General features: G+C 46.2%; 5 protein-coding genes across 11 annotated transcripts in view; 1 reads left to right on the top strand and 4 right to left on the bottom strand.

Annotated features, from left to right (window-relative positions):
- Positions 1 to 511: 511 nt before the first annotated feature.
- Positions 512 to 139,393, bottom strand: BMERB1 (bMERB domain containing 1). Of its 2 annotated transcripts, XM_047779149.1 has the most exons (6): positions 139,103 to 139,357; positions 51,898 to 52,021; positions 8,750 to 8,823; positions 6,593 to 6,707; positions 5,112 to 5,194; positions 1,603 to 1,765 (listed from the first exon to the last, which is right to left on the bottom strand). In XM_047779149.1, the coding sequence occupies exons 1-6, from the start codon at positions 139,206 to 139,208 to the stop codon at positions 1,653 to 1,655; spliced, it is 615 nt and encodes a 204-aa protein (XP_047635105.1). In that variant the 5' UTR covers positions 139,209 to 139,357; the 3' UTR covers positions 1,603 to 1,652. The 2 variants fall into 2 exon arrangements, with proteins under 2 accessions (XP_047635107.1, XP_047635105.1); XM_047779151.1 differs by lacking the exon at positions 5,112 to 5,194 and having other exon boundaries at positions 512 to 1,765; positions 139,103 to 139,393.
- Positions 139,394 to 180,714: 41,321 nt separating this feature from the next.
- Positions 180,715 to 191,421, bottom strand: MPV17L (MPV17 mitochondrial inner membrane protein like). Of its 2 annotated transcripts, XM_047779152.1 has the most exons (4): positions 191,112 to 191,421; positions 185,150 to 185,220; positions 181,358 to 181,387; positions 180,715 to 181,280 (listed from the first exon to the last, which is right to left on the bottom strand). In XM_047779152.1, exons 1-4 carry the CDS (start codon positions 191,419 to 191,421, stop codon positions 181,101 to 181,103), a joined length of 591 nt encoding a protein of 196 aa, XP_047635108.1. In that variant the 3' UTR covers positions 180,715 to 181,100. The 2 variants fall into 2 exon arrangements, with proteins under 2 accessions (XP_047635108.1, XP_047635109.1); XM_047779153.1 differs by lacking the exon at positions 185,150 to 185,220 and having other exon boundaries at positions 181,102 to 181,280.
- Positions 191,422 to 214,159: 22,738 nt separating this feature from the next.
- PDXDC1 (pyridoxal dependent decarboxylase domain containing 1) lies at positions 214,160 to 282,302 on the top strand. Of its 2 annotated transcripts, none has more exons than XM_047780449.1 (24): positions 214,160 to 214,377; positions 230,522 to 230,595; positions 231,327 to 231,392; positions 233,454 to 233,534; positions 235,637 to 235,783; positions 237,243 to 237,432; positions 240,791 to 240,859; positions 243,199 to 243,277; positions 244,339 to 244,423; positions 245,308 to 245,356; positions 245,509 to 245,610; positions 246,481 to 246,606; positions 251,246 to 251,296; positions 258,213 to 258,276; positions 261,446 to 261,534; positions 262,439 to 262,544; positions 264,523 to 264,694; positions 265,246 to 265,364; positions 265,601 to 265,722; positions 266,905 to 266,997; positions 267,075 to 267,171; positions 267,908 to 268,012; positions 268,602 to 268,825; positions 282,168 to 282,302. In XM_047780449.1, exons 1-24 carry the CDS (start codon positions 214,357 to 214,359, stop codon positions 282,285 to 282,287), a joined length of 2,451 nt encoding a protein of 816 aa, XP_047636405.1. In that variant the 5' UTR covers positions 214,160 to 214,356; the 3' UTR covers positions 282,288 to 282,302. The 2 variants fall into 2 exon arrangements, with proteins under 2 accessions (XP_047636405.1, XP_047636406.1); XM_047780450.1 differs by lacking the exon at positions 282,168 to 282,302 and adding an exon at positions 270,203 to 270,406 and having other exon boundaries at positions 214,186 to 214,377.
- NTAN1 (N-terminal asparagine amidase) lies at positions 270,496 to 285,244 on the bottom strand. 3 transcript variants are annotated; one of them, XM_047780453.1, is made up of 10 exons: positions 285,069 to 285,244; positions 279,276 to 279,378; positions 279,134 to 279,199; positions 278,753 to 278,861; positions 277,062 to 277,135; positions 274,575 to 274,628; positions 273,994 to 274,047; positions 272,954 to 273,051; positions 271,192 to 271,305; positions 270,496 to 270,835 (listed from the first exon to the last, which is right to left on the bottom strand). In XM_047780453.1, exons 1-10 carry the CDS (start codon positions 285,147 to 285,149, stop codon positions 270,653 to 270,655), a joined length of 936 nt encoding a protein of 311 aa, XP_047636409.1. In that variant the 5' UTR covers positions 285,150 to 285,244; the 3' UTR covers positions 270,496 to 270,652. The 3 variants fall into 3 exon arrangements, with proteins under 3 accessions (XP_047636409.1, XP_047636410.1, XP_047636412.1); XM_047780454.1 differs by lacking the exon at positions 279,276 to 279,378 and having other exon boundaries at positions 285,069 to 285,243; XM_047780456.1 differs by lacking the exons at positions 279,134 to 279,199; positions 279,276 to 279,378 and having other exon boundaries at positions 285,069 to 285,243.
- Positions 285,245 to 286,844: 1,600 nt separating this feature from the next.
- RRN3 (RRN3 homolog, RNA polymerase I transcription factor) overlaps positions 286,845 to 288,358 on the bottom strand; it is a 33,446-nt gene continuing 31,932 nt past the window's right edge. For both annotated transcript variants that reach the window (XM_047780452.1, XM_047780451.1), the window contains exon 18: positions 286,845 to 288,358. This exon is cut by the window's right edge and continues 346 nt beyond it. The gene's annotated coding sequence lies outside the window, so the exon portion shown is untranslated.

A 288,358-nucleotide genomic window follows, 5' to 3' on the forward strand; every position in this document is an offset into this window, starting at 1 on the left:
AGCAAAAAAAAAGAAAAAAAAAAAAGAAAAAAGAAAGAAAAGAAAGAAAAGGAAAAGAAATTCAGATGACGCTTTATCCCCCTGGATGTTTATCCTACATTATTTGTAACACTGAAGAACAAGCCGAAATAGCCAATACTGCAGGAATGTTTAGATTAATTACGGTATATATCCACAAGATGGATTACTAAGCAGCCATTGTAAATATTTATGAAGAGTGTTTAATGTTTACAAAGAGCTTTTAATGACGTGGCAGAACGATAGTGAGAGGATGCCAAGTGGAGAAAGAAAGCTGTTATCAAATGGTACAAAGGATGCCAATCATGAAAAAAAAAAAAAGCATAAAAAAAAAGACAGCAAGGAAATACGCCGAAATGTCAGAGTGGTCTCTAGTTGGAGGAATCATGGGAGTTAAAAAAAGAACTTCTTTATACGTTCTAGATTTTTTAAATGATTCACTATGTACATGGATTACTTCTTTCGTCAAGGAAAAAAGTAAAAACTTTAAAAATGCTGTGTACGCGGTTTCCATTTTTATTTTCTCCGATGGAGGACTGCATTTCAGCAAATCTTGAGTTATGCTAACTACTTAGGCCGGTCACAACACACACACACGTACAGAGAGGTACACGGGCTGTGCCCGGCTGGCTGTAGCAAATGTACATCAAGTTACACAGGTTGGAATTGTTAGGCTGGTTGAAATACACCACTGAATGAGGGGACATGGTTGGGTCAGGCCACCTCTCCCGCCTGCCACTGTTGTTGGCGGAGGTCTGTGTGTTAGGCTGGTGAGTGGCATCCTGCCGGCAGTCCATCTGTCCGTCCGTCATTCCCCCGGTGGGTGGAGAGGGCCCAGGTCCACATCCGCTCTGGGTCCCTTCTCCTCTGCCCTCACCTCGGTGTTGGAGCCCCAGCTCTCTGCTACTTCCAAGCCCTGGGTGTGCTCCAGCCCAGGGCCCCACTGCCGCTCTGCTCCACACACCCGGGACAGATGGTGCAAGGGAAGGAAGGGCCATGGGCAAAAGGACACACTCCTGATGTGAGCTGTGCCCAGACACAGGAGGGGAGGAAGCAGGAGACGTGACCGTGACACCACACACCAGCTCAGTCGTTACACAGATGGGCCCTCTGCGTCTCCGAAGACACACGGGTTGGATGGGGCCCTGCAGGGCACAGCCCCCGGCAGAGGACAGATGGGGGACGGAGCCGTTTGGGGCAGCCTGACAGCAGAGCTAGGAGGGTGGATGAGGATGTGTCCGACATGGTGCTAGGTTGTTGAAAAGTCACGACCACACACACCTGGGGATCATGCCCTCGGCCAGCTCATTTGCACAGCGGGTTAGATACAGCTAGAGAGGAGTGGAGATACACTTTGTGTACAGCGAGGACCTTTCCTGGCGGTTGGATAAACAGTGAGACAGACTCCTGGGTTTGGCATGCTCTGGGGAGGGCCATGCGTCGGTGAGGGACTCCCTATTGCTACACTCTGTACAGGGCGGCTGGGCCCGCCCGCCGCACCCACGGCCCCTGACCGCTGTCACGAGCTTGCCTTCAATCCCTTCCGCCTCGGCGAGCTCTTGGACCCCAGTGAAATGGGGGCTATGAAGACAAGAGGGTGGGAGGGGGGGCCCCGGGGGCACCCCACGTGGGGGCTACATGATATTGCACTGGGTGGCCCCGCAGCAATCTTTGATGAGCGCCAGCCCCGTCTTGGCCACCGTGGGCTTGCTGGGTGGGGGCTCTGCTTTCTTCTCTGCTCGGGAGCCTGCAGCAAGGTAGGACATGGGAGGCAGAGGGGGGAAAGAGGAGAGAGGCGGAGGTGAGGTGAGGAGAACCCTGACCATGTGCAGCCCCAGTGCCATCCCAACCCAGGGCAAGCCTGGCTCCAACGTTATAGATCGGAGGAGAGCTGTCATGCATTTTTATAGGGTCCTGGTGACTGTGCCCATCTCCATGCAGGGCCACTGGCTTTTGGTCATTGGCTTCCTTCTACAGCTTTTAGCTCTTCTATTCTGTTCTCATTATTATATCTGCCAAGCCGAGCACAGGGTCTGGCCTTCAGAAAGTATTAGGTGACTGGATACATGAGAAATTTTGTTCTCAGGGCTCATGTCTTACAATTCTGGAAGATGCTCACACATTATCTCTTCAGACCCCCTTCCTTGTCATTCGCTATTCTCTCTCCTGATAGAATGCCTATTAGATGCAAGCTGGACTGTCTTATTCTAACCTTCATGTTTTATAACTTCTCTTTCATATTTCCCATCTCTGGGTCTCCTGGTGCTGCATTCTGGGTAATTTCCTCAGCTCTGTCTTCCAATCATATGAATCCTCCCTTCATCTGTGTGTCTGTGTCTAATCCATTTATGTTTTCACTTCCGTGGCAATAGTTTTTTTTTTAAGGAGGCAAATGGTTTGCTAATCTATTCTTTTGTCATAGCATCTTGCTCCTTCATTTTGGGTGTTATTTCTTATCTCTTTAATCATTTTTAAATATACTTATGGTCTTTTAATTTTTTTAAAGAATTTAAAATTTAAAAATTTTTTTCTTTTTATAGCTGCACCTGTGTCATATGGAAGTTCCCAGGGCTGGGGGCAAATCGTAGCTGCAGTAGCTAGCCCACAACACAGCCATAACAACGTCAGATCCGAGCTGCATCTCTGACTCGCACCACAACTCATGGCAACATCAGATCCTTAACACACTGATTAAGGCTGGGGATCAAACTCGCATCCTCATTGAAACTGTGTCAGGTTTTTAATCCACTGAGCCACAGTGGAAGCTCCTTGTCTCTTTTAGATAGTCTGTTATTTCTGGTTCATAAAAAGACAGACATTGTCTTTGTTGTATCTATTGATTCCTCTCATGGTGGTTCAATTCTCCACTGGTTTTTAATTTTTTACTGAGATGTATATATTGTTTTCTTAGGGCTGCACCTGTGGCATATAGAAGTTCCCAGGCTAGGGGTCGAATCAGAGCTGTAGCTGCTGGCCTACATCACAAACACAGCAACAAAGGATCCAAGCAAGACATGTCTGTGACCTACCTCATAGCTCATGGCAATGCTGGATCCTTAACCCACTGAGCAAGGCCAAGGATCATGGATACTAGTTGGATTCATTAACCACTGAGCCGTGACAGAAACTCCTGAGAGACCATGTTCATGGGGGTTATTTTATCTGCAGGCTGTGTGTTATGGGAGCTGAAGGGTCTCTTGCTGGGGTCCAAGAGATTTCACCAGTTTTAATTTTTCTACTTTTCAAAAATTTGAGATTCCAGCACCAGATGGGTGGTGTATATTTGAACCTCACACTGGGCCCTTTGCATGTGGTGCAGGCTGGGTGTTTTGATTTCTTGCCACAATTTTTTTTTTTTTTTTTTTTTTTTGCTATCCATAAACTTACACAGAAGGCAAGTTTCCTTGCTCCTTCTCCACAGTGTTCAATGGAGTTTTTCTAGGTGGCCTTTCATGGAAGAGAAAGTCCACTGAGGATGCTGGGTTTAGGCAGGGATGTGTGTCTGGTGATTTCAGGGACCCACAGGCGAGACCACAGCCCATCTCTTTCTTTATTCCTTTACTCTGTGCAACAGTGTTTTCACAGGATGTTAATGGCCAGTCAGGGGAAGCTGGGCTGTGGCAGCTTTTGGGTTCTGTCTTCCTAGCAAAATTTCCCAACCCTTTTCTTTTTTTTTTTTTTTTTGTTGTTGTTGTTATTGTTGTTGTTGTTGTTGCTATTTCTTGGGCCGCTCCCACTGCATATGGAGGTTCCCAGGCTAGGGGTTGAATCGGAGCTGTAGCCACCGGCCTACACCAGAGCCACAGCAACGTGGGATCCGAGCCGCGTCTGCAACCTACACCACAGCTCACGGCAATGCCGGATCGTTAACCCACTGAGCAAGGGCAGGGACCGAACCAGCAACCTCATGGTTCCTAGTCGGATTTGTTAACCACTGCGCCACAACGGGAACTCCAAACCAACCCTTTTCTTCTGATAACAGCTTGTGTCCCAGTGGGTACGGGAGTGGGTATGTGACAATCTAGCCAATCACAGTTTCCTCACCTCTTGGTGGCAGTGATGGGCCTAGGAGGTGGGAACATGACCCAAGAAAGGCCCATCAGTATCCTATATATTTAGATACCAGAAGAGAATCTCTTGCTGCTGCTGGGTTACGGCTCTGGCGTTCTGGCCCCAGGGAGAAGGCCTGTGTACTAGGAGAAAATGAAGCTAACGTGCAGAGGTGTCAAGATGATCAACAGAAGGAAAGCAAGGGTTCTAACAGTGTCTAGTCCCTGAAGCCCTAGTTCCTATGGCACTTTTCCCAGCAAACCCCCTTTTTCCGCCAGGGCCAGTTTGAACTGGCCATCCATCTCTTCTTATAACTCAAATTGGCCTCACTGGACCAATAAAGAGAAGGCAGTTCCTTAACAGCAAGGACCCACTTCATCATTTTAACAGGCTAATGGATACTGGAACCCTACAAATAGAGGGTCAAATTTGCAACATTTCTCAGACTTACTTCACCCAGAACCCTTTTGCTCTGAGTATCTTGTGAGGCTAAGAGTCTAAGAAGCAAACATCTGGCTCCATTCCTCCAGAGGTTCCAACGCCAATGGAGGACAGAGCTGGAGCCTCTGTCCCTACTTTCTTGCCTCAGTGGCCACCCCACTCCTTCTATGAAATGCACCAAACCCTAAGATTAGAGAGTGACAGCTGCTGCCAGAACTAGCTACAGTTTGCAGAACCCAGTGCAAAATGAAAATGCAGGGCCCTTTGAAAATTCTTAAGAAAATTCTTAATTCCAAGACAGCAACAGCAGAACATCAAAGCTGTTATTAATATTAGTATTAAGGCACATGCCCTTGAGGCTTGGGGTCCTAGTGGCCCTGACTGCTGCCATCCTGTGCTGAAGTCTGATCTTGAGAAAGTATTCTGTTGTGCCTCCTCGGGTCCCAGACTTGCATTTTGCAGGCCAGGGAATGAACCCTCACCACAGCAGTGACAATGCCAGATCCTTAACCTGCTGAGCCACCAGGGAACTCCCCAGGCTGCTTCTAAATTTCTTTTTTCTCTTGGGTGGGGGGAGGAGGAGGAATAACATATGCACTCACTGGCTGGAGATTTGGTTACTTTATCTAGAGGTTTTAACTTGATTCTCAGAAAATCGGCCATTTCCTTGTCTTCTTCTTGTTCCCTGTGTAGACAGACGAGGAAAGACAAGAGGAAGGTACAGTAAGCAGGGGTGGGGGCAGGAGCATCAAGGAACTGATGAAAGGAGGCGACAGTGTGGGGCCAAGGATCAGACTTCCTGGGTGGTGCATGTATGTTCATGTGTACTATGTGTGGATGGTGCATGTATGTTGCTGTCTGTTATATATGGGTGGTATGGGTGGTGCATGTATGTCATGTGTTTATGTATGGGTGGTGTGCCTTGTGTGTAAGCGGCACATGCATATTGTGTGTTATGTGTGGGGTGGTGTGCATATGTCGGCATGTATTATGTGTGGGTGGCCCATGAGTGTTGTGTACTATTTGTGGGTGGTGCGCGTAGGTTATATGTGTATGGGTGTGTGTGTGTGTTGAGTTGGATACATCCACTCAGAAGCAGAGACACATATCCATGAAGGAGTAAATGCCCACCCTGGCGCCTGTGAGACCCCAGGGCAGAGGCTGTTACAGCAGCCAGCCTCCTTGCTGGAGGTTTAGTGAGCTGGACAACCCCTCTCCTGATCCTGTACCTTTAAGTTACCCTAGACAAGGTACATGGAAAGTCTCCGAGGGCAAGTCACCTCAGCTTTTCTAAGGGTCACCTAGAGCAAAGGCAATTGGCCAGGGCTGGCTGAGCTGGACAAGGTGTAACCTGTGGGGTCTCAGAGAACTCAGCACAGAGAATGAAGAGGAAGTTGCCCTCGGGTTTGGAAGAGACCCTCTGAGCTCCCCCCTTGCGCAGGGCTCCAAAGCCTTTGCTCCAGCACGAAAATATTCAAGAATCGACAGTCACATCGTTCCTGTGCCCCAGCGCCCTCGGGCACCTTCAGATGCCCCACAGCTCCAGAGCCCATGGTTGTCCAGATCAAGGTGGCAGGTGCATCTGTAAACAGGAGACCCTGAAGGCTAGGAAGGAGCACTGGAGCCACTCAGGAGAGGGGAAGGGAAAGAACAAAGTCAGGAAGGGAGGAGAGCAGGCAAGGAAGCAGGTCGGTACAGGGGGCAGAGTTTCTATAGCAACCAATGGAAGGTTCTGGAAACGGTGCCTTGATGACCTGGGAGAATGCTCAACGAAAGGCATGTGTGGGAAGCTTTGCCATGTGATATGCGGTATAATCCCTCCCCAATTAACCCCTTGAATGACATTCACTTAAGAACCATAGGCCTTTGCAAAACTTTTTGGAGCTGGATTTGAGTTTCTCTTGAATGTGACGTAGGTCCTTAGGCCAAAAGGCCAGGATTCACTGGGGTCCAGTGTTTGCGGAGCATGTGCCTCGGCCATGACTGTGCAAAGTTGGAGTCCCAGGAGCAGACTATGGGTTTTGGAAGGAAGCTGAGGCATGTTCTAACAGCCCCATGCTCGGGGCCCATGGGGCCCATTTACCTTAACCGCTCGACCTCTGCATCATCCACCAGGAAATCTCTCTTCTGTACCAGTTTGTGGATCTTCTGGATTAGCTCGTCCTCTCTCTGCTTCTGCAACTTGGTTTTGTCTTTTTCTGGGAAGAAGAAAAACATCAGCAAAGACCGTGTGAGTGTAACTTGAAAGCACTTGAGGCTGACAGGCCAGGGACTATCATTTAACTTGCTGGGTGAACTTGGAGACGCAACTTGACTTCTTCAAGCTTCCATCTCCTCCTCCGTAAAAGACACACAGCAAAGGCCTGGATGCAGGTATGTTGGTAAATGACTTTGCAAAGAGCTGGCCCAGGGTGGGCACTGGAAGGGGGGCTGCAGCAAGGGGGTCATGCAGAAGGCAGAGAGAAGGAGGGCCCCGGCTGGGTGCAGAAGGGATTGCTCTATGGCGAGGCTCAAGTGATCTGTCCGAAGAAAAACATCCACACTTTTCCATCCTGTCCTAAATAGCAAGGGCTAGAGGACCACGGAGGAAATCAAAGAATGAGAGGTAGACATGAGGATTGAGAAAATTAGGAGGGAGGGGCCGTAAACCTACAATGCGGAGTTCCCATTGTGGCTCAGCAGGTTAAGAACCCAACACAGAGTCCGTGAGGATGCGGGTTCGATCCCTGGCCTCGCTCGGTGGGTTAAGGATCTGGCGTTGCCAAGAGCTGCAGTGTAGGTCACAGATGTGGCTTGATCTGGTGTTGCCGTGGCTGTGGCGTAAACTACAACTCCCACTGGACCCCTAGCCTGGGAACTTCCATATGCTGCAGGTGCAGCCCTAAAAAGACAAACAAAACAACAACAACAAAAACTGCAGTGGACTCTCTCTGCTCAGGACCCTTCAAAAGATAAAAAAACATGGGGCGGCTTGTCCATTTGCCTGCTTGGACTGGCACTGACAATTTTCTCTAGATGTGGAGGCAGAAGCAGAGGCAAGGAGATTATCATATTTTGATTAGAAAGAAAATAGGGAGTTTCCGTTGTGGCTCAGTGGTAATGAGCCAGACTTGTATCATAAGGATGCAGATTTAAGCCTTGGCCACACTCAGTGGATGAAAGGATCTGGTGTTGCCGTGAGCTGTGGCGCAGTTCGCAGATGTGGCTTGGATCCCGAGTTGCTGTGGCTGTGGTGTAGGCTGGCAGCTGTAGCTCTGATTTGACCCTTAGCCTGCGAACGTCCATATGCCACAGGTGCGGCCCTAAAAAACAAAACATAAAAAAATAATTGAAAGAAAACAGATGTCTCCCGCTAATCAGAAGGGAAGGAAGGATTGCTAGGTGCCCCCCCCCCATCACCGCCACCGCCCCAACTCCTGGTCATTCCTGTGTTGATGATGGTGACATCATTCTGAAAGGGATACAGTAGGATAGTTACATAGTTTAGAAATCTCACTGGGGGATTAAAGACAGAAAGGGAATTTTAAGGGCGTTTGAGAGACTATCATAAGCTAATGATCACTATAGAAAAGAATTCAGTAACCTAGCAACAGTCTACTTTTTTTTTTTTGCTTTTCTAGGGCCGCATGTGCTGCATGTGGAGGTTCCCAGGCTAGGGGTCTAATCAGAGCTGTAGCTGCCGGCCTACGCCAGAGCCACAGCAATGCCAGATCCGAGCCGCGTCTGCAACCTACACCACAGCTCATAGCAATGCTGGATCCTTAACCCACTGAGTGAGGCCAGGGATTGAACCCGCAACTTCATGGTTCCTAGTCAGATTTGTTTCCGCTGAGCCACGATTGGAACTCCAGAGTCTGAGCTTTTAACCGCCATACTCTACCTGTTCCCAAAGAGGATAAGAGTCATCACTGCTAACAGTTACAGAGCAGCTATCAAGTTAAACATGGCAGCCCGTATTGTTTCATTTATCACAGCAAGACTGCTACCCAATGACTTAGGTACCATTACTCTCTCTACCCAGTTTCCAGAAATTGAGTCCCAGAGAGATAACCTGACTTGCCCAAGGTCAAGGATGTAGCCAGAGTTAGGATTTAACCTGAGTCTGCCTGACGCAGAGTTGTGTTTGAAGCAAAGTTACAAGAATGAGGCAGGGTGAGGGTCTTCCAGACAAGGCAGGCGGGGGGCCGGGGGTGCATGGCTGAGCATTTGCTCCCCAGAGGTGGGGTCCCCCCGTGGTTACCTGGGATGGCGACCAAATTCTGCAGCTCCTGCTTCAAGTCCATGATATCGTTGCAGAGCTGGATGTCATCCATCCTGAGGAAAGAGGCCAGGACGGCAGGTTACTTCGACAGAACATTCTATGCACCACCCCAGTTTCAACAAAGCGGGTCTGCGGGAGGGGTCTGTCTTCTGTAGAGCCACACATGCTCTTTATAGAAGTCTTCCTCCAAATACAAAAACCCCAAAGGTGCCCGTTATCCCAAGATGCAGAAATGATCAATCACAATTGTTCACACCTCCACTGAGTTCCTTCCAACCTTCAGACGCCTGGCTTTTGTTGGCTTATGTGAGTGGGCTCATGTTGTGGGTTCCTTGTTTTCCTTTTTCAGCTATGTGAAAAGCTTTTACATATTACAGAAATTAAAAAAAAAAAAAAAAAAGGAGTCCCCATCGTGGCGCAGTGGAAACAAATCCGACTAGGAACCATGAGGTTGCAGGTTCGATCCCTGGCTTTGCTCAGTGGGTTCAGGATCCGGCGTTGCCATGAGCTGTGGTGTAGGTGGCAGATGAAGCTCGGATCTGGCATTGCTGTGGCTGTGGTATAGGCCAGCAGCTACAGCTCTGATTCAACCCCTAGTCCAGGAATCTTCTATAGGCTGCAGGTGTGGCCCTAAAAAGACCAAAAAAAAAAAAAAAAGTTATCTGATCACTGTAAAAATTTTGGAAAATACAAGCAAGTACGAAGAAGGAACCTAAGATGATACATAATCTTGACCCACAGGCACCCAGGGGCCACTGTTTCACTCTGAGTGTCTCAGGGTATTTCAGGCCAGGCTTTTTCCTGCACTGTAAGCCAGGTGTGGCGGGCTTGTTCCTGGTGGGGGGGGGGGCGCTTAGCCTTCCCCCATGATTGTGAGTCCTCCCAAGCATATCCACAGCCACCACACATCAACAACCAAGGTGAAGTTCTTGCAATGCTGTCATCGGGAGGCAAGCACCAGAACGCCACCAAGATCCTTTTTCAACAGCCCCGCTGTCTTCCTCGGCTTTCTCTCCCGCTGCTAGTTTTCCATATCTTCTCCTGCTCTCTCTCCCTGTTCCATGCAGCTCACAAAGGTGGGTCCTCAAATCCCAAGCACTTCATCTCCGGTCTTCAGCTTCAGATCCCCAGCTGGCAAAACTGGGTGGTTCCCTGAACACCCCCAGGAAAGGTGCTGGCTCCCCGACCCCGACCCCGACCCCAGCCATCTATCAGGGCATTTGCCTAAATAAAAATCAGGTCTTTTTTCCTGGAAGATGGAGAGATGGGTCCCACCACTCAGGGAACAAAAGTCAGTGTTTATTAAGCATTTGCTTTCCACCCATAAACACCTAAATCCTCATGGAGAGGTGATATTCTTATTTTATTTTAGTCTTTTTAGGGCCACACCCTTGGCACATGGAGGTTCCCAGGCTAAGGGTCCAATCAGAGCTGGAGCTGCTGGCCTACACCATGGCTACAGCAATGCCAGATCCAAAGTTGAGTCTGTGACCTATACCACTGCTCACAGCAATGCCGGATCCTTAACCCATTGATCAAGGCCAGGGATGGAACCCATGTCCTCATGGACACTAGTCAGATTCATTTCCGCTGTGCCACAATGGGAACTCCTGAGAAGCGCTGTTTTTAATCCCCATTTTACAGCTGGGAAAATGGGAGTTAAGTGATGTGGCCACAGTTCTGCACTGGTAAGTGGCTGTGGGGAGTCAGCCCAGGCTCAGGTTCTTGACACTTTGCCAAGGTAGCTCCTCTCCACGTGGCTGTGTGAGTTGCAGCCAACATGATGGCTGCTGAGCGAAGTGACCTTCCATCTCCCTGTTGCTCCCAGCGCCCTGATCTGTTCAGGACACAATGTCTCCAGCCCCTGATGGAGAGACAGGCTGGGACCTGAGACCCTTTACTGCAGTGCTTGCCCTGGAACAAATGTCTTTGGGACCCGTGGAATTCAAAGAAACTAGAAGGGACTAAAAATAACTGCACGCATGTGTAGTTGAGACAATTATGAACAATAAGACACAAAAAGGCCACAAACTAACTGCCACTCTGGAGGTGCCAGGAATAAAAGCAGGTCACTGTGCACGCCCCCTGCACCCAGCACCACCACCACCTCCCACTGAAGGAACCAGCCCACCCTCCTTGGGGTGTAAGCAAGGGCACCTGTTTTTCACTTTCCTTTCCTCCTACTGTAGAAGTCCTAGTACAACCCTGTCTTCTTCCCAATTCCCACTGACTCAAGAGTCCAAGGAGCCAGGTCAGCCACCATGGAAGTTGGTTGTCTTCATCTGTTCAGGCAGCGCTAACAAAAATACCATAGACTGGGTGGCTTAAATGACACACATTGAGTCTCACAATTCTGAAAGACGGGAAGTCCAAGGTCAAGGTGTCAGCTGATTCCACTGCTGGTGAGGACTCTTCCTGATTTGCAGGCGGCTTTCTTACTACAGCCTCACATGTTGGAGAAAAAGATCTTCGCTCTGGGGTTCCCTGGATGAGGGCACTAACCCCATTCGGGAAGGCTCCACCCTCATGACCCTGATCACCTCCCAAAGGTGTCGCCTCTGAAGACCATCACATTGGAGATCAAGGCTTCCATAAAGGAATTTGGGGGAGACACATGCAGTCCATGGCATCAGTCATGACAGCCCCCATTGCCTTCGCCAGACATCCAATTTCCAGGCTCCCTTGCAGCTAGGGGTCAATAGAAGACCCATGGCAGGGCAATGGGCTGTAAGAGGAAGTTGGCTTGGGGAGGGGGGTGGAGGTCGTGGCTTCCAGGAAAGATGATCTGGGTCTTGGGTTTCATTCCCTCACACTCCTGAAGCCGCTACAGCCTCTGTGCTGAGGATGGCAGAGGAGAAGCAAGGAAAGAGTCTTGATGACATCCTTGAGCTGATACCTAATGAACGGAAGACACTTTTTTTTTTAAGGGCTGCACACACGGAATATGGAAGTTCCCGGGCTAGGGGTGGAACTGGAGCTGCAGCTGCCAGTCTACACCACAGCCACAGCCATGCCAGACCTGAGCCGTATCTGCAACCTACACCACAGCTCATGGCAATGCCGGATCCATGACCGACTGAGCAAGGCTAGGGATCAAACCCAAGTCCTCATGGATACTAGTCGGGTTTGTTATCACTGAGCCATGATGGGAACTCTTGAAGACAATATTCATCAAGTATCTGGTTCTTTCTTGCAGCTGAAGATCCCTTTACTGATACATATAATGGATACATGCATTTTTAATAAAAGTATGATCAAAATCAACATACACTTGCCCTGCTCATTGTGACTGTTACATGATGATGCTGGTCCAGTGCCATTAAATAATATTATTCAAGGAGCCATTACAGAGTTTATGCAAAGCACTTTTAAAGCTGGCCTGGAACTGCAAATAAGCCCCATTAGCCCAGTTCTCTGCACGAAGAGCTGAACCCTGGAAATCAAACTCTGTTGTCGCTGGCAACATTCTCGAGAGAGATGTCATGTCATGGCTGATGCAGGACGGAAAAGAAAGTCAGCCCGTGTCATTATGCATCTCAGCCTTTCATGCGAGGATGATGGAGAAAATTGGCCATTTTTCCAGCTTTGGGCAGGGAGCAGAGAATCAGCTCTGCCAGAATAATGGTGCTGCTGATTTAGATTTCCTTGGAAATGGCACGGTCTGCAGCCTAATGGAAACCCAGCAGAGACCAAGATGTGAAGGCAGAAGCAGACCGACAGAGGAATGGGCTGACTTTTTAGGATGATATTTATTTTTTTAGTCTCTCTAAAGCCACAGCATGTGGAGGTTCCCAGGCTAGGGGTCCAATCAGAACTGTAGCTGCCAGCCTATGCCACAGCCACAGCCACTTGGTATCCGAGCCGCATCTGTGACCTACACAACATCTCATGGCAACACTGGATCCTTAACCGATGGAGTGAGGCCAGGGATTGGACCTGTGTCCTCATGGATACCAGCTGGGTTCGTTAACTGCTGAGCCACGATGGAAACTCCTATTGGGCTCATTCTTCTGTAAGCTATGGATGCAGTGGACTTCTTGGGATGGGTAAGAAGAAATAATATCTGGTCTTAGGGATGGAGCACTGGTCTGGGATGTGGAGCCTGGATCTGAGCCCCACCATAAACCTCCAATATGACAAAAGGGAAAGCTCTGTTTTTCTATACACTCTGCACTTCTGACATGTGTGGGTTTTCTCACACCAAGCAATTCTCTAATTCTTGGTGGACACCAACTGGGTGTTCTACCATTGAACTCAATTCTTTTTTTTTTTTTTTTTTGCTTCTTAGGGCCACACCCCTGAGGCATATAGAGGTTCCCAGGCTAGGGGTCAAATCAGAGCTGTAGCTGCTGGCCAACACCACAGCCACAGCAACAGATCCAAGCTGCGCCTGCAACCTACACCACAGCTCATGGCAATGCCAGATCTTTAACTTATTGAGTGAGGCCAGGGATCGAACCTGCCTGGCCTCATGGATACTAGTTGGATTTTTAACCAGCTGAGCCACAACGGGAACTCCTCCTCCCTCTTCTTTTTCTTTTTTATGGCCATACCTGTGGCACATGGAAGTCCCCAGGCCAGGGGTCAAATCAGAGCTGCAGCTGCCGGCCTACACCACAGCCACAGCAACACTTATCCAAGCCGCTTCTGTGACCTACACTGCAGCTTGTAGCAACACCAGATGCTTAACCCACTGAGCTAGGCCAGGGATTGAACCCACATCCTTACAGAGACTACATAGGGTTCTTTTTTTTTTTTTGTCTATTGTCTTTTTTTAGGGTCACACCCGTGGCTTATGGAGGTTCCCAGGCTAGGGGTCTAATTGGAGCTGTTGCTGCTGGCCTGTGCCAGATCCGAGTCGAGTCTGCAACCTACACCACAGCTCATGGCAACGCCGGATCCTCAACCCACTGAGCGAGGCCAGGGATCGAACCCACAACCTCATGGTTCCCAGTCAGATTTGTTTCCGCTGTGCCAAGACAGAATTCCACTGGGTTCTGAACCCACTGAGCTACACTGGGAACTCCTGGGTCACGGTGCTTTTACTGCTGAAAAGGAATCATGCCTTTGTCTTGAGGTTGTGAAAGAATGAAATGAGCTTACAGGTGTAGACCAGGCTTAGCACATGTTAATGGGCGCAAAGGAAGGGCTACTTCCGTCCACCCCTCTGCCCTGGGGAGGGAGACGACCAGCTAGGCTGCCACCTGGCAGACACTCCGGAAAATTCTTAGCCCCCATTCCTGCGTCAAAGAATGAGTCTCACTTTCTGTGCTATTTCCATTTCCTCCAAACTAATGGCTCTGCGATCATCCATCTGCACCTTGATTTAGCATTCTCAGATTAATGAGCTTAAATGCTGTCCCTCGGGAGGAATAAGTGTTGAGACATTTCCAGGGAGGCCCTAGGGCTCAGTCATCTCTCAGCATCATGCTGGGGACCGAGGGACCAGAGAGGCACCTGCCACACAGGCTCAGATGACACATCGCTGAAGGCCTGTGTCCTCCCTGTGACACATTCATGGTCTGCGTGTGAACTGGCTTCTCCCTTGAATGTAATCAGAACCTCATTCTGGGAGGTGACACTGTTCCTAAAAGCACGTCACCTCTCTCCCCCAGGGATTTTCGAGCCAGTCTCTGTTTTGACTCAGAAAAATGACTAACACTGAAAAACTCATCAAGCTGAACTTTTGTGCCCTTTTCGGTGTGTATGCTACATGTCAATTACAAGCTTCCCTGAAAAAATTACCAATATGGTTTACTTTTGTTCTAGACCTAAAAGGGTACTTTCGGTCTTTTTTTTTTTTTTTTTTTTTTTTTAAGAGTATAGTTGATTTAGAGTTCCTGTCGTGGCGCAGCAGAAACGAATCTGACTAGGAACTATGAGGTTGCGGGTTCGATCCCTGGCCTTGCTCAGTGGGTTAAGGATCCAGCGTTGCCGTAAGCTATGGTATAGGTCACAGATGCAGCTCGGATCTGGCATTTCTGTGGCTGTGGTGTAGGCCGGCAACAACAGCTCCGATTGGATCTCTAACCTGGGAACCTCCATATGCTGTGGGTGCGATTCCTCAAAAGACAAAAAGACAAAACAAAACAAAAAACAAACAAACAAAAGAGTATAGTTGATTTGATAAGCAGTGAGGTTCCCTACTGAGGTCCAGGGAACTATATCCAATCTCCTGAGACAGAACATGATGGAAGCTAGTCCTTCAGGTCTTTTAAACATTATACACATATATAAATACAGCCTCCCCGCAAAAATGCCAAACAACACAGATGTATAACCACAGCTGGCATTTATTAATGTTTCCATACTCTGGGCGGCAGATTCTAGGCTAAGGATTTTATACAAATCATCTCAGCGCTCACCGCAACCCTAGGAGGTGAGCAGTATTATCATCATCATTGGATAATGTTAGGATCTAGTTCAAGGTCAGGGAGGAAGTAACAGGCACTTGAATGCAGGCGGTCTAACCTCTCGGGTGGGAATATGAAAGTCCCATCCCCTCTGGTGGCTGGAGTTGAGGGAGGGCAAAGAAAGGCCAGGTTCATCTGGGGGAAGGCTGCTCAGTGTACCTGCCACTTACGGGATGGGTGTAGCCTGGATGGTCACAGAGGAGGGTCCCAGGCGTGCAGGCCGAGGGGGCAGCTCAAACACTGACTGGAGAAAGGCGTGTGGTACCTGTGTTATGTGACAGACAGTGAAAGGGCACCCACATAGGACACACTGGTGACCTTTGGTTCTGGGGGATGAAGGACTTGACACAGGGGCTACTTTAGGTTCCAGAGTGAGAGCATGGCATGCTACCTGCCTAGGAAAGCCAGTGTGGCAGACCCGGGGAGCAATATGCACACCCCAAGGAGAAAGAACATCCCCACTCTGAACTCTGCTTAACACACTCGAGAGACCTCCTGAAAGATGTGTTTGCTCATGAATCTTCAGCAGGATTGACAAACTGTGGCTCACAGGCTAAATAGGCTCAATCTAGCTCCCTGCCTGCTTTGGTGAAATCCACGCAGTAAGAATGTGAGTTTTTTCTTTTTTGTTTTTTGTCTTTTTAGAGCCACACCCGAGGCACATGGAGGTTCCCAGGCTAGGGGTCCAATCAGAGCTATAGCTGCTGGCCTATGCCACAGCCACTGCAATGCAGGATCCAAGCCGCATCTGTGACCTACACCACAGCTCACAGCAACAGTGGATCCTTAACCCACTGAGCGAGGCCAGGGATCAAACCCGCGTCCTCATGGATCCTAGTCGGGTTCGTTAACCAGTGAGCCATGATGGGAACTCCTAAGAATGGTTTTTACATTTTTTTTCTTTTTATAGCCACACCTGTGGCAGATGGAGGTTCCCAGGCTAGGGATCAAATCAGAGCTGCAGTTGCCAGCCTACACTGCAGACATAGCAACAGCAAATCTGAGCTGCATCTGTGACTTACACTGCAGCATGGTGGCAACACCAGATCCTTAACCCACTGAGCAAGACCAGGGATTGAACCTGCATCCTCATGGACACTATGTTGGGCTCTTAACCCACTGAGCCACAAAAACAACTCCAATGGTTTTTGCATTTTTAAATGGTTGGAAAAAATCGAAAGAAAATTATTGCTGGACACATGAAAATTATACAAAATTCAAACTTCAGACTCATATAAATACGGTCTTAGTGGAACACAGCTGTATCCATAATTTACCTACTGACTGTGCCTGCTTTCACCCTACAATGGCCAAGTTGAATAATAACTATGGCAGAGATCACAGGGCCCAAAGTCTAAACTGTTAACTAGGTGGCCCTTAACAGAAAAATGTTGTCCTCATTTTTTTTTTTTTGCTTTTTAGGGCCACATCCTCAGCATATGGAGGTTCCCAGGCTAGGGGTTGGATCGGAGCTACAGCTGCCGGCCTACACCACAGCCACAGCAATGCCAGATCTGAGCTGCGTCTGTGACCTGCACCACAGCTCACAGCAACAGTGGATTCTCAACCCACTGAGCAAGGCCAGGGATCAAACCCGTAACCTCATGGCTCCTAGTCAGATTCATTTCTGCTGCGCCACCATGGGAACTCCCTTGTCCTCATCTTAATCTTAATGGAAAGTAATCAGAGATGAACTGGGTTCCTGGAGCTGGAAGAGCTCTCACTTTAATATGGATGAAGAAGTAAATGGCCAGAGAGGGGAATATTGATAATTGATTCATTGATTCATCCAGTAAAGCCAATATCTAGACAACGTAGATGATTACTGAGTGCCTGCCTGGTATGTGAGGGCTTCTTGACTCAAATTTTCATTTCTGAAAGATATGAGGTATCCAGCCAGCTAAGAGTCTTGGTCAGGTGGGACCACGAGGCTCACACACACCCACCACTTTTTTTTTTTTTTTTGGTCTTTTTAGGGCTGCACCCTCAGCATATGGAAGTTCCCAGACTAGGGGTCAAACTAGAGCTCTACCTTCCGGCCACAGCCACAGCCACAGCCACGCCGAGCCACGTCTACAACCTACACCACAGCTCACGGCAACGCCTGATCCTTAACCCAATAAGCAAGGCCAGGGATCGAACCTGCGTCCTCATGGATACTAGTGGGGTTCATAAACCACTGAGCCACAGCGGGAACTCCCCACTTGCCGCTTTGACTGAGGGCCCAGCCCGCGCTCTCCTCTGGGCTCTAGCAGGGGCTTGGGCTGCGTCCAGTGCCTACGAGGTTGGCCAACACATTTCCCACAGAGCCTGCTACTGTGATCTGGCCGTTTCTACAAGGGCGTTTGTCCTTCACAGTCTTCCCTTCACAGAAGGAGCTAAGTTTCATGATTTCATTTATTTTCTACTTTTTTTTTTCTTTTTTGTCCGTCCCAAGGCATATGCAGTTCTTGGGCCAGGGATCAGATCTGATCCCCAGTTGTGACCAATGCCACAGCTGTGGCCACGCTGGATCCTTTAACCCACTGCGCTGGGCTGGTGGGGGAGAGGAATCAAATCTGCTTCCTGGGGCTAAGGAGATGCCACCCATCCCATCGCACCACAGAGGGAACTCCTATTTTCTCCATTTATCTCCCCAATGTCTGGCCAAGATAGTGCCTCGACTGGGACATGTGGGTTATCTCCTTGGAAGGCTCAAGCAAGCTGTAAGTTCCAGCCTTGGGTTCCCCTAATCCCAGCCCCGAGGCTCTTGGCTGAGTGGTGCTCAAGATGCGGACAAAGATGAAACTCCCGGGACAGGTATTTCTGTTCCAGGGTAAATGAGCTGGTCACCAAAGTATGTCTCAGGCTTCCTTTAGCATTTTGACCTCTTCTATTTGATTTTCTATTTTTACACTGGTATTTAAAAGTGCCATTTACTCAGAGTTCCCCATGCGGCTCAGTGGTAATGAACCTGACTAGGATCCATGAGGATGCAGGTTCGATCCCTGGGCCTCACTCAGTGGGTTAAGGATCCGGTGTTGCCATGAGCTATGGTGTAGGTCACAGATGCGGCTGGGATCTCTCGCTGCAGCGGCTGTGGCAGCAACAGCCGGCAGCTGCAGCTCTGATTCCACCCCTAGCCTGGGAACTTCCATATGTCGAGAGGGCGCCTCCCCAAAAAACAAAACAAAAAACAAAAAACAAACACCCTTCAGATAAGGAAGAGGGGAAAAGGAGGAGGAAAGGGGGGAGGGGGAAGAGGAGGAGAAGGGAGGGGGAAGGAGGAGGAGCCGCAAGGAGAAATAACAAATACGGCCAATGGACAGACAGATGGGAGTAGAAAACTGTAGCCAATGTGGAAACGCATGTTAAAGGCCTTGAGAACATTTAAACTCTTTAGTGATTCCATTTCTAGGATTTCATCCTAGGGAGATAATTAAGGGCGCCATAAAGATTTAGCTATGATTATGTGCAATACAGCCCTGTTTGCACAAGCAATAGCAAAACACTGAAAGCAACATAATTATCCATAATAATAGAGGGCTGCTTAAATAAATTATGGAATGTGTGCATAATGGAATTCTACCCAGGCATTAAAAATGATGCTCAGAAGAGATGTTACTGATATAAGAGAATAAACCGTATTAAAAAAAAATGGTTAAGAGGGAGTTCCCTAGTGGTGCAGCAGATTAAGGACCTGGTGTTGCCACTGCCATGGCACAGGTTTAATCCCTGGCCTGGGAATTTTTGCGTGCTGTGGGTACAGCCAAAAAAAAAAAAAAATGTAGGATCCAATTCTGCAGAGTACATAACCTTAAAAAAAAAAATGGGGAGTTCCCATAGTGGCACAGTGGTTAACGAATCCGACTAGGAACCATGAGGTTGCGGGTCCAGTCCCTGCCCTTGCTCAGTGGGTTAATGATGCGGCATTGCCGTGAGCTGTGGTGTAGGTTGCAGATGCAGCTCGGATCCCGCGTTGCTGTGGCTCTGGCGTAGGCTGGTGGCTACAGCTCCGATTCAATCCCTAGCCTGGGAACCTCCATATGCCGCGGGAGCAGCTCAAAGAAATAGCAAAAAGACCAAAAAAAAAAAAAAAAAAGGGAAGACTCCATTCAAAATGTTAAAAGGATCATTTTTTTGGCTGCACCCACGGCATGTGGAAGTTCCCAGGCCAGGGATCAAACCCATGCCACAGCTCCAACCTATGCCACCACTGTGGCAAAGCTGGATCACTAACCCACCACACCACAAGGGAACTTCCTATAATGATTATGTTGAAGGAATTTTTCTTTTCTTTATCTGCTGCTCTGTATTTAACACTTTTGCTTGCTTTTATAATATGCATGTTTTATCTGGATGGTTTTTTAAGTCTGGGGGGGGGGTTGTTTGTTTGTTTAAGGGCTGCACCCATGGCATATGGAAGTTCCCAGGCTATAGGTCCAATGGGAGCTGCAGCTGCCAGCCTGCGTCACAGCCACAGCCAACAGCAATGCAGGATCCAAGCTGCATCTGCGACCTACACCATAGCTCAGGGCCATGATGGATCCTTAACCCACTGAGCGAAGCCAGGGATTGAACCTGTATCCTCATGGATACTAGTCGGGCTCATTACCACTGAGCCATGATGTGAACACCTGGTTTGTTTTAAATGACCACGGGCCGCTCCTGTCCTTGGAGGCTCAGTCTTGGGTCACTGGAGCTGCACTAGAGGTCCCTCTGTGCCCTTCTTTCCAGAACCTCATTTCTAGCCAAAGAGCCCACGTTTCGGGCAAGCAGCCTGCCTGCCTGTGTGATCCTGACATATGTCTGTCAAGCCTTTGCTCCCTACAATGTGTCCCCCACTCGGAACACCTTTGTCTAATTCTTAGGCAGCCCTCAAGACCTCATCAGCATCTCCTGGAGCTTCCCGTGCTCCCAAGGCTGCATCAGGTCCTCTTCCTCCGGTGGCACAGCCCCCCTGCCCCCCATCATCTGGGCACTTGTTTCTTCCCAAATAGACCGCGCACCCTTTAAGGGACTTGACCTCTTCCCTCTGTGACTCGAGGACATCACACGTGCCTGACACATGGCATTAAACACGTGATGCAGAAAGAGAGGCGAGCTGGCAGGCAGGCATGGAGGAGGACCCACAGTCAGTCCTGGATGTCGACTGAAACAAGGCCCGGAGACGGTGAGAGCAGATGGAAAATTCTCAAATCCCACGACAGAGACTCCACGAGGGCAACAGCATCTATCAAAGGCGGTGACTCACCCCCAGAGAAATCCAATTAAACATCCGCCTTTCAAGTGATCCTGCTTTGCATTCTGCTATCAATACAGTTTCTATTCTGAGCTCTCTCAGCATCTGGGCCTCTGGGCCTTGCACTGTCTCCCCCTAGGCATCCAGCTCTTCCTTTCCAAGCCCTCCCTCCCACTCCCAAGTGCATCTCTCTCTTCCGCTGACACGAACAAAAGCGACAGGCTTTTGAACGCTTACCGGGGGTCAGGAATGGGGTCCAGCACTCTCTCTTTAAATCCTCACTATCTGTAGGGCAGATATTAGCATTCTCAACTTTATAGGAGGCTCAGAGAGGTTAAGTCAGTCACTCAAGATCACACAGCTGGCAGGGATGAAGGCAAGATGAGAAAGAAGACAGTTTGACTCCAGAGTCTTGGCAATGACCACTATAACGAACTGGCTAGAAAGGCCACCCAGATAGACCAGGTGGTCCCCTTCCGATCCAGGACCGCCCATCGTTTGCCCCATCCTTGCTGCCAGGAGCCATTTATTAACTTATTTATCTTTTGCTTTTGAGGGCCACACCCACAGCACATGGAGGTTCCCAGACTAGAGGTCAAATCAGAGCTGCAGCTGCCAGCCTGCATCACAGCCACAGCAACAAAGGATCCAAGCTGCATCTGTGACCTATAGCACAGATTTCGGCAACACCAGATCCTTAACCCACTGAGCGAGGCCAGGCATCAAACCCATGTCCTCATGGATACTAGTCGGATTCATTACCGCTGAGCCACAGGAGGAACTCCCAGGAGCCTTTTAAAATGCTTTCAACCAATGGGCTTTCCTGGTGGATGGCTTTAGCCCCATCCCATAGTTTCTATAACCTTTCAAAACCTCCTCAGATATTTAGAAATGTTTTTGAGATGGGCAAGAGACACTTCCCCCCATTTTCTGTAAAGTACAAGCAAAAAAAAACTTGGTAGAAAATCATGCAATTTTTACTGCTCTCTATCCCACAATCAATCAAAAAAACGTTGGCCTGCTATTGCAAATGCAGCCTTCAGATAAATCCTGATTCCTCTTGGTGACCAGACTGCTGGCCCGAAGCCCCTCCTATGTAGGAATTCTAATGTGGGCAAGACTAAAGGAAAAATACCTTAGAAACCCAATCTGTAAACCCCAAGCCCCAGGAAAGGCTCCCTGCCTCAAAGGTAGCCTGTGGACTGGGCCACATTGTCCATGCTTAGCTTAGCCCGCTGGTCCTATGAAAATGATGAGCATCCAGCTCAGAGCCCTGGATTACCCACAATCACCACCCACAATTTCCCTTCCACTCACTGCACCATCAGGAGCAGATTTAGCATTTAAATCACCCTCATGTTTATTCAGCACCAGTGATTAGTGGCCTCCTTTGTATGGATGCAGGAAGCTTGGGCTGGAGAACCACAAAGAAAGGGCAAGTGTTCTCTACTGGCTCCTCCAAAGTTGGACAGGGTAGGGGCGCGGCTGGCAAATATTTCCTAGCTGGCTGGCAGTGGGGGAGGGCGGGAGAAGCTTGGTTTGTATTTATACCAAGTGCCACAGTGTAAATACTCCCGCCATGGCAGGTTAGGCAAGATTCCTAAAAATTGAACATCACTGCTAAAACCAAGAGGTGGGCAAATTTGAGGGTACCTCTTTAACAGTATTTAAATAGCCATTCAACATTTATTTAGCAAAGAAGCTGAGTTCTGTGTAGGGTAAAGACTATCCATGGTGGGAACTCCCATCGTGGCACAGCGGAAATGAATCCGACTAGGAAACATGAGGTTGTGGGTTCGATCCCTGGCCTGGCTCAGTGGGTTTAGGATCCAGCGTTGCCAGGAGCTGTGGTGTAGGTCACAGATATGGCTCGGATCCTATATTGCTGTGGCTGTGGCATAGGCCGGCAGTTGTAGCTCTGATTTCACCCCTAGCCTGGGAACCTCCATATGCTACAGATGCAGCCCTAAAAAAAGGAAAAAAAAAAAAAGAAAAAAGAAAACGAAAATCCTGGAGTTCCCTGGTGGCTCCACAGATTAAGGATCTGGCTCTGGTTACTGCTGTGGCTCGGGTTTAGTCAGGCATGGCCCATACAAAACAAAACAAAAAACCCCATAAACATCCTGTAGATAGCATAAGACACTATTTGGAAGGCTGTTTACAGATTGTCTATTGTCACTTACAGATGACCTTTTGTGGTGTAACTGAGCAGGACCCTGTGAGCCTGAGTGTAACGGAGCCTTCCTGGGACAGACACCCACCCACTCCCACGTCCTCCATCTGCCCCTGGTTTGTGGTAAAATGTTAGCCTCCTAGGCCTTCCCCCAGTTTCAAAGAATAAATGTAATCAGAGAGGTGGGAAAATGCAGAAAGGAAAACAGTCGAGCAAGACAAAATCATAACAGTTTAGGCATTAAACAAAATCCAGGACCTTTGGTCCCTTCTCAAGGGCTACAGATGCCATTCTGAGCCATCTCCTTGAGCTGTTCTGCAGATACTGAAACCCCGCCAAGGTGGAAGAAGAGAACCACATGCTCCTCACAAACAGGAGATCCCAGACTGGGTGGAACCAGTTGGTTTTGTTGACTCCTGATGACCTCACTTCCAACCAATCAGAAGAGTGTCTGTGAGCTGATCATTCCCCCCGCTGCCCCCCACCCCATAACCTGCCTCCCTCACTCTGTCTTTAAAAACCTTTCCCTGAAAGCCAGCAGGGAGTGGAGTTTGGGTCTCTTGCGCACTAGCTGCCTGGACTCCTTGCTTGGCGCCTCCAATACGCGCTACACTTTCCTGCGTCACAATCCGGGTCAGCCGATCTGCTCAGCAGCACACAGGTGAGCCGACCCAAGACGGGGTCGGTAACAGGGGGCCTCATACTTACAATGGACAAGAGCTGGAATTTCTGATATTGTGATGTTTACGTTGCTCAATATCTAAAGTCTAGTGTGGGCGGAACCCCTCACGGTGTCAGTTCTCATTAAAGAAGAAAACAAAGGGAGCAACCTCCTCCCAGGGCTCAGCCAACCAGAAGGTGGCTGCGCAAAGGACAGAGAGAGAAAAGGATGGGAAGGCTGGGGCTCTGGCATCCAGCGACCATGGTGGTGGCATCCTGGCTAGATTGGTTCTGTGGGCAGCCTCTGGAGCCTGCCTGCATTACGACCCACTGTCCAAGCCTGGTCCTTCAGACTCCCTTATTTTTAGGAGGCTCCTTCCCACCCTTCCCCATCCCTGGCCTTCCAGTAAATCCTTCGCTTGGAGTCAGGCAGTATGGATTTCTATTGCAGGCAGCCAAGAACCCTAGATGAACCTAGCTTCTCTCCCAGGGGCTCCTGCCTCTGAAGGACGAGCTGCTGGGGAACTTTGTCCATCTTATGTTGCATTAGTGCACCGGAAGCACCTTCCATGGATTGATACCTGGTCAGTCTGACCCTTAATTCAGTTCTGGACAGAAAGATGTCACTAAGAGGGTGTTAGAAAAGGCTTATGATAAGAGTTGGGCTTGTGTTAGGTGCTTTAGGGGCTGGTTTAAAGAAAGCAGGCATGGAGTTCCCCTTGTGGCTCAGCGGAAGAGAATCCGACTAGTATCCATGAGGCTGCAGGTTCAATCCATGGCCTCGCTCCATGGGTTAAGGATCCAGTGTTGCCATGAGCTGTGGTGTAGGTCACAGACGAGGTTCGGATCCCTCGTTGCTGTGGCTGTGGTGGAGACCGGCAGCTCCAGCTCTGATTCAACCCCAAGCCTGGGAACCTCCATATGCTGCAGGTGTGGCTCTAAAAAAATTAAAGAAAGGAGGCATTCACTCAGGATTGCATAACATTAGGAAGTGGGGGGAATTCTCTGACACGGCATATTAATAACTTTTACCCATAAAGTGAGAAGAACAGAATGAGGCTAAAGAAGAAGATAAGCCAGGATATGGAGATGTTTATAGTCATTTTTATGCTCTAGACAATGTTCCTGCCTTACTTTGAGACACACTTGTGAAGTTAGTTGTCTTATTTTGGCCTTCATATATCCTTTTTTTTTTTTTTTTTTAAGTGGCCAAATCTGCAGCATATGGAAGTTCCCAGGCCAGGGATTGAATTTGAGCTGCAGCTGCAACTCTGCCTTTAACACAGTGCTAGGCTGGGGATCCAACCCGAGCTTCCCCATTGACCCGAGCTGCTGCAGTTGGATTCTTAACTCACTGGGCCCCAGTGGGAACTCCTGATCCATCTTAGAATGACCTCATCTGATGTTGGTGATGAACAAATCTGTTTATGTTCAACAGAACACCCTGGCCTAGGGAAGATCTAACATACATACTTACTATGAAAAGGTGAAATCCTAGACTCTAGGGACCAATCCCACCCACTTTTATCTTTCCTGTGGTGTCAAGCAGAGAATGTTCTGATGAATGTTGGCTGAACTCAATTAGGGGCATAGAGAACTCTCAGGACCCAGTTCTGTGCGGATCATACTGCAGCATAGTTTCAAAATTTAAAACAGGAGTTCCCATCATAGCACAGTGGTTAACGAATCCAACTAGGAACCATGAGGTTGCAGGTTCGATCCCTGGCCTTGCTCAGTGGGTTAAGGATCCAGCATTGCCATGATCTGTGGTGTAGGTCGCAGACGTGGCTTGGATCTGGTGTTGCTGTGGCTCTGGCGTAGGCCAGGGTCTACAGTTCTGATTTGACCCCTAGCCTGGGAACCTCCATATGCCATGGGAAGCGACCCTTGAAAAGGCAAAAAGACAAAAAAAAAATGTGACTTATACACATGGAGAATGAACACTTGTTAAAAGTGTATTTAACCCATTATGAGGGAACCAGTAAGGTGGTAAAGCTCATTCCTAGGGCCCTGAAGGAACTGGATTCGTGCGTACTTTTTAAGAAGAATCTTAGGGTAAGATTGATAGGCTAGATATGAAATGGGAGGGAACGGGGCAGGTCATAACCTTCAAAAGAATGCCACAGCCCTTGAGGACACGATACAAACTCCATATGACCCAGCAATCCCATTCTTGGGCATATATCAGGACAAAACTTTGCTTAAAAAAGACACATGCACCTGCAAGTTCACTGCAGCCCTATCCACACAAGCCAAGACATGGAAACCACCTAAATGTCCACTGACAGATGAATGGATTAAAAAGATGTGGTATAGGAGTTCCCGTCGTGGCGCAGTGGTTAACGAATCCGACTAGGAACCATGAGGTTGCGGGTTCGGTCCCTGCCCTTGCTCAGTGGGTTGGCAATGCGGCGTTGCCGTGAGCTGTGGTGTAGGTTGCAGACATGGCTCGGATCCCGCGTTGCTGTGGCTCTGGCGTAGGCCAGTGGCTACAGCTCCGATTTGACCCCCAGCCTGGGAACCTCCATATGCCGTGGGAGCGGCCCAAGAAATAGCAACAACAACAACAACAACAACAAAAAGACAAAAAAAAAGATGTGGTATAGATACATGATGGAGTACTACTCAGCCATAAAAAAGAACAAAATCATGCTATTTGCAGCCCCATGGATGGAACTAGAGACTCTCATGCTAAGTGAAGTTAAATCAGAAAGAGAAAGACAAATACCATATGATATCACTTATATCTGGAATCTAATATTGGCACAAATGAACCTTTCCACAGAAAAGAAACTCCTGACTTGGAGAACAGACTTGTGGTTGCCAAGGGGGAGGGAGTGGGATGGACTGGGAACCTGGGGTTAATAGATGCAAACTATTGCCTTTGGAATGGACAAGCAATGAGATCCTGCTGTATAGCACAGGGAACTATTATCTAATCCTTTGTGATGGAGCATGATGGAGGATAATATGAGAAAAAGAATGTATATATATGTGTGTGTGACTGGGTCGCTTTGCTGTACAGTAGAAACCAACAGGACACGGTAAACCAACTATAATGGAAAAAATAAAAATCATTAAAACAAACAAACAACCAGGACTGCTTAGGTCCAAGATGGTGGCAGATTTGACTTCCAGTGGACCTTGAGCCTCATTATGAGCTCATTGTAATACCTTAGCATATGTTAAATGACACGCCCACAGGCACCAACCACAAAAGGCCAAAAAGTGGGCAGTGGCCCAGTTCCTGGAAATCCCCACCCCTTCTCTGAAATAGCTGGAAAAATCCTCCCACTAGAAATTTCTTTTTTTTTTTTTTTAAGGCAAGAAATAGATTTATTAAGATAAGATGCATGTGAGAGATGCAAGCAGGCAGGCAAGGAGGCTTTCCTCCAACGAGTGATTTCGTACCATGAGGGCTGGAATGAAATCACCCAGCCCATTAAATACTCACCAGCCCGCATTTCAGGGCCCCTCTCTTGCCTTCTGAGATGACCCACACTCTCTTTCTCTCAAGAAATCTAATTACGTGTCACTTTGCTTCTCCCTGAATTCCTTCTTCACTGAGACAAAGAACCTGAACCTAAATGGAGTTCCTGCTGTGGCGCAGTAGGTTAAGAATCCAACTGCAGTAGCTCAGGTCACTGGGGTTTGGGTTGATCCCCAGCCTGCTGCAGTGAGTTAAAAAAATCCGGAGTTGCCATAGTTGCGGCTTGGATTCAATTCCTGGCCTGGGAGCTGCCATATGTCACCAGTGCAGCCTTAAAAAAAATAAAAATAAAAAATAAGGAACCCAAACTTCAGTGAGTCATGGGACCAAGTGAGTGGTTTTGAGGAAAAAACAGTGGGTTCACATCTCAACCTGGGTTTTGGCCAGGTTCGAGTCCTGGCCCTGGGGGTCCAAGTCCCCATCTGAATTGTGCCATTTCACCCCTACACCTTACCCAATGCATCACCTCCATTTAGCTCTTCTGGAGGTTTTGTTTGTTTTTTGTTTTGCTTTTTAGGGCCACACCCACAGCATGTGGAGGTTCCCAGGCTAGGGGTCCAATTGGAGCTACAGCTGCTGGCCTACACCACAGGCACAACAACATTAGATCTGAGCTGCATCTGTGACCTACACCACAGCTCAAGGCAATGCTGGATCCTTAACCCACTGAGTGAGGCCAGGGATCAAACCCACAACCTCATGGTTCCTAGTCAGATTCGTCTCCTTTGCACCACGATGGGAACTCCCAGAGTTTTAGGTTTTTTAATAAACCTATAAGTGTAAGCAAAATGTTTCCTGGGTTCTACGAGTCATTCCAGCAAATTATCAAGTCTTGGGGGAGGGGAACTCCACCTGTGCAGTTGGCTGGACGGACGTGTGGGTGGTCTGCACTTGAGACTGGCTCTGATGTGGGAGCAGTCTGGTGGAATCAGATTTTAACTCTAGGTAAGTAGAGTCAGACTTGACTTGTATTACTGGAGAACCAGCTGATGTTGGAGAATCAGAGATCTGCTGTGTAAAATCCACACGGGGAGTTCCCTGGTGGTCTAGTGGTTAGGATTTGGCACTCTCACTGCTGTGGGCCAGGGTTCAATCCCTGGTCTGGGAACTGAGATCCTATATCAAGGTGCTGCACGCTGTGGCTGAAATGACAACAGCAGCAACAACAACACATATCTGGTGACCTGGTGATAGAGTTAATTCCTGTATCAGGACACTCAACACGGAGGCGGGCCCAGTGGCCCAGCCCATGTCACACAGGTACACTGAAGTCAGTCTGTGTTTGGGGGAACCCACTGTCAAGGAAACCTAACACACACCAATAACAATCCTCCATCTCAGCTTTATTGAGGTCACCTTACCCTAGAACAGGCCCTGCTGGCCTCGAAAGGAAATCCTAACCTCCTAGCCGATCATGCATCTTCTAACAAGCTCAATGCGCTTGGCCAAAATCCTTGTAAAGAGCACTTCTTTGTGAGGCTTTGTACTTCCCAATTCGTGGACTGTTTTCCCTTGAATAGAAACATCAAATCCTTTTTTTTTTTTTTTTTTTTTTGCTTTTCAGGGCCAAACCCATGGCATATAGAAGTTCCCAGGCTAGGGGTCCAATTGGAGCTGTAGCTGCCGGCCTACACCACTGTCACAGCAATGCTGGATCCGAGCCGGGTCTGCAACCTACACCATAGCTCATGGCAACACTGGGTCCTTTACCCATTGATTGAGGTCGGGGATCGAACCTACATCCTCCTGGATACCAGTTGGATTCGTTTCCGAAGCACCACGATGGGAACTCCTCAAACTCATTAACTGTTTTAGTTTGCCATTCGACACTGGTGTCAGAAAACACCACACAAGAGAGTTACAGGGGAGTGAAGTGATTTGCCCAAGATGACACAGCGGTAAGCAAGCCCTTGACCTTAACCACGACCTATGCTGCCTCCAGCTCTGCTGCCTACCACCCACCACCCACCACAGGTGACATTCATGTGTCCCTCTGGAGAAAGAAGGCTCAGCATGGCGAAGTCATTGCTTCTTAAACACGGGTCATTTGCATGTCACCATGGCAATGTCTACCAGGTATCCTGCCCTCACCACTATTACTATATTTTTTATAATGATTATTCCATATCTTTCTTTACATTGCTTCAATTACACTCATTTTAATTTTAAAAATTAAAAGTTTAATTTAACTTTTTAAAACTAAACTAATTTAATTTAATTTACTTAAAAGTTTAACTAAAAACTTTTCCCATAAAAAAATGAAATAATGCCATTTGCAGCAACATGGATGGACAAGGAGACTGTCATACTGGATGAAGTGAGTGAAAGACAAACATCATATGATAATCACTTTTTTTTTTTTTCTATATAGGGCTGAACCTGCAGCATATGGGAGTCCCGGGGGCCAGGGGTCAAACCAGAGCTGCAGCTGCAGGCCTACACCACAGCCACAGCCACATCAGATAGGAGCCACATCTGTGACCCAGGCAGCTCACAGCAACACCAGATCCCACTGAGCGAGGCCAGGGATCGAAGCCACATCTTCGGGAACACTACCTCGGGCCTGTAACCCACTGATCCACAACAGAAGGACCTCCATATGATATCACCCATGTGTGGAATCTAAAAAAAAGGATGCAAATGAATTTATTTGCGAAATGGAAACAGACTCACAGACTTTGAAAAACGTATGGTTCCCAAAGGGGACAGGTTGGTGGGGGATAGACTGGGGGTTTGGGACTGGCATATGCACACTGAGGTATATGGAATGACTGGCCAACGGGGGCCTGCTACAGAGCCCAGGGAACCCCACCCAGTATTCTGTGATCATCTGTGTGGGAACAGAGTCTGAAAGAGAAGGGATGTGTGTGTACATGTGTAGCTGAGTCACTCGGTTGTACAGCAAAATGATCACAGCCTTGTAAATCAACTACGCTTTAATGAAACTTTAAAAATGAAAAAGAAAAAACCTTTTTACGGCACCATAAATACAAAACTAATATTTTTCTTTAAAAGACACCTGGTTTCATCTTCACAGCAACCTAATGAGGCAGATACTATTATGAGCCACATTTTATAAAGGAGGACATTGAGTTTCACTGACGTTAAGAGACTTGCCCAAGATCACCCAGCTAAGAATGAGTAGGGTTGAGGAGGTCCTGTCGTGGCTCAGTGGTAACAAACCCAACTAGAATCCATGAGGATGCGGGTTCCATCCCTGGACTCACTCAGTGAGTTAAGGATCTGGTGTTGCCGTGAGCTGTGGTGTAGGATCGGAGACGCGGCTTGGATCTGCCGTTGCTGGCAGCTGTAGCTCTGATTCAACCTCTAGCTTGGGAACTTCCATATGCCTCGGGTCCGGCCCTAAAAAGACAAAAAAGGGGGGGGGGCAGGGAATGAGTAGAACTGGGATTCTGGCTCCAGCAGCCTGACCCCAGATCCTGGCTCTGCTGTTCACCCAGTGCCCATTGCTGCCTTTCAACCCCTGCCTGCCCCACCCCCCTTAGAGAACCAGCCCCACTTACTGGGGTTTCTGGCCTCTCCCCACACCCCTCCTCCAGGCCAGAGCTAATTGGTCCAGGTTGGCTTAGCTTGGGCCAATCAGACTCTCTCTCCCGGGACACAGAGAGACTGGGCCAGTTAGGTGATGGGAGATTTGCAAACCAAAGGTTTAATTAATATTTTCCTAACTGCTACCTAAAATCATCTCAGCCTGTACCTTCCTTCCGGAAAAACTGGACCAAATGAATCTCATCATGCCACACAGCCAGGATCTCATCTCACAGGTCCCATCTCCAAGTCTAGGGCTCTTTTAGCCACAATGCTGATCCCTAGACCATGCCATGGTTCTGGTCACTACATCAGGGGAACAAGCAGTGAGGATGTTTCTCAAGATAACAGAGTGATGGCAGACAACAGATGGCCAGAGGGCTGACTCTTTCCGGCAGTTAATGATGGCCTGGGCACGGGTCCCTGGATTTAATCACCAGAGTGCATCGCAAACCTACTCTGAATTGTTCTAGGAGCAGATGGAGCTTTCCTCCAAGAACAGCCAAAGCCAGTTATGCCTAAGGGGCAGCATGAGCACGTGCAGACAGGGGACAGCAGTGGATCACCACCGCCTTCATGGGGGAAGGGCGGTGCAAAGCTCCCTTTCCATGACCTGGGATGGCTCACGCTGAGCCGAAAGGTCAGTGTATTTAGGCCTTTGCTAGAGTGTTGGGTCAAACTCTAGCTCTAGAACTCTTTCATAGGGCGTTCCCTTGTGGCCTGGCAATTAAGGATTTGGCATTGTCACTGCTGTGGCTTGGGTTTGATCCCTGGCCTGGGAACTTCTGCATGTTGTGTGTGCAGACACACACAGACACAGACACACACACACACACCTTTTACAAGCTGCAGGAAAGACTTACCCATAGGAGGTACTTACTAAGAGTAGACTCTATATGAAATTCTTTTTTTTTTTAGGGCCACATCTGTGGCATGTGGAAGTTCCCAAGCTAGGGGTCGAATCAGAGCTGTAGCTGAGGCCCTATGACACAGCCACAGCACCACTGGATCTAAGCCGCATCTGCAACCTAAGCCACAGCTTGCAGCAATGCCAAATCCTGAACTCACTGAGCGAGGCCAAGGATCAAACCCACATCCTCATGGACTATATGTCGGGTTCTTAGCCTATTGAGCCACAACGGGAACTCCTATACTAAGTTCTTCGCATGTATTATTTTACTTTATCCTCAGTCCAACTCTATGAAGTGTAAACTGTCACTGCACCACGTTTACAAATGAGGGACCTAAGCTCTACAATTCATACGCTTAGTTGGTAGTAGGGCTAACAGTGAATTTCCAAAATATCCGGCTCTGGAACCCACTTAAACCATTACTACCCTCTAATCCCCAAATCCCTCTGCAGTTCAGTGCAAAGATCAGAAATAAATTCCATGTCTTCCAACTCTCAGCTTGTTCACTTGATTTCTTAAAAAAAAAAAAAAAAAATAGGAGTTCCTGTTGTAGCTCAGAGGGTTAAGAACCCAAAAGGGTATCCGTAAGGACGTGGTTCAATCCCTGGCCTTGCTCAGTGGGTTAAGCTTCTGGAGTTGCCGTGAGCTGTGGTGTAGGCATGCAGCTGCAGCTCCAATTAGACCTCTAGCCAGGGAACTTCCATGTGCCATGGATACCACCGTAAAAAGAAAAAAGGAAAAAAGAAAAAGAAAAAAAATTAGAGAGTTCCCTGGTGGTCTAGTGCTGAGGACTTGGCACTTTCACCCTGATTCAGGTTTCACCCCTGATCTGGGAACTGAGATCCCACATCACGCCACTACACACTGCAGCCAAAACAAATTTTTTTTTAAGTTTAAAAAATGTTTAAAAGGAGACCCACGCATTGGTTTTTAGGGGTCAAAAACAGGAGGGCAATGGAACCAAGTGAAAGTCATCATGGCAGGATGACTATAAATTCTGCTTGTGGTTATAAGTTTTCAGAAAGCTTATAAACGTAAATTTCTTGATTAAACACAGCACTGGTTTCAATTAAAGGCGTCATCAATGAATGTCGATAATGGATGAGATGATGTGGACAACAGATGGCCCTGGGATAATCACACGCATGGGAGACCACGAACACACATCTCGTTCTGATTCCGATCACGGTCCAAACTCCTGGAGAGACGGGTACCTCTTGCCGTGCCAAGGAGTCAGGCTCACACAGGGCAGACTTTATACCTTCAGTCCGAGGCCCCTTTGCATCAAGAAAAAATCATGGAAAGTGAGATGAGGCATCTTCAAGCAGCTGAGGGACACCAGGGAAGTTGTGAGGGGACGTGCACACAGTGGGAGATCAGGGGAGAAGCACCCACACTGCTTCTAAAACTCTCAGTGGCCAGGGAGTTCCCATTGTGGCACAGTGGAAACGAATCTGACTAGGAACCAAGAGGTTGCGGGTTCGATCCCTGGCCCTGCTTGGTGGGTTAAGGATCCGACGTTGCCGTGAGCTGTGGTGTAGGTCGAAGACGCGGCTTGGTTTTGGCGTTTCTGTGGCTGTGGTGTAGGCTACAGCTACGATTAGACCCCTAGCCTAGGAACCTCCATATGCCGCAGGTGTGGCCCTAAAAAGACAAAAGACAAAAATAACAACAACAAAAAAACAACACTCTCAATGGCCAGACCACACCCTGGACCAATTAAATCAGAATCTTGGAGTAAGACCCAGGCAGCAGCATTTTCTATAAAGCTCTCCAGGTGATTTGAATGTGATTTCTTGAATCCAGGTGAGTCAAAATTGAACCAGTGATCTTGGGGGAATTGCTGGCCTAGGGCAAAGTGGACAAGTTTCTCTGGCTGCTTCTGTAAAGGCTCTTGATGTGTGTATTTATCTTTTTATGTCTTTTTAGGGCCACACCCATGGTATATGGAAGTTCCTAGGCTAGGGAACGAATCGGAGCTACAGCTGCCAGCCTATACCACAGTCACAGCAACTCCCGATCTGAGCCACGTCTGTGACCCACACCACAGCTCATGGCAACGCCAATCCTTAACCCACCAAGAGGAGACAGGTATCGAACCCAATTCCTCATGAATACTAGTTAGGTTTACTACTAGGTTTACTACCGAGCCACAAAGGGAGCTCTGTGTTTTTTTCGTTTGTTTTGTTTTGTTTTGTTTTGTTTGGTTGCACCCACAGCATGTGGGAATATCCCAGGGCCAGGGACTGAAATTGCACCACAGCAACCCAAGCTGCTTCAAGGACAATGTCAGATCCTTAGCTGCTGCAATGACTGCCGGATCCTTAACCCACTGCGCCATAAGGGAACTCCTCTTGATGTGTATCTTGATACGTATCAGGGCTCAACTGGGGAAGAAGAACCCCCGAGTTATGGGGCAAGGGATGCATTGTAGGAATTAGACCTGCCACATCATGGGAGAAGCTGGGGAGGTGAAGGGGAGGTGAGGACCAGAGGAGACAGCAGCCAGCCCATCTGAGAAGCCAGGCATGTGTAGCTGGCAAAGTGGGGCTGCAGTGGGATGCGGGGGGCAGGTGGATGGGTCTATGGAAGGTCATTGTCTTCTCTGCCCAGCATCTAAAAGACGAAGGGCCACTGTTGGGTCAGCAAGGCGGGCAGGCAGAAAGACAAACTGGATGGGCAGCCGCGGAAAGGAAGGATGAGTTGGTACTTCTGTGGCTTCTGTGTCTGGTTACCTCCAGGGTCTAGCAGGAGACAGATGGGTCCCAGACTAAGCAACTGTCATTGCTTCCCTGTGGACAGATACTTCAAGATAAAGATGATGGCAGGAGCAAGGAGGAGCCGCATACTGCTTGGATAAAAGCTAGAGACCACCTATTTCTCATTCTTGAGGTCGTGGAGACCTCCGGAATGACATGCTTGCAGAAAGCGGCCTCGGGGGTCAGAGAAGGGAGGGGCTCCAGACCACAGTACCTCCTGTCAGCTTCCCAGGGACCCTGGCGGTAGAATCCATCCTGGCTAAAAGATGCACACACCACAGGGGAGGAGCCTGAGCCAGTCCAAAGGTGGGCTGCAGGCCAGACGAAGCAAGGTGATTGGCCAGAGGAAGCCTGGAAGGACTGCCCCATACAGTGATTTAAATCACCCCCAAAGCACATGGCTCACTCTTCCTCGCCTGCTCTGTTTCCCTCTCCCCATCCCCACTGGAGCCTCCCTGTGCTTTCTCTGCACCTGTCTCCCCTCTCTTCTCTCTTAATAAACACTTACTTGGCCACTACCCTCAGTCTCTGCCAAATTTTTTCTCCAAAGGGACACGTATTGGGGACAAGTGCCTCAAGGGGTTAGGGTCAGCGTTCTCACCCCACAGCCACTGGAGAACATACCCACGGCGACCCTCCAGGAGTCAACACTCCTGCTTCCGTTCTGCCTCCCAGAACCAAATCGCCCATCTTTTATTTGGAACCACACATGGAAGGGATTCCAGGAAGTAGCATTCTCCATGTAGCTACATTTGTAACAGAACATTCCAGCCCAGACCAGAAGGAATAGAAATAAAGAGTAAAACTGTAAGAAATTGAGGGACTCTGATTCCCTTAATAGCCGGTACCCACATTCCTCCCAGGGAGGAAGTGGCTTTGCTGGGAATCATCGTTTGCCAAACACGTGGACCAGGGCTCTCGACGGCCCAAGCCTCTTTCGGTGCCGAGGCGTCTCGGGAGAGGGTGAAACCGCTCTGTGTTGGGCGGGGAGAGGGCTCTTAGCTGGAATGGAGGAGGCCGAGATAAGGGAGGAAAAACCAAAGAAGGTGGTAAGACTGGGCCAAGAAAACAGAACTGCCTTGTGCAGAGTGGTGAAAAAGGCCCTTGGGAGCCAGGGAGATCACAGGTGGATTTTTTAAGGTATTGGCTGGGAGGGATCAGTGAGACCTTTTTCTTGCTCCTTAATTCTACAGCTCCTCCAAGGACCCGGGAGGAGGGGCATAGGGCTTTGTTTTGTTGCTATGGAAGCTGGTGAAGCATCTGAGATTCATATCTGCACAAACGGGGGTACAGGACCCGCGAAACCAAGCCCGGGGCAGAGAGGACCTGAGACAGGCACTCATTGGAGAGTCACATCAAATTCACGATGGATTTTGGTTTCCCCCAGGCTCTGGCAACAGGGGTGAGAGTTGTTTCTCCAAGGGTCTAGAGAGTAGACACCCAGGATATAAGGAGATGTGGCATCTTAGGATAGGCCCGGTTCAGCACAGATGCCTGAGGACCAGAATGGGAATGTCATGGCCAAGTTCATTCTCTGCTTTTGGGGGGACCGCAGTCTCCTTTGTTTGTTGCTCTCCAGGAAGCTGTGCTGTCCTTTCCACCGAAGCGTGGCTTTCTCCGCTCACCCATAATCTCTGGTTTGCAAATCTCCATCACCAAACTGGCCCAGTCTCTCTGTATCCCAGGAGAGACTCTGACTGGCCCAAGCTAAGGCAACCTGGACCAATTAGCTCTGGCCCAGAGGTGGGTAGTGAGGAGAAGCCAGAAACATAATGCCAACAGGCATTTAATATACGCAATCATCTTTTTTCCCTTTTGGCCGCCCCACAGCATGTGGACTTCCTGGGGCCAGGGATCAAATCCAAGCCAGAGCGCAACAGTTGTGGCAATGCCGGATCCTTAACCCACTGTGCTGGGTTGGGGATCGAACCTGTGTCCCTACCACTGCAGGGACACCATCGATCCCATTGCCCCATTGCAGGAGCTCCTACATGATTGCTTTTGCTCCTCTTTTCCACCCTGGAAAATACTGGCTGCATCTCCATGTGACACATGAGGCAGCTGAGGCTCAGAGAGGTTAAGGTATCTGTCTAGGATTGCATAGGCTACCAACGGCAGAATGAGAATTCAAAGGGAGGTGTCATCTAATCTGAAGAAAGTACAGACCTCCAACCCTGTCAAAGACCAGGACATTTAGTAATGAAAAAACAGGCTGCCCTTCCTTTGGCAGAACCCAACCGGGGAGTATCTTGGATTGACCTCATCTAATTTGAAATCCCTGAGGAGTTTAGGGGACTGAGGACAGAAGGACCAAAGAGCGGGCCAGAAGTCCAGAATTGCTAGGTAGCTGATCACTCAATGGCTAGCGGCCAATTAAATAAAGCAAACATTCAAGTCGGGATACCGTCTGAATGAGTGGTTATGCTCTGTGGACCCAAAACATGAAGGCATTGGGGCTCAGCTGTTTGTATCATCCCCTCTCCCCTTTCTTTTTGGTCGTCCTGTCCCAGAAACATCAACAGAGGGCTGGTTCTTCTTTGCAAAGAAAGGAGACCCAGGCAAGTCTTTTCTGATTCTGGACTAAGCCCAGAGCAGAGTGCTGAGCCCGCAAGTGAGATCATCAAGTGATGCAGACAAGCACCTCTCAACCCCTGCTGCCACTCAAACCAGCAGCTTTCCGGAAACAAGCAAGTAGGGGGGAACCCTTAACTGTCAGACCACCATGCATGCACCGCTGAGCACGCTTGCCCTCTCTCTCTCTCTCCCAGTCTCTCTGCTTTTTCTCCAGGAGATTTCAAAGAAGGATGAAAACTGAGCATCCAATGAAGCAAGGCAAGTTCTCTGCATGGTGTATGTTGTTCTCCCGTCCACCTGGCATTGCCATGGCCATTCCTGTCACCATCCCTGCCACGCTGGGACTCCAGCTCTGCACAGAGCCCTAGCCCTTAAAGGAATGGCTGTAATCGCTTAATGTGGGCAGCTGAATAATGTCCCTCTAAGAGCCCCACCCTAATCCCCTGGAATCTGTCGCTGTGTCACCTTATATGGCAAATGGGACTTTGCAGGTGTGATTAAATTACGGCTCTTGGGATAGAAGGATCATCCTGGATTATACAGATGGGGCTTAAATGTCTTCACAAGTATCCTTTTAAGAGGGAAACAGAGGAAGATCTGACACAGAAGAGAGGAGATGTGACGATGTCAGCAGAGACTGGATGATTCTACTCTGCTGTCATTGCCAATGAAGGAAGGGAACGCCAGAAATGCAGCTCTGGAAACAGGAAAGTGGCTTCCCATTGTGGCTCAGCGGGGTGGGAACCCAATGTTATCTCTGGGAGGATGCAGGTTTGATCCCTGGCCCTCCCTCAGTGGGTTCAAGATCCAACACTGCCACAAGCTACAGTATAGGTCACAAATGTGGCTCAGATCCAATGTTGTGGTAGCTGTGGTGTAGACCACTGCTGCAGATCCAATTAGACCCCTGGCCCAGAAACTAGCACATGCCACAGGCATGGTTGTAAAGAGAAAAAAAAGGAAAAAAAAAAAAGAAAGAAAGAAACAGGAAAAAGCTTGGAAAAGGCGTCTCCCTGGAGCCTCCAGAAGAAGCCTGGGCCGGCACACACATCGAAAGCAGCCAGTGAATCCTACTTCCAACTTCTGGCTTCCAGAGCGTAAGTGAGTGTTGTTTTAGTCACCAACGTTGTGTAGCTTGTTACAGCAGCCACGGGAAACTCACACACTTGGTAAAAAGTGTCTACACCGCAAGCTGCTGAGTCACGCTGTCCCTCAGTAGGAATATTATGGACTGACCTACTTCAAATGAGTCAGGAAGGGGAGGGAAGTTGAGCCCTTGCTCATTTATTAGGTAAATATTCACCGAGCACTTACTCTGAGACTGACCACATGCTGGGCGCTGCTGATGTTGGGAGTAAAAATGGCTCAGCCTGTGTCCTCCTCAAGGCCAGTATCGAGCAGAAGAGAGGTGGTGAATACAGATTTATAGATGGAGGAGGAGCTCCCACTGTGGTTCAGCAGGTTAAGAACCTAGCATGGTCTCTGAGGATTCGGGTTCGATCTCTGGCCTTGCTCAGTAGGTAGAGGATCCAGCATTGCCACAGCTGGAGCACAGGTCACAGATGGAACTCGGATCAGGTGTTACTGTGGCTGTGGTGTAGGCCAGCAGCTGCAGCTCTGATGGCACCCCTGGCCTGGGAACCTCCATATGCTGCAGGTGTGGCAGGGAAGAAAAACAAATAAAAATACATATATAAATGGAGGAAAGGCTTCTAAGGAAAGGATCTTGGTTACAGTCATAGGACGGGGCACAGGCAGGGAAGTGCTGGCAAGGCTTCCCCTTGCGAGTGATGCTGGATCTGAGCCCTGGGAGGAGGGGGGGAGTTATCCAGGGGAGGTGGGGGTGGGGTGGGGGTGTCCAGGCAGAGGGAACAGCACACACAAAAAGGCCCCTGTGGTGGTGGTTGGGGGACTGAAACGAGGCCCGTGGAGAGCAGGGGTGGGGGCTGCAGGCGGAGGATGGATGAAGCTGAAAAGTGGGGGTGGGACCAGACCAGCAGGACCTCCCCAGCATTATCCCGTTAACAAGTTCTAGAAAGTGTTTGAAGCTGGGAGCTTCGGTCTGATTTGCACTGTGAGATGCTTCCTCTGGCTGCAGTGCCTCAGCCTGGAGGACAGCAGGATAGAAGGCTGGGGGCTCTCGAGATCCAAGACAGAGATAGGAATGCGGACTTGGGGGTGGCCATGGCGGCGGCGAAGAGTGGACAACTGAAAACTATTTCAGTCCTGGAGTTCCCATCATGGCACAGTAGAGATGAATCCAACTAGGAACTATGAGGTCATGGGTTCAATCCCTGGCCTCGCTCAGTGGGTTAAGGATGCGGTGTTGCCGTGAGTTGCGGTCTAGGTTGCAGATGTGGCTCAGATCCTGTGTTGCTATGGCTGTGGTGTAGGCCAGCGGCTGTAACTCCAATTCAACCCCTAGCTTGGGAATCTCCATATGCTGCAGGTGTGGCCCTACAAAGCAAAAAAAAAAAAAAAAAAAAAAAAAGGTTAAGATGAGAAGTTCTCTGGTGGCGAGTGGGTTAAGGATCCTGCATTGTCACTGTAGTGGCTCAGGTCGCTGCTGTGGTATGGGTATCAAAAAAAAGGGGGGGGTTTAAGATGGTAAACTTTGTGCCATGTATATTTCATCACAATAAAAACTTTGGGGAAAATGTGCATAAAACACATACATACAGTTTATAGAATTATAAAGAGTTACGTAAAATAATAACCTATATGTGACCCTCAATACCCCGTTCCCTCATATTTTCCTCCTTCCCTCAGACGTAAGCACTGGGCTAAATTTCTTTTCTTTCTTTTTTTTGTCTTTTTAGGGCCGCACCTGTTCAGGTTCCCAGGCTAGGGGTCAAATCGGAGTAGCCACCAGCCTACACCATAGCCACAGCAATGCAGGATCCGAGCCGAGTCTGTGACCTACACCACAGCTCAAGGCAATGGCAGATCCTTAACCCACTGAGTGAGGCCAGGGATCGAACCCACGTCCTCAGGGATACTAGTTGGTTTACTCCTGCTGAACCACAATGGGTTAAATTTCTGCTAAATTTCTGCTCATGTTTTTTTAAATTTTTTGGGCTGTACCCATGGCATATGTAAGTTCCCAGGCCTGGCCCGGAACTGAATCAAAATCTGAACCACAGCTGCAACCTAAACCACAGCTACGGCAATGCTGGATCCTTAATCCACTGAGTGAGGCCAATCAAACCCGCATCCTCACAGAGACAATGTCAGGTCCTGCTGAGCCACAAATGGGCTCACAAGTGGGCAAATGGGAACTCCTGATTTGTCCATTTCTGCTGCTGATAAACATTTGAGTTCCTGGGTTTTTTGCTATTACCCACAAGGCTGATGGGAACGTTCTGGAACATGCTTCCTGGTGCTCATGTGTGAGTTTCTTTAGGACAGGGCTGCCTAATAGAATTTTCTGTGATGATGGAAATAAACATTCTACAAAAATGTGTGCTTTCCAAGCAGACAGGCAGCAGCTACAATGGACAGATGAGCACTTGAAATGTGGCTAGGACTACGGAAGGACTGTACGTTACATTTTATGTCATTTTAATTTAATTGAAATATGGAACCAGTGCATATTCAGTGATACAGAGAAGAAACTCTGTCTCTCTCTCCAGGAGAGAAACTCCTGGATAGATATCAGGAGATATACAGAGATAGATAGATAGATAGATAGATAGACAGACAGACAGACAGACAGGCAGGCAGGCAGGCAGACAGGCAGACATAAATAGATTTATTAGAAGGAATTGGCTCTTAGGATTACGGAGGCTGAAAAGTCCCATGATCTACAGTCAGCAACCTCGAGACGTGGAGAACCAATGGCATAAGTTTCAGTCTAAAGCTGGCAAGCTTGAGATCCTAAAGGTTGCTTTTGCGGTTCAAGTCCAAGGGTAGGGAGTGAGGGTGCCGCGGCTCCGCAGTCAGGCAAAGAGCCTTCTTGCTCAGCCCTTTCATCCTCTTGAAGGTCTTCACCAGATTGGCTGAGGCCCACCCACGCTGGGGAGGGCAATCCGCTTTGCTTCGCCCTCTGATTCCAACGTTAATCTCAGCCGGAAACACCCTCACAGCCCCACACCCCCGGAGTGATGTTTAAACAAATATCTGGGCACCCCATGGCCCAGGCAGGTTGACCCATAAAAGAAACCCCTCCTAAGAGCCTGCTCTGGTGAGCCCCCTCCCAGCTCACAGAGCCCAGGGGGGTTGGAGGAGACCTTTAGGGCCAAGAGGGTGAAGTCCTTTATGGTAAGACCGCTCCCAGAGAGAATTTCCTTTGCTGAAGCTTCTGATTTTAAGGGGGGGCGGGGGGGGGGGTTGGTTTTATTTTGTGTGTGCGTGTTTCTTTAGGGCCTCACTAGCAGCATATGGAAGTTCCCAGGCAAGGGGTCGAATCAGAGCTATAGGCGCCGGCCTACACCACAGCCACAGCCACAGCAACGCGGGATCCAAGCCGCTTCTGTGACCTACACCACAGCTCACGGCAATGCCGGATCCTTTTTGATTTTAGTTTTAATTTTTTTTTTTTTTCCTTTTTAGGGCCACTCCCACAGCATATGGAGGTTCCCGGGCTAGGAATGAAATCAGAGCTGTAGCCGCAGGCCCATGCCACAGTCATAGCAACGTCAGATCTGAACCGCATCTGTGACCTACACCACAACTCACGAATGCTGGATCCTTTAACCCACTGAGTGCACCCAGGGACTGAACCTGCCTCTTCATGGATCCTAGTTGGGATCTTAACCCATGGAGCCACAACGGGAACTTCCTGAAGCTTGTTCTGATTTTAAGAGGCAATGTGGAAAAGCAGAAGCCTGTCCAGTGGGGGACTTTCCTTCTCGATTTGCTCAGCTCAGATCCCCACCCCCACATCCTTACCTCCCCACACACTAAAAAATTCTGGAAGATCCAATAAACCAATGGGAACTCATTAAACTCAAAAGCTTTCGCACAGCAAGGGAAACCATTAAAAAGACCGAAAAGACAACCCACAGAATGGGAGAAAATCTTTGCAAACAATGCAACTGATGAGGCTCTAATCTCTAAAATATACAAACAACTCAACAACCACAAGAAACAAATAACCCAATTGAAAAATGGGCAGAAGACCTAAACAGACATTTCTCCAAAGACATACAGATGGCAAACAGGCACATGAAAAAATGCTCAACATCACTAATTATTAGAGAAATGCAAATCAAAACTGCAATGAGGGGGGAAAAATGTAATGTATATAACTTGATCCCCATGCTGTACAGTGGGCAAATAAAATTTAAAAAAATAATAATACATAAATATATAAATAAATATGATAATGACTATGACAGGAAAAAAAAAAAACCTGCAATGAGGGAGTTCCCATTGTGGCTCAGTGGAAACGAGCCTGACTAGTATCCGTGAGGACACAGGTTTAACCCCTGGCCTCGCTCAGTGGGTTAAGGATCCAGCATTGCTGTGGCAGTGGTGTAGGTTGGCAGCTGTAGCACCAATTTGACCCCTAGCCAGGGAACTTCCAGAAGCTGCAGGCGCAACCCTAAAAAACAAAAACAAAACAAAACACCAAAAACCAAAAGAAAACAAAAAAACTGCAAAGAGGTACTGCTTCAAACAGGTCAGAATGGCCATCATGAGCAAGTCCACAAATAACGAATGCTGGAGAGGGAGTGGAGAAAAGGAAACCCTCCTTCATTGTTGGTGGGAATGTAAATTGGTACAACCACTATGAAAGCAGTATGGAGGATCCTCAGAAAACGAAACACAGAACTACCTTATGGTCCAGCAATCCCACTCTTGGGCATATATCTGGATAAAACTTTCGTTCAAAAAGATACATGCTATGTTCATTGCAGCACTATTCACAAGAGTCAAGACATGGAAACAATCTAAATGTCCACCAGCAGATGAATGGATTGAGAAGATATGGTACATATACATAAGGGAATACTACTCAGCCATTAAAAAGAACAAAATAATGCCATTTGCAGCAGCATGGGTGGAACTAGAGATTCTCATACTACGTGAAGGAGGTCAGAAAGAGAAAGACGAATCCCGTATGATACCACTTTCATGTGGAATCTAAAATATGGCACAGATGATCCTACCTACAAAACAGGAACAGATCACAGATATGGAGAGAAGACTTGAGATTCCCAGGGGGTAGCGGGGAAAGAGCAGGATGGACGGGGAGTTTGGGGCCGGTGGATGCAAACTGTGATATCTGGAATGGATGGACAATGGAGTCCTACTGAACAGCTCAGGGAACTGTGTGTGATTCGCTCACTTTGCTGTGCAACAGAAATTGAAGAAACATGGCAAATCAACTATACTTTCTTTCTCTCTCTCTCTTTCTTTCTTTGTCTTTTTGCCTTTTCTAGGGCCGTTCCCGCAGCATATGGAGGTTCCCATGCTAGGGGTCTAATCGGAGCTGTAGCCACCAGCCTATGCCAGAGCCACAGGAACTATAATTCAAAGAAAAAAAAGAAATTCAGGAAGGTCCTTCCATTCAGAGGCCTCACCTGGAACATGACTCTTCCTTTGAGGCCTTCTTCCTCCCTTTCTCCCCCAATTTCTCAAATTCTTGGTACATTTTGTCCAAGATACATTGCTTTTTAGATCTTGTGCAGTAAAAGACATCTCTTCCCACCTCATATGTACAGTGGCTCCGGCAAGTGACCTGTTCCTCGGCGATGTTATTTAAAACCCAGAGTGCAACCAAAGTGACGCAGAGCTGCCGCACACGGCCGAGAGGTGTCAAGTTACATAAAAGCACATGCTTCATTCTGCCCTTGGCTTGAAGCTTTTCCTAACAGGCTTCAGAATCACCAGCTCATTAAATGGAAAAGGAATGCAGGTGCATATGAAAAAATTTTAATGGCAATACAATAATAAAGTCAAGGCCCCAGAGTAGAGTTGGACTTGATTGGCTGAGAGCCATTCCTCAGCTTCTGGGGAAGGGGGATGTTTTCTGGGTTGTCTCTGCAGAGAACTAAGCAGGCCTGATCCTCCATTCTCCCTTAAAGTGCAGTGTCAACAGTTAAAAAAGGGAAGGGAATTTGTTTCTTTTTAGGGGTCAGGGGTCAAAGCAAAGCTGCAGTGGCTGGCCTCTGCCACAGCCACGGCAACAGTAGATCCGAGCCGCATCTGCGAGCTATGCCATAGCTTGTGACAACACCAGATCCTTCACACCCTGAGCGAGGCCAGGGATCAAACAATGCCAGGTTCTTAACCCACAAAAACAAAAAACAAAGTGAACTCTGAGAAGGGAGTTCTGACCTGCTTATTACCTAGGAAGAGCCACTCACGTTGATGTGTCCTCTTTTTCTATCTCTTGTTACATCAACATCCCATTGTACAGATGGAGAAACTAAGGCTGGAATAGGGCAAAAGATTTACTCCTGGCCCCAGAGTTGGTAAGAAGTACAACTGGGGTTCAAAACCAGTGGAGAGGAGTTCCCATCATGGCTCAGAGGCCATGGCTCAGCAGTAACGAGCCAGACTAGTATCCATGAGGACGTAGGTTCGATCCCTGGCCTCACTCAGTGGTTAAGGATCTGGTGTTGCCAGGAGCTGTGGTGTTGGTTGCAGACATGGCTTGGATCCCACATTGCTGTGGCTGTGGTGCAGGCCAGCAGCTATAGCTCCAACTGGACCCCAAGCCTGGGAACTTCCATACGCTTTGGTGGGTGTGGCCCTAACAAGACCAAAAACAAAAAACAAAAACAAAAACAAAACCCCAAAACAAACAAAAAACAGTTGAGAGACCCTAAAGCCTAATGGTTAAGATCATGGACCCTGGACCCAGAATGCTGTCTACTGTTTAATGGACCCTGTGCAACCCTGGGCAAGTTACTTGACCTCTCTGTGCATTAGTTTCCTCATCTGAAAATGGGGAGGGGGATGTTGCACATCTATTTAGTGTAGTGAGGGTTAAAGGAATCAATGCATTAAAATTTAGAACACTGCCCAGCAGACCAAGTATTCCAAAAGCTGTGTACAACTCACACACTCCCCACCACGCACCCTGAATCTCTGCCCAGGGCCTGACCACTTCACCACTCTCAGTCCACCTTCATAATATGCAATTCCTGGGGTCCAAGCCCAGAGTCTGGAAATACTGGAACTTAAGGGCTTTGCTCCTGAAATCTGTCCTTCCCACACCCACCTCGCTGGCCCACTGCAGGCCTGACTCATGTTGATTAAAAGCCATGGCTGCCCAGAGCCCATTATCCCTCCCATGCCAATCCTGCAAGCCGGTGTAAAATGAAGATAACGGCCCCCACCCCACCCCCGTTCAGAGGCCGGAGATACTTAATTATCTGAAACCCAGATAAACAGCAGGACCAGGCTTGTACAGAAGATGCAGAAGTGCCGAGGCGGGCCAGCAGGGGCTGCGGAAGGAGTCATGAAAAAGCTAATGGTGTGAGTCAGTGCTGGAATTAGGGGTGAGAAAATGAGTCTGAGCTGCTGACAGCCTCCGTAGGCCAGGACAGCGAGGGGCACGGGGATGAGGCAGCCGAGGGAGGGCCTAGGAGGTGGGTGACGGGGAGGGTCCAGGATGGAACAAAGGAGGCTTCAAGCTTTTGCCTCCCGGACATTTGCCGCCAATTAAAGAGGCTTGCTGGGGGATCCTGGTGGTTTTATTGACTTGTTCAAATGAAGCTCATAAAATTACCAGACTTCAAGAGGGAGATCTCTGAACACCATTTAGCACATTGAAACCCAGGGTACAAGCTAAGGGAGGACACGGTGCAGATGCACCACACACGCAGTGGAGACGCGTGCCTGCCAAGGTCACTCAGCCTTTCTCTGAACCTGACCTCGTGATCCTTACTCAGGGCAAGCAGGGATGCTGGGGGCACTCCTGATTCATCCTTCCATGAGTAAACACTTTTCTTTTTTGGCTGCACCCGAGGTATGCAGAAGTTCCCAGGCCAGGGATCAAACCCTCGCCACAGCACTGACCCAAGCCACAGCAGTGATGATACCGGATCCTTAACCCGTTGCACCACCAGGGAACTCCTAGTAGACCCTTTTCGTAGGTGATGTGGTAATACGTGGACAGGGCTCAGCACAGGGCTGGACTCAGTGAAGATTGTCAATGCTGATTCCTGTAATCCCTTGAGAACCTTATCGGCATGGGGTGTGACCGCAAATTCCCAGCAGGCTGACTTGAAAACCTTGACTGGTAAGCACGAAATAAATCACTTCCCTCCAGAGAAAGGGTATGAAAACGTCCAAAGCCTGATTCAGTGGAATCCCTGAAGCTTCCACCCAACTCAATTCAACACAGTGGAACAAGACAAAACCCCAGTGGGATTGTGGGCATCCAACCAGGAGTTTTGTCTTTGCATTCTAGAAGAGTGAGGCAAAGAGAACCGGGATCCTTCTGCTGGGAATAAAGAGGACAGACTAACTTAGAGTCCAGGGCTCTGCCTCTGGGACAGACACCTTGGGCCCAAATCCCAGATCCACCCATCCTAGCTGGTGACCTTGAAGGAATGACTTGACCTTTCTAACTTCAGTTTCCTCATCCATAAAAGAGAAGGGATAGACCCCACCCCCTCAGCATTCTTATGAGGACTCAATAAGCTAAAATAAGTGAGCAAATGCATACAACACGCATAGCATGTCTGTAGTATTTCAGTGCCTGCAGTGGACAGCAGTTCTTTTGCCCAAGGTCATAGGCAAGGACATGAGAGAGCCAGGATGACCCCAAGCTCATTTCTTTTTTCTTTTGTCTTTTTAGGGCCGCACCCTCAGCAGATGGAGGTTCACAGGCTAGGGGTCTGACTGGAGCTACAGCTGCCGGCCTAGACCGCAGCCACAGCCAAGCGCGACCGAGCCACGTCTGCGACCTACACCACAGCTCACAGCAACACCGGATCCTGACCCCACTGCCAAACTCACTTCTTAGGAGTTCATGCTAGTTCCTGGGAGGGAATGGAGGGTGGGAGAGAACCAGCAGAAGCCATAAGTTCCAGAGGAAAGGGCCAGCTGGAACTGGAACGCATGAAAGAATAATGCTGAACGTTGAGGGTGTTGGGACAGCAGCCTTTAGACCTTTTCCTGAAAGAGCCGAAAGAGCCGACAGAACAGGAGATGGGGAAAGTGAGAAGATGTGATCTGACTCACAGTCTCCGCGGGAGCTGATGGGTATTCACTTGACGACTTCCGAGCAGGTGTGACCAAACCAATCCCAGCCTGGTTATTCCAGCTACAGTCCCTGTGACTGTTTCTGTCAAGTGCTGTCACCTTCCCCTCACTTTGCGCTTCCCCACCTGAGCCTGTGAATGCTTAGTAAGGTCTGAAACTCTATTTCCCTCTTACCCTGTGCCAGGGGATCTCATGTGTGTATGTGTGTGTGTGTGTGTGTGTGTGTGTGTGTGTACATATATGCATATACATATATGTATATAAATACATATATGTATGTATTCTTTAAAGCCATGGACCAGGCCATGTCCTCTGAGCCCATTATCTCTTTAAGATTTTTATTTTTTCTATTATAGTTGATTTACAGTGTGTGTGTGTGTGTGTGTACGTGCACACGCACACAAGCATGAATGCAAATACAAGCATGCTGGGATAAGGACGGAGTGCGAAAGAATAACTTTTTGCACAATTCAACCAACACCAACTGGCCTAATAAGTGCCAGGCACTGTTTAAAATGCTGAAAAAAATCCAACAGTGAAGACCGGACTAAGATTCCTGCCCTCAGAAGCTTATGCTCTTTAAAGTATGATTAGTGTTTAGCTGTACCTGTGGCAGGTGGAAGCTCTTGGGCCAGGGATCAAACCCACACCACAGCTGTAACCAGAGCCACAGCAGTGAAGCGCTGGATCCTTAGCCTGCTGAGCCACTAGGGAACTCCTAAGACATTAGAGGAGTAGATACATTCAGAGCTTCCCTCCTTCCTCTCTCTCTCTCTTCCCTCGTTCCTTCCTTCCCTCCCTCATTCATTCACTTAATAAAAACATCGGCGTCAGAGTGCATCTTCACTTGGCTATGAATTAGCTAACGCAACCTTGGGTACATTTCTTAACCACCAATTCCCTCTTCTCTAAAATGGAGACAAGGATAGGACCCACTTGTACCATAAACCCTACAGTGCTGGGAGGGCCTGGCTCGGAATTCAAGAATGGTCCATGCACAGCCTGTCAGCCCAAGAGGCTGCAGATGATGGATGAGATGTTCTCCAGGTCCGCGTGGGCTGGGATCTTTGCTCCGGCCAGCCGGCGTCCACCCTGCATCTTGGAGATTGACAAGGGGGGTGTACCTCCAGGGAAGACCACATTCCCTAAAGGCTGGTCCTGGGGAAAGAGCACTCCTTATCACCCACTGCCGTCTGCAGGCTGCCAGCAACACTTCCCCTGGGCCAAGAAGCCAGCCCCTCCCCCAGAGGATGCCACTGAGCCCCCGAAATATGTCCTGACTGCCTTGACACCCTTCTGTATCCTTTAGATAATTTGATTTCAAGTGTCTACTGCTGACATTTGTCGCTAAGGGGTCAGGCTCACTGCCACGAGGGGGACATTTAGTGCAATCACAAGGCTAGAGCTTAGTGTTAGCTATTCCTGTCTTTGAGCACTTTCGTATGTTCCAGGCATGTGCCAGGTGCAGGTGTAATACACACACACACACACACGCACACACAATGCAAAGGTCAGTATATGCTCAGTGACAGCCACTGCTGCAAAAGCAACTTTGGCTCCTGTGAGCACCTGTGGGCTGAAGGGGACGCTTTCATACTTTAAAGCAAAACTCATGTTCTCTGTCGTCCCTTTAAAACACCAGGAGTGTGTTGTAAACGCTAATGACCTATTTTTACTTTTTTTTTTCTTTTTTTGGCCGCACCTCCTTTGGCATGGGGAAGTTCCCTGCCTGGGGACTGAGCCCACCCAAGCCGGATCCTTAACCATCAGGCCACCAGAAAACTCGTGTGTGTGTGTGTGTGTGTGTGTGTGTGTGTGTGTGTGTGTGTGTTGTCTTGGGCTGCATCCATACATATGGAAGTTCCCAGGCTAGGGGTTGACTCAGAGCTGTAGCCACCTGCCTACGCCACAACCACAGCCATGTCGGATCCCAGCCACGTCTGACCTACACCACAGCTCATGGCAACGCTGCATCTTTAACCCATGGAGCAAGGCCAGGGATCAAACCCACGTCCTCATGGATCCTAGTTGGGTTCCTTACCATTGAGCCACAATGGGAACTCCCCTAGTGATCTATATATATATATATACTTTTTTTTTTGGTCTTTTTGCTTTTTCTAGGGCTGCTTCTTTTGGCATATGGAGGTTCCCAGGCTAGGGGTCCAATCAGAGCTGCAGCTGCCAGCCTAGACGACAGCCACACCAGTCTACACCGCAGCCACAGCAGTGCTGGACCTTTAAAACACACACACACACAGGCACAGCTGGAACTCCAGTTTTTCCCTATTCTTTCACCAAAAGTCTGAGAGCTGACTTGGCCCTGTATCCCAACTCCATCCACAAGAGCAAGCAGTGTGGACATGTCAGCAGGGCCTGACCCTGGACCTGAATCCTTGTTGCTTCTGCCCACTCATTGACACAGGGACTCAAGGCTGGAATCCAGTGACCTCGGATGCGCAGCTGAGCTGGTCCCCCCACCGCCTCAGACTCAGATACAGAGCCTCCGGTCACTCAGCTCTACCTGGGTGACCCCCAGGCCTCCCACTCTCACCATATCCAACCCTGGTGTCTCCACTGCTGGAATCACCAGGGACCTAGCAGAACCTGTAGTCCTGGCTGGTCCTTCTCCCCCACAACCAACCCTTCATCAAGTTCTCTCAAAAACAAAACAAAACAAAACAAAAAACCAAACAAACACTGGAAGGAGAGATTGTTTTAACACTCTTGCAGTGGTTTAGTTTATTCCCAGATAAAAGGGAGGATGTCCTATCTGTAAAGTAGGAATGTTCTAGAACCTTCCTTAAGGGCTTCTGTGAGAAGAGACGCTTCAGCACGAGAAGCATTTAGCACAGGGTCTGACACATGCGGAGAGCTGAATAAAGGGCAGCTGTTAACATCCATCTCCTGCTGTGCAGCACAGGGAACTGTATCTGGTCCCTTGTGATGGAACATGACGGAGGATAAGGTGAGAAAAAGAACGTGCAGATGAGCAATGCGATCCTGCTGGGCAGCACTGGGAACCCGATCTAGTCACTTACGATGGCGCATGATAATGTGAGAGAAAAGAACGCATATGTGTGTGTGTAACTGGGTCTCTTTGCTGTACAGCAGAAATTGACAGAACTCTGTCCATCAACTATAACAGAAAACATAAAAACCTTAAAAGAAGTAGCATCTCACGGGGTGAGAGAGAAAATCATGTAACATGAAGTGAGAATACGGGTTTGACAGGCAGGAAGAGCTGGGTCTTGTTCCTACCTCCCCTTTGTACCCCTGCTGGGAGGCCCTGAGCAGGGTGTTAACTTCTCTGAGCCTCCGTCTCCTCATCTGCCAACTGGGATCATCCCACAACTGGCCTCAGGGAGCTGGGAGAACTCGGAGGAAGAACGGGCGAGAGGTGTCTGTATCTTTTTGAACGACGGTTTTCTCCAGATAGATGCCCAGGAGTGAGGCTGCCGGATCCTAAGGTAGCTGTATATTTAGTCTCCGCACTGTCCTCCATGGCGGTTGCACCAATTTACAGTCGGCAGCACAGACAGACCTCGAGACCATCATACTGAGTGAAGTAAATCGGACAGAGAAAGACAAATGGATGATATCGCCTATATGTGGAATCTAATAAGAAAATAATACAAGGAGTTCCCGTCGTGGTGCAGTGGTTAATGAATCCGACTAGGAACCATGAGGTTGTGGGTTCAATCCCTGGCCTCACTCAGTGGATTAAGGATCCAGCGTGGCTGTGAGCTGTGGTATAGGTCGAAGATGCGGCTCAGACCCTGCATTGCTGTGGCTCTGGTGTAGGCTGGTGGGTACAGCTCCGATTAGACCCCTAGCCTGGGAACCTCTTTATGTCGCGGGAGCAGCCCCAGAAAAGGAAAAAGACAAAAAAAAAAAGAAAAGAAAGAAAGAAAATAATACAAAAGAATGGGCGACCGGTGCATAGCTCATGCCTGGGAAAGCGTGATGTCACTCTACTTTCCAGCAAAGGTTTGTTTTGGTTTGCATTTATTTATTTAGCTTTTTAGGGCCACACCCACAGCGTATGGAGGTTCCCAGACGAAGGGTCCAATCAGAGCCGGAGCCACTGGCCTACACCACAGCTACAGCAACACGGGATCCGAGCCACGTCTGCGACCTACACCACAGCTTACGGCAATGCTGGATCCTTAACCCACTGAGCAAGCCCAGGGATTGAACCAGCATCCTTATGGATCCTAGTCAGATTCATTACCGCTGAGCCACAATGGGAACTCCTGTTTTGCTTCTAAACTCTCGCTGTTTATCTGCCAGAGCCCAGTTTTTATAAGCATCGTTTCTCTTGAAAAATCACCTGTAATTTCGCAGCAATGCTGTGTTCTGTAGACAATGGATTTGCAAATCATGTGACTTAGGGGGGGCTAGCGACCCCAGGAGAGCAGTATTATTACTTTTCCCCATTTTACACATGAGGGAACTGAAGCTCAGAGAGGCTAAGCTACTTGCCCAAGCTAACCCAGCTTTTGAAAATCTCAAGCCTATCTGAACCCAGAGTATGTGCATTTAATGACAGCAGCACAGGGGACCACCCTGGGGTCCCCATCTCTCTCTTCCCTTTCTCTTCTCCAGTGGGTAGTACACAAAGAGCTTGGGCTTTGGAGTCAAACTGGCCTAAATTCAATCTCAACTATAAGGCCTTATTTATTTTTTTATTTTGGCCACGCGTGGGGCACGCTGAAGTTCCAGGCCAGGGACTAAACCTGAGCCACAGCAGTGACAATGCCTAATCCTTAACTGCTAGGCCACCAGGGAACTCCTAGAGTCCTGTTTTAAACAGGATACATTTAGGAGCTCCCGCTGTGGTGCAATGGGGTCGGTGTCTCTGCAGCACTGGGACAAAGGTTTGATCCCTGGCCCAGCGCAGTGGGTTAAGGGTCCAGCACTGTCACAGCGGTGGTGCAGGGTGCAACTGCAGCTTGGATTTGATCCCTGCCCTGGGAACTCCATACGCCACAGGGTGGCCAAAAAAGAAAAACAGGATACATTTAAAATTACAATATACACTTCTCTAGGTGGTGAATCAAATAAGATTAAAAAAAAAAAAAAAGTAATGTCTTTATCCCAGTGCCCAGCACAGAGTAATAAACAGGAAATATCAGGTTCTCTGGCCTCCGCCCCCTCCAGACTCCTCCCCAGCCCTCCCCTGTCTCAGCCACTTCCCCGGAGTGAGCACTCACATAAACCTGAGCTCAGACTCCCGTCGGACCAAGACTTCCCGGAGACGCTGGATTTTCGCCATCTCCAGCTCGATCTCCTCTGGCATCATGGTTGTCTCGGCCATGGAAATGATGTCCAGCTGATCTGGGAAGGAGACACAAAACGCAGGTGTCAAGGCGGAGAAGGCTGCACCAGTTTTCAAGAATTCCCTCAGGACAGCCCTGACCTTGCTCCAGCGACCTTCACACCCCAAGAGGGGCACATAGATCTCGGATGGTGCTGCAAGTGTGTGTTTGTGAGGGAGCCCTTTGGAAACTGGAAAGCACGTTTCCATGGGAACCCCGTTACAAGAAAAGAAGAGGCTCGGGCAGGGTCACCAAAACCTGTTCAAGGTCATACACGGTGACTTGACATTTCCTGCCTGGTCCTGTTCTGAGCCTCTGGTCCCCTGGATCATGACCATTTCACCCTGTCCCATTTCCAAGACCAAGGCTAATTTTAGGCAGAAGAACATTCGTAATATTATTTTAGCAAAACCATTAATAATTATCTTATGGGAATACCAAGTCATGTAAGTAATTGCAAGAGGAAATACAAGTTTATTGTAGAAAATTCAGATAATACAGATAGGCAACAGAGCAAAGTAAAAAGTCATTTATAACACCACTGCTGAGAGAGAGCCACTATCCACATTTTTTTCCATTTTCGGCCGACCGACGGCACATGGAGTTCCCTGGCCAGGGATGGAACCCAAGCGGCAGTTGCGACTTAAGCCACAGTTATGGCAACACTGGATCCTTAACCCACTGCACAGGGCCAGGGATTGAAACCGAGTCTCTGCTGCTGCTGAGACACCACTGATCCCTCTGTACCATGGTGGGAACTCTCACTATTCACATTTTGATGGACATTCTTCTAATCTTATATTTATAGTTAGAGTTGTGTATATATTGTCATATATGTAAAACCATATATTTAAAAACTATATATACAACATATATAACCATTTATTTATAATATAAAGATACTACATATATATGCACATACATAAATATATATGCCCGTAAGTTTATATGCATGTGTGTTAGTTCACTTGGGCTATCATAATAAAACAGAAGCGGAGCGGCTTAAACCATAGACATTTATTTTCTCGCCGTTCTGGAGGCTGGAAGTCCTAGGTCAAGGTCAGCCAGGGTCAGCTTCTGGTGAGAGCGCTCTCTCTGGCCTGCAGTCAGCTATCTTCTCCCTGTGTTCACACGGCTTCTCTGTGTGCATGCAAAGAGAGAGCTCTCTGGAATCTTTTTTTGTCTTTTTAGGGCCACAGCCGGATCCTTAACCCACTGAGCAAGGCCAGGGATCAAACCTGCGTCCTTGTGGCTACTAGTCAGATTCGTTTCTGCTGAGCCACAACAGGAACTCCTCTGGGGTCTCTTCTTATGAGGACGATAATCCTACAGGATCAGGGCCCCACCCTTATGACCTTATTTAATCTCAGTTATCTCCCCATCTCCAAATCAACCACACTGAAAGTTAAGGCTCTGACGTAGGAATTCAGGGTAGACAGGTGGGGAGGGACCTGATATTCAGTCCTTAACAACATGTATGTATGTGGGAGTTCTTGTCGGTTAGCAGTTAACGGACCCAACCAGCATCCATGAGGACATGGGTTTGATCCCTGGCCTCGCTCCGTGGGTTAAGGATCCAGAGTTGCTGGGAGCTGTGGTGTAGGTCGCAGATGTGGTTTGCACCTGGTGTTGCTGTGGCTGTGACGTAGGCTGGCAGCTCCAGCTCTCATTCCACCCCTAGCCTGGGAACCTCCATATGCTGTTGGTGTGGCCCTAAAAAGACAAAAAGAAAAATAAACAAACACTATATATGTATGTGTATACGTGTATACATATTTCTATATACATTGCCATTAACGTTTTAGTGTACCTTCTCCTAATGTAAAAATACAGCAATTTACGTCACTTTATAATACACATGTGCACTTACAGGGTAATATATATGGTTTCATATGTGTGTTATATGTACAGTGTTATTTAGAAACACATCTATATTTCTTTTTCTTTTTTAACAGTGATCAGGCATTTTTACTGAGCCAAGCAAGAAGAAGCCAGGCACTGTCATTTCATTTGCTTCTTTCCCCTGTGTGATTGGTATAGTTGTCCTTATCATTTTTAATTGATGTAACATTTTTATTTCATAAAGCAGATAAAAGCAAAGTCACAGTACGATCCTAATTAGGGATGATCAGATACTCTTCCCCCCTATCTATACTTTTTGAAAAAGTGGAAAACCACACACCAAGATAGTAGTAAAGATATTCTCTATGCAAATATATGTACTCACACGTATGTACACACACTCTCTCACACACACACACCATTATAGATGTCTGGTTTCTGTGATACAAAGTCAGGGTCCCACCATTTTATTTAATTTTAATTAATTTGCTTTGCTTTTTAGGGCCACACCTGTGGCATATGGAGGTTCCCAGGCTAGGGACTGAATCAGAGTTACAGCTGCCAGCCTACACCACAGCCTCGGCAACACGGGGTCCAAGCTGCGTCTGCGACCCACACCACAGCTCAGGGGGAATGCCGGATCGTTAATCCACTGAGTGAGGCCAGGGATTGAACCCACATCCTCATGAATGCAAGTCAGGCTCATCACCGCTAAGCCATGAGGGGAACTCCTCCCTCCGTTCGACTACCTGCTCTTTCCCCTTAACATTTCATGAGCTCTCCCGCACGTCCTTGGCTGCACCTCCCCAGCAGGAGTGTGAAAGGCTGTGTGGTTTGCTATTTGTGGCTGTATCATGAATCACTTCACCAGCCCCCAGACGCTTCGGTGGTTCGCCGCTCTCCCCCACCGAGCAGCCCTGTGAAGAGCACCCTCAGAGACGCAGCTCTGCCTGCAGCGAAGAGGCGCCTTGGGGCCACACGCCCAGAATGAACAGCTGGCTTTTAAGGGATGCGATATCCTTTGGTCCTTCCCAGGCAGAGAAGGAGACCTCGGGGGGAGAGGATGCTCTGGCTTTCCTCCCGCCCAACATCCCATCGCCTCCCTGTGCTCACTCCTTCCTCCCTGGACTGTCGTCAGCACTGAATGAACCGGGGCACACCATGCCCAAGGCTCACTGCCAATCAATCTTGTTTTTATAATCTTATATTTATTCCACTCTTATCTTTATAGTTAGAATTGTATATATTGTCATATATGTAAAACCATATAAAAACTATATAACACATATAACCATATATTTATCATATATACAGACACTACATATATATATATATGCACATATATAAATATACGTGCATGTATATATGATGTGTGGTAGTTCACGTGGGCTACCATAACAGAACAAGAGAAGCTGAGCAGCTTAAACTATAGACATTTAGAGTTGTTATTACCCAGCTCTGCCTTGCCATCTCTTTCCATCCTCACCACCAGCCAGAAGGATCCAGATGTTTTCCTTCTTAACACATAAGGGAAAAACGGCTCAAAGCTGGCCAGGAGAGTTCCCGCCGACATGCAGTGGGTCAAGGATCCAACAGCAGCAGCTTGGGTCACTGCAGAGGTATGGATTCAATCCCCAGCCTGATGAAGTGGGTGAAGGATCTGGTGTTGCCACAGCTGTGGCTCAGATTCCTTCCCTGGCGTGGGAACATCCATAGGCCTCGAGTGTGGGGAAGAGAAAAAAAAAAATAAAAAAGCTGGCAATGGAAGGTGCCGAGCCCAGGTCTGCCTCTAAAACACATGCTCTTTGCCCCGTCACTGCCGTCCCTTGCTCATACCGGGGTTCCACACCCCCATCCATTCACAGCTTAGCTACAGTCAAAGGTGGTTTCTTACTTTCTTAGGGCTGCCAAGGCTCAGAACAACAGGAATTTATTCTTCCACAGCCCTGGAGGCCAGAAGCAGGTCTGCATTTACTCTGAAGCCTCCGGGGGAAGCTTCCCCCGGGCAACCCTTGGCTTATGGCAGCATCACTCCCACCTCTGCCTGTTTCCATGTATCCTTCTTCCCCAAGGTTCTGTGCATCCTTCTCTGTCCTTTCTGTCTTGCAGGATTTCAGTATGACCCCATTTCAATCTTTATCTTAATGACCCCTGCAAAGACTCTATTTCCAAATAAGGTCAGGTCACATTCTGAGGTTCTGGGTAGATAATGGCTTATGAGAGGACACTATTGTTTTGTTTTGTTTTGTTTTTTGGATGCACCTGCAGCATGCATAAGTTCCCAGGGGCCAGGGATCAAACCTGTGCAACAACAGTGACAACACCGGAGACCACCGGGAACTCCCAGAGGATGCTATTTAATCCATTACAGCGATGCATGGCCACAAGCCTGCAAGCTCCCTGAGAGCAACGTCACTCTTTGCAAGAGCTTCAGTCACTGAACATGGAGCCCAGCTCTGGCTGGAAGCAGCAAGAGTCCCAGGAAGCAGCCAGGGCTGGTGCAGATGGGTGGGGTGGCAGGGCGCAGTGAGACTCAGCAAAAACCAGCCAGGGGCCAGAGTTAGAGACCCTTGGTCTGAGGCCAGTCCCCAGCTGCATGAGCTTGGATGAGCCCCTTCCCCTCTTAGCATCACTTCCTTCCTTTGCAAAATGGGATTCAATAGCTATCATGTGCTACACTGTGCCAGCAGCTTTATATGTAAGATCTCATATTTAATCCTTATTTGATAGATAGCATACCTGTGGCTTAGTGAAGGAAAGTGACTTGGCCAACATCACCCAACCAGAATGTTGCAGAGACAGAATTCAAAAATTCAAGAAAGCCCCTTTCTTTTCTTCTCTCCCTTCCCTCCTTCCTTTTTCTCTCTCTCCTCCTCCCTCCCTTCTTTCCTTCCCTGAACCACATGCCTTAATCACCTCATACGGCTTCTGGGTGGGGATTTAATGCACTTATGGATGCAAAAGTGCATCACTAACCACCCTGCAGACGGAAGTATCCTCTTTTCTCACACATCATGGCTCACACAGGCAACCTGATTTCCACGGGACATATTCTGAAAATGGCAACACACCCTGGGGGGAAGCGTGGGACAGACAGAATTAATCACACCCCGTGGATTGGCATTTTACCTCCAGCCTTGGGAGAGGATGGAGGCGGTGGCACTGCCAGGCTGCAGGTGCTGAGATGAACATTTGGCTTTGACTTGGGGCAGAGGATGGAGCTGCCACCTCTGGTGAAAAGTCCCGGGTCCCGCCCATGGATGCTTCCCTTCCCCGCGGAGAAAGGAGCAAAGCCTAGACCTTCCATCTGATATGGAAGAGTTAGAATCCTTTCTTGTGGTGACTACTCTGTGCCAGGTACCACATTGGGCTCATTATAAGCCTTATCTCATTTAATCTTCACAACATCCTAAGTGAGGGGTTAGCCAGCTTTGGGACCATGGGCCAAAGCCAGCCCCCTTCCTGATTATGTAAATAAAGTTTTATTGGAACATCGGCCATGCTCATTCATTTATGTTTGTTTTTGGTTTTGTTTGGGTCGGGGGAGGTTGGCCAAGGCATGCAGTGGCTTGATGTGGGATCTCAGTTCCCAGACCAGGGATTGAACCCGGGTCACAGTGGTGAAAGTCCTGAGTCCTAACCACTAGACCACCAGGGAACTCCCCCATTTATGAAATTATTTATGGCAGCTTTTGCACTATAGCAGTGGAATTGAATAGCTGTAACAGAGACTGTGTGGCCCACAAAACCTCAAATATTTACTAGTTGGGCCAATCCGGGAAAAGTTTGCCCACCCCTGCCCCAGATGTAAATGCTATCATTTCCCCAGTTGAAAAGTTAAAAACCCCAACCAGGTTTAGCCAGTAACAATAATAGTTAACATTCATTGACCATTTACTATATGCCAGGATCAAATCACTTTATTTCATTCCCCAAACAGTCCTGGGTGATAAATACCATTAGCCTCCCAATTCACAGATGAGCAAGCTGAGGCTCAGGAAAAGAAAGAAAGCGCTGGGGCTGAGATTTATCTTTTTCTTTTTAGGGCTGCAGGTGCAGCATATGGAAGTTCCCAGGATAGGGGACAAATCAGAGCTGCAACTGCTCGCCTACACCACAGCCACAGCAGCACCGGATCTGAGCCGCATCTGTGACTCAAACCAAATCCTTAATCCACTGAGCGAGGCCAGGGATCCAACCTGCAGCCTCACAGAGACAGTGCCAGGTTCTTAACCCACTGAGCCACAGTGGGAACTCCAAGGGGCCAAGATTTAAAATCAGCTCTGTCCTACCAAAGTCCTTGCTGTCATCAATTCTATTCATTGAAGTACCTCGCCACTTAAGAAGTACCATCATCACTGTACAGTGGAGAAAACTGAGTCTTTTTTGTTGTTGCATTGGGTACATGGAGAGCAGCGGTCCTCTAGAGTTAGTGGGGGAAGTGCTGATCTGGGGCGGAGGTCATGTCCAGGGACCTTCATTGAAAAGGTCTTCAAACCAGACTCTGAGAAATGCTGGGACAGGATGTGAATAAATGAATATCACGCAAGGTCCGTTTCTTTCCGTCTGAACTCGCGGGATGGAATGAGCATGATGGAAACCTCGACAACAGCCTCCAGCTAGAAGGCAGGCACCCAACAGCTGCCAATCAATGTGACCATGAGGACACATCCTGGATGCAGAAGGACAAGTGTTTCAGGGCAGCTGGGGAAGATGGTGGCTACAAGGCTCTACGAGAGAGCAAAGCACGAAGGCACAGAAGCCCCCAGGGCTCCGACTGCCATCGCTGTCACTGAGCTCCCAGGAGCTGAGTCACTTCTGGGGGATGAGGGAGCTAAATCCATCTTTTTATCCCCAAATGCCACACCAGGGAGATTCATGCTTCATGAGCCCAACAGCACGGCAAACAAGGGCTGAGCCCCAGACACGACTGCGATGCGCCAGCGGCTTTAATCATTTATCTTGAAATTTTAAAGCCACCCGGGAACAGGGGCTGCCACAGTGGTGATGGTGACTGAGGGCTGCCAGTCTCCTAGAAACTTGGAGCTTAAATACAGGCAAGAAGGAAAACCGCTCAGGACCAAAGGGAAGCCTTTCCTGGTCTGTCTTCTCCAACCTCAGGTCACAGTAGGAACTGAAGCCCACAGTCCCCTGGACAACGCCTACTTTTGTTTCTCCTTCCTAATTTCATGCACCTGGTATACACTCCAGAGCTCTCTTTTTAAAATTTCTGTTTTATTTTTGCGTTTTCAGGCCACACCCACGGCATACGGAGGTTCCTAGGCTAGGGGTCGAATGGGAGCTACAGCTGTCGGCCTTCACCACAGCCACAGCAACACGGGATCTGAGCCGTGTCTGCAACCTACACCATAGCTCACAGCAACACCAGACCCTTCACCCAGAGTGAGGCCAGGCAGGGATCGAACTCGAATCCTCATGGATCCCAGTCAGGTTCATTAACCGCTGAGCCATGAAGGGAACTCTTAAAATTTTTATTTATTTATGTTTATTAAGATATAATTGATGTACAATGTTATGCCAATTTCTGCGGTACGGCCAAGTGACCCAGTCCTACATACATACACATTCCGTTCTTAAATCATCATCCATTATGATCTATCCCAAGAGACTGGATATAGTTGCCTGTGCTGTACAGTAGGAACTCATTGCTTATCCAATTTTTTTTTTTTTTTTTTTTGCTTTTTAGGGCCACACTCAAGGCATATGGAAGTTCCCAGGCTAGGGGTCCAATCAGAACTACAGGTGCCCGCCTCCACCACAGCCACAGCAATGCAGCATCTGAGCCACGTCTGCCATAGCTCACGGCAGCACCGGATCCCTGATCCACTGAGTGAGGCCAGGGATCAAACCCACATCCTCATGGATACTAGTGGGATTCATTCCTGCTGCGCCACAATGGGAACTCCTGCTTATCCATTCTAAATGTAATAGATTTTGCATCTACCAACCCCAAACTCCCAGTCCATCCCATTTCCCCCCACCCCCGCCACGGCAACTGCAAGTCTGTTCTCTTATATTAAGCACTCTTGGGAGGCCAGCACTAACCCATCATGCTCCTAAATACCTTGGCAGGTAGGTACACTCATCATTCTCCTCTCTTTCTAGGTTAATAAGATGAGGCTCAGAGATTGGCGAAGACACTGAACCAAGGAGTGGCACGGCTCCACAGGTCTGTCTGATTCCAAGGCCCAGGCTATAGGTCAAAGGGCTGCAGAATAGTATTTTCCAAAACCTCAATCACTGCATTCACCACTTGCACATACTAGAATTATGGACTCAATGTTTGCATCCCTCCCACCCCCAAAATCTTAGATTGAAATCCTACCTCTGAATGTGATGGTATTTGGAGGTGGAGCTAGAGAGGTAGTTAGGGTCAGGTGAGGTCATGAGGGTGGGGCCCCCATGATGGGATTAGTGCCCTTATTAGAAGAGACACCAGAGCTTGCTTCCTCTCTCAGCTCCCCACCATGGGAGGACACATCACGAAGGCAGCAGTCTACAAACCAGGAAAAGGGTCCTCACCAAACACCAGGTCTGCCAATGCCTTGATCTTGGACTTCCCAGCCTTTGGAACTATGAGAAATACCTGTTTTCGTTTTTGGGTTTTGCTTTTGTTTTGCTTTTTAGGGTCACACCTGCAGCATATGGAAGTTCCCAAGCGAGGGGTCAAATCACAGCTGCAGCTGCCTGCCTATACCACAGCCACAGCAATGCCAGATCTGAGCCTTGTCCTCGACCTACACCACTGCTCACAGCAATGCCGGATCCTTAACCCACCGAGTGGGGCGAGGGATTAAACCTGTGTCCTCATGGATGCTAGTCAGGTTTGTTACCACTGAGCCACGGTGGGAAGTCCCAGAAATACCTGTTGTTGAAGCCACCTGGTCTATGATATTTTTGTGACAGCAGCCTGAGCAGACTAAGAGACTAACTATGCCATCATGTACTCGATATTTCTTTATATTGATTTTTTTTTTTTTTGGCTCACCTAAACTCCTTAAAGGACATTTCATATCACGTAGTTAGGATCACTTAGGATAATTAGAAAACAGTCATGAGAAGACACCCACTGGAAACAAGGCAATGTTATCAAATTCTGGCTCAATACTGTAACTTGCCCAAGGTGCAGATGGAAGGCCTACATTTTTCTTCCTTTACCAGGGAGATTAGAAAGGACTCGAAAGTGAGCAAGAACTGGGGAGGCATTACAGACAAAACCACGAACCGAGGCTTTCTCTTCTAGTAATCACCAAGGTCAATCGTTGGAAAAAAGAGAGTGTGGGCATACCTCGGAGATAGTGTGGATTCAGTTCCGGACCATGAAAATAAAGCCAATATTGCAATAAAGCGAGTCACACCAATGGTTTCCCAGAGCATATAAAAGTTACGTTGACACTACCCTGTAGTCAATTAACTGCTCAATAGCATTATGTCTATAAAAACAATGCATGTGCCTTCATTTCAAAATACTTGAGGGAGTTCCCTTCGTGGCTCAGTGGTAATAAGCCCAACTAGTATTCATGGTGACATGGGTTCAATCCCTGGCCTCGCTCAGTGGGTTAAGGACCCAGTGTTGCCGTGAGCTGTGGTGTAGGTCAAAGAAGACACAGCTCAGATCCCGAGTTGCTGTGGCTGTGGTGTAGGCCAGCAGCAACAGCACTGATTCGACCCCTGGCCTGGGAACTTCCATATGCCGAGGGTGCGGCTCTAAAAAGACAAAAGTAAAAAAAAAATTAAAGAAAAAATACTTGATTGCTGGAGTTCTTGCTGGGGCGCAGTAGTTTAAGAATCTGGCTGCAGCAGCTCAGGATGCTGGGAAGGTGGGGTTCGATCCCTGGCTCGGAGCAGTGGGTTAAAGGACCTAGGGATGCCACAGGTATGGCTCAGACTCAGTCCCTGGCCAGAGAACGTCCATATGCCTCAGCTGTGGCCATTAAATAAATAAATAAATAAATAAAAAGGCTTCTCAAAAAAATACTTGATTCCTAAAAAACATGCTATCACCTAAGCCTCCAGTACTTTGGAATCTTTTTGCTGGTGGGGGGCTTGAAATGTGAGAAATACCAAAACGTGACCTAGAGACATGAAGGAAGCCAACGCTGTTGGAGAAATGGCCACAAACCTTCCATTTGCAAAACAACACTTTCCGTGAAGCGCAATAAACGAGGCGCGCCCGGGACTTTCCTGCAACTTAACTCAGTGTGGTTGGGATGCTAAGAGCATCTGAGGACCAGAAGGAAAGCTGTCAGAGAATCAAATTCCAATTCCTCGGAGTGGAAGGTCTAAGAGGTGCTCAGGTCCGCCTCCTTTCTGTGTCGGACAGGAGGTGGAATGATACGACAGAATTCACTTCGCAGGGGCCCTCGACAAGGAGCGGTGCGCCCAGACTCTGGAGTTCTCATGGGCAATCCGGTGCCATCTCGGGCCTGAAGGAAAATTCTCAATCAGGTGTCAAGTTTTTCACCCCCAAATCAATTGGCCACTTCGAGTCCTGATTTCAACCCCGATCATATCACAGAGGCAAACAGAGGAAGGTGGACCAATTCATCCCGTCCTACAAGCATCTTTTAGGCGTCAGCATCCTTAGAACATCCTCAGAAGGACGCACGGGAGAAGGGCCACCGTGGTTGTCTTCAGGGATCAAAACTGGAGGACGGCCACCTTCTGTCTCATACGTCCTTTTCTATTGTTTGAAATTTTTTTTGCTGCTTGAGGCATATGGAAGTTCCCAGGCTAGGGGTCCAATCGGAGCTGTAGCTGCCGGCCTACACCACAGCCACAGCAATGCCAGATCCAAGCCACGTCTGCAACCTACACCACAGCTCATGGCAACACCGGATCCTTGACCCACTGAGTGAGGCCAGGGATCGACCCTGCATCCTCATGGATAGTAGTAGGATTTGTTTCTGCTGTGCTACAACGGGAACTGAATTTTTATTTTTTTATAGCCGCAATCATGGCATATGGAAGTTCCCAGGCCAAGGATTGAATCTGAGCCGTAGCTGCAGCAATGCCAGATCCTTTAAGTCATGGTGCTGGGCCAGGGATAGAACTCCCACCTCTGCAGCAACCCAAGCCACTGCAGCCGGATTCTTAATCTGCTGCACCACAGTGGGAACTCCTTTACCTATTTGAATTTTTAAAATTTTTTTATTATTTCCCCAGTACAATTTTTTCCTACTGTACAGCATGGTGACCCAGTTACACATACACATTTTTTTTCTCACATCCTCACGCTCCATCATAAGTGACTAGATGGCGGAGGAGTGAGAGGTCGCATTCAGCTTCTCCCACAAACACATCAAAAACCACACCTATATGTGAAACAACTCGCACAGAACATCACCTGAATATCTGAATTTTTAAATGAGTTTTTTATTTTGGAATACTTCACAATTTATAGAAGGGTTGCAAAAACACTGTGGAGAATTCCTGCCTACCCTCCACCACCGTTAACTTCACCAAGACGCTGACGTTGGTGATTTACCATCAGCTATACTGTTTGAACTCTCACCAGGGCAGGTGTTACCTATTCGAAACAGATTTAAAAGAAAGAAGAAAAGAGAGAATTCCTGTTATGGCTCAGCAGTAATGAACCCTACTAGTATCCACAAGGACTCGGGTTCAATCCCTGGCCTCGCTCAGTGGGTTAAGGATCCAGTGAGCTGTGGCGTAGGTCGCAGATGCAGCAGCTTGGAGCTGGCGTTGCTGTGGCTGTGGTATGTAGCCTGGCAGCTGCAGCTCTGATTGAACCCCTAGCCTGGGAACTTCCATATGCCTCAGATGAAGTGCTAAAAAGCAAAATAAATAAATATATAAATATATAAATAAATAAATAAATAAATATCCAGAGCATCATATCTGGTCATTCGGGCCATTCCTGTCCCTCTAGATGAGCAGCAGTCCTCCAACTTGATCGACCAGTCTCCACCCCGAAAGGAGAGTCCAGGGACTCTGTCAAGGGGTCGAGCCCTGAGCTCACCACCCTGGGTACCCATAGGCTCGTCCTGGTATCAACCCAACCGAGAATCTGAAATACCGGGGAAACCCATCTGAGTCCCTGGGCAACGGATATCCAGAGGCACTTCAAAGCCTCCTGGTGGTACCCCCGCCTTTTACTGTCATCAATCATTCATGTAGGAAAGAAGCTCATTTCAATCCCCCAACATCCTATCATGGGATGCATCAAGCATCTCGCCTGCTCGCTATCCAGTGAATATAATGGGAAACAGCCGGTGGCTTTTAATGAGTCACCATTTCCCAAGAAGATGAAGTAACTGCTTTTAATTCAGAGGCTCCATGCCCTCCTCCTCTGCCTTGTGAATACAGATGCCTCTGAGTCCTGAGAGTCATCATACCTCCTGCTGCCCAGTGCCTTCCCACATGCAATGTCTCTTTTTATTCACAATCACCCTGCAAGGGAGGTTTTTGCAGCTGAGGAAACTGACTTGCCTTCAGCTCGCAGCCCCGGGTTATTATTCTCTAATGGGACTTCGGGCAGGTTTTCTTAGCGTCTGGGAGATTCTATTTTCTCAGCCACATCTGCCTTGTCCAAGGTCACAAAAGCAATTAGGGAGCAGGTCCAATCAGCCAGGAGGTTGAAAAACCAGTGCTGGAGTAAAGCTGACCAGGGTGTAAATCCTGGCTCTGCCTCCTTCTAACTGCTGCCCTTGGGCAAATGACCTCACCTCTCTAAGCCTCAGTTTCCTTATCTGTAAACTGGGGGGAAGGATGGAGAATGTGAGACCGTCTTAAGGCTCACTCTGAAAGCTCAGGAACCAAGGTAAAAGCAGGAGTTTCCCTCCCTTCTGCTTGGCAGCCTCTGAGCACTTTGTTGGGACCTGAGTTCCTTACTCTCAGCACTGCTGACATTTAGAGCCGGGTCATTCTTCGCTGGGCAAGGGCCGGGGCTGCTGTAGGATGTTTAGCAGCATCAATGGCCTCCACCCACTAGAAGCCAACAGCACTTCCCACCAACCCCTAATGCCTTCAAACATCTGTGAATAGCCCCACAGGACAAATTCATCCCCCCAGCAAACCACTGATGCAGACCCACTTTTTCAACAGTGTTTTGGGGAGCAGGGACATGAGACCCATGTGGTTAAAAGTCCATCTCCCCTTACAATCACCATGGAGAACAGTATAAAGGTTCCTTAAAAAAAAACAAAACTACAATCAGGAGTTCCCTTCATGGCTCACTGCAAACAAATCTGACTAGTATCCACGAGGACACAGGTTCGATCCCTGGCCTGGTTCAGTGGGTTAAGGATCCGGTGTTGCGGTGAGCTGTGGTGTAGGTGACAGACGAGGCTTGGATCTGGTATTGCTGCGGCTGTGGCAAAGGCCAGCAGCTACAGCTCCGATTCAACCCCGAGCCTGGGAATCTCCTTGTGTCGTGGGCACGGCCCTAAAAAGACACACACACACACAAACCCTAAAATCAAGCTACCATATGATCCAGCAATCCCACTCCCGGGCATCTATCTGGAGAAAACCATAATTCAAAATGCACCCCAATGTTCGCTGCAGCACCATTTACAACACCCAAGGCATGGAAGCAACCTACCTGTCCACTGATAGAGAAATGGGTAAAGAAGATGTGGCATATATACACGATGGAATATTACTCAGCCATAAAAAAGGATGGAATAATGCCAGTTGCAGCTACATGGATGAACCTAGAGATGATCATACTAAGTGAATGAAGTAAGGGGCCAGAGAAAGACAAATACCATCTGAGATCACTTATGTGGATCTTCAAGAAATGATACAAATGAACTAATTTACAAAACAGAAACAGGCTCACAGCCTTTGAAAACAAACTGATGGCTGCCAAAGGGAAAAGGTAGGGGGAGGGATAAATTAGGAGTCTGGGATTAACATATACACACTAGTATATATGAAAGAGTTCATCAACAAGGACCAACTAACTGTATAGCACAGGGAACTAACTACTCAATATTCTGTAATAACCTGTATGGGAAAAAATCTGAAAAAAAAAAAAAAAAGAATGGGTATGTGTACATGTATGACTGAATCCCTTTGCTGCACACCTGAAATGAACACAACACTGCAAGTCACCTACACTCCACTGTCCATTCTAAAATAAAAATTAAAGTGCAAGTTAAACTGAAAAAATCCAGGAGTTCCCCTTGTGGCACAGCAAAAATGAATCCAGCGAGTATCCCTGAGGACGCAGGTTTGACACCTGGCCTTGCTCAGTGGGTTAAGGATTCCGCATTGCCGTGAGCTGTGGTGTAGGTCTCAGCTGTAGCTCGGATACCGCATTGCTGTGGCCCTGGTGTAGACCTGCAGCTGCAGCTCTGATTCGACCCCTAGCCTGAGAACTTCCATATGCCACAGGTACAGCCCTAAAAAGAAAAAAAAAAAAAAAAGCAAGAAAGCATCCATCTCCCTGGGCTTCTCCAGAATCTGCTGAATCAGAATCTCTCTAGAAGGGGACCCATGGCCTATACTTCATTAAGGCAAGTCTTCATCCATGTCTTTGGACCTCAGTCTTCTGAGATGGGGAGATGGGGATGAAATCCACCACAAAGGGGCATTTTGAAGGTTAACTGAGGGGAGCCGGCCCTCAGCCCAGGGAGCCCAATAGACGGTAGCTGTTTCCATCACACTGAAGTCTGAGAAGCACTGGTCTGGACAGAGAGGAGCAGAGAGTGCACTGGAACTGGGGGACCAACGGGAACCCCTGGGAGGGGGAATGACCGTGGGGCCGACCACGCTGTTCAAGGGCCAGCTGAGAACTGCAGCCAGGAGCGAGGTGACACAAGGGGGACAGGGCAAGCCACATGGAGGGCCTTTCCTCTCTGCAGCACACAGTGACGTCATGTTCAAACTGCCTCTCCAGCTAAAACAAACGGGTAATAACAGGCAAGAGACATACATGAAAAAATATCCTTCTATGCTTTAGTTGTCTATTGCTGCCAGAACCAATGACCACATATATGTATTGGCTTAAAAAAATACAAATTATTTCATTTTTTAAATTTATTTTTGTCTTTTCAGGGCTGTACCCGCAGCACAGGGAGGTTCCAAGGCTAGGGGGCGAATTGGAGCTACAGCACCGGCCTACAACAGATACAGCAACACCAGATCCAAGCCATGTCTTGCCAAGCAACATGGGATCTGAGCCGTGTCTACAACCTACACCACAGCTCACAGCAACACCGGATCCTTAACCCACTGAGCAAGGCCAGGGATCAAACCCACAACCTCATGGTTGCTAGTTGGATATGTTTCCACTGTGCCACAATAGGAACTCCTCATTTCATTTTGTCACATCCATGGCATGCAGAAATTCCCAGGCCAGGGACTGAACTCACACCACAGCAGTGACAACAGATGATCATTAACCACTAGCCCACCAGGGAGCTCCTAAATGTATTTTTATAATTCTGGAATCAGGTTGACATGGGTCTCAGTGGGCAGCGAATGAAGGGGTCAGCGCACCTGATGTTCTCGGCAGTTCCTTGCCTCTTCCAGCTTCTAGCGGTTGCCTACACTCCTTGGCATACAGCCACTGCCTCCATTTTCAAAGCCAGTAGTGACAGGTAGAGCCCTTTTCCTGGTGCATCTCTCTGACCCTTCTTCTGTCCTCACATCTCTCTCTGATCCAGTCAGGAGGGCCTCTCATTTTTGTTTTTTTTTTTTTTTTTTCCTATGGCCGCACCTGCGGCATATGGAAGTTCCCAGGCTGGGGGTCAAACTGGAGCTGCAACTGCCAGCCTACACCACAGCCCCAGCAACGCTGGATCCAAGCCGCACCTGCGACCTATGCCACAGTTCATGGCAATGCCAGATCCTTAACCCACTGCATGAGGCCAAGGATCAAACCCGCATCCTCATGGATGCTAGTCGGGTTTGTTTCCACTGAGCCACACCAGGAACTCCACGGGCTCTCTCATTTTAAGGGCTCATGTGATTAACTTGGGTCCCCTGGGATAATGTGTCATCTCCTCAACATCTGTACTCTTGATGTTCCTGTTGTGGCTCAGCAGGTTAAGAACCCAACATAGTGTCTGTGAGGATGTGGGTTCGATCCCTGGCCTCGCTCAATGGGTTAAGGATCCGGTGTTGCCATGAGCTGTGGTGTAGGTCACAGATGTGGCTCATATCCTACGTTGCTGTGGCTGTGGTGTAGGCTGGCAGCTATAGCTCTGATTCGACCCCTAGCCTGGAAACCTCCATATGCCATGGGTGTGGCCCTAAAAAGAAAAAAAGCAAAGATCTGTACCCTTAATTCCACATGCAACAGCAGTTCCTGTTCGCCTGCATGCGGTAACACAGTCATTCTCAGGATGCTGATGTGGACATCTTTGGGGGACCATTAATCAGTAAATCGCAGTCTACATAATAGAGGAAACGAAATAAACCTACTGCAGAGGGGCCCCAGATAGGCTCCTTATTATCATCCTCGTGGGCAAAGACTGTGGCCTGTAGGAAGGGACCTAAATTCAGCGAAGGAGGTGGGACAACCAAGCAGTGAGACTGGCCTCCTGCTCACTGGGCATCGTCCACCCCACCCAGCTCCGTGCCAGCAGCCACAACACCAGGCCCTTCGCTGACAGCATGACTCAGATTGGAATGCTGGCTCTGCCCCTTACAGGCTTATTTCCCTGGACAAGTTATTTACATTCTCTGAGTTTGGGCCTTTTCACTTGGAAAGTGTGTCTAACATCCCTAGCTTGCAGGAGCTGTTGGTCCATCATCACTATCTGCACGGCTGGTAAGCGGGTTATGTGACCTCTCCCACTGACAAGGCCCATCGCCTGTTAAAAGGGGATAATACCAGAGGTCATTCATTGGCTATGATACGGCCTGGAATGACAGGTTGTGTGTAAGGCTCTTAATGTGGCACCAGGTACGTCATGAGAAGAGTGAGGTCTTGGTGAGTGTCAATTACCACAACCGCTATCGGCATCATCATCCTCACCATCATGATCGTCCCCATCACCCCCCACATCCCCATCCCCACCATCCCCATCCCCATCATCTTCTGCATCATCATCATCTTCACAGAGCAACAGCAGCAGCAGCAGCAGCATCACCATCATTATCATTTGCATCATCATCATCATCATCATCATAGCAACAGCAGCAGCAGCAGCAGTATCACCATCGTTATCATTTGCACCATTATCATCATCATCACAGCAGCAGCAGTATCACCATCGTTATCATTTGCATCATCATCATCATCATCATCATCATCATCATCACAGCAGCAGCAGCATCACCATCATTATCATCTTCACCACCACCATCATCAAAAGAGAAATCAGCCAACCTCTGACCACCACCACAGCGGGAGCTAGGGTAGGGAAGATCAGAGGAGATGAGCCCTAGGGGCCCCTGCCTCAATTTTACCTCCCTCCCAGAACTCCCCTGCGCTGGGAATACACCCTCTCTTACACCACCCCGCTCCATGCCCGGAGAATGCGAAGCACTAAAAGCGGTATATACTACCTGCCCTGACCACAAAACTAGCCTTAGGTCTAGGGGGAAAGAGGAAGGGAGGTAATATTAAAGTAATGGAAATCAATTCTTTGCTTAACTGTTCTAGAATATTATCCTTTATGGAATCTTCTCAGAATGCTCTATGCTTCAAATAATACCAACATTCCTTAAGCCTTTTAAAACTTTAGGCTCTGGAGTTCCTGTCGTGGCGCAGTGGAAATGAATCTGACTAGGAACCATGAGGTTGTGGGTTTGAAATCTGGCCTCACTCAGTGGGTTAAGGATTCAGCGTTGCCATGAGCTGTGGTGTAGGTCACAGATGTGGCTCGGATCTGGCATTGTGTGGCTGTGGTGTACGCTGGCAGCTGTAGCTCTGATTAAACCTGGGAACCTCCATATGCCACAGGTGTGGCCCTAGAAAGCAAAATAAATAAACAACAACTTTAGACTCTGATATGACAATTAAATCCTTCCTGGAATAAGGAGAGGTATTAATAAGCAAAGTCTTCTTTGAATAATCGCTTTCAGATCAGTTAATGAGCCATTCTAGAAAAGGAGTCTAACATATTTACATTCATGTGATTTGATTACCACTTTATTGGCACAACTTGGATGAAAAAATCAAACTCTGTCTCCCAGACAAAGGTTGAGGATTGAGCATCCATTGAGGATGCTCCCAAGATTTCAACATGGATTAGGACTGCAGTTCCCAAGGAAGGTATGTGTCAGCTCGGCGGGGTTTTTGAAAGCGATACCCATGAGTTCTGACAGTTTTTTTAACAATCTATAATGTCGGAGTTCCCGCTGTGGCACAGCTGAAACAAACCCGACTAGTATCCATGAGGACGCAGGCTCAATCCCTGGCCTCGCTCAGTGGGTCGGGATCCAGCGTTGCCATGAGCTATGGTGTAGGGCACAGACACAGCTCAGACCTGGTGTTGCTGTGACTGTGGTGTAGGCTGGCAGCTGTCGCTCTGATTCAACCCCTAGCCTGGGAACCTCCATATGCTGCAAGTGTGACCCTAAAAGGCAAAAAAATCTGCAATGTCATTTTTGATTACTTGGCATCCTCACCCCAACATGTCCAAATGACCTTCAATGAGTCACCAAATCACTCTATCATATTTCTCCGACCCCAAGCGGAAGGGCTCAGATTAGCTCCAGAGGTCCTTTGAGACCCATGTGAGAAAAGAAAGTATTCTTCCTAATTCAGAGGGAATTGTTAAGAATGTCAAATTAGGAGTTCCCCTCGTGGCGCAGTGGTTAACGAATCCGACTAGGAACCATGAGGTTGCGGGTTCGGTCCCTGCCCTTGCTCAGTGGGTTAACGATCTGGCGTTGCTGTGAGCTGTGGTGTAGGTTGCAGACGCGGCTCGGATCCTGCGTTGCTGTGGCTCTGGTGTAGGCCGGTGGCTACAGCTCCGATTGGACCCCTAGCCTGGGAATCTCCATATGCCACGGGAGCAGCCCAAGAAATAGCAAAAAGACAAAAAAAAAAAAAAAGAATGTCAAATTAGGAGTTGCCGTTCATGGCTCAGTGGTTAACGAATCCAACTAGGAACAATGAGGCTGCAGGTTCGATCCCCAGCCCTGCTCAGTGGGTTAAGGATCCGGCGTTGCCGTGAGCTGTGGTGTGGGTCACAGACGAGGCTCGGATCCTGTGTTTCTGTGGCTCTGGTGTAGGCCAGCAGCTACATATCTGATTAGACCCTTAGTCTGGGAACCTCCATATGCCACAGGCACGGCCCTAAAAAGACAAAAAGATGGAAAAAAAAAAGAATGTCAAATTAAAATCATGGAAGTTAATAACCCTATAATAACAAGGTGGCTGTCCAATTAAAAGTACAGAAACAACTGTTTTTTGGTACTTCTGCAGGCTCACTCTATTATTCAAGGTTTTTTTTTTTTTTTTAATCCTTCAGCTCCACAATCTCAGAACGACTTCATGAATATAGACAATTACGAATCTCTCCTGAGCTGTGTGATTCATGCATCTTTTACTAAGACTCCCTAAAGCTTCCAATTTCCATACCAACGCAGAAGTAAGAAGACGGCCCGGGTCATGCAAGACTGTTGAGAGAACCAGATGGTACCGCTTTAAAGCCCGCTCGGTGGGGCTAAGATGATTGGAATCTAGAGGAAAATAAATTGGGACTGTCTCAAGTAATATTTCAGTTTTTAAAAACTGCTTAGCCTGGAAATCACGTGGCTCATTTCATCTCTCACCAGCTGGAAACGGAACTGGAGATCAACTGCTTGGAGAACATCATCTGAATTCAGAAAGTTCGAGACCGAGGAGGGGCCAGGGCTAAATCCGCATCTGAGTTGGGATGGTCTGGGTGGGATTCAGGAGGCTGGAGGGTACGAGAAAACTAGCCTGTGCATGGCCTGTGTGTAAGGGGGTGGGGGGGAGTTCAATGTTCACCAACAGGGGCTGCCAGCTGGGCAGGTCAGATCGTGGCAGAAGAAGGAAAGACACGAACATAGAAATGGACTTGCTGGACGGAAAGCCCAGCATGAGAAGGAAGACAAGACCCTAAACAGAAAGACCACAAAGACAAAAAATACTGGGACTGCAAAGACTCTGGGCTCTTTCTTTTTCTTTTTGGCCACACTCACAGTGTGCAGAACACTGTGTCAGGGACAGGCACCACAGCAGTGACCTGAGCCACAACAGTGATGCAAGGTCCTTAACCCATTAAGCCACCAGGGAACTCTTCCTTGGTTGCTACCCAATGTCCTTCTGTTCCAGGATCCCATCCAAGATACCTCCTGACATTTAGTCATCAGGTCTCCTTAGGATCCTCTTGGCTGTGACAGTTTCTTAGCGTGTTCTCGTTTTTGATGATGACCTGGAGAGGCAAGGAGTCCTCAACCGATGTTCTGAAGAATGTCCCTCAACGGGGATCTGTCTGATGGTTTTCTGTTGATTAGACTGGGCTTATGGGTTACAGAGGGAGCATGCCATTCTCAGTGCCTCTGTCAAGGGCACATACCATCAAGGTATCAAGACTTCAGATCAAGGTCGCTCTTGGTGCTGAGGTTCTCTCTCCTCTACTCCTTTCCACAGTCTTCTTCGGAATGAGGTCACCCAGCACAGTCCACACCGATGGGGAGCCGGGAGCAGGGGTTACTCATACTTCCTTAATAGCAGGAGTTTTATAAATAAGAGTTCCCAACGTGGCTCAGTGGAAACAAATCCGACTAGGAACCATGAGTTTGCAGGTTCGATCCCTGGCCTTGCTCAGTGGGTTAATGATCCGGCGTTGCCATGAGCTGTGGTGTAGGTCACAGACATGGCTCGGATCCCACTTTGCTGTGGCTGTGGTGTAGGCTGGTGGCTACAGCTCCGATTAGACCCCTAGCCTGGGAACCTCCATATGCCTCAGGAGCGGTCCCAGAAAAAGCAAAAAGACACACACACAAGAAAGAATTTCTATAAATAGAAAAAAAAGTATTCCCACATTAGATGATGAAGAGGATCACAAGCCAGTAGATGAAAAGCCCAGAACTTCTTGCTTGTCCCAGCTAGAAGAGGAGGTGTGGCAAGGGCCAGCTCCCCAGCAACGCTGCCAGAGATGCAGAATCTGAATGTTCAAGTCCAAGGGTCAGCTTGGCTTCCACAAGGCTGAAGTCCCCAAAACAAGGCAAGGGTTCAGCCGGATGGGGATCCTTTACACAGGTGCTGGGGTTCTTTCTCCCCGGCATCCTCTATGAACACCCCCTTGGCAGGAGTGGGAGTTGTTCCTCTGTGGGACCGTGGGCAAATGACATGGCCTCATATGTTTGGGCGGGGGAGGGGGCCCGCTTATCCTAACATACCCACGACAGGCCAAGGGATGTCACAGGCACTGGGCAGACAGAAATGCAGAAATGCCACATCCATCCGAGTGGGGGAAGCGAGCAGCATGTAAAAAGCTAGACAACATCCTTTCAACTGACATACCTGAGCAGAGAGTAAAATGTGCTTATGGGCTGGTAAGTGACTGACGGCAGCTCCTTCAGACAGTGGGGCCAGGGAAAACCTCTCTGAGAAAGTGACATCTGAGCTGACACTAAATGACCAGGAGGAGCTGGCCTGGGAAGACAGAGGGAAAGACGGCTACAGGCAGATGGCACAGCAGGTGCGTGAACCCTGAGGCGGGAACCAGCTTCAGGTCCAAGAACAGAGAGAAGACCAGTGTGGGCGGAACCAAACAGGACAGGGGAGGAGTGTTACAGGATGGACAGACAGGGAGGGGGCCAGATAACGCAAGGTGCAAAGTTTGGGGTTTATCCCCACTGGTTGACCCACAGAAGAATTCTAAGCAGGGGAGAAAGGAAATCGCCAGACACTGCCCTCCACCCCCATCTCCGACCCTGTGAGACAGGGCGCCCCTCAAGGGAGCAGGCGTAGAGGTAGGGTGACCAGCTTCCTGCAATTGCCTCAAAGAACTGGAGGATTAAATGCAGCCCAACGCGTGCAAAGTGTTTAGTCCAGGGCTTGGTCAGAGCAAGTGATCCATAAACTCAATAAAACAAACGCAATCAATAACTGCACGACCGCAGTTCGGCGGATGTTTGCCGCTTCTTCCAATCCAGCCACAGCCCCCTCTGCAGCTCCCCGTCTCCGTGGACCTTTGCAAAGGGTGAGTCAGCCCCCACGGTGGCTGGCTGTCCTGTTCCCAAAGACACGGCTGTCTGGCCTGGTGTGTGGCAGACGGGTGGCAGGGAGGCTGAGCATTCTGGGGGCACACATGCACCTAGGTACCCAGGACAGGGTCTGAAACATCAGCCAAGGCCCCCATTAGGACCAGAGTGTGTCCTGAGGGTCCTCTGGGAAGGGTAACAGACTATGCCACACAAAACAGGCCCCTTTGGCATTAAGGATCATTTTGAGCTGAAGGTCACTGGGGAGGGGGGGGGGACAGATCCAAAAAAAGCTCTCCACCCCTTCTCGATTTGCCTAAAAGCAGGACATCAATTCACAATAAAGATAGTCTCCCTCCCCTCTGTACCAGGAAGGAGAGAAATTAATCACTGGAAACAACTCTAGATCCTCAGCAGCCTGGAAATGGCTCTACACGGGAACATCAGACGAACTGGTCCTTATCTTCCATCAGTTTCCCCCATCTATTTCCCTTCCCATAAGAAACTCGAGTCCCTCTCCTTTCTCTTGCCACTTCTCTACACATGCATTAAGATGCTTCAGTGAAGATGCTGCATCAGCCCAAGTTCTAACCACCTGTACGAGTTACTCAGCCCTGGGGGCTCTCAGGTACACGTGTGATTGCACATGTTAATAAGCTTCAGCTTCTTTTCCTCCTGTATATCTGTCTTTCATCAGTCTCATTTACAGGACTCCAGCCAGGGAGTCTGAGTAAGCACAATAACTGAGGGCCACAGGCTCAGTTTGACAGAGGATGGGGAAAAAAGATGCTGAGTCTGAAAGGCATCACTGAGAGCAAAAGAACATCGGGGTCCGAGTGAAGGGTACCAGAAGGGATAACCTGGAGGTGATAAATGCTATTTGGGGCAAGGTAGGAAAAGCTAGACTCCATGGTCAGGGGGGAGGAGCAGAGGAAGCCGTCATCCCTACCCCAGGCCTGGAAAACGCCACCATGAGTCACGAAGAGCCCACGTCAGGGAACAGCTATTTTGAGCCCAAGCAGGAGAGCGGGGCCGCTGTCTGCCTCTCCAGCGACGCGTGAGGGGCTGAGCCAGGCCGTTAGCTATTCAAGTCACGGGTTCCCCTAAACAGAATCTCAATCAACAGAGTGCTGACAGTTTAGGCCACCCGACTGCACAGAAAATGAAAACTCAACCATCCCGGGAGCTTCGGGTTTGTCAAGCCCACGAGGTCTGCTCCAGGAGAAGCTGGGATCTGCAGAGAGAACTTGGCCAAAGGCGAGACAGGCAATGCCTCTGAGAAGACAGGGTGTGAAGAGCAATTTCCTGCTCTTGGCAGCTCCTCCACCCACTTTGTTCAGGGCATTGAGAGTCTAAGTGACACTGCTTGGTGCCCCTAATTTAAAGTGGACGTTTGTTGATCTTGCCTCCCAGCATCCATTCACCTTCCTTGGTCATAGGACCGCTATTTGAGTTGGGGAACAGAGGCGGGTACCACTCCCAGGTCTTGGGGATTTGGGGGGCTGACGCTGCCCGGGGGTGGTGTTCTGTTTCCCCCCACCCACTGGGGCTGGTTCAGATGGGCATGAAGCTTTTGTGCGAATTCTTGGAGGAAGAGAAACTCTGCCCAGTTTCCTGCTTGACATGAACAAACCATCATATAGATCCTGAGAGCAAACCTTCATACGAAGGAGAAAAGTCAAGAGATGGAGAGAAACGGATGACCTTGGATCAATCACCCCTAGAGGAACAGAACTCTGTCCATTCTCTTTTTGCTTAAGCAGCTTGAGTCTTCTGTTGCACACAACCCAGAGGGTTACACAAACACTCCACATCTTCCGAAAGAAATGTGTATGGAGGAGCAGCAGAGGGTAAAAACGCCTCTGGGGTAACAGGGCTGTGGATCCAGGGCAGACCTCCCGTCTGGCCCTCAGTCAAAAATGCCAACACAACCATCTTTTAAAGCAGGGATCACAAACTACAGCCCAGGGGCCAGATCCAGCTCCCTGTTGTTTTTATAGAGCCTGTGAACTAAGAATGATTTTTACATTTTTTAATTGTTGGGGGGGAAAAATCAAAAGAAAAATGATAGTTTTTGACGTGAAAATTACACAAAATTCACATTTCAGCATCCCTAAATAAAGCTTTACTGGAACGTAGCCATGCCCATTTGTTTATGTACTAACTACGGCCGCTTTCACACTACAATGGACCTGAGTGGTTGGGACAGAGACCACATGGCGTCAAAGACAAAAATATTCACTATTAGTCCGTTAAAAAAAGGTCTGCAGACCTCTGTCCTACAGGATCCCTGAGACAAAAGAGATTCTCTAACTTGCCTTTTATAAACTAGGCTATTAAAGGCTTTACGTTTCAAACTTATGCAGAGAAACGTGGTACAACAATTGGCTGTTCTTGCCAAGTAAACATGAGAATTGCTAATTATTTCTAGAAGCTTGTTGAGAAGAAACTCCTATTGAAGCTTTCAAGGTTGTACACCAGAAGCACTACCTAGAACTCAAAAAATAATCCCAAAGGCAAGAGCGATGATATATTCAATGTCAGTTACGGTTATTTATTCTCCGGTCACCACAAAAATTCTCTTTCTAGCATCTTCTATCTTTTGGTATAATCTAGGAAATAATCTAAGCCACATTTGAAATGAACATTACAATAAGAATAACAACAGTCGGGAGTTCCCATCGTGGCTCAGTGGGAATCCGAGTAGGATCCATGAGGCTGTGGGTTCCACCCCTGGATCTGCTGTGGTACAGGTTGCAGACTCGGCTTGGATCCTGCATTGCTGTGGCTGTGGTGGAGGCCAGCAGCTGTGGCTATGATTGGACCCCTAGCCTAGTAACCTCCATATGCCCCGGGTGCGGCCCCAAAAAGCAAAAACAAAAACAAAAAAAACAACAGTTATCGTTTATTAAGCCTTTACTATTTGGCAGACAGAATTTGAGCACATTACTTATACCAACACACTTCAATGGTCCCAACCACCATATCCGGTAGGTACTACTTTTTTTTTTTTTTTCCCACTAGTTGGGTTCATTACCACTAAGCCACGATGGGAACTCCTATTGTGTTAATAGTAGGTACTATTACACCATCCACTTGCCTAAGGTCACACAGCCGGCAAATACTAGGGCCAGGATTCAAAACCCTGTTATCTGGCCCCCTCAACTGGACTAGGCTATGGACAGACAATCTGTTTTCTTTAAACGAGATGAGGGTAACGAGCTTTCACCTGATGAAACGAAATAAGAAAACTGACACACAGAGGTTTTCTTTGCCCCTTTGGGCTTCCTCCCTTTCCTTGCGGGTGTTTTGTGCACCTGAGGCAGAACAACAATTCAGGCAGTTAGTGGAGGAACGTAGGCTTCGATATATTCCCTGACTGGTGTCTGTGGTTTAAGATTTGCAGAATCTAATCAACACAAACTGGCCTTGCGTGTTGGAAGATTAACTTTTGAAAGTACATTTGTTTTAGGTCAAGGTGGGCCTTAACCCCTGATCTGTATATCACACTGTGAGCGAAAAAATACCAAGAGTGGGGACCCTCAGTCTAGGGGAAAGAAGAGCATAAGGACCATAAAACTTAAGGAAAATACCCTAAGTCGAAAGTTCCTATTAGACAATACAGGTAAACTGGGCCAGACCAACGGGAAAAAGAACTGGTATCTGGACCCCACGCTGGTACTCCTGTCTTTTAAGAGATAAAAACCTCCACAGAACAACTGAAAGGCGGGACTCCTCCTCCCCCTCCCAGTGTCTGTGCTGGAAGCTCTTAGCTTTCCTGCCATAAAGACTTTTGCCTGTTTGCTGCCTGTGTGTTCTCCAAGTTCATTCTTCAGCTTCGTGAACAAGAACCCAGATTCCGATAACATCTTTCTGGTAACATGACTGCATTAACCAACCAGACCTCATTAGGCGATAACCTTCCTTCTCTATAAGGGGCCACAATGACCCACCACTTGCTCCGTTCATGTAGATCTGGATTGTGCAAATGTCAATAACACATCACTTGGGCTTGGTCTCCAAAATGTACGTACCTGTGCTTTGACCTCTAACGGGCAGAGCATTCCTCAGTTTTCCTGGGTTATCATCTTCAAGTTGCCTGGAATAAAATTTTCCATTTCTTTCCTTGATTGACTATTGATTAATTTTTCGTCCACACACTATCGTCTGAAATGTAATTCGTAGCACAATGAAGCATACTTTTTTTTTTTTAACTTCTTAAAAACGTCAGCTTTTCTGGAAAACGTCTTTCCTCTGAACCAGCCACATGGTCATGTTCACATAACGGAACCCCCGCCCCTCTTCCATCGCCCACAGCTGACTGGATCAGGTGTCGACATCTCACCCAAGTGGGTCAAGAGGCTCCTTCCCTCAGACTTTGCTACTGAGATTTAAAAGAATTGGGGGGTTGTGCTCTTGGCATGCAGAAGTTCTGGGCAAGGGATCGAACCAGCGCCACAGCTGCAACCAGAGCCACAGCAGTGACAGCGCCAGATCCTTAACCCACTGAGCCACCAGGGAACGCTAGTCCTGAGATTACTGGATGCGGCCCCTCAGCCTTCTAGGGCCACATCTGTGGCATATGGAGGTTCCCAGGCTAGGGGTCCAACCAGAGCTGTGTCTGCCGGCCTACACCACAGCAACGCCAGATCCGAGCCACGTCTGTGATGCACACCACAGCTTGCAACAACGCCGGATCTCCGACCCACCAAGAGAGGCCAGGGATGGAACCCACATCCTCATGGGTACAAGTTGGATTCGTTTCCACTGTACCACAGCGGCAACTCCTAACTGTGCTGTCTTAAAGCATAAACCTGGTAGCCGGTTGCTTCAAGTTCTAAAATGGGGAGAAGCCACTCTTCAGCGTGAGAGAAGGAGTCATGGAGAGAAAGGGAGCTCCCTCACTCACAACACACTCTAGTCCCTTCCTGCATTTCAGCAGAACCCTGCCCTGGGTTTGGTGCGGCACCCTCGTAGTGGTTAATTATAGTGTCCACTTGAGTGGGTCACGGTGTCCTAGGGGAACGTTATTTCTGGGCGTGTCTGTGAGGGGTTTCTGGATACGATCAGCATGTACCTGGGAGGACTTGGGAAAGTGGATGGCCCTCCCCGGGTGGGTGGGCAGCATCCAGTTCCTCCAGGGCCGAAACAAAAGGCAGAAGAGAAAGGAACACAGCTCTTTTTTCCCTGCCTCCCTGACTGAGCTGGGACGTCTCATCTCACATTTTCCTTCCCCTAGACAGGCATTTCTTTTTCTTTTTTCTTTTCCCCTATGTAGTGATATACAAGAAAATAGAAACTGGGGAGTCCCTGTCACAGTGCAACTGGGTCAGCGGTGGTCTCTGCAGTGTGAAGACACAGGTTCGATCCCCGGTCCAGCACAGTGGGTTAACGGATCCTGCACTGCCCCAGCTGTGGCGTATGCTGCAAATGCAGCTCAGATCTGCTTCCTAGTCCTGGAACTCCATATGCCATAGGGTGGCCAAAAAGAGAGAGAGAAAAAAAAGAATCCGACAACTGGAGCAGCTCAGGTTGCTATGGAGGCACGAGTTCAGCCTGGCACAGTGGGTTAAAGGACCCAACGTTGCTGCAGTTGCAGCTCAGATTCAGTCCCTGGCCCGGGAACTTCCGTATGCTGCAGGTACAGCTGTAAAAACATGTGTGTGTGTGTGTGTGTGTGTGTGTGTGTGTGTGTGTGTGTGTGTGTGTGTGTGTGTGGAGTTATTTCCTTAAAACAGTGGTTCTTCAAGTACGGTCCCTGCAGCAACAGCAGCATCAACTGGGAACTTGCTGGAAATGCAAACTCTCAGCCATTCCCCCTCATCCGCTGCATCAGGAACCCTAGGGTGGGGCCGCCAGGCACTGCCTAGCCCTGGAGGTATCTCTGATACAAGCTCAGGTTTGAGAACCACGGAGATGGGCATTTCTATCATCAGCTGCCATGGCTCTTAGGCCTCCTCCAGACTCAGACTGAATTACACCACTGGCTTTCCTGGGTTTCCAGCTTGCAGAAGGCAGATCAGGAGAATCTGCAACCTCCATAACCGCGTGAACCAATTCCTTATAACAAATAGTATATATATACACACACAGACACATATGCATATATATGTGTGTGTGTCTATCTCCTATGAGGATTCTCTGGAGAATCGTAACTAATACAACCCAGAATCCTTAAATAATATCTCCCTTTGGCTAAACTGTATGGGTTTCAATTATCTACAACCCCAAGAATCCTCAAACATAACCCAATTTAGGGCAAAACAATCTTCCAGTTTTCATATTCTCTGAATTATCAGCATGGGCCTCTCGAATAATGGATTTGCTGAATTTCTAATTATTCCCTTAGCTGTTCACTAACTAGGCCAGCTCCCAGGAATCGCTGGTTTGTAGGAGAAGGGACTCGTTGAACATGCCTAAAATGGTGCATCAGATATTCTGGGAGTCAACAAATTGGTTTTAGGCTTCAGTCTAGTTTTTCTGATTGTTCATGCACTTCTTTTTTTTTGTCCCTGAAAAGAAACAAACATCCTCCCCCATTCTTCTCTCCAACAAAACAGCTGGAAATGGCATTTCTACTGAGGATGGAGCCGGGGGAGGAACATAAACAGTATCTCAGAACCAGTACCTGAAATGACCAGAATGGATAAAAATGCAGTTGCCTCATTTCCACATCAGTCACATTTCTGAGGTTGGAAATGGTTCTGAGAAAATCCAAATGCCTCTCTGGAGAAATGAAGCAAGTGGGATGGAAAAGAAAGTGAAGGCTTCCCCGGGCTGGTAGCAATGGGGGTTTGAATGGGTGTGGTGGTCCCATTTATAGATGGGCAACGTGAGGACCCGAACGGCCAGGAGATCTGCCAACTGATGGCAAGATCAGGATCAGGCCTCTGGCCTTGAGTTCAGCTCTTCAATCCCAGTGGCCTTTGAATGACATCTGGTTCTTTTCACCTGGGTCCTGATATCCCTTTGGGGATTGGGCATGTGATCCAGAGCCTGCCCAACCAAAATATCCCACCAGCACCTCTTCTCCTCTCTCCTGCTACAGTTACTGGTTCAGGTCTGGACAAATTACCTAAGTCAGAGTCATGAGAGTCAGTTTCAGGACTTTTAAGGAACCTATTGGAGGAAAGTTCTTTTTCCCTGCTGGGAATGATGGCCGATGGCTAATGTTAAGCTTGGAGCAGCTGAGGTCACCACGTGGAAAGCACCTGTCTGCAAGTGAAACCGACACTGACAGATGCAGAATAAAGAGAGAAGATGGAAAGACTGAGTCTTGCTGACCCAGGAATGAACTGATCCTTAGTTGAATCCCTGGATCCAGCCATGCCTGAAGTTGGATCAGTCTCTTCCAGGACCTAAGTCAAGAACTTCTTTCTTTAGCTTGAGCCAGTGGAATTAGCTTTGCTGCTTAAACCCAAGAGTGCTGAGGGGTGCAACTGTCCTCCTACAGCCCACAGGACTGGTCAGTTCCAGGCTTGCACATTCTAAAGAGCTGGCACAGACCAGCAAGCTGAATGTGACAATGGACATTCTTGCATGCCCTGTTTATCAAGTGCCTACTGTATGCCACGTCCTGAGCCAGTGCTGCAGATGCAGAGGTGAATCAGACCGACCCACTTCCTCTCCCCACAAAGCTCAAAGACAATCAGGTGGGCTAGCACAATCAAGCAGACACGTGCTCGGGCAGGGCAAGCATCTAGACCTTCACTGGCCTGCGGCCAGAAAACCATCCCCGAGGAAGTGACCTTTAAGCTGACACCCAAAGAATGGGTCAGCACAGAGTCTGGCCCAAGAACATCTGCATGCCTTGGGTGTGATCCAAATAAATAAATAAAATAAAATGGTTCATTTTATGTTATGTGAATTTTTGTCTCAACTAAAAAAAAAAAAAAAAAAAAAACAACAGAAGGGCGTTCCCATCGTGGCACAGAGGAAATGAATCCAACTAGGAACCAAGAGGCTGCAGTTCGATCCCTGGCCTTGCTCAGTGGGTTAAGGATCTGGTGTTGCCATGAGCTGTGGTGTAGGTCGCAGATGCAGCTCAGATCTGGCATTGCTGTGGCCGTTGCACAGGCCAATGGCTATAGCTCCAAATGAACCCCTAGCCTGAGAACCTACCTATGCCGCCAGTGCAGCCCTAAAAAGACAAAAAGACAAAAAAAAAAAATGGAGTTCCTGCTGTGGTGCAATGGGATCGGCAGCATCTTGAGTTCACAGGATGCAGGTTCAATTCCCAGCCCTGCACAGTGAATTAAGGATCCAGCATTGCTGCAGCTGCAGTTTAGGTCTCAACCGCAGCTCAGATATGGATCCCTGGCTCAGGAACTCCATATGCCACAGGGCAGTCAAAAAAAGAGAGAGAGAAAAAAAAAGGACATAATTCTAGCCAGAAAGTTATCAAAGACGTCATAGCAAGGGTGGCATTGGCATCAGACCCTGAAGGATGGGTTGGATTTTGTCCTCGGTGGTTGAGAGGCTGGGAAGAAGGTGAAGAGCATCTTCTGGACCCAGTAAATGGCTAAGTGTCAGTGACATCACTGGCTGTCAGGGCAACCCTTCCAGGCAGGAAACGTTTCATCAGCCCCACTTCAGAGATGGGGAAGTGAGGCCCAGAAAGAGGAAGTGACCTTGTTCAGGGCTGCACAGCTGGTAAGCAGCAGAGCCGGGAATCAAACCCAGGTTTGTCTGGTCTCAACCCATGAAACTCTCTCCTAATAAAGGGAAGAGACTATACTCCCCAATAAATCGGAAGAATTTCTCCTTGGGGAAGCAGATAAAAATGGGTGAAAGTAAGAGTTCCCGTCGTGGCGCAGTGGTTAACGAATCCGACTAGGAACCATGAAGTTGCAGGTTCGATCCCTGGCCTTGCTCAATGGGTTAAGGATCCAATGCCGCTGTGAGCTGTGGTGTAGGTCACAGACTTGGCTTGGATTAGGCGTTGCTGTGGCTCTGGTGTAGGCCGGCAGCCTAACCCTTAGCCTGGGAACCTCCATATGCTGCGGGAGCAGCCCAAGAAAAGGCAAAAAGACCAAAAAAAAAAGGTGAAAGTGGTCAAAAGCATAAACTTCCAGTTAGAAAATAAGTCCTGGGGATGTCATGTACAGCACAGTGACCACTGCTAATTATACTGTACTGCACGTGTGAAAGTTGCTAAGAGAGTCGATCTTAACATTCTCATTACACCCACCGAATATGGAGGTTCCCAGGCAAGGGGTTGAATTGGAGCTGCAGCTGAGGCCTACACCACAGCCACAGCAACACCAGATCTGAGCTGCACCTGCAACCTACACTGCTGCTTGCAGCAATGCTGGATCCTTAACCCACTGGGTGAGGCCAGGGATTGAACCTGCATCCTCATGGACACTCATCAGGGAACTCCCTGGTTTTTGAGTTTTTGTGAAGACCTAGGAGACTCCTCCAGCACAGCCCCTGGAAGTCGCCCCCCTTGGCTCCCTGTCAGTAGTGTCCTCCTCCAGGTGTGAAAGTGGAGGGAGTGATGAGTCATGAGCTGCTTCCTTAGCTGCCTTGAAATGCGGGCTGGACTTGGCTCCACGATGCTCTTCATGGAAAGTAACCAGCTTCTTCTCCTAACACTCCAGGTTCAGCCTTCCCCACTGGGCTTCCCTCCAGAGGCCACCAGCAAATTAATAGAGGGTGATGAGATGCAAAGCCACCCACTAGATGGTTCTGGTGACCATCAGATGTCTTCTTCTTCCCCACTCCCAACCCTGGCAGCAGAGGCAGCGTCTCTGCTCACCTCATGGGGTCCTGTTCTAGGCACCCACATCAAAGCTCCCAATGCAGCCCAGATGCTGGGAGAGACTTTCCCTTAGAGAAGAGGCTGCCTCAGCACCATCCCACGCCTCTGAATGGCCCCCATGATTTGGAACCGGCCCTCTTTTCCCCTTTGCTCAAGATTGGTTCTTACTCAAGAATCACGCTGCCCTTGGGGCAGGCTGGGGTGCTACAGGCACCTTGTCAATATTAATGGTAATGGATTCTATCTGCAAGGAAATATCTCTGACTTTCACAGAAAGGTTGGTTCAGGGTCCCAACGCTATTTGAGAATTACACAAGAAACGTGAATTAATTCTCATTGTAGAAAATTCAAACAATCTAGAAGTATATAAAAAAAAAAAAAGGAGAAAATTCCCTTGACACCTCTCCTCCAGCCCCACTCCTCTCCCCAGAGGTAACCAGCCACTGGGAATAGCTGAGTATGCATACCTATACACATATGTGCAGAGTATTTTTTGCTTTTTTACACAAATGAGAACACAGACTACACATTCTGCAGCTTTTTTTTTTTTTTTACTTAATGATATGTCTTGAAGACCTTTCCATGATTTTCTAAATAGATCTACTGCCTTCTTTTCTAAATAGCTTCAAAGTAGTTTGCTCTAAGGCGCTACCATAGTCTAACCACTTCTTTGTTGATGGATACTTGAGTTGTTTCTGCATTTTCATTACTAGAAACAATGCTCTAATGAAATTCCATCATAGACAGCAGTTGTGCAAATGTCTGCATAGCACAGTTTCCTATAAGTGAAATACCAGGATCAAAGGATGGTTCCTAGAAGCTGTTGTGAAATATTGCCAAAGTGCCTTTCCTTTAAAGTTCAAATGAATGTCCAAGTTCAGTCTTTCAAGTTGATGCCGACTTTTCAAGATTTAACCTAACTGCAGTAGGTGTTTGGGGAAAAGTAGGTTAAGTTTGCTTTATCCCAGTAGTTTTCTTCCTTTCAAGGAGCCTCTACAAAGAGATTAATATTTGTAGAGCAGAGATGCTCTCTATCTTGAACTTCAGCATGAGATAGCAGAGATAACCGCATGGCCGCCTTGAAGGAAAGAGCAGTGAAACGCTTGGGGTGGCCTTGACAAAATCTATCACCACCCAAGTGAGTGGCAGGTCAGGTCCAACCGCCCTCTTCAAGGCAGATGGTCTAAAACAAAAACTAATGTTTGTTTCGCATAATCTGCACAGCAACACGGTGAGTTCCTGACTCCTTCTACTCTGATTTTACAGACAAAGAATGTAAGAAGACGAAGAATGTTAACATGAAGTAACTAAGAATGTAAGACGTAAAAAATAAATCAATATTTTTAAAAATTTTTAAATGATTTAAAAAAAAGAAAGTAAGACGGTAAGTGACTACCAAGGTCACAGAGCTAGAAAAAGAATGGCAATGTGAACTCAGATCAAGTGCCTCTCAAAGCCAGGCTCTTGACCACATGCAGATGACCTCGTCCACCCTATGAAACAACATCAACCTGGAACAGACACCCTTCATCATCAGAAATCCTAACTGGGCAGCTCATGGCACTGGACAAAATGCAACATCACCACTATTACCTATACACTTGAGGAATGAGCCAGTGCAGTAAGAGGAGAAAAAAATAAATGCAAGAAACAGAGACAAAATAGTGCTAATGTGCAGATCCTGCAATTGTCCACACAGAAAATTCAAGAGTATCTATACTCCGAAAGTTAACAAAAGACTCTAATAAAGGTTCTGGCTACAAGACTAGCATCCGAAAAAAAAAAAAAAAAAATCAGTAAAGGTCCTACACTACAGTAACAATTAATTAAAAATTTAGGAGTTCCTATCATGGCTCAGTGGTTAATGAACCTGACTAGCATCCATGAGGACTCAGGTTTGATCCCTGGCCTCACTCAGTGGGTTAACACCTCGGTGTTACCATGAGCTATGGTGTAGGTCGCAGACACAGCTCGGATCTGACATTGCTGTGGCTCTGGTGTAGGCTGGCAGATACAGCTCCAATTGGCCCCCTAGCCTGGGAAGCACCATATGCCATGGGTGCAGCCCTAAAAAGACCCAAAAAATTAATTAAAAATTTAAATTAAAAAAAAAACATAACAACAAATAAAACTCTAAAGGTATAGGAATGAATTTAACAAAATATAGAAATTATTGTGGAGAAAATGATAAAACTTTATGGAAGGATATAAAGAGAAGATCCATATAAACAGAACTAGACACCATCGCCATGCATGGAAAGACTTGTGTCCTAAATGTCAATTCTCCTCAGGCAGTAAATTAATATTTTGCAACAGTAATGAAGACAGTGTGGAATTGATATATGGAAGAACGAACAGAAAAATGTAACACAAAAAGAGAGTCTAGGCACAGACCCACAGGCATACAGAAATGAACTCAAGGCAGGTTACATTACAAACCAGTAGAGACAGGGTAGACTATTCCTGAGACCTGGGGAAACTGGTTAGTCACGTGGGAAAAATAAAATCAGATAGCCATTTCATGCCATATATCAATAATCCTTCGCCATTAAAAAAAAAAATCACTGGAGACCCAAAGAGCTTTTGTTTCTACTGTATCTGTCAATATTTACTATCTAATACAACAGAGAATTTAGAACTATTTACTAATTCGTTTAAAAATAACTGCTATAAATTCATTACATGTTAATACAAATAACATATTTTTAATTTAAAAACTCTATTTTCAAAAAAAAAATCAGTGAGTTCCACTTTTTTTTTCTTTTTTTCTTAGGGCCACACCTGTGGCACATGGAAGTTCCTGGTCTAGGAGTCAAATCAGAGCTGAAGTTGCCAGCCTATGGCAGAGCCACAGCTACGTGGGATCCAAGCCACATCTGTGACCTACACCACCGCTTGTGGCAACGCCGGATCCTTAACTCACTGGGCAAGGCCAGGGATCAAACTCACATCCTCATAGATACCAGTTGGGTTCTTAACCCACTGAGCCACAACAGGAACTTCAAGTGCCACTGTCCTTACATTTTCCCAAATCTCTTTCATTATCTGTTTCTACATTCAGCCTGTTGTGATATATTGACTTGCTGGAGTATACAAAGAAAATTCAGCCTCACACAGACATGTGGTTGGCAAAAGGAGGAGTATTTGAATAGCCTTTGCAGATTATTATGGATTTTCTTATTTTCTCTTACATCAAAATTCAAAAAAGGAATTGTTTCTTCAAGGTTAGTTGTAATATGGAATCTGAAACTTTACTAATGAACTTTTTATACTGTCACATTAAAATCCACTGGTCTATCTTATACTTTGAAAAGAGCTTTAAGCAAACGTGATTTTGGTCAACAGCCATACCACCCCGAACGTGCCTGATCTTAGCTGATCTCGGAAACTAAGCAGGGTCGGGCCTGGTTCATACTTGGATGGAAAACATGATTTTGTAATATCATATATTGGTCATTGAGAAAATATCGGTTCATGCAGTTAGACTAATCTTCCAAATATTGACATTTTATCACAAAAATCACATCGGTTCACGTTACTAACAATCTCACCAAAAGTCTTGTATTGGGAGGCTGTCAAGTTCATGGTAACAGATCCAAGTTTTCCAAAATCCTGATTGTCTATCTAAAGCTCCAGTTGTACCACTGGCAACAAATACTGTCTGCTGTCTTCCTTGAAGTGACAGGCTCACTTCATTCTTTTTTGAGAAACGGACAAACACTCAAGCCTAAAGTATCATGGTTTGTCAGTTATTCTTTCAAGTAAAAATGGTGTTCTATGGGGAAAAAAAAAAAAGTATTGTTGTTGGTTTTGCTTTGTCTTCTGTTGCTGCGCCCACAGCATACAGAAGTTCTTGGGCCAGGGATGGAACCCACACCACAGAATTGACCTAAGTGACAACACCGGATCCCCCCAAAAAGGGCTTCCATGTGTACTTCCCATTCCATCATCTAGAATATTTGAAAGACATGTACTCAAGGGTCAAGAGTCAACAAAATTAATCATTCTCATTGCTTCATCAAAATATTCTTAAGGGAAACTGGTGTTTACTTTTAACTATCAGGGCATGATAGTAAAGAATACAATGATTACCAATAGAACTGGGTGCAGATGTAAACACATCCATAATTACCTTAAATGTAAACGGTCTAAATATACCAATGAAAAGACAAAGAGTGCCCAGAATGAATAGAAAAATCTGATCCAATATGTAATCTATCATAAACGCACTTCAAACATAACAATATTGGAGGCCAATGACAGAGGAGTGGATCAAGAAGATGTGGTACATATACACAATGGAATATTATTCGGCCATTAAAAAGAACGAAATACCGGCATTTTTAGCAACATGGATGGACCTAGAAACTATCATGCTAAGTGAAGTCAGCCGTACAAGGAGACACCAACATCCAATGCTTTCACTGACATGTGGAATCTGAAAAAAGGACAGACTGAACTTCTTTGCAGAACAGATGCTGACTCAGACATTGAAAAACTTATGGTCTCCAGAGGAGACGGTTTGGGGGGTGGGGGGATGTGCCTGGGCTGTGGGATGGAAATCCTGTGAAATCGGATTGTTATGATCATTATACAACTACAGATGTGATAAATTCATTTGAGTAATAAAAAAACAATATTGGAGGACTGAAAGTAAGATGATAGAAAGATACACAAATAGCAACCAAAAGAAAGGAGTGACTCTACCAATAGCAGATAAAGCGGACTTCATAACACAGGACATTATATAATTATAAAAGCATGAGTCCACCAAGAAGACACAGCAATCTTGCTTGTGCACCAGACAATAATGCAAGATACATGAAGCAGACTGATCAACATGAAAAGATAAATATACAAATTCACAATTGTGATTGGGTATTTCAACACTCCACTGCCAGCAACTGGTAGAACTACTGGACAGAAAATCAGCAAGAATATAGAATAAGTGAGTAGCACTATTAACTGACTCAGCTGATCTCTATGGAATGCTCCACTGAACAACAGTAGAACACACATTCTATTCCAAGTACCCATGGAACATTAATCAAGACAGACCAATCCTGGCCCCTGAAACAAATCTTAACACATTTAAAAGAACTGAAATCTAACAAGTCATGTTCCCTGACTCTAAAGGAATCAAACAAAAATCAATGACAGAACTCTAACAGAAAAATCTCCCAAACACTTGGAAATTAAACAACTTCCTTCTAAAAACTCCTTGGGTCAAAGAAGTCTCAAAGGAAATCTTTTTTAAAGGAATCAAATGAAAATGAAAATACAGCATACTGAAATAAATGGCATGCGGCTAAAACACCACTGAGGGGGTAATTTATACTACTAAATAATTACATTAAAAAGAGGGAGGGTCTTGAAGCAATAACCTAAGTTCCCACCTCAAGAAACTAAAAGAACAAGAGCAAAATAAACCCAAAGAATGAAGAAGGAAGGAAATGATAAAGATCAGAGCAGAAATCAATGAAACCAAAACCAGCAAAAATAGTAAAGAAAAATCAATGAAACAAGTCTAATTCTTACCCCCCCCAAAATCAACAAAATTGATAAACCTCTAGTGAAACTGACAAAGATAAAGAGGAGACAAATCACCAATAGCAAAGGAAACAGGAAATCTCTCTATACACTCTGCAGCCATTAAAAGAATAATAAGGGAATATGGTAAACAACTTTGCGCTCAGAAACTGGACATCCTAACACTGTAAATCAACTATACTTTAATAAAAAATTAATTAAAGTAATCAGGACAAAAAAATAAAGACTTCATCATGGTAAGGAAAAAAAGTTGACATCTTAGAAGCATAAAATACTTTGGCAGTTTCTTTTTCTTTTTTTTTTTTTTTGTCTTTTGTCATTTTCAGGGCTGCACCCACAGCATATGTAGGTTTCCAGGCTAGGGGTCTAATCGGAGCTGTAGCCACTGGCCCAGGCCAGAGCCACAGCAACGTGGGATCCGAGCCATGTCCACAACCTGCACCACAGCTCACAGCAACGCTGGATCCTTAACCCACGGAGCAAGGCCAGGGATCAAACCCGCAACCTCATAGTTCCTAGTTGGATTCATTAACCACTAAGCCACAACAGGAACTCCTAAAATAACTTTGGCAGTTTCTTACAAAGCCAAGTATGTATTTCCATTGACTTAGCAATTGCACTCTTGGGTATTTACCCCAGAGAAATGAAAACTTAAGTTCACACCAAAAAACTGTGTATGTGTTCACGGCACCTTTATTCATAATAAACTGGAAACAATCCAGATATCCTTTGATGGATGAAACAAACTGTGGTACATCCCTACAAGGGAATATCACGCAGCAATCAAAAGGGATAATCTGTTGACACATGTTAACAATATGGATAGAGCTCGAGAGAATTATGGTGACTGAAAAGAGAAAATCTCAGAGGCTTACATGCTGTATGATTCCATTTATATAACATTCGTGAAATGACACAATCATGGAAATAGCAAGTAGTTAGCAGTTGCTGGGATTGAGTGGGGGAAGGTAACTGTGGTTATAAAAGTAGCACACATGATCTCTGTGACAGAACTCGTCTGTATCTTGATGGTGGGGTGGCCACACAAATCTAAACATACGATAAAATGGTATAAAGTAAATACACAACACACGCACTCACAAGTGCATGTAAACCTGGGGAAGTCTTTGAGTAATGTTAGTGGGTTATATCAACTCAATTTTCTGCTTGGGCTATTGCACTGCGCAAAACGTTACCACTGAGGGGAGGGGAGGAAATGGTGAAAGGGGACAGGATCTCTCTACTACTTCTCGCAACTACTTCTACTACTTCCCAGCCATCTCACAATATAATGGATTTTTGTTGTTGTTTTTGCTTTTCAGGGTTACACCCGTGGCATATGGAGGATCCCAGGCCAGGGGTCCAATTGGAGCTGCAGCTGCCGGCCTCCACCACAGCCACAGCAATGCCAGATCCAAGCTGTGTCTGTGACCTTCACCACAGCTCACAGTAACACCGGATCCTTAACCCACTTAGCAAGGCCAGGGATCAAACCTGCGTCCTCATGAATACTAATCAGATTTGTTTCTTGCTGCACCACAACAAGAACTCCAAAAATATATTTTTTTAAAAAAGCCACAGACCTTTTTTTTAAAATTATACACAAATATACAAAAGATCAGGAACGAAACATAAACAATATGAAAATGAAAACACAATAGGAAAAAAAAAAAACAGTGAAAGGATATGAACTAAGGATTCACCAAACAGTAAACTCAAATAGCCAATAAAAAGATGAAATGATGTTTAATCTCCTGGTAATCAGAAAAATACAAAAATAAAATAAGATTGGCTTTTTTTCTTTTTTTCCTTTTTTTGGCTATGGCATGCAGTGGATTGAGGTGGGATCTCAGTTCCCAGAACTGAGCCTGGGCCAATTCGGTGAAAGCACCAAGTTCTAACCACTAGAGCACCAGGGAATTCCAGACTGGCAAACTTCTAACAATCTTGATAACTTACAGTTGTTTGGTGTGAATGTAAGGAAATGGCAGCTCATACCCTACTGGGAGGGGTGTAAGTTTATACAATCACAGTTGGACAACAATTTGACATTTGTTAAAATTAAAGGTGTGGGAGTTCCCATCATGGAGCAGAGGAAACAATCGGACTAGGAACCATGAGGCTGCGGGTTCAATTCCTGGCCTCGATCAGTGGGTTAAGGATCTGGTGTTGCCATGACTTGTCGTGTAGGTCGCAGACACGGCTCAGATCCTGCACTGCTGTGGCTGAGGCGTAGGCTGGTGGCTACAGCTCCAATTAGAACCCTAGCCTGGGACCCTCCACATGCCGCAGGTGTGGCCCTAAAAGGATAAAAGACAAAAAATGAAAAATTGAAGGTGTGGAAATTCCTGTTGTGGCTGAGCAGGTTAAGAACCCGACATAGTGTCAGCAAGGATGCAGGTTTGATCCCTGGCCTCGCTCAGTGGGCTAAGGGTCTAGGGATGGCGCAAGATGCAGCATAGGTCGCAGATGGGGCTTGGATCTGGGAGTGCTGTGGCTGTGGCGTAGGCCTTAGTTGTAGGTCTGATTCAACCCCTAGCCCAGAAACTTCCATACCTACAGGTGCGGCCTTAAAAAAGACAGTGGCAGGTGCGCATACTGTCTGTTTAGCGCTTCCACTTCTAGATGAATACCCTGCAAAAACTCTTGCTCCCGAGGTCAAAAACACCTACCTGGAGTTTTCTGGTGGTGCAGCAGGTTGAGGATCCAGTGTTGCCACTGCACAGCTTGGGTCACTGCTGTGGCATGGCTTTGATCCCTGGCCCAGGAATTTCCACATGCCATGGGCACAGACCAAAAAAAAAAAAAGACATATCTATCAGGATGGCCATGACAGCAGTGTTTGGTAATAATCAAAAACTGAAAACCACCTATAGATTATCAATTAGTTGAAGAATTTATGGTATGTTCGTATATTTGAACTACTTTGACCAGTTGGAAAAATAAAAGAATTGGCCTACATGTACCACCATGCAGAAGTCCTGAAAACGTAATGTTTCGAGATTTAAAAAAAGGGGGGAGGGCAGAGGGACATGTGCAGCATAATGTCAAACACTGCGTGCGGATAATGAAGTTAAAAACACACACACAAAAATAGGAGTTCCTGTCGTGGCGTAATGGTTAACGAATCCGACTAGGAACCATGAGGTTGCGGGTTCAATCCCTGGCCTTGCTCAGTGGGTTAACGATCCGGGCTTGCTGTGAGCTGTGGTGTAGGTTGCAGACTCGGCTCGGATCCCGCGTTGCTGTGGCTCTGGCATAGGCCGGTGGCTACAGCTCCGATTTGACCCCTAGCCTGGGAACTCCATATGCCACAAGAGCGGCCCAAGAAAATGGCAAAAAGAAAAAAAAAAAAAAAAAACACAAACAAGTGGGAGTTCCCATCATGGCTCAGTGGTTAACAAATTCGGCTAGGAACCATGAGGAACCATGAGGTTGTGGGTTTGATCCCTGGCCTTGGTCAGTGGGTTAAGGATCTGGGGTTGCCGTGAGCTGTGGTGTAGGTCGCTGACGCGGCTTGGATCCTGCGTTGCTGTGGCTGTGGTGTAGGCTGGCAGCTACAGCTCTGATTGGACCCCTAGCCTGGGAACCTCCATATGCTGAGGGTGCGGCTCTAAAAAAAAAAAAGACCATGTGATATCACTTATACGTGGAATCTAAAATGTGGCAAAAAGGAATCTATCTACAGAACAGAAACAGACTCACAGACATAGAGAACAGACTTGTGGTTGCCAAGGGGGAGGGGGAGGGGGAGGGATGGATGGGAGTCTGGGGTTTGCAGATGCAAACTACTCCATTTAGAATGGATGAGCAGTGAGCTCCTACTGTATCCAGTCTCTTGTGATAGAACAGGATAGAAGATAGGATAGAAAGAAGGTGTACGTATTCATTGTGACTTGGTCACTTCGCTGTACAGCGGAAATTGACACAACATTGTAAATCAACTATATTGTAATTTAAAAAAAGGTTTTTTTAAAGGATGCCTTTCAGGGTATTTCAGAGGCCCTGCCACCCATAATAATACAGTCAGCCCTCCCTGGCGCTGGGTCCCACATCTGCAGACCCGGAGGGCTGGAGTAAGGACTTGAGCATCTGAGGGTCTGGGTGTCTGTGGGGGTCCTGGAACCAATTCCCTGCCATACTGAGGGATAGCTGTACTTTTTCTTTTTTCCACTAAGAAATAGAAAGCTTGATTTGCTACTTAATCATAAAAGAAATCAGAACATCAGTTAATAATATTCCCATAAGGAAAATACCGGTTGTATCCAACTAGACCAATCCAATATTGAACAAACTTTTTTTTCTCCCCATCCCAAACCCCCAGCCCATCCCCCCACTCCCCAACCTGTCTCCTTTGGAAACTCTAAGTTTTTCTAAGTCTGTGAGTCAGTCTCTGTTCTGCAAAGAAGTTCACCGTATCCTTTTTTTAGATTCCACGTGTAAGTGAGAGCATATGATGCCGGTGTCTCACTGTCGGACTAACTTCACTTGGGACAGCTGTACTCTTGAAAGCACAGGACGTCATTCCTGTCACTGGAGTCCGAATGACATTTCCTATCCTCCCCACATCATTGCTTCAAGGCCATGATTTCTTGTCCTGAGCCTTGGTGACATTTGAGGCCAAATAAATCTTTGGTGGGAGATGTGGGGGCTGTCCTGGGCACTGCAGGAGGTTTAGCAGCATCTGGCCTCTACCCACTCCATGCCAGTTGCACCCCTCCGCCCTCGTTGTGACAGCTAAGAAGGTCTCCAGGAGTTACTATCATGACTCAGCAGGTTAAGAACCTGACATGGTGTCTGTAAGGATGTGGGTTCGAATCCCGGCCTCGTTCAGTGGGTTAACAATCTGGCGTTGCCACAAGCTGCGGCATAGGTTGCAGACACGGCTCAGATCCTGCGTGGCTATGGCTATGGCTGTGGCGTAGGCCAGCAGCTGCAGCTCCGATTCGACCCCTAGCTTGGGAACGTCCATACGCTGTGGGTTCAGCCTTAAAAAGACAAAAAAAACCTCTCTAGATGTCCCCCAGTCACCCCTGGTTGAGAGCCACTGCTCCTGGGGCCGGCCTGATGCACAGTTACGGAGCTTCTGGTCCAGTCCTGCAGACTGGTCGTGTGCAGGACACTCGGGCATCCTCTTCTCCCTGGTTTTCCATCCATGTGGCAAACACGCCTGCCTGGTTTACTGAAAGGTTTCCCCAGAGGTTTCTCTCTGACAGATCAGTCGCACTGTACTTTATATTTCAATGGAAATAAACCGGCCTTCCGGAAACTCTTTCCAGTTTTTGAAATTCTCTGCGGCTGCATGTTTACAGGCAAAGTCAGACTCATCTGGGGATGACGCTGCACAGTTTAAGAAGCCTGTGCTGCCTGGAGACAGGCCTCCACGTCTGAATTATTTGACATCTGGCAACAGAAGGGCTAAGTCAGTCCAGTGCACATCACTTCTGACTAATCTTCTAGAATCAATACACTGAGTCACCGGATCTGACATTCAGTTGTCCGCCACTTTCCTTACAAACGTGATATATTTATTCATTTTCCAATGGTTTCTCCTCTCTCCATCTGCCAGTGAATTAAATATCTGTGCTCAAGCCCCAGGGACCGCCTCTCAAATGCTCTGTCCAGGCTGCCTCTGCGTCTATCTACTCTGTTTCCTCCTCCCCCCCAAAATTTTTTGAGCTGTGTCTGTAGCATGTGAAAGTTCCTGGGCCAGATTTCAAACAGGCGCCCCAGCTGCAACCTGAGGCACAATGGTGACAACACCCAATCCTCAGCCTGATGAGCCACCAGGGAACTCCCCCAAGTTTTAGTATACAATGGAATATTATGAAGCCATTAAAAAGAATGAAATAATGCCATCTGTAGCATCAGTATGATAGATATTATCATATTGAGTGCGGTAAGTCAAAGACGAACATGTCATATCACTTACATATGGAATCAAATAAGAAGATACACGGAACTTGGAGTTCCCGTCATGGCGCAGTGGTTAACAAATCCGACTAGGAACCATGACGTTGCGGGTTCGATCCCTGGTCTTGCTCAGTGGGTTAAGGATCCAGCGTTGCCATGAGCTGTGGTGTAGGTCGCAGATGTGGCTCGGATCCCGCGTTGCTGTGGCTCTGGTGTAGGCCAGTGGCTACAGCTCCGATTCGACCCCTAGCCTGGGAACCTCCATATGCCGCAGGAGTGGCCCTAGCAAAGGCAAAAAGACAAAAAAAAAAAAAAGAAAATACAAGGAACATATTTATAAAACAGAAACAAACTCACAGATTTCAAGACCCAATCTCTTGGTTATAATCGGTGACACCACTGGGGGAAGGGAGGAATTGGGAGGGTGGGAATAACACATACACACTCCTGTGTAAAACAGACGATTAATAAGAACCTACTGGATAGCATAGGAAAATCTACTTAATAGTTTGTAATAACTTACATGGGAAAAATAATGGATATATTTATACGTATAGCTGATTCACTTTGTTGTATACCTAAAACTAAAACGACATTATAAGTCAACTCTACTCCAATACAATTTTTAGAAAAGAGAACACGGAGAAGTTCCTGCCGTGCCACAGTGGAAACAAATCCGACTAGGAATGATGAGGTTGTGGGTTCAATCCCTGGCCTTGCTCAGTGGGTTAAGGATCCGGCGTTGCCGTGAGCTGTGGTGTAGGCTGCAGACGAGGCTCAGATCTGGCGTTGCTGTGGCTGTGGGGTAGGCCAGAAGCAACAGCTCCGATTCGACCCCTAGCCTGGGAATATGCTGTGGGTGCGGCCCTGAAAATGACAAAAATAAAATAAAATAAAATAATATCACTAAGATGCAGACTCTAACAAAAAGTGATATAAAAGAACTTATAAAACAGAAACAGACTCAAAGATTTTGAAACCAAATTCACGGTTACCAAAGGGGAAATATGGGGTGGGAGGGGAAATTTAGGGGGTTGGGACTGACATATACACACTGCTATCCAAAAAATAGAGAGGGAACAAGGACCTACTGGATAGCACAAGGTAATCTACTCAATACTGTGTAATAATCTCTAAGGGCCAAGACTCTGAAAGGAATGGATCTATGTGTGTGTATTCCTGATCTACTTTACTGTACACCTGAAACTAACACAACTTCCTAAGTCAACTATACGCCAATAAAATTTACCTAAAAAAATTTTTTAAAAAAGAATGTTCCAAATATTGCATGGGACATACTTATACTTAAAAAAATTATTTGCTGTTTACCTAAACTTCAAAATGAACTGGTATTTTTACCTAGCAACCCTACCTGGACTTCTCCTTCGGTGCAGTCACCACAGGTGGAAATTGTATTTTTCTTGGCATAATTAGTTCCCCAAGAGCAACGGATAAGTCTCTTTTTCTTCTGTTTTATTCCTGGCTCCAAGCACCAAACTTTGGACACAGAGGACATGGGATGAACTCTAACAGGTGAACAGATGAGCATGAGAAGGAAGGAGGGGAGAAGGGGGAAAAGAAGGAAGGCCAGGAAGGCATGGAACCCACACAAGCTGTGTTCTGTTTTTTGTTTATTTGTTTTTCTTTTTGGCTTTTTAGGGCCGCACCCGAGGCATATGGAAGTTCCCAGGCTAGGGGTCCAATCGGAGCTACAGCTGCCAACCTACGCCACAGCCACAGCAACGCCAGATCCCAGCCACGTCTGCACCCTACACCACAGCTCACGGCAATGCTGCATCCTTAACCCACTGAGCAAGGCCAGGGATTGAACCCACAACCTCATGGTTCCTAGTCGGATTCCTTTCCAATGTGCCACGACGGGAACTCCTGTTCTGTTAATAATGAACCACTCTGAGGCCTTGGGAAGCACCATGCTGCTTTGCACTTCAGTGACTTTGCCTGTCCCCTTCCTCATCTGGTTGATGAACCCAGGGGTCTGAATGCCTTCCTAGGGTCCCCCAGCTGGGTCAGAAGCCTCTGAGCTCCCAAGGTACCAAGATCTTCCCTCTGATAAAGCATTTACCATGGTAGAGAATTATCAGCTACTGTTTCTCTCTCCCCAGCCCATCAATTCCTTGAGGGCAGACACAATGTCCCATTCATCTTGCAAACCCTGTAACCAGGCAGAGCTGGTAAAAGGTTAGGCCAGTATTCATGGATGTGCTGACCTGACGAGCTGGCCACCTAGTCTCAACGTAGCCCACAAGTAACAACCCCTGCTTCTACGGGCTAGTCTTGGCACATCATCACATCAAAAACAAATGAACAGGAGTTCCCGTCGCGTCGTGGCGCAGTGGTTAACGAATCTGACTAAGAACCATGAGGTTGCGGGTTCGATCCCTGCCCTTGCTCAGTGGGTTAACAATCCGGCGTTGCCGTGAGCTGTGGTGTAGGTTGCAGACGCAGCTCGGATCCCGCGTTGCTGTGGCTCTGGCGTAGGCCGGTGGCTACAGCTCCGATTCAACCCCTAGCCTGGGAACCTCCATATGCCGTGGGAGCGGCCCAAGAAATAGCAAAAAAAAAAAAAAGACAAAAAAATGAACAAAAATGAAGTGCAAAACAAAAACAACAAACCCATCCCCAACAGTAAGTAATGTCTTATTTTTTTTTAATTGAAGGTTTTATTGAGAGATGGTTATTTTGCTCATGCCAGATTCCTAAATCTCTACATGGTCTCTGGATTTGCATCTCTTCTCTCTATAGACCTTTTACACCTCCCTGGATCCCCTCTTTATTTCTTCTCCCACCCCTGACTGGGCACGTTGGCTCCAGAGTCCCCATGTACTACCCTAGACCCCTGGTATCTACAGTTTGCAGATTCCTTCTCTTAGGTAGGGCTGTGCAGTCCTTTCCAGACTTCTCCAGTTTACATCCCACTCAGAGACTCCTCAACCCACTCATGGAATTATTCTTGGGAGTCAACCTCCTTAGAAGTTGGAGAAGGATAGCGGAATTTTAAATCAGTAATTTAATTATGGTTTCCTGTCACATCAGAAGATGGCACTTTCAATCACAGAGTAGGTCTGGCATTAAAGCCATGCTAATTCAATGCAGAGAATGTAAGGTTTCTAGCATCAAGACCAGAACTACTGAGAAATGAGATGTAGCAAGAAAGAAACCGGTGGAAGGAAAGGAGACTTGAGAAGATGAAATTCTGAAGACCAGAGGTCTTGCTATTTAGAACAGGCTCTTAAACATCTCCTCTTTACCTAAAAATGCCTCCTTCCTGAGGCTGTTGCCTGCCAGTGATTTCTTTTCTGCATCAACGCTGCCACTATGCAGCACTTGCAGATGATGATACTTTAGGATGGAGGAGAGAGGAGGCCCCCAGGTAAAGAACCTGCAGTGGTTCCAAGGAAAGCTTCTGGAAACACACATTCTCATTCTATTCCTTCCTTCTACTTCCATTGTTAAGTGCATGTAAGTGTAACTGTTGTAACTTCCCCTTCATCATTGTAACATGTCCCTCTGTCACTAGCAACATTTTTTGTCATAAAAATCTGTGTTGAACATTAGAACAGCCACCCCTGTGCTCTATGTTTGCATGCTATATGTTTTTCTATCCTTTTATTTTCAACCTATTTATGCATTTGAATCTAAAATGTGTTTCTTGTGGGCAGCACCTATTTTTCTCAATCCAGTCTGACAAGCTCTGCTTTTTGAAGAATGTTTAACCCATTTATATTTAATGTAATCATTGACTGCTTGGATTTATACCTGCTGTCTTGTGATTTGTTTTCTATATGTCCCACATCTTTTTTGTTCCTCTGTTCCTTCTTTATTGATTTTTTTGTGTTACATAGACATTTTATAGTTAACAATTTTAATTATTTTGTTTTTCTTTTTACTATATTATTTTGAGTTATTTACTTAGTGGCTGCTCTGGAGTTCCCTTCAATTTTTTTTTTTTTTTGTCTTTTCTAGGGCTGTACCTGTGGCACATGGAGGTTCCCAGGCTAGGAGTCCAATCAGAGCTGTAGCCACTGCCCTACACCACAGCCACAGCAATGCCAGATCCAAGCCACGTCTGCAAGCTACACCACAGCTCATGACAACACCAGATCCTTAACCCACTGAGCGAGGCCAGGGATTGAACCCACAACCTCATGGTTCCTAGTTGGATTCGTTAACCACTGAGCCACAATGGGAACTTCCCCCTTCAAAAAATTCTAGAACTTTGTATCATTGAATCTCATTACCTATTAGATCAATTGTTTTCTTCCACAATGATTTATTAAACTTCTCCATGTGTCAGACCTTTGGAGACCTGGGGACTCAGAGACGAACAGGCCCTGGCTTCTGCCCTCAAGAGAGGGGAGAGACTCAGATAGGGAAGTCAGCTATTATGATTCAGTGTCATTAGTGCTACATTACAGAGGATGCATAACCGGTAATGCATTATGTCCACAAGAACCAAAAGGAGAGACATCCATTCAACCTGTAGGGATCAGAAAAACCCTTGCAAGAAGAAGCCTGAGCTACTTATTGAAGAAGTTAGCTGGTCAGAGAAGTGAGAGCCAGGTGTTGCAGAAAGGAGAAAAAACCTGAACCAAAGCCTGGAAGCATAAGAGGCTGTGAGCCTTGAGAGCAACGCGAGGTGAAGGCAGCTGGAACAGAAAGTCCTAACTGGGCAAGTGAAGTGGGAGGAAGCCAGAAAGACAAACTGCTACACCCTCACCTAAGGAATTTAGCTTCATCCTCAAGACCATGGTGAACTTCGGATGCATTTAAGCAAGGGTTCACATTTGCTTTGTGGAAAATGACTGTCTATTATTGGGAAGACCTGTGAGACAAGATACAACTGGAGGCAAGAATCAGAAAGGTTAAGGGGATTGTGGACAATCCAATAGTTTAGGGGGAATAAAAACGAGAAGAAAGGGATTCTGATTCCCAGTCTGCTACTTTCCACTGCATCATGTTGCCTTCAAATAATATTTCCTTTGTGCCCTAAAGAAGTTTTAATTTAGCCTCCACATGAACCCTATTGAAAGAATTCAGACTTCGGTATCTCTTCCATAAGGTAACCACATTAAAAAATGAGAGCAAAAAGACTGAGTTTTTCTTTCCACATGCTAAGTCCTCTCACCTGCTTAAGCTCACATATATTTTGTATTTTCAAGAGAACGATCAGGTCGCTCCATTTTAATCATAATTTTTTTTTTTGGCTTTTGTCTTTTTTGTTGTTGTTGTTGTTGCTATTTCTTGGGCCGATCCCGCGGCATATGGAGGTTCCCAGGCTAGGGGTCCAATCGGAGCTGTAGCCACCGGCCTACACCAGAGCCACAGCAACTCGGGATCCGAGCCACATCTTCGACCTACACCACAGCTCATGGCAACGCCAGATCCTTAACCCACTGAGCGAGGCCAGGGGTTGAACCTGAAACCTCATGGTTCCTAGGCAGATTCATTAACCACTGAGCCACAATGGGAACTCCAGAAGTCATTTTTTTTTTTTTTGTCTTTTGTTGTTGTTGTTGTTGCTATTTCTTGGGCCGCTCCCGCAGCATATGGAGATTCCCAGACTAGGGGTCGAATCGGAGCTGTAGCCACCAGCCTACGCCAGAGCCACAGCAACGCGGGATCCGAGCCGCGTCTGCAACCTACACCACAGCTCACGGCAACGCCGGATCGTTAACCCACTGAGCAAGGGCAGGGACCGAACCCGCAACCTCATGGTTCCTAGTCGGATTCGTTAACCACTGCGCCACGACAGGAACTCCTAATCATAATTTTTAAACAGAAAGAGGAGATTCCTTAATGCCTCATGTCTGACTTGATATTAATTTCATAATAATAACAACACTCTCAGAGCACTTCCATTCAGTCTAGGATACTCATTAAGGACATCCTGAGTATACAGTACCAACCAAACAGGGATGGAGGTACCCTAAAAACCATAAAATCCAGCATCTCAGATCAAAGAATTTTCAGTCTCCTAGGAGACAATCTTTTGTGATCTCGAGGGTATTTTTAAAGTCTCAAAAAAAAAAAAATGAATGCCTTTAACTCTGCAATGCCACTTTAAAATTTTTATCCAGAAGAAACAATGGGACAGATATGTAAAGATGAAAACAATATATTTATTGTGGCATTATTTATAAAGGTGTGAAATACCCTAAATGTCCATCAATAGGGAATGGTTGGGTATATCAAGACATTGGGAAATTATGCAATTATCAAAAAAGGATAACCTAGTTCTCCATTACTGATATAGAAAGAGGGCCATGATACACTGTTTAAATGAAAAAACTAGGCTATGTTTAGTACACATAATATGATCCCCCTATTAAAAATATATATATATTAATATATGTCCAATAAAAGGCTGGAAAGATAGACACCAAACTTGATGGTAATTGGAGGATGGGAAATAACTTTCACTTTCTACATTTTATACTTGTCTTGTTTGAATTTTCATAATGAGCAGATATGCCTTTAAAGACTCTTTAAAAGCTCACTGATATCCATGCAACCCCTGCCACAAATGGCCACTAAATTACTTCGATCTCTTAAATCGCAGCCACCTGAAGAGAAGGAACATGACAACTTGATTAGCCAGAAACTGCTATAAAGAATAGCCAGGTGCTTAGCTCCAGCCCTTTCAGAGAACACTGTGGCAAAGGCTCAGTGTTCTGGTTAAAAGCCTTGTTGGCAAACACCATTCCAAAGATATATACGTCTTAAAACAAAATTCTTTCCTGTCTTAATATCTAGGTCACATTAGCTCTGCTTTGTTGACGTGCATGCAATACATCAGCTTCCTTCCATAGTCTTCTTTCTTTGGAGCTTCTTTCCATCTGCTAGATTGGATGCTGCCCGAGTCACAAATCATTGCATAAAACCAACAAGACCTTTAAAATTGACTCCATTGAATTTTGCTTTGTAATGAGTGTATTCAGGCACGGAACACATTCATTTATTCTTCCTTCATTCAACAGCTATAACTGAGCACTTGCCAAGTGCTGGGCAAATAAAACAGGTGATCCTTCCCCTGACAGAACTAAGGGAACGCAGACGGTAATGATGTGGCGGGAAAGCAAACAGTGGGCTGGGGCGGGGGTCGGGGGGGAGAGCCAGGGGATGAGGTTGAGGTCAGGGAAAGCCTTTCTGAGGCCATTGATATCTGAGACCTAAAAGTGCGAGAAGGTGGTGTTCACCAGCAAGAAGGGAAGCGCATCCAAGCAAAGGCACCAGGGGAAGAACAGCCTCCCCGTCCCTGGAACTGAAAGCAAAGCAAGCAGGAAAGGATCCAGGCGAGGCTGGGCTGGAAGACAGATAGGATGCCCAGTTATTTACAAAATGAAATGTACCAAAACAAAGTAATCCGCAATTGCACACTGATTGCTTTATTTTTTTCAATGCCCCAACTGCAGCATACGGAAGCTCTCTTGCCAGGGATTGAATCTGAGCCACAGCTGCGACCTGCGCCACAGGTGAGACAACACTGGATCTTTAATCCACTGTACGAGGTCTGAGGTCGAATCCATGCTTCTGCAGCACCCAAGCTGCTGCAGTTGGATTCTTAACCCACTGCACTACGGCGGGAACTCCACTCACTGCTTTCTCCCTTCATCCCCATAGCACACGGTACACACTTTCCCACAGGCTGGTCTGTGCCATCTTCTCTGCCATTCTCTCCTCCCTGGCAGGGAGCTCCTTGTAGGAAGCATCTCTGCCTTCTTCATCTTTGTCTCCTTCCCCTCCTCGGCACCTGGTAGAGCCACTGGCACAAAAGGCATCCAAACGTGTGTTTGTTGGGTCCAACTGCACTTTCTGTTCCATCCTATTCTCTTTGCTTTCGCTCCAAATGAGAGTTACATCTAATTTCTCAAGCATAACTTTTCCTAAGCGTCCACGTATCACCTGCTCTGAGCTGCATGCAACTCTGCCTAAGAACATGCTTCATCCAAATGCTAAAAGGAGAAGACCCCTCTTCCTCCACCAGAAGGGAGGTGCTCCCCAAGACGGTAGAGAGGGACCAGATTCCAAAATTTCTCACCAAGAAGCATGATAGGAGGGGGAGCAAGAAGGGAAGTGCATCCAAGCAAAGGCACCAGGGGAGGGGCGAGGGAAAGGAGGGACAAAGCGACCTGTGAAAGGATGCTGTCAGTGGCTACATGAGGTTGACAGGATTATTTCCAAAGGACATTTGCTTAATGGCTTTCTCTGTTCATAGATGAGTTTCACCCAGAAAATTTTAAACTAAATATGATAAGTGGGATCTAAAAACCTGAAATTTACAAAATGCAGGATCTTGTTATGGCAAAGTCAACCAGGTAACTGGGAGGGGCTTGCACAGTTAGCTGGGCTGCTCCAAGGTTTGGCCACATAATGCAAACCCAACCTAGTGGCACATGTACACTAATGTATATGGAATAGATGGTCAACAGGGAGCTGCTGTCTAGCACAGGGAACTCTACTCAATATTCTGTGATCACCTATATGGGAAAAGCACCTGAAAAAGAATGGATATGTGTATGTGAATAACTGAGTAAGTCTGCTGTCCAGCAGAAATTAACACAACATCGTAAATGAATGATACATCAATAAAACTTTTAAAAATGAAAAAAAAAAACACCCAACCTCTAAGAAAATGACAATTGCCCTTTTATAATCTTCAGTATTTTTAAATTCAATCCCATTCCTGGGCATATATCTGGACAAAACTCGCACTGAAAAAGACACATGCACCTCTATGCTCACTGCAGCACTATTCACAATAGCCAAGACATGGAAACAACCTAAATGTCTATCAACCGTTGAATGGATTAAGAAGATGCAGTACATATACACAATGGAATACTACTCAGCCATAAAAAAGAACAAAATGATGCCATTTGCAGCAACATGGATGGACCTAGAGACTGTCATACGAAGTGAAGTAAGTCAGAAAGAGAAAGACAAATACCATATGATATCATATCTGGAATCCAATACATGGCACAAATGAACCTATCCACAGAAAAGGAACAAACTCACTGACATGGAGAATAGACTTGTGGTTGCCAAGGTTGGGGGGGGAGTGAGATGAACTGGGAGTTTGGGATTAGTAGATGAAAACTATTACATTTAGAATGGGTAAGCAATGAGATCCTGCTGTATAGCACAGGGAACTATATCTATTCACTCGTGATGGAACATGATGGAGGATAATGTGAGAAAAACAATGTGTGTGTGTGTGTGTGTGTGTGTGTGTGTATGACTGGGTAACACTGCTGTACAGTAGAAAATGACAGAACACTGTAAATGAACTAAAATGGAAAAACTGGAGTTCCCGTCGTGGCGCAGTGGTTAACGAATCCGACTAGGAACCATGAGGTTTCGGGTTCGGTCCCTGCCCTTGCTCAGTGGGTTAATGATCCGGCATTGCCGTGAGCTGCGGTGTAGGTCGCAGACGCGGCTCAGATCCCACGTTGCTGTGGCTCTGGCATAGGCTAGAGGCTACAGCTCCAATTAGACCCCTAGCCTGGGAACCTCCATATGCTGCAGGAGCGGCCCAAGAAATAGCAAAAAATAATAATAATAATAAATTTAAAAAATAAAATAAAATGGAAAAACATCATTAAAAAAGAAAAAAAAAGAAAACTATCACATTTGTAGTGGATAAGCAATGAGATCCTGCTGTACAGCACAGAAAACTATATCTAACCACTTATGATGGAGCATGATGGAGGATAATGTGAGAAAAAGAATGTGTATATATGAATAACTGGTCACTCTGCTGCACAGGAGAAACTGACACAACACTAAGTCAACTATAATAAAATTAAAAAAATAAATTTTCAAACTTAGGAGCATTATCCCTCTTCTTATCAGAACAAAAACACGAGTCATCTTGGCTGGAGAGGGATTTAACCTCCAGAGGGATTTTGTTCTGCAGGTACCCATTGTCTTCCTCTGGTCACAGCACCTCCGTTGTGTTTCCACAAGAGAACACACCTCCCCCATGAAATGCTCTCTGGTGGGGCTGGCAATCAGGATGTCGCCCTTCCCAGCCAAAGACTGGGTACTGACTCAGCTGGGCCAACATACACATGCTGTGTTCTGGCTGCATTTGGCTTTGATCTTAGCTTGGCTCTTCCAACCAAAATTCAAGCCACTTTTTGCTCCCAGAGCTTGTTCTGTGATTGGGAGGGTCCACTGTCCTGAGAGCAGTTAGTTGCAAAGGTCAGTATTGGGAGGAGGCACTAGGATATAGGGAAAGCTTGTAGGGTTCACAGCACCTTTTTTTTTTTTTTTTTTGGCTTTTTAGGGCCCCACCCATAGCATACGGAAGTTCCCAGGCTAGGGGTCAAATCAGAGCTGTAGCCCAGTCTATACCATAGCCACAGTAAAGCTAGATCCAAGCTGTGTCTGTAACCTACACCACAGCTCATGGCAACGCCGGATCCTTGACTCACTGAGTGAGGCCAGGGGTAGAACCTGCATCCTCATGGATACTAGGCTGGTTCGTTACCACCGAACCACAATGGGAACTCCATCAGCATACCTCTTACGTGTTCTCATGGGAAGGGTTTTCACACACAGGAGGCAGGATTATTTTCAAGCCACAGAACTGACTCTGGTTAACTCAGAGATTTTCTCTGTCCTTCCCTGGGAGCCGAATCTTGAGGACAATGTCTCAGGGATGCAAAAGAGCAGGTCTGATTCAGCCTGAGGACAGCACCCTGAATTCTCTACCACCTGAAACTATATTTTTTTAATTGAAGTATAGTTGATTTACAATGTTAATTTCTGCTGTAGAGCAAAGGATTCCATTATACCCATATATACACTCCTTAATATTCTTTCCCATTATGGTTTATCATAGGACACTGAATATAGTTTTCTGTGCTAGACTGGAGGACCTTGCTGTTTATCCCTGCCACCTGAAACTTCATAGTTGTCATCTCTCTCTCTCTCTTTTTTTTTTTAGGGCCACACCCACAGCATATGGAGGTTCCCAGCCTGGGAACTGAACTGGAGCTGTAGCTGCTGGCCTACACCATAGCCAAAGCAATGTGGGATACAAGCCACGCGTGTAACCCACACCACAGCTCACGGCTACACCGTATCCTTAACCCACTGAGCAAGGCCAGGGATTAAACCCACATCTTCATAGATACGACTTGGGTTCATTACTGCTAAGCCACAGCAGGAACTCTGGTTCCTCTTCTAAGTCCCGAATCTTTTTTGATTCTGGAAGGATTTCCACATGCTTCGAATAAATTCCTTTTTCTCTCCTTTATTTCCTGTGTTTTGCAAATGTATTGAATGTGATCCACAGGAAGACACACAGAATGGCCTGGAATCCACAATCACACACAGGTAAAATACAAGATGTACAAAATAATATTTACCTTTAGTACCTTAGATGTATCCTTATATTTTCAATTATCTTCTATTTCATTTTTCAAATTCTTCTTTTACTTTTTATTTTTATTCTTTTCTTTTTAGGGCTGCACCCACAGCCTATGGAAGTTCCCAGGCTAGGGGTCGAACTGGAGCTAGAGCTGCCGACCTAAGCCACAGCCACAGCAAGTGGGATCCGAGCTGCATCTTCGACCTAAACCACAGCTCATGGCAACGCCGGATCCTTAACTTACTGAGTGAGGCCAGGGATCAAACCTGCATCCTCATGGATGCTAGCCAGGTTTGTTTCCACTAAGCCACAATGGGAACTTCTCTTTTTTTTTTTTTTGTCTTTTTGCTATTTCTTGGGCCGCTCCCACGGCATATAGAAGGTTCCCAGGCTAGGGGTCGAATTGGAGCTGTAGCCACCGGCCTACACCACAGCCACAGCAACGCAGGATCCGAGCCCCGTCTGCAACCTACACCACAGCTCACGGCAACGCCGGGATCGTTAACCCACTGAGCAAGGGCAGGGATCGAACTCGCAACCTCACGGTTCTTAGTCAGATTCGTTAACCACTGCGCCACGACGGGAACTCCAGGAACTTCTCATTTTTAAAATTCTAGTTGCAACCTCTTAAACTAACCAGTGTGTTTCTCCCACACTTGGTTAAGCCTCAGAATTATCCAGAATCAATTTCTCTTGCCTGCAATTAATCCTATTCCTTGTGTAGGGGGAAAAAAAATGAGCACTTATAAAAGGAACAGCGATCTGCACAAACTTTTTTCTCTGGCAGTGAACTCTCTCGAGGTACAAGGTAAGCTCTGGGAGAAAAGAGGCAGCAGGTGCTGGCTGAAAACAAAGCCAATGACAGCCAGAATTTTCTCCACCAGCAGCAATCAAAATCAGTTGTGATCCGTGAACTTATCTGCAAGACAGAAAGAGACTCACAGACTTTGAAAACAAACCTGTGGTTCCCAAAGGCGACAGGCTGGTGGACGAGGGATGGCCTGGGGGTTTGGGATTGGCATATGCACACCGGGGTATAGGGAACGACTGGCCAACAGGGACCTGCTGTAGAGCACAGGGAACTCTACCCAATATTCTGTGATCATCTATGTGGGAAAAGAATCTGAAAGAGAATGGATGTGTGTATATGTATAATTGAATCACTTTGTTGCATGGCAGGAATTATCACAACATTATAAATCAACTATACTTTCATAAAAATTTTTCTTTTGTCTTTTGTCCTTTTAGGCCACAACCACAGCACATAGATGTTCCCAGGCTAGGGGTCGAATCAGAGCTACAGCTGCCAGCCTACACCACAGCCACAGCAACACCGAATCCGAGCCACGTCTGCAACCTACACCACAGCTCACGGCAATGTCAGATCTTTAAGCCACTGAGCGAGGCCAGGAATCAAACCCACGACCTCATGGTCCCTAGTCAGATTCATGTCTGCTGTGCCACAACGGGAACTCCCTAATAAAATTTTTTTAAGTGAAAAAAAAAAAGTTTTATAAGCAAACAAAAAAAAGTCAGTTGTGATCCAATCACCTTTTACATAGTGCAGGATGATTATCTAAACCAGTGGGCACAAGCCTGCAGGCCAAACCTGGCCCATGAGCTAAGAATGCCCTTTGCATTTTTATCTTTTTTTTTTTTTTTTTTTTTCTGCTATTTCTTTGGGCTGCTCCCTCGGCACATGGAGATTCCCAGGCTAGGGGTTGAATCAGAGCTGTAGCCACTGGCCTACACCAGAGCCACAGCAACTCGGGATCCAAGCCGCGTCTGCAACCTACACCACAGCTCATGGCAACGCAGGATCCCCAACCCACTGAGCAAGGGCAGGGACCGAACCCGCAACCTCATGTTTCCTAGTCGGATTCGTTAACCACTGCGCCATGACAGGAACTCCGCCCTCTGCATTTTTAAATGACTGGGGCAAAAAACAACAACAACAACAACAAAAACAGTATTTCATGAATTACATGAAATGCAAATTTCAGCAACCATCAAAGAACACTCGAAGGAGCACAGCCGTCTCCATTCACTCAGGTGTGCATCTCTGGCAGCTCTGAGGCTTTAACAGAGACAGAAACCACATTACCCACAAAGCCTAAAATAGTTAACTACCTGCCCCTGTGCAGAAAAAGTCTGCCAACTCCTGATCTAAATACTAGAGGGAGGAGTTCCCATCATGGCTCAGTGGTTAACAAATGTGACCAGCATCCATGAAGATGCAGGTTCGATCCCCGGCCTCGCTCAGTGGGTTAAGGATCTGGCGTTCCCGTGAGCTGTGGTGTAGTCGAAGATGCGGCTCAGATCCTGCATTTCTGTGGCTGTGGTATAGGCTAGCAGCTATAGCTCTGATTAGACCCCTAGCCTGGGAACCTCCATATGCCATGGGTGTGGCCCTTAAAAATAAATACATACATACTAGAGGAAGATTAATGTGATGGAACATGATAGAGGATAATTTGAGAAAAAGAATGTATATATATGTATAACTGGGTCACTTGACGGTACAGCAGAAATTGACAGAATATTGTAAATCAACTGTAATAAAAAATTAAGGGTCGAATCAGAGCTGCAGCGGTCAGCCTGTGCCACAGCACAGCAGGATCCGAGCTGCATCTGCAACCTACACCACAGCTCATGGCAACACCAGATCTTTAACCCACTGAGTGAGGCCAGGGATCCAACCTGCATCCTCATGGCGGTTAGTCAGATTCGTTTCCACTGAGTCAAGCCAGGAACTCTGTGGGTTTCTACCTTTAAATCTTGCTCCTGATTAACTCCTTATTGGAATCACTGAATCTTTATACATTGAGCAGCAGCATGTGCCGAGCTAGGAAGCCATCCAGCACCCAGGGGTTCAGCACACTGGCCAACCTCAAACTACTTTGCTTTATTTTTAGATAATAGAAATGGCAGCTGAGTAAATACAGTAACTCTAGATACCTAATCTCAAACCCACAGAGGACATTTTAATAATAATTTTTGGAGTTCCCTGGTGATGCAACAGGTTAAAGATCTGGCACTGTCACCACTGTGGCTTGGGTCGCTGCTGCGGTGTGGGTTCACTCCCTGGCCTGGGAACTTCTGCATGCTGGGAGCACAGCCAGTAATAATTTTTTTCGAGGCTATTTTTAGAAGCTGGTCGGCTGCCTGCCTGCCCAGGATCCCTACCTCCGTAGGAAGCAAAGCACCTTTCCTCAGTTGCTAAGGAATCAAACACCTCAATGCACTGCATTCTCAGTGTGCCAGTCCCTGTGCTGACAGCCTCTTCTTTCAAAGGCAGGTCTGTTAACCACACAGAGGTGGGCGTTATCACAGGATGCTATGGTAATGACCCTGAACTAAAAAATATATATATGAATGTATGTATATGTATAAATATAAAAGTATGTATGTGTATTATAGATATATACCTACTACATACACATATTGTTTGTTTATATATATAAATATTTATTATATAATATACATACATACATTTGGGACATATGTAGTGGATGCATATGTAATGGATAATTTTTCAAAATTTTTTATCATAGTTGGTTTACAATGTTCTGTCAATTTCTGCTGTACAGCAAAGTGACCCAGTTATACATACATATATATATATATATATATATATATATATATATATATACACATACACACATACGCATCTTTTTCTCATATTATCTTCCACTATGTTCCATTACAAGTGACTGGATATAGTTCCCTGTGCCACACAGCAGGACCTCAACGCCTATCCACTCCAAATGTAACCCCAAACTCCCAGTCCATCCCACTCCCTTCCCCTCCCCCTTGACAACTACCTATCTGTTCTTCATGTCCATGACTTTATTTCTTTTCTGCAGACAGGTTTGTCTGTGCCATATATGAGATTCCAGATATAAGTGATATCATATGGTATTTGTCTTTCTCTTTCTGACTTGCTTCACTTAGTATGAGAATCTCTAGCTGCACCCATGTTGCTGCAAATGCCATTATTAGGGCGCAAAGATAAGTAAAACCGAGTTTTCAACGAAGGGGATAGAAATCATTTGGACCCCTCTGGACAGGAAAGGATTTGCACTTTGATGAGAATTATTTTTGCATTGTGACCAGTTACCCACTACTCACAGAGTTGGAAAATGGCTTTTTTGTGGCTGAGTAGTATTCCACTGTGTATGTGTACCACAGCTTCTTAATCCATTCATCTGTCGATGGACATTTAGGTTGTTTGTAGTGGATAATTTTAGCCTGCAGGGCAGCTAAGTGAACTGGCTTTACCTACTCTCAGCTTCGTTCAAACTGAATACTCAGATGAAGCTTTAAAAAGTCAATAAAATAGCTGCCATCTGGCATCAAAATTAATAGACTGAATTTTCAGGTATTTTTGAGTGCCCCTCTGGCATGTTTGCAAGCTCAGGCTTTCACTGGATCAGATTTCATTTGAAATCATTTTCTGCAATAACAGATCATTTTCTTAACCGTCACTCTTGAAAACTAGTTGTTTTCTTTGTGCTTATAAACTGTGGTTCATGAAGCACCTGAATTCTCCTTGCTGCTTCCTTAGGAAGGCAAACAAGTGAATGCAGTGGGGGGGGGGAGCAGAAGTGCTTTAGTGAAAAACTACACGTGGTCCATGGGCCACCGCAACCAGGCTGTCTGATTCTAGTTTTTCATTGTCTCTGAGCCTTTTTCCAACTCTGTGAGTAGTAGGTAACTGGTCACAATGCAAAAATAATTCTCATCAAAGTGCAAATCCTCTCCTGTCCAGAGGGATCCAAATGATTTCTATCCCAGTCACTGAAAATTCAGTTTTACTTATCTTTGTGCCTTTATTTCTTTTATCTATTTATTTTTGACTGTCGTGTGTAGCAGCTTGCTGTGGGAGCTTTGTTCTCAGACCAGGGACTGAACCCTGGCTGCAGCAGTGACTTAGTCTGCTGCAGTGGTGCCGAGTCCTAACCACTAGACCACCAGGGAACTCCCCGTGCCTTTACTTCCATATTCCTGATCCATGAATTAATCCATTCCTCAGATTCCTTGAATCTGTTATAACACCTACCTATTTCCCTCACTGATTGAGTAGAATAAAATCTTTGACATGTGTTTTGTTTATTTGTTTTTTGTCTTTTTGCCTTTTTTAGGGCCGCTCCTGTGGCATATGGAGGTTCCCAGGCTAGGGGTCTAATCGGGCCTATGCCAGAGCCACAGCAACACGGGATCCGAGCTGAGTCTGCAACCTACACCACAGCTCATGGCAACACCGGATCCTTCACCCACTGAGCAAGGCCAGGGATTGAACCTGAACCCACAACCTCATGATCCCTAGTCAGATTTGTTAACCACTGCATCACAATGGGAACTTTTTTTCAATTTATTTTTTTAAATTATAGTTTGTTTACAATGTTGTGCCAATTTCTGCACAGCAAAGATAAAGATGTGGTACACAGACACAATGGAATATTACTCAGCCATTAAAAGGAAAGAAACAACGGCATTTGGAGCAACATGGATGGACCTAGAAATTATCATGCTAAGTGAAGTTAGTCAGACAATGAGACACCAACCAACATCATATGCTATCACTTACATGTGGACTCTAAAAAAAAGGACACAATGAACTTCTTTGCAAAATAGATACTGACTCACAGACTGAAAAATTTATGGTTTCCAAAGAAGACAGTTTGGGGGGTAGAGGGATGGGCTGGGGCTTTGGGATGGAAATGCTATAAAATTGGGTTGTGATGATCGTTGTACAACTATAAATGTAATAAAATTCATTATGTTTAAAAAAACACATATATCTGGAGTTCCCGTCGTGGCACAGCGGAAATGAATGACTAGGAACCATGAGGTTGCAGGTTCGATCCCTGGCCTCGCTCAATGGGTTAGGGATCCAGCGTTGCTGTGAGTTGTGGTGTAGGTCACAGATGCGGCTCGGATCTGGTATTGCTGGGACTGTGGTATAGGCTGGCAGCAACAACTCCAAATGGAACCCTAGCTTGGGACCCTCCATAGGCCTCGGGTGTGGCCCTAAAAAGACAAAAAACAAAAAACAAAAACAACAACATATATCTACATTCCTTTCTTCTTTTTTGGCCGTCCCATGGCACATGGAGTTCCCCGGCCAGGAATCAGATCTGAGGTCAAGTTTCAACCTAAGCCAACGTCACGGCAACAACGGATCCTTAACCCACTGTACCAGGCTGGGGACTGAACCTGCATCCCAGTGCTCCCAAGACGCCGCCAATCGCCAATCCTGCTGAGCCACAGCAGCTACTACATTCCTTTTCTTACATTAACATGTGTTCATTTTTACATCTTTGTGAGAGTCACGATCTTACCTTTTTCTGAAAATTATCTTTTTAATGGTAACATTAGTTTTTTTCAGTATTCTCCCAAACATACCTTTGTCTCCTGCCCCTGCCCATGAGTACAGGTGAATTTCTACCACAGCTGACACACTCTCAGAGGGTAGAAGGCTGTTTCTTTGGGAAATGAATTAGCTAATGGAAAATTAGCTTTTCTAAATGCAGTGCATTGTGTTTCTTTTCAGTGAAAAAAAAAAGTAAATTAATGGAGCAGCAGGTCCTCCAAATCCAGGTTATGTATCTCTCCACCCACAAGATAATGGTTGCTAACAGTAGGAGCAAGAGTAGGTTTTCAATGAGTGGCTGATCTAGGGCCACAGGACAGAAAGGCTGAGTTGTTTTCCCAAGAGCCATGACCAGATTTACAGTTTAGGATTTAATCATTTATTTAACTGAGAGCTTTCGGGTGTTGGCCATTGTGGTCTAGGAGAGAAAGGGAGGGAACTCTTGTTTACTTTGCTGCTGTCTTTTTGCTTTTTTTTTTTTTTCCCAGGCTAGGGGTAAAATCGGAGCTGCAGCTGCCAGCCTATGCCACCACAGCCTCAGCAATGCAGGGTCCAAGCCATGTCTGCGACCTACACCACAGCTCATGGCAACACCGGATCCTTAACCCACTGAGCAAAGCCAGGGATGGAACCTGCATCCTCATGGACAATAGTTGGCTTCATTACCACTGTGCCACAACAGGAACTCCCTACTTCACTGCTTTTTTTTTTTTTTTTTTTTTTTTTAAAGAGCTGCATCCGAGACATGTGGAGGTTCCCAGGCTAGGGGTCGAATCGGAGCTACAGCTGCCAGCCACAGCCACAGCCACGCCAGATCCAAGCTGTGTCTGCAACCTACACCACAGCTCACGGCAACGCTGGATCCTTAACCCACTGAGCAAGGCCAGGGATCAAACCCACAACCTCATGGTTCCTAGTCAGATTCATTTCCGCTGCACCACGATGGGACCTCCCTTACTTCGCTGCTTTTGATCACATGGAATAAACGGGTTCAAGTTCTCCCGCTGCTTCTGCCAAGCTTGAGCACTTGGGGAATCATCCTCCCTCTGGGCGGAGGGGTTTCTAAGCCATTCGCAAGGGCAGTGGGGGATGGGCTGACTATATTAAAAGCGACCGGGGGCAGGGATTCTGATGTGCAGCCAGAGATGGGGATGGCATAGGAATGGCCTATCCCCAGCAAGAGAAATTTTTACCCTGTGCCCTAAAGATGCCATAGGGGCAAGTGAACATGAATAGAGATATATCCACACTGTCCCTAAGGGAAGGAAGAGGCATGTGAATCACCAAACCGCCTGATTTCTGAGCACACCTCTACATCAAGAACTAAACCTAAGAACATTCAAACAACCAGGCGTGCTCATTTCAGTTTGCAAAAACTGAGATGTCTGTCACCTGGTGTATTCTGCTTTCTCGGTCCCTTTCATACCTGTCTGCACTCTCTGGGGGTGGAACTCAAGACGGAAATGGTCCACCAACATCATATGCCATCACTCACATGTGGAATCTCAAAAAAGGACACAATGAGCTTCTTTGCCAAACAGTTACTGACTCACGGACTTGGAAAAAAGTATGGTTTCCAAAGGAGACAGGTTGGGGGGTGGGGGGTGCTATAACATTGGGTTGTGATGATCGGCACACAACTATAAATGTAGTAAAAGTCATTGAGTAATAAAAAAGGAAATAAAATTAACTGCCATACATTAAAAAAATTAAAAATAAAGAAGAAATGGTCACTCCCTGGACACACAGAATGTTCCAGAGAAAACAGAGAGTCACTGTACTCTGCGCGGCCATCGACCCTTCTCCATTGAGTAGCAGAGTTAAGGGATATTGTTTGAAGGGTATTGCTCATCATCTACCTGAAGCATTTTCTTTTCTAAGTGAAAGTGACAATTTCTTCTTTACTCCAATGTGTAGGAAGGAGGACTCTTCCTGGGCCGGAATGCCTGGGGAAAATCAAATCCACTTGGCATGGGAGAGTTCTTTATGCCTCAGGAAACTCATAACTATGTTTCCCTCGACTTAATCCTGAGCACACCGTGCAGCTTTTATTGCTAGCACTTCGTATCTGTGTGTGAACAGAAAACTGCGACATCTGAAGGGAAAGAAGGCCCAGGATAAGGAGATGGGACAGGAAAGTTCTCTGGATTCTCCTGCATCATCAAACTAGAGTAATCTGCATGCACCCCTATGTTCACAGCGGCATTAATCACAATAGCCAAGACATGGAACAACCTAAATGTCCATCGACAGATGAATGGATAAAGAAGAGGAGGTACATATACATGATGGAATATTACTTGGCCATAAACAAGAATGAAATGATAATATTCGCAGCAACATGGATGCCACCAGAGACAATCTTACTTTTTTTTTTTTTTGGTCTTTTTGCTATTTCTCAGGGCCGCTCCCGCAGCATATGGAGGTTCCCAGGCTAGGGGTCAAATCGGAGCTGTAGCCACTGGCCTACGCCAGAGCCACAGCAACTCGGGATCCAAGCCGCATCTGCAACCTACACCACAGCTCACGGCAACGCCAGATCCTTAACCCACTGAGCAAGGGCAGGGACCGAACCCGCAACCTCATGGTTCCTAGTCGGATTCATTAACCACTGCGCCACGACGGGAACTCCAGACAATCTTACTAATTGAAGTCATTTACAAAGAGAAAGACAAATACCATCGGGTATCACTTACATGTAGAATCTAAAATATGACACAAATGAACCTATTTATGAGACAGAAACAGATTCACAGACAAGGAGAACAGACTTGTGGTTGCCAAGGGGGAGAGGCTTGGGAGAGGGATGGAGTGGGAGGTTGGGGTTATTAGATGAAAGCTATTACACATGAAAGGGATAAACAGCAAGATCCTACCGTATAGCACAGAAAACTACATACAATGTCTTATGATAAACCAGAATAGAAAAGAATATTTTTTAAAGAGTGTATAAATATGTATAACTGAATCACTTTACTATACAGCAGAAATTAACATGACATTGTAAAGAGCGTATACTTCAATACAAGTTTTTTTTTAATTAAAACTAGAGTAACTGCATCAAAAAAGAATTGGACTGTTCTCAACTGGGGACAGTTTTGCCTCTCTAGGGGACATCTGGCAATGTCTGGAGACATTTTTGGTTGTCATGGCTGTAGAGGGTAGAAGGGTGCTACTGGCATCCAATGGGTAGGGACCAGAGATGCTGCTGTACACAGCACAGTCCCCTTAACATAGAATCATCCAGCCCCAAGTATCCACACCAATAGTGCCAAGGTTCTCTCACATCTGTCAAAACAGCGATTATCAAAAAAATAATAATAGTAACAAGGGTTGGTGAGGACATGGAGAAAAGGGAACCCACGTGCACTATTGGCGGGAATGTAAATTGGTGCAGTCACTAGGGAAAACAGTACGGAAGTGCCTCAAGACATTCAAAATAGAACCATCACATCAAAGAGTCGATTCTAACCACCAAGTAGGAATTCTACTTCTGGGTGTTTATCCGAACAAACTGAAAAGACCAATTTGAAAAGATACATGCACCCCTATGTTCACTGCAGCATTATTCACAATAGCCAAGATATGATAGCAACTGAAGTGGCCATTAACAGATAATGGATAGGAGTTCCCGTTGTGGCTCAGTGGTAATGAACCTGACTAGTATCCATGAGGACTCAGGTTCAATCTCCGGCCCCGATCAGCGGGTTAAGGATTCAGCATTGCCGTGAGCTGCAGTGTAGGTTGCAGACGCAGCTGGGATCTGGCATTGCTGTGGCGGTGGCGAAGGCCAGCGGCTACAGCTCCGATTCAACCTCTAGCCTGGGAACTTCCATGTGCCATGAGTGCAGCCCTAAAAAATAAAAAAAACATCAGACAACAGCTAAAGAAGGTGTGGTACACATATACACAACACAACAGCCTAGTACGCAGTCGTAAAGAATGAATGAATGAAACCTTGCCATTTGCAACAACATGAATGGACCTTGGAGATACTATGCAAAGTGAAATAAGTCAAAGACAAACACCATATGATTTCACTTATATGCGGAATCTCAACAACAGAACAAACATAACAAAACAGAAACAGTCAGAGATGCAGAGAAAAAACTGGTGGTTGCCAGAGGAGAGGGGGTTAAGGGATGGGCAATATTTTAGGTAAAAAGGATTCAGGGGTGCAAACTTCCAGTTATAAAACACATAAATTAGAGCTCTCCTGTGGCCCAGCGGGTTAAGCATCAGGCGTCACTGCAGCGACTTGGGTCACTGCTGTGGCAAAGGTTCAATCCCTGGCCTGGGAATTTCTGTATGCTGCAGGCAGAGCTAAAAAAAAAAAAAAAAATTTAAAAACACAACTACAGGAGTTCCCGTCGAGGCACATCAGAAACAAATCCAACTAGAAACCATGAGGTTGTGGGTTCAGTCCCTGGCCTTGCTTAGTGGGTTAGGGATCTGCAGTTGCCGTGAGTTGTGGTGTAGGTCGCAGATGCAGCTCGGATCCCGCGTTGCTGTGGCTCTGGTGTAGGCCAGCGGCTACAGCTCCGATTCGACCCCTAGCCTGGGAACCTCCATATGCCTCGTATGCGGCCCTAAAAAAGACAAAAAGACAAAAAAAAAACCCAAAAACCAAAAAAACCCACACAACTACATAAATCATGGGAGTGTAATGTACGACTAATACAATAATGTCATAACTTTGTATGGTGACAGGCGAGGCTTCTCACGCTGGTCATTTCATAATGTATAAAAATATCAAATCAGTGTTGTACACCCAAAACATATAATATTGTAAGTCAATAAATTTTTAAAAAATAGTGCCAAGGTTAAGAAATCCTGGACAAATGGACTCCAAATTTCTGTCTAGCCCCAAGACATCATGCTGCTAAAACACCATTTCCAGGCTCAAATAAGAAGTCTATGCCACGGGCACAGCAAATCCCCCCGCCCAATAAAAGGGAAGACAGTATTAAAAAAAAGGGCCAGGAGTTCCCATCGTGGCGCAGTGGTTAACGAATCCGACTAGGAACCATGAGGTTGCGGGTTCAGTCCCTGCCCTTGCTTAGTGGGTTAACGATCCGGCGTTGCCGTGAGCTGTGGTGTAGGTTGCAGACGCGGCTCGGATCTCGCATTGCTGTGGCTCTGGCGTAGGCCGGTGGCTACAGCTCTGATTGGACCCCTAGCCTGGGAACCTCCATATGCCTTGGGAGCGGCCCAAGAAATAGCAACAACAACAACAACAAAAAGACAAAAAGACAAAAAAAAAGGGGGGGGGGCAGAAGAGGGTGAAATTGGCAGAGAATGTGGAAATCAAAAATTTTCTATTTTCCTCAAAACGTTCAACAAAGAATTACCAACAGCCCAGTAATTCCACTCCTACATGTATACCCCAAGGAATTTAAAACAGGTACTACAACAAACACTTGGTTCATCAACATTTATGGCGGCATGATTCACAAGGGCCAAAAGGCAGAGACAACCCAAATACCCATCAACTGATGAATGAATAACCAAAATGTGGTGTGTTCATAAATGAAATATTATACAGCCACAAAAAGGAATGAAGCACCAATACAAGCTACAACATGGACGAGCCTCGAAAATGTGATGAAAGAAGTGAAAGAAGCGCAACACACAAAGTCACAAATGGCATGATTCCATGTATGTGCAACATCCAGAAGAGGTAAATCCACAGAGACAGAAAGCAGCAGGAGAAGGGGTACACGAGGAGGAAGTTTCCTGGGTATCGGGCCTCTTTTTGGGGTAAAGAAATGTTTTGGAACTAGAGACAAGTGCTAGTAAATGGACTAAATGCCACGGAACTGTTAAGGGTTCCGTTAAGGGTTAATTTTCTGGTCTGTGAAACTGACCTTAGTAAGCCAAACCTTGAGCTCAGTAGAAAAGAAAGGCACATAAAAAGCCAGCCTAGTCCTGGCTTTGGATAAGCATCTGAGAAAGAAAGCCCTGCTCTAAGGCAGAGCTGATCCTAGAGAAAGTAGACCTCCTAGCTCCTGAAACCCAGCCCAGCCACCTGCGCCCTGCTGGGCTGCCCTTCGGGATGTCATCTGCACTGGTTTTTTTTGGTTTTTTTTTTTTTTTCCTGTCTTTTTGCCATTTCTTGGGCCGCTCCCTCGCATATGGAGGTTCCCAGGCTAGGGGTCTAATCAGAGCTGTAGCCACCAGCCTACACCACAGCCACAGCAACGCAGGATCCGAGCCGAGTCTGTGATCTACACCACAGCTCACGGCAACGCTGGGATCGTTAACCCACTGAGCAAGGGCCAGGGATCGAACCCTCAACCTCACGGTTCCTAGTTGGATTCGTTATCCACTGCACCACGACGGGAACTCCCATTTGCACTGGTTTTTAACCACCAAGATGTGCTCTGGGGATGCCTTCCCTACATCTATTTAAACAGGATGAAGATGGATGGATCACACAGCAGTGGATGGCAGGGCTTCAGCACTCAGGGACACCCCACACACACACGGAGTAGGTGAAATGGTCTCACCAGGAGTGCTGGGTGTGGACGATCCAAATGGAAATAATTTCAGCATTTTTGTTCCTTCTCACAATGACAGCCACTTTTAAGAGCCACCTGCTAAAAGCATTTCATCCCTGGAGCAGAGCCAGGTACAATCTCCAGCTTTCACCTGTCTTAATTCCTTCCTAGACTGAGGAGGGTGCTATGACTAAACGTTTATGTCCCACTGTCCCAATTCATATATTAAAATCTTGTCACCAGTGATGGTATTAGGAGGCAGGGCCTCTGGGAGGTGATTAGGTCACGAGGGTGGAGCCCTCACAAATGGGATTAATGCCCTTATAAAAGGGATCCCAGAGAGCCCCCTACCCCCTTCCTCTACATGAGGACACAGCTAAAAGAGGCATCTGTGAACCAAGAAGCTCCTACCAGGCACTGAATGGGACAGTGCCTTTATCTTGGACTTCCCAGCCTCTAGAACTGTGGGAGAGAAGCTGCTGTTGTTTATAAGCCCCCCACCCTAGTCTATGGTTTTCTGTCACAGCAGCCCAATGGACCAAGACAGAGAGGTATAAATACAGGAAGAAAAATATGAATTAAAGGAAAGACTGGTTCGTCCCTTCCTCCATCCCTTAAGTGCCTATTTCCCAAATGGATCTCTGGGACCAGGATTACGGAGTTGTCTTTTTGCAGCCCTGGGATCACCAGGAGAAAGCTGGCACGTGGGAACTGAAACAGGAGAAGGTCCAAGAGGGAGTGGTCAGCACAGTGACCACCCAGATCTTTAAAATAAGGCTCATGGAGTTCCCATCATGGCTCAGCGGTTGAAGAACCTGACTAGCATCCATGAGGACGCGGGTTCGATCCCTGGCCTCGTTCAATGGGTTAAGGATCCAGCATTGCTGTGAGCTGTGGTGTAGGTCACAGACCTGGCTCAGTTCCTGTGTTGCTGTGGCTGTGGTGTAGACCAGCAACTGCAGCTCTGATCTGATTCAACCCCTAGCCTGGGAGGCCTCCATATGCCACGGGTGAGGCCCTAAAAAGACAAAAAATAAAAATTAAAAATTAAAAAATTAAAACTGAAAAAATAAGGTTCCACACACTATTTCAGGTGCCCTTCCATCTGAAAACATGGAAAGTGGGGGAGGGTTCAATTAGGAGGTTGGAATTAACATATACTGCTCTATACATACTCCACTAGATATAAAATAGCTAAGTCACAAGGACCTGGTGTATAGCACAGGGAGTCTACTCAACACTCTGCAATGATCCAAATGGGAAGAGAATTTGAAGGGGAATGGGTACACGTGTACCTGATGCACTTTGCAGTGCACCTGAAACACAACACTGTTAAGTCAACTATACTCCAATTTAAAAATAACATAAAAAATAAAAATATGGAAAGCCAATAGAATTTAATATAGTTGGAAGTTTATAAGTAACTAAAGGGAAAGGTATGGACTTTCTGATGGTCCGAGATTCAAATCCCTTCTCCAGGGATTAATGGGACAGGAATTTCATCTCTTTGTTCCTGGATTTCCATATATATGTGTGTGTACACACACACACACTGCTTCATTTTACAGGGTTGTAGTGAAAATTAAATCAGATAAAACTGTATCGTCTCAATTCTGAGACCTACTTTCTTCTCCAATATTGTATTTATTTATTTACTTTTTATTTTTTTTTATCTTTTTTAGGGCCACACCCGCGACATATGGAGGTTCCCAGGCTAGGGGTCAAATTGTAGCTATAGCTGCCGGCTTACACCACAGCCACAGCAATGCCAGATTCAAGCTGCGTCTGCGACCTCCACCACAGCTCATGGCTCTTCTCCAATGTTTTAGCATTTCCGAAGTTAGGATGCACCATCCCCCAGCCCACAAATCTATCATTTAACATAACTGTACACATATGATAATACTATAAGCAGATATTTTCCACCGAAGTTTTTTAATTTTCTTTTTTGCTTGGCTCTCCATCGCCCCCTCCTCTCCCTGCCCCTTACATCAGCCCTGTCCCCCTCAACCCTTTCCCCAGGTAGCCCATAGCAACAACTTGTTATGCATTTTCCACGTTTTTTTCCATACTAATAACATCATACACGTGCACACGTACACACAGACGCATATTAGTTTTATAGAGAGAGAGGTTTGTTTTACAAAAATGAGATGCTGTTGCCTATGTTTTCCTTGATCTCATTTTTCTCCCTCAAGAAGCCCTCGAAGACAACTGTAACTGCTCTATTTTATTCCTTTTTAATGGCTCCCCAACGTTTCACAGTGGATGAACGATAAATTATTCAACCATTCTTGGGCTCACGGGCCTTCACTGTGTTCAGTTTATTGGGTTTTTTTGCGCACATGCCCTTGCATACTGGTGCTTTTATCTCCACTGGGCAGAGTCCCAGGCATCAGACTGCTGGGTCAAAGCATAAGAGTATTTTAAACTTTAATAGATGTTATTCGGTTGCCTTTCCCAAAGGCTGGAACACTCAACCCTTCACCAGCAGTGTCCAAGATAACTCTGTTCTCTGCATGAAATTAAAAGCACTTCTAATGGACCAGCACCTTTAATGCAGCCATGCTGGGTTTTATTCCCGTTGTTCCAAAGAGACAGGATGGACAGTGAGGAGCGCCTTCCCCCTCTGCTGGCCTCTGAGAATCGAGGAGAGGTGGGATATATGTAAAGCCGCTCGCCCAGCCTACATCCATCACAGCGTTCACCTCAGGCCACCACTTCCCAATAATGGTACCTATTCCTGTGGTTTCATATCTGATCTGAACATTCTGCATCCTTCCCTCAAAGCAGGAGAGCAAGAAGGTGAATCTACCGGCAGCATTAGGAACACACCTTCTAAGCCAGGAGATGGGCAGGCGATTTAGACCAAGACTAACCTATCTATTTATTTGTTTATTTATTTACTTTCGTCTGATAATTTTTTTTTTTTCTTTTTAGGGCCCCACCTGTGGCATATCGAAGTTCCTGGGCTAGGGGTCGAATCGGAGCTGCAGCTGCCAGCCTACACCACAGTAGCTAGAGCCACTGCCACTTGGGATTTCAGCCTCATCTGCGAGCCAAGCCACAGCTTGTACCTACACCAGATCCTTAACCTGCTGATCGAGGCCAGGGATCAAACCCAAATCCCCATGGATACTAGTGGGGTTCTTAACCCACTGAGCCACAATGGGAACTCCTTTAGTCTGATGATGGTGAAGGTTTACAAAATCATGTGCCTCCCTGTCTTTGTGGATTCACAACAGCCCAGTCTGGCCACTGCTGATTTTCTTGAATGGGAGGCGGCTAAGTGAGGGGCAAAGAGGTAGGCACAGAGCATTCAGCAATCGGCAGTGGGTATGACAGAGGCGCTGTGGTCACGGCACTCACAGGAAGACAGAAGCAAGTAACTGCACTCGGGTCAGCCCATAAAACTGGGGTTTGACCCTACGAGAACTTGTTTTCTCAAGGGCCTGCAAAAAAACACGCCTGTGGCAAACCCACTCAATTACTCTCTGGACAGCATTTAGTTACAAGGACATCGGGTCAGCAAGCTGACAATTCGGTTTCTAAAAGACTAGGAAATAACGGCATCACTGTTTGGTCTTGTATCATTGGAAAGCTGTTCTTGTAGGCTTTTTTTTTTTTTTCTTCAATTTTGTAGAAGTATAATTGACAAAAAATGGAAGCTATTTAAGGTGTTCATTGAGGTGACCTGATAATAAGTAAACATTGTGGGAGTTCCCGTCGTGGCTCAGTGGTTAACAAATCCGACTAGGAACCATGAGGTTGAGGGTTCAATCCCTGGCCTCGCTCAGTGGGTTAAGGATCTGGCGTTGTCGTGAGCTGTGGTGTAGGTTGCAACGCGGCTTGGATCCCACGTTGCTGTGGCTGTGGTGTAGGCCAGTGGCTCCAGCTCCAATTGGACCCTTAGCCTGGGAACCTCCATATGCCGAGGTAGTGGCCCTAGAAAAGGCAAAAAGACCAAAAAAAAAAAAAGTAAACAATGTGAAAAGATTCCCACTCTCCAAGTAGTTAACTTATCTACCACCTCACATATTTATTTTTTTGGGGGGGAGGGGTGAGAACATTTAAATTCTACTCTCTTAGGAAATTTTAATTACATAATTCAGTATTATCCATGATAGCCATCGTGTTTCGTATTAGATTCTCAGAACTTAGGCACCACATACTTGAAAGCTGGTACCTTTTTACCAACCTCTTCCCAGTTCCATGCCTCCCCCAGCCCCTGGCAACCACTTTTCCACTGTTTCTAGGAGTGTCTACGAGGCTTCCCCCCCCCACCCAATTCCACATACAAGTGATCCCATGCAGTATTTGTCTTTCTAACTTAAGTCACTGAGCAAAATGCCCTCAAGTTCCATCCATGTTGTCACAAATGGTAGGATTTCCTTCTTTGTCATGGCTGAATAATATTCCGCTGTATGTATAAACCACATCCTCTTTATCTCTTCATCCACTGATGGACACTTAGGTTGTTTCCATGTCTTGGCCATTGTGCATAAGGCTGCAATGAACATGGGGGCACAGAGGGCATATATCCTGTTTTCTTTTTTCTTATTCTATGATTTTTATTTTTTCCATTATGGTTGATTGAAAGTGCTCTGTCAATTTCTACTGTACAGCAAAGTGACCCCATCAGACACATACGCATACATTCTTTTTCTCACATTATCCTCCATCATGTTCCATCATAAGGGACTAGACATAACTCCCTGTGCTATATGGCAGGATCCCGTTGCTTATCCACTCCAAATGCAATAGCTTGCAGCTATTACCACCAGACTCCCAATCCATCCCACTCCCTCACCCTCTCCCTTGACTACCACAAGTCTGTTCTCCAAGTCCATGAATTTCTTTTCCGTGGAAAGGTTCATTTGTGCCAAATATTAGATTCCAGATATAAGTGCTATCATATGGTATTTGTCTTTCTGACTTACTTTGCTTAGCATGAGAGTCTCTAGTTCCATCCATGTTGCTCCAAATGGCATTAGTTTGCTCTTTTTATGGCTGAGTAGTATTCCACTGTGTATATGTACCACATCTTCTTAATCCATTCATCTGTCAATGGACATTTAGGTTATTTCCATGTCTTGGCTATTAAGAATTGTGCTGCATGGAGTTCCCGTCGTGGCGCAGTGGTTAACGAATCCGACTAGGAACCATGAGGTTTCGGGTTCAGTCCCTGCCCTTGCTCAGTGGGTTAACGATCCGGCGTTGCCGTGAGCTGTGGTGTAGGTTGCAGACGTGGCTCGGATCCCGCGTTGCTGTGGCTCTGGTGTAGGCTGGTGGCTACAGCTCTGATTCGACCCCTAGCCTGGGCATCTCCATATGCCGCAGGAGTGGCCCAAGAAATAGCAAAAAGCAAAAAAAAAAGAATTGTGCTGCAGGGGTGCATGCATCTTTTTCAAGTCAAGTTTCATCTGGATATATGCCCAAGAGTAGGACTGCTGGATCCTATGGTAGTTCCATATTTAGTTTTCTGAGGTACCGGTATATTGTTTTTCCACAGTGGTTGTACCAATTTACATTCCCACCAACAATGCAGGAGGGATCCCTTTTCTCCACACCATCTCCAGCATTTGCTATCTGTTGACTTGTTAATGATGGCCATTCCAACAGGTGTGAGGTGGGACCTCACAGTAGCCACATTCTCAGCATAGACATTCCCAGGCCAGGGATTGAACCTGCAGTGACCCAAGAAGCCACAACAGTGACAACGCCAGATTCCTGCACCAGGGAATTCCGTGTTTTCATTTCCTTCAGATATATCCCTAGAAGTGGGATTGCTGGATCACATGGTAGTTCTATTTTTACCAGAAAACCTTAAATCGCCTAAAGGCAGCGACCATATATTGTCCAACTCAAAGGGCTTCTATGCTCTCAAGAGCTTAGCATCATATCTGGCATGTAAGAGGCCATCAGTAAATAGGTATTGAATGGATGAGCATATGGAGAGATGAATGGGCAAATACAGGAATGAATGACTTATCTGTCTGGGCATTTGAAATGAGCCGACTCATTAGTGTCATACACTGTGGTTATTTTCCAACTTGGATTTTATGACATCCAGGCATTCTTGTCACCCTCTTGTAATGCAGTTGTTGTATGTTATCCAAATAAACATGCCCCTGGAAACCCTGGTCTGGTGCAAACAGCCTGGACATTGTATCCTGGCTCCTGGCTCGGTCAGTCCCGGCTATACACCCCTTCCCTGGGCTGAACCCTCAACCTGTTTCCCCACTTACAAAGGGTCATGATAACTCCTGTTCTTTGCCCTTTCTCGTAAACAGTAAATAAGAAAACGCAGGAAAAGCATAAATTGGAAAGTGCTATAAAGGCAAGTGGCCGTTATTATTACTTCTCCCAATACCCATAATCCCTGCACCTCTGAAAACCTTATTGAAAGTGAGTAAGGAGCACTAATGCTGATGTACTTATTTATTTATGTATTTTGTTTTTTAGGGCCGCACCTGCAACACATGGAAGTCCCCAGGCTACCTACGCCACAGTCACAGCAACATGGGATCTGAGCTGTGTCTGCAACCTATACCACAGCTCCCAGCTTGACCCTCTGAGCGAGGCCAGGGATTGAACCCGCGTTCTCATGGATACTAGTCAGGTTGATTTTCACTGCACCACAATCGGAACTCCAAACATATTTAATTTCCTAAGACCTCAGGCTAACAGCAGTTATTTCCCACCTGCTGCACTGCCTACATCAGGACGGGACCCTCTTTCTTTCCTCTCTGTAAACAACCACCGAGGGTTTTTCCCTTCGGGCTGCGTGATGAGCCTCTTGCTCTCAACCCACTGTCACTGCTTCGGACCCCAGTCCCTGTGACCCCACGATCAGATGATTCCAAAACATACCTGGGTGGTCTTCCACCGCCCCAGGGTCCCTCCCCTTCCCTCCGGTCTGCAACCACCACCAGCCAAGTCTTCCTAAGAGGCTACATTCTTTACCTCTGCCCCTTGTCCTGCCAGGGCTCCATACAGCCTGTCATCTTTAATCTGCCCGAGTCCAGGGGTCCTGATGGACCAACCTCACACTGCCCCACTCCTCCAACGCAGCCAAGATCAGTCATGCATGCCTCCAACAACCTCACACACGGCTGCCTCTCTTCTTTTCTGGAGGCTGGACCACCCACGTTAACTTCCCTCTTTTCCTTCTTTCCTATTGTTTACACTTCCCAGTTAAAGCCCACTTCATGGCCTGTTCCGCAGACATCACCATTATTAAAACCACCACCATCTTTTAGGGAGGGGACCGGATTCCCTGCAAGGGCTTTCACATGTTATCTCACTGAATCTTCTTCATCATCCTATGAGGCAGGTCTTCTTATGATCTCCTTTTTTTTTGGCTTTTTTTTTTTGGCTTTTTAGGGGTGCACCCTCAGCATATGGAGGTTCCCAGGTTAGGGGTCCAATGGGAGCTGTCGCTGCTGGCCTACACCACAGCCAGAGCAACTCAGGACCTGAGCCGCATCTGCAACCTACACCACAGCTCACAGCAACGCTGGATCCTTAACCCACAGAGCAAGGCCAGGGATCGAACCCAAGTCCTCAAGGATGCTAGTTGGGTTCATTAGCTGCTGGGCCATGACAGGAATTCTAGCTTTTTTAAAATTCAAGTATAGTTGATTTATAATGTGTCAATTTCTGCTGCACAGCCAAGTGACCCAGTCATACACACATATGCATTCCTTTTCTTATAGTATCTTCCGTCGTGTTCTCTCTCAAAAGACTGGATATAGTTCCCTGTGCTGTTCAGCAGCACCTCATTGCTCATCCACTCTAAATGCAGTAGGTTGCATCCACTAACCCCAAGTTCCCAGTCCATCCCACTCCCTCCCCCGTCCACTATCTCCATTTTATAGATGACAAGACAAAATTCAGAGAGGTTAGGGAACGTGTCCAAGATCACACCGCTTATAAGTGGTAAAGCCACTTAAAATGCAAGCCGAGTTCCTACTCTCTAACACTAGACTAATATGTCCCTATATTGTCCATGAATCTTCTGGGTCACGCCAGAGAGACCTGTCTCTGAAGCTACAAGGCTTCAAAACAGGAAAACTCCTTCCGCTGCATTTCTGTAAATGTCTACAAGCTTCCACTCCAGTTTTACCCTGAAGGCACTGTGAAGTAAGGAGCTGTAGTCCTCAAGTTTACAAGGAATGTGTTTTTAATCGAAAAGGAAATTAATGAGCCAGAGAACAGAACTAGTACTAAGAATCCCAAGAAGGGTCTAACTAACCTTATCTGTATCTATATTAATAGACACCTCAACTAATCCCGGGAAATAGGAAAGGCAGTAGGATGAAGTCACCCGTGCTGGGTTCAAGCTCCAGCTCTGCCACTTACTGGCAGAGTGGCCTTGGGCAAGTTGTTTAATCTTTTTGAGCCTTAGTGGTCTTTGTTTTTGGGTTTTGGGTTTTGTTTTTTTTTTTGGTCTTTTTGCCTTTTCTAGGATTGCACCCATGGCATATGGAGGTTCCCAGGTGAGGGATCCAATGGGAGCTGCAGCTGCCAGCCTACTCCAGAGCCACAGCAACTCGGGATCCGAGCCTTGTCTGCAACCTACACCACAGCTCACGGCAATGCTGGATCCTTAACCCACTAAGTGAGGTCAGGGATTGAACCTGCAACCTCACGGTTCCTAGTCAGATTCATGTCTAGTCGGATTCGTTTCTGCTGCGCCACGACGGGAACTCCAGAGCCTTAGTTTCCTCATCTGCAAAAGAGATCAATAAATGGCTCCACTGCAGCTCATTATCATAGGGTGTTTGGAAAAGAATATAGTAGAGGATGCCTGCAAACCCACTCTCGGAGCAGGCACACATGAAGTGCTCTGTGTGTGTGACATTTCTTATAATCACTCGACTTCCTTTAGAATCTTCAGTTTTGCTCCCTTAGCAGTCTCTGTTGATGCATTCTAACTAAAAAACAATTATCAGTAAGTCTGACCCTGATTCACCCAAAGAAACCAAAACCCCCAAACTTTGCTCTGGTCCTTGGTCACCCCAGGTGGACACTGCAGGAAATGGGGAGCTGAGCCTTCTCCTGTCCAGACTCCTATGAACTTACTCTGGGCTCTGAAATGCACTCACCTCCTGCCTGACTTGTCTCCCTCACTCGTTCAGAGCCTAGCAAGCCTGACTGATCCATCTGCAGTCCTCAGGTCAAATGCGCTATTTCATGTCTGACTGCACAAGTGCTGTTCCCTCTGCCTGGAATGCTGTTCCCCCCAGTCAGTGATGAAATACTGTTCACTTTTTCAGGCTACTTCAAGAGTCTCTTTCCCCAACAAAGACCTACTGTATAACACAGGGAACCATATCCAGTATTTTGGAATAAGCTATAAGGGAAAAGAATCTAAAAAAATATACATATATATATGTATAATTGAATCACTCTGCTGTACACAAGAAACTAATACAACCTTGTAAATCAACTATACTTCAATAAAAAAATAAAGGCCAATAAAAGTTCTTTTCTCTTTCAGACCCATAATCATTCCCTGATGTGACCACTTGGACCTACTTTGCGTTTACATTATTATATTAAATAAAGTATATCTGTTTTCTTTTTTTTGTTTTTTGGGCCACACTTGCCAGGGATCAATCCTATGCCACAGCAGTGACAATGCCAAATACTTAACTATGAGGTCACCAGGGAACTCCACACCTGAACTTAAAGAGTTCTTGGGAGTTCCTGCTGTAGTACAGTGGGTTAAGAATCTGACTGCACAGCTCAGGTGACTGTGGAGGCCCGGGTTTGATCCCCAGTCCATGGCCATGGGTTAAAAGATCCAGCATTGCTGCAGCTATAGCTTGAATTCAATCCCTGGCCTAGGAATGTTGCCCGTGTGACTACAAAAAAAAAAAAAAAGTGTTCTTTTTCATTCTGTTTTTGTTTCAGGGTTTTGTTTTGTTTTGTTTATTTTTTGTCTTCTCAGGGTGATCCAACCAGCATCTATAACCTACACCACAGCTTGCAGCAGTGCCAGACCCTTAACCCACTGAGCAGGGGCCAGGGACTAGTATCCTCACAGATACTAGTCAGGTTTGCTACTGCTGATCCTCCACAGGAACTTATTCTGGTTTTGTTTTGGGTTTTTTGTTTTTTGGGTTTTTTTTTTTTTTGTCTTTTTGCTATTTCTTGGGCTGCTCCCGAGGCATATGGAGGTTCCCAGGCTAGGGGTCTAATCGGAGCTGTAGCCACTGGCCCAGGCCAGAGCCACAGCAACGTGGGATCCGAGCCGCATCTGCAACCTACACCACAGCTCACGGCAATGCCGGGTCGTTAACCCACTGAGCAAGGGCAGGGACCAAACCCGCCACCTCATGGTTCCTAGTCGGATTCGTTAACCACTGCGCCACAACGGGAACTCCTTATTCTGTTTTTTAAAAGTAATTTAATAACATATTTTTACTCTGGTAAAATACACATAACATAAAATCTTAACCATTTCAAAGTATATAGTTCGGTGGTATTAGGTACATTCCCATTTTACAGACAAAGAAACTGAGGTCCAGGGAAGTGAGGCAACTTGCCCAAGATCACAGTCTTGGGAAGCAGCAGAGGGAGGACTGGACCAAAGCCAGAGAACTCCTTAAGGGGGAGGCCTGGATCTTCTTCATAAGCTGACCCACCGCAGGGGCTCAAGTGAACAGTAAGCGGATAGTGAAGGGAGGGATGGATTGTTCAATAAGTGCCCTTGGGGGGAGCTTTGGGAGTGATGCTCTGATGGGCTACCCTAAAAGAGCTGCCACCTGTGCTGATCCCCAGCCCTCAGGATCATCCAGGTAACAGGTGAGTCACATGAGTGAACCAGACAGGCCCTGTTCCTTTTCCAAGGGGAAAAGGAACAGGAAGGAAAAAAAAAAAAATAGCTGGTGCACGGACTCAGCTTTTGGGAGCCTCATCTCCCCGCCTGGGGCTGGCGGTTCACCTGCAATGTCCTTTTCCCCTCTCTTCACCCATGGAAACCTCGCTCAGCTTCAGGTGCAGCGCAAACACCCATCCCTGCCACCATGCTGGAGCCCCCCGGGGAGAACCTATCTCTTCTTCTACTCACTTCCAACCTCTGCCTCCACTGAGTGTTTGTTTCATGCTGCTTATCCTGGTTTATACATGAAAATCATGGTGCTCTTCACATGTGTGGCCCCTCCACTTCCCAAATCTGTAAGCATCCTAAGCCTGGGAGCTTAAGTCTTATTTCCTCTCTAATCGTGGCAACATCCAGCCAGGTGCCGGGAATAACAGACATCAGCGAGGAACATTTTGAGTCACGGGGAGCTAGAGTCAGGCTCCAGTGCCACTAGCTTCGTGACCTTCAGCTTTCTTAACCTCCTTATGCCTCAGTCTCTCCATCTCTAAAAAGGGAATAGTAATCTGGAGTTCCCCTTGTGGCGCAGTGGTTAACAAACCCAACTAGGAACCATGAGGTTTCGGGTTCAATCCCTGGCTTTGGTCAGTGGGTTAAGGATCTGGCGTTGCCGTGAGCTGTGATGTAGGTCAAAGAAGTGGCTCAGCCCTGGCAATGCTGTGGCTGTGGTGTAGATCGGCAGATACAGCTCCAAATAGACCCCTAGCCTGGGAACGTCCATAGGCCGAAGGTGCAGCCCTAGAAAAGACAAAAAAAAAAAAAGGGAATAATAATCTGCTGACCTAACAGAGTTGTTAGAATTTAATAAGCTTGAGTTCATGGCTAAGACTCATTAAATACTATTATTATTAATAAGTTTAATAATTAATCAGAGACCAAAAATAGGCATACTTATTTTCCCTTCCATTGACACATAAGAAGGAAATGCTTCTAAAAAATGAACTTAAAATAATGAGTAGGAGTTCCTATTGTGGCTCAGCGGTAGCGAACCCGACGGGTATCCATGAGATTACGGGTTTGATCCCTGGACTCACTCAGGGGGTTAAGGATCTGTGAGCTGTGGTGTAGATGGCAGACATGGCTTGGATCTGGTATTGCTGTGGCATAGGCTGGCAGCTTCAGCTCCGATTCAACCCCCAGCCTGGGAACCTCCATATATGCCGCAGGTGCTGCCCTAAAAAGGAATTAAAAAAAAAAAAAAAAAAAACCCAGCTCATGTTAGTCTTCAGCTTAACAATCAGCAGCAGCTTCTCCTGCAATGGGAATACAATCTGTACTTTCCTTTTCACCACAACCTGTAAGGTCCTACCCTGTCTGGTTCCTCTCTGATTGACCTCTGCTCTCTAGCCTGATTCTCTGGGTTCTAGCCACCCTGACCTTCTGTCTCTTCCTCTAATTTACCATGGGCCTTTGCATTTGCTGCCCAGATCCCTGATATTAACATGGCAAAATGTCACCTCCTTAGAATAGGGGACGAAATATCCCTCCCCTATTAATTTGCATGTAAACCTCATTACCTGAGCAACATTGTTTGTTGGCTTATGTACTATCTGACACCTTTGCTCCCAGCTCATTGCCTGCTTTCCCTTAAACAGAAGTTCATGCTGGCAGAAAGCTTGCTCCACACTGTATATCCGTACCCTCTAGAACAATGCCTGACACTTATAAAGCAGTTAATAGCTATTTACTGAATGAATAAATGGAGAAGGAACAGATTCTAGTCATTTTTCACTTTGTATTTTTATATTTCAGATGAATGTGAATTTCCTATAAAGTGCATGTACTATTTCTGTAATAAGAAAAGAGAAATAAGGCTAAAAGCAATATAAAATGGAAAGAATAAAATTAGCATTTGAAATCAAACAGATGAAATTAACACAAACGTGACACACAATCCCTCCCAAGAATCTCTTATATAGATTGCCAACGAAACCACACAGGGCCCTGTGGGGCTCCTGGGCACAAAAGCCTTTCTGTGTCCCCAATTTCTTGTCCTTAGGACATGGGCCTCATTCAGCCCCCATGGCCTTCCCTGAGTTCCAAGGGGCAGGTGCAGACAGTTGCTGATCAGGGAGGGGAGGGGATGCAGAGACAAGGGAGGAACCGTCCAGAAACAACAGTACAGCCTTGGGGCAGGAGCCTGGTTCCCTCTCAAGAGATACACATAATGAAGAAGGCATCTTATACACCTAAGAGAAGTCAGATTCCTTATGCCTCTTTTAGAAATGAAAACTTTAAAACTGAACAGCTTGGAGCCCTTCCTTGTGCTTCTCCCTCACCGGATTGCACCCTAAACACACAATCACCTGTGAGCTGAAGCTGAGGCACCCTGAGCACAACTGCCTGTGGGTTAGATTATAAACACATGATGTTGTTCAGGAACTTTCCTAGTTTGTCCTAATCTCTGCTCCACGTGCCCTTCTCCAAGTTTGTTGTGTTGTTTTTTTTTTTTGTTTTGTTTTTTTGCTTTATTTATTTATTTATTTATTTTTGCTTTTTAGGGCCACACCTGCAGCATATGGAGATTCCCAAGCTAGGGGTCGAATTGGAGCTACAGCTGCCAGCCTACACCACAGCCACAGCAACACAGGATCCGAGCCTCGTCTTTGACCTACATCACAGCTCACGGCAACACCTGATCCTTAACCCACTGAGCGAGGTCAGAGATCGGACCTGCAACCTCTTGGTGCCTAGTCGCTAGTCGGATTCGTTTCTCCTGTGCCACGATGGGAACTCCCCTTTTCACAAGTATTTTTATTCTAGGAAAAAGCAAGATGCCACCACCCAGAAGACCACCCCCAGAATCATGCCAAGATCTCCTGACACCAGCTTCCATGATCAAGATACTAAGATAGAAGAATGCATGTTTGCCCCCACCCTGATTCTTATCTGAAACCTGTTTTTCTCCTTTTAGACTAGAAAACCCCCTGCGGTTCCTCCCCAAAGCGGGGACACAGTCTTTAAGGCATTAGCCCGCTGTGCCCTCCTTTGCCTGGCAAAGCAATAGAAGCTATTTCTTTTTCTCCATCCAAAACTGTCTGGGCGTTTCTATTCGGCACCAGTGGACAGAGGCAACACCAGCAATTCCCATCATTTCCGTCTCCATGCTGTTTATTAAACCTGAAACACAAGCCAGTTTAATGATCTGCTTGCCAGTCAGCACACACCCTTGGACTTCTAAATAACCCTCACCTCTCCTGGGCTCATAGAAGGATGGTCGCTGGAACGTTCCACTTTATTCTAATCTCCTGCTCCTGGCACATTTATTTCTAGCTCTATGCTTCTGCCAATGCTGTTACCTTTCCTGGCATCTCCTACCGGCTGTGCCACCCTCCCCCCCCCACGCTTCCCCATCCAACACCTTCATCATGTTTTAAGGCACACTCCTCTCTTTCCAGAAACAGCCACAACCACTAACAACCAGGCTTATAAAAAGCTCTGCGCTTTGTCAAAAGGCACCTTGTCTGTGTGTCTCCCTCAATTAATTACAGCTGGGTGAAAGCAATATTTTTATGTACCTAACCACCCTGAAATGTCACTAGGCATTTTCCAACTGAGTTAAAAAAAAAAAAAAAAAAAAACTACTCACTTCCAGCCGAAAAAAATGCTATCAAAGGTGGATGGGAGCAGCTGCTTTGACGCTTTCTCAAAGGAGAAAATACTAGGTGGTTTCCTAGGGCACACTGATTTCAAAAATATGCACCGCCTAAAAGCTGAGTGTTAAGTTTTATGTGGGGCAAAAGGAGGACTCTAGCCAGGGAGGCAGCATTTCAGATAGCTCTGAAACACTGTGCCAAGGAGGTAGGGGAAAATGTCAGGATATATGTGATTCTGGGGAAGGGGGACGTCCACGCAGCGAAGCACACGTTTTGCACAAGGTCACTGCTGGTCTCGTGAAGGTTATTCCTCGTCCCCAAGGGCAGACATCACCATGAAGGATTTCAGTGCTTTTCTAGATATGAGGAGATGTAAGAATGGAGCGCATAAAATCTCCTCCTGAAAATACTTTTCTTTTTTTTTTTTTTAGGGACGCACCTGCAGCATATGGAGGTTCCCAGGCTAGGGGTCTCACTGGAGCTGCAGCCACCCACCTACGCCAGAGCCACAGTAATGAGGGATCCAAGCCATGTCTGTGACCTACACCACAGCTCACGGCAACGTCAGGTCCTTAACCCACGTGGTTCCTAGTCGGATTCGTTTCTGCTGCGCCACACCGGGAACTCCCTCCTGAAGATGTTGGTCTGAACACCTGTCCTGCCAGTGTTCCCAGAGCCCAGAGGGCCTCCCTCCCCATCTCCACCCTGAGCTCTTTCAGGGGGTGTTGAGGGTGGGCAGCTGCAGCGGCTCACCATTCAATCCCTGCAGAGGCAGATGGCAAATGCCAAGCTCCAGTTCACAGGTGCAAAAGCCATTTCCCACACCTTCGCGAGAGGAAGAAGGTGGTAAATATGCAATCATTACCTGGAATTTGAAAAAAAAAAAAAAAAGGATGCAAGGACAAACTGGTAGGCTGGAATAATCTCCCCCAATTCTATTGGGCGCCATCGGCTTACATCCTATTGTGACAACCATTCAGCATGGATGGAGGGCTTACTGTGTGCCAGGCACTGTGCTCAATGCATTACATCCATGGTCTCACTTAAGCCTCCCAACAGCCAGAAGTGGTTCTTATTAACCTTTTGGAGGAGATCATCAAAAGGGCGTGTCCACTGGTTGACTCTGCAGCTGGACCGGGACACTCGGAGGCTCCTCACTGCCCCTACCCCCATTCATCCTTGCAATGTACATTCCACCCACTCTTCTTGCCAGGAGCTGGATTGAGGCTGCAGCCTTGAGAGAGTAAGGTTTTGCTGAGACCATTCGGATGGGATATACCATGAATCCTATTAAGGCCTCTAGAAAAAGTTCCCATCGTGGCTCAGCAGAAACAAATCTGACTAGTATCCATGAGGACGCAGGTTCTATCCCTGGCCTTGCTCACTGGGTTCAGGATCCGTCATCGCTGCCACAGCGATTCAACTCCTAGACTGGGAACCGCCATACACTGTGGGTGCGGCCCTAAAAAAAACAAAATAATAAGGAGTTCCCATCGTGGGGCAGTGGTTAACGAATCTGACTAGGAACCATGAGATTGCGGGTTTGATCCCTGGCCTTGCTCAGTGGGTTAAGGATCCGGCGTTGCCATGAGCTGTGGTGTAGGTTGCAGACGCAGCTCAGATCCTGAGTTGCTGTGGCTGTGGTGTAGGCCGGGGGCTACAGCTCCGGTTCGACCCCTAGCCTGGGAACCTCCACATGCCACGGGAGCGGCCCTAGAAATGGCAAAAAGACAACAATAAAAAAATAGAAACAAAATAATAAAGACCTCTAGAAACTACAGAGATTCTGGACGGTAGGTGCGGTGCCCAAAACAAGCCTTATGTGCAAGTTCCCGAGTTGTTAAATGTGCCACCTATCAATTTGGAGTGACTGACTCTTTCTTTAGTCTCTTCTTGCCAGTTTCAGATTTTACTCAGAAGTTCCCAACGCTTCAAACCAACGTATACCCATGTAACAGGTGACTCACAGAAAAATTCAGCAATTTTCCCAGCAATTGCAAACAAAAGCAACAAAGTGTTACAGCTGGTCTGGATCCATTTCACCTGATTTCAAACTTCCATTCTTGGCTGCTATACTGTATGTATCTTTTACTGCGAAACTATAGTTACAATTCTCAGGTTCAATCCCTGGCCCCGGGAACATCTGCATTCCATGGATACAGCCAAAAAACTTAAAAAATAAATAAAAATAAAAACTACATTTAAAATCAGTTAATTCAAAAGACAGCAGTTAATACAACCTTAATTGAAAATTATTGGTTCTGCAGTCTTTTCTCCCTTTTCAAGTCTTTAAGTAACACTACTCAGTGTTTAATGTAAAATATTTAAATATGTGTAAAAGTTAAACAAAGCGTGTCTTTTTAATGGGCTTCTCTTTTTCTCTAGCATTTCATGCATAGTGACACTGGCTTGGCAAATGTTATGCCACAGAAACAATAGTACTAATTTTCACACTTCATTAATAAATAAATGGAGGCACCAGATGTCCCGGGATGGATTCACAGATCCCTTGGGAGTTGAGAGAGCATCTCCAAAAAAGCCACTTTAATAAAAAAGAAAACGCCAGGCTGCAGATAAGTATCTAGAAATAAAAGTTGCTAAAGGTAACAATTCCACATTGAAGATTCAAAAGTCAAACTCTCCACCAATGCTTTCAGAAGATTTTGAGTTTGGGGAGCTCCCGTCATGGCTCAGGTTCAATCCCTGGCCCCGATCACGACTAGCATCCATGAGGTCATGGGTTTGATTCCCGGCCTCGCTCAGTGGGACGAGGCTCCAGCATTGTCATGAACAGTGGTGTAGGTCGCAAATCTGACACTGCTCTGTCTGTGATGTAGGCCAGATTGGACCCCTAGCCTGGGAACCTCCATGTGCCTCAGTGCGGCCCTAAAAAGACAAAAAAAAAAAAAAAGATTTTGAGTTTGAGCAGGTAAAAATGAAAAAAAAAATTGTGGGGATTCACACCAAAAGCAGATCAGAAACTGGCCTTGTATCTGAACAGGAAGCAAGGCTCGGTCTCTGATGGTTGGAACAGAAAGGATAAGAAAGCCTTTTCTGCCAAGCGTTTAACAGCTTGCAGCCTGAGACTTGGAAGTACAAAAACTTCAGGGGCTAAAACGCTATAAATTGGGTATTCACAGCAGTTGGTCTGCATGCTTGAAAATTTCCCTAATAAAATAGTGAGAAGATAAAAACCTATAAATTAGAGACCAACATTGCGGTTTTAGTCCAGGGAGTCCCTTTCTGTAATTCTTTGCAAAGGATAAAAGTGAGTTCCTTCAACAGATGTAGTCAGGAAATAATGGAGCAGCCAATATATTGAGCACTTATCTTAAGCTCTACACACACTATCTTACTGAATAGTCACAATGAAGCTAGCAGGTAGGTACCATTATCATCTCCATTTCAGAGAATGGAGGCAGAGTGAGGCTTGAAAAATGACTAGTCACAAATTTGGTCACATAGCCAGCTAGCGGGGAGAGGAAGGATTCAAATCCAGGGCTTCTGTGAGTACAGCTTTTAGTCTGCATGGACCCAGCATTCTTTCAGGGCCACTGTGAGCTCCAGAGACCAACAGGCTGCTAGATACTCATAAAATCACCCAACGTGTTCTGGGATCCTCTTCACAGATTTAGAAAGCTTCCTGAAAACAGGAAAGCAATACAACTTCCTGTTAAAAGCAGAGAGGAGCTTGAGGGGCCCACCAAACCTGAATTCAAATCCTGGCTCTGCCATTTAAATCCTAACACCTAACAAGCCCCAGTTTCTCCATCTATGTAAGGGGAGCCCGAAGTCATAATATTCCCCTCAATGAGGTCACTGCAGTGATTGAATGAGAGGAGGCATTTAAAGTTCTTAGCACAGGCAAGACCTAATACATGGCAATCTATCAACAAAAGGCAGCCATTATGGGTATTATTTTGAGCTTGCAGGAACACCAGAGACCCTCAGCCCCGGTGTCATGCCCAAGTACCAAAGCCAAAGAGCTTTGAAAGGATGAAAGAGGAGGAAGGACTCAGATTTAAAAAAAAAAAAAAAAAAAAAAAAGGAATGCACACTTTGGGTTCCAGGTGCAGAACTAAGACATCTGATTGTGATTTCTACTTGAACCCGTGAGAACCAGAGTACAACTGAGCCATTCGAGGAAGGCTTTCTGAATTTAGTAATTACAGGTATTACACACACACACACACAATCTTCTACCAGGTGAAGACAAGAAAAGAGCGTATTCGCAATACTTTGGTCCAACATAGCTCAGAGCCAAGGCAGGAAGCTGAGGGTCCTTGTGAAGGGCGAGAGGGCCCTTCCCAGCCCAGAAGGAGAAGGCGAGGTGAAGCCAACAGTGCAGGCGCCGGGGAACCGCGAAGTGCCCTGGGTTTGCAGAAAGGGTGGGTGACCCTGGGGCCCCTGCAGCTGCCTCTATACTTTGAGGGCAGGAGTTTCAACTACAGCATCCTACTCATTAAAAACAAAATTCCTTCGTTTATTTGTAGACGTTGTTGACCCCCAAATACTGTAGGGAGAACCAGCAAATGCAGTCTGTCCGTTTCAGAACTGCCTTCTAGGACTGTACCCAAACCAGAGTCAAGCGAGAAAGAAGGGCGTGCACAGGGTCAACCCTAACCCTAACCCTTTCCCTCCCACTCGCGACTCTGGAGAAGGCGGGGGAAGAAACGCTGGGAATTTCAGGTGTGCCCCGAACCTCGCGCCGGGAGAGAAGCAAAAGCAGAAACCCAGCGGACACTCCCCCCTCTCCAGGGACGTGGGCGCTTTCCAGGATGGTCCAACGGCTCCAGCGTCCTAGGGCATCCCTGAGAGAGAAAAGACCATCCTCCCTCGGCTGTGGGAAAGACCCTACTTTCCAAGACCAAGTGCGAGCTTGGATCCAGGACTCTCAAGTCCACCCCGAGCTCCTGGCTTAGCTGCCTAGCGACTCCGGAGCCTTCGGGTGAAACCCAGCCCGGTGGGTCCCCCTTTTGTTCGCGGGAGAGCGCGTCGCAGCGATGCGCATCCCCCCAGCGCAGAAAACCCCGCTGCGGGGGCGCGTCCCTTGGTCCGCTCGGTACCACCCCTGCGCTCCGGAGACCACCAGCTCCCGCGCACGGATCCCCAACTGTCCCACTCCTCGCTCGAGTACTCACTTCTCCCCAGTCCCTCCGCTTTCCACGCCGTCTCCTCCACCGCTCCATAGCGCCTCAAAGGCTTCTCAGCTTCCAGATGGATGGACAAAGATTGCTTTAACTCCATCGCTGATCCCCGCGAGCAGGTCAACGGGTCTCCCTCTACTCCATCCCCGCCGCGGGCTGCAGGCAGGGAGGCGGCTCCAGCCAGCAGCGTTTTAAGGGGCCGGGCGCTCGTGACGCGACTCCATCTCTTCCGCCGCCGCCGGGGCTGGAGAGCGCGGACTGGTACCTCGGAGGGGAAGGATGCTGGCTACAGAACGCATGCGCAATGGACGTTTGGGGCGGGGCTTTTGGGGGCTGGGTAGAGAGAAAGGGGGCAGATGACAACTCTACGAAGAACAACAAAAACAACAACTAAAATAGAACCAATCCAAAGGAAGGGAAAACAAGGCAGCAGCCCATCCTGGAGCAGGTGGCGATGCTTTGCATGGGGCTGACACTGAGAGTGGCTTGTGGTATGTCAGCGTGCTGCTAGGTTTTGAGTGGGATTTGTGAGCGCATCTGTGGGCGATGGATCCATCTTTGTAGGGAGTGTGCAGAAGCAGGAGTGTGGACCTGGATCTGTGGGTTCTGTGCTTGGATGAGTGCGTTTTTGTGAGAATCTCTGTCGTCTGCATTTGTGTGTATTTTGAATTTGAACATGAAGTGAGACAGTCTTGTCTGCCATTGCCGGTGTCGACTCTGTACCTGTTTGCATGAACTTGAGAGAGACATGAAAACGTTTTGGACACAAGTGTAACAAAGCTGTTTGGAACATGGGTCTCTACTTTCCACAAACCCAGACAGAGGTTTATCTTAACAAATCATGACAGCATTAAAAGTACAAAGTAATCAGCAGAATAGTAATATTTCCTGAATGACAACTGGAAGCTAAACATGCCCCAATATCTGTGTGAAACGGATGCTAATTCGTTAGCTTTGTCTTATAGCAGATGAAATTGAAGATAGATAGATTATTTGCACAACTTCCTCCTCTCATCAAGTGGTCTGGTCAGCATGTGAATCTAGACTTAGCCTCTTTATTGTACTGACCTTCCTGGCTGCCCAGATATGTAGTTTTCTATTGAGGGGGGAGGGAAGGCTCTGTAAGACATGGGGTGTTTATTTGTTGTTGGTTGTTGTTTTTGACATGTCATCTGGGGAGTTCCCTTCGTGATGCAGCGGAAATGAATCTGACCAGTATCTGTGAGGTTGCAGGCTCAATCCATGGCCTCGCTCAGTGGGGCTAAGGATCTGGCATTGCCAGCAAGCTGTGGTGTAGGTAGCAGACAGGGTTTCGATCCCACGTTGCTGTGGCTGTGGCTCTTATTAGACCCCTGGCCTGGGAACTTCCATATGCCACAGGTGTGGCCCTAAAAAACCAAACCAAACCAAAACAAAACACCCATAAGATTAAAACAATTTAGAATGAAGAGATAAGTAAGATGTGGTCTTTCCACACAGTGGAAACTATTCGTCTTAAAAAGGGAAGAGGATTCTGTACTAGAACATGGATGCAACTTGAGGACATTATACTAAGTGAAATAAGCCAGTCACAAAAAGACAGGCACATTACAATTAATATATACATTATCGTTATGTATACAATACATATAAGTATGAGGTGCTTAGAGTAGTCAAAATTGCAGCAACAGAAAGTAAAATGGGGGGAGTTCCCGTCATGGCGCAACAGAAACAAATCCAACTAGGAACCATGAGGTTAAAGATTCAATCCCTGGACTCGCTGAGTGGGTTAAGGATATGGCGTTGCCATGAGCTGTAGTGTAGGTCACAGATGTGGCTCTGATCTGGTGTTGTGTGGCTGAGGCGTGGGCTGGCAGCTGCAGCTCTGATAGAACCCCTAGCCTGGGAACCTCCATATGCAGTAGTGTGGCCCTAAAAAGCCAAAAAATAAATAAATAAATAAACCACACACACACAAAGAAAAGAAAGAAAAATAGTTGGTGCCAGGAGATGGGAGAGGGGAGAATGGGGAGTTATTGTTTAATGGGTATGGATTTGCAGTTTTACAAGATGAAAAGAGTTATGAGGATGGATGGGGGTGATGGATGCACCAAAATGGGACTACATTTAATACTGCTGATCTATACACTTAAAACTGGTTGAACTGGTGGGAAAAAAAAAAAAAGGTTCTGTGTTCAACTGAAAAGACTCAGAACAGATAAAACCTTAGTGAAGTAGGAAAAAGAAAACAATAATGATAAGCGAGTAAATGAAGGAAATAGAAAACCCAAAGAGCAGTAGAGAAGATGAAGAAACCAAAAGCTGATTCCTTTGGAGGGAAAGGCTGATAAGAAGGTGAACCTTCCAAGACACATCAAAATAATAACTCATGAGTAATATTAAGAATGACAAGAGAGACATAATACAAATATAGGAAGATCTGTTAAAACAGTGGAAATGGATAATTCTCTTTAAAAAGCAAACCATCGTAATGTATCTAAGAAATAAAAAAGCAGATCAATAACCATTACAAAAACCTAATTGTTCATATAGAAATTTGTTTTTATCCTCAGTCCCACAAAGGCAGCAAGCCCAAATAGTTTTGTAGGTGAGTTTTAACAAATGACAGACAATCCTTAATTTATAAAAATTGTTTCAGAGCTCCTTTTATGAGGATAGTAGAATGTTGATAGCAAAACCAGATTAAAATGGTACAGTAAAAAAAAGCTAAAGTGAGCTCACCTATGAACACGGGTACAAAAAATCTAAATAAAAATACATCATGAACAAATAGGGTTTATTCCCAAAATGGAGTAATGGCCCAATATCAGAAAACCTATTTATATAATATATCATAGTAACATATCAAAGGAGAAAGTTGTTTGATTATATCAATGAATACAGAAAAAGCATTTGAAAAAATTAGGAGTTACATATGTCTATTCTTTTCTTAGCAAAGAAGAATAGAAGACTATTTTTTTTAACTTTCTAGAAAATAACTATCAAAAAGCAACAGCAAACATCATGTTTACTGTTGAACTTTTAGTAGCATCCCCATTAAGGTCAGGAAAAAAACAAGGTGGCTCTAATTCCCACTTCTGGGAGGACCTAGCCTAGGAAAGAATAAGAAAATAATTGAGGCATAAGAATTTAAACAGAAGAAAACAAAGCTTTCTTTTGCAAACAATACAATTATCTATATAAAAATGCAAGCAACGGGTGTTCCTGTTGTGACTCAGCAGAAATGAACCCAATAAGTATCCATGAGGATGCGGGTTTGATCCCTGGCCTCACTTAGTGGGTCGGGGATCCGAGGTTGTCGTAAGCTGTGGTGTAGGTTGCAGACGTGGCTCAGATCCCATGTTGCTGTGGCTGTGGCGTAGGCCAGCAGCTGCAGCTCTGATTCAACCCCTAGCCTGGGAACTTCCATATGCCACATGTGCAGCCCTAAAAAGCAAATAAATAAATAAATGCAAGAAAATCCCCAAATAAGGTATTAAGAATAGTCATATTTCTATAATTATTAATAAAATCTAAAATATAATCATAATAGCAAAAAAAAATCATTGAGGAGAAAATCACTATTTTATGTCACCTGGGCCAATTCATTAACTCTTTCTTTCTTTCTTTCTTTCTTTTTTTTTGTCTTTTTGCCATTTTCTTGGGCTGCTCTCACGGCATATGGAGGTTCCCAGGCTAGGGGTCTAATCGGAGCTGTAGCCACCGGCCTATGCCACAGCCACAGCAACAAAGGATCGGAACCGCCACAGCAACACAGGATCCGAACCACAGCTCACGGCAACGCCGGATCCTTAGCCCACTGAGCAAGGGCAGGGATCGAACCCACAACCTCATGGTTCCTAGTCGGATTTGTTAACCACTGCGCCACGACGGGAACTCTAGGACCATCTTTCTTAATAAGTGTCACAATATAGCAAACAACCCAATCCAAAAATGGGCAGAAAATATAAATAGACTCTTCTCCAAAGAAGACATGCAGATGGCATAAAAGCACATGAAAATATGCTCAACATCACTAATTATTAGAGAAATGCAAATCAAAACTACAATAAGTTATTACCTCATAGTGATCAGAATGGCCATCATCAAAACATCTGCCAATAACAAACACTGGACAGAGTGTGGAGAAAAGGGAACCTTCCTACATTGTTAGTAGGGATGTAAATTAGTATAATCGCTTTGGAGAAGAGTATGGAGGTTCCTTAAAAAACTAAAAATAGAGCTACCATACAATCCAGCAGTCCCACTCCTGGGCACATATCCAGAGAAAACCACCATTTGAAAACATACATGCAGCCCAGTGATCATTGCAGCACTAATTACAATAGCCAAGACATGGAAGCAACAGAAATGTCCATCAACAGAGGAATGGATGAAAATGATGTCATACACATATGCAATGGCATATTACTCAGTCATCAAAAAGAATGAAATAATGCCATTTGCAACAACAAGGATGGACCAAGAGATTATTAGGCTAAGTGAAGTAAGCCAGACAAAGACAAACATCATATGATATCACTTATAAGTGGAATCCAAAAAAAATGATACAATGAACTTATTTACAAAACAGAAACAGACAAATATTTGTTGGGTACCTGTGTTACATTCGTTGGGGTATACACCTAAGAGCAGAATTGCTGCGCCATGTGGTAATTCTGTGTTGAACTTTTTGAGAACCCGCAACACTGTTTTCCATAGTGGCTGGCTGAAATATTTAATCATATTTTTTATAATGATTTTTATTTTTTCCATTATAGCTGGTTTACAGAGTTCTGTCGATTTTCTACTGTACAGCAAGGGGACCCAGTTACACATACATGTATACATTCTTTTTTCTCACATTATCATGCTCCATCATAAGTGACCAGATATAGTTCCCAGGGCTATACAGCAGGATCTCATTGCTTAAGCAAACTACTGCCTTTGGAATGGAACATTTTACATTCCCACCAGCAACATACAAGGGATCCAGTATCTCCACATCTTCACTAACACTTGCTATATCTGGTGTTTGTGACTATAGCCACAACAAACTACTACCAACAAGATGGATGAAACTTACAGGTGTAACACGAAACAAAAGAAGGCAGATGCAGAAGCATTCATTCATGTAAAGTTCAAAAAGAGGTGAAACTTACCTACAGTGATAAATGTCAGAAGAACGGTAATTTTGGGGGTTATACTGAACTGGAAACTATATAAGGGGGAGCTTATTGAAATGATAGAAACGTTCGCTTTGGGAAAAAAAGGATATGTATGTGTATAACTGAATCATTTTGCTGTACAGCAGAAATTACTACAATACTGTAGATCAACTATAATTCAATAAAAATTTAAATTAGTGATTCAAAAACAAAGAAACATTCGCTTTGATAAGTGATATACTGGGATGTGTGTGTGTGCGCGCACACGCACATGCGTGTGCACACGTGTTTGATGAGTATATAAATATGGAGGCAGGGAAAAAGAGAGGGAGGAAGAGATGCCACTTAAGATGTATGCCCTTTACTGTATGGAAATTATATCTCAATACTTAAAAGTTTCCAGGATCTTTCTCATGTTGCTTTTCTGTATGTTGAAACAGTTCATGATTAAAAACAACCACAAGGGGAGTTCCCGTCGTGGTGCAGTGGTTAACGAATCCGACTGGGAACCACGGGGTTGCGGGTTCGATCCCTGCCCTTGCTCAGTGGGTTAACGATCCGGCATTGCCGTGAGCTGTGGTGTAGGTTGCAGACGTGGCTCGGATCCCGCGTTGCTGTGGCTCTGGCCTAGGCCAACAGCTACAGCTCCTATTCGACCCCTAGCCTGGGAACCTCCATATGCCGCGGGAGCGGCCCAAGAAATGGCAAAAAAAAAAAAAAAAAACCCACAAGAGGAAGAAAAGAAACACTAGCCAGACCTATAATAGTTCAACTCCTGGGACTCTAACCTAAGATTTATTTGAAACACTGAAAAATACTTCCACATATTTCTTACATTTTACGTAAAATGTGGAAAAATTAGGAGATGTCTCACATCCTACAAAAAGGAAAGCCTAAACAAATTATGGTATGCGTGCTGCCGTAGAACACTGTATGCTTTTTAAAAAGGATGTATACAGAGAGTTCGAAATGTCATGGCAAAAATATTACAACACAATGTTAATCCAAAGTAGAGTGGAACGTAGGTGCTATTGTTCTTGACCTTTTGGTTAAGATCAAGTGTACGCTGTGATCTCAGTCATATTAATATTTCATAGAAATGGGAGAAACTAAATGAAAAACACTTTGATCCTAATTTTATGTGCTCACATATACATACACATATGTACACATATTCAGTAAAGGAAAACACTGAAATGACACACCTCAAACTGGTGATAGTCACGATCTATGAATGTCCAGATAATAAATAATGTTTTATTTGAATTCTCCAATTGTACCTGCAAGGTATATGTATTACTTTTTTTTTTAATTCTATGGCTGCCCCCACAGTGCATGGAAGTTCCTGGGCCAGGGATTGAATTTGAGCCACAGCTGGGGCAATGCCAGATCTTTTAACCCTCTGCCTTATCTGGGGATTGAACCCACCCCTCCATAGCGACCCGAACCACAGTGGTCGGTTTCTGTTATTTGTTTTTTGTTTTTCCTTTTTAGGGCTGCACCCACAGCATATGGAAGTTCCCAGGCTAGGGGTCAAATCAGAGCTACTGGCCTACACCACAGCCACAGCAACGCAGGATCCAAGCCACATCTGTGACCTGCACCCCAGCCCACAGGCAACGCCCGCCAGATCCCTGACCCACTGAGCAAGGCCACCCTCATGGATCCTAGTCAAATTCATTTCTGCTGAGCCATGAGGGGAATTCCTGCAGTTGGATTCTCAACCCACTGCGCCACAGCAGGAACTCCATGTGTTCCTTTTATAATCAGGAAAAAAATCAATATGTTGTTAATGCATGGAAAATAAAAAGCCTAGGGATAAATACATTGAAAATATTAACAGTAGTTGTTTTAAGAGTTGAGATTTGAGGGGGATCTCTTCCTTTTTAATTTTTCTGAATTTTCCAACCATCTAGAGTGAGTGCATGTTGTTTTATCATTAAAAAGGATGAATTCCATTTCTAAAAAGGTGTGAGTAATACAATTCTGTAATCCTAGAGGACAAAACCAGCACTGCCACAGCGGTGCTCAGAACCCTGTCCGTTTGCATTAGTTCAGGGTGATAATGCTTCAAGTTCAATAACTGGCTGAAGTGACCATCTGCATGGAATTAAGTGGCTATTGCAGTCCTGGCATCACATCCTGGCCCTGTGCCTTGCTCTGCTGGGAACGCCAGGGACTCTGAGGGAGGCTGGATGATTACAAAGAGCCAGGGCAACACGGGCCAGCGCAAGATGCTTTTGTAACTGTCATTTGGGCTGATTGAAATGGAAAATAATGCAATATCATCTCGATAATTTGACACTTTATTCAGCATGTTGACAATTTCAAATATACAGGACACTGAGCTTATCAGAATAGCATGGTTTTCTAAACCACAGGCTTTGAAATCAGGAGGATCTGAGTGCAAGCCCTACCACCTGCCAGCTGTGTGACCCTGTGTGACAGGTCACTTAATCTTTCTACACTTCACTTTCTTCATCTTTAAAATTCAAATGGCACTATCTAACCTAGAGGACTGTTGCAATGATTAAATGAGATAAATCATGACAGCACATAGAAGGGCCGCAATACAAGTTGTCATTAATGTTATTATTCTTATTATCATTATTATTACTATTGCATTGTGCTGGCTGATGTTTTGACTGCTGACCTTTTGAGCCTTTACCCAATGACGTTTCAAAGCCCAAACCATAAACCTATTCAAATGACATTGAGGAGTTCCCTGGTGGCCCAGCAGTTAAGGATTCAGCATTGTCACTGCTATGGCACAAGTTTTGATCCCTGGCCCAGGAATTTCCACATGCCACAGGTGTGGCCAAAAAATTAAAATAAATTTAAAAAAATAAAAAAATAAATTTTAAAAGATCTTTAGTGGAAAAACTGGAGTCTCACACATTGCTGGTGGAAATGTACAATGGTGCAGCCACTTTGGAAGATGGTCTGGCAATTTCTGAAAAGAGTAAACACAGTTACCACATAAAGCAGCCATTCTACTCCTGCATATATACCCATAAGAAATGAAAGACAGGAGTTCCCGTCATGGCGCAGTAGTTAACGAATTCGACTAGGAACCATGAGGTGGCGGGTTCGAGCCCTGGCCTTGCTCAGTGGGTTAAGGATCCAGCGTTGACGTGAGCTGTGGTATAGGTTGCAGACGAGGCTCGGATCCCCCGTTGCTGTGGCTCTGGTGTAGGCTGGAGGCTACAGCTCCGATTCAACCCCTAGCCTGGGAACCTCCATATGCTGTGGGAAGCGGCCCTAGAAAAAGGCAAAAAGACAAAAAAAAAGAAAGAAAGAAAGAAAGAAATGAAAGACATATCCACACAAAAACTTGTTCCAACAAATATTCACAGCAGATTACTCACAATAGCCAAAAAAAAAAAAAAGTAAACAACCCAAATGTCCATCAGCCAATGAATGATAAATAAAAAGTGGTCTGTTCCTACAGAGGACTGTTGTTGGGTAATAAAAAGGAATGAAGCACTAATTTGCAACATGGATAACTCTTGAAAACATCATGGTAAGTGAAAGACACCAGTCATAAGAGAGCATTGATTATGTAATCCTATTTGTATAAACGGTTTAGAATCTTTAGCTACGGAGAAAGCATTATCTATAGCAATTCTCTAGACAAAGAAAGTAGGTTAGTGATTGCTGAGGGCACAGGGTGGAGGAGAATGGGTGAAGGCAGTGACTGCTCAAGGGTACAGGCTTTCTTTTGGGGTAAAAATGTTCTAAAATTGTGATGATGGTTGCATAACTCCAGGAATATTAAAAAAAAAAAAACATTGAATTGTACACTCAAAAGAGTGATTTGGATGGTACATGAATTGTACCCCAATAAAGCTACTACCCAGAAAATGACATGGTGTGGGCTTTAACCATTTAAATCACAACACATTCTCATGAGGTTGCCAAAATGACTGAGGCCAGCCTGTGCAGCTAGCCAGCTGAGAATTCCAAGGCTCTGGCCCCACAGGCCAAATCTGGGCCTCGATGGGTTTGGCATTATCTGGTGGTACTGGCCCACTCCAGCATGTGTGGGCCAGCTGGAGGTACTCTGGCCAACTGGAGTTTCCAAAAACGATGATAGCGACTCCTCCAGCTAATGGCTCAATTACATGGGCCCAATTCAGAACCATTTGGCTGGGAGAACACCTCCCCACCTGTCACCCCACCAACTCTTTTGTCTCCCACTGAACATATCCTCTGTCAAGCATTGTCATGGAGTTTTTAGTGAACTGGCCATTTTGCTACTAGCATATAGGCTATAACTTAGTAGGACTACAGTTGTGTTTCTGTATCTGGCAGTGATAGTAAAAGTTCCCATTGTACCAAAAAGACCAAAAAAAGACAAAAAAAAAAAGGAGTTCCTGTCGTGGCACAGTGGTTAACGAATCCAACTAGGAACCATGAGGTTGCGGGTTCGATCCCTGCCCTTGCTCAGTGGGTTAAGGATCTGGCGTTGCCGTGAGCTGTGGTATAGGTTGCAGACACGGCTCAGATGCCCCGTTGCTGTGGCTGTGGTGTAGGCTGGCAGCTCCGATTAGACCCCTAGCCTGGGAACCTCCATATGCCACAGGAGCGGCCCAAGAAATGGCAAAAAGACAAAAAAAAAAAAAAAAGTTCCCATTGTACAAATGTATTTGTGAAAACATCAGAAAGATCATTTCCTGGCCCCTTGATGTTTCTCTCATACCATTTTATTTTTATTTATATTTTATTTACTGTTTTTTTTGCCATTTCTAGAGCCACGTCTGCAGCATATAGAGGTTCCCAGGCTAGGGGTCTCATCAGAGCTGCAGCCGCTGGCCAACGCCAGAGCCACAGCAACGCAGGATCCGAGCTGAGTCTGCGACCTACACCCAGGCTCACGGCAACACCGGATCCTTTAACCCATTGAGCAAGGCCAGGGACCAAACCTGCAACCTCATGGTTCCTAGTCAGATTCGTTAACCACTGCGCCAGGACAGGAACTCCTCATTCCATTTTAAATCATGGAGAAAGAGGGGAAAACGTGTGTGTGGAGATGCATTCAGTGTTCAAGCTCTTTTACTCTCACAAAATTGTTCCTTCCCTAATAGCCCCAATTTCTCCTAATAGATCTTTTTTTTTTTTTTTTGTCTTCTTCTCTTTTTAGGGCCGCATCCATGGCATATGGAAGTTCCCAGGCTAGAGGTCGAATGGAAGGTATAGCTGCCCTCTAAACCACAGCCACAGCAACACGGGATCCGAGCCACGTCTGTGACCTACACTACAGCTCATGGCAATGCTGGATTCTTAACCCACTGAGTGAGGCCAGGGATTGAACCTGCATCCTCTTGGATACTAGTTGGGTTCATTACTCCTGAGTCCTGACGGGAACTCCCCTAGTTTTATTAAGGCATACTTTTTTTTTTTTTTTGGTCTTTTTGGGGCCGCACCCAAGGCATCTGGAGGTTCCCAGGCTAGGGGTCTAATCGGAGCTGTAGCCACCGGCCTACCTCACAGCCACAGCAATGCGCGATCCGAGCCACGTCTGTGACCAACACCACAGCTCACAGCAATGCCAGATCCTTAACCCACTGAGCAAGGCCAGGGATCGAACCCATATCCTCATGGATACTAGTAGGGTTCATTAGCCACTGAGCCACAGTGGGAACTCCTAAAGCATACCATCGATTGGTCTTATCTCTCTCTGATTCCCAGAAAACTTTCAGAGAATCAGAAATATTTCAAGGAAAGCTGCTACTAGCCAGTTAAATGGTATGCCAACCCATAACCCGTGTGACGCTATGCCTTGTATTCTGGCTGAATTATATCCTGTCAGTGACACACTGTGATTATAGAAACAATGAAATAGCCAGAGAGGAAATGATCTGTGTTTCCATTAAAAGCCTAATGCAGAGGGGAAACAAAATCTCCCAGTGTCTCCAAGAAATATCAGAAGTGTTGCTTCTAGAATGTGAGAATTGAATTCTAGAAACTATGATATGCATGAGAAGAAATATTAATTTTTCAAAAGACAAAAAAAAAAAGAGTTCCTGTTGTGGCGCATCAGAAACGAATCTGACTAGGAACCATAAGGTTGTGGGTTCGATTCCTGGCCTCGTTCGGTGGGTTAAGGATCCAGTGTTGCCGTGAGCTGTGGTGTAGGTCGCAGATGAAGCTTGGATCTGGTGTTGCTGTGGCTCTGGTGTAGGCCGGCAGCTACAGCTCCCATTAGACCCCTAACCTGGGAATCTCCATAAGCCATGCATGCGGCCCTAAAAAAAGACAAAAGACAAAAAAAGAAGAAATATTAATTTTAAGATTCAGAAGAGAGGAGTTCCTGCTGTGGCGCAATGGGATCGACAGCATCTTGGGAGCGCTGGGATGTAGGTTCTATCCCTGGCCTGGTACAGTGGGTTAAGGATCCTGCATTGCCACAGCTGTGGCTTAGTTCACAGCTGCAGTTTGGATCTGATCCCTGGCCTGGGAGCTCCCTATGCCTCAGGGCAGCCAAAAAAAAAAAAAAAGATTCAGTAGGGAGGGGGAACTGCTGTGGTGCAGTGGGTTAAGGATCTGATGTTGCTGTAGCTGTGGCATAGGTCACAGTTGCAACTCAGGTTCGATACCTGGCCAGGGAATTTCCACATGCCATGGATGCAGCCAAAAAAAAAAGATTCAGAAGAAAAAACTCTAGATGTGAGCTGTGAAGTCAGGCTGCCTGAGTGCAAAGATCCTGACTCCATATTTGTTTTAAGCTACAGCACCTTAAACCAATTACAGAGGCTCTGCAAGTTTCCTCTCCTGTAAAATGGAGTTAACATGAAACATGCTTAGGACAGCACAGAGCGCAGAAAAAACATTCAATAAAAGTCATTTATTATTAATATCACAACCATTGTCATTGCTTATAGTTTAACTTTGGCTTTGGTGTTGTGCTATAATCATCAAAACATCAAGATCCTCCCAGAGTTCCCCACATGGCTCAGTGGTTAACGAACCCAACTAGTATCCATGAGCATGCAGGTTCAATCCCTGGCCTCGATAATCAGGTTAAGGATCCGGAGTTGCTGTGAGCTGTGGTGTAGGCCGGTGGCTACAGCTCCAATTACACCCCTAGCTTGGGAACCTCCATATGCTGTGGGTGTGGGCCTAAAAAAGACACACACACACACACACACACACACACACACACACACAAAAGATCCTCCTTATATAAGTTCTAGAATATGCAACTCTACATAGTCATTGCAGTTGTCACAATAATATTCCTAGTTTTATAGACTCTTTCCAGGGAGATCTGTGTTGTCCAGTGTTAACACTTTCCTAAATTGATGGCTAGCAGGTGTGTTGGAGGTTGACAGATAAGGAGTCCCAGGAAGCAATGAAAGAGATTCACAAAGAAGGACCAGAAAAACCAAGAACTGAACCAGGTTGCATGCCTTGTGCACAGTCCAGAAGCCTACCCCGTGATAGCTCTGCAAAGCAGCTGTCACTACACATGCAAGGCAGACTCCAAGCCGGAACCATACAGCATGGCTGTGCCCACGGCATGCAAAAGTTCCCAGGCCAGGGATCAAACCCCCATCACAGCAATGACCCAAGCCACGGCAGTGACAACACCAGATCCTTAACTGTTAGGTCACCAGGGAACACCCAGTGATCAATATCTTAAGAGGGCATCGCTTTCATAAAACAAATCTAGGTGTGTTTCCTAGGCAATTAAAATCAATGCAGAGGGCATACAATACACCAAATATGTCCATAGACCTCCTGGCTTAGAGAGGCGTCAACGTAGAATTCAGTATGTTAGTAAGACTTTGGGGTTTAGTGTTTCATATCTGTAACAATGAAATAACTTATCATTAGTTTCCAACACATACAAACACAAGATACATTTAGAACATGTTAGCAGGCATGTAAAAAAATATTACCTGTAGGGCAGAGTGATAAAGAACTTGGGCTCCGTCATCCTAGTTCCACTGCTTAGCAGCTGCATGACCTTGGGCAGGTTACGTCCTTGCTATTCCTCTTAAAATGCTCTAAGATCTCTGGTGGCCTATCTATTGTCATATCTAAAAGCTTCTGTCCACTCATCATCCTATTTAATCTCCATAAACATATAACCTCATGGACCAGACCCTATGCCAACCCCCTCCCCACCTGGCTTCCAGGACATGCTCTCTCCTGGTCCTCCTGGTTCTCACCCCTACTGTCACAGCCCTTCCCTCTCCTCTTTTGTTTTTTAGGGCCACACCCACAGCATATGGAGATTCCCAGACTAGGGGTCAAATCAGAGCTACAGCTGCCGGCCTACACCACAGGCACAGCAACACTGGATCTGAGCCAGGTCCATGACCCACACCACAGCTCACAGCAACGCTGGAACCTTAACCCAGTGAGTGAGGCCAGGGATCAAACCCACAACCTTGTGGTTACTAGTTGGATTTGTTTCCGCTGCACCACAAAGGGAACTCCTCCACCAACCTCTTGTTCATATCCAGAAGTCTTGGGAAAATTGATAAGAGGGGGAAAGGGATTTGGAAGAGAAAATAGCGTTGAAGAGAGTTCCAGAAAGCATATTGTGTGTTCCTCTTAAAGGAGGCTTAGAAGAGAGAAAAGAAGCTAAAGAAATACATACCTGGAATCCTGCAGGCTTTAGAGAGCAGGGAGCTGCTACTTCTGCACAAAGCACTTCGGTAGTGGCATCAGGTGTTTTGGCTGTGCTGTGGCATGAAGTTATTATGCGTTAAGTCAAGGATATGTGCCTGTGTAGAGGAGAGAGGGAGTCTGAACAGAAAAAGTCCCCAGGACATGTGGGGACTCTCTATTCTGGTGCTTTCTGTTTTTCAAACCTGACATTCATTCAGTGGCTACTACGTACCAAGCACTTTACAAGACTTACCCCCCTTATTTTTTCTTTTAAAGGCTGCACCTGTGGCATATGGAAGTTCCCAGGCTAGGGGTCGAATTGGAGCTGCAGGTGCCAGCCCATGCCACAGCCACAGCAACGCGGGATCCAAGCTACATCTATGACCTACACCACGGCTTGCGGCAACACCGGATCCTCGACCCACTGAGCGAGGCCAGGGATCAAACCTGCCTCCTCACAGACACTGTGTCAGGTTCTTAACCCACTGAGCCACAAGGGGAATGCCAAGACTTACCCTTCTTAACTCTAGACTCCGAACAGAGTCCTGTGAGGTGAGGGCTGGTAGCTATAGCGAGGTTGCAGCTTGCTAAGAAGTGGCAGAACCTGCACTCAATCTCAGCTGGCTAGTCTCAGGGTCCCAACATTTAAGCACAAACCCACATCCCCTCTCAACGCTTTCTTTTCTTCTCAAGGAATCATCATGGCAATAGCCAGGAGGAGGGATTTAGAACCTCAACCTGAGCATGTTCAAAACCAGACTTTGTGTATATCCTCCCCCAAACCTGTTCCACCTCAATTAGAAATCTCAGCTTTAGCTTCCGTACTTCACTTTTCAATATTCCAAACTCTCCCCCTGCCACATAGTCAGTCAACAAATCCAGTTGATTCCACCTTGGAAATCTCTCTCAGACCCACTGTCCTCTCCATTCCCATGGCCCATGGCTCTAGCTTTTTCCTTAAAAATCGGGCATCACTTTTTCCTAAACTATTCAAAAAACATTCCCTGGGAGATCCCATCATGGCTCAGTGGTTAACAAATCTGACTAGAAACCATGAGGTTATGGGTTCGATTCCTGGCCGTGCTCCGTGGGTTAAGGATCTGGTGTTGCCATGAGCTGTGGTATAGGTCACAGATGCGGTTCGGATCCCGAGTTGCTGTGGCTGTGGCGTAGGCTGGCGGCTACAGCTCCAATTGGACCCCTAGCCTGGGAACCTCCATGTGCCATGGGAGCGGCTCTAGAAAAGGCAAAAAGACAAAAAAAAAAATTCCTCTGGTTCTTTACCCAAAAGACCATTCTCCATATTGCTTTTAATATTACCTTTAAAACACGTGCAGGCAGAGTTCCCGTTGTGGCTCAGAGGAAACAAATCTGAGTAGTATCCATGAGGGCACAGGTTTGATCCCTGGCCTCACTCAGTGGGTTAAAGATCCGGTGTTGCCCCATGAGCTGTGGTGTAGGTTGCAGACATGCCTGGGATCTGGTGTTGCTGTGTTTGTGGTGTGGGCTGGCAGCTGCAGCTCCTATTCAATCCCTAGCCTGGGAACTTCTATAAGCCGTGGGTGTGGCCCTAAAAAAAAAAAAAGGCAAAAAGACAAAAAAAAACACACACACACATACACACACACACACAAATTCAGTTCCACTCTTTTGCTTAAAAACCTCCAATGGATTCCTGCTGCCTGTAGAGTAATTTACATTAGCAATCGCCTTGGTTTTGAGGACAATCAGGTGAATCCCAAATTCCTGAGATTTTCTGTAAAACTGAATGGAGAGCGTTCCCTGGTGGTCTAGCAGCTGTGATTTGGCACTTTCACCACTGCGGCTCAGGTTCAATCCCTGGTCTAAGAACTAAGATCTCACACCAAGCTGCTGCATGCCATGGCTAAAGCAAACAAACAAACAAAAAACCAAAAGAGTCTTGTAGTTAAAGTCTTGTGGATGTCTTTTATTTCTTTTTGGGGGGACACACCCTTGGCATATGGAGGCTCCCAGGCTAGGGGTCTAATCAGATCTGTAGCTGCTAGCCTACACCACAACAACGTCAGATCCGAGCCATGTCTGCAACCTACACCAGAGGTCACAGCAACGCCGGATCCTTAACCCACTTAGCAAGGCCAGGGATCAAACCTGCGTCCTCATGGATACAAGTCAGATTCATTTCTGCTGAGCCAGGACAGGAACTAGATGTCTTTTATTTCTTTAGGATGAATTCCTTAAAGTGAAATTGCTAAATCAAAGGATACCCATGTTGTCAAAGGCATTTGATGCCTATTATTAACCTGTTCTCCAGAAACGTCATCCTGGAGTTACACACACCTGAAGTGTGTACTGCAGCTTACTAGAATTCACATGTTCAGGAGTTCCTGTCGTGGCTCAGTGGTTAACAAATCTGACTAGGAACCATATGATTTCGGGTTCAATGCCTGGCCTCGCTCAGTGGGTTAAGGATCCGGCATTGCCGTGTGCTGTGGTGTAGGTCGCAGATGTGGCTCAGATCTGGCATTGCTGTGGCTGTGGTGTAGGCCGGCGGCTACAGCTCCAATGAGACCCCTAGCCTGGGAACCTCCATGTGCCATGGGAGCGGCCCTAGAAAAGACAAAAAGACAAAAAAAAAAAGGTCTGATGTTGGCTCAGCTGTGGTGTAGGTCACAGCTGTGACTCAGATTCAATCCCTGGCCCGAGAACTTCCATATGCCATGGGTGCAGCCATTAAAAAAAAAAAAAAGACTTCACAGGTTCGCAAGAGTATATCCAGGGAGTGGAAACGTGTTCTATTCACTTTCAAATCATCAGAGCTGGAATGTTGAATGGCATGTGATACTCAGCAAAAGCTCCCTGAAGGAATGACTATTCTGAGTAAAGAGACGAAAAGCCCATTAAATGCTCCCTGATCTGCACATAGCTCAAAGAAGCGCACCGTAACACAACTGCTCTATGCTGTGTATTCAACTGTTCCGTGTAGAATTAATTCAGGAGCACCCCTTTTGCACATGGGGTTGATATTTCCGGATGCTCCACAACAGGGCTCCATCCAGGGAACAAAATCCTTGCATCCTATCCATATTCGCTGTGCATATCCACACCCCATCTCAATTTCTCCAGCTTTCTGTCATCACCTATTTGTCCTCGTCTGTGACAATCAGAACTTAGGCTATGCCTGGAGATAGCTTGAAGAAGACACAGGGACGGCTAATGCTGTGACAAGCAAGAGCCCCGAGCAAACTCAGGGTCTGTCTTTTATTAGAATTGTGAACAAAGGACACGCGTAAAAGCATAGGGGGCAGAGATCATAGATAAAACTTACAAGGACCCCACAAGCCTGGGGGATTATGATTAACAGAGTCTGTTCTAATAATCAGTAGATCTTATCTCAGGAAGGCACACATTAACCTTTACAGCAGGCCTGCTTGTTCCCCTCACAGGGCCCATAAGACTTGACTCTCTAAAGTTCTTTCCTAGAGCATTCCAAGAGGAGGTCATGGTTTTCTATGACCTCTATATTTTATTCTCTTTCCTTACTCTAGCTACGTGCTTTCAAACTTGAGGCTGGAGTTCCCATCATGGCACACCGGAAACAAATCTGACTAGGAACCATGAGGTCATGGGTTTGATCTCTGGCCTCACTCAGTGGGTTAAGGATCCGATGTTGCCATGAGCAATGAGCTGTGCTGTAGGTCACAGACACGGCTCGGATCTGGCATTGCTGTGGCTGTGGTGTAGGTCGGCAGCTACAGCTCCAATGAGACCCCTAGCCTGGGAATCTCCATATGCCGTGGGTGCGACCCTAAAAAGACAAAAGACAAACAAAACAAAACAAAACCTTGAGGCTTATGGCCCTGTTTTCTTCCACCCAAACCTATGCAGGTTGGCTTACCTAAGCTAAATAGCAAAATGAATGAAAAGGTGCCAAAAGTTCACGAATCTGTATTTCCAGATGTGTACACATGGCCCTCTGTATCTATGTGTTCCACATCTGCAGATTCAGCCAGCTGCAGAATAAAACTATTTGAGACAAAAATTCCAAAAAGTTTCAAAAAGCAAAACTTGTATTTGCCGCCCACTGGCAACTATCTACATAGCATTAATGTTGTGTTAGGTATAATAAGTAATCTAGAGATTATTTAAAGTACACAGGAAAGGAGTTCTCATTGTGGCTCAGTGGGTTAAGTACCTGACACAGTGTCCCTGAGGATGTGGGTTCCATCCCTGGCCTCCCTCAGTGAGTTAAGGATCCAGCATTGCTGAAAGCTGTGGTGTAGGTTGCAGGTGTGGCTCAGATCCAGTGTTGCCCTGGCTGTGGTGTAGCCGGCAGCTGCAGTTCTGATTCCACGCCTAGCCCTGGAACTTCCATATTCCACAGGTAAGTGCCCATAAGAAAAAAAAAAAAAAGTACATGGAAGGATTGTGTAGGTTATATATAAACACCACACCATTTATTTATTTATTAATTCATTCACTTATCTCTTTATGACCACACTTGCAGTTATCAAACCCACTGAGCCACAATGGGAACTTCCTATACTACACCATTTTATCTAACGGACTTGAGCATCCGAGAAGTTTGATATCCAGTGGGTCCTAGAACCTACGCCCCAGGGATCCTGAGGGATGACTATATGTGTGACCCTCCGTTATTTAGCTCCACCTGAATAAATGTCTCAGAAGCACTTCAGCTAAATCCCTTCCCTCCAAAACCTTCCACGGGTGGTGGTAGTTTTGTCCCAGCCAGTCAGTCAAGCCAGAAAATGTATTTTGTCCTATAAATCTTGTTGATATTACCCAGTTTCATCTAAATTTATTAACCTAGCCTACACTTTCCTCTGTATTTCTACTCCCCTTGAACTAATTTGGGCTCAAACGAACACTACCCCTAGACAATGCAATATTCATTTCACATTTAGTCTTTCAAATATCCGTTAGCACTCATTCTGTGACAGAGACTGTGCTAGTTTTCAGCCATAAGAAGCATAGTTCACGCTCTGGCAGAAACTGTGTAACTCTGTTTCCCACACTTGTGTTTGGGGGTTTTTTGTTGTTGTTTTTGCTTTGTGGCATATGGAAGTTCGCAGGCTAAGGGTCCAATTGGAGCTGCAGCTGCCGGTCTACGCCACAGCCACAGCAGCACGGGATCCAAGCTGCGTCTGTGACCTATGCCAGGGCAACACCGGATCCTCCCTCAACCCACCATGCGAGGCCAGGGATTGAATCCGCATCCTCGTGGATACTAGTCAGATTCGTTTCCACTGAGCCAGGACGGGAACTCCGCGTGCACGTGTCCTCATGGATAGGAGTCAGGTTACCACTGAGCCATGACGGGAACTCCTGCCACACTTCTTTGAAAAAGAACTCTTTCCAGTTAACAGCTACTGGGTTCTCACATCCATGTGCCACAAAGCACACACTGGGAAATCCTCACAAGAAGCAATGTAAAGGTTTCAATCAACTTGTTGGAGCGAGAACGAAGGAGGAATACAGGGAGGTTGGGGGGGGGGGGTGGCTTGTTATATTTGTTTCCCTGGGAGGGGTGCTATACTTCGCCGCATTCTGTTTATAAACAAGCTACATTTTTAAATATATGATTTCCCAATATTACTAATAATATATATGTATATATATGTGTGTGTGTGTATTTCAGCATCTGTGAAGAATGGCGTGATAGAAGTAAGCAATGAAGAAGTACTGATTTACATGAACAGGGTAGCAAAGGAGACCTCCTGGAAGAGGTGATATCTGAACTAAGTTTTAAGGGATGCATAGGAGTTAATCAAGTGAAGAGCAAAAGATTTCTGGGCATCTGGAACGGCAGGTGCAAAGGCACAAACGTGTGCGTCTAATGAGTTTGGAGAAATCCAAGAAAATGAGCTAACGTAGAAATTAGAACTCTCGCGATAAGCGTGACTGGACTTCGCGGAAGTGACTCTCCAGGAGAAGCATGGCTGCTCTGCTGACCCGGCCAGACTCTGCTCGCTGAACCAGTGACAGTGTGCAGTCAGACAATGTGAGTCTCCCCTTCTTGCTCTGCCACCCAGGTTTTAAAAAGAGTGGCTTGCCTGCTTTAGGAGACTCAAAGCCACCTATTCAGGTGGCCCATTCGCCTCATTCGGCTCTGGAAGCGAGGCTTCCACAATCCTGACTTCCGAGCATGGGACTCTACCCAGGACCTTCGCCCCACTACCGCTGTGGGGTTAAGAGGCCAGAATATTGCCACCTCAACCCCCAGGGTCTGTGTATCCAGTTCCTGGTGCCTAGCAAGGTAAGACTTGACATGATTTCTGGGGACTTGAGTGGCGGCGGGGGTGGGGATGGGGTGATGGTACCTTGATGTTTTGACAGCAAACCTAAGATCTTTTGGTGCATGTTACTTTTCAACTTGCTTTTCCTGTGATAGATTTTTCTTGACATTTGCTCCATCGGGGTGATGAAGTAGAGAGTAATGAGGAGAGACCAATTCAGATAGAGCTGATCAGGGAAGGTTTCTCTCAATGGAAAGTTACTGAGCTGAAGGCTAAAAAAGATGAGAATGAACCGCCACGGAGAGGCTGAGGGAAAAGCAATCAATCCCGACGGTAGGAACGGTGAAGTACCAAGATCTGGAGGTAAGAGAAAGGAATGGAGTAGAGGACATCCGTGTGACTGTTGTGGGAATCAAGGGAAGGAAGGTAATTGAGGTTGGATATCCTTGCGGGACAAGACCATGGAGGGTCTTGGAGGAAGTGTTTTTTGGGCTTTTAATGACAAATGACAGCTGATTTACATTTGTGAAAAGTTCTCTAGTTGTGTGGAAGGCTTTTGAAGAAGATAAAGCAAGCAAGGAGACTAGAGCAGGAGACGGGCTTCAACTAAGGAGGTAAGGGTCATGAAAAAAGGATGAGTTTTCGGAGTTCCCTTCATGGCTCAGTGGTTAACGAATCCGACTAGGAACCATGAGGTTGCGTTCCATCCCTGGCCTTGCTCCCTGGGTTAAGGATCCGGCGTGGCCGTGAGCTGTGGTGTAGGTTGCAGATGTGACTCAGACCTGGCGTTGCTGCGGCTGTGGTGTAGGCCAGCGGCTACGGCTCCAATTGGACGCCTAGCCTGGGAACCTCCATATGCCACAGGAGCGGCCCTAGAAAAGGCAAAAAGACTAAATAAATAAATAAATAAAAGGTGGATGAATTTGAGCTCTGTTTTATCAGTGTAACCGGCAAGTCTTGGTTATTAATGAAATGAAGAAGGAAAGGGAGGAATTTTTAGATTGGAACAAACTGTTCAATGATGGCTTTATTTGTGGAGGAGGGGAAGACTAGGGCAGGAATACAGCATTCTTTTGACAGGTGTGGAACTGAGAGCTCCACTCGGACCTGTTAATGTGTTTGATGCCTTTTAGACACTGTTTCGATGTTAGGTAGACACTGGGTGTACATACACATCTGGTGCTCCGGAGGGAAGTCACACCGGGAGATGCCTCTTTGGGAGTCATCAACTTAGAGATATTTAAAGCCACAACTCAGAATTAGCTCCTACTTTTCCAGTTTCATTTCCCCTTACCTGTTTCCTACCATCCCCCACCAAACACATGTCCTGTAAAATTCCCCAAATCTTGTTCCATTCTTTAACATTTCTTTCTATTTTTCTCTCACAACTTTAGAGTCCTTCCCAGTTCCTCAAGGCAGCTCACTCAAAGGCTCCCAGGCCCTTATACACTTCTATTGCGGCATTTAGACTACAGCTTTGTGATGCTTTGTTTATACATCTTTCCCTGTAACTAGATAGATACAATTCTTTTAAGGACTGTACCTTCCTTCATTCAGCATGTGCTTGAGTGACTCTTGTGTGGCAGGACTTTTTTTTTTTTTAACTCAATGAATTTTATTGCATTTACAGTTGTACAACCATCATCACAACCCCATTTGTGTCAGGACTTTGAAATGTCAGTTTCTTTCATGAATTAAGTGTGCAATAAATGCGGGGGTAAAAAAGGCTATTATGTTGAGAACCTGCTCTCTGCCAGGTTCAGTGCTAAAAGCTCTGTGAATGTGGTAGCTTTTGTTATCCACCCCACACGCACACTTTTTTTTTTTTTTTTTCATTTTACAGCCACACTTGAAGCATATGGAAGTTCCCAGGCCAAGAGTCTGATCAGAGCTGCAGTTGCTGGCCTCCACCACAACCATGGCAACACCTGATCCAAGCCTCATCTGTGGCCCATCCCACAGCTTGCGTGAACGCTGGGTCCTTAACCCACTGATCGAGGCTGGGGATCAAACCTGCAGACACTGTGTCAGGTTCTTAACCTGCTGAGCCACAACGGGAACTCCCGCGTTTTTTGTTTTTTGTTTTTTTTTTTTTAAAGAGATGAAGATACAGCCTTAGAGAGCTTCAGGAAGAGTTCCAAAGTCGCATAGCTGGTGCCAGATATTGAACCCAAGTCTATATGACACTAAGACCCATGTGTTTAACCACTGAGCTATCCTTCAATTAAGCTGCAATATAGGTCCAAGTCAAGGACCAGCAAGGAATGAGACTGCCCAGGCAGAAAAGAGCCACATTTGCCTCTTCCATCAAAGAAATTTAGAGATTATCCAAGAGGCCGCAGGGGGCCAGTGAGGAACTATGAGTTTTAAATCACTCATTTTTAGTAGGCTCAGGTATAGTCCTTGCTCCTTCTGAAAGATCACTTGATGGTCCTGGGGAGAATGGGATGGAGAGAGTAGAGGTGACATCAAACTAGAGGTGGTGATAGCAGTTGGAAGGCTCCAGTGGTAAAATACATAAATAATTTCCCAAAGTTTAATATGTTAAAATGGACCTTCTGATCCAGATGGTCTGGGGGGATGGTCTGAGATTCTTTGATGTCCCAAGCGATGTAGAGGCTGCTGGTCCCTGGACCACACTTGGAGTAGCAAGCCTTTACCTAAGAGACAGTGAGGGCTTGAAACAATGACAGAGGAATAAAAAGGAGGGCATGGACTAAAGAGATTTAGAGACAGGACTTGTGGGAGTTCCCATCATAGCTCAGCAGGTTAAGAACTCGACTAGTATCCCTGCGTATGTGGGTTCTATCCCTGGCTTCACTCAGTGGGTTAAAGGATCCGGCGTTGCCGCAAGCTTTGTTATATATGCGTCTCAAACGTGGCTTGGATCTCATGTTACTGTGGCTGTGGTGTAGGCTTGCAGCAGCAGCTCTGATTAGACCCCTAGCCCTGGGAACTTCTTTATGCCACGGGAGTGGCCCTAGACAGAAAAAGAAGGTGAGAGCTAGGACTCGTGGACCTGAGGTCCCCAAGGCTACTTGAGCATGGAAGAGTCACATTGAGTTGACGTAGCTCCTACGAATGGTAAAGACGGGATGTTTGATCTGTGCAGCTTTGCTTTAGAATAATAGATTTTTGAAAGTAATTCTCAGTCCCCTCCAGTTAAGATTCCCTGGCAATATAAATTTTACTGACACATAAGATGAAATAGAAAACGTTACTCAGCATATACCATATCACTCCATGCCTCTGCGTATGGTATTCCTTCTCTCAGCTCTCTCTGGATATCTCCATGCCTACAACACACACACACACACACACACACACACACACACACACTGATCATGTCTTCCTTGGTGTCACTGCCATATCTTTCGTAAACCTCTTATCACACTATGTTGGAAAGGGCAAAAGCAATTCTACAGTCATAAAAAGAGTGTGGGTTTTGGAGTCAATCGGACTTCAGTTCAAATTATAACTGCTTGTTGATGAAGCCAAGTCCCTAGATTTCCTCAGCTATAAAAATGGAGGTGCTGTTTACTGTGAGGTCATGTGTATCCTTTAAGATGCTTTCCTTCAAGTAATAAGAAACCTAATTCACAGTAATTTAAACAATAAAGAGAACCTGTCATCTACTGAAACAGAAAAACCCAGCAGTAAAACAAGCTTTGAAATGGGCTGGTGTAGAGATTAAGGAATCATCAGAGTTTTTCAGATTCTTTCAGTGATATCCTCTTTTTTCTGTGCCTTTCCTGCTAATAAAAATGGTTACAGGAGTTCCCATTGTGGTGCAGCGGAAACGAATCTGACTAGTATCCAGGTTCGATCCCTGGCCTCGCTCAGTGCATTGGCGATCTGGCATTGCTGTGAGCTGTGGTATAGGTCAAAGACAAGGCTTGGATCCTGAATTGCTGTGGGGTGGGCCAGCAGCTACAGCTCTGATTCAACCCCTAGCCTAGGAACTTCCATATGCTGCAGGTGCGGCAGTAAAAAGAAAGAAAAAAAAAAAAAGAGGCTTGCATGACTTCAGAGAATATGAAAACATATACCGTCACTGGTCCATGGCATTAATAAAATAACCGAGCTGGATACAGCTGAATTCCAGACCGAGGTTAAAATTGGAATATATTCCAGTACATATTTTAGGAGTCTGCTATAACTTTGGCCAATTCAGAAAAGAAATGCTAAGGGTTAGTATCTGCTCTGCCTGGCTTGGGAGTAGAAGAGAAGAAAATCAACCTTCTCCTTCCTCCCCTAAATCTATTCAAGACGTGTCCTTATGCATACAATTCATAATCCCAGGTTAGGACAGCTGATCTATCCTGTTACTTTGTGAATCTTAAAATTCAACATTAATTAAAAAGATACTAACATCTGTTAATCCCACTGTGTGCCAGGCATTGTCGTCCAGCTTTCCACATTTGTGATCTCATTTAATTCTGCGTAAATTGAGGCTTTGAAAGGTTAAGCTACTTATCCAGGATCACACGACTAGTAAATAAAGACCCAGGTGCTGCAAGGTCCATGCCTCAGAAACCATTCTTCTTGTTACTAGAAAAGATTTCCTTGTATAATCCTCAGGGACTTTGCAAGGGAAATATTGGATTACTCTAATATGACTCATCAGCCCAATTTAATATTACCTATTCATTACAAGGTAATGATGCCTGCATAGCAGAGAAGGCTGTTGTATTTCCGCCTCTAGCTCTGTAGCTGCCATGCATAGATCAGAGGTCTGTGAACATAGGCTCATTACATGACCTACATATGCAATCAATATGAAGAAATTTTTTAACTGCACCTATTTATGTGATTGAAAATATATGGTCTAATTTTGGTCGGCAGCAGCATCAAGGTAATGCTGACTCAGAAGGGAAACATTTGTTGTTGCCACAAGAAGTGGAAGAGAAGAGCTGAATCACACTGTACCACATCAAATGTTACCACTATTAATATAACATGCTAAATAGTGAGCAAGAGGGAATGAGACCATCTCTGACCAACAGGTGCATCATCCTACCAGCAGAAGGATCCAAGAAATGTCACAGTACTAGGTCCCTAAGTTGTATTATGTTCTTTATCAACTAAGCTTCTTTTTTGTTATTTTTCTTTTTAGGGCTGCACCCATGGCACATGGAGGTTCCCAGGCTAGGGGTCGAATTGGAGCTACAGCTACCAGCCTACGCCACCACCACAGCAACTCGGGATCCAAGCCGTGTCTTCGACTTACACCACAGCTCACGGCAATGCCGGATCCCCAACCCACTGAGCGAGGCCAGGGATCGAACCCACATCCTCATGGATCCTAGTCAGGTTCATTAACCATCGAGCCTCGAAGAGAACTCCTCAACTAAGCTTCTAATTAGTATGTAGTCCTCTAGTCAATGTCACCAGTGTAGTGTACCATCAAAAAAAGGGATTGCAGGAGTTCCCATCGTGGCTTAGCAGTTACAAACCAGACTAGCATCCATGAGGATGTGGGTTTTATCCCTGGCCTCGCTCAGTGGGTTAAGGATCCAGTGTTGCCATGACTTGTGGTGTAGGTCTTAGACACGGCTCTGGTTCTGCGTGGCTGTGGCTGTGGCGTAGGCCAACACCTGCAGCTCCGATTCGACCCCTAGCCTGGGAACCTCCATATGTCACACATGTGGCCCTAAAAAAAGAAAGAAAAAAAAAGGAATGTAGACTCAGTGCCTTCAGAGGCCAGGCAGGCAGTGGGAATGAGTGCCCTGGGCAGGTCGTAAGATGAAGAGCTGGCCAATAGAAGCAGCTACTGCAGCACCGTGCTTAATGTGGGACCACAGCAACCTGGGGACCAGGTCTTCCCATTTTCAGGAGATGCCAGAGACCCAGATTTTTAACACGAAATTCCCCAAGTCTTCAAACATTGTGGTTGCCATAAAAAGCACTCTTATGAGCCAGATTTTTCCATTTTCACCTGCACGTCTCTGTTAGAAGACTCCTAGTTCCATCTCTCATTTCTGTCTTCTGTCCTGTGGAAAGCTGAACTTGCTTGGATTCTGTTTTCTTTTTGAGATGAGAGTCGCTGATACATGCTGTTGTCTATTTCAGACATCAAAAAATTAAATCAATTTTTAAAATTGTTATTTTTTATACAATTTCAAAGGTTACACCCCATTTATAGTTATTATACACTACTGTCTATATTCCCCATGTTATACAATTCACTTTTTTTTTTTTTGTCTTTTGTCCTTTTAGGGCCGCACCCACAGCATATGGACGTTCCCAGGCTAGGGGTCCAATCAGAGCTGTAGCTGCCAGCCTACGCCACAGCCACAGCAACGCCAGATCCAAGCCACGTCTGTGACCTACACACCACAGCTCACGACGATGCTGGATCTGAGCCATGTCTGTGACCTACACCACAGCTCAGGGCAACGCCAGATCCTTAACCCACTGAGCGAAACTAGGGATCGAACCCTCAACCCCATGGTTCCTAGTCGTATTTGTTTCTGCTGCACCACGGCAGGAACTCCTACAATTCATTCTTGTAGCCTATCTTAGACCCAGTAGTTTGTACCTCCCACTCTCCCACTCCTGTATTGCCCCCACTACTGGTAACCATTAGCTTCTTGTCTATATCTGTGAGTCTGCTTCTTTTTTTGTTACATTCACTAGTGTGTTGTAGTGTTTACATTCCACATATAAGTGATACTATCATACAGCATTTGTCTTTCTCTGTCTTATTTCACTTAGCATAATGCCTTCTAAGTCCATCCATGTGGCTGCAAATGGCAAAATTTCATTCTTTTTATGGCTGAGTAGTATTCCATTGCATATATGTACACACCACATCTTCTTTATCCATCCATGTATTGATGGACACAGGTTGCTTTCATATCTTGGCTACTGTAAATAATGCAGTGTTTTGTTTTGTTTGCTTTTTAGGGCCACACCTCTGACATATGGAAGTTCCCAGGCTAGGAGTCAAATCAGAACTGCTGTTGCCAGCCTACACCCCCTACCCCCTCCACAGCAATGCCAGATCTGAGCCATGTCTGCGACCTACACCACCACTCGCGGCAGTGCTAGGTCCTTAACCCACTGATTGAGGCCAGGGATTGAACCTGGATCCTCATAGGTACTAGTCAGGTTCAGTACCACTGAGCCACAACGGGAACTCCCAATAAAGCAGTTTTTAAATAAACCATTCAGCTTTATGGTCTTCATTTACTCAGTCAAAAATATGTATTAAATACCCATTATAGGCCAGGTGGTTTTTGGAAGCTTTTTTGGAAGCTTGGGATACATCAGTGAGCAAAATAAAACACTGTCCTTCTGGAGCTTGGAGAAGGGTAGAAACATGCAATAAATGATAAACGTAATAAATAAGTAAACTACATCAGATGGTAGAAGACATTCTGTGCTATGGAAAAATAATGTAGAGCCAAGTGAGGAGGATCGGAGAGTCTAGAGGAAGGCGGGGAGCTGACAACAATTTTAACCCTGGCAGTAGGGGTAGATCTCACTGAGAAGATGTATTTAAGCAAAGAAAGGAAGGACTTGGCCATGAGATTGTCATAGGGAACCAGGGCAAGGATCCCATGATATCCAGCCTCCACCAGGACCTCCAGTGAGCCCTGACTCCTGGTGTTCATGGCCTTGAGGGCCGGATTTATTTTTTTATTTTTTTGTCTTTTGTCTTTTTAGGGCTGCACCCGCAGCATGTGGAGGTTCCCAGGCTAGGGGTTGAATCAGAGCGTAGCCGCCAGCCTGCAGCACAGCCACAGCCACGCCACGCCAGATCCGAGCCGCATCTGCGACCTACATCACAGCTCACAGCAATGCCGGATTCTTAATCCACTGATCGAGGCCAGGGATCGAACCCACAACCTCATGGTTTCTAGTCGGATTCATTTCCACTGCACCACGATGGGAACTCCGAGGGCTGGATTTAGAAGAGAAGAGAGTGTGGCAGAAGTGAAAGTGTGTGACTTGAAAACTAAGGTGTGTGCTGGTGTTTTCTCAAGTGTTCTTTCTCTCTCTTGGGTCTCACTCTGGGGAAAGCCACATCGGGAGCTGCCGGATGAGAGATTTATGAGAGGTGAGGAACAGATGCCTCCAGCCAACGGCCAGGTGAGGGAGTTTGGAAGCAGGTCCTCCAGCCCCAGTCACGTCTTCATCATAGATGCAACCCCGGCTGCCGTCTTGACTGTAACCTCAGGAGAGGTCCTGAGCCCCGAGCACCCAGCCAAGCCGCTCCCTGCTTCCTGCCTCTCAGAAACTCTGGGAGATACTATGTAATTTGTTGCACAGCAATAGGTAAGTAATACAGATCGTAGCAAGGGTGTGCCTGGAGAATGTGAGGCAGAGAGGGAAGGGATAGAACTGAGGACAGAGGGCCAAGGTCAAGGTGGGTAGGCTCTCCAGACCTCCGTAAAAAAAGAATCCTGGCTTTTCTTCAGGGTAAATGGAGAGCCACTGCAGGGGTAGATGGTTTTTAGCACTGTATAACAGATTATTTCATAATCATGATAATTCAGAATAGCTCTTTTTTTCTCCCTTGCCAACCATTTCGGCCTTTGCTTTTTTTTTTTTTAAGGGCCGCACCTGTGGCATATAGAGGTTCCCAGGCTGGGGGTCAACTCAGAGCTACAGCTGGCAGCCTACACCACAGCCACAGCAACGCAGGATCCGAGCTGCGTCTGCGACCTACACCACAGCTCACGGCAACACCAGATCCTTAACCCACTGAGCGAGGCCAGGGATCAAACCCAAAGCCTCCTGGACCCTAGTCGGGTTCGTCAGCCGCCGAGCCACGGCGGGAACTCCATTTCTGTCTTTGATTATCCTGTCCCCGTTGCATTTTCTCCCAAGACTTCCTTGGATATTTCAGGTGGACCTCGCCTTCTAGCATCCTCCATCTCCCAAAACCTCATCCTTCTCCCTTCATGCACCCATCTGGAAACAACATTTTGGACCTGCCTGACTTCAGCAGAGCTATTTTTAAACCTTTGTAAAACACACTCTTTCTTTTAGAGGATTACCCTGCATTGTATCAAACATACTGCAATGCACCCATGGCCCACGTTTAATAGAGATGATATAATTATGTGCACTGAGTTGCAAATGACTGGCCGACATGACCCTTTTTAAAAAAAGACATTTAAACTTATTCATTTTGATTTTCTGAGATTTTTTTTTTGTATTTGAAGCCATACCAGTGTGTGTGTGTGTGTAGACATATATGTGCATACGCATTTATATGTATGCATATACACACACATTTCAAGTTTCAAACCTTTAAACCCTTAAAGGTCAAAGACCCTAATCGCTGCCCCAAAGATAAACTTAATACAATTGACATTTGGGGCCAGATAATTCTCTCCCAGGGGAGCTACCCTATACTTGGCATCATCCATGGCCTCTACCCACTCAATGCCAGTAGCACCCCATTGTGACAACCAAAGACATCTCCAGACTTTGCCAGGTATCCCCTGGGTGTATGGTTTCCAGATGAAAATACAGAACTTCCACTTAAATATAAATTTCAGATAAACAACAAATCATTTTTACTCATATGCCCCTAGTGGGACGTCTGGGACATTATTACACTAAAAGAGTATTCACTGTTTGTCTGAAATTCAAGTTTGGCTGGGCGTTCTGTATTCTTTATTTGCTAAATCTGGCAGCTCTACTTGGAGAGCAAACTTACCCACAGGGAGAACAGGTGTCCTTGACCTTAATTCCACCTTCCCCTTCCCTTCTCTCTCTCCGCACTTGAGATGTTATGGCACACTGCTTACTCCGTTAGTTAGCAAAGCCAGTGAAATCTGCTTTCTTCAACTTGAGCAGGTCTCAATGCAGGAATGCAATTAGTGCCATTGTCAGGACTCACACCGAAATCAACCAGCAAGTATTTTTTGAACTCCTTTGGACAAGGCATCAGGCTGGAGGGATCCAGAAATATAAAATGCAGTCCTCAACTTCAGTGAGCTTGAATCTCATTGGGAGAAAATACAATATACATGAGATGGCTTATAATTACAAAAAAATACATAATTAAGTGCTAAACGGTGTGGTACAGACCATCAATGCTCCAAGAGTCGGGAGAAAAGAAGTGTCACAAAAGCAAGCCCATGCTAATGTCACTTTGTGTCACGGAGGCTGGGGCTGGGCTTTGAAAACCAACTGTGAAAATAGTTACTCAATTCAGTAACGTGTTGAGTAAATAGATGAATGAACAGTAGGTACTATAGTGAATCATTTTTATAGTTTTATATAATTAAAACTAATTAGTTTTATGGGAAACTAAATATACATGTATTTATTGGCCCTACCCAAGCCCCAGAAGCTCAGAGAAAGTAAACTACAGTTTTTTTTAAAAATGCTGGTAATAGGAGTTCCCGTCGTGGCGCAGTGGTTAACGAATCCAACTAGCAACCATGAGGTTGAGGGTTCGCTCCCTGGCCTTGCTCAGTGGGTTAGTGATCCGGCGTTGCCGTGAGCTGTGGTGTAGGTTGCAGACGCGGCTCGGATCCCGAGTTGCTGTGGCTCTGGCGTAGGCCGGTGGCTACAGCTCTGATTGGACCCCTAGCCTGGGAACCTCCATATGCCGCGGGAGCGACCCAAGAAATAGCAAAAAGACCAAAAAAATAAAAAATAAAATAAATAAATAAATAAATAAATAATGCTGGTAATATAGTCAATTATTAGCTTTTGGACCTCAAAACAGGAAACTGGTCACAAGACTTTTTAAAGCTCTCACAGTCCAGGAACTAACTAACCTCTGAGTATTAAAAGTCAGGTCCCAAAGGGCTCAAAGCATAAATTCTCTGCAGTGATTGATAGACTTTCTTTTCTTTTTTCGCTGTGCCTGCAGCATTCAGAAGTTCCAGGCCAGGCAGAGATCCAACCCGCACCACAGCAGTAACACCACCAGATCCTTAACCCACTGAGCCACCAGGGAATTCCTGATTGATAGATTGGTGAAGAACAAACGAGGAGTCAGATAACCTTGTGTTGGGAGATAGAGTCCTTCACGGAGGGTGGTGAAACGAAGAGGTGCAGGGGGCCCGAGGAGAGAGCTGCCCGAGGCTGGAGAGGCTGCTCAGAGAGTTGAGTCAGCACTCATGCCTGTCGGCAGTGAGCACGGGACCTGATCAGCAAAGGAGAGCCAGCTCAAGGCTCAGACCACCTGAGTCACAGCCTAAGCCAAGTCCAGTCTGGGTCCCCGCCCAGGAGCTCGGGGCAGCCCCCCTTGATGCCTGTGTGTTCTTTTTCCAGCAAGAGAGACACATCTGTGGCTCAAACCTGGCCCAGCCCTCTAAATTACCGTGTGTGCACAAGCCTATTTTCCTTAATCCTGGGGGACAATGGAAGGAGAAACCTTAGAGCCCATCCTGATTGGAGCCAGCACAGGGATAAATATTAACCCAGCAAAATAATTTTTTTTTCAAGTTTAATTAATGAGTAGAATTTTTTTTCTTGGCCGTGTGCAGAAATTCCTGGGCCAGGGATCGAACCCATGCCACAACAGTGACAATGCTGGATCCTTAACCCATCAGGCCACCAGGGAACTCCTTAACAAGTAGAATTTGATTAAGAAGAAAGCAAGGACATAAGATCCTAGGAGGGGACACACAAGCAAAAATCAGAAGTTCTGATGGGATGATGACAAAGAAACCAGTCTGTAGCAGAGGAAGCATAGTGGGGAGTAATAAATAAATCACTGATTTGTTTGTTTGTTTTTTGTCTTTTTAGGGCTGCACCCATGGCATATGGAGGTTCCCAGGCTAGGAGTCAAATGGGAAATGTAGCCACTGGTCTACACCACAGCCACAGCAATGCAGGATCCAAGCTATGTCTGCAACCTGCACCACAGTTTATGGCAACCCCAGATCCTTAACTCACTGAGTGAGGCCAGAGATGGAACCCGAATCCTCATGGATGCTAGTTGGGTTTGTTAACTGCTGAGCTATGACAAGAACTCCAAATCATTGATTTTTTTGCTTTTACCATTTGTCTGTATTGCTCATCATTCTTTCTACACATTTGCATTTAAAATTTGCCTCCTCTAGGAGTTGCCACTATAGCACAGTGGATTAAGAACCCAACTGCAGCGGCTTGGTTGCTGCAGAGGCACAGGTTTGAACCCCAGGCTGGCACATTGGGTTAAAGGATCTGGCGTTGCCGCAGCTGTGGCTCAGGTTCAATCCCTGGCCTAGGAACTTCCATATGCCGTGGGTGTGGCCATAAAAAAAAAAATTGCCTCCTCTAGCTTTCACTTTACAATGGACTATTTTATACATCTTTTCTTTTTTTTCTCCAGAGTGAAAACTTTTTCTTCAGGTCAAAGCTTAATTGTTCCAAACTGTTGAGAAATGACTCAAGATGTATATATTGCTCTTTGTAATTTCTCCCAGAGGGTAAAATAAACTCCTTGCATTCATTAGCTCTATTCAGAAATTTCACACATCACCTGCAGGAAATTCTCTAATACTTTTCTTGCAAATTCATTATTGGCCCAAAGGCTGGGAATCATGATTCATTTTAGTATTACTTATTATCATGGAGCAAAAACAGTCTGAAAAAACTTTGCAAATTATAGTTTCTGCCTAGTGGGTTTATCTTTCTGTTCAGAATATTAATTTAAGACTTCATGGCCATTTATTAAGTCCTGTAAGTACTATAAAGCATTTTCTCTGGCATCCAATCCATGCATATACTTTTTCCCACTTTAATAGCAAAAAAATTAGGAGTTCCCACTGTGGCACAGTGGAAACAATCCGACTAGTATCCTTGAGAATGCGGGTTCAATCCCTGGCCTCGCTCAGTGGGTCAGGGATCTGGCATTGCCTTGAGCTGTGGTGTAGGTCACAGACACGGCCCAGATCTGGTGTTACTGTGGCTGTGGCATAGGCTGGCAGCTGTAGCTCCACTTCTACCCCTAGCCTGGAAATTTCTGTATGCTGTGGGTGAGGCCCTAAAAAGCAAAAAAATTAGGTAACATTGGCCAAAGTATATAAGAACCTTTACTGACACACAGTTTTTCCCTGAGAACATTCTCCTAATCTTCAGTTTTGAGGCCTGCTTTTGAAGAAATCAAGTGAACAGAGAATATTTTCACTTTGGTTTAGTAACTGTTTCAGCTTTCCAGTTGACAACCCTGATGCAGAAGACATTCAGATAGAGTTGAGGCATGAAAATTGAACAAACCTGAGCTCTATATGTAACATTCCATTTGTTCTATCCTCTTTGAGATTCTAGAACTTAAAAGCTAAGTGCTGGGTACCAAGAAGGGAATTCCATCTTCTACCCTCCAAGCTAACTTTCCTGACAGCTACTTACTTTTCCCATTCTATCCATGACAGCTTGATTATAACATTGAAGCAACAGAAAGGGACCAGAAATGAAGATGCAGTCATACAGAAAGGGGAGCCACAGAAAGATCTTTTTTTTAGGGCTACGCCCACAGCAGTCAAATCAGAGCTATAGCTGCCAGCCTACACCACAGCTACAGCAACATGGGATCTGAGCCACATCTGCAACCTACACCACAGCTTATGGCAACGCCGGATCCTTAAACCCACTGAGCAGAACCAGGGATCAAACCTGCATCTTCACGGGTGCTGGTCAGATTGGTTTCCTATGAGCCACGACGGGAACTACACAGAAAGATCCTAATGGGACTAATGGGACTGAACCCTCGTCCTCATGGATGCTAGTCAGATTCACTAACCACTGAGCCATGACAGGAACTCCAATAAGAGAAATCTTAATATTGAATCCCCCCCCCCCCCCCCCCCGCTTTATGCTCGAAAAGAATGGTTTCTGAGAAGTCACTTGGGCACGACTTCAGTTCTAAATTCTCAGCTCTGTGGGAGTACATACACCCACAGGAAGTAGACCAAACATTGGCAAGAATTCAGTGACAAAGAGCATATGTATAGAGATAAGGACAACCTGTATCTCAATCCAAAGTAAAGGCATAAATCTTGCATTTGCAGTAAAGATAATTAGGAAAGACTGCAGGATGTAAATCTCATTTCCTTTACATATTTCCTGGAAATACCACCCATAACACAAAATAACCAGGATCATTTGCTGTGCTTAACCAAAATTCATTTATTTTTTCATATACACTAAATCACATCATACAAATTTAATATACACATTTTATACATAAAATTTAAACTTGAAAATGAAGCAACTAGTGTTGCTTTTACAGCCGTTTCCACTCAAAACATGAGAAGAGTATTCTGGCTTCATGGCATGAGTATTAGAAAATGAACAATAAATTAACAGTACTTCCATTTTAAATGCGGTTTAAAGAATTATGGAAATAAGGAGGAAAAAGAAAATGAACAAATACAGTTCTTTACCATGAATACTAAAAAGACAATATTCTGATATGGCCAGTGTCTGCTCAACCATCTGACCTCAGTATTGAGGTAGGGTATCAATCACATCGATTGATCCTTCACCAGGAAGCATCATCAAGCTTGCGATCTAACTGGCATCCATTCTTGGTCCCCAGCATTCAGAGAATTGACAACACACTGTCACCCTCGGGCGAAAATGCAGTTGGTTCTGTTATTTGGCAGTTATCTGGCTGCCTGGTCGCACTTCCATTTTCAGGGCTTAATTTGTTGCTCTCTGTGGAGGCTGTGGAGTAGGAGTGGATGACCATCTACGTATTATGATTTCGGGGGTCCCAGAAAGTGATGTCCAGAGTAACCCTTAACAGTTGTGAGCTGGTGGTCACCACTGCACAAGCCAAACTATGAAATCGACATACATAACAGCGTATATTACTCAGGGTTCTCCAGAGAAACCAATAGCATTATGTATAGAAAGAGACTTATTATAAGGAACTGGCTCATATGATTTGGGGGGCAAGTCCCAAGGCCTGCAGGGTGAGTCAGCAAGCTGAAGACCCTGGAGAGCTGATGGTGTAGCTTCCACCCAGAAGCCAATAGGCTTAAGACACAGGAAGAGCCAATGGTTCAAGTCGAAAGGTAGGGGAAAAAAGCCAGTGTCCCAGCTTGAAGGCAGTCAACTAGCCAGAATTCTGTTAGTTGGAATGGGGCTAGCCTTTTCGTGCTATATTCAGCCTTCAACTGATTGGACAAGGCCCACTCCCATTAAGGAGGGCAATCTGCTCAACTCAGTCTACCAATATATATGTTAATGTCATCCAAAAATGCCTTCAGAGGAGCACCCAGAATATACTGTTGGACCAAATATCTGGGCACCCCAAGGCCCAGTCAAATTGACACATAAAATTAACCATCACAAAGTGTAGTTTAGTGGTTTGGAGAAGGCCCAACTACTATGACTCTACCCAATTCTCAAAGACAAATAGTCCAGTCTTTGGAGAGCTGGGGAGAGGTGTGAAGAGATGGTTTTTGGAGGGTATGTACAAGTTAGGCCAGGGCCTTAAAGCTTGTAAGTCATAACCATCTCCAAGAAAACACAATTTTCTGGGCCTGGAGCTATAGCAGCTGGAGGTCTAAGCTGTGCCCAATTTAAGACAGGACAGCTGCCTGAAAACGGGGATGAAGATGAGAAAGCCATCAGTGCAGACTTAGCAGCAGTACAGAAGCAAAAAGCCACAGATGAGAAATCTAAAAATTACATTCGTTCATTCATTCATTCATTCATTCAACAGTATTACAGAATTTCTGCTACATGCTGGACACTGTGCTGGACATTTTGGATACAAATCCAAAGAAGAAATATATATCCTTCCCTCCAGAAGCTCATTCTGGTAGGGAATACAAATTTGCAAACAGGTAATGATCACCCATTGTAGAAAGTTCAGAATACATTGCAGTGATCTTTGCCTGGCTGGTTTTAATCCAATGGGAAATCGACAGCACAAGGTAAAGTCTATCAGAAGAGTTCTGCCAAAAAAAATCTGCTCTTATTAAATAGGAGTTCCCACTCTGGTGCAACAGGATTGGCAGAGTCTCTGGAGCTCTGGGACACAGCTTCAGTCCTTGGCCCCAGGTGGGTAAAGGATCCAGCTTTGCCACACTTGCGATATTTTTTGGCTGTACCTGTGGTGTAGGTCACAACTGTGGCTCAGATCTGATCCTTGGCCTGGGAACCCCATATGCTGCAGGGCAGCCAAAAAAGAAAACAAAAAAAAAACTTCTCTTCATCCCCCGCCCACACACAGCAGTACTTCCTAAAGTTCCATCCAGAGATTCACTGTGTTAGCCATTAAGAACACAACTCAACTAGAATGGCTGTCATCCACATCTCAGGACATGAGCTTAATAAACCTCCTTTTCTAAAGGTAGCTGAAATCAGCCACATAGAATGGGAGCTTTGAAAGATGAAGAAGTGAAATGGGAACTGATGTGGAAGATACAGCACTACGTCAGAATGCAGGGAAGGGGCAGCCAGAGGACAGAGGGGGTCTCTGAAAAAAAAGGGGGCACTGTAGGGTCAAAATCTTTGGGCACAAGAACCCATCCAGTTTCTAATACGTGGAGAAGATGAACCTAACTTCAAAGGGACGCTGCCTCCAGGATGGTTACTCCCTTCCCATCTCTCCCTAGGACTGATCCTTCCTTCTTTACTTACCCTGGAGGGAAGAAAAGACCCACAGAGGGGCCTCTGCAACCGTCTCCCTAAAGCACGGCTGTCATGCCACGAAGTATACTGGTCCCTGACCTCATCACAGGTACTCTGTCCCTTTGGAGTATCTGGGTGGAGGGGGCTGGGGAGGGATGAAGAACAGGAGAAGGGGGCTTGTTAGGGCCCTTTGACAAAGATAAAGGCAGGTATGGATGGATAAGATTTAAGGAGGCATTCCCATGTGGTTCAGCAGGTTAAGGATCCAACAGTTGTGGCTTGGGTCACTGCTGTGGCCACAGCCTGGGAACTCCCGCATGCCACGGGTGCAGCCAAAAAAATAACGATGTAAGGAAACACAGATTTACAACGGGAAAGAGAACTAAAAAAGATAAGCTTTTAACAGATATATGCCAGTCATGTTAACTGAGTTATGAACTATTCTATCGGCTTGGTTGGCTCCTGTTCACAGCTCTTCATCTGTTACCCTGAAACTCCAAGTTCACCCTTTATCTTTGAACTCCACATTTCCCCTTTCACTTATTCGCCACTGACAGTGTTAAGAGAAAAAATTTCCTGAGTTTTTATATTGCATTGTCTGTGATTTGGTTCCTTTAGATTCTAAATATAGTGGGTAAAACTAGATTACGTGTAGCCAATGCAAAGTAAAAATCTTCAGGCACAAAAATCCATTAACTTTCTAATACTTTCAGAAGATGAACATAATTTCAAATGAAAGCTGCCTCCAGGATATATGGTTAAGCGTGTTCTGGGTATAATTTGTTTTGGCAAACACTGCAAAAATTCACATAAAATTCCACTGAACTAAAAGATTACCCACCAAGCAAAAAATGTTTTTCAATAGCTTCGAATGAATCCTAAAGGATGACAATCCTTATAAGAGGAATAAAGTACGGATGAGTTAGAAATTGTACTTCTGGGAGTCCCCATCGTGGCTAACGGTTAACGAATCTGACTAGGAACCATGAGGTTGTGGGTTTGACCCCTGGCCTTGCTCAGTGGGTTAAGGATCCGGCATTGCCATGTGGTGTAGGCTGCAGATGCGGCTTGGATCCCGAGTTGCTGTGGCTGTGGCGTACACCAACAGCTACAGCTCCGATTGGACCCCTAGCCTGGGAACCTCCATATGCCACAGGTGCAGCCCTAGAAAAGACAAAAAAAGACAAAAAAAAAAGGAAAAAAGAAAAGAAATTGTACTTCTGTGTAAACTGCCTCAGTTAAAGAAACTCTCCATTGGATTTGGTTGTGGTTAACACAGTTGATTTGGAGGCCCTGTTTGGATACAACCTGAAACACCAAAGTTAAATCTCTGTAGTTACACATTTTATAGTGAAAGAAGTAATGTTTTCTTCAAAGTATTAAAACCAAAAGTGCAATGATTAATGAATATTAGAATGTGGGAAAATGCTTTCCTCTTTGGACTGTCTTTTTTTTTTTTTTTGTCTTTTTGCTATTTCGTGGGCCGCTCTCGCGGCATATGGAGGTTCCCAGGCTAGGGGTCGAATCGGAGCTATAGCTGCCAGCCTATGCCAGAGCCACAGCAACGCAGGATCCAAGCCGCGTCTGTGACCTACACCACAGCTCATGGCAACGCCGGATTGTTAACCCACTGAGCAAGGGCAGGGATCGAACCCGCAACCTCATCGTTCCTAGTCAGATTCGTTAACCACTGCGCCACGACGGGAACTCCCTGGACTGTCTTTTATTAGCTATAATTCCTTCCATCCGTAAACAGTTTTCTTATTCTGGCCTCAAAAGCATCAATGTAAGTACGATAACGTTTTCCCCCAAACTGATAAGTAACAAGGACCTGCAATACTCTGTAATCGCGTATAAGGGGAAAGCATTTGAAAAAGAATGGAGATATATATATATTTATGATTCACTTTGATGTGTACCTAAAACTAACACATTGTAAGTCAACTCTACTCCAATAAAATGTATATCAAAAGATCACGTTTCCCTAAAGCCCTCTGCATGTGTATAAACCCCTAAATGCTAAATTTCACCAACTGTATAGCAGGCAGGTAATCAATCACTTTGCTGAATCACCTCACTGATATATTTCGAGGAAAATATTTTTATACACTGCTCTCAAATTTGGTGTTTTTAGAAAATTTTTAAATTTTAATGCCAACTCTCACATTGCCGAATTCTTCCTCACCAAACCCATCATGATTTATGAGTAACTTTCATTAATTCCCTTACAAAAGAAAAAGACTGATAGGCTACAAATTATGCATGATTTTTAATTTCAAGTAAGCTGGAAAGAAGCACCTACATTATTCAAACACGTCCCTTTCAGTTAGAGCTTAAATGCCTTTTCCTTTGCTTTCTCTTTCAAGGTCTGAGGTTCACAGACCTGCAGTCTTGTGACTTCTCATCCTTCAGGACCCAGCTCAGGCATCTCCTCCATGGAGCCTTCCCAGATTTCCTAGGGTAACACGATTGCAAAGTACTTAACTGCTGCCGTCACTAACCCATGCCTGGGGGGCATTCCTTGAGGAGCAGTCAAGCTTTCTGTTGACTAGTCAGGAATGCTGTTCAAGCACTGAATGATGAATTGGATTATAGGTGTCTGGAGGACCTGAGTATCATTTTTCTTATACTCACAACTAGACCATGAACTTCTTTTAACAGTTACCGCCATGTTGTTTATGCTCATTATATCCTCCAGTGGCCTTTAATGACACTTATTATTTACATGCGGGTTATGATGTGATCTACTATGGTTATACTGGTGGACTATAAGGTAGGTAGAAGGAAAGATCTCCCCTGAATTAAGAAATCACTTTTCAGCTATCTGGGTAAGAGGCCTGTATCTGTGACTGGAAATGGACACCAGGAGTCAAAAAGCACTCTTGATTTTAACAGCAGCAGGGCCAGGACAGCTCCCTAGTGGCGGTGGCCAATGGTATTATCATGCAAGGCCATCAGAGAGTCAGAAAAGGAGGAGAGCTGGGTAGGTGCCGTTTGAACTACAGAGGTTAATACCCCAAAAGCTTACCCAGGATCAGAAAGCAATATACTGTTCGTTTTTTGTTGTCATTGTTGTTTAATGCTTAAGACATCCTCCTACATAGTAGGTGAAGTTTGGAAAATCCAGTCTACCTCATCTCTGTCAAGGGAAAGGAATGAAAGGTTTTGCCCTTGCTCAGCAACCAAGGGGCCAGAAGAACATGCTGAGGCAGCACACAATCAAGTTAAAGAAACCTTAGGGACAGGGAAATCTGGAATAGGAGCCACCTGCTCTGTTCTAAACCCTGGAGGGTCAAGGTTGTGGTTTACAAAGAATGGCAGCATGTTAAAACAAACATTCCATTATTTGGGATAAATTCCATTTCTAACACTAAAACACAAAAGTACATGAAAATTAAAGGTATTATTTGCAAAAATTCAGAGGACATAGGCTACATATTCCCTACAGTACAGAGGAACACTTTTTTTTGGCCAGGGATCACACCTGTGCTACAGCCACAACCTGAGCCACAGCAGTGACAATGCTGGATCCTTAACCCACTGGGCCACCAGGGATTTCCCAGAGGAACACATTATTGAGTACAGATTATCACAGTTTATGAATAATAAGCTTTTCCCCCTTGACAGTGTAAACAAGATTTGTTTCCCAAACATGCTTCTTCCACCGTAAGTAATGCTGAAGCTCATCTAAAAAATTGCCAGGTTGTTCTTGCCATATTTACTCTGGATATACTTTTTTTTTTGTCTTTCTTTTTTCAGGGCCGCACCCGAGGCACATGCAGGTTCCCAGGCTAGGGGTCGAATTGGAGCTATAGCTGCTGGCATACACCACAGCCACAGCAACGGGGGATCTGACCTACCCGACAGCTCATGGCAACACCGGATCCTTAACCCATTGAGAGAAGCCAGGGATCGAACCCTCGTCCTCATAGATATCGGTCAGATTTGTTAACCACTGAGCCACAACGGGAACTCCTGGATATACTTTTTAACTAAAACATGACTTAGGTGTTGCAAAGTAGCTTTTCTGTTATAGGAACTACTTTTAAGACTATGCAAAAAACAATTTAGAATTAAACTAGAAATTATTACAAATTCTCAAGATAAATATATTAATATCTCAGTGCTTCACACCTTCAAATTTGTGAAACACTCCATTGAAATCAATAGAATAGCAACACAATTCTTGGGTGAAAATTGCTAAAACTTCTTGAAATACTCACATAATTGTTAAACCCACTGGTTTTGAAGTTCAAAAAACTGGGTCAATCTGAAAAACTGGATTGAATTTCTCATGTCTACCTTAAAGATGATCTATAAAGATTTATGTGAAAGCACTACTGTTTGTTTGTTTGTTTGTTTCTTGGCTTTTTAGGGCTGCACTCGCAGCATATGGATTCCCAGGCTAGGGGTAGAATTGGAGCTACAGCTGCCGACACAGCTCACGGCAACACCAAATCCTTAACCCACTGAGCGAGCCCAGGGATCGAACCTACAACCTTATGGTTCCTGGTTAGATTCATTTCCGCTGTGCCATGGCAGGAACTCCAAAGCACTACTTTTAAAAACTATAACATCAGTATGAATTTGGGGGTAAGTAACTATTTTCCCTGGAACTTTATATAGAGTTCTTTCCAGAAGAAAACTGTTTACTTTTTTTTAGAAATTTCACTCAATATATTTCTTTTAAAAGCCAAATATTGAGTACACTATTTTTGTATTTTGTACATGTCTAAGAAATGGGGTATTGAGCCAAATGAATATGCTGAAAACTAAAAAACATTAACCAAAAAATGTTTAAAAACTATAAAAGTAGAAGATATCCATAAAATACACTCTATATAGGACACACTGACTAGTTATTTTTTTATATAAAATGTACTTGCAGCTCTTTAGTATTGCATAACAATAAATTATTATACAGTATTTTAGTGGGAAACCTGGTCATTCAATCTTCATGATTGAATGCTGTATAAATAGAAATTTACTCTAAGGACTATATTTGGTATAAAAGGTAATCTGATCCAGAAGCATTTAGGAGACAACCTGAGGTTTTTTAGAAGCGATGTATACAATCGAAATGCCTTAAATCAACTGGCAATGAAATAGTGGACTAGAAATAGTAATGATTATAAAATGCCACTTTGCCACTGTTCCTAATACTAACCAAAGTATTAGAGAAGGGAAAACATTAGAGAAGTAATACTTTCAGATTAGAATGAAAAAAAAAAAAAAGATTTGAATAAAACTGAAAATTATTACTGCTAATTAAAAACAACTGGGTCTCAAACTTGGGGGGCGGGGGGACCCAGGTGGGTCTACAGAATAGTAGTTCTTCAAAAGGGAGCACATAACTGGTAAGGAGAGTGTTTCTTCTGCAAGCAGGTCCACTGCATTTAAGGGGAAAAAATTAGTCCCTTTCAGGGAGTTCTTGACTTGTCATTTCTCTGGGGGGCTTTCAACTTCATTTGTCCCCTTTGTGCGAAGGGAAGCGAAAGCTGACTTCAGTGTGCCATCACCACCCTGTTGTGAAAAGCAGAGGAAGATGGCCCACAGAAAGCCGCAGAGTCCGGTGTAAGCTGTTCTCCAGGGAACAGGAACGAGGCTGAAGTTGGTGAGCTGGAACAGAGGGAGACTGTTAGGGCTCCCTGTCGTCCAAACCCACGAGTGAGCATTCTAAGTGGATTGAGACTCACCTGTACAAAAGGCCAGTACATCAGACCACTCTGGAACAAAGAAGAACTTTATTAGGATGCTTTTACATCACACCAAACAATCACACAGTACATTCTTTAAAGCATTAAGAAACCCAGGCTGCTAGACTGTGGAGGTGTTTTTATATGTCAGACTAAGCTGATTAAATTCGACTGCTTAAGGCCTCTTGAGTGGAAGAGGGTGGGGAGTTGTACAGAAGCGGTTCGGCACAATAATAAAGATTTTTATTAGTTATATTCACAGAACGATAATGAAAAGTCTACCAGAATCAGTACCACCTCTGGAAGACAGGTGCTTTCAAAATAACAATATATATTTACACATTGCAATTTTCCTGTTTGCCCAAGCAAATGATGCAGGGAAAAGAGAAAATACAGGATCATCAATGAATTTTTAAAACTACAGACCAAACCCCTTTTTTTTTTTTTTTGACTGTACCCACAGCATACCAAAATTCCCAGGCCAGGTATCAAACCTGCACCACAGCAGTGGCAATGCCAGATCCTTAATCTACTGAGCCACCAGGGAACTCCCAGACTAAACCATTCTTTTTTTTTTTTTTTTTGGTCTTTTTGCCTTTTCTAGGGCTGCTCCCGTGGCATATGGAGGTTCCCAGGCTAGGGGTCTAATTGGAGCTGTAGCCACCGGTCTACACCAGAGCCACAGCAATGCAGGATCCGAGCCGCGTCTGCAAACTTCACCACAGCTCACGGCAATGCTGGGTACTTAACCCACTGAGCAAGGCCAGGGATCGAACCCGCAACCCCATGGTTCCCAGTCGGATTCGTTAACCACTGAGCCACAATGGGAACTCCCAGACTAAACCATTCTTGTGATTTGCTAGTAACATATTCTGCCTATGTCATGCTATAGAATAAGTTTAGCTTTTAAAATGGATTTATTTTCACAGACAGAAAATAAACATAGTTACCACAGAGGAAGGGAGGGAAAGGTTAAATTAGGAGTTTATTAATTGGGATTAATATACACACACTACTGTATATAAAATAGATAACCAACAATGACCTACTGTATAGCACAGGGAACTACATTCAGTATTTTATAACATATAAAGGAAAAGAATCTGAAAAAGCGTTGCTGAACGCCTGAAAATAATGCAATATTGTAAATCAACTATATTCAATAAAAAATTTTAAAAGATGATTTTTAACCTATACATTCTGAAAAAAAGGTCATCATTATGGATTTCTTTAAGATAGAGGTCTTAGTACGTAAATTATATTGTTTTGGGATCTTTTAGTTTTGTTTGTTTTTTTTTGGCCATGCCTATAGCATGCAGAAGTTCCCGGGACAGCAATCAAACCCGCACCACAGCAGTGACAACACTGGATCCTTAACTAGTAGGCCACCAAGGAACTCCATAAATTATATCTTAAAAAAAAAAAAAAACCCAACTAAACAAAACCTAGAGGTTTTCAAAACAGTCCTTAAAAGTGATATTACACCGATAACATAAAGGTGGTATTTTTTTTTTCCCCCGCTAATTTGTATTTTCTAGTTTCTACACTAAACCATTGTAATTAAAAACTTTTTTGCTTTAGGACCACATCCAAGGCATATGGAAGTTCCCAGGCTAGGGGTAGAATTGGAGTTATAGCTGCCAGCCTCCACCACAGCCACAGCAATATAGGTCCGAGCTGTGTCTGCGACCTACACCACAGCTCACGGCAACGCAGGATCCTCAACCCACTGAGCGAGGCCAGGGATCAAACCCACATCCTCATGGGTAGTAGTTGGATTCATTTTCACTGAGCCATGACAGGAACTCCCTGCTTGCTTGCTGTTTGTATAAATGTCAGCTGTACCTATCTCCATAGGATCTTTGACATCATGGGGAAGGTTGTTCCTTTTTCCAAAAGAAAGCAGCAGAAAATCACGTTGGAATGTCACCACGGGCCCACAGTTTTTGCCCCAGGAGCAGTAATGCAAGCTCTGAGGGCTCTCCCCCGGAAGGAAGAAGGAACTGTCAGAGCAGCTCAGGGGAAACATGTGGCTTCCACCCTCCCTACCACCTGCCTCCAACCATCAGGCAGGTGACGCTGGTTCTTGTGCTTAGACTCATTGCACAGGAGATGCCAGAAGCAGTGCAGGCAGTGGCTGCCTGTGGCTTGGCACTGCTTTTGAGAGGGGACTATGATGTGAAGCCCTAGGCCAGTCCATGTATGGTCTGGAATCCTGAAAATTCACCACATTGTCATTCATAGAATCAGACAGATCTAGGCCAGAGATGGATAGCATCCTTGACTTTGCCAGGCCTTGAGGACACCACTCAAGAAATCTTCACTGAGGGAGTTCCCATCATGGCTCAGCGGAAACCAATTTGACTAGGAACCATGAGGTTGCAGGTTCGATCCCTGGCCTTGCTCAGTTGGTTAAGGATCTGGCACTACTGTGAGCTGTGGTGCAGGTCGCAGACGTGGCTCAGATCTGGCATTGCTGTGGCTGTGGTGTAGGCCGGTGGCTACAGCTCAGATTCGACCCCTAGCCTGGGAACCTCCATATGCCACAGGTGCAGCCCTTAAAAAAAAAAAAAAAAAAAGTCTTCATTGAATAAATAGATATTTATTTGAAGGACTGGGTTATATTTATTTGTATTGAGCAAACAGTACAAGAGGTGACTTGCTTTAAGCCTTGGATTAACCCTTCTTCCTTCTCTGTAAATACCTTTGTGATATTAAGAAGGTTCCTTTCATAGGGACCCAGCAGAACGCACACCTGGAACCATCAGCTCTAAATGTGGGAAAGATTCCTTTAAGCTACTCACATTCTTCTGTTTGTATTTTGCAATACCCTCTTTGGCTTCAAAACTGACTGTAATCACAAATAAGAGTAAATCTAAGGATTTCAGAAATCATTGTGGGAGGAGTTCCCATCGTGGTGAAGCAGAAACAAATCCAACTAGGACTCGTGAGGTTGCAGGTTTGATCCCTGGCCTCACTCAGGGGGTTAAGGACCTGGCATTGCCATAAGCTGTGGTGTAGGTCAAAGAGGCTTGGATCCTGCACTGCTGTGGCTAGGCAGGCAGCTGTAGCTCCAACTGGACCCCTAGCCTGGGAACCTCCACATGCCACAGGTGCAGCCATAAAAAGAAAAAAAAAAAAATCATTGTGAACATTGACTACAATTCAAAGACACTCACATATAGACACTCTTAAAGCTTCTCACTCAATTATCAAAACAAATTTAAGAACTGTCAAAATATTGTACCCTTGTGCCAACCAAATGGAGCCCTGTTTTAAGAATAAATTCTTGGGAGTTCCCATCGTGGCTCAGAGGAAACCAATCTGACTGGCATCCGTGAGGCGCAGGTTCAATCCCTGGCCTTGCTTAGTGGGTTAAGGATCCGAGTTGCTGTGGCTATGAGGTAGGCTGGCAGCTGTAGCTCCGTTTAGACCCCTACTGCAGGTGTGGCCCTAAAAAGACAAAAAAAAAAAAATTCTTAAATCAATTCAAGAATTTTTTTAATGACCACACCCACGGCATATGGAACTTCCTGGGCCAAGGACTGAATTCCATCCCCCAGCTGAAGCTGTGACCTATGCAGCAGCTGTGGCAACACCAGATCCTTCAACCCACTGCACCAGGCTAGAGATCAAACCTATGCCTCCACAGCAACCTGTGCCACTGCAGTTGGATTCTTAAGTCACTGCACCACAGGAGGAACTCCTGGTTAAGAATATTTTTATTAAAACATATTTAATGTTAAAAAGATACAAAGAGATCTTGGTTGCATTTTCAAAAGTCTATCTTACCTTATATGTATTCCAGAATTTCTGTCTCAAGTCCAAAAATATGTCATCCTTCCCCTGGAGAATACTCATACCTATTTGCAAAAAACACACACCAAAAGAATTTTTAAAAGATTCAATAGGAGGAGTTCCCATCATGGCAGTGGAAACGAATCTGACTAGGAACCATGAGGTTGCAGGTTCGATCCCTGGCTTTGCTCAGTCAGTGGGTTAAGGATCCATTGTTGCTGTGAGCTGTGGTGTAGGTCGCAGATACGGCTCAGATCTGAGGTCGCTGTGGCTTTGGCTGTGGCCAGCAGCTAAACTCTGATTGGACCCCTAGCCTGGGAACCACCTCCATATGCCGTGGGTGTGGCCCTAAAAAGCAAGAAAAAAAAGAGATTCAATAGGAAGAATACTATATAAGAGTTCATGTTCAAGTTTCCTACTCCAATATTCAAGGTAACCACCATTACTCAATATGCCCCTTATGACCTAACAGTGAAAACAGAAGATAGATAATCTCCATTCTAAAAATAGGTAAATTTTAGAGAGGATTAAGATGGCAGAATAGAAGGACTGGAGCTCAACTTCTCAATTCACAACTAAAGGCTGAGCAATCTCCACCCAAATGGACCGGAAGCCTTAAAGATACCCTACTCCAGAAGAAAAAGAGGAGGCCACATTAAGAGGTAGGAGGGGCGATTTTGTGATATAAACAACCCCATATCTCCCGGGTGGGAAGCTCCACAGACCGAAAACTAACTGGTTCACAGAGACTCACCGACAGGAGTGAGAGTTCTGAGCCCCACATCAAACTCCCATGTGTGGGGATCTGGCACTGGGAGAAAGAGTCCCTGGAGCATCTGGCATTGAAGGCCAGTGGGGCTTGTGCACAGGAGCTCCACAGGACTGGGGGAAATGGAGAACCCATTCTGAAAAGGCGCACACGGACTTTCACGTGCACTGGGTCCCAGGACAAAGCAAAGTCTCCATAGGAATCTGGGTCAAACCTGACTGCGGTTCTTGGAGGACATCCTGGGAAAACAGGGGTGAATGTGGCTTGTTGTGAGGGAGGGACATTGAAGGCAAAGCTCTCAGGAATGTTCAGCAGTTGCCTTTCTCTGGAGGTGGCCATTTGGGGAAAATCTGGCCCCACCCATCAGTCAGCAATGAGAAGTCCCAGGGCAAACAACAATCCAGGTGGGATCACAGCCCCACCCCTCAGTAAACAGGCTGCCTAAAGACCCCACAGGCACACAGCAGCCTCTAGTCCCATCCAGAGACTAAGCCCCACCCACCACAGGGATTAGAATCGGCTCCACCTACCAGTGGGCAGGCATCAGCCCCTCCCATCAGGAAGCCTACAGCAAGCCCCCATACCAACTTCAGCCACAAGGGGGGCAGACACCAGAAGGAACAGAGGCTACAACTCTATTATCTGTAAAAAGGTCACCATACCAAAAACCTATAAAAACGAAAAGACAGAGAACTATAACTCAGATGAGGGAGAAAGGAAAAATCCAGAACATCAGCTAAGCAATGAGGAGATTCTCAGCCTCCAGGAAAAAGACTTTAGATTGTTGATGCTGAAGATGATGCAAGACTTTGGAAATAAACTGGAGGCAAAGATGGATAACTTACAGGAAACACTGACCAAAGAGATACAAGACATAAAACTTAAACAAGAGGAGATGCAAAATACAATAACTGAAATAAAAAATTCCCCAGAAGCAGCTAACAACAGAATACAGGAGGCAGAAGAACAAATAAGCGAGGTGGAGGATACATTAGTGGAAATTACGGATGCAGAACAAAAAAGAGAAAAAAGATTGAAAACAAATGAAGAGAGTCTCAGAGAACTCTGGGACAACGTTAAACGCACCAACATCCGTATTATAGCGGTGCCAGAGGAGAAGAGAGAGAGAAGGGGACAGAAAAAATATTCCAAGAGATAATAGCTGAAAACTTCCCTAACACGGGAAAGGAACTACTCACTCAAATCCAGGAAGCACGAGTACCATATAAAATAAACCCAAGGAGGAATACACTGAGACACATATTACTCAAACTGACCAAAATTAAAGATAAAGAGAAAATCTTGAAAGCAGCTAGGGAAAAGAAACAAGTAACATACAAGGGAACCCCAATAAGGTTATCGGCAGATTTTTCAGCAGAAACTCTGCAGGCTAGAAGGGAGTGGCATAACATACTTAACGTGATGAAAGGAAAAAACCTCCAACCAAGATTACTTTACCCAGCAAGGCTCTCCTTCAGATTTGAAAGAGAAATCAAAAGCTTCACCGATAAGCAAAAGTTGAGAGAATTCAGCAACACTAAACCAGCTTTACAACAAATACTAAAGGAACTTCTCCAGGCAGAAAAGAAAAGACAGCAACAGGAAACAAAAATTCCACAAATGACAAGGCTCACCAGTAAAGGTATATATACAGTAAAAATACGAAATCAACCATTCACAATTATACCACCAAAATCCGAAATCATGAGAAGAGGTGGGTACAAATGCACGACACTGGATATGAACTTGCAATTAAAGAACAACAACTTAAAACAATCTCATATACATATAGACTCTTATATCAAAACTTCAGAATAACTGTGCACCAAAAATCTACAATTGATACATAAACAAGCAATCTCTGGAGAAGAAACATATCTCATAGTAAATAAGTGCATAATCCACCATGAAAGGGGGTCATTTGACATCATTCTTGGAATGCTGAAGTCTTCTTAGATCTGATTCTGATTCCCTCTCCATCAAAGAATTTATGATAATTATAATAATGCAACTATACAATTAAAAAAAATAAAAATAGGTAAATTTTGGAGTCCTCTTATGTCCCAAAAGGTTAAGGATACGGCACTATCACTGCAGTGGCTCAAGTCATAGTTGTGGCTTGGGTTGGATTGAGAGCCCGGGAGCTGCGAACATGGCAAAACAACAGCAACAAAGTAATATAAAAGTAGGTAAATATATATATATTTTGCTTTTTGCAAGGCCAGATCCTTAACCCACTGAATGAGGATAGGAATTGAACCTGCAACCTCATGGTTCCTAGTTGGATTCATTTCTGCTTCGCCACCACGGGAATTGCAGTAAATTTTAAAGTGATAATATGGAGAATAGCAGGGTACAAAGGGATAGCAGAATGGGGTTTTTTTGGCCACGCCCACAGCATGTGGAAGTCCCAGGGCCAGAGACTGAATCAGTGCCACAGTGGTAACCTGAGCCTCAGCAGTGACAACTGCTGGATCCTTAACCACTAGGCCACCACAAAACTCCTATTTCTTAAAAAGAAAGCTGTAAGACTGTTGGTGACTTCCCGCCCTTCAAAACATTTTGCGAAATGTTTGAATATTTTAAAATTTAATTTCCTTTTATAAGAAGGCCTCTGGGCCCTGGGTATTCTAGCGACTGCAGATTTCCCATCTAAAAGGCTTTCTACTAAGAATCTGAAAGGAGAACACCAATTCAGCCTTCCTAAAAATATTTGGAAATATTAATGTTCAACAGCCCTGAAAAGGAATTCAGGGAACAAGGATAAAACCCTGTTTTACTAAGGGTGTAAAAATGAGAGTGCTTTTGAAATTCTGCAACTCTGGGAGGAAGGGGAAATAAAATCTTTTTAGTCAATTGCAGGGGATTCTTAAAACAGGACTCAAAAAAACTTGAGCCTAGAGTTCCCGTCGTGGCTCAGCGAAAATGAATCTGACTAGGATCCCTGAGGACACAGGTTCAATCCCTGGCCTCGCTCAGTGGGTTAAGGATCTGGCATTGCTGTGAGCTGTGGTGTAGGTTGCAGACGCAGCTCGGATTTGGCCTTGCTGTGGCTATAATGTAGGCCAGGGGCTAGAGCTCTGATTCGACCCCTAGCCTGGGAATGTCCATATGCTGCAGGTTCAGCCCTAAAAACACAAAAGATTTAAAAAAAAAAAACAAAAAAAAAAGGCCTTGAACCTGATATGGTTAATATATGGGTAATACCGTATTTGATTGCCAAGCACTCATTAAGGGCTCAGCACATTATGTGCTTTTTTTCAGTTGACCCTTCTAACCCTCCACTGAGGATGGTGGAGTTACAGAGGCGGAAAGGAGCTCAGGGAGGCGGACAGAGGCTCAGGTCCAACCCAAGTGTGGCGTCTGAGCCAGACCTTTCAATCACAAGGACTCTAACTCCCTAGGGGGCCTCAGCACAAAGGATCATCTATCTGATAAAGGCAATTTCCCAGGCCTGATGTGCCCTGAACAGACATCCCCCCTGCTTCATTTTAATATGAGGAAATGGAAACCAGGGCCCAGAAATTTGTAAAGAAAAATGAAGAAGCGATGTCTGGAGGAATCTGTTTCGGGGGCCTCGCTGTTACTGCAGCTTCTTTCTGGTTTCAGGCATTCTGACAAGCCCCAGGGAGATTAAGGCCATGCCAAGGATTGTGCAGTAGGTTTCGGGCAAGTCTTTTATTCCCTTTGAGCTCCATTTCCTTTTCTTTAACAGGGGAATAACAGTACCTGCTTCACCACATTGCTTGAGGATTAAATGGGAATCTGATTCCCAAATGCCCAGCCTCTCACCTGGCACCCCCTCACCCACCCCATCCCTTTACCAAAGCACAAGGCCACTGGGGTAACAGGCATGAGGAACCTAGCCTGGAAGTCGCACCCTGGGATCAGGCACAGATCTTATATACTAGGCGGCTTCGCCTCTCGGGTCCTCTATCCCCTGACCTCGCTGACCCCACTGGCTAACACTGCATCAGGCATGTTTCCTGCAGAGTGTATGACTGACTCTGGCCCCTAGAAGAAGGTCCAAGGGGCAGCATAAGTCCCTTCAAAGTGGTGATTTAACCACTTCAACCCAGTTTAGAAGAAAGCACTAAAAGCCACTGACAAGACCTTCTTGGGGGAATCTATGACTCTCAAGGCCAGGCCTCAGGCCCTTGAGTTTTCTTAGGGGGTGGGTGCCCCTCCCTGCCCACAATAGCAAATGCCATAAAAAAGAGGCCACAGAGCCCTTTCTATTGTTTTTTAGAATGTAGGGCCCAAAGGAAGGTTCCCAATCCCTCCTCCTTCCTTTCTGAGAAGGGAGCTCCTGGGACTCTAACAGGTTGAGTCTCTCGTGGCAGGGGTCCCAGGTCTCCTCACATTTTCTGTGGGGTTTTTTTGGTTTTTGGCAGCGCCCGTGGCATGCCAAAGTTCCCAGGCCAGGGCTCAAACCCTAGCCACGGCAGTGGTAAGGCTGGATCCTTAACCTGCTGAGCCACAGGGAACTCCTGTGGGTTTTGATATGGGGATGGGACACCCCATATCAAGTAAATCTTGTTACCAAAGTAGAACTACTGCAAATGGGGGGGGGAACCATTCTCAACCTCAGATTCCACCGGCTTTGCCCCGTTGGTCTTGAATCCCACTCCCATGTCGTGTTTGTGTTGGAAAGGAGTGTCCCCCCCACCCCCGCCCCGTGGAAAGGAGGCCCCCAGCCCCAGGTGTGGATTTTCCCAGGAGCAGGAGAGCCCCCACCCCATACCTTGCAGTCACAAAGGTCACAGCTGCTATGGGGTATCGTGACATTCTCATGGATCTTTTTCAGGGGGAAACGGGGCCCCAGTCCTGCCTCCGGGAGTTCTAGCCGAGGTCCCAAGCCGCCTGAAACCTCCAGCCCCAGTCTGTAGTGCAAGCACAGCGTCCCACCCTAAGACACTCTTCCCTCGCCTCTTTAGCAACCATTCCTCAATTTCTTTTTCCTCAACCCCTTAATCCAAGGTCCCCGGACTTAGCCCTCGCACCTCTACCTCCAGCCCGACCCTCCCGGTCCCCCGAACCCTTGCCCCCCCCCAAAGGGTTTCCGGCCCTAGTCACTGGCCCCCAGAGCCCCTGACTTCGGTTTCCCAACCCAAATCCCGGCCCGCTCACCAGATCCCGAACCCGTCCCCCAGCTCCGGCTCCCAGGCCCCCAGGCAGACTCCTCACCCAGGTAAAAGGCAGAGACGGCCACCGGCCCGCCAAGCGCCTGGTCGCACAGCACCTTGGCCAGGATGACGCGCGGCGCGCTGCCCGGCAGCGCGCGCTCCAGCAGGCGCAGCCACACGTAGTTGAAGTTTCCGTGGAAAACCACGGCCACCGTGGCTACGTGCCGCGTCTGCCGCCAGTCCGCCCGGCAGCCCCGCAGCCGCTGCTGCAGCGCGTCGCCAGCCGAGAAGAGCGCGGTATAGACCAGCACGTTCGTGGGCCAGGGGTAGCGCCCGGCGGCGCGCGGGAGTGCCCGCCACCAGCCCGCCATGCCCGCGCCCCCAGCGCCTGCCAGCCGCCGCCAGAGGCTTCTGGGCCACGGCCTCCGCCTCCTGCCCCTCGGCCGGCGCCCTCAGCCCCCGCCTCCCGCGCACCGCGCCCAGCCACCTGCACCTGACTCCTCCCCGGTGCTCAAGAGCGATTGGGCGTCCCGCGCACACCCAACCCGTGCCGACCAATCCCGTGGCCACTGGCGATCTTGGGGGCTGAGCTTTTGAAATGAGGCTGGTCGGCAAAAATGCTTGTCCCATTACACGAAATGTCCAGAAAAACAGTCAAATCCGTAGAGACAGAGAGTAGGCTAGTAAGGGACTGGGCGATGGGGGGATGCGAAGTGACTGGGTGTAGGGTTCCTTTAGCGAGTGATGAAATATTTCATAATTAAATAGTGGTAACAGTTGCACATACAACCACTGAATACAAAGTGGTGAATATTATGGTATGCGAATTATATCTCAAAACAAACGAAAGAAGGTTTAAAAAGGGAAATTTTTTAAAAAAGAAAAAAAGGATACCATAACAGTTATCAAGGTGGCGGTGTATTTGAAACGTTTACATATAAAGAACACTTTCGACGCACACTGTACATTGATTGATTGTGTAACGTCTTTGGAGACAGTGTTAGAAGTTGAAATTTGAGACCCTTCAGAAATATGAGATGGGGTTCAATGAGCCTACTGCCTTCTTCTTTGGTGCCTCAATGAATATTACCTCCCAAAACATACGCTGAGCTCCCAGCTCCTGTATCAGAGGAGCAGGTCCTTGGAAACCCAGACAGCAGATGTAACCTCTGACTTCCTGGAAGTCAGGTTCTCTTTGCTTCTCTCCCTCTCTTTTTCCTTCCTTCATTGTCACATCCAATTCTATTCTCGTTCCCTCTCCTATTTGTTGACTTATTTTTGTTTATTGTTTTTTCATTTTTAACTTTTCATTTTGAAATAATTTCATACTTTTTAAAAAGCTGCAAAAATAGTACAGAGTTTTCATATAGGATCCCAAGCTTCCCCAAATATTGACATCGTACAATTATCAAAATAAGGAAATAAGCCCTCATTTAATCCTGTTACCCAATTTCCAGACTTTATTCAAATGATTGCCAGTTGTCGCGCCCAAGTCCTTTTTCCAGTCTGGCATTCAGTGGCACTCTGCATTGCATTCATCACCACAGTCTCCAATTGGGAGCACTAATCAGTTATTTCGTAAATTATTCCTCAATTTGTCAACTGTACTATCATGGGCTGAATTGTGTCTCCCCAAAAATATGCTGAAACCCTAACCCCAGTACCTCAGAAAGCGACTGTATTGAGAGACAGCCTTTAAAGAGGTGATGAAACTAAAAAGGAGGCCCTTAGATGGGCCCTAAGCCAATCTGACTGGTGTCCTAGGAAGAGGACACAGGAAGAGACACGAGGGCAGCACATGCGCAGAGGAAAGATCGTGTGAGGACGCAGCGAGAAGGCAGCCATCTGCAAGCCAAGGAGAGAGGCCTCCGAGGAAACAGAACTGGCTGACACCTTGACCTTGGACTTCTAGCCCTGAGAACTGTGAGAAAATAAGAATTTTAACCCACCTTGTGGTATTTTGTTCTGGCAGCCTTAACAGACTGATACACCAGTTCTAATACTTCACTTCTTGGGACTCTGCCAATTGCTGTGTTCTTTGACCCTTTCTATCTGCCCACAGGCTGAGTTCCCTCCCTCCCTCTCGTCCTCAGGACTGGTCTCATGCAAATCTTTCTGTCAGCCTGGTCCAGCTGAACAGGTTTCTCCCTTACACCTTTCTTTATGACTTAGATTCCCCTTGTATTATTTTCCTGTTGTTACTGTGACAAGTTACCAAGAATCTGTTGTCTTAGAGGTTGGGAGGTCAGAAATCTACAATGTGTCCATGGGCTGCCCTCCCTGCAGAAGCCCTCGAGGTGAATCCATCTCCTTGTCTTTTCCAGCTTCTAGAGGCCTCTGCATAACTGGATGGCCCCTTCCTCGTCTTCGAAGCCCACAGCACCTTCCAATCTCTCTCTGTCATTCCCCATGGTCTTTCCTGACTCTGATCCACCTGTTCTCCTCTTAGAAGAACCCTTGTGATTACATTCAGCCCACCTGGATAATGCAGCTCGGCTCCATGTCTCGAGATCCTCATCTTGGAGTTCCCATCGTGGCTCAGTGGTTAACGAATCTGACTAGGAACCATGAGGTTGCGGGTTCCATCTCTGGCCTTGCTCAGTGGGTTAAGGATCCAGCGTTGCCATGAACTGTGGTGTAGGTCGCAGACACGGCTTGGATCCCGGATCCCTGGGATACCTCGTTGCTGTGGCTCTGGCGTAGGCCGGTGTCTACAGCTCCGATTAGACCCCTAGCCTGGGAACCTCCATATGCGGCAGAAGCAGGCCTAGGAAAGGCAAAAAGACAAAAAAAAAAAAAAAAATCCTTATCTTAAGGGTCATCTACAAAGTCCCTTTTGCCATTTAAAATAATATATTCAGGAGTTCCCTTTGTGGCTCAGCTAGTTAAGCATCTGACTTCATTTTGTGAGAATGTGGGTTCAATCCTAGCCTTGCTCAGTGGGTTAAAGCTCTGGTGTGGCTGTGGCTGTGGCTGGCAGCTGCAGCTCTAATTTGATCCCTGGCCCGGGAACTTCCATAGGCTTCAGGTGCAGCCAGAAAAAGGAAAAAACAAAAAAAAAGTATTCACAGTTTCTGGGGATTAAGACACAGCTTCGGAGGGCCATTATTCCATGTCTTTCTTCTAATTCTTTTGATCTCCTCGAACAGTAATTGACCGTATTAGCTGAAAGAAAACTACCTATGTCTCCTACATTTAGATTAGGATCTTTGTTTGCCCAGGCAATCTTTCCTTCAGTCATCTAATTGATCAACATTCATTGGGCACAATTGAGTGCCAAGCACTAAACTACGGGCTTGTGGCAAGGACTTGTATTTGCAATGCTTTTTTAAAAAATCTGACTCCTGCCTAAATTAGAGGAAATTGTGGTCTTTATTAGGAAAAAAGAAAATCACCCTAATGATTCCTACACAATTCCCCTAACAAAAAAATTTTTAGAGAAAAAGAAAATTCCCATCCTGGCGCAGCAGAAATTAATCCCACTAGGAACCATGAGGTTGCGGGTTTAGTCCCTGGCCTCACTCAGTGGGTTAACGATCTGGTGTTGCTGTGAGCTGTGGAGTAGGTCGCAGACACGGCTCAGATCCCGTGTTGCTGTGGCTGTGACTCGGGCCATCGGCTACCACTCCAATTCTACCCCTAGCCTGGGAACTTCCATATGCTGAGGGTGCGGCCCTAAAAAGACAAAAAGACCAAAAAAAATTTTTTTTTAGGGAGGAAAACTGGGCAAAATTGGAGACTAGAAAGCAGGAAAGTGGTAGAACTGGGGGAGGGTTTAGGGTTGCCAGGTAAAGTATAGGATGCCCAGTTCACTTTGAATTTCAGTTGAACAATGAATAACTTTTTGGTGTAAGTATGTCCCAGTGCAATGTTTGGGGTACATTAAAAAATGTCACTGTTGGAGTTCCCGTCATGGCGCAGGGGAAACAAATCCAACTGTGAACCATGAGGTTGCGGGTTCGATCCCTGGCCTTGCTCAGTGGGTTAAGGATCCAGAGTTGCCATGAGCTGTGGTGTAGGTCACAGACGTGGCTTGGATCCTGCGTGGCTGTGGCTATGGCATAGGCTTGCAGCTGTAGCTCCCATTCAACCCCTAGCCTGGGAACCTCCATATGCTGCAGGTGCAGCCCTAAAAAGGAGAAAAAAATTTTTCACTGTTCATCTGAAATTCAAAGTGAACTGGGCATCCTGTCTTTTTAAAATGTGATTAGCTAAACCTGGCAGCCCCAGAGGAATGGAACTAACATCATGAAGAGCCCATGGAGCATTTCAGTTCTCTGCGAAGTGTTTGAGTACATGATGTCATGTTCTCCTTACAGAAAGCCCGTGAGGCGGGGGATGGGTAACCATCTGTAGAGGCAGATAGCCTCCAAAATCTATGGTGATCTTTATCAAGCCACTCAATGTATTTACTTAACGGGAGTTGAAAGAAAGAAATGGCTGCTGCAAGGGCTGAGATGGTTTTAGGTGTATTGCTGTATACTTGTCTCTTCTTCAAAGCAATTAAAAAAAAAAAAAGCAGTCCTAAAAGACAATCTAATTCAGGCAAGATGCTAAAGCACTCGCGTGGCCTTCCAAGGAGGGGAGATGCCCCAAGATGAATTAATTCATTACATCAATGCTTTATCTTCTGTGCAGGCTGTGATTCAGAGCCCTCTGGCAATAATGAGGCAGCATGTGTATGTGACATTAATATCCCTGAACCGTGGGGGATAAGCAGAGAACAAAACATAGTTATGTATTCAGATGTCAAAGAGGGAGTTCCCATTGCAGCTCAAAGGCATAGGCACAGCACCAGGACACTCGCAGATTCGATCCCTGCCCACCCCCCCCCACAGTGGGTTAAAGGATCCCTGACCAAAAAGGAAAAAAAAGGTCAAAAAGGAGTTTTGTTAGGACCCGTTTCAGCAGGGAATAAAGTACTGAGGTGGGAACTGAGCTTCACTTTACAGCTAAGGATCACATTAAACACACGTTCAAATGATAACAATGAAGCATATTGATCCCTTATTATTTCATTTTCTTTAAATGAATCAGGGCTTAATAAGGACCACCAAGTGGGCTGCAGTGTTTAACAGCTTCTAACTTCTCTTGCTAATCTGGAAATGTCTCCTGACACACAAAAGGCTACTAGGCTTAATAGGCTCTAAGACCAGCAGGTCTGTTTTCCAGTGAATGGAGGACGCAATCAGCTTCAAAAAAAAGTCATGACCTTCAGAAAAGTTCATGGAAGTTCCTCCAGCCCCTTCGATATCACCTCTGAGACATCAGTTGTCTCTGTGGGTGCAGGTCCTTGTCACTTGAAATGAGGCTGGCAAAAAAAAAAAAAAAAAAAGCGCCTTTTCTAAACCTCCCTCTTTCATGATTTTCTCACCCCCTTTATTCTTTTTTTTTTTTTTGTCTATTGTCTTTTGTCTTTTTAGGGCTGCACTCGCAACATATGGAGGTTCCCAGGCTAGGGATCAAATCACAGCTGTAGCTGCCAGCCTACACCACAGCCACGGCAACCTGGAGTCCCAGCCTCGTCTGCTGTAACCTACCCCACAGCTCCTGGCAACTCTGGATCCTTAACCCACTAAGCAGGGTCAGGGATGGAACCTGCATCCTCATGGATACTAGTCGGGTTCATTAACCACTGAGCCACAAGGGGAACTCCAGAGTCCTTTATTCTTCATGGAATTTCTCCAGCATCCATCTGAAGGGAAGGGGGTGCTTTGATTTGAAGCTGGGTGTGCCCAGTAAGGTTTTTGCTTAGTGTGGCTACAGATGAATAAAAAGAGCTATGCTTTATTCAAATGTTAAAACGATTTTCTTAAAAAAATTTTTTTAACTTGGAGGGGTTCAGGTGGGTGGGATTGAAATGATGGAGGGTGGAAGTAGGAGGAACAGCCACTGCTGATGCCTTGGTTGAATGTGCACAGGAGAGAAGGAAGGAGTGTTCCAGCTGGAAGGGTCAGGACAGGAGGGGAGGCTCGAAGGAAGAGGATACAAGCCTCTTTCCCCCAGAGCTGTACTTTCTCCCCTTAGCAGAAATGACATTAAGCAATTCTGTCATGAAATCGTTGCATTTCAGTTCTAATGTGGAAAAGCCATACCTAGGACTTCCGTCTCTATGACCCAGGCAACTCTTATGCCCTTGACTTTGGCACCAATTATGTGAAAGTTGCTTGAATGCGTATGATCTTTTCAGACTTTTTGTGTGTGTTTACTTTTGTTTTTTTTCCTTTCTTTCCTCTCTCCCTCCCTCCCTTCCTCCCTCCCTCCCTTCGTTCAATTATGGCTGCACCTGCAGCATATGAAAGTTCCCTGGGCTAGGGGTCAAATCAGAGCTGTAGCTGCAGCCACAGCAACACCGGATCCAAACCGAATCTTCAGCATCTTCTACCTACGCTGCAGCTTGTAGCAATGCCAGATCCTTAACTCACTAAGCAAGGCCAGGGATCAAACCCACATCCTTTCAGAAACTATGTCAGATCCTGAGCCCACCAAGCCACAGTGGGAACTCCTTCAGACTGTTTTAACATGGGACGGAATTAAAGTACTGAGGAGAGAATTTTATCAGTCCTTCACTCTTGAAGGACTTTTCCATCCTTCTATCCTGCCTCTCCCCCAAAGAATTCTAAAGTGGCAACAGATTTGTGAACAGGGATGGTGGACACCAGACCTGCAACTTGGTCCTATGGAATTGGGTCATTTGGAAGAAATATTTGGAGTTGCGTGTTTCTCTGGCTCAGAAACTGATTTTACCAGTTTTATTTTAAGTAACTCTTCTGCCCACATCGGTGTGGGATAATAGAGCAGCCAATTAAATTTATTTCATTGTTTCCATTGTTAAGCTTTGGGGAAAGAAATATCTTTTTAAAGTTCTCCTAAAATGCATAAAGAAGAGATAAAATGAAAAATCTGATTATTATGAAAAACCCAACATTAGAGACAGCTTAAAAGATAGTGCATATGCAAATATGCAAAGGTTAAGAATTTTCACATAAAAGGTGGAATGAATTCAAGAGAGTTTTATTCTCCGGGTTCGCTTTTTAGAATCTCTGAAACTTCATTTAGTATGGCAAATGTATGACTCTACAAATATGTGGAAGAAACAACTAATTAGCAGAAGAATAATGGTTTAGAGACAACTTTTGTACTCTGTGTGATCCAGTCAGGAGAGAAACCACATTGTAATGACAACAGGAAAGTTTAGTGGATTCTTATTACTTGAAGTTGTTGCATTCTGTGGAGTTGTTGTGAGCACTAAATTAGCAAAGGCTGAGTATTACTCTCCAAGGAATCATAGGGTTCCGTTCCTTTGAGTCTCTGCTCACACTTCATTCATTGATCAATACATACCCTTTCTTTGTATATCTCTGTTGAAGGACGCCTTATTAAATATGTGTTGTGGGGAGTACCCGACATGGCTCAGTGGGTTAACGAACCCGACTAGGATCCATGAGGATGCAGGTTCCATCCCTGGCCTTGCTCAGTGGGTTAAGGATCCAGCATTGCTGTGAGCTGTGACGTAGATTGCAGACGTGGCGTAGATCTGGTGTGGCTGTGGCTGTGGTGCAGGCCGGCAGCTGCGGCTCCAATGTGACCCCTCGCCTGGGAACTTCCATATGCCACGATGCGGCCCTAACAAAACAAAACAAACAAACAAATGGTATCTGTGAATATGTATTGTGGATTTGTTAACAGTGAACTCTCAGCCACCAACTTTATAAATCCTGCTGCCTGAACAAAGCTAAGTATTCTCTACAGAAGGCACATCACTGCCTTCTCGCATTTAGGAAAACAGAAACAAGCTTGAGGGCCATTTAAAACAGTGACATCGGAAATTCCTGTGGTGGCTCAGCAGTAATGAACCCGACAAGTATCCAGGAGGATTCGGATTCGACCCCTGGCCTCAATCAGTGAGTTAAGGATCTGGTGTTGCCTTGAGCTGTGGTTTAGGTTGCAGACGTGGCTTGGATCCTGCATTCCTGTGGCTGTGGTGTAGGTCAGCAGCTACAACTCTGACTCAACCTCTAGCCTGGGAACTTCCATATGCCGCAGGTGCAGCCCTAAAAATAGAAAAAAAGTAAAATAAAATGAAACAGTAACATCACTAATAAAAAGTACAAAAAGCTGGGAAGCAAAGCACTAAATAGACTGTGGAATGGACAGTTGTTTGCAGTACAAGAGAGGCAACAAAAAGGCCTACATCACCTTGTTTGACTGCAGCTGGGAACACGCAAATTGGGTGGTTCAAATTTGTTGTTACTCCAGAGTTCCCACTGTGGCTCAGTGGGTTAAGCACCCAACATAGTGTCCCTGAGTATGTGGGTTCAATACCTAGCCTCACTTATTGGGTTAAGGATCCAGCGCTGCTGCAAGCTGTGGTATAGGTCACAAATACAGCTTGGATCTGGCATTGCTGTGGCTGTGGTGGAGGCTGGCAGCTGCAGCTCTGATAGAACCCCTAGCCTGGGAACTAACAATATGCTGCAGGTGCAGTCATAAAAAGAAAAAAAACTTTTTTGTTACTGCTCTGAGCATGTGCATGTCTTCAGAGGACAACAAAAGCATCAGAAGTATTGATTTGGGGTTCAATAAAAATTTTAGCAAGTAGGTGCATTTGCAAATATGGAATCATCAAATAATGATTATTAACTGTGTAAAGACTTGTTAACAGGGAATTGGAATAATGAAGGATTGGATGATAAGAGAACTCTGAAGAGTATAGAAACAGCAGATATAGGGAGTTCCCTGGTGGTCGAGTGGTTAGGACTGCAGCCTGGGTTCAAGCTCTGGTCTGGAAACTGAGATCCCACATCGAACCACTGCACACCAAATATAAGGACCAGCCCCTCCTGCTAGGACTGATAGGACTGAGAGAAAACACCCAAGAAGAGCCCTCCCTACTCCCAGAGCTGAGATCCTGATCTTGTTGGGAGGGCACAGCCGGGGATCATGGAATGGCAGAGACATCAGTCGCTATAATACCCTGCCAGCAGGTGGGACTTGCTGGAGATCTGCCTTCTAGGGTAAACTGTTGTGGGACCTCCTTGGAGGTACTCTGGTACAAAACCACCAGACTGGATACCAGGGCGTGACAGTAGTGTAATTATTTACTATTATTATTTTTTGTCACCACACCTACAGCATATGGAAGTTCCTGGGCCAGGGGTTGAATGGGAGTTGCATTTGCAACCTACGCTGCAGCTTGAGGCAATGCCGGATCCTTAACCAGATGAGCAAGGCCAGGGATTGAACTGCATCCTCACAGAGACCTCAGGTTCTTAACCCACTGAGCCTCCTTGAAACCCTGTGATTTATAAGAAATATTTATTTGATCTGTGTCCCATTTCTGGCGCAAAGTTCCTAAAATTCTTGGAACTTCTTGAGTGCTAAGAACAATGGGAACATCATTTTGTTATGGGATTTGGTCTTTTGTACTCGTAGATAGCTTTAGAGCCTTCCAGCCTAAAGGAGTGTCTTGTTATTTGTAACGAGCCCTTTTCCAAACACACCTGAATTTATATTAAGGAGGTGACCTTTTGAAAGTCTCAGAGGGTAGACTTGTCGCCAGGGGAAACCAATCGCATCATTAGAGGATCGGAAATTTTAGCCCCACCACCACCACCAGGGAGGGGGGGCGAGGGCACTGGAGATTGAACCAATCACCACTAGCCAATGATTTAATCAATCATGCCGCTGCAATTAAAGCCTCCATAAAACCCCAAAAGGAGGGGGTTCAGAGAGCTCCTGGGCTGGTGAGCACTTGGCGATTCGAGGAAGAGCGGCTCCCAGAGACGGTATGGAAGTCTGAATCCCTTTTCACATATCCTGCCCTGCCTATGCCTGTCTTCTCTCTGGCTATTCCTGAACTATTCCCTTTTATAATAAACCGGTAACCTCGTGAGTAAAATGTTTCTCTGGGTTCTGTAAACCACACTAGCAAATTAATCAAACCCAAGGAGGAGGTTGTGGGAACCTCCAGTTACAACTGTTGCTCAGAAACACAGGTAACAACCTGAACTTGTGATTGGCTCTGAAGTGGAAGGTTAAGAGACTGAGCTCTTAACCTCCAAGCTATCCCCAGCTAGATAGTGTCAGGCTTGAGTTAAAGTGTCAGCACCCAGCTGATGTCACAGAATTGCTTGATGAGTGGAAAATCTGGAGAAGTGAAGTAGTGTTGTAGTAGCGTGTTGAGAGTAGAGGGGGGAGTGAGCTTTTCCTTATATCAGGGGGAAGGTGCTCTGAGCCGTGGAGAAACCAACCGCAAAAACCTGGAAGCAAAAGCCTTTCCTCCTGCAATGTCTCTCTAGCGCCCTCTACTGACAAGACTTAACATCGCGCCAGCTGGTAAAGGAAAAGCATTTAAAAGGCCCAGATCCATTTTTACAGAGCAGGCAAAAAGAATGGATTTGGAATCAGGAGATGACAATAACTAGCGCACATAATAATTAATCTCTCTTTTTTGGCCATCACGGATGTTCCGAGGCCAGGGATTGAACCTGCACCACAGCAGTGACATGAACCTAAAGTTTTAAAGTAACTCTACAGCAAGAATGGAAAACAAAAAAAGAATTAAGAAAATTAACATTTCTACAATAAAGCACTGTTTCCATTTTTTATTATTTTTAAGTCTTTTCCACATATTCATATACTTTGTCCTTTTAAAAAATAGGTTTACACTGGGAACTATATCTAGCCACTTATCATGGAGCATGATAATGTGAGAAAAAGGAATGCATATGTGTATGTGTGACTGGGTCACTTTGCTGTACAGTAGAAAATTGACAGAACACTGTAAACCAGCTATAATGGAAAAAATAAAAATCATGAAAATGAAAAAATACAGGTTTATATTATACATGCTATTTTTTTTAGATATATACCTTTTCTTGGTTTTTTGTCTTTTTAGGGCCACACCCGCGGCATATGGAGGTTCCCAGGCTAGGGGTCAAATTAGAGTTAAAGCTGCCAGGCTACACCATAGCCACAGCAACACGGGATCCGAGCTGCATCTTCCATCTACATCACATCTTATGGCAAAGCTGGATCCCAGAGCCACTGAGTGAGTCCAGGGATCAAACCCACATCCTTGTGCGTGCTGGTCAGATTCGTTTGCAATGCACCACAATGGGAACTCTTTAGGTTTTTGTTGTTGTTGTTATTTTGTCTTTTTGCCTATTTCTAGGGCTGCTTCCCACGGCACATGGAGGTTCTTATGCTAGGGGTCTAATCTGAGCTGTAGCCACCGGCCTTCACCAGAGCCACAGCAACACAGGATCTGAGCCGCGTCTGCCACCTACACCACAGGTCACGGCAACGCCGGATTCTTAACCCACTGAGCAAGGCTAGGGATTGAACCCGCAACCTCATGGTTCCTAGTCGGATTCGTTAACCACTGCACCATAGCGGGAACTCCTAGGTATCTTTTTGAGTTAACATATCTTTCCAGTGATGTAGGCTATCTACATCACTGTTTTTCTTTTCTTTTTCTTTTTTTTATTTTTTGCTTTTTAGAGTCGCACCTGAGGCATATGGTGCATTCCCAGGCTGGGGGTTGGATTGGAGATGTAGCCCCTGGCTTACCCGCCCCCCCCCCCCCCCGCCCCCCCGCGCCACAGCAATGCAGGATCTGAGCTGCGTCTGCGACCCACACCACAGCTCACAGCAACGCCAGATGGTTAACCCACTGAGCGAGGCCAGGGATCAAACCAGCGTCCTCATGGATGCTAGTCAGATTCGTTTCTGCTGTGCTATGACGAGAACTCCAGAAGAAGAAAATCTTTTTCATCTAATTTTTATTTTATATTGGAGTGTAGTTGATTTACAATGTTGTCTTAGTTTCCAATGTAAAGCAAAGTAATTCAGTTATACATATATTCATTCTTTTTCAGATTCTTTTCCCATATAGGTTATTACAGAATGCTGAATCGAGTTCTTTGTGCTATGTTGTAGGTCCTTGTTGATTATTATATATAGTGGGGTATGTATGTTAACCCCAAACTCCTAATTTGTCCCTCCCCCACACACTTCCCCTTTAGTAACCATTAGTTTGTTTTCTGTCTGTTTCTGACTTGTAAATAAGTTCATTTGTAACATTTTTAGGCTCCACATATATATGATATATGGTATTTGTCTTTGCCTGATTTCGTTTAGTATGATCAAGCTAAGTCCATCCTCGTTGCTGCAAATGGTGTTATTCATTCTTTTTAAGGATGACTAATATTCCATTGTATATATGTATCACATCTTCTTTATTCCTCTGTCAAGGGACACTTAGGTTGCTTCCATGTCTGGGCTATTGTAAATAGTGCTGCAGTGAACATTGGGGTGCATGTATCTTTTTGAATTACGGTTTTCTCTGGATAGATGCCCTGGAGTGGGATTGCTGGATCTTATGGTAGCTCTATTTTTAGTTTTATAAGCAGACTCTATACTGCTCTTCAGTGGTTGTACCTGTTTACATCCCCCCCCCAACAGCATAGGAGGGTTTCCTTTTCTCCACACCCTCTCCAGGACTTATTATTTACGGATGTTTTTGATGATGAGTGTGAGGTAATACTTCATAGTTTTGTTTTGCATTAGTGATGTTGAGCATCTTTCAGTGTGCTTTTTGGCTATTTGAATGTCTTCTTTGGAGAAATGTCTGTTTAGATCTGCTGCCCATTTTTTGATTGATATTGAGCTGCATGAGTTGTTTGTATATTTTGGAGATTAATCTTTTGTTGGTTGCTTCATTTGCTTCATTTTTTGACATATATATATAGTCTTTTTGCCTTTTCTTGAGCCACTCCTGCGGTATATGGAGGTTCCTAGGCTAGGGGTCTAATCAGAGCTGTAGCCACTGGCCTACGCCACAGCCACAGCAACGTAAGATTCGATCTGCGTCTGTGACCCACACCACAGCTCACGCCGGATCCTTAACCCACTGAGCAAGGCCAGGGATCGAACCCGCAACCTCATGGTTCCTAGTTGGATTCGTTAACCACTATGCACGACAGGAACTCCTATTTTTTTTTTTTTTTATATTGAGCTACTTGAGTTGTTTGTATATTTTGGAGATTAAGCTTTTGTTGGTTGCTTCATTTGCAAATATTTTCTCCCATTCTGTAGGTTGCCTCTTTCTTTTGTTTATGGTTTCTTTTGCTGTGCAAAAGCTTTTAACTTTAATTAGGTTCTATCTTTTTTTTTTTTTTCTTTTCTTTTTAGGGCCTCACCTGAGGCATATAGAAGTTCCCAGGCTGGGGTCGAATTGGAGCTGTAGCCACTGGTCTATGCCACAGCCATAGCAATGCCAGATCTGATCTGCTTCTGTGACCTATGCTGCAGCTTGCGGCAATGCCAGATCCTTAACCCACTGAGAAAGGCCAGGGATCGAACCTGCATCCTCATGGATACCAGTCGAGTTTTCATTACTCTAGGAAGTGGATCCAAAAAGGTATTGCTGTGTTTTACATTTAGATCTTTAATCCATTTTGTTTACTTTTATATCTAGTATTATAGAATGATCTAATTTCATTTTTTCACATGCAACTATCCAGGGTTCCCAGCACTACTTATTGAAGAGACTGTCTTTTCTCCACTGTATGTATGTGTATATATATATATATATATTTTTTTTTTTTCTTTTTAGGGTCTCACCTGTGACATGTTGAGGTTCCCAGGCTAGGGGTTGAATTGGAGCTGTAGCCCCTGGCCTACACCACAGCCATAGCAACACCAGATCCAAGCCGTGTCTGCAACCTACACCACAGCTCATGGCAATGCCGGATCCTTAACCCACTGAGGGAGGCCAGGGATGGAACCTGCATCCTCATGGATACTAATCAGATTTGTTCCCACTGAGCCATGATGGGAACTCCTCCACTGTATGTTCTTGCCTTCTTTGTCATAGGTGGCCATAGGTGCATGGGTTTATTTCTGGGCTTCCTATCCTGTTCCATTGATCTATATTTCTGCTTTTATGCAAGTATCACACTGTTTTGATGACTGTAGCTTTGTGGTAAAGTCAGAAGTCAGGGAGCCGGATTCCTCCAGCTCCATTTTTCTTTCTCAGGATTGCTTTGGTTAGAAGAAGAAAGTCTTGGGAGTTCCCTGGTGGCTCAGTGGGTTAAGGACCCGGCATTGTCACTGCTGTAGTGTGGGTTCGATCCCTGGTCCAGGAACTTCTGCATGCTATAGGTACAGCCAAAAAAAGAAGAAAAGGAAGAAAATCTTAAATAGTAGTTTAAAATAATAAACACTCTTTTTCATATGGCTGCATCAATCTTAATCTATCTCCTTCAGATTTTCCAAGACTTCATGCCCAATCCTGTTCCAGATGATAATTAGATGATGGTAGAGTGTGAATAGCCAGAGATACTCAAACGTCAAAGAAAGTTCCTTTAAGTGACAGAGAAATCAACAGAAATGCCATCCCCGAGGTCTTGAAAATTAACAAATTTGGAGTTCCCGTCGTGGCACAATGGTTAACGAATCCGACTAGGAACCATGAGGTTGTGAGTTCTGTCTCTGCCCTTGCTCAGTGGGTTAACCATCCCGCGTTGCCGTGAGCTGTGGCGTAGGTCGCAGACGCGGCTCGGATCCCGCATTGCTGTGGCTCTGGCGTAGGCCGGTGGCTGCAGCTCCAATTGGACCCCTAGCCTGGGAACCTCCACATGCCGCTGGAGCGGCCCAAGAAATGGCAAAAAGACAAAAAAAGAAAAAAGAAAAAAGAAAATTAACAAATTAGAAGGTAGTTAAGTTGGTTTTGTTTAATTTTCTTCTATTTCTAGCTAGTTATCACTGAACAAATATTTTCAATGTTTGAAAGAAAGATTTCAAATTTACAGCCTGAGGCAAGCATTTATTCATAATTTGCTCTCTCTTCTTTTATCCTGCTTTATTTTTCTTATGATACTTACAACAAATTAATGTATTATAGAGGAGTTCCCATTGTGGTGCAGCGGAAACAAGTCTGACTAGTAACCATGAGGTTACAGGTTCAATCCCTGGCCTGGCTCAGTGGGTTAAGGAACTGTCTTTGCTGTGAGCTGTGGTGTTGGTTGCCAATGCAGTTTGGATCTTGCGTTGCTATGGCTGTGGTGTAGGCCAGCAGCAGGAGCTCTGATTTCACCCCTAGCCTGGGAACCTCCATATGCCTCGTGTGTGGCCCTAAAAAGCAAAAAATAAAAAAATATAGGAATAGAGCCATTTGTTATCTCCACATTCCAATAGCATATAAGATCCACAAATGCGGAGACTTTTTTTTCATTGTCATCTCCAATTCCTAGAATACTGACTTGTGTATGGTGGACTCTCAGAAAACATCTCTTGCTTGGAGTTCCCTGGTGGCCTAGAGGTTAAGGATTCAGCATTGTCACTGTTGTGACTGGGGTTTGGTCCCTGGCCTGGGAATTTCCTCATGCCATGGGCACAGCCAAAAAAGAAAATATTTATTGAACCAATGCATTCAGTAATTATTCATTGAACCCCACACTCCATCCTAGACATTGGGTTGACTAGACTTGGGAAGTAAAATTGCCACACAGACATAGGGAACTCCCTGAAGTGTCTTTAAGATGTGATACCCAGGGAGTTCCTGCTGTGGTGCAGTGGCTTAATAATCCGGCTTGTCTCTGTGGCGTTACCAGGTCGACCCCAAGCCCATCATAGTGGGTTAAGGATCTGTGGTGTAGGTCTCGGATGCTGCTCAAGTTCGATCCCTAGGTGAGGCCAAAAAAGGGAGAGTAAAAGATGTGGGGCTTCCCATTGTGGCTAAGCAGAAACGAATCCGACTAGTATCCATGAGGATGCGGGTTCAATCCCTGGCCTAGCTCAGTGGGTTAAGGATTCAGTGCTGCCTTGAGCTACAGCTCAGATCTCAAGTTGCTGTGGCTGTGGTGTAGGCTGACAGCTATAGCTCCAATTCGACCTCTAGCCTGGGAACTTCCATATGCCCTGGGAGCGGCCCTAAAAATGAAAAAAGAAGCAAAATAATCTGGGGTAGATGGAATGAGCAGTAAAATCGACCACAAGCTGGTAATTGTTGAAGGCGACTGACAGACACATGGAAGTTCATTATATATTCTCTACTTTTATTTATATTTGAAGTCTATAATGAAAGGTTAAATAAAGGAAACCCTGATTTTGTAGAGATAAATATTAAAATATTTACTGATATGAAATATCATTGATATGCTTTAAGATAATATGAGAGAGAAGCCAATAGATAGCAGTTCAGATAAAACAGGATTGGCCAAGAGTCTATAATTGTTGAAGTTGGGTGATGGGCATTTAGGGGCTCACTCTACAATTGTGCTTAGATGCAAATTTTTAAATTATAAAACATTAGAAGTGATCAGGCCCATTCTATGAGCAGAAGGGTTGATAGACATTTTGAATGTTTAATCATCGATAAATTGAGATATGAAAGCAAAACAAAAAAACTTTCTTTTCTTTTTTTTTTCTTCCTTTTTTTGTCTTTTTGCCTTTTCTAGGATCGCTCCCGCGGCATATAGAGGTTCCCAGGCTAGGGGTCTAATCGGAGCTGCAGCCACCAGCCACAGCCACAGCAATGCAGGATCCAAGCTGAGTCTGTGACCTACACCACAGCTCACGGCAACACCAGATCCCTAACCCCCTGAGCAAGGCCAGGGATTGAACCCACAACCTCATGGTTCCTAGTCGAATTCGTTAACCATTGAGCCAAGACGGGAACTCCAAAACTTTTTTTTCTTTGTTTCTTTGTTTCTTTCTTTTCTTTTTTTTTTTTTTTTTTAATGGCTGTTCGCAGGCTAGGGGTTGAATCAGAGCTGCAGCTGCCAGCCTACACCACAGCCACAGCAATGCTGGATCTGAGCCACATCTGTGACCTACACCACAGCTTGTGGCTACACCAGGTCCTTAACCCATTGAACAAGGCCAGGGTTTGAACCTGCATCCTCAAGGATAATAGCTGGATTCTTAACCTGCTGAGCCACAAAGGGAATTCCAAAAAAACAAAAGAAAACCAAAAACACTTTATTGAAGTATGTTTTATGTACAAAAAAATACAACCATATTACTTATTCAGTTCAGTGGGTTTTGACACATCTCTGAACCTTGGCTGCAATTAAAATACAGAATATTTCTATTACCTCCAACACTTCCCCGGCACCTCCATGCAAATTCCCCTTTGACCCCGGCCCCAGGCTTTCTGTCATTATAGATGAGTTTGCATTGTCTAGAATGTCACAAATGGAATCACACAGTATATATATTAATTTATATCTGGCTTATTTCACTCAGCATAATGTTTTTGAGATTCTTCTGTCAGATGGATAAGCAAACTACAGCCTGTGGGCCTTATCTGGCCCACTGCCTGTTTATTTAAAGACCCAAGAGCTAAGAATTACTTTATATATTTTCAAATGCTTTTTAAAAATCGCAATATTGCATGATGCGAAAATTATATTCAATTCAAAATCCAGTGTTTATAAGGTTTTATTTCGACACAGTCTTGACTCATTTTTTTACGTATCACCTATGGCTATGTTCGTGCAGTTAAGCAGTTGCAACAAGAGACCAAGTGGTCCGAAAAGGATCTAGCATTGCTGCCGCACTGGTGTAGGTCACAGCTCCAGCTTGGATTTGATCCCTGGCTTGGGAACTTCCCTGTGCCATGGGTATGTCTAAAAAGGAAAAAAATATATATGAACGTTTAAAGCACACTAAAGAAGTTCCTATCATGGCTCAGCAGAAACAAATCTGACTAGCATCCATAAGGACTCAGGTTTGACACCTGGCCTCCCTCAGTGGGTTAAGGATCTGGTGTTGCTGTGAGCAATGGTGTGGGTCCCACATGCGGCTCAGATCTGGCATTGCTGTGGGTGTAGTATAGGCCAGCGGCTACAACTCTGATTCAGCCCGTAGCTTGGGAACCTTCATATGCCTCGAATGCAGCCCTAAAAAAAAAAAAAAAAAAAAAAGGCCAAAAACAAAAGCACACTGCAATGTAAGTATAACCTGAATTTTATAGATCAGTAAACTAAAATAGCATGAGCTTAAGCAACTTGCCCAAGTAACTTTCACTTACACAGCTTTAAGAGCTCAAAATCACTTGGATCCAGAATCTGAGCTCTTGGGAGTTCCCTGGTGGCACAGTGAGTTAAGGACCTGGCAGTGTCACTGCTATGACTCAGATTGCTGTGGTGGCGTGAGTTGGAACCCCGGCCCCAAAACTTCCACATGCCATGGGTGCAGCCAAAAAGAAAAAAAAAAATCTGAGCTCTTTTTTTTTTTTTTGTCTTTTTAGGGCCACACCCTCGGCATATAGAGGTTCCCAGGCTAGGGGTCTAATTGGAGCCGTACACCACAGCCACAGCCACGACCGATCCGAGCCGCATCTGCAAACTACACCACAGCTCACGGCAATGCTAGATCCTTAACCCACTGAGCAAGGCCAGGGATCGAACCCATAACCTCATGGCTCCCAGTCAGATTTGTTAACCACTGAGCCATGATGGGAACTCCAGAATCTGAGCTCTTACAATGTACTACCAACCAGGGAAAAGCTGGCCCATGCACAATTCAATATTTATAACTTTGATTTAAAAGTCCACAGTTGAAACCATACTTTCATAATCTTTTACAAGCTTCTTGGGAAGAAAATATGATTATTCATTACCTGAGATTTGTGAATAATAAGAAATTCATTTCTTTTTATATAGCTAAGGCTCTGGTCTATAAAATATTTGTAAGAAGGAAAATCACTCTAAGCATTTGAAATATCAACATAAGGATCTTCTGGAGTTCCCATCGTGGTTCAGTGGTTAATGAATCCGACTAGGAACCATAAGGTTGCGGGTTTGATCCCTGGCCTCACTCAGTGGGTTAAGGATCTGGCGTTGCTGTGAGCTGTGGTGTAGCTTGCAGACTCTACTTGGATCTGGTGTTGCTGTGGCGAAGGCCGGTGCCTACAGCTCCGCTTAGACCCCTAGCCTGGGAACCTTCATATGCTGCGGGTGCGGCCCTAGAAAAGACAGAAAGACAAAACAAAAAAGGATCTTCTAAAGTAGAAGGAAAACCCACATTGATGGACCGTATCTTGTGACACAAAATAGATGGAGAAACTGGGAGTTCTTGTTGCTGCCCAGCAGGTTCCAAACCTGACTAGTATCCATGAGGATGTGGGTTTGATCCCTGTCCTCACTCAGTGGGTTAAAGGATCGGGCATCGTCATGAGCTGCGTTGTATATGTCAGACACTGCATTGCTGTGGCTGTGGTGTAGGCCAGTGATTCCAGAACCCACTATTCCAGACTTTTGTTCTCCAGGACTCCTTTCCTGGGACACTTGTCAGCATCTGAATAGAGTCTATTTTTTTTTTTTTTTGTCTTTTTGCCATTTTCTTGGGCTGCTCTCGCGGCATATGGAGGTTCCCAGGCTAGGGGTCGAATCGGAGCTGTAGCCACCAGCCTACGCCAGAGCCACAGCAACGTTGGATCTGAGCTGCGTCTGCAACCTACACCACAGCTCAGGCAACGCTGGATCCTTAACCCACTGAGCAAGGCCAGGGACTGAACCTGCAACCTCATGGTTCCTAGTCGGGTTCGTTAACCACTGCGCCACGACAGGAACTCCTGAATAGAGTCTATTGATAATAGTATCAGTGTTCATTTCCTGATTTTATTGCTTGTGCCGTGGTTGTGAAGGAGGATGTCCTTTGGGGAGAAATACACATTAAGTTGCTTAGAAACCAAAGGGCATCATCTGCAACTACTATGAAATGATTCAGAAAAAAGTTGTGTGTTTATATTTGAGAGAGAGAACAAGTAAAATGTTATCATTTAGGGAATCTGGGTGAAGAGTTTTAAGAACGTCTCTGTACTCTTGTAACTTTCCCACCGCTCTGAAATTATGTCAAAACAAAAACAAAAATGAAAGTAGGGTGATGTGAAATCATATCTTGGACTTAGACTCTCGAAAAAAAGTGTCCTTGTGGAGTTCCCGTAGTGGCGCAGTGGTTGCAGGTTTGATCCCTGGCCTTGCTCAGTTGGTTAAGGATCCAGCATTGCTGTGAGCTGTGGTGTAGGTCACAGACGTGGCTCGGATCTAGTGTTGCTGTGGCTCTGGCATAGGCTGGTGGCTACAGCTCCAATTCGACCCCTCACCTGGGAACCCCCATATGCCACGGGAAGCGGCCCTAGAAAAGACAAAAGAAAAAAGAAAAAATCGTCCTTGGATTTAACAACATAAATGGTATAAGAAAATCCAAAACTTTTCCCATTCAGGTCAGAATTAATTTAGATTAAAGAATATTGGAGTTCCCATCATGGCTTAGTGGTTAACAAAACTGACTAGCATCCATGAGGGTGCAGGTTTGATCCCTGGCCTCACTCAGTGGGTTAAGGATCCAGCGTTGCCGTGAGCTGTGGTATAGATCGCACATTCAGCTTGATCCCGAGTTGCTGTGGCTGTGGTGTAGGCTGGTGGCTAGAGCTCCGATTCAACCCCTCACCTGGGAAACTCCATATGCTACAGGTGTGGCCCTAAAAAGCAAAAAATGGTCCCCACAATGAGTGGTTTCATGTTCTGGCAACACCGGATCTGAGCCGCATGTTATGCCAGATGCTTAATCCACTGAGCAAGGACAGGGACTGAACCCACATCCTCAAGGACACTATGCGGGACCTGCTGAGCCATAACGGGAACTCCTTCACTGTGATCATTATGATTTATCAGCTTACACATCTATTTACAAGCCAAATGGTTTTAATTTGTCTTACCAAGTGTGTGTGTCTGTGTCTCCAAATTGAATATAAAATGAAAGCAATGCACATTTTCCCCAGAAAAACCCACCCATGCAAATTTAGCAGAGTTTCAGGAGTTTTACAGACCTCTTTCTGGGTCCCAAAGTAAAAACCTCTACCATAAACAGTGTTTTCTTTCTTTCTTTTTGTCTTTTTGTCCTTTTCAGGGCCGCACCCTCGGCATATGGAGGTTCCCAGGCTAGGGGCTAAATTGGAGCTGTAGCTGCCAGCCTACGCCACAGCTCACAGCAACACCAGATCCTTAACCCACTGAGTGAGGCCAGGGATCGAACCCGAAACCTCATGGTTCCTAGGCGTATTCATTTCCACTGCACCATGACGGGAACTCCTAAACAGTGTTTTCTTAAGGGCAGGATTTGTCTTATTCTTGCATTTCTAGCCCCTAGCTTTCTAAGATGGCAGTGCATAAATATTTGGGTATAATATTGAATGAACCAATTATGCCCACTTTTTGACGTTAGGTTTTTTTATTTTTAATTTTCTTGTCTTTTTTTGCCTTTTCTAGGGCTGCTCCCTCGGCATATGGAGGTTCCCAGGCTAGGGGTCTAATCGGAGCTGCAGCCGACGGCCTACACCGCAGCCACAGCAACGCCAGATCCTTAACCCACTGAGCAAGGCCAGGGATCAAACCCTCAATTTCATGGTCCCTAGTCGGATTCGTTAACCAGTGAGCCATGACGGGAACTCCTGACATTAGGTTTTAAAGTCTACTTTTAAAATAGAAAATGTGAGACTCCTGTTGTAGCTCAGCAGTAATGAACCTAAGTAGTATACACGGGGACTCGTGTTGGATCCTTCACCTTGCTCAGTGGGTTAAGGATCCAGTGTTGCCATGAGTTGCAGTGTAGGCTGCAGACATGGCTCGGATCCCATGTTGCTGTGGTGTAGGTTGGCAGCTGTAGCTCCGATTCGACCTCTACCCTAGGAACTTCCATATGCCACAGGTGTGGCCCTAAAAAGCAAAAAAGCATGAAAAAAAAGGGTGTTTTTAAAAATACCCAGGCTGAGGTGTTAAGAGGTAAAACGTATTGATGTCTAGAACTTTGGAATGTACCAAAATATAAGGTGTATTATGGATAAATAGATGCATATTTACATAATAAAGCAAATTCAGGTAAACACTCGCTGTAGAATCTAGGCAGTTGCATATAGGTTTTCATGGTATAACAACTTTTCTAAATGTTTGATAGCACGTTGATAAATGTGATGTGTTTAGCTCAAGCAGAGGTACATTCCATTTTTAGATCTTGGAAGACATAAATCTAACATCTTTCTTTTTGCAGAGTTCTTTGGAGAATCTGATTATTTCCCACTGTACATTCTAAACCTGCACACAAGGCTTCTTTTAGTAGAAAATATGCTTATTAACATAACTGGGCAATTTATCTAATACAAGTTAGAAAGCTCAAATATATAACTACTGCACTGAAAATGCCACCCAGTGATTTACACAGATTTCGGTCAAGAGATGCTCACGAGACGTGAAAAAAGGAATGGTCTTGGGTTTGCAATCATTGGTTTTCTACGGTAAAGTGTTTTATGGACTGCAGCCTTGATTGACTAGTTTATTTCAGTTTCCCTCAAATAAAGGGACTAATAAGCAACTTTATGTACTCTCTCATTACCTGGAAACACATTATGATTAGACAGCAGGGGTGGCAGCGGTTACAGAGGCAGTATGTGCAGTGTACCAGTCAGGGTGCCTGGATCCTACTGGCACTGCGAAACGGAGCTAATAATCATCTCTACATCAGAGGGCTGCTGTACCATAAAATGGAAGAGCAGTAGCTGATCTATTATCATCATTAGTATTACCTAACAAGTCGTAATTGTGACCTGACATGAAGAAGGAGGCTGAGCCAGTTCCCTCAAAGTCTTTTCCGTCTAAAATTCTGCGGTAAGGTCTGAGACAAATACCTTAGCGCTGATCAGCACCTTTTTAGTGCAGCGGTCACTCTAGAGGGAGTCGAACACTTGAAACCCCGCTAACTCCCGAGCGCCTACGAAATCATGGGTGCTGCGCGTGCGTGGGGCCGCTCGCTCGCCCCGCCCCTGTGTGGTAATGGCCTGTTCCATTCCTGAAGGAGAACTTGGGAAGTCTGGGCCTGGAAATACAGGTGCGTTACTAGTATCTCCAGCATTTTAGTACATGAGTGACTACTTGTAAATATTAACTTCACCCTGACGCCCGCGACAAGCTTCCCAAAAGCGTTTGGAACAGCTCCACCGTTTACCCTCCCCCTCTCACCTGGGAAGATTTGGGCTGGGCGGTGTGACGGCCAGGTACGGAAGCCTGGAGGGCCCCGCCCACCCCGCGAGCCCCGCCCCCGCCCCGCCCCGCCCCCCCAAGACCCGCATTCTCCTCCCCGCCGCGCAGCAAAGCAGCTCCTCCTCATCTCCGCCCCGCCGGCTTCGGGCGCGGGGGGACGTCAGCGCTGCCAGCGTGGAAACAGCGGTGGGGCGCGGGAGGCGGAAGTAGCGCCCGGGACCGCCGGGCCTCCATCGGGCTCCGCCGGCCGCCTCAGCCATGGACGCGCCCCTGGAGAAGGTCCGTACCGGGGGTGGACGCGGCGCAGCGTCCCGAGGTCCCCGCCTCCGGGGCGACTGTTTCCCGGTCGTGAGCTGCCTTTGTGACTGGGGAGGGGGTCGGGAGCTAACGGGCCCGCCTGAGGAGGCCTGGTCGCGAGGGCGTCCGGCCCAGCGCTCGCGGCCGGGGCCTGGTCACGTCACGGGGTCGAGGGGTCTCTGGGGTCCTTGTGGACCAGGCGAAGCTGGGCCTGGTTCTGCGCGGGGCCGCGAGCGACCCGGAGCCTAGTCGGGGGCCGCGGGGCCGACCTTCGGGCCTGCCTGAGCTCGACTCGCCTTCTCGGATGACGGAGCTAACAGCTTGGGACCCCAGAGCGCTTAGAATGAAGCCCCAGTTGTTTGGGAGCCAGCCGCAAACCTGTAGGTTGTCTGTGGTCTCCACGTTAGGAAGGGAGATGTAAAAGCAGTGGTTTTCCATCTTCAGCGTGCCTAGGAATCACCTGAGGCCCTTGGGGAAAAAGAACAGATTTTCAGCCCTGGGGTCCAGACCTCAAGGGGACGGGACCGGGATCTTTGGGTTTTGCAAGTTTCCCACGTGATTCTGATGCAGTAGTTTGTGAAGACTGGTTAAGACCCCCTGAGGTCCAGAAAGGGGCGGGGCTTCTTTCTGTAAATTGTGCATTTCGTTTTGAGCCTGCTGCTGCTCCACAACTTTCTGGCTCCCCCTTTCCTTGGCGAGGGGAGACCCTTTTGTCGGTCGGAAACTCACTGGTGGCAGCGTTTCTTCCCTCTGGTTTCCCCTTGGGGGAACAGCAGCGTGATGTACCTGGCTGACTTCTCTGGCATGTGAAATAAATTCTAGCTGTCCTGGATTTAGGGCTAGTAAGCTTGGATTTCTTCATAGACAACCTACCTTCAGAGCCTGACTTTCTGCCCTCCCTCAGACTCCTCCTTTTCTGTTTAAGCTTGGGAATCCGCTTGTCCAGACCCAGGTTTTCATGTGTTAGAATTCAGAAGCAGCACTAGTGTTTTAAGAGTACTTTAAGTTTGAACTGGCAGAAATAACATATTTTGTCATTTTTTTTCCCATGCAGCAGCTGCTGTAGATTTGTTCACTTGTCACTGGAGAGTTGAAGGGCGTAATTGTACAAGTTGAGCCAGATGTCTTCCTGTGCACACAATGTGTAGCCGCCACCTCCATGGTTTCTCATAAATCGGGTGGAAGGAATCAAGAAAGGACAAAGATAATATGCTTGTCTTCCACCGCCTCTGCGGTGAACATTACCTGTTTTTCTGGCTAGAAGTAAAAGCTTTCCAGGCTTTTGATTAGCACAGTGTCTACCTTCTGGTACTTTGAGTTTCAGTCTAAATCAGTGACTGTCAAGCACTGGCCAGTTTTGTTCCCCAGCGAACCTTATGCCAACTTTTGGATACATTTGGTTGTCACAGCTGGAGGTTGTCACACATTTGCTGGCACCCAGTGGGTAGAGGCCAGTGATGCCGCTCACATCTGACATTGCACAGGAGAGCCCCTCTACCAGAGAATTAGCAGTAGTGCTGAGGCTGAGAACCCTTGGTCTACATCCTGTGTGGACCAGTAGTTGAATACAAATGCCATTTGATACAAAATGATGCTAGAAATGTCCCCTCAGTGTTGTTTCCTTAACAGTTTCATAGAGGAGATGGGAGGGGCTTTGTGTCAAGCCAGAAACCCCCAAAACTGGAGTGCTCTTTCTTCCAAGAATAGTTCATTATAGGCAAATCTGCAAAACAGAGTGGGTTGGCATCCTACTTTAAATATTACTTTTCTGGTATTTGATTAGTAGATTGCAGTGGTTGCTCCCTAAATGTTAATTGATAATAAAAGATCTTAAACTCTTCTCCTGAAGATCTTACGAGGTCCTGAAACTCCAGCGTGCTTAATAAGCTCTGAGCATTTACAAAAATTGCAACGATCTTTTAGGAATTCAGAGTGTGTGGGCTGGAAGTTTCTGCCTTAAGGCCAGTGTAGAAATTCTGAATGTAAGTTTTCCAGACCTAGTACTGTGTCTTTATTTTTATATTCTCTGAAGCAAATAGAGGACTTTACATGTAATGAACAGTTTTTCTTGGTGAGCAGAAAAAGCATTGGTGTAATATGAATGCTGAGTATTTTGTGTTCTGAAAAATAGTTTGAATCAAAGTAAAACATTGAATTGTGTTCATTATCCCTTTTTTTTTTTTTTCAGGAATAGACTATTCTGGGTTAAATTCTACATTGCTTGTATAAATGTGAGCAGTTCTGAATGATCCCATTTAAACTGATCCTTGCATAATTTATACTGGCTACAGAAACCACAATGTTATTTGATACCCAACCTCTAAAATTTCAAGTAATCTCTCACTCTAAAATGTAGTGTACTATTGTCATTTAATAGAATCACTCTGTACATTTCCTTTGGTCCACGTATCATTTTGTACCCTTGCTTTTTCTTTAGATAATGTGTAGACCTGCTGGCCTGCGATGACAGAGCCATTTTCTTGTCTTGATTTTTTTTCTTTCACGATGTATCAGTTTTCTTTTGGCATTTGAAATTAGCGATGTCCTCAGGAACTAGAGCTAGGTTAATTAAAGGGGCAAGAAATTCAAACCGGAAGAGTAAGAGCGTCAGCGAACCCCACCCCCATACTGTATGTCCAGCTCACAAGGAACAAGTCTCATGGTGTTTACTTATGTTAATATTCCAAGTTTTAAAAAGTGCCACAGGAAGTAATAATTCTGATGCTGAAAATCTTAATAAGCTATTCAACACACCTACATACACTTGTAAAAACCTGCTGCTTTAAACTTGTAGAACAGCCTAGACCTTTTCTTGCTGCTTGGAAAATCTCATTCTTCCTGGGTGTTATGTTTAGACAAGGTGTAGTGCAGTTTATTTTGCATTTACTTTAACTCCAACCTTGAGTAAACTTAGAGCAAATGTCTCAATCTTGGCACTGCTGACACTGGGCTGGATGATTCTCTATTGTAGGAGGCTGTCCTGTGCAGTATAGGATGTTTAGCGGCATCCCTGGCCTCCACCCACTATAGTGTGTGTGCATACACACACACACTCTCACACACACACCTGTGTGACCACCTAGAATGTCTACAGTTGAAGCAGTTGTCCCCTGGGGGTGAGGGGATCCCCTCAGGTAGAAAACCACTGACTTAGAGAATCTAGAGCCGCACTGTCCACCTGCCACATTTGGCTATTTAAATTAAATGTAATTAATTAAAATTAAGTAAACTTGGAGTGCCTGTGGTGGCTCAGTGATAGCAAATCTGGCTAGTATCCATGAAAACACGGGTTCAATCCCTGGCCTTGCTCAGTGGGTTAAGGATCCAGCCTTGCCATGAGCTATGGTGTAGGTCGCAGATGCGGCTTGGATCCTATGTGACTGTGGCTGTGGTGTAGGTTGGCAGCTGCAGCTCCAATTTGACTCCTAGCCTGGAAAATTCCATATGCTGCAGGAGCGGCCATAAAAAGCAAAAACAAACAAAATTTTAAAAAATAAAATTAAGTAAACTTAAAATTCAGTTCCTCAGTGAACTAGCTACATTTCAAGTGTTCAACGGTCACAGTGTGGTTTGTGGCTACAGTACTGGGCAGCTCAGATAATAGAACATTTCTATCCCCACAGAAAGTTCTAATGGACTGTGCTTTAGAGTCGGGCCAATTAACTTATTGTATATATAATTCTTGTCTCTAAAAGAGGCAACTGTGACTCCATTTCTGATCTAACCATCCTATCTTTGGATCTTGTACTCATCCTGAGGTAGGTACCCCCTACTCCTTGGACCTGGTTTTGGAAAACTCTGTTATGACCTTACTGTTTATTAGGAGCTGCATGGATGGAATACTGCTGGTCATTCCTCATAAGGACCACTAGAGTTTCTTTTCCTGCTCTTTACTTTAAAAGCTTTTGCAAAGAACCCCCATTAGCCAAGCTTGAAATGACCAGTTTCCATAGACTAGAAGGTCTTCAGGGAGGAGATGATAGCCTGTAATTTTACTGTTCATTTAAAGCTGATCCCTGTATCATCATGATTGAGGGTTTTGCATGCAGATGCATGGTGGCTGGGGCAATAAATGATCATCAAATGCTGGGTGTCTGGGAAAACGTGGCATAAGTTCCTCATCCTAAAAATGTATGATGTCGGTGTTTCTCAATTTATGCAAGATCGAAGCTATTCTTAGCAGCAGTCATTGGTGGCCCCCAGTCCTGTGTGTGTGCCGCCATATATAGGATTATGAGTTATAATTATAGACAACAGTTGCTTGAGCTTAATGTCATCTGTTTTCACCCAAAGTAGAGACCTGTTTTGACTTACAAGTTTTATTGCCAGCCAGCTATGGTCAAAGCCCAGTGCTGAGAGTAAGACATGATCCCTGGCTTGGGGGGAAGTTGCATTCTAGTGAGGGGCATACAAGTTTAGACAGATCTTTGTATAGCAAAGACGGGTAAAAAGAATCACAGGAATTAAGAAACAAAGGGCATCTAGTGAGTGACCAGGAAAGATTATGTGGAGGAGATTCTTTATAATATTCGAGGAGGTTGAATATTTCGTTCAGAATCATGGCTTTTCTAGAGTTTGTTTTAAATATATAATGTAGCTTTTTACTTTATAACATGTATGTAATGTTATTGCTGGTAGGACATACTTAAGAGAAAAGAAGCCATTTTTATATTTTGAAGTTAAATCAAATATAAAAAATATGCATCCAATCACCTTGAAAATGTCCAACAATTCCTTTCAGAAATTTATCTAGTATAAATTAAATCCATTCTCTCCAAGCAGTATTCAAGGGGCATAAAATTATTTTGAGTTTAACTTTTTTGCTTAATTTCTGTTACTATTTGCAGTAGTTGTTGGTTGGTTGGATTTTTTTTTTTTTTTTTTTTTCCCTTTGTGGAAAATGTTAAGTGTTTAGCTGCCTTAAGGTTAGCTAGGCCTTGCAGTGCAGCCTGGGGCCCTGTCTGCTTTTTACTTCTGTGGAAAAGGCATGCTGGGTTTCAAATGACCGAGGGTGAAGTAAGCTTTTCTGAGATCTTTTTCCTGTATGTGGAAAAGCAGAAACAGCAAACTAAAGCCTTTGATTTGAAGATACACCTCAGTGACATTGAACATTTTGCTGCAGTAAGGATTTCAGGAACCTAGTGAGACCGAATTGCTTATTAGACTGGACATTTTATTGGGTGCAGCCGTATGAAATTTCTGTTTTTGTCCACTGGGAATAACTGGATATTGGCAGTTTCACACAGTTTAAAGTTATGCACAGTAAAGGTTTGAAGATGCATAGAGGCTTCAGGAATGGATGGGTTCCTTTCCTCAGAATTCTTATTATTTTGAAGATAGGGTTGGCAAGATTCAACCTACATGATTCCAGTTCAGTTTTGGAGATGATATTGATAAGGGTACTGGATATCTTTATCTTTCTGATTTGCTCTCCAACAAGTCCTAGGAAATACCTCCTTTAAGGAGCATATCTCAGTGAAAGACTTACTTTTTCTAGTGCCTATAGCATGCTTTGCTTTAAGCAGTTTTCTTTTTGTTCCAGGATAAGTATGTGATTCCAGACAAACTAGTAAGCTTTTTAGAAAAAGAGCTAGCCTGTTATGGTATTTTTCCATTCTTGGAGGCACTTACTCATGATAAAATGTCTAAGAGAATTGATTCTCCACAAGCAGTGGTCTCTGGGAGCACAGTTTTTGAAATTTAGTCTTGGATTCCCGGCATTCCCAGCAGGTATCTTAAGGCAAGTGAATTGAATGCCCCCTTTTTTTCCTTCTGCATACTTCTGTTCTCGTCAGGTTTGAGCTGGTATTGCGAACTTGACTGCCTCGTAATTGCTACTAGGTTTTCACCGCTCTTTTGTGTATTTTACCCCCTTCTTTTTCCTATATGTTCTTTTCTGCCTTTTTTCTTGAGGAATTTGTAAGGTTAAATACTAACACCGCATGCATTATTTGCATATCCCTTCGATTAAAATGTTATGCTTAATGAGCCAATAAGTACAGAATGTCTTCATGTTCTCACACACTCAACCGTAGAGCCCATGGCTGTGAAAAATAAGATTTTCCAAGAGTATCTAATTCTTAGAAGACAAGGGGGGATGGAAGTGCCGGATTCTTAATTAAATACTTTTCCGTTGGAACTAGACAACGGTATTTACAAATGTAGAAATGGAGACTCCAGTGAGTGAGTCAGGTTCGCAAGAGGCTGTATCACTTTGGAGAATCCTTATCATTTTCTCTCATTGTTGACCCAGGAGGAACAGCTGTGTTCCCAAAGCAGCTGCTGCTGTTCTGGTTGCTTTGCGGAGATGTGTAGTATTGGGGGTACTTGTTTAGTGCTGGGCAGCAGGCATTCTTTATGTTTTCACCTGGAAGGAAAATATATGGTTTTTGGAGACTCGAGGGATTATCATGATCCAGGATTAACCCCGCTTAGAAAGCCGGGGCAGGCAGAAGAGTCTGTGGAATGTTAGAAACATCAATTTAGAGCTTTATCTGATCACTTTGATCAGTTGAAGAAAGGTGGTGATTTTTAAATCCGTCTCATGCAAACACTGGAAACTGGCATTTGATAGCACCAAGTGCTGGCTGGTATGATCAGCTGGTGTTCTCACATGCTTCACCTTTTCTTCCGTCAATAGTCCTTGAACCATCCCAGCCCCAGCCCGGGAACATTCCTCTCCTGAAAAAGGTTTATCGAAACTACAGTACTGTGTATTTCTGTTATTGATGAATGTTGTGATTTATATGTTTTAAAATTACCTTGTACATGCCCCCTTTTCTGGACATTGCTTTTTTTTAAAGGTTTAGCTCTTCCTTTCTCAGGTAGCAGTGACGCATGTAACATCTTTGGGGATTTTGTCACATCAGGGTACCACTCATACTCTTATTTGCTTAATATTTCTTTTAAATGACTTTAAATCAATTCACCCTCCTTTTTAAAAGTGAGGAACAACGTACATAGGGCAAAATAGCCACTTTAATTATGTAGTTGGAGTTTTGACAGTTGTGTATAGTCATATAACCACCAGCATAATCGAGATATGGCTCATTTCCATCTTCCAGAGAAGTTCCCTTGTGCTCCTTTGCATCAGATCACACATCTGCTTTCTGTCACGACAGTCTAGCCACCCTCACCCCCCTTTTTTTAAACTTAGATTTATGCTAAACAGTGATGTTTCTGAATCCAGGGTTTGAGCTATTTTTTTTCCCATAATTCACATGAAAGTAAATAATATTTTTGTCACACTTTGGTAGACTGGTTTGACTGAAGAAAATGGGCATCTTGAAAGCTGAGGAAAAAGAAGTTTGTTTGTTTGTTTTTTTTTGTCTTTTTAGGGTCGCACCCGTGGCATATGGAGGTTCCCAGGATTGGGGTCTAATCGGAGCTGTAGCTGCCGGCCCACACCAGAGCCACAGCAACGTGGGATCCAAGCCGAGTCTGCCACCTACACCACAGCTCATGGCAATGCCGGATCCCTAACCCACTGAGCAAGGCCAGGGATCGAACCCACAACCTCATGGTTCCTGGTCGGATTCATTTCCGCTGCGCCACAGTGGGAACTCCAAAAGCTGAGAAAATTTTAAGTGATTGTACAGCTCTAGTTCCCACAGCTTAGGCCCTAAGATTTTTATTCTTCTGTAGTTTCCACTTTTTTTTTTTTTTGTCTTTTTGCCATTTCTTGGGCCGCTCCCGCGGCATATGGAGGTTCCCAGGCTAAGGGTCCAATCGGAGCTGTAGCCACTGGCCTATGCCAGAGCCACAGCAACATGGGATCCGAGCCGCGTCTATGACCCACACCACAGCTCACGGCCACGCCGGATCGTTAACCCACTGAGCAAGGCCAGGGGTCGAACCTGCAACCTCATGGTTCTTAGTTGGATTCCTTAACCACTGCGCCACCACAGGAACTCCTGTAGTTACCACTTTTTAAAGGTTATTGTGTACAATTTCTTATTTAATAAACTTAATTTATTGACAAATGATTATGTATCATTACTAATAACTGGATGTTAATTTTAAGTAACATCCATTAAAATCAAGTTTCCCCCTCCCACCCAAACTGCAGGTTGCATCCTGTGTATGAGATGTCAAGTCAGTTTTAGCAGGTTCATGACCAGCAGTTTTTAAAAAATGAAATAGAGGAGTTCCTGTTGTGGTTCAGTGGGTTAAGAACTGAATGAAGTGGCTCCAGTATTTTTGCCTGAATTATGTCTAACATAGATGCACAGTATGGCTCAATGCAATTTCAAAGCTCCTAAGGACTTAGTGTCTGTGAGGATGTGGGTTCAATCCCTGGTCTCACTCCGTGGGTCAAGGATCAGGCATTGCTGCAAGCAGGGGCGTAGGTTGCAGATGCAGCTTCAATCTGGCATTGCCATGGCTGTGGCATAGGCCCTAGCTGTAGCTCCCAATTCGACCCCCAGCGTCTGAACTTTCATATGGTGCAGGTGCAGACGTTAAAAAAAGAGAAAGAATAAAAAAGGAAATAGAATAAAATGATCCTGCTGAATAGCATTGAGAACTTTGTCTAGATACTCATGTTGCAACAGAAGAAAGGGTGGGGGAAAAAATGTAATTGTAATGTATACATGTAAGGATAACCTGACCCCCTTGCTGTACAGTGGGAAAATAAAAAAAATTATTTAAAAAAATAGAATAAAATGATAAATATATTTCAAGTTTTAAGGGTAAGAGTACCAGTGCTGTCTCATAACTAAGTTGATACAATTCTAGCCAAAAGCAAAAGTAAGTATTTTTTTTGTTAATCCCTGTAGCCTTATTCCAAGTAAATTTATAATTTCGTACTAGCTTTTTTGAAGAATTGAGAATTACTTCCTGACCTCTTTTACTATTTTATCTTGCATTTGACTTTCAACCTTTTTCCTCCAAAATTTAAATTTTGAGAGTTTTTATGATATTTTAACATTACCCATTTACTATTTCTTCTGATAGTGGCAGGATATTTGAGTATCCCACACTGACTGAAAGCGATGGGCATCAACTAGTATGAAAATGACTGTTGAAAAAAATGCTTCTAAAAAGATGAATGGGAGTTCCTGTTTTACAAAGTGAGCTGTCTAGTTCTGTGACACTTATAAACAATTAAATGGTTCTCCTTAGGAGCTTTGAAATTGCATTGAGCCATACCGTGCATCTATGTTAGACATAATTCAGGCAAAAATACTGAAGCCACTTCATTACACAGCAGAATCAATGATAGCTGAAATATAAATTATAAATTAACAGTCTAGACGTTCCTGTTGTGGCTCATTGGTTAATAAACCCAACTAGTATCCATGAGGACACTGGTTCGATCCCTGGCTTTGCTCAGTGGGTTGAGGATCTGGCGTTGCTGTGAGCTGTGGTGTAGGTCATAGACACAGCTCGGATCCCACATTGCTGTGGCTCTGGTGTAGGCGGACAGCTTAGCTCCAATTTGACCCCTAGCCTGGGAACCTCCATGTGCCCTGGGTGCTGCACTAAAAGGACAAAAGACAATAAGTAATTTTGTAGTCTATCAACAGTCTGATAATGGTTTCTGAATTTTTAGTCCTAAGTATGTAGTGTTTTGTAGTTAGAAAACTGAACCTATGGGTAGACACACTCCATAAATGCTTTGTTGCTTTTAGGGTTTGTTTTTAAACAGTGTGATTACTACAAACCTCTTCTTTTTCTTTTTGGAGGGGGAGTACACCCAGAGCATGTGGAAGTTCCTGGGCCAGGGATCAAACCTGTGCCACTGCAGTGACAACACCAGCTCCTTAACCTGCTGGTCACAAGAGAGCTCTACCACACCCTCCGGGGGCTGAGGGGTCCAGGGTGAAAGGAGGCCCTAGGAGTCCAGCTCAGCAGTCTGAATTGACTAAAGCTCCCTTTCCTAAAAAAGCCTCTTAACCATTCAGGGCGTTCCTGTCATGGCACAGCGGAAACGAATCTGACTAGGAACCAAGAAGTTTCGGGTTTGACCCCTGCCCTTGCTTGGTGGGTTAAGGATCCGGCGTTGCTGTGAGCTGTGGTGTAGGTCACAGATGCGGCTTGGATCTGGTGTTACAGAGGCTGTGGTGTAGGCCGGCAGCTACAGCTCCGAATGGACCCCTAGCCTGGGAACCTCCATGTGCAGCGGGTTCGGCCCTAGAAAGACAGAAAGACAAAACAAGAAAACCCACCACATTCGTATTCCACCTGAGTTGGCTGCTCAAGAACAATAGGAAGAGCGTTGGAAGGGAAACAGACTAAATACCAGCTGGCTTCAGTAGAGATGGTTGGGATCAGTTGACTTTTTTTGTTAGTAAAAGGACCTTCTTTAGGAATTGTTTCTGGCTGGCCCCAGATTTTTAGTCAGATCACAGTACTCAAGATTTAAATGAGGGAAGGTGTGTTCATATATGTTTATAGATAGGAAAAGAAGGCTCTTTTAGCAACACTGTGCACTTGAGCCGGGAGACGGGTGGAGCACCTGCACCTCGGTGCGCTCCTTTCAAGTTATATGTCTTTTGTTTTACCTTATAACTCCTAATCAGCCACCACTGCAAACATTTGCATGGCCTTCGCTAGGTGGAATAATGGTTTAAGATACGAGGTAAATATTGTCATGAGGGCTGGGGTAACTGTACATCCTGGTTTGCCCAGGACTGTCCCAGTGAATCCCTATTGTCCTGGCTTAATTATTAATAAGTGCTGCCTTGCACTCTTAAAAAGGCCTGGTTTGGGTGATAAGTTTGTGGTCCTCTAGTTGAGGCTGTTATAAAATAGAAATTTTACTCATAGGGAGAATCTTCTGATACCCTAGCTTCTTATCTAGGTGAAAACATCAATCTGACAAGTGTTATCTTTAACAGAAGACTTTAGCTCTAATTATGGCTTTTGAGACAAGCCCTTTTTCAAAACGTGAGTTGCTTTATTTACTCATTTGATCAAATTGAGCAGTATTGCCTAGTGGTTAAGAGCACTGCTTCTAGAGTTGTACAGACTTAAATTCTGCCTCTAAAGCATACTAACTCCGTGCCATTGGGTTAGTTAGGAAGTAATGCCTGCAAAGCCTGGAATAGAAGCCTGGAATAGAGTAAGCAACTCAGTAAGTGTTAGTAATTACTAAGGGTCATGAATCTTAGTGAACCCTTTTACTCTGGCAGATCCTGGTTGGGACTGGGAACCTGGCATAGAGTACTGCTTTTTTTTCTTCCTCAATATTGTAAGACAGTCTCCTTGTAAACACTGAGTAATGGACATCTTTATTCAACTTAATTCTTCATTTTGGTTTGCGTGTGGCTGTTGCCCTGCTGTCGTTTATTAACATTTATTATTAATATTCATCACCAAGTTACTTTGTCTGGCACTGTGACAGGTACTGAGGATATGAAATGTGAACAAGAGAGTAGTGGCTGCCTGCAGTAGGAGCTTATGGAGTCGTGGTTTTTAGTTTGTTTTCTTTTGTTTTTGTCTTTCTAGGGCCACACCCGAGGCATATGGAGGTTCCCAGGCTAGGGGTCTAATCGGATGTACAGCTGCCGGCCTACTCCCAGCCACAGCAACACCAGATCCGAGCCTCATCCGAGACCTACACCACAGCTCACAGCAACGCCGGATCCTTAACCCACTGAGCGAGGCCAGGGATTGAACCCGCAACCCCATGGTTCCTAGTCAGATTTGTTTCTGCTGCGCCACGACGGGAACTCCAATGGTTTTTAGTTTTAAGGAACCAATTAGCAAATAATTTTTTCTTAAGCACCTTCCTTGATTTATGGCTTCATATCCTGCACCTGGATAACATTTTATGTGTTGGGTTATCCCATTAACACAAGCATGAGAGGGTCTGCAGCCTTGGAAGCTTATATTTATATTAAAAAAAAATTTTTTTTGGAGTTTCTATCCTGGCTCAGTGGAAATTAATCTGACTAGTATCCATGAGGACTCTAGTTCGACCCCTGACCTCGATCAGTGGGTTAAGGATCTGGCGTTGCTGTGAGCTGTGTTGTAGGCCAGTGGCTACAGCTGCTATTCAACCCCTAGCCTCGGAACCTCCCTGTGCCACGGGTGCAGCCCTAAATTTTTTTCTTTTTTGGCCACCCTGTGGCATAATAGGATTCCCAGGCCAGGGATCAGATCCTGCAGTTGCTTACACTGCAGCTGCGGCAATGCCCGACTAAGCCAGGCCAGGATTGAGCCTGTGTCCCAGTGCTATAGAGACCCTCCCAATCCCATTTCGCCCCAGCGGGAACTCCGTAATTTATTCATATTTAACTAAACATGCTATTTTTCCTACTCGCCTGCTATACCCTGCCCCCAGTGCCCCTCTTCATTCCCTAGAAGAGAGTAGGAGCCAGAACAATTTAAATGTCAGCCTTTCCACTCAGTGAGTATGTGCCCTGTAGAGGGAGGCTCAGATGGGAGAATTTGAAGCTGCACTTCCCTCCTGCCTCCCTCCAGTGTACGCGTCTTGTCACATGTGATCCAGTGATTAAAAATAAGTATTGTCATATGAAGTGTCTTCTAAATTAAGTCAATTATTTTGTCTATTCTTTTTGTTTGTTTGTTTTTGTTTTTGTTTTTGTTTGTCTTTTTGCCATTTCTTGGGCCGCTCCCGCGGCATATGGAAGTTCCCAGGCTAGGGGTCGAATCAGCCATAGCCGCCGGCCTACACCAGAGCCACAGCAACGCGGGATCCGAGCCGCGTCTGCAACCTACTCCACAGCTCACAGCAACGCCGGATCGTTAACCCACTGAGCAAGGGCAGGGACCGAACCCGCAACCTCATGGTTCTTAGTCAGATTCGTTAACCACTGCACCACGACGGGAACTCCATACTTTGTCTATTCTTAATTAACTGAAAATTCGATTCCAATATTATAGGAGAAATTAGCAGTGTTGCACTTAGAGCCAGGATGTTGATAGCCAGTACGCCATATGCCTTCCTAAGGGGTTTCAGAGGTAATATGACGATCCAAGAAGCAAGCTGACTTGAGACTCTTGAATCTATAAGTCAGAATTAGTAGGAATCTGAATGGCTGCCTTCAAGAGGTCTAATTAGGGAGAATATCTCTACTGGAAAGGTCATCTAAAACCAATTCACAGTAGAGGTTATAAGGAATTATGAGGATAAATGGCAGATGCATATTAGAATAGCCCCAGTTTCAAGCCTTCCGTCCTTTTATCCCCATAAAGTCATTTTTGTCAGGTAATGAGTCCAGATTTTTTTATTTAGAAAAAATGGTATTGACATCACTAGAGGGGAATGTGAAAAAGTGAGAGTGGTTTTATCCACAGAGGTTTCTTGGAAGTACTGCATTATGATTTAATAGATAGTTAGAGAAAGATAATAGGCACAAGACATTTTAGACACTTCCAACATTGCAGATGTTAGAAGCATGAAACAAGGAGATGTGATCGACCAAGCAAATTGTTTATCTTTTCATTAGGCCGGATGATCAGAGGTTGGAGTGTCACAGGAGCTGAGGGTGCTAAGGACCATGCCTAGCAGACTGAGAAGCAGGATCACTTCTCTTGGCCTTTATCTGTTCCTTCTCCTACTCAGAATTGTGAGTGGAGAGCGTGGAGACCTTTTCAGATTGTTCTCTACCCCATCTTGTGGCTGCATTTTAAATTGTGATTTTTATTAGAAACACATGATTTTTCTATCGTCTGTAAAAAGCGTAATAATTTTTTCTACTGTAAAAATCAGATTGGGAGTTCGTCGTGGCGCAGTGGTTAACGAATCCAACTAGGAACCATGAGGTTGCAGGTTCGGTCCCAGCCCTTGCTCAGTGGGTTAACGATCCGGCGTTGCCGTGAGCTGTGGTGTGGGTTGCAGACGCGGCTTGGATCCCATGTTGCTGTGGCTCTGGCGTAGGCCAGTGGCTACAGCTCTAATGAGACCCCTAGCCTGGGAACCTCCATATGCCGCGGGAGCAGCCCAAGAAATGGCAAAAAGACAAAAAAAAAAAAAAAACTATAAAAAAAAACCAGATTGGTTGTGGCTGCATGATTATTTTCTAATCCCTTGTAGAATCATTGTGATGTAATACAGGCAGAAACAGGAATTAGGAACCCAGGGTCTTGGCACCTCTCTGGCATTTTAGCTCCGTGAGCTCAGGCAAGTCACGTTACCTGTCTTCCTTACCTCTAAAATGTGAGATCAGAATCAGAGGTTTTCATGCTATGCTTTTTTTTTCCTTTTTAATGAAACTTTTTACAAATGGAACTTTACTCAAAACCCTCTTATCAAAAACAGAACTGACCTAAGGGGGACAGAGAGCTAGAAGCTCCAACTGGTTACCCAACCCCTTCTTCCCAGAGTTCTCCCTGCAGGTCTTTAGGCTCAGAAGAACACAGGTGGGAAATCCATGGATTCGATTTTTTTGAGGAGGTAATGCAGTACTAAATGTATTACACACGTTGCACATGTATGCTGTATAAACTGTTGCTAGGTACAGTAGACAATATGAAGAGAAAAGCAGATAAATGCATTTGAGTGAGAGGGGAACAGGAGTTGCCATTGTACTCAGTGGGTTAAAACTCAGCTAGTATCCATGAGGATGCGGGTTCAATCCCTGGCCTTGCTCATTGGGTTAATGATCGTGTGTTGCTGCAAACTGTGGTGTAGGTCACAGACGCAGCTTGGATCTGGTGTGGCTGTGGCTGTGGCCGGCAGCTGCAGCTCCAATTTAACCCTTAGTCTGGGAACTTCCATATGCTGCAGGTGCGGCCAAAAAAAAGGTGGGTGGGGGACACACACACACACACACACACAAAAGAGAACTTCTATAATTGTTCATAACCCAGCTCATACTGTGTAAATGTTCAAGGCAATAAGAGTATCTCCCTAAAAATTGTTTCAGAGATTAAGAAAGGAAAATGAATGTTTTAATTCTGGAAGACTTTTAAAAATTTTATTATTTATTTATTTTTGAATGGGAGATGGGATGTTGGTACTAAAATCCAAAAGGAACAAAAGGATGTGAACTACAGAGACTCCCTCTGACCCTGGGACCCATTCTTTGGAGGCAGTCCCTTTAGCAGCTTGTGTGAGCTTCCAGAGTTTTTAGAAGCACTTGCAGGTTTATAAGTGTGTTAATTTCAGGTGGCTGCTGAAACAAATTAGCACAAACCAGGTGGCTTGGAACAACAGAAATGTATTCTCTCACAGTTCTGGAGGCCAGAAGTTTGAAATCACCATGACTGGGTGGGCAGGGCTGCGCTCCTTCTGGAGGCCCCCGGGAAGCGTCCCTTCCTTGCTCCTTCCAGTTGGTGTTTCTTGCCAGCCGTCCTTCCTTGATTGGAAGCCTGGCACCTTCAAATACCACCGTTCAAGGCTGGCATCTTCAAATCTCCTTTTGCTCTATCTTCGTGTGGCCTTCTGTGTATGTGTGGTCTCTCTCCAGTTCTCTCATGTGGATTCATGCAATTGCATTTAGGGCCCACCCGGGTGATTCAGGGTAATTGTGCCAATCAAATCCTTAATTTACTCACCTTGGCAGAGACTTTACCATATGAGGTAACAGCCACAAGTTCCAGGGATTAGGATGTGAATATCCTTTGGGGACTGTTTTTCAGCCTACTACAACAGTAAAACAAGTAGTATACATACTTTTCTGGGCTTTGCTTCTAAAAGTGAAAATTTGGGAAAACCTTAGGATCCATTATTTTGGGGCTGGTTAAATAAGCTGTAGTACATCAGATGCAATAAGGTGTAACCACAAGAGTGAAGTGGAGGAGTTCCCTGATGGCATAGCGGGTTAAGGATCCAACGATGTCACTGCTGTGGCGTAGGTTAGATCCCTGGCCCAGGAACTTCCACACGCCGTGGGTGCAGCCCCCCTCCCCAAAATGGATGCAGAACCATAGTCACTATAAAGTAGAAGAAAGCAATTTGCAGAGGTGCCTATGAGTAAGGTAAACATTTGGAGATACTATGTCAAACTTAAAACTGGCTTCTCCTGGGGAATGGGACTTCATGTTATTCCTTTGTACTATTGCAATTTCAAAATCAAATGTGTGCTTTGTAACCCATGTATTTTATAATAAATAACGAAGAAAAGAGAATTGCCTTTCATTTTTCTGGATAAATTATGTTGTAGAAGGAATAGAGGGTTGTTAAAATTTGACCTTTGGAAAATTTGTTTCCCAGATAGCAGACCCTACACTAGCTGAAATGGGAAAGAACTTGAAGGAGGCCATGAAGATGCTAGAGGACGGTCAGAGGTGAGCTGTGGAACAGAAATGACCCCATGAAACGTGATCAACCTGCTGTGAAACTGGTGGCACTGGTTTTCTACTGTTAAAAACACCTCTTGGTTTCCAGAATGTCACGCTGAGCTTCAGCTGACTTTAAAATTGGTATTTGTCTTGGAAGAAGAGTCTTTGTAATTAAAGGATTTTGAAATCCAGGGGCAAGACTTTCATTTCTCCCTATTAAGAGTTTCATTTACTTAATATATTGACTTGAATTTATAAATACTGCTTACTGTATGTTCATGTCATGTAGGGCATCAATTAACCAAGAAATAGGTTGGACTTATTATTATTTACTTTTTAAGGCCACACCTGCAGCATATGGAAGTTCCCAGGCTAGTGGTCAAATCAGAGGTACAGCTGCCGGCCTACACCACAGCCACAGCCACGCCAGATCTGAGCCATGTCTGCGACCTACACCACCGCTCACAGCAATGCCAGGGATTGATGGAACCCACATCCTCATGGACGCCAGTCGGATGCGTTTCTGCTGAGCCACAAGGGGAACTCCCTGGAGTGTTATTTTTTTATTAAATATTCTTTTACTAATTTATTTTCTTAAATCCTCTTTTCCAGCCTGGGGCGAGGAGGGGAAATGTGGTAAATGTGTTGTCCTACATCAGTTACTCCGGGTTATGAACATTATCACACGTTCATGTGCAAACGTTAGAGATTTAACTGTTTAATTTCCTTTAAATTAGGAGATCAGAGGAGGAGAATGGAAAGAAGCTCATGTCAGGGGATATTCCGGGGCCACTGCAAGGCAGGTAGGTGGCAATGAAGAGAAGCAGCTTTACTTAGGGTGCACGTTTTCTTTAAACCAAGATTTTACCGTCACTGATTTACACTTTTAGTTTGAATGAGCACAAAGCAAAAAGAGCCGTGTGAAGGGTGGCATCAGAAAATGGAAAGGCTGTTAGCTGGTTGGTGATGATACGGAACCCGCTCCCTTTCCCTTTTCTCAGAGCTTAACACATCCTCTTAATTCAAAAAGCGATACGCAAACTCTTAATTAGAACTCAACTGTCATCCTTGGTTCATCCTTGAAGCCAGTAATTTCTGTATTAACTTGATAAGAGTTATTTTATTATATAGTAAATGAAAGGAAGATATTAACTCAGGTCATTTATTAGCAGAGTGATTTATATGTTGCCGTCTAAAGCAAATCTGTCAAGTGTTGTGGTTTGCGCTAGCAGGGCAAATATCAGGGAAAAACAGTAGCTGTCCAGCTAAAATTTTCACAGGATCTTAACACTCAGTCTGGAGTTAAGGTTCCAACCCAGTTTTCCTCAGGCTTATTTTTTTGGTTTGTTTTATAATCAGGAAACTGTACATAGGTAAATAGTACAACTCCCTTAGGTTGTCCTTTGACCTGAATATAAATATGCACAAGCTTGCAAAAGAAAAGTGTGGAGGCAGGATCCCAGGGTGCCAATCAGTGTCACATCCAGCACACCCATGTACTAAATATCTTATAATGGGCACTCCTGCTTGTAGATTGCGGGGCTGGCTTGACGTCCTTTACGGGTCACGTTCATTTGACAACTGAGAAAAGAACCAAATCCTATGACTGTCCTCATCCCAGCCTACCGAAGGGAAATAAGCATTCTGCTGATCCCACAGACGCTTCCCTAGAGGAGATACTACAGGAACCTCTGTAACTTCGAGGATGAGAGGGCGTTAAAGGAGTACTCAACACGCAGAATGCTCACGGGCAGCGTTGAGTGCTTTCCCGTGGACGGATTGCAGCCTCCCAGTCCTAATGGTGTAGGGTTAGTGGGTTTAAGAGCTTGCTCAAGGTCATGTGGCCTAGTCTCTACGAAATGTCCAAGGACCACAGTTACTGGCGTGAAAAGGTCAGGACTTGAGGAGGATGAATTTGGGGACATGGCTTTGACAGTGCTTTTCTGAAAGAGAGAACTTTTTTAGTCACGTTCTCATTAATAGCGTGGAGGTATTTTGACGTCACGTGTTTTACAGGCTGCCTTGCCATTGCTTATACCACCATTCACGTTTTCCCCATAAGTGTTCACCTCCTCCTGTCATAAGCATTTCAGAACATATCTTGGATAGAAGTCAGTCTGTTGACACTCTTAGCACATCTCCAGTTTCCCAGCTTGGGAAGGAGTTGGTACTAAATGATGATTGCATTTCATGGTTAAGTCTGTTAGGACAGACAGACAGACAAGACACCTACATGGAGGGAAACTAGATTATACCAGTGGAATTGGAGTATTCTTGCCTGCTTCTGTGACCTTCCAGCATCTTAGAAGGACTATTTGGGTCCTTATTAAATAGTCTCCAGGATGCAAATGAACAGGTAGAGAAATATTGCTAACTCTGGTAAAATTTTTAAAAATCAAATTTATACTTAGGTGGAAGATTTAGTTAATCACAAGTAAGATTATATTCAGAATTCAGTTAATAATCTGAGGTCTCTTTTTTTAAAAAAGAGATAATCTTTAAAAAAAAAAAAAAAGAGAGAGATAGGAGCCCCCATTGTGGTTCAGCGGGCTAAGAACCCAGTGTAGTGTCCATGAGGATGTGGGTTTGATCCCTGGCCTTGCTTAGTGGGTTAAGAGTCTGGCAGTGCTACAAGCTGTAGCATAGGTCGCAGCTGTGGCTCGGGTCCAGCGTGGCTGTGGCTGTGGTGTAGGCCGACAGCTGTAGCTCCAATTTGACCTCTAGCCTGGGAACTTACATATGCCGCGGTTGTGGCCCTAAAAAGATAAAAAAAAGAAACCTCCCAAGGCTAGTTTAGATGAGGGGACTAGCGTGGTGAGGGGTGTGTGCCGCTTCCACCTGTTGACCAGCTTTCTGTTCCGCAGTGGACAGGACATGGTGAGCATCCTCCAGCTGGTTCAGAATCTGATGCACGGTGATGAAGAGGAGGAGCCCCCCAGTACCCGGTAATGAGGACGGTTGGCAGCGTCTCTTTGAAAGTACATGTGTTCTTATAATGTGAGGAAAAAGAATGTCTACATGTGTGTGTAACTGGGTCACCATGCTGTACAGTAGAAAATTGACAGAACACTGTAAACCAGCTATAATGGGGAAAAAATCATTATATAAAAAAAATAATAATAATAAAGGCAAGATGTCTTACCGAAAAAGAAAAAAGTACATGTGTTGTTGATCTCCATGATGGTTGCATTCTCACATCTTGCTGCAGCAGTGTTCCATGCCTAGCTACATATGCCTTTTTTTTTTTTTTTTTTGCCTTTTTAGGACCACACCTGGGACATATGGATGTTCCCAGGCTTGGGGTCTAATCGGAGCTACAGCTGCCGGCCTACACCACAGCCGCAGCCATGCCAGATCTGAGCCAAGTCTGCGACCTACACCACAGCTCACGGCAATGCAAGATCCTTAACCCACTGAGCGAGGCCAGGAATTGAACCTGCGTCCTCATGGATCCTAGTCAGATTCGTTTCTGATGTACCACGACGGGAACGCCCTGTGCTTTTAAAACAATGTTCACTTTTTTACATATTTTAGATAGTATGTTTTGTACAAGGAAGTCATTGACTAAAATCTTGTCGTTTTTATGGTTGTGTCTTGGAGAGAGGCTGGCTCAGGGACAGAATAGTTCTGTGTGCTTCTCTCTTTCTGACCTCCTGCTTCTGTGCATGTGCTTCTGCCTCTGATTGCTAAGTGCTGCGGCTGAATTCACTGGTGTCAGGCCACGTTGTCTGTGATTCATCTGTTTATTTATTCATGTCAGGTGGTTTATGTAGCTTCATTTTTCTCTTTAATTGTTTTAAATTTAATTTTTTGAAGTAATGCCTTTTCCTGGTTCAAATTTCCAAAGATACAAGGGTATATACCTCTGCTTCCCTACCTTGTACTTCTTCCTAGAAATAAAATGTGGCCAGTTTCTTGTGAATTCTTTAGAAATATGAAATGCGTATCTATATACTCAAGCAGAATATCTCTGCCCCCCTCCTAAATACTGTGCACATTGTTCTGGGCCTTGCTTTTTCTCTGGAAGTCATGGAGTTCCTGGCCTATCAGGATACAAGGAGCTTTCTCCTTTAAGAGCTATTTAGTTTTACTTTGAATGGATGAGTCATGTTTAATTTAACTAGTCTCCTATTCATGTTTTAGGCTGCGGCCAGTAACTTTGTACTTGTGTCATTTCTTATAGAAAAAGTGTTGCTGGAGTTGAAAGTCCTAGAAGTGGGGTTGCTGGGTTAGATGAGTTTGTGCATGTGTAAATTTGATAGACGGTGCCAAAGTTCCCTTCCCAGAGTCGTGTCAGTTTACATTCCCAGCACGGTGTATGAGAGCACCTCCTTGCACCTCCTTGCCCACGCCTTTACCTGCAGGGGGTGTTAGGGCCCAGACCTAAGGACCATTGCCAGTGTGTTAGGTGGGAAATGGCACTTCAGCAGAGTTATAATTTGCATTTTTCTTGTGTAGCAGATTAAGTGTCTTTTTGTATGTTTTTCTGTGTTTTTCTATGTTTTGTGACCCATTTATATTTCCCTTTCAACTGTATCCTTTGCCCAGTATCCTGTCAATTTTTTCTTTTCCTTTATTGCATTTATTCTTTATAAGGTATATTGGTCCATCCATTTTTATTTATATATAAAACTATACCTAGTTCCCCTTGAATTTGCTGTATTGTTTTAAATAGCTATTCAGTGAAGGGAATTAATCTTCCTTTATTGGTCCTTAAATTATTTTCTGTACATTTTACTCTCCATGGTTCTGAAAATTGGAGTTTAATTTTTTGGAAGAAATTATTCAAAAACAGTATATTTAATAGGTATTCAGTAAAAAGGATATTTATCTCCAAGACTCGAATTAAAAAGTTGGTTTTTTTTCTCGAACCTTTAATACATTCCTTGCATTGAATTTTCTAAATTTATCTCCTCTTCTGCCTTCTAGGGCATTAAGTGCATTTCAGCTCTGACATAAATATCTGTGGAATACTGCAAATCTGTGTTTTATTTATTTTATGCATTGATCAATTCTTTTTTTTAATGTAATGAATTTTGATTGACAGAGTCCAGGATATTGGAGAGCAAGGTCATATAGCTTTGTTGGGGCACAGTCTGGGAGCTTACATTTCAACTCTGGACAAAGAGAAGCTGAGAAAACTTACAACTAGGATACTTTCCGACACTACTTTGTGGCTATGCAGAATTTTCAGGTAATAAGGTTTTAGCTTCCGATAACGTCATTTTGGACTTGAGTGTAGCCTGTGAGAGAGCTCTTTTCTGGAGCTATGCTGCCTGGGTTCAGATGTGCCTCTTCCCTTTCCTCTTGGAAGCATTGCTTGATCTCTCCGTGCCTCAGTTATCTACAAAAGCGGGTGACAGGAATATGTATTTGATGATACAATTTTGAAGAGTCAATGAATTAATAAATTAGTACATGTTAAGAGCTGAGAACATAGCATGTACGTGTTGGATCATGTCTACAGTTACTTATTTTTAGGCTTCTTAATGGGCACATGTTGATAGAAGATATAGCAGTGAAATGGATTCAAATTTTTTTTTGTCTTTTTTTTTTTTTTTTTTTGCTATTTCTTGGGCCGCTCCCACGGCATATGGAGGTTCCCAGGCTAGGGGTCTAATCGGAGCTGTAGCCACCGGCCTACGCCAGAGCTACAGCAACACGGGATCCGAGCCACGTCTGCAACCTACACCACCTACACCACAGCTCACGGCAACGCCGGATCGTTAACCCACTGAGCAAGCGCAGAGACCGAACCCGCGACCTCATGGTTCCTAGTCGGATTCGTTAACCACTGCGCCACGACGGGAACTCCGGATTCAAATATTTTTAATCAAAGTATTAGCTGTGCTTTAGTAGAAATGCTATCATCAGGAAGATAAGTATGTGTTATGAAATTGAAGTTTGCTTTATACTGTAGTAATACTGGCATTATTAAGGAATTCTAGCCGATTAAGGAGTCAGTAGTAGACACGGGACCATTGGTATTTTGAGTTGATGCTATTGCTTCTATGGGAAGGGAATGTTTGCCTAACACTGGAACATTTAACTTGGGAGACCTGTTTTCAAATGCTGGGAAAGAGCTTGGCTTGGCAAGAGTATGAGTTTGCCTAACTGTATGGCAAAGGGGGAATTTCCTTCTGTTCTAGTAAACACCCAGCACCTGTAATTGGAATTCGCTCCTTCTCTTGGAGATTGAGAGGAATAAAAGGTCCCGAGCAGATAATAGTGAAAGCAGAAGTTAGCCTGAGTGGTATTTTTGACAATTTTACTAATTTTGGATGTTTGGGGGCTGAAACTCTACTAAGAACCATGCCTGCATCATCCAGTGCTGGCTTTCTTATAAAAGAAGCTAATCCATGATCTTCAGCCTTTTCATACCTAAGGGATTCCCATTCTCTACAGGTGTTCATAGTTTCTGCTCTTTTTAGAGTTGGGTGTGGAGGAAGGATCATTGCCTGTGTTCTCTATAATTTCCAGCTGCGAGGAGTTGTGGGCCATCTGAGCCGAGGGTGATTCCTCTCTCCTGTGATGGAGCAAGGTGATAGTTTCTAGGTTGAGAATAGAATTACTTCCATGGTTGTAAGATTGGGATATAAAATCAGAGTTAACCAGAGATAAGAACATACTGACATGTGGTTGTCTCTTAATAGGTATGAAAATGGCTGTGCGTATTTCCACGAAGAAGAAAGAGAAGGACTTGCAAGGATCTGCAGGCTTGCCATTCATTCTCGCTATGAAGACTTCGTAGTGGATGGGTTCAATGTGTTATATAACAAAAAACCTGTTATATACCTTAGTGCTGCTGCTAGGCCTGGCCTGGGCCAGTACCTTTGTAATCAGGTAATGCAGTTCAAGGTAGATATGGTATTTTTTTATTTAAAAATTTATTAATATTATTACTGTTGTTGTTGTTGGCTGTACCTGTAGCATGCGAAGTTCCTGGGCCAAGGGATCAACCCAGTCCACAGCAGTGACCCAAGCCACAATAGTGACAGTGCTGGATCCTTAACCTGAGGAGCCACCAGGGAACTCCACAAGGTGGATATTTTAAAGAAAATGTTTTATTCTGTCCTGGAACTTTTTCAAGTGGGTAGACCCATTTCTTTAGCTGCTTTTTTTTTTTTTTTTTTTTCCCAAGTGAAAAGAAAGATATTTTCTGAAGTTCCTGCTGTGGCAGAGTGGGTTAATGATCCAGCATTGTCTCTGGCAGCGCTGGCTCAATCCCTGGCCCAGTCCCTGGCCCCATGTAGTGAGTTAAGGATCTGGTATTGCCCCATCTGCAGCATAGGTAGCAGCTATCCTTTGGATTCGATACCTCGTCTGGGAACTTGCATATGCTGTGGCTGTGACCAAAAAAGAAAAAAAGAAGGGTGATTTTCTTGTATGGTTATTTTGTCATTAAAATATAAATGTGTGGAGCTCCTGTTGTGGCACAGCAGAAACGAATCTGACTATAATCCATGAGGTTGCGGGTTCGATCCCTGGCCTAACTCAGTGGGTTAAGGATCCAGTGTTACCATAAGCTGTGGTGTAGGTTGTGGACATGGCTTGGATTTGGCATGGCTGTGGTTGTGGTGTAGACTGTAGGCTGTAGCTCCAATTAGACCTCTAGCCTGGGAACCTCCATATGCCGTGAATGCAGCCCTAAAAAAGACAAAAGACTGTGTGTGTGTGTGTGTGTGTATATATATATATATATATACACACATACATACATATAAATATGTATTAATGAATATATATGTATACATTTTAGTTGCCCAAAGGCAACCACAGTCAACATTTTACTTTATTTCTTTCCAGATTTTAATCAGAGTGTATGTGCATTTTTACATGGTTATATCTGGCTTCTTTCAAGTATTATTACAATAGGTGCATATCATGTTTGACCAATTCTTCAAAGTAATTTATTTTTAATGTCTTTGTAATATTCCTTCAAGTGAATGCATAGTATTTTAACAGTTGCCCTTTTGAGCAACTGGAATGTTTGAGTTCCTTTGCTTTTTTATGACCATTTTCAGGAAATATTCTTTGTACAGTGCATATTCGTGCATAAGGCTTTTTCTATATTTAGGGTTATATTCCCGAGATAGATTTTCAGAGCCAGTCTAGAATTATTAGATCAAAGAGTGTTACCATTTTTTTTTCTTTTTATAGCCACACCTGCAGCATATGGAAGTTCCCAGACCAGGGGTCAAATTGAAGTTGCAGCGGCTGGCCTACACCACAGCCACAGCAACACTGGATGTGAATTGCATCTGTATCTCCTCCATGGCTTGCGGCAATGCTGGATCCTTAACCCACTGAGTGAGGCCAGGGACCAAACTCCCATCTTCACAGACACTACATATAGGTTCATAACCTGCTGAGCCACTTTGTAAAGTGATTAGGGGGCTGCTTAGGGGACCACCTTGAGACAAGAAATTGTTAAGCCTCTTGGCCAAGAATGTTTTAAAGTAAAACCCATACAATTGGAGAGTTTGTCTTTATTAAGATGGAGAAGTCCCAGGAAGATATATAGGGAAAACTCAGAGCTTAAGTTAATTCTGAGCCATGGTCATTTGGTGGCAAGAAATTATGCCTTCTTTTTGAAGAGGTATAAAATGAGGAGTTTTATAATATCCCTGTAGAAACATGAAACAGATTAGTTATTGAGCGCCTATTGTAAGCCATGCTCTTATAGAACCAAGACTGCCTTGGGACAGCAATCCAGTCTTCAGCGGATGCGTGAGGTTGTTCTGTTAAATGGGAAAGGCAGGTGGCGGCATAGTCATGGTCATGGTTTTAAAAGTGTACATACTTACCTGCTTATGTCTTTTATAAATGTAATACATTTCTACCTCAAAAATGTCTGGACCTTTCTAAACTAATAACCTGTTAACAGTGGTAGACTGGTGGCTTATGGCCATTTTCACTTGCAAGTTCTATATTATTTTTTATTAATATAGTATATGGTTGATTTACAGTCTTGTTCCATCTGTATTTTTAATTGTGTGTTTTAGTTGGATTTCACATTCATAATTTAAAAGAAAAATTCTTGAAGGGGACAAAGTGTGAATAAAGTGCTCATTACATTTTTGGTCTTTAAATGCTTCCAAGACTCAGTAACTAACTGCTCAGCATTATATGAGCAATATGCTGCAAACGTTAAGAAAAAGAAAAAATTCCCAAAACAAACTCCTCAAGGATTTAGAAGCTAAAAAATGAATGTAAAATTAATTCCAGTTACTCTCTCCATAACACTGACTTCATTTTTTTCACGAAAGGTATATCTGCTAGTCTGCATTTATTGCTTTAAATGTGGGTGGACCCATAAAAAAGATAGTGTACTCTGAATGCCTTTAGCTGGCGTTATTTACCTCTAATGCCTGGAGGAAGGATCCTAAATTATCCCCCAGGCCTCAGGGCTTGGTTTGTTTCTCTGTTTGGAAAAGCTTTTGTTTTTGTTTTTTTTGGTATATTCTAGAATACAATAAAAATATTAATCATTTAGAAAATTGAGTTGATAGTTACTCATTTAGTTGACTTATTTAGAAAATTTTGCATTGTCTGTATCCTCTGAAAAGACAACTCCTGGAAAATCACCTAATTTTTTTTGGCTTAAGTTTCTAGATATACTTTATTTTATTTTTTTCTAGATATACTTTAACATCTGTTTATAATATTAAGAGTTCTTGGGAGTTCCCATCGTGGCTCAGTGGTTAACGAATCCAACTAGCAACCATGAAGTTTGGGGTTCAATCCCTGGCCTTGCTCAGTGGCTTAAGGATCCAGCATTGCCGTGAGCTATGGTGGAGGTCACAGACGCGGCTCAGATCTGGTGTTGCTGTGGCTGTGGCGTAGGCCAGAAGCTGTAGCTCCAATTTGACACCTAGCCTGGGAATCTCCATATGCCGTGGGTGCGGCCCTAAAAAGACCAAAAAAAAAAAAAAAAAGGTGTTCTTAAGGAGAGATTGTTTAAAAAGGATATTTGTTGAGAGTTCCCTGGTGGTCTAGTTGGTTAAGGACTTGGTGCTTTTACCACTGTGAGTTCAATCCCTGGTCTGGGAACTGAGATCTCACATCAAGCTGCTGCTTGCCGTAACCAAAAAATAAGTAAATAAAAAGAATAATTGTGACTTAGAGCCACAGTATTTTAGGGACATAAGAGAATGGTGGCAGAGATCTTCCTTGTAAAATTCTATGTTTCTTCTCGCAGCTTGGCTTGCCTTTCCCCTGCTTGTGTCGAGTGCCCTGTAACACTATGTTTGGATCCCAGCATCAGATGGTGAGTTCTCCTTTTGGTTTATAAAATAATCTTTTTTGTTGTTGTTGTTGTTGTTGTTGTTGTTGTTGTTGTTGTTGCTATTTCTTGGGCCGCTCCCGCGGCATATGGAGGTTCCCAGGCTAGGGGTCAAATCGGAGCTGTAGCCACCGGCCTATGCCAGAGCCACAGCAACGCAGGATCCGAGCCACGTCTGCAACCTACACCACAGCTCACGGCAACGCCGGATCGTTAACCCACTGAGCAACGGCAGGGACCGAACCCGCAACCTCATGGTTCCTAGTCGGATTCGTTAACCATTGCGCCACGACGGGAACTCCAATAATCGTGTTTTGAAACCATGTCTTTCTTTCAAATGAAGTTCTATTTACTGGACTCCAGATAGTTATTAGCTTATTCACATATTGCTTATATCTTCACATCGTGTGACACACGCATCTAGGTTTGAGTCTCCATGAGGGTTAGCTGGCATAGAGATCAGGAGTGTCTGGCTCTTAAGGAGTTAGGGCCGAACCCGTAGCACACAGAGGTTCCCAGGCTAGGGGTCGAATCGGAGCTGCAGCTGCTGGCCTACACCACATCCACAGCAACGCGGGATCCGAGCCGCATCTGTGACCTACACCACAGCTCACGGCAACGCTGGATCCTTAACCCACTGATCAAGGCCAGAGATTGAACCTGCATCCTCATGGTTGCTAGTCAGATTCATTTCTGCTGAGTCATGACGGGAACTCCTTTAGGGAGTCTTGTAATCACTGTATCACCTGTTTTAAGTAGAATCAAGGAGTTCAGGTAAGCACCAGAAATTCTTACTCAAGCTCATCCTTTCAAATGGTTATCACTGTTGCCTGGATTTATGAATGGGCAGATTTTGACAATGAGGTCTTTATTGTAATTCTTGGGATTGGATTCAACTCCTTTTTATTTATTTATTTTTTTAATTTTAATTTTTATTTTTTTTTCTTTTTGCTATTTCTTGGGCTGCTCCCGCATCATATGGAGGTGCCCAGGCTAGGGGTCAAATCGGAGCTGTAGCCACCGGCCTACGCCAGAGCCACAGCAACGTGGGATATGAGCCGCGTCTGCAACCTACACCACAGCTCACGGCAACGCCAGATCCTTAACCCACTGAGCAAGGGCAGGGATCGAACCGGCAACCTCATGGTTCCTAGTCGGATTCGTTAACCACTGCGCCACGACAGGAACTCCGTCAACTTCTTTTTAGATACACATGTGATAAATCTTTCCAAATTGAACCAGAGCAAATGGGATAGGTTTTAGGGTTCTGCATTTCCTTTTTTTTTGTTTGTTTGATTTTTTTAGGGCCACATCCATGGCATATGGAGGTTCCCAGACTACAGGTCTAACTGGAGCTACAGCTGCTGGCCTGCACCACAGCCACAGCAACCCAGGATCGTGCGCATCTGCAACCTACACCACAGTTCATGGCAATGCCAGATCCTTAACCTGCTGAGCAAGGCCAGGGATCAAATCCGCAAGCTCATGGTTACTGGTCGGATTCGTTTCCTCTGCACCACAACGGGTACTCCTGGGTTCTGCATTTCCTTTTCAGGGTAGTTGGATTTTCAGGTTCAGATACATCAGTGAGTAGTAGCATTAGAGATACATTTTTGACTGTTTTGGGGGAGTTTGAGAGAACATTTTTATTTATTTACTTATTTCAGCTGCACCCACAGCATGCAGAGATTCCTGTGCCAAGGATTGAACCGAAGCTACAGCAGTGACAACGCCAAATCCTTAACTGCTGGGCCACCAAGGAACTCTAAGAGAGAATACTTTTTTTAAACATAAATGTTTAAAACTAGAGAAATGTTAGTTCTATATGTTGTAGTTTTTGATTTTAACTTCATTTAACTGATTTTTTTCTAGTTAGTCTTCAGGGAAAACAATTTGATTTTCACATCCATGATTAGGGAAAAAAGGAAAATTGTCAGGAAAAGAACTGATCTGATAAAATTTGAGTCATCTGCTTCTCTTGGAAGTTAGGCAATTTTTTTTTTTTTGTCTTTTTAGGGCTGAACCCTCAGCATGTGAAAGTTCCCAGGCCAGCAGTCTAATCTGAGTTTCAGCTGTGGGCCTACACCACAGCATAGCAACACAGGATTGGAGCCATGTCTTCGACCTACAACCACAGCTCACAGCAACGCCGGATCCTTGACCCACTGAGCGAGGCCAGGGATCAAATCCCCATCATCCTGGATACTAGTCGGGTTGGTTACTGCTGAGCTACAACAGGAACTCCCAGGAAGTTATAATTTTTTTTATTTTATAGCTTTTATGCTGGTTGTCTCACATTTTTACGGTTTGTCTTTTAATCCCAGGATGTTGCCTTCCTGGAGAAACTGATTAAAGATGATATAGAACGAGGAAGACTACCCCTGTTGCTTGTTGCAAATGCTGGTAGGTATCATGAACATGAATCTTCCATTTTAGACATAGAGAGACGCTAAATACTTAGCCTAAAAAATGCCAAGTCTTAAGTAACGTTCGTGTGCTGCATGTTGAAGACAGTCTGTGTTAGCTCTGTGGTGAGATATTATAGTAATGTCCACCTTTGAGACAGCAGGTCAACTACCATTTTCTTCTCCGCTTACCAATACCAGCATTGTATTTGAAGTTCTAGACACTGCAGTAAAGCAAGAAAAATAATATGACCTACAGATGGAAAGGAAGAAGAACCTACCTTTATTTACAGACGGCATGACTGTATAGATAGAAAATCCTAAGGAAACCACAAAGAATAGCCGTTGGAACTAATAGGCAAATCTTTCATGGTTTCAATGAACAATTGAAAATGAATTTTAGGAGTTCCCATTGTGGCTCAGCGGTAATGAACCTGACTAGTATCCATGAGGATGCAGGTTCAGTTCCTGGCCTTTCTCAGTGGGTTGAGGATCCGGCATTGCTGTGAGCTGTGGTGTAGGTTGCAGACACAGCTTGGATCCCGAGTTGCTGTAGCTGTGGTATAGGCTGGCAGCTACAGCTCTGATTTGACCCCTAGTTTGGGAACTTCCATGTGTTGCAGGTACAGCCCTAAAAAGACAAAAAAAAAAAAAAAATTAAATACCACTCACAGTAGCATCAAACAAACAAAAAAAAATGAAACACTTTATGGATAAATGTAACAAAATAATGCAGGATCTCTACACTGAAGTTTTTTTTTTTTTTTTTGCTTATCGTGAGACCTGTGGAAATTCCCTGGCCAGGGATCAAACCTGTGGGATCACAGCAGCAACCTGAGCCACAGCAGTGACAACGCCAAATCCTTAACCTGCTAGGCCATCAGGGAATGCCATAGAAGTTGATTTTGAGCCAGTCCACAAAGAAAAGCTCAATGAAGCAGAATGTTATTTCTCTCATAGGGAAATAATGTGTATGGAAGCTATAGAAGGTAACATTATCATGCATAAGACTCAGAACGTACTTGTTGCTGTTGGTATCTTTTGCGTGTGTTTATCCAGGAACTGCAGCAGTCGGGCACACAGATAAGATCGGGCGTTTGAAAGAGCTCTGTGAGCAGTACGGCATATGGCTCCACGTGGAGGGGTGAGTGGAGGGGAGTTTAGCCCCGTGGTGGGCCTGCACTGAGTGCCCACACAGAGCGGCCATCCGGGCACTCCCTTTGTGGTTGCGTTTATCACTCAGGGCTCTTTGGGTTGCAGAGAGATAACAAAATTGCCCCAATTGGCTTAAGCAAGAAGAGATTATAATTGGCTCACATGACTTAAGACCGGTGTTAGGATTGGCCTTAGGCACCGTGTCAGCCAGGACTGGGACTCGGTGCTCCTCTCCCTCCTTCCCCTGTCACTTGGCTGAACTTCCTCCCTGCTGGCTCCATCTGTAGAAAGCCTTTCCTGTTCTGGTGCAAAGTAGCTGCAGCAACTCCAGCCGCTCCAGGTTTGTGTCCAGAGGGTCACTGAGGCCTTGTGACTTGTCACTCCGCTGGTTTAGGTCATTCGCCCACCTCCAGAACAAAGCTCCAGTCTTACAGAGGAAATTGGGGTGGCTGCCCAGCAGGCTGTGGGCGTGTTGCTAAGAGAAGAGGGGAGAGGATGCAGGGCTGCCTGGGTGGGTTATAGTTTCCCACTGCTAGCCCATCATACATGGTGAATGACTTAATTTTATTCCCCTGGGAAAGAATGATGACTGGGAAATAATACCTATCAGAGATTTAAAAGGAGACACCCATTATGCTAAATAAGTAGAAGATATCTCCTGAAACATATTTTGATTAAGATGTATTTTCAAGTTTTCCAGAAATTTGTACATCCCATACTTTGCGTTGCTCTTGTAAAAAGTACCAGCACAGCTGAAAGACATATAAATGTCAGCTTGGAACAGCACAGCCTTTTTTTTTTTTTTGAAAGCACATACTTAGTAAATATGCAGCAGTAAATAATTCGTTCTTAGGTCTGTGTTTTCCCTTCCAGTGTGAATCTGGCAACGTTGGCTCTAGGTTATGTCTCCTCGTCAGTGCTGGTATGCTGTTGATTTATTTAATGTTATGTTTTTAAGAAGGAATTTTAAATCACTTCATCCCTGATGGCTTTTCATGATTTTTACGAATGGGGACGGATATTGGGTTTCGTGTATCCTGATGGTCTAACGGGGAGTTGTTCTCTCTTTGGTAGGCTGCAACCAAATGCGATAGCATGACATTGACCCCAGGCCCGTGGCTGGGTTTGCCAGCCGTTCCTGCCGTTACCCTTTATAAGCATGACGATCCTGCCCTGGTAAGCTTGCCCTCGCTGGGAGGCAGGGAGCATGGCTAGTCATCATCGGGTCTGGGAGCAAAGTACAGAGAAAGGAAAAGGCAAAAATCTTCTTCGTGCTATTTCTATGACTTTTATTTTTTTTCCCCGAAAGTAATGTTCTTTTTAGCAGAAGTGAAACTATGCCATATATGGTTTTTTCTATTTATTCTCCCCAAACTTGCCCATGTGCATGAAGAACTTTTTATCACTGTATAATATTCCATCACTTCAGTACCACAATTTAGTCATCTCCATGTCTGAACTTTCCAGCTCTTTTCACATTTTTGTTACTCAAATAATAAGCCTCATTCATTGTTTGACATTATTTCCTTAGACTGGGTTCCCAGAAGTGGAATGAATGATTCAGAGTATTCTCAGTCTCTGGATCCACGTTGTCTAAAAGGTTGTAACGTGATGCCGGTTTTAAAAGCATAGTGGTGGTTTTGATAGAGGATCAGTGAGCGACAGTCACATGCAAAATAAGCTTCCAGTGACTCTGCTTCAACAGTTAATGCCTTGCTCAGGTGATAATGGCCAGGTACTTGAGGATGCCCAGAACAGCCTTGGAAGGGCTGCCTCACAAGTGGCTAAGAGCCCCAGCTCTGGGATGCACCCATCTGGATCGTCATCCTGGCCTTTACCACATCTTAGCCGTGACAAAGCAGGGGCTCTGAGCTAAGTTGCCTGGAATACTTACCTCTTGGAGCTATTGGATGATCAAATGAATATTGCAAGCCAAGGGCCTGGCATAGCATCTGACACAGACTAAATGCATAGTACAGGTAACTAATTAGTTCTGCTGTGTGATTTCATTGGCTTTGATTAATAAATCTATATTGGCTTTTTTAGACTTTAGTTGCCGGTCTTACATCAAATAAACCAGCAGACAAACTCCGGGCCCTGCCACTCTGGTTGTCTTTACAGTACTTGGGACTTGATGGGATTGTGGAGAGAATTAAGCATGCCTGTCAGCTGGTAAGTAGAAACCCAAAGTTTAAATGAGTCACAAATACTCCAAGGTGGAAATAAGAGACAGAAAAATACTTCCCTGATTTGCCCTCCACCCAATACTGTTGTCTGGATTTCCCGTCTTGTAAGCAAGCAGACCTCCTGCTGTGCATGTGTAGGTTTCTGGGACTGTCCCAGCATTTTAGATGAGAGGAAATCAGATTAAAAAGAATGCCAGCGTCAGCATGAGATCAGATGTCACAGGGTGGCAGCCGGGAAGTGGAAAAGGATGCACAAGAGGGGGTAGACATTCCATTTGACTCACCGACTTGAGGGTAAAGGCTGTAGAGACAGTTCTAATTCCATATTTAAGGTGTTCTAATTTGTAAAAAATAATATATAACTATGCTGTAGTTTAGAAAGCAAAAAAATGTATTTGTGCAGTTTGAGAGCTGCGTTCCACTTAAGTCTAAAGCGTGACGTCACCTCTCCATACCTCTGATTTCTCACCTATTAAGGGTGATGACGTAATGGAAGATTGTTGTGAGGACTGAATCAGTCAGTACCTGGAAAGCTCATCGTAGCGCCCAGTTACACAGGAAGGTATGCAGAGAGGTTTAAGAATAACTCTTTAAGTATTTTCTTGGAGTTAGTACTTTCTTGTGTCATCTAAATATTTAAGAAAAATTTTTGTTTTACTGCAGCAGGAATCTTTGGTTCATAATGTTAGGATAGTTCATTCCAATATTGGTTTCTTTTTCTTTTCTGGCTGTGCCCATGGCATGCAGAAGTCCCTGGGCCAGGGACTGAACCCAAGCCACAGCAGTGACAACATCGAATCCTTCGCTGCTAGGTCACCAGGGAACTCCATTCTAACGTTCGTTTCTAATGAAATAGAAACGTTCTAAATGAAGTTGTTTCATTTCTGCATCACATAATATTAAGATTTATGTTCATTATGTTTATGGAAGCACCGCATTTTTAAAAATGTTGGCTCCCATTTTGAGGTTTGGTTCTGCAGAGAGAGAGAAGCCTTCATTGCCGTGGTAACTTAGTCAATTTGGGGAAGGTTTGGGCCCTCCGGGGAGGGTTTTTCAATTCCCTTTGGCTGTGGAGTGCAGGAAAATAATGATGACATTAACCACCAAGCCCTTGAGGTCCCCGCTGCTCTGGCATCTCCCTGCCAGCAAACACTGTAGCGGATCTCAAACAACCCTGGGGACCCCACTGGAACCGCGTGGGGGTTGAGCAGCCTTGGGCGCCTGCACACATTCCTGCCTCGTCATCCACAGCAGGCCCTCTGCTCCCCGAGAGCGGAGATCAGCGTCCTCCCTCACTTTTGCAAAAAATTTCTTTCTTTTTTCTTTTTTTTTTTACTAATTTATTTATTTACCTTTTTTTGTCTTTTTTTTTTTGTCTTTTGTCTTTTTTGTTGTTGTTGCTATTTCTTGGGCCGCTCCTGAGGCATATGGAGGTTCCCAGGCTAGGGGTTGAATCGGAGCTGTAGCCACCGGCCTACGCCAGAGCCACAGCAACGCAGGATCCAAGCCTCGTCTGCAACCTACACCACAGCTCACGGCAACGCCGGATCGTTAACCCACTGAGCAAGGGCAGGGACCGAACCCGAAACCTCATGGTTCCTAGTCGGATTCGTTAACCACTGCGCCACGACGGGAACTCCTTTTTTTTGTCTTTTTAGGGCCACACCCACAGCATATGGAGGTTCCCAGGCGAGGGGTCGAATCGGAGCTACAGCTGCTGGCCTACACCACAGCCACAGCAATGCCAGATTCAAGCCGCGTCTGTGACCTACACCACAGCTCATGGCAACACCGGATCCTTAACCCACTGAGCGAGGCCAGGGATCGAACCCGCAACCTCATGGTTCCTAGTTGGATTCGTTTCCGCTGTGCCAAGACGGGAACTTCCTCCCTCACATCTTCCTCCTCCTCCTCATCTTCGTCTTCATGGGAAGCAGTTCTTGAGTGTTTACTCAGTGCAAGCGCTGTGGAGTCTCACTGGACCCCTGCCACTGGTCCAGAATGTGAAGTCCAGTGATAACATGTTAAGCAGGTGTCTTCCGGTGTCCAGCCCTCAGTAAATACCTGTTGAGTTAATGAAGTGTATGTCATTTCATCGCCACGTTCGTGATGAGACACGTGGGATTGAGGCGGACGCTGGTCATTCCTCCCTGAGGCCACCGTGTTCTAGACACGTATCATCTATCAACTCGGGCAAGATAGCATCAGATGCTAAGACCCCCACTTTAGAGTTGAGGGAATGGAAGCCCTAGGAGGGTGGGAAGCTTGTCCTGCGTCATAGCTAGTTCATGGCAGATTAAGTACCTTACCCACGGGTGGCGAGTGGCAGAGTGGGGTTGTCAACCCTGATGTGGTTACTGGAGACCCTCTGCTCCTGACCAGCTCTGAACAGTGCTGTGCACTCTCATTTACCCTCGCTCTTCCTTCCACTGTCAGGTCCTGTGCCTTGTAAACATTGCACTCAGTAGTTTTTGGTCTTTTTTTTTTTTTTTTGAGGTGTTATTGTTATATAACATACTCATTTCAGCTGTACATCATAATGATTCGGTATGTGTATACATTGTGAAATGATCACCAAAATAAGTCCAGTTAACACCTCTCACCATATATAGTTACAAAAAATTTCTTATGGTGAAGACCCTTAAGATTTTTTTTAGCAACTTTCAGTATGCAGTGTGTTAAAAGTTACGACAGTACTATTGACTGTATTCCTAATGCTGTGTATTAACTATATTCCCTATGGCTTATTTTTATAACTGTAGGTTGGTATTTTTTGATCCCCTTTCATCCACCCACCCCCAACCCCCAACCACCAGTCTTCTCTGTAGCTATGAGCTTTGTTTTGTTATATTTATTTATTTATTAATGTTATTTATTTTTACTTTTGTTTTTTAGGGCCACACCCGCAGCATATGGACGTTCCCAGGCTAGGGGTTGAATTGGAGCTGTAGCTGCCAGCCATAGCCACAGCCACAGCAACGCCCGACAGCAACACTAGCTTGTGGCAACGCTGGACCCTTAACCCACTGAGCAAGACTAGGGATCAAACCCACATCCTCATGGATATTAGTCAGGTTCTTAACCCGCTAAGGCACAACAGGAACCCCTGTTTTGTTTTGTTTTAGATTTCACATATAAGTGACATCATCGTATGGTATTTGTCTTTCTCTGTTTGAATTATTTCACTTAGCAAAATACCCTTAAGCTCCATCCGTGTTACAAATGACAAGACTTCATTCTTTCTGTGGCGAATTATTTTCCATTGTGTGTATGTATATGTGTGTGTGTGTGTGTGTGTGTGTAATTACGTCTTCTTTATCCATTCATCTACCAATGATACTTATGGTACTTTCCATATCTTGGCTCTGGTACATATGCTGCAATGAACATAGCTTTTCAAATTAGTATTTTCATATTCTTCAGTTCTTATAACCCATGTGACATTTCTGGATCATATGGTTGTTCTATTTTTAATTTTGTGAGGAAGCTCTGTGTGTTTTCCACAGTAGCTGCACCAGTTTACATCCCCACCAACAGTGCACAAGGGTTCCTTTTCTCCACAATCTTGTGAACACTTGTCATTTCTCGTCCTTTCGAGGGCAGCCGTTCTAACAGGTGCGAGGTGATACTGTGGTTTGGTTCGCATTTCCCCAATGATTAGTGATGTTGAGCATCTTTACATGTGCCTGTTGTCCCTCTGAATGTCTTTGGAAAAATGTCTGTTCAGATCTTCTGCCATTTTTAAATTGGATTGTTTGGGATTTTTGCTAGTGAGTGCTTTATATATTTTGATATTAACTCCTTATCAAATAAATGATTTGTAAATATTTTCCCTCATTCCATAGGTTGCTTTTTCATTTTGTTGATGATTTCCTTTGCTGCGCAGAAGCTTTTTATTTTTTGGCTGCCCTCACAGTATGTTGAAGTTCCCAGGCCAAAATCAAACCTGTGTCACAGTAGTGAGCCAAGACACTGCAGTGACAGTGCGGGATCCTTAACCTGCTGCACCATAAGAAAACATCTACAGAAGCTTTTTAGTCTGATGTAGTCTGTTTAATTTTGCTTTTGTTGTCTTGCACTCAGTTTTTGAATGAATGAATGGCCTGTATTGCTAATAGGAAAATGCACATATGTCTCATTAGAGAAAACATTTTCTGGGAGTTCCCGTTGTGGTGCAGCAGGATTGAATCCGACTAGGAACCATGAGTTTGTGGGTTCGATCCCTGCCCTCGCTCAGTGGGTTAAGTATCTGGCATTGCCGTGAACTGTGGTGTAGGTTGCAGACATGGCTTGGATCCTGTGTTGCTGTGGCTGTGGCGTAGGCCTGCAGCTGTATTTCTGATTCAACCCCTAGCTTGGGAACCTCCATATGCCTTGGGTACAGCCCTAAAAAAGAAGAAAAAAAAAGTTTTCTGGAAGCACTAAATGTAACTTACAACTGAAAGATTGGGGAATATTTGCAGATGTTGAAATGTAAAACTTGGCAGCTGGAACTTAGAAATCAGCAAATCACAGATGGCTTTATCAGCCCGAGATCCTTCTTGCAGACCTACAAAGAATAGGATTGTCTTAATATGAAATTACATAAGCTGGGTGTTTTTGTTTTTGTTTTTTGCCATTTGCAGAGTCAACGATTGCAAGAAAGTTTGAAGAAAGTGGATCACATCAAAATTTTGGTATGGTATACAATTTGATCTGTTTTTTGAAATAAATGATTTTTAACCTCAACAGCTTAGAATATGATGGGTGTCCCTGGAATTGTGGCGGCTCTAGGAAAACCATGTTCTTTGGGAGAGAGTCATGCATGTATTGATGACCTACTTCTACAGTTAGCAGAAAGCGTAGAAATTTGCCCCATATACTGTTTGAACTCTGCAGTGTTTTTCATATAATCCATTTGCAGTTTTTAGTCTGTTAAAATTTAGAATTGCACAAAGATGTAATAGCACCGTTGACTTCACCTGCCCAAGAATTTTTAGTACACCCGTCTTCCTGAAATAAAAAATTATTTTGTCTCTCAGAGTGCTTTGGGCTACTCTTTCTGAAACCCTCTGACCCCAGAATTGGCATTTGCATGCAGGGGAATAAGGCAGAAAAAAGCAGATGGCTCTCTGCTCCTCTTGTGCTGGTGTCTTCCTGAAAGATAGCAGCACTTGTCAGAGTTTGTGCCCAAAGGCCAGTAACTAGACAAGGAGACGAGGGTTTAGGGGGGCTGATAACCAGTATCAGTTCAGGTTTGAATGTTTTCATGTTTTGCTTCATTGTATTTTAGAATTTCAGAAACTGTATAGGTCAGATTCTTTCTGTTTTTTGTAGGTCAGATTCTAATTTAAGCAGGGTCACTGGAGGTTTTTTGACAATTCTGTGTAATACAGTTCATTTTAAAACTAATGTGTGGGGTTCAAGTGAGTGCATGTTACTTCCATTGTAGTACATAGTTTGGCTTAAGTGCCCAAATGGGGCTGCTCTGCATTGCATTCTGAGCAGGAGCCTAGAGCTACTCAAGTCCTAGCTGAGAAGAGGAGAGTGGCCCTGCTGGAGAAGCAAGTCAGGAGACTTGGGTTCTAGTTTCAGCAGTATCACAGGGACCCTGGGACACTGACTCATTCTCCCCCTAACCTCCCAAGCCTGGGGGGCGAGCTGTCGGTGAAGGGATGTGGGTTGGTCTCCTTTGATTGCAGACAAAGACCCCTAAAGTGTGGGCTAGAATGACACGCTGTAGGGTCAAGGCAGTGCCTGGCTCGTGTACTTCCTTCCCTCCCTTGCTGGGCCCCTTTGGGCTCCTCTTCCGTCCTCTCCTTCCTCGTTCTCCTCCAGGCCCGGAGGACCCGATGGCGCTAACCAGTCACCGGTTGGTTTGGAACATCTCTGTAAGGCCACGTAAGGCCCGGGCGTAACCCTCCATGCCTCCTTCCAGTGGCCACACGTAGTACCACCTGAAGTCATGGTCTCTATGTGCTCAGTCTGTTTTTCCCTGTAGAAGGCTGCAAAAGCAGGGACTTTGTTTTTTCATGGTTTTATGTCCTGTGCCAAGTGCAGCATAGGTGTTCAAGTGTGGATAAATGCATAGAGTCTGGGAGTTGGATGCAGTGATTACTCCCTATTTTCGGATGAGGAGACTAAGGCACAGAGAGGTCAGGTGAGGGCCTGGGCTGCACAGCGAGGCAGCGGTGGGACTGGGGTGCACTCAGCGCCGGCATCCTTACCCAGTGGACCGTCAGTCTCAGGTCAGATACAAGAGACTGGGTCTATCCTGCCTCTGAGTCTTGCTGTGAAGGGCATATCTGATGACACGCAGCAAAGCAACGTGAAGGTCGTCAGGCAGCATAAAATACCAGTAGCTCTCAAATGTCTTTTTGCTCCTCGCCACAGTGTTCATCTAGTGCTTTCATAGATGCTGACTCGTGAGTCCTCACAGGAAATCTCTGGGTTAGAGTGTTGTCACCTCCATTTCTTGGCTCAGATTAGTTGAGTGGGGCCAGAGTCCTGTAACTAGCATGTGGCAAAGCAAGGATGTGACCCCTGGTCATCTTGGGTTAGCGTCTCTGCCGAACAGTTACTCCCTTCTCCCAGCGCCCATGGCCTTCTTCCTGCTCATCGGACTGCCCTTCAGGAGCCGCTCCCGTCCCAGAAGCACAGGCCCACTGCCCCCACTCACCATTGCCACCAGCACCACTGAGGCCTCTTCCAGGGCCTGGGTGGCGCATGACCCACTTTCTCAGTGCACCAGTCAGATCTCTTCATCTGCGGGGTTTTTTTGGGGTTTTTTGTTTTGTTTTGTTTTGGGGTTTTTTTGTCTTTTTAGGGCTGCAGCTGTGGCATATGGAAGTTCCCAGGCTGGGGGTCCAATCAGAACTGCAGCTGCTGGTCTACACCGCAGCCACAGTAACTTGGGATCTGAGCTGCGTCTGTGACCTACACCACAGCTCATGGCAACGCCGGATCCTTAACCCACTGAGTGAGGCCAGGGATCAAACTCGTGTCCCCATGGATTCTATTTGGGTTCATTACCACTGAGCCACAACAGGAATTCCCAATCTGCATTCTAATAATGCTCTCATCCAGCACATAGAGTAGGTTCTGAGTTAACATGTAAGGGAAACTCTAATATTGTCACCCTCACACCTTGCAAATACCTCCAGGGGGCAGTTACCATGGTTTCGTGTTTGTCTCTCTGCTGGCTTGCTTTTTTTTGGGGGGGGGGTCCTTTTTAGGGCTGCACCTACGGCATATGGAGGTTCTCAGGCTAGGGGTCTAATCAGAGCTGTAGCCGCTGGCCTACACCACAGCTCACAGCAATGCTGGATCCTTAACCCACTGAGCGAGGCCAGGGATGGGATCCACAACGTCATGATTCCTAGTTGGATTTGTTTCCACTGTGGCAAGACAGGAATTCCTCTGCTGGCTTTTAAGGTTTTCTTGGTCCTCAGTATTCTGTTACTTTCACCATAATGTATCTAAATGAGGACTTTTTTTTTCTTTGCTATTTTTAGGTCTGCCATGTGCGACATATGGAGGTTCCCAGGCTGGGGGTCAAAACGAACATGCAGCTGCCGGCTTACACTGCAGCCACAGCAGTGCCAGATCTGAGCTGTGTCTGTGACCTACACCACAGCTCACAGCAATGCCGTATCCTTAACCCACTGAGCGAGGCCAGGGATCAAACCCTCATCCTCCTAGATACAAGTTAGGTTTGTTTCCACTGAGCCACAAAGGTAACTAATTGGGAACTTTTAAAAAATCCTCCTCGAGGAGTTCCTGTCGTGGCTCAGCAGTAGTGAATCTGACTAATATACATGAGGACGAGGGTTCAATCCCTGACCTTGCTCAGTGGGTTAAGGATCTGGCATTGCCGTGAGCTGTGGTGTAGGTCGCAGAGGTGGCTTGGATCCCAGGTTGCTGTGGCTGTGGTGTAGGCTGGCAGCTGCAGCTGGGATTCAACCCCTAACCTGGGAACTTCCATATGCTACAGGTGAGGCCCTAAAAAAAAACTGGAAAAAAAAAAAAAAGGAGATCCGGTCCTGGCGCAGCGGAAACGAATCCGACTAGGAACCATGAGGTGCCATCCCTGGCCTCACTCAGTGAATTAAGGATCTTGGTTAAGGTGTTACCACGAGCTATGGTGTAGGTTGCAGACGGAGCTCGGATCCTCTGTTGCTGTGGCTGTGGTGTAGGCCAGCAGCTGAAGCTCCAGTTAGATCCCTAGCCTGGGAACCTCCATATGCTGTGGGTACAACCGCATAAAGACAAAAGACCAAAAAAAAAAAAAAAAAGCCTAAAAAAAATAAAAGTCCTGCTTGGGACGTGTGCCTATTTAACCTGAGCATTCTTTTTTAATGCTGTGGAATTCATTTTTCAAGTCTGACCACCCCCTCTGGCTGTACCTTCTGGGCCTGCAGTGAGCTGCCTGCTGCTCCTCCTGGTGCTTCCATTTCTCCTTTGCTGCTGTCTTGTGCCCCTTCCGATCCTTCTTGGAGTTTTGCTCCTGAGCTGCATCTAATCTGCTGTTTGATCATTCACTGCATTTACTCTCAGTGACTGCTTTTTAATTTCAGGATATTCTCTTTAGTTCTGTTTTAAGTTATTCTATTTTTAAATCATTTTTTATATTTATTTATTTATTTTTTAGGGCCGAACCCACGGCATATGGAGGTTCCCAGGTTGGGATCAAATTGGAGCTGTAACCGCAGGCCTACACCACAGCCACAGCAATGCAGGATCCAAGCCACATCTGTGACCTACACCACAGCTCATGGCAATGCCAGACCTTAACCCACTGAGTGAGGCCAGGGATCGAACCTGCATCCTCATGGATGCCAGTCAGATTCTTTTTTGCTGAGCCATGATGGGAACTCCTTTAATCATCTTTTTAAAAACTTCCTGGTCCTTCATTTCTCTGTTTAAACACAGTGATCATTGTTTATTTCTGATGGTGGTTTTAGTGTCTTGGTTCTCAGGGCCACAAATCGTCCCTTCAGTTGTGTTTGCTGACTCTTGCTCCCTGTGTGTGTTGTAATTTCTCTTATAAGCTAGGTTTGTTTGTTTGTTTGTTTGTTTTTTGCCCCCTTGGGTGACTGGCCTTGGTCCATTTGTCTGTGTTCGCCCCACAGCTCCAGGTGTCTTGCACCACAGAGGACCTCACGTCCAGGTGCCACGCACACCTGACGTTTTCATTGCTCCTGAGAGAACTTTTTCTCTCCACACAGAACCTCAGAGCCTCAGGCAGAGTTAAGCTTTCTCACTGATCAGCGGGTGGAGTTTTTCTCTGTTTTTTTCAAAAAGAAGGTTTCCTCAAGGGTCCTGGTTTTATGTATGCTCAGCACTACCCCTCACGTGGGCTTAAAAATCCCACTCTAGAGGGTTAAAGCCAAGTTGCGGGCACCATCCGTGTTCCCCTCCCCCCAGCCCCTGCAGCTCCGCTTAGAGTATTCTTTCTGGATTCACCTTTTTAGTGAGCCTAACCATGATTTGAACTTCTTTTGATTGTTGGTTACTTTTTTTTTTTGACAGTAAATGTGGGAACCGGGGTGGGGGGACTCAAGGTCTCAGGGACCAAGAGCACTGCCTCAAGAAACCACACTGCTTTTATTGTGCTCTTTAGATGAGATCAAGTGTGGAGGGGCTATGGGTGGAGGATATAGGGTTCGTTTACTATTTTATAAGTTCTTTTACTATTTTAAAAGCCACTTAGCTGGTAAAAGGTTAAGCTTTTACTCCGATCTTTAGGCACATAACAGTCTTTGTTCTTAAGCTTAAGTCATTCACCAGAACTGTGACTGTTTTTCAAGCAGGAAGATGGGATAAAGTAAAGAAGGACAAGATGGAGTTTTCAGCAAAGAGGCTAAGAAAATATTGTAGAATGTTGGTTACATTTAATCAAGCATTTCAGGTATTTGGAATTGATGGCTTCAGCATTAGCTTGGTCTACCATGTTGTCAGAACCAGAATTCCGTGTATATAACCCTGTCCTGTATTTCTTAGGCACCCTGACATTCGAGACCACTGAGCTCAAAGAAATAAGAAAAAAAGACTTATAGAAATCTTGGCACTCGAGTCATTCTGCCTTATCCTAACTGAGAATCGGGGAGTGGGTGTAGAATTTTGTCACTTTGTTCCTCTTTTCTCAGGGGGCTTATTCCATTCTATATTCATGTTAAACCCCTCTATCTTTAAAGGTATTGATAGATTTATTTATTTATTTGGGAGTTAAAGGAGATAGTAGATAGGAAAGCACAGGAGTCGGCTCAGTAAAAGGCAGATTTTTTTTTTTTTTTGTCTTTTCTAGGGCTGATCCCACTGCATATGGAGGTTCCCAGGCTAGGGGTCCAATCAGAGCTGTAGCCGCCAGCCTCCACCAGAGCCACAGCAACTCAGGATCCGAGCCACGTCTGCCACCTACACCACAGCTTACGGCAACGACAGATCCTCAACCCACTGAGCAAGGCCAGGGATCGAACCTGCAACCTCATGGTTCCTAGTTGGATTCGTTAACCACTGAGCCATGACGGGAACTCCCAAAAAGCAGATTTGAATGTATGTCTTGCTTGCTCTGAATCAAATCCACTGTTCCTTTGAAAAGCTTAGTAGACAAGAGCTTGGGTCATCCGCCTCCTGGCTTTCCGGTTGGCATATCCCATGAAGGTCTGACAAGTGTGTCGTCCCAGGCGGAGCCTTGGGAGATAGGTTTTGAGACTAGAATTGTAGTGCTGGAATTGCTAAATGCTTAGAGACCTTCCCTTCTCCCCCGCTCCCTGTACCTCACATCCCACAGTCTGTCAAGGGCACCACTGCTCCCTTAGTGTCCTGCCCCGCCGAAGCCTGACTGCACATTCAGTCAGGGGAGAGCATGAGCCTGGGCTCTGCAGTCCTAATGCAGCGGCCATCTTCATCCGCTGTGAGATCCGTTAGTTGAACTGTGGGATGCCTGCCCCGAGTATAACCACCATTTCAGTGATCTAGGAAATACCTAGATCCAGGTCTCCACTTGCATCCTGCCTGGAGAGTTTTACATGGTGAGGGGAAAGTACTTGTTCCTTTTTCTATGAGTGGGAAAGTTCCAGTCAGTCCTTTGTGAGGTGGCATCGTTTCTGGATTCCTGAAAGCTTTGACTCTCAACATGGATTCTAGTTTCACTTTTTCCTTGTCTTTTTGATCTTTCATGAGACTCATGTTTATCATCATTACTAAAATTTCCTCTTTTCATTTTCATTGTACCAGTATCCATTTTTTTTTCCTTTTTTTTTTTTGGCTACACTCATGGAAGTTCCTGAATCGGGGGTCAAACCCATGCCACAGCTCTGACCTGAGCCATAGCAGTGACACTCCAGATCCTTAGCTGCTAGGCTACCAAGGACCCCCCCCACACACCCCAGTGTCAGATATTATAATTCAGCTTGGGACTGGCTTATAATTGTTTCTAAGAATTTTACTAAACCCTTGATTTTTGTTTCTCTAGAACTGAAATTAACCTTTGAACTTTTTTATGTGTTTATTAAGTACAACATCTGTAGCCTGTTTTTCAAGCTCACTGTTTGATTATGTAGGTGTTGTGAATTTACTGTTTCTTGGTAATAATCAGAGTCCATTTTTCAGGTGGAAGATGAGCTTAGTTCTCCAGTAGTGGTATTCAGATTTTTCCAGGAATTACCAGGCTCAGGTAGGTGATTTTAAAAAGAGGGTTATCTTTCTGTCTGTGTTTAAGGGTTTCAAATTTGAAACCATTGCAAGTCAAATAGATAGTCCAGATTTTTTTTGGTCACGCCTGTGGCATGTGGAAATTCCTGGGCCAGGAATCGAACCCATGCCACAAGCAGTGACCTGAGCCAAAGAAATGGCAACACTGGATCCTTAACCCACTGAACCACAAGAAAAGTACTGTAATCCAGAATGTTTTGATTGCTAAAATCTTGTCATCATTTCCAAAAGAAATTTAATAATGTTCACGAGAACTCCAGACCTGTTTACCTTAGCATTTTACTGACAGTTTCCTGTGATTTAAACCTGTGGTTGCCAAATGCCAGTCTCTGGACTAGTGCCTGAATGAATGAAAGAGTTCCTTGAAAATAGAGTTGGGAGCCCTACTTCCTAAGTTGTTTTTTTTGGTGTATGTGTTTTTTTTTTTTTTTTTTTTTAAGGCCTCACTTGCAGCATATGGAGGTTCCCAGGCTAGTGGTCAGATTGGAGCTGCAGCTTCTGGCTTACACCATAGCCACAGCAATGCCAGGTCTGAGCCGCTTCTTCCACCTACACCACAGCTCATGGTGATGCCGGATCCTTAACGCACCGAGCGAGGCCAGGGATCCAGCCTGCATCCTTGTGGATACTGGTCAGGTTCACTACCGCTGAGGCACAACAGGAACACTCCTACTTCCTAAGTTTTTTGATTCAGTAAGTTGGGTCCAGGAATCTCAATTTTTTTTTTTTTGGTCTTTCTGTCTTTTCTAGGGCTGATCCCACTGCATATGGAGGTTCCCAGGCTAGGGGTCTAATCAGAGCTGTAGCCGCCGGCCTAAGCCAGAGCCACAGCAACTCGGGATCCCAGCCATGTCTGTGATCTACACCACAGCTCACGGCGACGCCGGATCCCCAACTCACTGAGCAAGGCCGGGGCTCACACCTGCAACCTCATGGTTCCTAGTCAGATTCGTTAACCACTGAGCCATGACGGGAACTCCGGAATCTCAATTTTTAAAGACTGTCCCAAGTGCCCCCTACGTAGTTTCCCTAGAAACTGAAATTAACTCCAGGCACTGTCGTTTTTCACCTGTCCAGTGACCTCTCACTTTCTTACGTTCCACACCCCCCATCTCGCCATCCCGTCACTCCCCTGCCCCGAAGCCTGTGGTATCTTCCCATTCCAGATGGATGGGGCGTCTGGGTCCCAGCCTTTGCCTTCCTCTCTGACTTCCTCTCAGGCCACTTTCCCTCTTGCTCACTCTTCTTCCGTCAGACGGGTCTTCTCTGAGTCTCTAGAACACAGCATTCTCCTGCAGCAAGACCTCTGACTGCTGCTCCCCTGCTCTCCTGGCTCCTCTCACCATCCAGGTCTCGGCAGGGTCCGCCTTCTCCTGGAGGCTTTCCTTGTCTGGCCTGTCCCAGGTGACTCCCTAGCATTGTGTCAGAGCCCTTGCCTTTTTTCACAGCCCTAACAGCAATATAAGGTGATTTCATTTTGTTTCTTTGTGCTGTTTCTTCAAGAGAATGTCAACAGCAACCTGAGAAAAACCTTGACTGCCTCATAGCTCAGTCCCGTGCTGGCACAGCGCCCTGTACAAGCAGGCCCCTAGGCTGTGTGAGGGAAGGAGCGCAGTTGTGCAGTGAGGCCCAGCGGGCTGCGGGGCTCCAACTCCCTGCTTGGGGCTCAGTGCTTGTAGACCAGCTGCTAACATAACTTGACGCTTTGATTTCCCCTCAAAACTCCTTGAAAGGAAAACTTTTTTTTTAGGGCCACACCCATGGCATTTGGAGGTTCCCAGGCTAAGTGTTGCATCGGAGCTGTAGCCGCTGGCCTATGCCACAGCCACAGCAATGCGAGATCTGGGCCACGTCTGTGACCTGCACAGTCTTCGACCTGCGCGAAGCTCATGGCAACACCAGATCCTTAACCCACTGAGTGAGACCAGGGATCGAACCCACGTCCTCATGGATGCTAGCTGGGTTCATTACAGCGGAGCCATGATAGGAACTCCTGAAAGGAAAACTTTTTAAATGAAATTAAGAGTCCTTTTTGAGTATATTCAAGTGTTGTATTTTTCATAATAAAGAAATGTGAAAGCTTTAAACCCTTTGTAAGAAACACATTAAAAAAAATTTTTAGGCGTTCCCGTCGTGGCTCAGTGGTTGGCAAATTCGACTAGGAACCATGAGGTTGCGGGTTCAATCCCTGGCCTTGCTCAGTGGGTTAAGGATCCGGCATTGCTGTGAGCTGTGGTGTAGGTCGAAGATGCGGCTCAGATCCCGAGTTGCTGTGGCTCTGGCGTAGACCAGCGGCTACAGCTCTGATTAGACCCCTCACCTGGGAACCTCCATATTCCATGGGAGCTGCTCTAAAAAAGGCAAAAAGACAAATAAATAAATAAAAATAAAAAATTTAGGCGTTCCCCCTGTGGCTCAGTAGGTTAAGAACCCAGTTAGTATCCATGAGGATGCACGTTCGATCCCTGGCCTCGCTCAGTGGGTTAAGGATCTGATGTTGCTTCAAGCTGCCGCATAGGTTGCAGATGCAGCTTGGATCTGTTATTGCTGTGCCTGTGGTGTAGGCTGGCAGCTGCGGTTCTGATTCGACTCCTGGCCTGGAAACTTCCATATGCCGCAGGTGTGGCCATAAAGAGAAAAACAAACCATAAATTTACCATCTTAACCATTTTAATTGTAAAGGGCAGTGCTGTTAAATATATTCACATCGTGTACAGCAGCTCTCCAGAACTTTTGCTTCTTGCAAAACTGAAACTTCATTAAACACTAACTCTCATAGCCCCACCCCCGCCCCTGCAGCCACCGTTCTGCTTCCTGTCTCTGTGAATTAGACTGACTACTTCATGTTAGTGGAATTAGACGGTACTTGTCTTTTGGTGACTGGCTTATTTCAGCATGGTGTCTTCAGGGTGTGTCCGTGTTGCCAGTGTGACAGCTTTCCTCACTGGTGGCTGTGTGCTCTGTCATGTGCATGCCCCATGTTTTGTGCTCTCACTGTAAGATGCACCTTTCATTCCCATGATACCTGAGATTTTTCTCAAGTACCTTTTGGGAGCTAAGTGAGACGGGGTTGGGGATGGCTCGTTAGCTCCAATTCTGGGAGTTGAGTCCCCTTTCTGTGCTTGTGTCAGATCCAGGTCCTAACACCGTCCCAGCACCCAGCGTGGCCCCTTCGGCAGTCGGCCGGGAGAGGCACTCCTGTGACGCTCTGAACCGCTGGGTAAGGGTGGCTGGCATGGGTCCGGGGAAGCAGAGACCTACGGGAGCCTCCTGAGAAGGCTCACGGCTTCGGCCTGTGCGTCCTAAGCAGCCCCGCTGCCTCACACGCTCCAAGGCCCATGGCGGCGCCTCCCCACTCTCCCTTCGGGGACGTTTCCTGGCTGCTGGCTGAGGCCGCACAAGCAGGCAGGCGGTGCGGCCCCTGGGGGAGCATCTGTGTGGTGACCCCAGAAGGCACATAAGCTGGAGCCTGCGTACCTCTGGCAGCCTGGCACCTGGATCAGAGGCCTTATGCTTTGGCTGCCTGTTAACAATGAAGTCATACTTGCAGGACTTGAGTATAAAGAACATTCTAAACAACGTAAAAACTCACCGGCAGGACCAATCCTAGTGAAACAGTGGACACGCCCAACCTGGGGGGTTTGGTGAACTGTTTCGGTACATCACGCAGTTAACCGTGTAGTCACGTGGTGGTGGCGGAGGGGGGACAGTCACCATCAATTCTGTGAAAAAATGCAGGTTACTGCTGCACGGCATGTAGAATATCGGTTTCATGACAAGAGAAAATACACACACAGAAGACCCAGGGCCGGGCCAGGGAAGGGGTTGGGGCAGGGACCACATGTCAGCAGTGGGTGTTTCTCAGAGGTGCATTGTGGGTAATTTTTTTGTTCACCTGTCTTGCCTAGATTTTTTTCACACAATGAACTTGTATTTTTTAGTAAGGAAAATGAAAAGATTTACTGTTTTTTTAAAGGAGTTGCAATAATATTCAAAGAAAATTGAAAATTAAAAGAAACTGGCCTCCAGGAGCCTCTTGGGTCTGGGCTGAATGCATGAGGGTGGGTCCAGAGACGCGTGTCCCCCCCTTGCAGGAGTTGTTCATTCTGCCCCTTTCTCTGCAGCTGGGAGAGCAGTTGAAGCAGCTGGTGCCTGCGAGCGGCCTCACGGTCATGGACCTGGAGGTCGAGGGCACATGCGTGCGGTTCAGCCCCCTGATGACAGCGGCAGGTAACCGGTCTCCGTGGGTGGCCTGCGATTTGGTTCTGGGTCCAGGCTGTGGGGCTGGCTGGCCTTCCCTTGAGATATTCCCTTTTCTGGCTGGAGAGGCATCTCCTTTCCCTTTGGGCTGAGTTTAGGTAAATGAGCCTTCCAGGGTGACTTCTCAGAGAGACTTTTTTTTTTTTTTTTTTAAGGGTCGTACCCATGGCATATGGAGGTTCCCAGGCTTGGGGTCAAATTAGAGCTGCAGCTGTCAGCCACAGCAACCCCATATCTGAAGCATGTCTGTGACCTACACCACAGCTCACAGCAACGCCGGGTACTTAACTCACTGAGCGAGGCCAGGGATCAAACACGCAACCTCACGGATACTAGTCAGGCTTGTTACTGCTGAGCCATGACGGGAACTCCAGAAAAGGGACTTTTGAAGTACTTGAATGCCCACATTTCGATGTGCTGTGATCCTCTCTCTACTGTTCAGTGGGTCTCAGTCTAGAGCGCACATCAGAATCACTGCAGAGCTCTGAAAACTCCCAGTGCCCGGCCCAGCTGCGGGGATACTGGTTACTGGGTTTTTTTGGAAGGGAGCCTGGGCGGCACAGGCCGGTGAAGGTTGAGAAGCACTGCTGTAGACAATTTAGAAAGCAGTACAGCTGAAAGCACGGGACCTTGAAGACAGAAAGTCCCCCGGCCGTTTCCTGCCCATGTGGCCTAGAGCAAGTTTCCTCTCTCGGGCCCTGCTCCCCAGCGCCTCATGGTGACGTGAAGATTAAACCATGAGATCAGGTGTGTGAAACGGCTTGGGTAGCGCTTGGCAAATAGTAGGCACTTCAGAGTGAGCTGAGAAGAGAGACATTAAAGATCTGTGGGAGTTCCCACTGTGGTTCAGTGGGTTAAGAATCTGACTAGTATCCATGAGGATGCACGTTCGATCCCTGGCCTCGCTCCGTGGGTTAAGGATCTGGCAGTGCCCTGAGCTGTGGTGTAGGTCGCACATGCAGCTCAGATCTTCTGTTGCTGTGGCTTGGATCCCACTTGGCTGTGGCTGTGGTGTAGGATAGCAGCTATGGCACCAATTTAACCCCCTAGCCTGGCAACCTCCATAGGCTGTAGGTGCAGCCCTGAAAAGACAAAAAAATTCTTTTTTTTTGGCTTTTTTTATGAGATGATTTGAACCTTTTTAGAAAATATTTAATGGCTTTTCACGAGGTGTTCTCAACATTTCCTGAAAGATATTTTCTCAAGGATTTTGAAATAGGGAAGTGCAAACTGTCCTGTAAGGACAGGCCATCATGAGGATGGCCGGTGGCCTCCGGCCCCCGTAGGAGTCTCTGCTCCTGCTCTGCAGGGGACCCAGCCCCAGAGGCTGAGCCTCTCAAACCGAGGAAGCCGACTGTGGACACCCCGGGCCGCGCCTATAGAGGCTTAGATCACGTACAGAGTTTGAACCAGTGGAAGTGGGCGCAGCGATGTTGCCAGGACTCTTGGATCCCTGAACCCTGAGCCCTCTTAGGCTCTGACCTTCTGAAGTGGCTGGTACTGTTGTCATCGTCACCCACCCTTTCCTGCCACTCCCCCCAAAAAACCTCTCTCTCTCACTCCGTAATGTTAATAAGGAGCGAGACTGTGTGGTCGCCTCTTTCTAAGCTGCGATGGGACGTCGATAGCCTGACGGAAGCAGAGCCGTTCTGAGAAGGGTGACCTCTCCACTAGGGTTGCATTACTTATTACATTGGCGGAACTAATGCTGTATTTTGTGTAAGGAAAAAATGTGTCTACACCTGGACCAGCCAGCTCTGTGAATTTTTACCACCACATTCTTTGGTCTCTGGGTTTGTTGGCTTTTTTTTTTTTTTTTTTCAGTCCCTCAGCTCCAGCTGATCAGATGTACCTGGAGCCGCTGATGTTGTGACAGTGGAAGTGGCACGTCCCGGTCATCTTCAGCCGTTCCCTAAGCCTGTCCCTCACGTTCTCTGCTCACCCCCAGCTTTAGGCACCCGGGCAGAGGACGTGGACCAGCTGGTGGCCTGCATCCATGCCAAGCTGCCGCTCCTGACCTGTACGCTGCAGCTGCGAGAGGAGTTCAAGCAGGAGGTGGCGGGCACGGCGGGCCTCTTATATGTTGATGACCCCAACTGGCCGGGAATAGGGGTGGTCAGGTACGCGCCAAGGAGCGCGGGCCGGTCATTTGATGACCCAGCTTAGAAGTCCGCGATGAAGACCGTGGTCTCAGGCCCCCTGTCTGGGGTTGGGGGCATTCTTGCGCGCGCGCTCAGGGCAGCGGGCAGGGCGCCCGGCGGGAGCTCGCTGACGAAGGCGTCGCTGCGTGTCCTTCCTGGGGAAGGGTCTGCAGAGGCAGTGCCCCGCTCAGGGTCCAGCGCACTGCGTCCCCGCGGGAACCCAGGTCCCGGGGCTGGGCAGCGCCCGCCCTCCGGCCTTGCACCCACCAGGACGCGGGCCGCTGCCTGGTGCTTGCCGGCAGGACCCCCCGCCCAGACCTCTCCCGCGCTCCTGCCCCGGGGCCCTGGCTGTCCGCCTCGGGCTGGAGAGTGTCTCCCCTCCAGACCCTCCCAGCGGCTCCTTGGCCCCTTTCTCCCATCCCACACTCGGGGCAACGTCCAGTAGCTTCTGCTCCACCTGTAACCTGGGGTCTGAGGAGACAGCAGCTCTTCAGGATTCTGGAAGTCCTGTTGTTTGCTGTCGTTTATAGGTATGAACACGCAAATGATGATAAGAACAGTTTGAAATTAGATCCAGAAGGGGAGAAAATCCATGCTGGACTCCTGAAAAAGCTCAATGAACTGGAATCTGACCTTACATTTAAAATGGGTGAGTACTGCTTCTGCGAGTCAGCCGGGAGCCTCGGAAGACTGTTTTCGCACCGGCTTAGCAGGACCTGGGCTCCCTTGTGTGGTTTTGCCCCTCCCAGGGGGAGGTGGCCCCCACCCCTCCACAGGTGCCCCCGCTTCCCGGCTTCTCATCAGAACCCCCAGCCGTGGGGCCCCGCTGCCCGGCCTGCCTCCTGACGCAGGACTCGGAAGCAAGGGGGCCGTGTCTTCCCACAGGCCCCGAGTATAAGAGCATGAAGAGCTGCGTTTACATCGGCATGGCCAGCGACGACGTGGACGTTTCTGAGCTAGTGGAGACCATCGCCGCCACAGCCCGAGAAATCGAGGAAAACTCGAGGGTCCGTAGACTGATGGGTGTCTCCTTCATCTCTGGGTTTCCCCTGGGCCGCCGGCTGGGGTCTCAGAGGACAATGCTACCCCCGGCCACGTCTGTTCGTTCCTTCCTTGCCTGCGCGTCCATCCGGGCTTCCTGTGAGCTGGGCCGCGTGCCAGCGGCAGGCATGCTGGCAGATTGGACGCAGTCCCTGCCCCACGGGGAACCCACGCACGGAAGCCAGCGAGGCAGTGGGTGATGTGGCCAGGAGGTGGGGGCTGAGCATTCAGGGCGAGGCCATCCCCTCTGCCCCCGGGGCCGGGCAGAGTTCCTGACGGGAGCTGGTCCTGAGGCTGAATGTGACAGTGCTTCTGATGATAGAACTTCCCACCAGTAGTTAGATCTGCTTCTTGTGGCCCATGGGCCGGGAGGACCAGGCTCCCAGGCTTAAAAGACCTTCCCGAGTTCCTCTGGTGGCACAGCAGAAACGAATCTGACTAGGAACCATGAGGTTGTGTGTTTGATCCTTGGCCTCGCTCAGTGGGTTAAGGATCCAGTGTTGCCCTGAGCTGTGGTGTAGGTCACAGACGCGGCTCAGATTTGGCATTGCTCTGGCTGTGGTGTAGGCCGGCAGCTGCAGCTCCGATTCGACCCCTAGCCTGGGAACCTCCGTGTGCTGCCGGTTTGGCCCTAGAAAAAGACAGAAAAAAATCCTCTTTAAAAAAAAAAAAAAAAAAAGATGCTCCCCACGCCAGGTATTCCAGTCACTAGAGCTCACTCAGAAGGAGGGACACAGAAGCCTCTGTCACGCAGTTCACTTTTGGTGGCCAAAGAAAAGGGACTTTGAAATGAAGCCTAGAGCCAGCTATAGCCGTTCCAGGATGGACTTCCTGAAGCTTCTTCCAGACCTGCCTGTGTCACTTCTGACTCCATTTCCACGAATGTTGTGTGGTGTGTCTATTTCCTGTTGATACAACGTTCAGGTCGTAGGGACAGTTGTTTCTGTTCCAGGGTAAGTGAGCTGCTCACCCAAGTATGTCTCAGGCTTCCTTTAGCATTTTGACCTCTTCTATCTGACTGTCCGGTTTTCCGGCGGGACTTCGAAGGGCTGCTTACGAGCACACTCTTGAAAAATGCTCCCAGCTCCTAGTCCTAGGCCCCCAGCAAGAAGCTTAAACAAGCGATGCCTTTCTTGGTCTTAACACAGCTTCTGGAAAACATGACTGAAGTGGTTCGGAAGGGAATTCAGGAAGCTCAGGTTCAACTGCAGAAGGCAAATGAGGAGCGGCTTCTGGAAGAGGTGAGGCCCCGGGGGGCTCCCGGTGGCCCGGCCGGGCGGCGCGCAGGCTGGGCTGGAGCAGTGATCGTGCCTTGCAGGGGGTGTTGCGGCAGATCCCTGTGGTCGGGTCCGTGCTGAACTGGTTTTCTCCGGTACAAGCTTCACAAAAGGGAAGGACCTTTAACCTGACGGCAGGTAGGACTGCCCCCTCCCCGGCTCCTTCACCTGGAGAGTCTGCCCCAGGCTCCGGTGCCCTCCCCTCCTGCCCGACAGCCAAGTGGGCACGGAAGCAGGCCTGCCGCCCCCATAGCTCCCTCCCCAGGTCCGGCAGATCCCCCAGGCGGTGTGTCCAGGGGTCTGGCTCCTTGCTGTCCCGCCAGCTCTGGCCCTGGCCGAGGGCTGCTCCCGCAGGGGCAGTGGGAGGTGGTCGCCGGCAGCGTGGAGCCATTTTAGTCCCACCAGGCAACCCGCAAGTGTCGGCAGTCGCTGGGGTCTGGGGAAGAGGCTGTCACATGGATTCCTGTCCCAGCGGGCAGGCGCCGGAATAACTCCCGGCACCCCCCAGGCCCCTCCCAGGAAACGATGACTGCGTTGTCACATGGCAGCGACGGGTAGCCTGACTTCCAGCCCACCGAGCCTCAGCCTTTGGCACAGAGGCCCTGGCCCTTGTCGCTGAAGGGCAGTTCCCACTGGAGTCTGGCTCCCCAGGCATGCGGGAGCCACGCTGCAGGCTGCTTGTTGTCACATGCTCATGGGATACATGGGGTGGGGACGAGGCTGAAACACCCCAGAAGCGCCAGGACTGGGGGGCACAGCCACCAGCTGGCCCCCTCAGCTCCTGCCCGTGTCCCGCGGGAAGCTCACCAGGGAGCAGGCCGAGTGGAGCCTCTAGGGCCGCCTGCCCAGCACCCTGCATGCCCCCTGCCCGCAGGCTCCCTGGAGTCCACGGAACACACTTACGTCTACAAAGTACAAGGCTCGGGAGTGACACCGCCTCAGACCCCGTCAGCTGTACGCACCAGGCAGAGACTCCCAGGTATGTCCCGTCTCCGTGTTGAGTTGGCTGACACTGCAGGCAGTTGGTTGTTTTTCTTTTGGGAAAGTAGGACCTTTGCATCCTGTAATGGTTTTCCCGTTTGGTATTACCAGCGTTGTTTTGTTTTCTTGGTTCTTCAACCCTAGTCCTATTTCTCTTCATTTAAGAACTGCTGTCAATGGCCCTTTAGCCATTTCAGAGCCCCAAGAAACCCCGGCCTCAGCGCTCTGTGGGGCCAGCAGGGGCAGGAGAGCTGGCGCCGTCTTTAACCAGGCACTTATTCCCGAGCTTTTCCTGACTACGATTCCCTCAGATGTTCCCTCAGACGTCCACTGTACTGGGGACACATTAGTGTCATATCAGCTTCAGTTCTTGCCTCATCACTTAAATGCTTCAGAGCCAGTAATCCCAGTGATTTCTGCTGAAGCAGGTGTAATTAAGTGATGGCTTGGGAGTTCCCTGGTGGCCTAGTGGTTAGGATTGGGTGCTTTCAGTGCTTCGGCCAAGAAAAAGTAATAATGATAAGTGATGGGTTATTGCAGAAGTGCCCCTTTCAAGCACTCATTGCTGTTCATTGATCTTCCTATAGGCCAAAAGCCTTTTAAAAGGTCCCTGAGAGGTTCGGATGCTGTGAGTGAGACCAGCTCGGTCAGTCACATTGACGACTTGGAGAAGATGGAGCACCTGTCAGGCGGGCAGGACGCCCCAGAGGCTGACAGCCCAGAGCAGCACCCTGGGCCCCCCGCTGCGGAGGCCGAGCAGCCCGGGGCCCTCCAGGACGGGGCCCAGCGCCCGGACGATGGCCGCCCACAGGTAGAGGACCCCGAGAGCTTAAGATAAAAGTCAGTGTTTGCTTGGAGACTGTATGAATATTGTTTCAGGGAAGATGACGTTATTCTGCAAATGTGAACTGTGCCACATGCTCGTGAGAGAAATGACTGTTATTTGTGCTTAACTGGGATTTTTGTACAAGTGTGTGCCTGAAAGCCAGGCTCCTGGGAGGGCAGTTGACTTGTCTGACTTGATGGGTATAGGACAACCCCCAGCTACTGTTTGTGTTGACCCGGCCGTAGTACTGCCGTTTCCCCCCAGCTGCCGTCAACACTTGTTATCACGAGGCACACTCTCAAGTTCGAGTGCCTGCCGCTTGAAACACTTGCCCTTATCGTTCTCAACATACGTGTATGAAGTTACTAGCTTGCACATAACGACTCTTTTGGTAAGACAGCTTTCTCTAGAACTTTCTGGGTTCTCTGTTGTCCTGCTGCAGAGGAGAGACAGACAGCGTTCCTGGCCATCTGTTTCCTTGGTGTTTAATTTGATCAGGTCTTGATACACAACTGGATTGTGTTTGGCTTGAAGGAGAACGGGTTTCAGAGGGGCTGTAAATAGGAGCGTCGGAAGCCTCCTCCTGCCATCCCAACTGCTGCCTCCCCGGAGACGCAGTCAGGACTGGGTCCACTCCAGCTGTGGCAGGGTCAGCGGGCAGGTCAGACCAGGCAGTGCTTGTGTCTGACTTACCTCTGCCACACATCCATTGCTCCCTTTATATACGATTTGTAAACAAATTGAAGGACTCATCTACTAAGAGGAACTGTAAAAAGTCTCCCTGACCATATTATTTTTAAATAACTGGTAAAGCTTTTAAATTGGCACACAAGTACAGACTATACTCATTTCTACGTTTACTATCTGAAAACTCGATAAACACTACTCTTCAGCTCCTCCTGTGAACTATGCTGTGTAGCACCCTGTGGAAATTCTACAATAAGCTCACCTTTGACCTGTTCTCATAGGGGTTTCCATAGCTTCTGTTCCACTGAGGAGCCCTTGGGGCCCAACTCGGAAACAAGAACCAGAAATGTAATCTTTCTTTCTCAGGCTGATCAAGCCAGACTACTACTGAAATGATTGGGAGTAAACCCTTAATTTTACTGCCCGTTTCTACTTTTCCAAAAGTACCGCGTCATTTCGTTGATCACAGGTAAACGGCCCCTGTGCCTTTTAGTCCAGCAAAGTCAAGCCACGGGGGACCTTGGGATGGTGGGGATTCACCAGGGGTTTGTGGACGTCAGACTGAAAGCCTTAGTTATGCTTCATTAAGCCTATAATTACACCCTGATTCCATGTGATTGCTGACATACGGCACTTGTCAAAATGCAATTTTTCTTTTTTTTTTTTTTGGTGCAGATGATTGAACAAGGTCTTCCCTGTTTATTGGTGCAATGAAGTTTAGCAGATAAAATGGGGGAGGGGAAATTATCACCTTTAACAAGATTAATTTTTAAATGTTTTTATATACTTGGAATTGTTAACTTGGTTTTGCTGAAAAAGAATTTCACCCTTGAGACACTATTTGAATGTTGGTTTCAATAAAGGTTCTTGAAATTGTTACCAGCGAGTTCACGTCATGAATCTCCAACAGTGAGAAAGCCGCTTCTCCTCTGCCTCGTATCACTAACCAGAAAGTCAGCCTAAACAAATGCCTTTGCCAAAATAAGATTTTATTTTAAAGTCATCTGAAAGACACTGAGGAAGGAAAAGAACCTAAAACTCATGGATGTAGAGTCCAAACGCATGGTCTCTCCTGCCCCCGCCGGCGGTCTTTGCCAGGCCAGAAGTTGCTTGCTTTGGTAATTCCTAGGTTTCGCCTCCGGAAGAGATCTCTTTCCATAAGCCATCTTCATTCTTCTTGTAGAGCAGAGCTTTATTTCCAGGAAACAGCGTGTTCGTTGGCGAAGGGTATTTTTTTAAAAACATCAAGGTGGATCTAATATGTTCCACAAAGTGGGGGGGCTCGGCCAGCGGTGATGTGGAAAGGTTCTGGAAAAACAAGATACGGGGCATGAGCGAAGCCTGCGCTGTTCCCTCCCTTGATGAGGCTGTGCTCCTGCAGCCCCCGTCAGGCTCTTCTTAGATCACGATCTAGATACAGACATCAGCTGTCAAACCATCAGGAGAAGCGAGGCGTGCGCGGCGTTGACGGGGACGCACACCGAGCGAGCTGCCCCTCCGGGAGTCCCCTGCCCTCGCCGACAGGACCGGCCAGTGGCATTGTGGAAGTAGGTGCTGCCGCCGAAGGCAAAGCCGCTCGTAGCTAGTCTAAACCCTTTCTTTTCCTTACAGAGAGGAAAGCAGGGTCCAGAGATGTAAGATTGACCCAACCTGTAAATTCTCACCTCTAGTATTTGCTTATCATCCTGCTGTAACCAGAAATCCACATGGGGAAACGGCATCCAGGAATACGGTCCTATACGAAGCTGTTCTGTCTTGGCATCGTAAATACTAATCATCTAAAAAAGAACGTTTCAGGAAGAGAATTTAAGGAATGATATCAGCGTAAACGCTCCCTTTCCCGCAGACTCCAGTGTAGCCTTGGCGTTGAGGTGTTTATCTGGATGATAAGCGTCTTCTGAATTTTGTCTCAATGAGAACACAAGCTGCTGCTTATTGAATACGTCTGTGTTTTGCCAGTGCGCTTTGTGGAAACATACATCATTTTGTTTAGTTTTGACAGTGACTGCAGGGAGATGGCATTTTTCCCATTTTGATTAGAAACCCGAGGCTCAGAGTCACGTTTCCAGGAAGAGTCCAAGCCCGGCCACAGACCCAGGTGTGTCTGACTTAAGTCTGTGTTCCTCGAGGCCACAGAAAACACGGCCTGCTACTCACACCCCAAGTAACCTTGACCTTAAAAGGTCCACATGTACAGAGTTCCCGTTGTGGCTCAGCAGGTTAAGGACCAGACCTTGTCTCCATGAGGACGTGGGTTTGATCTTTGGCCTCGCTCAGTGGGTTAAGGCTCTGGTGTTGCTGTGAGCTGTGGCATAGGTTGCAGACGTGGTTCAGATCCCGCGTTGCTGTGGAGGTGGCATAGCCTGGTGGCTACAGCTCCAATTCAACCCCTGGCCTGGGAACTTGCATATGCTGTGGGTGCGGCCCTAAAATAAAAATAAAAGTACACATCTGTTGCACAATCACAAGAAAGGAAAAACCAATTAGTAAAAATGTTTAATAGGCCAAATGATCAATTCCCTGAATTTTCACATTTGCCAGTGGTAGTTTTTAGCTTAACCAGCAATGTTGAAAATTTTTGTTACTGAGACCGAAATATGCTCTGAATCTGAGGTAAATCAAAGCTATTATGCTACTTAAGAGGCTGCAGAAGGAATCCCAAAAATGCCAAAGGGTTGGCAAAACAGATCATTCCAAGTCCAAACATTTCCAATGAAAATGTCAGCATTTCATAAGTGAGGAGATTTCTTCTGGGTGCTCTGAATGCTTCTGTATATTTTTTTTTCTCAAAGCATTTTTAAAGGATTCTTTCACCCATTTTTCGAACAGCATGCAAGTTTTAGGTTTTTATTTTTCTAACTTTTTTTTTCTTTTTCGGCCACCCATGGCATATGGAAATTCTGGGGTCTGGTCAAATCAGAGCTGCAGCTGCTGGCCATAGCCACGCCACATCTGAGCGGCACCTGGGACCCATGCTACAGTTTGCGGCAATGCCAGATCCTGAACCCACTGAGCGAGGCCAGGGATCGATTCTGCGTCCTCATGGATGCTAGTCGGGTTCTTAACCCGCTGAGCCATGACAGGAACTACTCTCCCCACCCCACCCCCTTGCTTGGCAGCCACCTCCCCGGCAGAGTTCCTACAAAGGCCAAGGGGTTCGTTCTTTTCAGATCTGGATGTGGGGGGCTCACCACACCTCCCCTAACACCTTCAAGGTGGAGAACTGGGTCTGGGGCTTATCACCCAACACGTTCATCACTCTTACTGCACTTGGGAGTGTGTGAGCGTGCGCTCAGGGGGTCCTGACCACGTGCAGCTTTGAGGCAGCTGACAGCCTCTTCTAAGGTCTGTAAGACAAGATGCTCGTGCAGGCCGAAGCCCCCGCTTGGCCTTAGCCCTGGGCAGCACAGAGGACGTCAGACTCACTGGTCCTCCGGTTAAGACTCGCGCGGCGCGCAGCTCCTCCTCCGGGCCTCGGTCTGGGAAGGAGGCTCTGTAGATCTCCGCAGTCTTCACGTTGACAGCTGTGAGGGACAATGGGGCGACACGGAATTGACAAGGCCTGGGGCTGGCACAGTCGCACACTCACACCACCACACGGAGGGGCAGGGGCTCGCCCTCGCGAAGAGCGGGAGCTGCACAGAGCTGCTGTGTGTCTGCACTTGCAGCCCCGGAAAGGGAGCGCAGCCCTTTAGCCACCCGTCTCATTGGAAAGAGCTGAGGCCTGGGCTGGACCAGGTAGGACCTGGTTCCAAACCAAGGGCCCCCACACGTACAGCGCATGGCAAAGCCTCCCTGGTCAGTCCTGTGACCAGACGCAGCTGCGACCATGGCCTGGGATCGGGGCCAGTGTCTGGTGGTTGGGGTTCGTCGCTACTGTTCCAGACACACAGAGTACAGAGGATAAAGCAGTGACCATGTGTGCACCTGCCACCAGCTGAAAAAAGCAGCTGTTCCGGGTGTGGCGGGAGCCTCTGTGAAGACAGCCCCGGGAGTCCTAGGGCTGTCACAGGACAGGGCCGAGTTCTGGGTTTTCTTGAGCCTGAGGGTTTCACACTCTCCTTGGCAGGACCTTTGCTGTCCATCAAAACCTTACTTGCTTCCCTGCCTGTAAGAAGATTCCCACGCCCCACTCCCGCCCCCAGAGCACTGGCTAGAGAGCAGCAGGCGGGCCTCCCGTGGGAGCAGAGAGCCCTGACGTGCAACTGCCCTGAGCAGGAGGTGGCGCCTACGCCATCTGCTCGCTACCCTCCCTGTTGCCCCTTCACAGTCTAAGGATGTGGACATTCTATCTTGTAGCTCAAGGCTGGAGGAGGTGACGAGCTACCTGCCCACGGTGGCCCGGCACACACACAGCGGGGTCAGGATTTGACCCTGAGCCTGGGACACATTGACAGCAGCAGGCTCCCTAGCTGGCCGGCTCGGCCTTGGAGGAGAACCTGCCTGGTCGAGAGACCCCTACTTACCTATGCCGTAAATGATTGGAAAGTGGTTTTCATTTTCTTCCCGGTCATTTAATTCTAACAAACAAAAATTTAAGAGCTAACTTTAAGAAACATTAAACAACTCTCTACTTTTCTGTAAATAGAGGCCAAGGAGGAGCCCCCACGGCAGAAGCGGGCGGGCGGGCGGGCGGGGGCGGGGAGGAGGGGGGCAGTAAATCGGAGGAAAGCAGAAAATGCACAGGACTGTGTTCCTCTTTCCCTGCTGGGTCCCAAAGCAGCTGGGTGCAGCGAACGAAACTGCCTCATCAGGGCGCCCCTCCCCGCCACCAACATGCAAGGCAGCAGCTCCTCTCGGGGCCCTGGCCCCTTCTTACAGAGGCTGCTCAGAATCTCACGGAAGGACTCGAGGGGGGCCAGGCTCTCAACCAGGATGAGCAGGATTTGGATGCGGGGAGGGTGGGGAAGGCCGTGCCAGATGGGAAAAGCTGGGACAAAGCAGCAGAGTGACGACGGAGGCACAGGGGCCGGGTCCTGCTTTCAGGGTGAGAGCAAAATGTCCCTGAAATCTATAGCCTTGCTCTGGGAAAGATGGCAGAACTCACCTGTCACACATAATGTCACCAAGTGAATGTCGTCTTCTTGTCTGTCAAATTCACCTACAATGAGAATTTAAAGACTGATGTCCAAAACCTTCCTTTACGAGTTTCCATCCTGGATCAGCAGTAACGAACCCGACTAGGATCTGTGAGGACTCAGGTTCCATCCCTGGCCTCGCTCAGTGGGTTAAGGAACCCGTGTTGCCATGAGCTGTGGTGTAAGTCACAGACGTGGCTCAGATCCTCCATTGCTGTGGCTGTGGTGTAGGCCAGTAGCTGTAGTTCTAATCGGACCCCTGGCCTGGGAACCTCCATATGCCTTGGGTATGGCCCTAAAAAGCAAAACCAAAAACCTTCCTTTAATTAGCAGAGCATGTGCTGAACAGGTCAAGAAGGCGCAGAAGGTCAGATCACTTCCCTTTAAGCCACAGCCTGGCCGGTCTATCCGAGGCCAGGTCCGTGTGCACTGATGCCACAGAATGCCAAGAGACAGATGCGCTCCTAGCCTTGAGCCCAAAGGAAACTCCATCAAGGCTTACCATTCTTCTCATTCTCATTCAGGAGATTTTTACTCCTTTCCTAAATAATTTTTCCCCAATTATAAAAAATTTGATTGTCGGAGTTCCCGTCGTAACTCAGTGGTTAAAGAATCTGACAAGGACGCAGCTTCGATCCCTGGCCTTGCTCAGTGGGTTAAGGATCCGGCGTTACCGTGAGCTGTGGTGTAGGTCTCAGACACAGCTCGGATCCTGCATTGTGGCTGTGGTTTAGGCCGGCAGCTATAGCTCCGATTAGACCCCTAGCCTGGGAACCTCCACATGCCGAGGGTGCAGCCCTAAAAAGACAACAACAAAAAACTGATTGTCGTTTGCTGCAGAGCAGAAATTAACACAACACTGTATAAATCAACTATACTTCAATAAAACTTTTTAAAATTCATGTGCTTAATGGGTAACGAACCCGATAGTATGCATGAGGCCTCGGGTTCGATGACTGACCTCCCTCAGTGGGTTAAGGATCCAGCGTCTCTTTGCAGAACAGATGCTGACTCAGAGACATTGAAAAACTTACAGTCTCCGGAGGAGACAGTTTGGGGGGTGGGGGGATGTGCTTGGGCTGTGGGATGGATATCCTGTGAAATTGAATTGTTATGATCATTATACAGCTACAGATGTGATAAATTCATTTGAGTAATAAAAAAAAAAAAAAGGATCCAGCATCGCCACAAGCTGCAAATCTTATGTGGCTGTGGCTATGGCTATGGCATAGGTTGGCAGCTGCAGCTTTAATTCAACCCCTAGCCCGGGAACCTCTGTATGTCGCAGGTGCAGCCTAAAAAGACTAAACAAAAGAAAAATACCAAATTAAAAAAAATGACTGCAGAAAAATTTGGAAAACATAGAAGCATGTAAGGAATAAGTAGGTTTTTCATGGTATAAGTGTATGGGCTTTAATGCCCATAATCCTAAAGTTAACATTCGGTGTATTTCCTGCCATGTTTTTCTGTGCACAGCTGAGCTCAGAATCCATGTAGAGAATTTTCTATTCAGATTTTGTGTGCATATGTGCTTCCCCTTGTAATTCTAACTTCTTCATAAGTTTTGCTTTTTAATGACTATATCACTGTTGCTCCCCTCATGGACATTAGGTTATTCCCTATTGTAAATAATCTTCTACCGCCCACCTTTGGGCGGAAATCTCTGGGCACATTTCAGATTATTTTCCTAGAACAGATTCCCAGCCCAGGAATTACTGGGTTAAAGGATAAGCAGGGACCATGACGCCAAATGGCCTTCCCATCAGGCTGAGCAGAGCATGTGCCACGGCCGCAGGATACACCTCCCTTGCTGCCTCCTGGTTAATCATACAACCATCTTTTTTTAAAAAATACTTGCTAATTTAACAGAGAGAAAATGGTTTACCAGTGTTTTGATTTTCTGCAGATTAAAATGGACATTTCTGTCTGGAGGGTGGTGGTTTTCACAGAGTTCAGGGTTGACGCGTTGGGAATGCATCAACAGCTGCTCCGGGAGTTCCCGGCGTGGCGCAGTGGTTAATGAATCCAACTAGGAACCATGAGGTTGCGGGTTCGGTCCCTGCATTTGCTCAGTGGGTTAACGATCCGGTGTTGCCGTGAGCTGTGGTGTAGGTTGCAGATGCAGCTCGGATCTCGCATTGCTATGGCTCTGGCGTAGGCTGACGGCTACAGCTCCGATTAGACCCCTAGCCTGGGAACCTCCATATGCCACGGGGAGCGGCCCAAAGAAATAGCAAAAAGACAAAAAAAAAAAAAAACAAAAAAAAACAGCTGCTCCGGCAGAAAACTCCATCCCCGTCCCAGCTTGAAACACTCAGCTCTTGCCGTTCGGTCCAAGTGTCCGTGTGGCTCTAAGCAGGGGCACCCCCTCGGTGGTTTTGTCCTAATTGGGTTTTTTATCCAAGCAAAAACAAGTCCACGTTTTTATCAAATTTGAGGAAGCAGAGTGTACTTACTAAGAAGCTGATGAGTGAGTTTTTGTGACAACTGCCTGTCGTCACTGAAGCCTCCCACGAGATGCACTTCCAGCCTGTCAAAGAGAAAGAGGTGGTCAGAGGCTTTAGCTCTCAGCTCCCGTGGCCCCTCGCTCCTCGGGGGCTGGGGCTGGCAAGCTTCTGGGACCCTGCCCGGGGCGCTCCGGGGCCCAGGGGAGCACTGTCAGCACAAACATGACGCCGCCTAGATGCCAGGGTGAGGGACGCTGCTCTAGAGGAACAGGGCGTGTCACGCTGTCCACCCACCCCACGTGGAGGCTGGCAGTGCCCGGGGCAGGTCTCGGTCCCAGGGGCCGGGCTGCGGGCCAGAAAGAGCGCCTCCTGCCATCCAGCATCCTCAGCTCCGCTTTAGGGGAAGGAAACCGGCTCTAGGGCACGCGCTTATTACCTGCGACCCCAGCTTTTCCCAGAATGTGTGCCCCGGAACACAGGCCACATGAGACAGAAAACAGTGTTCCCGGGGTGAGGTCGGCCTGGGGCAGCGCGCCAAGAGGCCCCCACGCGGCCCGCGCTCACCCCAAGTTGCCCCTGTGCGCATGTACCTCCAAACCCCCGGCCCGGCCTGTGACAACCTGGGGACCCAAGCTCGGGCCAGTGTGGCCAGATTTCACACAGCCTCCTACTGACAGACAAAATCCTCTGGAGGAAGGAACCAGAATCTTCTGCACGAGCGGCACAGGGCAGGGCACCAGGGACTTCATATCACGCATCTCCCAACCGCATTCTGAGACTCTGGGAGTCGGGTCTATGGCCAGGGCGGCCTCACAGCCCAGCGACTGCACAGGTCCGAGGCCTGCGGCTGAACCAGCCTGACTGAGGCCCCGTGGGAGTAGAGTTCAGTTTAAAACCAATCTGGGTTAGAGCCTGAATCCTGGCACAAGCTGGATTTTGCATCCCTGGGAGTCCAGGAGCCTGCGGACCCGGGACCAGGTCGTGCACGGCTGCCTCGGGCTTGAGGGAGACGAGCGCAGTGCCTGCCCGGCCACCCAGAGCAAAGGGGACAGGCGGGAGCACAGCACTGGCCGCCAGACAAGAGCTGAATCTCAGGGCGTGGGGGACACCAGTGGTCACGCTTTCTGTCCCCTCGGGAGGGCCGCGCTTGTGGCCAGACGTCAGCCGTGGCACAGAACCCTTGCCGCCCAGTGCCCGCCTGCCCCCCGGGCCTGCTCTCCTCCACAGCACCACCCACCCCAACGCGTCTATGTCCTGCCGCGCCTGCTCACTGTCCCCTTGCCTGGGGACGCGAGCGCCATGGGGACAGGCTTTTGTCTACTCTGTTCCCTGGCACCTATGACAAGTTCCAGATCATAGGAATCATTCGACACACAGCCGCAGAAGGAAGGACAGGTGCCACCGCGGGGGTGTCACAAGTGACGTCCACCACACGGACGCCTAAGGGGACGTACCGCGAAGGCAGCTACAGGTTCAAAGTCAAAGCCTCCGGCCACAGCCAGCCCCGCCCCTGCCCCCGCCCCCACTCGTTCACTCGGCCCCGAGGACCAAGTGCCGACGCTGGGCCACGTTCTGCTCTAGGGGGACTGGACGGCCACCATGCTGGTGACACTCGTTGCTGGCACGGCCGCCACGGCTCTTTCCTCTACGCGACGCTGCCAGGTCCCCGGCATCACGACACAGAGTAGCGTGGAGCTCACCTTCCACGTTGAGTGTGGTCGGAAAAGGATTTAATGGAGCTCATGATCAGGGAGACCTCAGCTTTGGTGTCAGTTCCGTCGCAGTGGGTCAAGCAGGTTGCCCCATTACCTGAAGAACAAGGGTGAAACGACGCGGGTTACGCCCGGGGAGAAGGCGGGGAGCTAGCCAGGCCTCCTCCTGGGCACTCGGACGCCTCGCCTCTCAAGAGCCTGCGGGAAGGAAAAGCGAGCCGCGCGCCGCCCGCCACCCCATCGGACCGGGGCCTGGGGACCCTGCAGCCCGGAGCGCCAGGCGCAGCCACGAGACGCAGGTGGAGACCCCAGCGGCCCCACGGCTTGGGTCGGTCCGAGCAACGGCCTCCTTCGTCTCCCTCACCGTACCTGTGTGCCTCAGGACCACAATGTGACAAGTGGTGGCATCATCAGAACCCAGAATGCAGACGGAGCCTGTTTAAAAAAGAAATAAAATAAAGTATCCAACAGCCTTTGGGGAGAACGCCCAATTCACTGCTTCCTAACCTACCATCCTTTGGGGAGGTCACTGCAAGCTCTCTTTGCTGAACATACAGAAGGCCCTGGGGTCCCACTTGTTGAACAGACTGACCTCTGAGAAGTCTGGCTCTTTCCTGTTCAATTAAAAAAAAAAATAAAATAGTGACGGACATTAGTGAGGCTCGAGCTGCTGGAGGGGTGCAGAGCGCCAAGGCCCCTCGGAAGCTTGAGCTGAGGATGGCATGTGTCCGACAAAGGCTCAACCAAAAGGCGCCAGGAACTGCGGGGTGCACCAGGGCGAAGGACGTGCCATGAGACAAGACCCTGGTACCTAGGAAATAAGGTGCGAAGACGCTTTCCCACACTTCTTTACGAAAGAGCGTGAGCAGCTCTACAAGTACAAGTGTAAAGAGTCAGACCCGGGGACCGTGGATCTGGTGGCTTTGACGTCACCGCCCTGCTTCACTTTCTTCAAAGAGAAAGACGGCTTCAGGCTTTTCCAATCCCCTAAGCTAGCGATCCCACTTCTGGAAAGTGGCACTAGGGAAACGACCCAAGAGATGCAGAAAAGGTAAGTTCTCCAGAACCAGCTCGCAGCCGCTAACGGCACAGCCAGGAAAGGTGAAGACGAGGGGGAAAGAGCTTCTCTGAAATGCAAACTGAAGAGCAAGATAGAAGAGTATAAAAAAGACTTTTGAAGCCGTAAAGATGCTAATTTTTCTGGTAAATAAGCTGTTAATACCACAGTGCCAAAAATGCTGCTACACGCAGGAAAAAATCCTGGAAGGAAATTCACCAGCATAACTGATTGAGACATGCTGTCACTGCTTTCTCTCCTAAGTGCTCTGTGCTGCAATGATGTTATTACAGAAAAAAACAAAAAGGATCCCTCATAAATGAGCAAAGTATGAAAAGGATAGGTTAACAGTAGGGGTCAACATTTTGACTAATTAAATATTTGTATATATTCTTATGCTGTAAGCCCTGGGGGGGGGACTAATTTTTGTCCTAAAAATGTCAAATTGACACATCGCTGAAATTTCCTTTTCCCTGGCAACAAATAAAACTCCTCAATACACAATCTCCTATCTAAGTGTGTAAATGTGGAGCCTGTGTGTGCCGTCTAGACCAAGGAACATTTTTACAGTCTTATACTGGCTGCTGGCCTTTCCTCACGGCTGGTGCTAAGCTAGGTTTTAGGGCTTAGCAAGCCCTTTACCCCTTTCCAAGACATGTAAACGCACATACTGATCCGCTTGATGATTCTCCAATGAACCTCCAGCAGCTGGAAGCAGCAGCTGGAATCAGAGCAGCCCCTCCCTTTAAGAAAGGCGCCAAGGGAGGCGCGGAGTGAGATGGAGTCAAGAAAAAAAGAGATGCGGCCAATTGTCCAAAACCGCACACCACCTCCCCAGCCGTGAGCGAGCGCTTTTCATCTTCCTACCACTTCTCACCTTAATTCAAAGCAAGAGGAAGGAGAGTGAGGGACGCCTCCGCATTACCGCCTTAATACTCACCTCTCCGTGCTGCTCTTTGGGGAGGGGGAGAAGCAGTCAAGGCAAATAGTTACTGTTCATTTTCACAAGCGGGTCTCCGCCCCCAAGCAAAGCTATTTCTGAGAAATGCATGATCAGGGTACCCGAGACCGAAAGTCACGTCCACCACGGACTTAGTTCCCACCGCTCCCCAGACCCAGAGAGCGCGCATTTTCAGGGGGGAGGACAGCCCCACAGCAAAGCGGCCACCGCCCTGGGGTGTCACTCGGTGAAGGAAGCTTAGCCAGAGTTCTCCCCGGAAAACAGTCCTACTCCACAACCGCGCAGCCTTCCTGACATAAAAGCAGCCCCTGTCTTCTCAACCCTTTCCTTCCTCTGGATGCAAAGATTCACCAAAAAAATGTCTTTTCCCCCAGGCTCTCGCCACCACTATCCTCCCCTCCCAATCTCCATTAAATGGCACTCCTTTTTTTTTTTTTTTTTTTTGGCTGCACTCACAGCCTATGGAGGAAGTTCCTGGGCCAGGGATTGAACCAGAGCCACAGCAGTGACAACGCGGGAGCCTTAACCCACTGAGCCATGAGGGAACTCAATGGCACTGTTCTCTTGGGGGGGGGGGTAGAGAAACAGTTCACAATTCACAAATAATGAGTATTGTGGGCTTTGCAGACTGGGGGGTCTCAGCATCCCAGCTGGAGTGTGACAGCAGCAGAGAACACGTGACAAGTGGCTGTGGCTATGTCCCCAGAAAACTGTATGGGTGACAGTGAAATTTGAATTTCACGTGTCACAAAGTGGCATTCTTTCATTTTCCCCTCCCTACCGTTTACAAATGAAAACCCATTTGTGGCTGGTAGGCCACCCACCGACAGGCTCTGGCCCGTGGCTGCCACGAGTTAACCCCCCTGGTAAGCAGTCACTGAGCCATACGGAGGACAGCCGTGTGTCCCTCCCTCCTGCTGCCACTGTCCCCTCCACCTTCCGACGGGGGAGTCAGCGTGAGAGCGCGGTGCGGCGTGGGCGTGAAGGACCAGGCGGCGCCGAACTGCCCCCCCTGCCCCCCCCCCGGCCCGGGGAGGGCCCGGCGCGTCTCTGCCCGCTGTTCTCTGACATCTAGATTCCTGCTCCAGCCCGGGATCGGGTGACCCTGTGCCGCTGTGCTTCGTCTCCTGCTCTGGGAGACGTGTGACGACGAACTGAGCTGCGGGCGGTCAGGGAGGTGGGTGGGGGGGAGCCGGCACCAGCCCCCACCTCTGCTTCCCCCTCCCGACCCCAGGGTCTCCCTTGCCCACGCCCTCCTCCCTGAGGGCTGCGGCATCACTGCTTGGAAACTCTGATCTTGTTACATCACTTTTCTGCTCAAACAACTGTTTGCTGAGGAATGAGGCCCGGCGTTCATCAAGATTTATCTCTGGGCCTGTTCACAGGGCGAAGGAGTACAATCGAGGTTCGTGGAATTCCACGGATCACAGACAGGACTGGTTCCGAGCGTGCGGGGAAGAGTGGAGGCTCTAGACAGCACTGCCCACAAGTGCTTTCTGCACTGATGGCCACGACCTGAGCACCTGAAACGTGGCTAGTGTGACCAAGGAGCTGATTTTTAAATTTTATTCAATTTTATTTTATTGTTTGTTGGTTTGGCTGTGCCCGCAGCATGCAAAAGTTCCCAGACCAGGGATGGAACCTGTGCCACAGCAGTGACAATGCCAGGTCCTTAACCAGCTGAGCGATCAAGGAACTCCCTTTATTCAATTTTAATTTAAATGTAAATCGCCACAGGGCCCCAACAGCTATCCTAGGCCAACAGGTACCCTATGGGGAGCAGTATAGGGTTGCCAGGTTGCAAGGCCGGCTTCACTGCTCATGGGATATGGGACCATGGGCAACTCACTCCCCCTCTGTGCCTCACAGTCCCCACCTGTAAAATGGGAACAGCAGTAGTACCTGCTTCCTAGGGCTGGGATGCTCGGCAAGTTCTGCTGCACTGCTGTTACTGTTGTAATTATCTAGACTAAGCACAGCTATGGACAGGCTTATAACTGCAGGTAGTGCATGCTTACATCATGGAAAAGAATACACAGTGTGTTATCATTTAAAAGGTGTATCATATCCTTACAGAGATTTTTCTTTGTATATTTACCAAAATGTGAAGCATGGTTGTGGTCAGATTCTTTTTTCTTCTTTTTGAGATCTATATTTTCTATTTCCTTACCAAGGGGACACACTACTTGTTTAAAACAAATAAAAAAACACTTTCATGTCTCCACACTGTACATTGGCTGAAAGATCCACCTAAATCCCTGCAACTGGAGTCCTGGCTCAGTGGTAACGAACCCGATTAGCATCCATGAGGATGCAGGTTCAATCCCCAGCCTTACTCAGTGGGTCTGGGATCCAGCACTGCCGTGAGCTGTGGTGTAAGTTGCAGATGCTGCTCAGACCCCACATGGTTATGGCTGGGGTGTAGACCATTGGCTGAAGCTCCAGTTGGACCCCTAGCCTGGGAACTTCCATATGCCACAGATGTTACCCTAAAAAGCAAAAAAAAAAAAAAAATCCCTACAACTTAGATATGACCTACCTCTCCCAGCTTATTCTCCACTCTCCCCGTCCCCACCCCCTCTGCCAGGGAAATCAGCCAGGCCACCAGCACTCAGAGCCCTTCCCCTTCTGCCCAGGGGCCGTGGGACAGAGTCCAGCTTGCCCAGCTAGAACTCCCTCCCCCTCTTCCACGAGATTTCTATAGATGTATGTGACCCCCCACTCCACGTTCCTATAATGCAAACTGGTCCCCGCTACACAGCCCTCCCAGGCCATGTCTCTCGAAAGAGGCCAAGCCTCCCTTCTAGAAGGCTGGCCTCATTCCCCCTCTCTCCACACTCAGGGTGGGGCCTTGGACACTGATCTTTCTAACTTGATAGCAAAGAAATTTTCAAACAGAAAAGTCGAGCATCACCTAAATTCTTCAGGCAGTTGCAACTTTCTTCCCCTTGGTGAGTCCTACTCCCAACTTCACCACTTCAAGAAGTGCCTGATTAACAATGCCCAATGTCTGCTAGGCAGCCAGTATGTCTTGGCCAATATTACTATTGTTTTCTTGAAACGCAAGTTGAGAATCACACACAGTTGTCCCCTTTTCCCTGGCAGTAACTCCTCCTCCTCTTTTGGGTCAGTTTCAGGGGCCAGTCTGCTCAATCATTAACAAATATTTACAGAGCACAGATTCATTACCAAGGCCAGCCCTAGGCTCTGAGGTTACAAAGTGAAAGCACACAACTCTGTCTGCCTTCAGGAAGTTTACAGTCTGGGGGGGAGATCAAGGAAAAATAAAACAAATATGCAGAAAAAAATCGTTACACACTGCCAACTGTTACAGAAGAAACCTCAAGAATAGCTTCTCTAAGCCTAAGAGTTGATTGGGTTCCCCTGCTTCACTCTGCAGAGTGAAAAGAGGCTTTTTTTTTCCCCTTTACGGCACTTAATTATCAGTTATGGTGTTTGTGCCACTCTGTGATTAAAAACCATCCCAAGCCTGTAAAAGTCCCAACTGTAGAGCTAGAGGCAAACACGGTACCCAATCCTTAACTGGGTTTGCGGCAAGTGAGAGACTGGGTCCCGAATTTTTTTTTTTTTTTTTTTTTCACAGTAAGAACCCCTTTCCAAACAGTCTTTGCATGAGCACAGACTAAGGGTTCAGAGGTCTATCTAAGGACAAAAGCAGGAAACAAAACAAAACCCTTACATAGGGCGTGGTCCTCAACACCGCCCGGCTGGGGAAAAACAGAGTCCTTTCGCCTATAAATAAAGAGCCCCCGGCCCCCGGCAGCTAGAAGACTAGGGGACCCACCAGGATGCCCCTGCTCCCGCCCGGAACAACTTCCTGCGTCCTGAGAACCCAAGGACGATTCCGCGCTCAACAAGGGTGGGGATCCCCGGCGAGGAAGTGAGCAAGGGCGCTGCCCTGATGTGCCTAAAAGGGTCAAGTCCGGAATGGGGGTTGGGGCCGCCCCGTCTGGTACGAGGGAGTCCTGGGGTGTCCTCAAGCCGCGGTGCTGGGCGACCTTGGGCGAGTCACCTAACCTCTCTGGGCCCCTTGTTCCCTCTAGAAAAGCGGGCCTCAGCAGATGCCCTCTAAGGTCCAAAGAAGGTATAAGCTCCAGATGCCTCAAGCGACAGCAGAAAGTCGGCTGCCGGGGCCCGGGCTCCGGATGTGCCGACAGCACCTCGGCTGCGCCAAGTTTGGAGTCTGATTCCGGGGAGAGCGGGTGGTGGCGGCGGAGTGAAGAGCTCGGGGCCCACCTCGAAACCCCCGCCCAGGCCCTGCTCACCTCCAGAAGCGGGTGGGCGCGGACGAGGTCCCCGGCGGACTGCGGCAGCCGCACTCGCCGCCCCTCCACGAGCAGCGGCATCGCGGAGGCGGCAGCCCCGCAGGCCCAGGGAGGCGGCGGCCTCCCCTGCCTGGAGTCGCCCACCGCCCCCGCCCTCGGGCCGGCCCGCCCCGCCCCACCGCGGGTGCCACCGGGAAGTGGAGTCCGGAGGCGGAGCAGCCCCAAGAAGCTGAGGAAACCGACCAGGGGCGGGAGGGCGCCAGGCCCCATGGGAAATGTAGTGCAAACGCGAGGGCGTGACCCTCCTCCGCAAGGGGCGCTGGGAAACGTAGTTTTGAAAGCGTGGGAAGCGCAGTAAAGGCAGTGCCAGGTTCACGTTCAGCCTATCTGGGCTGAGAGCGGGCTCCAATTTAGGTTCAGATCACGGCTGCACCACTTCTCAGAGTGACCTTGATCAAGTTTTCCCACGTTTTTACCTGCTCCATAGGATTGGATTTAACATAAAACATAAATCATCTTAAACGGAAAATGGAGCCTCAACTTTGCTAGTCCCAACATTTAGAAACCATTAGTGACACCTGGTGCTTGACATTCAGTAGGCACTCATAGATGGGCAAGGAACGGTGGGAGTAAAGATCATCAAGATGCCCACAAACCCTACCGACAAACACCCTGGCTTCTCACATTGGAGCTACTCTAAAACTTGGAAATAGTACTCAAATGGATCCAACTCCACCTACATTAACAAAATTAATTTTACAAAAGGCCGTGCGTGGTGAGATCAAAAAGAGGGCCCACTTCACACAGAGCAAAAATATTGGAACTTCTACAGGGCACAGCAAGAGTTAAGAATCACCTTAATAAGCACGGCCTGGCAAGGGGAATACGCCGGCCCTTCCCCTCCAGGTGAGATTGCTTAAGCTGGCACCAAGGAGGTAACATGGGTGAAATGGAAGTTAAGTTTGCCTTCAAAAAACCTTTCCATGAAAGTGCTTCCTGCTTCATTAGACTTTCTCACAAGTTAGCCCAACAACTCACTTCATATGCATTTCCATCAAATCCTCACTACCCTAAACAGCTAATAGTTGTTTGCTATTTTCAATAAAAGAGGTCAGAGAGAGGCTAGGTAACTGGCTCAAGATGACACAGCTAGCTAGATCTGACACCAATCTGTCATTTCACATTTGTATAAATTGGCCAGTTCTCACTAAAGAGCCACCCATAGCAGGCAGACAGGATGACAGACCCTGGAACTCCTACCCTACTTGAAAGCCTGCTTCTGAGTAAATGGGATAGAAAAATCCCTTGTTTTCATGTAATTCCCAACTTTTGTATAGATGTTCCTTAAAAGAATGTAACTTTGGGGGAGGGGGAGTTCCCTGGTGGTCTTGTAGTTAGGACTCAGTGCTTTCACCGCTGCAGCCCAGGTTCAATCCCTGGTCTGGCAACCAACACTCACTTCCACATGAAGCTGCTGCACACCAAGACACCCCACCCCCACCCCCTCAAAAAAATACTTAACTTTTTGGAAATGTTTGTTTTTCTTGGACCAGTTTGGTGTGATCAAGGAAAGTAATTGGTGCTTCAGATGCACCTGGACACCATTCTCATCACTGACATGTAATTATTTTTGCACTGCAATATTTTTGCCTCTTAAAGTCTCAGGGCAGTAGAATCTCAGTTGCAGTTTTCTGTTGCAAAATGGTGATTTAATATAGCTCAGAAAAAAAAAAAAAGAAAAACCAAAAAGAAAAAAAATCAGAAATCCAAAGAATATTTGGGTGAGAAGCCTCTTTATTGGGGTACTCCCTTTATAAAGTTCTAGATTAACCATATCATTGTTTTATTGTCACAATGCATTTTTTTTCCTCAAATGCCTTTGAAATTAGAATTATTTGTATTTACATCCTTCTACGTTAAAACTACTTCTGAATCTACAAAGACCCCACTTACCATTAATTTCTATAGGCACGTTTTCAATAATTCATTTTATCCACTATACAAAAATCCCACTTTTTGTCAGCAGTTAAAAAAAACAGAGAACCTAAAGGCTCTCCACCAAGTCACCCCCCAAAAATTACCAATATCCAAAACTCTTTAAAACAATAAAAATTTCTGTTTGCCAAAAACTTATTTACAGACTGAAATTCAAACTACATTGCCATCGATATAACTATACAAGAGCCTACAAAGCGCTAGGAAAAAGAAAGTATTTCATTACAAAATATTTATGATCAAGAAAGTATCTCTTGTCTTTTTAAATAAAGAATAGGAAAAAGTGGCAGAAAAATAAATATGTTCAAAAATGTCCATTTTCACAAATAACAAAAAAGTATACAAATAAGAGATGGAGCTAAAATATGCATGAGCTTCAAAATGACTCTAGCAGCGCTTGCACAAATTTGTTGCAAAGCAGGGTTGTTCAGACTCCTCTCTCAATGTTTAGTTATAAAAATACAAACAGAGCCTCACCACAAGATTTCACTGAGCTGGCATCCAGGGTACCAACAGCCAGTAGACAGGGCCTGAAGCTGTCATGTTGCCCTGTGGTCGCTAGCAAAACCCTTCCACCAAAGGACCTAAGATTTTTTCTCTCTCTCTCCCCCCCCCCCCCACTTGGATAGATTTTCCAAATGACCAATACAATGCTCTACCCCAAACAAGTAGTTCCAGTTCTAAGAGGACTCTTGCGAGCCTCGGGGTAAAATTCTAGGAGCTGTTTCCTAAAAGTCCAGCCCCACTTTTGGTGGGTGGGCATCACATTTACCCAGAACTCCTTTCTTCTTTTAAGTCCATTCTGAAACCACTGCTTTCTCTGGTTCTGGTTCCCTAAGTTCTCTCTCTCTTCCCTCCAGGTCTTTATTGGTTTCTCAAGCCCCTGGAGCTCTCCTTCAGTGCCAGCTGCAACCTGCAGCATCAGGACCAGCTCTGGCCACCTCCCCACCTTCTCCTCTCCTCTTCTCTGTGTCCGCTGGACCCCAACACACAAGTACAGTTACAGCAGAGGGTGGGCAATGTAACCCAACCAGTTATACTCATTCTGAAGGCTTGAAATAGTGTCCCAGAGGATTTTTTTCTATGAAAAGATATCTTATCAACCAAGCCTTGGGACTATGGTTGTGACAAAAACCTTGTTAAAAAGGCAATCTGTTAAAAACGGGCAGTTGCCGACATTGGAAATTTCATGATAATGATGTCAAAAAGCTGTAACCAAAAAATGTATGCTTTCAACAAACAAGCCACGCTTTCCACATTTATCACCAACTCCACTGTAAAACGGTGCACGTGAT

The sequence above is a fragment of the Phacochoerus africanus genome, chromosome 5 (genome assembly GCF_016906955.1).
Source record: "Phacochoerus africanus isolate WHEZ1 chromosome 5, ROS_Pafr_v1, whole genome shotgun sequence".
Lineage (NCBI taxonomy): Eukaryota > Metazoa > Chordata > Mammalia > Artiodactyla > Suidae > Phacochoerus > Phacochoerus africanus.

Excerpts from the sequence above, each read along its gene's own strand:
- PDXDC1 (XM_047780449.1), top strand. The coding sequence starts at position 214,357 with ATGGACGCGCCCCTGGAGAAG. Across the intron at positions 240,860-243,198 it reads TTGGATCCCAGCATCAGATG|GATGTTGCCTTCCTGGAGAA; the intron begins GTGAGTTCTCCT and ends TTTTAATCCCAG. Across the intron at positions 264,695-265,245 it reads CCGGGAATAGGGGTGGTCAG|GTATGAACACGCAAATGATG; the intron begins GTACGCGCCAAG and ends TGTCGTTTATAG.
- NTAN1 (XM_047780453.1), bottom strand. The coding sequence starts at position 285,149 with ATGCCGCTGCTCGTGGAGGGGCGGCGAGTGCGGCTGCCGCAGTCCGCC. Across the intron at positions 279,379-285,068 it reads GCGCCCACCCGCTTCTGGAG|GAAAGAGCCAGACTTCTCAG; the intron begins GTGAGCAGGGCC and ends TTAATTGAACAG. Across the intron at positions 277,136-278,752 it reads GACCACACTCAACGTGGAAG|GCTGGAAGTGCATCTCGTGG; the intron begins GTGAGCTCCACG and ends TCTCTTTGACAG.
- MPV17L (XM_047779152.1), bottom strand. The coding sequence starts at position 191,421 with ATGGCGGGCTGGTGGCGGGCACTCCCGCGCGCCGCCGGGCGCTACCCC. Across the intron at positions 185,221-191,111 it reads CGTCTCTGCCTTTTACCTGG|GTATGAGTATTCTCCAGGGG; the intron begins GTGAGGAGTCTG and ends TTTTGCAAATAG. Across the intron at positions 181,281-181,357 it reads TGTACTGGCCTTTTGTACAG|CTCACCAACTTCAGCCTCGT; the intron begins GTGAGTCTCAAT and ends CCTCTGTTCCAG.
- BMERB1 (XM_047779149.1), bottom strand. The coding sequence starts at position 139,208 with ATGGAGTTAAAGCAATCTTTGTCCATCCATCTGGAAGCTGAGAAGCCT. Across the intron at positions 8,824-51,897 it reads GAGTCTGAGCTCAGGTTTAT|GATGGATGACATCCAGCTCT; the intron begins GTGAGTGCTCAC and ends CTCTTTCCTCAG. Across the intron at positions 5,195-6,592 it reads GCAGAGGTCGAGCGGTTAAG|GGAACAAGAAGAAGACAAGG; the intron begins GTAAATGGGCCC and ends CTGTCTACACAG.